The sequence below is a fragment of the Eschrichtius robustus genome, chromosome 15 (assembly GCF_028021215.1).
Source record: "Eschrichtius robustus isolate mEscRob2 chromosome 15, mEscRob2.pri, whole genome shotgun sequence".
NCBI lineage: Eukaryota > Metazoa > Chordata > Mammalia > Artiodactyla > Eschrichtiidae > Eschrichtius > Eschrichtius robustus.
The window spans coordinates 35,214,913-35,426,237 of record NC_090838.1 but is presented as its reverse complement, the minus strand read 5'-3'; the positions used below and the strand labels follow the sequence as shown (position 1 = coordinate 35,426,237).

At 42.1% G+C, this 211,325-nt stretch overlaps 3 protein-coding genes, 1 non-coding gene and 2 pseudogenes across 10 annotated transcripts; 5 read left to right on the top strand and 1 right to left on the bottom strand.

Annotated features, from left to right (window-relative positions):
* The first annotated feature begins 1,708 nt into the window (after nt 1-1,708).
* Nucleotides 1,709-14,503, top strand: HAAO (3-hydroxyanthranilate 3,4-dioxygenase). 2 transcript variants are annotated; one of them, XM_068564810.1, is made up of 11 exons: nt 1,709-1,836; nt 2,564-2,659; nt 2,777-2,855; nt 7,674-7,757; nt 8,048-8,154; nt 10,747-10,836; nt 11,171-11,214; nt 11,507-11,652; nt 13,323-13,391; nt 13,580-13,662; nt 13,761-14,503. In XM_068564810.1, exons 1-11 carry the CDS (start codon nt 1,757-1,759, stop codon nt 13,837-13,839), a joined length of 957 nt encoding a protein of 318 aa, XP_068420911.1. In that variant the 5' UTR covers nt 1,709-1,756; the 3' UTR covers nt 13,840-14,503. The 2 variants fall into 2 exon arrangements, with proteins under 2 accessions (XP_068420911.1, XP_068420912.1); XM_068564811.1 differs by lacking the exon at nt 2,564-2,659.
* Nucleotides 14,504-16,648: 2,145 nt separating this feature from the next.
* Nucleotides 16,649-18,283, top strand: OXER1 (oxoeicosanoid receptor 1). The gene is given in 5 exon segments (XM_068564641.1): nt 16,649-16,858; nt 16,860-16,938; nt 16,941-17,225; nt 17,228-17,304; nt 17,306-18,283. Coding segments are annotated over 5 exon segments (1,098 nt in total). The 5' UTR covers nt 16,649-16,759; the 3' UTR covers nt 17,864-18,283.
* A 10,552-nt stretch (nt 18,284-28,835) lies between these two features.
* On the bottom strand, nt 28,836-184,178 carry MTA3 (metastasis associated 1 family member 3). Of its 6 annotated transcripts, XR_011076632.1 has the most exons (18): nt 184,117-184,178; nt 182,401-182,468; nt 172,057-172,150; nt 137,879-138,005; nt 120,446-120,509; nt 118,102-118,219; nt 106,293-106,395; nt 101,893-101,992; nt 81,840-82,028; nt 68,269-68,343; nt 66,315-66,373; nt 60,541-60,665; nt 57,255-57,406; nt 56,169-56,391; nt 48,616-48,702; nt 45,497-45,643; nt 30,264-30,337; nt 28,836-29,467 (listed from the first exon to the last, which is right to left on the bottom strand). XR_011076632.1 is itself a non-coding variant. In XM_068564747.1 (17 exons), the coding sequence occupies exons 1-17, from the start codon at nt 184,142-184,144 to the stop codon at nt 29,442-29,444; spliced, it is 1,785 nt and encodes a 594-aa protein (XP_068420848.1). In that variant the 5' UTR covers nt 184,145-184,178; the 3' UTR covers nt 28,836-29,441. The 6 variants fall into 6 exon arrangements, 5 of the variants coding, with proteins under 5 accessions (XP_068420848.1, XP_068420850.1, XP_068420849.1 ...); XM_068564747.1 differs by lacking the exon at nt 30,264-30,337; XM_068564749.1 differs by lacking the exon at nt 28,836-29,467 and having other exon boundaries at nt 30,175-30,337.
* Nucleotides 36,592-37,295, top strand: LOC137778103 (hepatic leukemia factor pseudogene; annotated as a pseudogene).
* LOC137778193 (U6 spliceosomal RNA) lies at nt 106,911-107,017 on the top strand. The gene has a single exon (XR_011076773.1). It is a non-coding gene; the product is annotated as a U6 spliceosomal RNA (small nuclear RNA).
* Nucleotides 175,286-176,568, top strand: LOC137777317 (tropomyosin alpha-3 chain-like; annotated as a pseudogene).
* Nucleotides 184,179-211,325: the final 27,147 nt, after the last annotated feature.

Below are 211,325 nucleotides of genomic sequence, written 5' to 3'. Positions count from 1 at the left end.
TTTTTTTCCTTGTAGTGGGAATTCATTCATGCCTTTATCCACCCACCCACCCATCCATCCATTTAACAAACATCCAATCATCTCCTCTGATTACTTGTAGATGAGAAAGACAAAGAATATGGTTTGAGTTATTTTGGTGCCAAATAAGATTCTAGAAAGAAATGCTCAGGAAAAAAAAAAAATCTAAATAAATAACTAAAAAGAAAAAGGAGGGAGAAAGGGGAAGAAAAGGGTAGCGGTACGTGGAGAGGAAACAGGAGGATCCCAGCGGGGGAGGGCAGGAATCTTGTTTGCTATCAGACTGGGGTTTTTTTGTTTTTGTTTTTTTTTCCAAGCTAAAGAATTTATTTTTTCAAAAAAAAAAAATATTTATTACAGAAAATTTAGAAAATACAGATAAGCAGAAATATGAAGAAATCATAACTCAAGGATGACTTGCCAAAATTTTGGCACTTCCAGATTTTTTTCTATGAAAAAATATCTTTAATTCAAACTGCAGGTATTATCTTCAAATACAGTTTTTACTTAATAAAAGTAATTCGTCTGACTGGGTTTTGATTTGCACAAGGAGCCCCTGTGTCTGAGGGTGCTGAGAAAACCCGCCCACCCCAGGCAGCAGGGAGTGGCCAAGATGGGATGGGGGACAGGAGTCCGAGGAGTTTCGTGTTTCCTAAACTCTAGTCTGGATGCTGGTGTCTGGGCTATGTTCCTTCTCCGCCACCCTCACCTCCCTCCTCCAACACACAGGCGCAATCTTCGTAAGAATTCTGAGTCGGGAAAAAAGAGAAGAAAGCACGTGTCCAATCGTCCTTCCCCCTCCTCCGCACCCACACAGGCAAGCATCGGGTCTCCCCGCGCCCCGAGGGTCCCGGGTTAGCGCCTCTTACCCCAGGCTGGAATCGTTAACCCATTAGGTTTGTCTGCCCTCCGCACCCCGGATCCCAGATTCCTGAGGTCCGGGTGCCCGGTTCCTCATCTGTAAAACTCCTCATAAATTGTGGTGTGACTTGAATATGCCCCCAAGACATGAAAGGAGCTGAGAACAGTGCCAGGCACCTTGTCGGTGCTCTGCCCGCCAAGGGGACGGCGCCCCCCAGCCCGGCGCAGCGAGTACCTGTCTTGCGTCCGGGGCTCCCAGCATTGCGCCCCCCGCTGCTCCTCCCGTCCTCTCCCGAACCAGCCACAGGTAGAGCCGAGCAAGCAGCCCCCAAGAAATCTGCGGACTCTGGCCTGACCTCTGTCCTCGTGAAAGGATAGGCGACTAACATCAATCGGGGCCTATGGTGGCCGCTATGCAACCCTGAGATGGCTGTGTTGACATTCCCAGTTTTCAGATGAGGAAACTGAGGCCTCAACCCAGTGCCAGCACCCCTGTATTCAGGCGCCCTGGTTTACAAACCCGCCTTCCCCCCCTTACAGGATTTCTTTGGGGTTTCTCTGGGGCCCAGGCGGAAAGTCTGGGGACAAGGGACCAGGAATGTTCTCGATCCTGTGACTTACGCCTGGATCGGGCGCCCCACTCCGGCGCGGGTGGGCGGGGCGCCCCGGCTGTGCTGCGAGGCTGGGCCAGGCGGCGCGGAGCGCGCGGGGGCTCCAGACCAAAGTCGGAGAGTGGCCACAGCGCGTCACAGGTGGTTGCCCCGCCCTTTGACCCTCGGGATGCTGATTAACCAGGCGGCCAATAGGCGGTCGGGCAGAGGCGCGCCCCTCCGACGGCGCGGAGGACACGGCTCTGGAGCGCGGCTCCTCGGAGGCCATGGAGAGACCCGTGAGAGTGAAGGCTTGGGTGGAGGAGAACCGGGCCTCCTTCCTGCCCCCGGTCTGCAACCAGCTCCTGTGAGTCCCACGCACGCCCCCATCCTCCTGCCCTCTGTCCTCACCTCCTCCTCCTCCATCTGCACCCCTCAACCTCCAGCTCGGAGTTCGTCAACCCAGAAGCTTGCAGAAAGGGGGATGCCATTCTCGCGGTGTTCAGGGAAGGGTGAGGACGGGCTGTTCCGGGTTTCACCACCTTCGTCTGTTCCTCTTTCTGGTGACTGCGTGCTGCCTTGACGTCTGAGGATGGCTGGGTGACGGAGACTAAAGACTTGCCGATGCCAGATGGCAGCCCTGTCCCCCAGGGCTGAGAAACAGCGCTCCAACCCCCACTGACTCTCAGAAATTGGGGGGTGGGGAGGTTGATACCCCAGAATCAATTGTAGAACGGAGGCCTGGGGACAGCCCAATCGTACACCCACACTCCGTTCAGGAAGCTGCAGGCAGAGGGCGAAGTCAGAGGGTCAGCTCCTGCGGGAGGATCTCCATTTGGTGCTCTTCCCAGGCCCCCCTCTGCAGCTGGGCGCACACAGACCCCCACCAGGCCCTCCCTGGCCACCTCTGCCCCAGCACCCAACAGGGCTGACCGTGTCCCAGCACGGTCTTCCTCCGGCAGACCTCTCAGGCCCTCCCCTGTGGACCCGTCACCTCCTTCCCCTTCATTCGCCTGGGTGGCCCGGCCTCGTGTGCTCCCCAGCTCCGGGTTCACAGCCCCGAGTTTGCTGTGTCCGCTGAAAATCTCCAACAGGGCGGCTCCTCAAACCACACAGCTCCAATCACTAACACCTCGACAAGCCGGAGACTGCCAAGTGTTTTCATTTAATTCTCCCAGTAGTCCCATGAGGTGGGATTTTTTTTTTTAATATCTTTATTGGAGCATAATCGCTTTACAATGTTGTGTTAGTTTCTGGTTGTACAACCGTGAGCTGGTTCAGGACCTCTCCCCTCTCATCCACTGCAGGCACCAGAAGCAGCTCAAAATCATGTTCGTCGGGGGTCCCAACACCAGGAAGGACTACCACATCGAGGAGGGTGAGGAGGTAGGCTGTGGACTGCCGCCCACCACCACCGACCCAGCCCTGGGGGAAGGGGACACTTCCCCTGCCAGGGCCAGAGCCTGTGGATGAGAGAGGCTGGTGGTCAGATGACTGATGGGTGAAGGGGACACAACTGAAACCACAGGGTAAAACTGCTGCCTGGAAGTTGTGGGCACCCAGTGACACCCTTGACAGCTCCATCCTCGAGGGAACACTGCTGGGGAAGCCCCGGGAAAGAATCCAGCCTCTGCAGGAGTGAGAGGCTCCAGCTGTTGGGCATCAGCCCCCAGACACAGGGGCCGTCCATGCTCCGGGGGGGCTGATGCCCTGCCCCCCTTGCCCCCAAACCTGAATAATGCAAGATTGGCCTCCAAAATGAGACCCAAATGCTGAGAGGGACCTGGGCGCTCCACTCTGGTCCCAGGAGCCAAGTTCTCCAGGAAGGGCTGGGGCTGGGAGGCCCCCTCCTTATCTAGAGGGCACAAGACACATCAGTTGCTAGGAGCTATTTGATGGAGGGGTGGGCAGGTGGGAGGGGGAATTTGTACTGAATACCCTTTTGTACCTTGAATTTTGAACTGTATTTCTGTACTCTCTACCCCAAAGTAAACAAACAAAAGTAAACTCAAAGAAAAAAAGATGGGCCCCCTTGAGAGGCACGGATGGGTTCCCAGCTATCAGAATCTCTGGTGGCAAAGGTTCAGTATGGGGGGGCCTGACGCTGGGGTTCAAGGCCCGGGGTTCAGCTTGGTCACCAGCCTCCACCCCCCACCACTGGTGTCTCAGCCGCAGCCGGGGACTGGAGGGAACACAGGAGAATCACTTGCTTAACAAGCATTTGCCGAGCACCTAAGGCGTGGGTGAGGGCAGAGCGGGGAGGACCCCTGGCCAGCCAACCCCTCGCCTCTTCCCCTTCCTAGGCCCCGCCCCTCTCCCGCCACCCACTTCTCACAACACACCTCACTGGAGGCCATTTTCCTCTGGAAAAAATCAGCAGGAAAACCAAAACTACAGAGGGAAGATGGGATTGGATTGGGAGTGGCCCCGGTGGGGGAGATGAGGCCGGTTACAGGGTCTTTCCTGCCTGCCTCAGTCAGCCTCAGGCCCCCCCCATCTTGTCTTCCAGAGGCTTCCACCCTGTGAGCCCAGGTCTCAGTGCCCACCTCTCCCGTCTCCCTCCCTCCTTCCTCCCCTTCTTGCCCCCTACCACCTCTGTCCCAGCCCCACCTCAAGGTCTCCCCAAGTGGGTGGGTATCTACTTAGGGGCCCAAACCAAACCCTGACTCAGCTGGGTCGCTGGCGGGTGAGGAGGGCTGGCTTGAGCAGGTGTCCCCACTCTGGAGGGACCCTCAGGTGGCTGGGAGGAATTTGGGAACTCCCATCAATCTGTGATGGCTTGGTCCTACCTGCGGTGGGGGAGAGTGCCAGCCACAGGCCCTGGCAGCCACAGGGCTGAGGGTCAGCAGCCTCTCTGTCCCTGCTTGTCCTCGAATCCGAGGAGAGTCCGGGGGCCAGGCTCCCCCCTGGTGAGGGAAGGGAGTCACTGAGCCGAATTCTCCTCCTGGCTGAACTCAGGCCTCTGCAACAGCCTTTCAGGTGCCCGGGCTCTACCCACCACACACACTCCAGTTACCTGACTCCTTCCCTTGGGGCGCACAGGCGTGAGGGAGCCTGGGCTGGGAGTCAGCTGGACCTGGAGTCTGCCTCTTACCAACCATGTGATTTGGCAGGGCCCATCACATCACCTCTCTGAGACTGTTTCCTCGCAGCTCAGGGGGGACACCGGCCCCTGGCTGGTGGAAGGATGCAGTGCGTGTACGGTATGTGCACAGAGCCTGGCACAGAGCTTAGGTGCTTAATACACATGGGTTCTCTGCACCCTCAGCCCCTCTCTGGCCTCGCCTGCCTGTAAGGCCTTTCCAGGCTGCGGAGGCCAGAATCGATTCAACAGCCAGTACAGTTAATCTTCTAGTTAGCCCCAGGCCCCAAACATCATTTACTTCCAAACAGAGCATCATTCCTTTTGGATTGCCCGTGACTGTTTGGGATTTTCTGCTGTTCAAGATGTGCCCCTCTGCTCCAGGCTGGGCCTGTTCCTCATCACAGGACAGGCCTCTAAAATTCCACTTTTTCTAAGTTGTTTAATGGCCACTAACACCTTGTAGCCTGCCCAGAAAGGGCTTGACTTTGGCCCAGACCATCACTCCAGCCCTGCCGCCCACTCCAGCTTTCCCTGATAGTTGTGGGGCCTAAGGGGTATGACCCCCTCTCTAGAATTCTCTAGGCCTTTCCTCCTCTCCCCATAACCATGGAAGGACACCTCCCACATATACAAACACATAGGGGCTTCCTCCCAGCTAAGGAGGGTTTGGGGGGAGTTTGCAGAATTGCTCCCTAGAAGAGCCTGATAAGTTTTTTCTTATTTGTTTTAAATAATTTGCATGAGTTATTTTTAATAACAAAAGTAAATATTGTTTATTGTAGAAAACGTGCAGAATATAGGAAAGACAAACGTAAATGTGTACCTCACTCATAATCCCACCACTCAGGGATGCCACGGTGAACACTGCCTGGATTATACATGTATGGCTACGTAATTAGAAACCTGCTGGGTGTAGCTCTGCATCTTGCTTTAACATGATAACTTTAGTATTTTCCCATTTTATTAACAGTTATTCAGAGACATCGTTTTTAATGGCTGCATAATGTTCTATATATTGTCTCTATCATAAAATAGTGCCATTTCCCCTATTGCTATTATTAGCATTATTTTTGCTATTCCTTCCATCACTAATATTAATAGCTAGAGGTTGTTGAGTGCTGACTATGTGCTGGGTACCTTTGTGTACAGCATCCTGGGCACACTTCACAGCAACATTCTGAGTAGATACTGTCATTTTATAAATGAGGAAACGAGGCACAGAAAGGCTAACTGAATTGGCCAAAGGTACACGGTGACCTGGCCGAGCTGAGGGCCGGGTGACACTGGATGCTATGCCTTTAACCACCATGTGCTGTGATAAAACAGCCATGTATGGCTGCCATGAGGCAGGTGCATTTCTTAAGATTTTTTTTTTTTTTATGTGGACCATTTTTTTTAAAGTCTGTATTGAATTTGTTACAATATTGCTTCTGTTTTTATGTTTTGGTTTTTTGGCCGCAAGGCATGTGGGATCTTAGCTCCCCGACCAGGGATCGAACCCCTGCACTCCCTGCATTGGAAAGCGAAGTCTTAACCACTGGACCGCCAGGGAAGTTCCGAGCCAGGTGCATTTCTGATTCACTGCAGCCACTTTCCTAGAGATGGAATGACTAGGGCAAGCTGTAAGGCGGCCAACTGTCCTGGTTTTCCCTGGACTTTGACGGTTTCAGCGTGGAAGGTCCTGCATCCCAAGAAACCCTTACAGGGGTGTGAGCGGTGAAGGCTCTTCCTGCCCTTTGCCACATTGCCCTTCAGAGGGGTTGTGTCAGCTTGTCCTCGTGTCAGACCGTAAAGCCACATTTCTCTAGTTTCCCTGAGCTCACTTGATTTCTCTTAGTAGACTCTGGGACAAGAACCTCTATCTCCTCTAACTCCTTACACGATAGTAATAATTATTATTAATAACACCCCTTCAACTATTTGGCTGGGGCTCTTAACACCCGTGCAATGTGTGACTGGTAAAGAGAACATGTGTCTTCCTCTTCCTCCTCCCAGTGCCATGGGTAATCTCAGTAAACACATTAATTAGGGACTTAGGATGGAATAGGAAAATGCAGTAGGAGCCCTGCAGCACCCGCTCCCCGCCCCAGGGAGACAGCAGGAGGCGAGTGCTTCCATCCCCAGAGCCCCCAATTCATCCCAGCTTCCAGCATCAAGTCCACCATTTACATGGCCATTTATGTGTCCAGTCGACCTCCAGAGGGATTTGGACCAGCATAGCCCCATTCCAGGGCATCACTGTGGCCAGAGGAGCTAGCACTGGCTCCAGAGCTACACTCAGACTCAGGTCCAAACTGCTGCTCCAGGACTAACTGTGTGACCTTAGGCAAGTGGCTTCACTCTCTGAGCCTCAGTTTCCCTTTTTTCTTTTCTGCAGAATGGGGCTAATAGTATTTTTGGAGGTTGTCACAAAGATTTCTGATAATGTACAGGCATACCTAAGAGATATTGCAGGTTCGGTTCCAGACCACTGAAAGAGAGCAAATATTGCAATAAAGTGAGTCACATGAATTTTTTGGTTCTCCACTGCATGTAAAAGTTATGTTTACACTATACTGTAGTCGATTAAGTGTGCAATAGCATTATGTCTAAAAAAACAGTATACATACCTTAACTTAGAAATAATACTGTTGGGAAAATGGCACCAATAGATTTGCTCAATGCAGGGTTGCCACAAACCTTCAATTAAAAAAAAAAAGCAGTATCTGGGAAGCGCAATAAAGTGCAGCACAATAAAACAAGGCCTGCCTGTATAGGAAAGTGCTTGCCCAGCCCCTGGGACGCAGTAAATGGGTGGTTCTCCTTACCTGGCTGATGGGTCCCTGAATTGTCCACTAAGCATCTCAGCCAGCCTCCTGCCCTCAAGCCAGACACCAACTGTTATGTCCTGGGTACTTTGGTCATCACTTTAATGTCAAGGTATGATCCTCATGTGTCCCCAGCCCTTTTATCTGTGGCCTGTCTCAGGGGAGGCTGGGGCCTCACGCGAGAGTGACCAAGGTGCTCGTGAACTCTGAGGCCTTCAGGAAGTTCCTCAGGTTTCCTGGTCAGAACTCAGGCCAAAGACCTGGAGGAGGGACTGGGGAGGGTCCAAGCCTGTCTGCTGTCCTTTGCCACAGGTGTTTTACCAGCTGGAAGGCGACATGCTTCTCCAAGTCCTGGAGCAAGGGAAACACCGTGATGTGGTCATTCGGCAGGGAGAGGTGAGGCTGGGCCCCAGAACAGGACCCCAGCATGTCCACTCTCCTGGCTTTCGTGGCGGTCTTGTGCTCCCAGCCTTTTCCTGCCCTCCTACCTGCCCAACCTGCCTCGGCCCCGTCCTCAGGCACTTCCTCCTCGAGGCTGTCCATCTCAGCACAGCCTGACATCCCCTCTAGTTCCTGGGTGGAGGCTTGGCAGAGAGTGGGCTGGGCTGTGGTCAGCTGGAGAGGCCTGGGACACTGCAGCACTGAGGCCTCCGTGGGGGGCTGGCACCTTGTCCCCACCCCTGCAGATCTTCCTCCTGCCCGCTGGGGTCCCCCACTCTCCACAGAGGTTTGCCAACACAGTGGGGCTGGTGATTGAGCGCAGGCGGCTGAAAACGGAGCTAGATGCGCTCAGGTAAATGGGCCTGGTCTGGGGGTCTGGGGGTCTGGCACAGAGCTGGGGGGGAAGCAGCAGGATCCTCGACAGACCCAAGAAAGCCACTCAGCCACCACTGAGAGGGTTGGTGGCAATGGAGACCCTGCATTTGCTGGCTGATGGGGAGGGATTGGGGCAGGTGGTAGGGTGGGTCTGATGATGCTGGGGAGGCGGGGTGTTCTCTGTGACCCCCCTGGGAGCCCATCAGCCTGACACCTTCTGGCTGGGCCCAGAACATGTGGGCTCTTAGTTCCCCGACCAGGGAATGAACCCACGCCCCCTGCAGTGGAAGCGTGGAGTCTTAACCACTGGACCGCCAGGGAAGACCTAGAACCTGTGCTTTCTGCACTGAGGTCTGCTGGGGAAGGGCAGAGGGATGGTTGCCAAAGTCAAACCCTCCTGGCCCAGGGCAGCCCGGAACAGTGCTGCTTCTCCCAGCCTCCCACCCCAGAGCTGAGTCTCCGCCAATGCGCCCCTCTGCTTGTTTCTTGTTTCTCTACCCCAGCTCATTCCACACCCAGCGCTGACATTTGAATAACACTTACTACGTGCTGGGCACCGCTTTATGTGTATTTATTCCTTTAACCCTCACAATGATCCTAGCCGGTGGGTACCGTTATGTACTTCACAGATGAAGAAACTGGGCCCAGGGAAGTTGAGTTTGCTAGAAAGTGGCTGAGCTGGCATTATAGAGAAATATGAAGTTACGGCCGGGACAGCCTAGATGGGAGTGTGAGTAAACACCAAGGAGGGGATGAATATGGGTGCAGAGATGGGTGCTCTGTTTCTATAGCAGGTTTCTAGAACAGAGTTCCCATCTTGTTCCATTCAGTCACCCGATTATTATCCTCTGAAAGGAGGACTCAGCCTGTGGTTCAGGGGGACCCAGATTTTTCCAAAAGCTAAGCTATTTTTTTATATTTTTTAACTAAGAAAATTAAAATTTCCCAGCAAGTTACTGATATCAGAAAACTTTGTTATAATGGACATTTAAAAAATGTCCACATCTTCTGTTATAATGGACATTTTAAAAATTCTTCCCTTTTTTTCTAATTACCAAAGTCATACACGTTCAATCTTGAAATCTGGAAAAGTGCAAGAAAGCAAAATGAACAAAATTAAAATGACTTGTCAGGTAAAGGGTAAATTTGATAGCATGTGAATGATATCTCAATAAAACAAAATAAAGAGAAGACAAGTAGAAAAAAGTCATCCCGCCAATGAAAGCTAACAAAGCACTTAGACGTCCATCTCATCTTTTTTCTATGCATATCTACACCTTACAACGTTGCAGTCTTATTGCAAGCATGGGTTTGAGTTTTGCTTTTTTTTTTTTACATAAAAAAACTCATGAGTATCTCTCATACTATTAAATGCTTTGCAAAAAACGCCATGTTAATGACTGCATACTAATCTACTGCAGAATAGTCTGTTGTAGAAATAGCTGCCTGGCCTTAAATTCGAAAATAAATTTTTCACATGGGGCTTTATATGGGGAGTCTTCAGTGATGGAGAGGACGGCGTCTTCAGTAACACTTTTACAGCAAATTCAATAACAGATTTCATCTGGCTGCTTTTGACCTTTAATAAAAGCCAGGGGCTCAACATTAAAATGCCACTCTGAAGGCAGTTCCTGGAGGGCATCGAGGTCCAGTTATGAGGCTTTCCAGTGGCCAGCTCCATCCCAGGATAGAACTTAGGGTGTCAGGCGGGGTGGATGCACTGTGTGTCTGTAAACCATCGCCCATAAGCGGGACCACTTCTCTTTCTCAGGAGGAGCCGAAGAGCAGAGCTGGCCTGGCACTGGGAGCTAAGCTTGGGGGTTAGGCATTCAGTCAGTAGATGTGCCGCACACACAGGGCCCTGAGGCCCAGCCCCGGTCTGCCCCGCGCTCCTCAGGCCAGTGGAGCTGCACGCCAGGCCAGGCTGGGGGCCTGGGTGGGCTTCAGGGAGTCTACTAGAGGCTCTGTGTACAGGCGTATGGACCTTCCTCCAGAGAAGAGGCACAGCGCTTTGCTCCAGTTCTCAGAGCCATCCATGACCCCAAAAGAAGGACCCCCTCATCTGGGGGACGTCTTCAGCACGTTGGTTCCTTAAGGTTCCCTGTGCTCTGACCTAGAGTGCCAGCACACTAGGGCCCGGATCAGGCTCAGCCTCAGCTTCCCCTTTTGGAAAAGCATTTGCCACTGATGCTGTGTTTCTAAGACTGTCTCCAGTCGGCCCTGCTTCTGCCACTTACAGGCTGTGTAATCCCTGCCAAGTTGCCCAGCTTCTCCCTGAACCTTGGAGTTCTATCTACTTTGTAAATGGTCACGTTTGGGGAACCAGGAAGAGCTATGGGAATGGGGTCGATAATAGCCCACCCACGTTGGGGCCACACAGGGGCTCCTGGGAGAGCCGAGTGTGGGTGAGCGTGCGTTGGCCACTAGGTTGCGCTAACAGGATGGAGCAGGCCGTCAGCTCTGTAGGGCCAGCCCGGGCCCGGCCAATCACAAGCAGAGCCAGGCCTGAGGGAGGCTGCCCTGAGGACGTCCAGGTGGGGAGCTGGGTGCCCGCTTTTTGTTCTGGCAGGTACTACATAGGCGACACCACTGACGTCCTGTTTGAGAAGTGGTTCTACTGCGAGGATCTCGGCACACAGTTGGCCCCCATCATCCAGGAGTGAGCCCCCAGCCCAGCCCCTGCCCCTCGCTCTCCTGAGGCCCCATGCTCTGGCTGGGGAGAGCAGACCCAGCCCAGCAGTGCTCCTCGGCAGTACCTGCCAGCCTGGAGCCATCAAGCCCAGGATTTAGGGAGAAAGTCTGCCCCTCCCCAGGGTGGGAAGCCCCCTGGGGAGGGGAGGGAAAGGATGGAGGATATACAACAAATTGTGTGAGGGCACCATGAGTGTGTGTGGGCTCCTGCACCCCGGAGTGTATGAGTGTGTGTGTGTGCGTGCGCGCGCACGTGTGTGTGTGTCTCACTAGCCACTACTCTTCCCCCTTTGTGCCTGCAGGTTCCTTAGCTCTGAGCAGCACAGAACAGGAAAACCCAACCCTGGTAAGGCGACTAGGAACCATCTTTCTCCCCTTCCCCCTCCCTCCCTCCCTCCTTTTCCAGAGAAGGGTGGGTCTTGGCTCTGGGTACCAGGGAGTCTCCTTTTGAGTACTCTGCCCTGTACTCAAGGCACAAGAAGATGGCACCAAATAGTACCCCCCATGGCTGCTTGGTCCTTGAGCTGGAGCCAGAGCCCATTTCAGCGACTGGGAGCTGGGACCCCTGGGAACTGGGCCCTCTGGGGCGGGGCCGGTGGGGCCAGAGGACGCTGACCCCAGCTGTGCTGTGGGTGCAGACCAGCTGCTCAAGGAACCGCCATTCCCCCTGAGCACACGGTCCGTCATGGAGCCCATGTCCCTGGAGGCCTGGCTGGATGGCCACCGCAAGGAGCTGCACGCTGGCATACCCCTCAGCCTGTTTGGGGACACCTATGAGACCCAGGTAACACAGCCCTGGGCCACCCAGGGCATCTGCCCAGCAGCCCCGGGAGATGGGAACTAATTACACATGGACACACACACACACACACACACACACACACACTCACATGCCAGTTTTGGAGGTTGTGGACACAAGCATAGGTCTTCTTGTTTCCTCCCTGACTCCTAGAATGATGGCTTTGCTGTGAGTGGAAGCCCATGGAGGCTATGTGGTCCCCAGCAATCTTTCTTTGCCTTCGGAGTAGGGGGTTGCCCCGTCCACTGAGAGATTCCTGGGGGTCTGGGGTCATCTCCCTGCCAGGATTTTCTGGGCCTTTGGCCAGTCATAGCCTTGGCAGCCAGAAGGGAAAGAGATATTTGGGGGTGAGGGTTGGGTGGAGAGTTGCACAGAGAGAGACCCAAACCAGGCTCGCCTCCTTCCATTCAACATTTATTGAGTGCCTATTATGTTTCAGGCTTTAGTAAGAAAATAAGATAGAGTCACTGTCTCAGAGAGTGTATGGTCTAGTAAATGGAGAAGTTAATCAACAATTGCCACGATCATGTGATACATTCTTTGGTAGAGAAGCTACAGGAAGCCATAGGAGGATAAAGGAAGAACCAGGCTGTGAGGGAAGTCAGGGACGACTTCCTGGAGGAGGTGATATACAAGCTGAGTTTTAAAGCTATTGTAGGAGTTTGCAAAAGGAAGAAAGGGAGATGGAGAGCCCATTCCAGGTGAAGGAGAAGCCTGAGCAAAGGCATGGAGGCTTGAAACAGGCTGACATTGCAAACAGCTGAGGTTGGGGAACCAGGACAGGGGAGTGGGGGCAGCAGATTCAATTGGTAGATGGCCAAAGTAGCAGGCAGTGCCCACGTGCTAGCGGCTCTCCTGGGCTGGGCAAGGTGCAAGGACGAATCCTGGAAACAAGAGAGCTTCACCCAAGTGCTGAAGCGGGGAGCAGGGGGGTGACCAGGCTACAGTGGTGTTTCAGAAAGATCACTGTAGCCTGTGTGAGGACTGGATCAGGAGGGCAAGTGTGGCGACGAGGAGACCTGCCAGGAGGCTCACGTTCACTTGTGCTTTACCGTTTGCCACTGGTACATCCCTTGGAGTTTGAATTAGATACCCCCGTGGAGGGATGATCACTGGATGCAGACCTGCCCTAAAAGGCCCAGCCAGCCGAGCCCTGAGCTTACACAGGGCTGTGAGAGCCGGTGCGCCCCACCAAGCCCCTCCCACCCCATTCTTTCACACCCCTCCTTCTCCCTGCTTCAGTTCACTCCAGCCAATATCTACTGAGTCCCACTCTGGGCCGGTGGGAGCGTGGCCTGCACAGCAGCTGTGGGCTTCCGGGCTGATGCAGGTCAGAGCTGCTCAGCCTCCCTCTCGCTCTCATTCATCCCCTCCCATCTCCCTCCTCCTCCTTAGGCCAGACTCCTAACCTCTCACAAGGAAGGGAGGTGGGCATCCTCTGGGGAGTTCATGTGTGTGTGCTACGTGCGTCTGCACTGTGCCATGTACACACATGTGCCTCTCCAAGGCCAGGTCTCTGCTCCGCACCTGGAAATGAGGCTGTGTCGCGGGCCCCATCCCTGCCCCACGCAGGCCTGGTGTCTCGGGGCCAGGTTCAAGGCCATCTCCCACGTGGGGCAGGATGCGCCGGAAAGCTCTGTGTCACTTCCCCCCAGGTGATGGTCCGTGGACAAGGCAGCAGCGAAGGCCCGAGACAGGACGTGGACGTCTGGCTGTGGCAGTTGGCAAGTGGGCCCGGGGGCGGGGCGGTGGGGGCACAGCCTCCTGCCTGCGCTTGAGGACCAGGCTGCTCCTGGGGTGCCCATGGCCCGGACCAGCTCCTGGGCCTCCTTGCCAAGGCTGACTCAGGGACGCTCGGACAGGCGCCGTGGCCTGACAGCCTCCATTTGCTTCTCCTACTCCTCTTTCCTAGGAGGGCTCCTCGGTGGTGACGATGGAAGGACAGCGCCTGAGCCTGACCCCCGATGACAGCCTCCTGGTGCCAGCTGGGACCGCGTGAGTACCCGGGGAGGATTTACCCCCAACTGTGGGACTGCCCACCTTTCCCTGGGATCCCAGCCTTGTCTGAGCCCCGCCTACCTGCGTCGCCACAGGTATAGCTGGGAACGAGGGCAAGGCTCCACGGCCCTGTCTGTGACTCAGGACCCTGCCCGCAAGAAGCCCCTGGGGTGACTGATCCTCATGCTGCGGGCCCAGAGCAGCCACAGGGTGCCCCCGAGCGCCACCCCTGCCAAGTAACTCTCCCAGCCCCACCGCTTCTACGTGCACTGCTGCCGAGTGACTCAGCGTCTCCCGGGCCGGGTCCTGGACACCACTGTCATCCATCCTCCTCCTGTCCTCTCCAGGACGCCAGGTTCCTGGGGGCCGTAGCTCCCCTTCTCCCCTAACAGCCTTCAGCCCACTGCCGTGCAGGGTTCTGCCGGGTGGACAGCCCCCTGAGGCCAGGGTCCTCTCCATCCCTCTGTCCACAGGCTCAGCGCAGCACTTGCCTGCTGCCGAGAAGGTCCTCAGTAAAGGCTTCCTGACAGGCACCTACGGGTCTGCGCACACACGGCCTGTGATCTTTGGCAGACACCTGGTGCTCCCATGACTGTGTGTGTGTGCGGGGCGGGGAGGGAGATCTGGAGCACTGGGTGACCGTGGACCTTGTGGAGGGTCTGTGACCGGGTTCCCCTGCTTGTAGAGAAGCGCTCATGCTGTGTGTGTGGCCCCTCCATGCGAGCTCCTATGCCTGTCCTGGGGCACAGCTGATGTTGTCCCTCTGCCTCTTTCTCTTTCTCACTTACTCTTTTTACATAACTTTAAAATATAGCATCTGTTGAGGTTTCTCTCCCCAGTAACTGAAGTGACTTGTGCTCATTGTAGAAAACGTAGAAATACTAAAAACACAAAATCCCCCCAGCTGGAGTTAACCACAGTTAATACACAAAGATTGTGATGAGCCTTCAGAAGGGCGTAAAGCTGTTCAGGGGCTTGGCAGCAGTGGGGAGGGCTGTCTGGCCTCCTCCCCCTTCTCCCCCCTGCTATGTACAGGCCCCCGTGGGGTCCAGGAGTGCTGGGAGCCCCGGATGCAGCAGTGGGTAGAGGCGAATCATGCAACCTGCAGAGGGAGATCCGGGCTCGGTTTCATGGGGCTTCAATGAGAAGTTGGTGAGGGGTCGCACGTGGGGGGAGCTGAAGCTGGATCTGGATGAAACAGGTCCCTGGGTAGAGTCAGCGCTTCCTACAGAAAACCTGGGTCTGAACCCTGCCTCCCCCGCCCCAGCCTGCCGGCTCATTGCTTCGATCCCCTCCACTGACAATGGCAAAGGAGACCCTGACTTTGCTGAAAGGACTTCCGGCCCTGAGGGATGTCGGGACCTTCACCCACCTACCTCTCTAGAGGATTTCCTCTCCTACAAGCAATGAAGAAACACCACCAGCCTCCCCCTAACCTTCCACCAGTTCAGGGCAGTGAGGGCAGAGGCTGGGCGTGTGCTCGGGCTGCAGTGATGTGTTTCTCTGTACAGGAGCTGAGGACAGAACACACGAATGTCCCAGGGGGGCCCCCTGGGCAGGGTGCACGTGGCCACGAGAAGGGCCCCCTAGTGCCAAGGGTGGGCCTAATCCAAGACAGAAAATCACGAAAATTAGATCTCCTGTTTTTCTGAACACTGACTCTGTGCCAGGGAATTTGCTAGACATTTTCACATACATGACCTCATTTAATCCTTATAATTCTCCAAGAAGGTGGTAGCACCCCGTTTAACAGATGAGGCTCAGAGAGATTTGGAAAGCAGGCAGCTCTGTTTCCAACCCAGGCTTGTCTGTATTCAAAGCTCAGTCTGGTGGTCCCACCACCCTGCACCCTGTGGTTACGGCCTATCTGCCCTCAGCCTTGGCCAGTGGGAGCCCAGGGCAGGGGAAAGGCCTGGAGGATCTGTGGGAGAGGGGCCAACGGCCACTGCGTCTGAAACCCAGAGACTCAGAGTTGGCAGCACACAGCGCCCTGCTGAGCACAGCCATTTGGCATGGGGGCAAGGGGGCGGGGCGTGTCAGATCCTGGAGCCTGGAACCACAGCCTCTCTTGGTGCTGTCCCAGGTTACCAGGAGCCCCGGGCCCTCATCTCTGCCCACAGGCCTGGCGCCATGGGCTCATGAGAGTACCACGCAGAGGGGGGCAGGACTGGTACCTTATCTGAAGCCAGCCGCAGCCTCCCACTCCCCACTCTGCAGTGAGTACTGGGTGATGGCCGGCTAAGTGGGGTGGACGGCGGCAGGGAACCTCGAGGACTCTCAAGATTGTTCTGTTTGTGGGAGAAGCCCCCATGTCCCCAGGCCATGGCAGTAGAAACTTGGCAGGGGAGCCCTCTGCCTGTGGGATGTACTTCCTCACGGATGTGGACTTGGGACCATCCCAGACTTTGGAAGCATCAGGAATCTGGGAATAACGACAGCGGGCTGGTGGACGTACAGCAGGCTGTTCTCAGCAGGCTGTGAGCACGACGGTCAAGGTGTTGACTGGGCTCCCGCCTCCCTCCCCCAGGACGACGTCTTGCTGGCTCCACGGTCCCTGCTGCCAGAGCTGGCGGGGGCAGGGAGGCGGCCACCCTGTCCGTATCTGTGACGGGGTGGGAGGGGTCCAGGGTGGTCTGCATGAACCGGAGGGCTCTGAGTTGCCAGGACAAGCTCCTGCCTTCAGGCAAGCCAATGTCTGACCACTCAGGGCTGTGAACAGTCGGCCCAACCTCACCCCAGCTGGGCCTTCCTCCCACTTCAGGGTTTCTCTGGGCCTCCACTCACCCTGATGAGCCCTGCATCCTCCTCTGCCAGGGGCAACGCAGATTCCAACCGAGGCCCAGCGTAGAGACCTCACAGGCAGGCCACTCTGTACCCGGGGGAGGTGGGGAGGGAGGGAGGGCAGGCTGCAGGGTTCCCCTTTGCCTGCAAATAGGAACACAGGGTTTCTCAGTGGCTGCGAGGATGCTGATGAAAACCCCAGGATCCTGAGTCATCGTGGTGGCCAGCTGACAGCGAGCACTAATCCTTGAACACTCGTGCAGGGGTAGGATGACCGTAGAAACTTCTCTCAGATCCACGGCCCAAGCAGCCCATGGCATTTCATAACCTGAGCTCTCCCTCTCCCCTTCCTTCTCTCTCTGCCTCCTCACTCCCTCCCTTCCTCCCTCCCTCCCTTCCTCCCTCCCTCTCCCTCCTCCTCCTCTCCCTCTGCTTTCACCACTGCCTTGGGGTCACCTGGAGAGGCCTCAGCTCCCGGCCACCCGGCCTCCTCCCCGTGGTGTCTGCCCTCCTGGCGCCAGTCCTGAGCGTGGAATTTGTCCTGGGCCTGGTGGGGAACAGCCTGGCCTTCTTCATCTGCTGCTTCCACGCGCGGCCCTGGACGTCCAACACTGTGTTCCTGGTCAGCCTGGTGGTGGCCGACTTTCTCTTGATCATCAGCCGGCCTCTTCGCGTGGACTACTGCTTCCTCCACGAGCCCTGGGGCTTCGGGGCCACTGCCTGCAAAGTCAGCCCCTTCGTGATCGCCACCAGCCGCTCAGCCAGCATGGTCTCCCTCGCGGCCTGAAGGTGGTGCGGCCTCACCACGTGCTGAGCAGGGCCTCCGTGTGGGCAGCCGCCCGGGCGGCCAGGGGACTCCTGGGGGGGCATCCTGCTCCTCGACGGGCACCTGCTCCCGACCACCAATTCCAGCCACTCCTGCCTCCGTTACCAGCTGGGCACGAGCCCCTCGGCCTCACTCCGCCGGCACCAGGCCCTGTTCGTGTTGGAATCCTTCCTGCCGCCGGTGCTCATCCTCTTTGCCATCGTGAAGGTCATGCTCACCATCCGCCGCCGAGGCCTGGACGTGCAGGCGGGCCCGCGGAGGGCCGTGTGCACGCTGGCCGCGGTCGTGGCCATCTACGCCGTCTGCTTTTTGCCCAGTATCATCTTCGGCAAAGCTTCCATCGTGGCCTTCCGCCTGCATGCCTGCTGCACCCTGGACATCTGCTCGCAGCTCTTCCATGGCTCCGTGGCCTTCACCTACCTCAACAGTGCCCTGGACCTCAGGCTCAACCCCAACTTCCTCTGCCAGGGCCGGGCCCTGCTGGGCCTCACCCAGGGCTGGCAGGCCTCCGCCAGCGACGAGAGCACCTACCAGCCCTCTGTCTGGCGCCGGGTGCCCTCTGGGAAGGTGGTGGCCGCAGGGAAGCTGTAGGCAGAGGCGTCGCAGGAGGTCTCGGAGGAGGGCTGACCAGGAAGGCCCTCCCAGGACGGGGGCCCTGCTGCGGTACCACAGGAGGGAGAACTGCCAGGCTCTGGGCTGGAGGGACAGGGTCACTCCCTGGACTGTTGCCAGCACAGGGTCCCTCAGCCAACTGGACAAGGGACATCTGCAGGAGCCAGGTGGGTGGCAGGGAGAGAAAAGGGTCTTGGCTTGGAGTCGTGTGTCCCAGATGATGTCCCCAAAGCACAGAGCATGATGGCAGGTGGAGACAGGCAGGGGCTCCGGGACTCCAGCTCAGGCAGAGGGCCACACAGCTGCCCTGGCCCGGGCCAGAGCTGAAGGACTGTGAGAGCAGAAGTCTTGCTTTAGAAATTAGACAGCCGCATTTTCTGTGATCTCCAGTTTGTCTTTGTCAATACTAATAAACTTCCTTTTGAAAATGCAAGGCTGCCTCAGCTGTTCTAAGGAAAACCAGTAAGTTATCTTTGGGTCCATCTGGCTCTGGCATCAGGAGGGTTCAAAGTGAGTTCCCCAAGATGAAGGGACACTCTGGGGACAGAGTGGGGAAGCTGTCCTTCCACATTGATCCTGGAGCCCCGGTGTGCCCTTAAAGTCAGAATGCTTCCCTGGGAGAGGTCCTCAGGCTCACGGGATGGGCTGCCCACCTGGATCCCTGGGAGGCCCCCGACTTGCTCTCCTGCGGGACCACGTGAGGATCTTCAGCCTGGGAAGTTACCACCTCCATCCAGTTCAGGCTCCCGGCTTGGCTTGGACCCCCTCCCCTGGCTTTCCTCAGCCCCAAGTACCCTTCTGTGGCCCTGGAACCTGTGGTCGCTGCTACCCCACCAGGACAGGATGCTGGATGGGGGCAGGGGTCTCCAGGTCACCAGAGCAAGCTCACCGCCCTCCCCCAGGACCAAAGCCATTTTGCCCATCTCTCCCCCTTTCTGTTCTGTTCAATACGCCTGTGTCAGCGTCTGAGACCACCCGGGCTAACACGTCTGTTGACCTGGGGCCCCCAGGCACAAGGTGTGCACTGGGCATGAATCAGGGGTTTCTTTGGCGGGGGGAGTGGTTGGCCCTGTTGTCCACAGCCGAAGTCATTGGGGGTGCGTGGCCTTCAAGGCTTCCGAAGCGCTACACAGAAGCCACTAAAGCCCCAAATATGCACCTCCTGAACGCCATGTGTCCCCAGCCATAGCCGTCTCAGGAGAATGAACATCTGCCCCCAGTAGACATACGTCCTCCCCGCTGCGGGGGACAGAAGGGCCTGGGACTGGTTCCCTACTCATCACCCCAGCCACAGGCCTCTAGGCCTCAGATACAGGGTCTGACGATGGGGGCCAAAGCCCCTCTCCCCAACTGTTTTAATCCTCTTAGTCCAACCCTCTGATATCGTGGACAGGGATGCCCTCCCTCTGTTAGAAGTCCTCAGGAGTGGTGGCCAAGGCCCAGGAGGGTCACCCACGTCCCAGGAGGGAGGCAGGTGGATGCCTTGTGGATGCTGAGGTGGGAGACGGAACGTGTCAGGCAGAGGGAGGTGGCCTGGGGGACACGTTGGATGGGTATTAAAACCTGGTGTGTCTCCAGCCATCTTCCCTTTTCTGAAAACTCACCAGCCGCCGTCAGAAACCCACAGAAATACGGAGAACCCAAACCAAGTGATGGAAATGGGTGTGCCGCCCAGGCCCCTCCAAGGGGGCTCCCCGGGTGTCTCTGCCCCACATGGCCCCCTGCTCCAGTCCTCCACTCTGCTGCTGCCTTTTTCTCGCTGGTAGAGCCACTCCTAGGAACTCCCGACTCGCCACCCTCTGCTGCCACAGAGAGGAGCGGGCCAAGCCTGCGCCAGCCCCATCTGAGATTTGTCATTTCTACGTCAGACATTCTTATGAGAGGTCCAAGCGCTCCTGGAGGCGGAGGGTGGGGCACTTTCTCGTGGAGCAGCCCCCTCGAGGGGCGCTAACGTGTGTGCTGAATGAACACCAGGCACCTTCCCTCTGATACCATCTCTCCCCACGTTTTACCTGCCTGGCTTCAGAGCAGCTCTAGGGGCAAATGGGGCTCCATGTGCCATTTCCTTGGTCCTCCCTTCCCTGGGCCCTTCCCCTCAACACCGCCACCCCCCGCCCTCTCAGGAGCTGGGCTCCCTCTCCTGACCTGATGTAAGGGAAATGACCAGATGGTCCCCGTGGCCTATGTGCACTGCTGTCTCTCCTCGAGATAGTCCCAGGTAAACCACAGGGTTTGGGCCCACACTCCTAACCTTCCCCGGGATCCTTCTTGCCCCTCAGCTTGAAGTTGAGGACTGCTCTCCCCACTGACAAGGCACTCTCTAAAGGGGGTCTGGGTGTCCCCTCATGGGAGAGAAGCAGGGCTTCAGGCTGCCTCCACACTCTCCTTGCATGGAAGGACCCCCTGGTCCTAACCTTGGTCCCAACCCACTGTACCCCTCCCTGGACTTGTTCTCCATGTGTGAAATGGGAACAGTAACCCTGGCCCTTGCTCAACTCCAGGGGTTAGAGATGGAAATAACTGATATGCCAGAGTACTGAGTGAGGAAGGTAGTTATTACGGGGAGGGGTGAGGGGACAAGGGGTGAGAAAGGATGGGGGGAGGGGAGGGGAGAGGGCAAACTGTGTTGAAGTGCAGCGTTTTCTACTGGTGGGAGGGTACTGGTTGTGGTGGTACAAGGTGAGTGGGAGGTGGTACAAGGCTGAGCAGAGACCCTATTTCCTGCATTTGGCTTCTACATAGCAGCATTTTGGTCCCTGGGACGGGCTGCACTATTCGGTGAACGTGTTGGGCAGCACCTCTCTCCCCTTCCTAATGTGACCTGCTGTCCCCTTGAGGGGTGAAAAAACGGCTTCCATGACTTTACCCCGGGGACTCGTGTGCAGGGGGTAGGCAGGCATGGCTGGGCTGACAGGCCTGAAGCCACCGATCATCCAGCATTTGCTGGGCACACACCACGGCCCAGACCCTAAGCCACAAAGTCAGACGATAGGTCTCTGACCTTGAGCCCCGTCAGGCCAAGCCTGGGAGAGAGAGACCTGCAAACGGATCAAATGCAACCCAAGCCAGTGGGATTGCGAGGTAGTAACGCACCGATGACAGCACAAGAGCACAGGGGTTGGAGTGGGGGGTGACAGGGGGCGATGCATGTGAGCTGAGTCTTGGAGGATGAGGAATGTAGCAAAGGGAACGGCATCCCTGGCATAGGGAAGGGCATGAACAAGGGCACAGAGCTGTGAGAAGACTCGGTGTGCAGGGAAGGGTGAGGAGATCACTGAGGCAAGGCAGGAGGAGGCCTAGGGACAGAGTTAGGAGACAGGCAGGAAAGAAAGGCTGGGCCCTGCAATCTCAGGAGCTTGGGAGGGTCCTGCAGACAACCCAATAAGGCAGGAAAGGGAGTGTGTGTGAGGTTTTTAAGAAGCCGAGGATGATCTGTCTTGCATTTTGATCAGTTACTCTGGTAACAGTGTGGACAGACTGGTGAGGGGTGTGGGAGATGACCTGAGTAGGACCTGAGTAGGAAACGGTCTGTATTCCAAGCAAGGGCAGCGGCAGTCTGCAAAGGTACAGACAGAGAGGCACAGCCCACATCAAGGAGAGAGGCAACTTTGTGGACGATGGGTGGACACTGACGCATTAAAGAAACAGGTGGTAGAGCAGGTTCATAGGAAAAGATACAGAGTTAAGACAAGTTGGAGGGGCTTGGAGGACCTGCAGGTAAACACATGCAGCATCACACTTAGGGCTGGAGACTGGATTTCAGAATCTCCCTCTTACTGATGAGAGCTGACCTTACAGGAATGGATGGGGTCACCTGGGGGAGAATGAAGAGGACCAAGAGCCATCCTTTAAAAAGTCCCCACAAGTAAGGGACACACAAAAGAAGACCCATGAAGCGCCCAGAAGAAACCTTTAAGTAGGAAGAAAACCAGGAATGCAACAATAAAAAAGAGCATGAAAGAAGTAAAAAAAAAAAAAAAAAAAATTAAAAAGAGCCATCTTTTATGAGGGTGAAAGCCGAACATAAAACACCCAGACAGACTGCAAAGTGCCCCATGCGAGAATAAAGCATTCTCAAAAGTCCTAATTGCATGCTGAAGAAAGCTGATGTGAGAACCAAAGTACGTGTCTGACACTGTCTGGTCAAGCATCCTGGACCGACACCCTGGATTAACACTGTATGGTCTGTGCTATTAAAAACAGCTTTTCGGGGACCTCCCTGGTGGCGAAGTGGTTGAGAATCCACCTGCCAATGCAGGGGACACGGGTTCGAGCCCTGGTCTGGGAAGATCCCACATGCTGCGGAGCAACTAAGCCCGTGTGCCACAACGACTGAGCCTGCACTCTAGAGCCTGCGAGCCACAACTACTGAGCCCGCGTGCTGCAACTACTGAAGCCCGCGTGCCCGGAGCCCGTGTTCCGCAACAAGAGAAGCCACTGCAATGAGAAGCCCGCACACCTCAACAAAGAGTAGCCCCCACTGGATGCAACCAGTGAAAACCCGTGTACAGCAACAAAGACCCAAAGCAGCCAAAAATAAATAAATAAATTTATAAAAAAAACAAAAACAAAAAACCCCCCGGCTTTTCAAGAAGTAATAGATTGTTGTTTGTATAAAATTTAATTATATGCAAAACATGTTCTGTATTGGTTATGGATTCAGACATTTGTATTAATTGTATAAAATCATGCATTGGGATGAGAAACACCAAATTAAGGAAAGTGCTCCTGAAATGGAGGGACACGGAAAGGGGGTATGCAGGTGACTACTACTATATCTGAAATTTATCCCTGTAAAAAATCTGGGAAAATGGCTGTAAGTAATATCTGAATGTTACTTAGCATTGCTCTGGGTGGAGAATAAAGGGGTCAATGTAATGAAGAGTACAAAGAAAAGTTACATGGGGACAACCGTGTCAAGCGCTCAAGAAAGCTCAAAGAGGATGACCAAAAGTCGTGCTGGATTTGGCATTTGGGAGGTCTCTGGTGACCTTGTGACGGCAATCTCAGTGAGAGGCTGGGATGGGGGCAGAATGGAAGCCATATAACCCACTATAATGGGTCTAGGAATTAATGAGATTTGAAGGAATGGAGACAACTCTTCCCTCTTTCAACAGATTTGCTAGTAAAGGGAGATAAGACTAGCTTCAGATGAAGCTGAGTAGAAGACAGATGTGGTGGTGGTTTGACTGTTCTGTGATGTTGACTGGATGGAGAGTGTAGCAGTATGAGGAGAAGGGAGAGAGGGTGAAGATGAGGAGAGAGGGGAGAGACTGATGACAGAGCAATAATAAACACTCTGTCCCAGGCCCCATGCTAAGCACTTTACACACACTAACTTATTTAGTCCTGTAAGGTAGATACTATGATTCCCATCTTACAAATGAAAAAACTGAGGCACAGAGAGGTTGAGTATCTTGCCCAAGGTCATCCAGTAGTAAGTGGCAGTCTGGCCTGGGTCAGGACACTCTACTGCAAGCTCCTAAGGAGGGTGGGGAGAGGAATGGATCCAACAAGTGGGTACCAGGAGGGTCCTCTAGAGGCCGAGGGGCACAAGGGGAAGAAAGGTGAAGGGATCCTTGGGAGGCTTGCCTCTCAGTGGGTGAGAGCTTCAGGAGTAACAAAGGATTGGAACAGCTGGTTCTGGAAATAAGAAAACAAGCTCCTGAAGAACATATAAGTGGGCTGCGCGGCAAGCAGCCCAAGAGGCCTGGTGAGGTGGGCGCTCACAGCTCTAGGGTAGCAACAGTGCCTGCAGGTTGGATGGTTTCCTCCAGCAACTCCCTGTAGTCCAGGAACAAGATCAGAACAAATGGAAGATAAAACTTATCAGGAAGAAACCTCTTCAGAAGTTTGACCAAGGACTTCCCTGGCAGTCCAGTGGTAAAGAATCTGCCTTCCAGGGCAGGGGACGTGGGTTTGATCCCTGGTCAGGGAACTAAGATCCCACATGCCGCAGGGCAACTAAGCCTGTGTGCCACAACTACTGAGCTCAGCCGCCTCAACGAGAGAGCCCACGTGCCACAACTAGAGAGAAGCCCGCACGCCACAACGAAGACCCAAGCAGCCAAAAAAATAAAGAAAATTAATATTTTTTAAAAAAAGTCTGACCATGAAAACCCAGTCCTGACCATGGATCTTAAGGCTGGTACACCTTGAGAGATAGGGCATGTGACACTCTATAGGTGAGCTTCCAGAAAGACGGAGATATTTGAGTCAGGATAAAAAGTCTTTTTTTTTTTTTTTTTTTAAGATTTATATATTATTTCTTTCTTTATTTTTGCCTGAGTCGGGTCTTCGTTGCGGCACGCGGGATACTCGTTGAGGCATGCAGGATCTTTCATTGCAGCGCACGGGCTTCTCTCTAGTTGTGGCGTGCAGGCTCCAGGGTGCGTGGGCTCTGTAGTTTGCGGCACGCAAGCTCCGTAGTTGTGGCGCGCTGGCTTAGTCGCCCCGTGGCATGTGGGATCTTAGCTCCCTGACCAGGGATTGAACCTGCGTCCCCTGCCTTGTCAGGTGGATTCTTACTACTGGACCGCCAGGGAAGACAAAAAAGTCTTAGTAAAAAGACACCAAGAACCACGACGTTAGGGATTTCACGGAGGGAGCTGCTGTGTTCTGCCTTGAGGGTCCCTCTGTGTCCACAAAACCTTCCCTGACCACTAGGCCAGCCTTGCTGAGCCCTCTCTCCTGGGACTCCTACAAGTACCAGCACAGCCTTGCCTTACCTACAACCTTTTCTACTGTCCAGTAAACTCGTGTGTGCATGTCTTGCTTCTCTAGTGAAGCTCTTGAAAGAAACTTGGTGTATCGGTTTTTTTTAAAACATCTCTCACAAATCCCAGCAAACAAGGGTTGCAAACAGGCATACCTCACAAACAAAGGCTGGCGGGGTCTCAAGGGAGCCTAGGATGGCCCTAGCACAGCAACTGAGGCACAGTCTACACTGCAGTCAAAAAGGTTTGAACCAACAAACTACTCAACAGAGAATAATTTCTACCAAGCGAGTTTCAGGGCCTGGGAAACAGTGGAGAACGTTGGGCATTTGGATCAGCCTCCTGATACCTTTTAAGTCAACTCAGACATGTTCGCTTCTGACTTTCAGAGCTGAGGAGGGTGGAACGCAGAAGAGGGTGCTGGGCTTCATCTGCGTAACATGCAGCTCCTGCGTCCACCTCACTGGTGTGGGAGCCTTACTGTCAAAGCCCCAGATGGGAGCACAGCACACTCCCTCAGCTCACCACAGGGGCGGCCTGGCACACGTCCTCCACCTGGCTCTAGGCACAGCAGCGCAAGAGTGATAGATGGGGCAAGGTCTGCCTGCTGCTTCTCATACCTCCAGGCCTTGCGGACACGGTCAAAAGCCACCTACTGGGGCAGCCTGGCCACATGAAACCTCCAGGTCCTCAGGATGTGGTTTATGAGACAGCAGAAGAAAGTGCAGACCCTGGGGAAAGGCCTCTGAGCGTCTCCGTGTGGCTGGGGGGACATCAGACTAACCTGCCTGGCCTCAGAGCCACACAGGGGAGGAAGCAACTGATGCTGAGGGCTGGGGGCCTGCCCCTGCGCCCTGCCTTATAGCTGAGCCACTGTCCCAGCAAAGGGCAGCATAAAACCAGACAGAATTTCCAGAAATTTATTGGAAACAGGATACAAATTGATTAGTAGATGGCATCTACGTACAGACAGACAGTCCACACTGTAGTATCACGCTCTGAGTGAATTATCCTGGGTAAATACTCACGACCACTGATGCATGGTCTGGGCTGGTGTTCTCTGGCAGGGAAAACCAGAGATTGGGGGAAGAGGAATGGGGAGGGGTGGGCAGAAAACTGGGACGCAGCTTTCCTGAGGGGAATGGTGAGGTGGCGCTGCTAAATGGCTAAACCCTCCCAAAGGAAAACTGGGACAAGTGTTAAGAATAAAGTACCCCCTGCCTCCCCAAAGCACTTTCCTGCCTAGGCAGAACGAAAGAGAATCTACAAAACACATCTACCCTCACCAGGGTCTTAGGACAGCATGGGACATAAACACCAGGCTCGGACATGACACAGAGAGGACCAAGGCCATGCACGTCCTGGGCCTGTTTGCCCTCTGACCTGTGCCCCCCACCCTCCCCTGCTCTGCTCTGAGTGGTGGGAGGCTGACCACAGGTTGCCTGTCCCCAGCTCCCAGGTCAGCTGGCTTCCAGCTGGGTTTGGCTAACAAGAGGCAGCTGCAGAAATCTGGAGGGCACGAGGAAGGGAGAAGCCAGGCTATTTCTGTTCCCTCTCTGCCTGGGGGGACCAGGCAGGGACCTGTTTCTGGCACGGACCATGCCTCTTCATGGCTCCAGCTCCCACCACATTGGCTCTCTGTGGTCCCAGGCCCCCACCAGTGGCCGTGACCCCTGAGATCCAGTAACATGGCCTCTCCCCTCTGTCCTACCAACTGTGGTTCCCCATCTCCGGGTTGCCCCTCACTCCCCTGTCTGGCATCTCAGCTCTTCTTGTTTCTGTATTAAACGATTCACTGGATTAAAACCCCTCTGGGTTTTTAAAAAAATTTATTTTATTTATTTATTTATTTTTGGCTGTGTTGGGTCTTTGTTGCTGCCCCCGGGCTTTCTCTAGTTGCAGCAAGAGGGGGCTACTCTTCGCTGTGGTGCACGGGTTTCTCATTGCGGTGGCTTCTCTTGTTGCGGAGCACGGGCTCTAGGCACGTGGGCTTCAGTAGTTGTGGCACACAAGCTCAGTAGTTGTGGCGCACGGGCTTGGTTGCTCCGCGGCACGTGGCATCTTCCTGGACCAGGGCTCGAACCCGTGTCCCCTGCACTGGCAGGCGGATTCTTAACCACTGCGCCACCAGGGAAGCCCCCAAACCCCTGTTTTAAATACACAGACTGATTCTGTTTTCCTGGCTGGAGGCCGACAGAAACCAGGTTGGGGACTAGGTACAGTTGTGAGAGGCAAGCTAAAAACCGCTGTGTCTCCCTCCCTTGCACCACCCTGGGGATGCAGTGGGGGCGGGCGATGACGGGGGGAGAGGGAAGATGGCTTGCGGGCTTCTGCATGCTTGTCCAAGGGAGCACAGACCAGGCTCAGCACAGCACCACAGTGCACGTCTGCTGGGAGCTGTACACACAGGTTCTGCATGTCACCCCACAAGCTCACTGCTCACAGTGGTGACATGCCACTGACACCTACAATGGTGACACTGCGGCCCCAAGAAAGGGGTTGGCTGGGAAACCCTCTCCACACCAACTGCTCAGGTGGCAAAGGCAGATTACTAGAGGCTCCCTGGCGTCCCTCCTCCATTCCCTGGAGGTTCAATGTTGGGGGACTTTGCAGAGGTGAAGTGAGAGCATGAGATCTTCAGCATCCTCCCTGAAGGAGGACGGGGCTGCAGAACCAGGAGCTTTTACTATACGGTGAAGGAAGAACTTCCTGTGGTTCAAAATGAGCTGCACTTGTCCCACAGCTAAACATGAACTGGAACCGGGCTAGGCCTCCCTCTTCTTCCTTCAGACCCGGCCTGGCCCCGGTCTCTAAATCTCCTGGCCTGGGGAAGGAGGGCCTCCCCCCAAAAAGCTGACAGCAGAGTCACGGGCGGCTAATTGCTCCTTTAACCACAAATCACCATTTCACGTGGGTCAGGAGAGGAAAGGGAAAGGGTGAGGGAGTCATTCCACCTTCTATGTCCATGTGCACAACAAATCCAGGGCAGGGCACAGGGACACAGCTTTGTCGTGTCTCTTTCTTTAGAGGAGAACGTGGCACATGACAGGTGATGCGAGAGCTGGTTGCCTTCTCTCCCTGGGTCTTTTCAGAAAGAGCTTCTCTGTGGGACCCCGAGGGCAATGCCTGCCACCCTGCCCAGCTCACTGAGCACCTCTGACACAGGCCCACCCACGGGGCCCCAAGCCAAGAGCCGGAACAGCTCCAGGAGTTGGCAGTGGTGAGAATGTCCCCAGGGTCACCCCGCCAAAGCCTAAGACGAGAACCGACCCCTCCTGGGAAGAGGAGCCACGACGACTGCAAGACTGGAAAAGGAAAAGGCGGCTCAAGCCCCGAGAGTCGCCCTCAGCCATCACACATCACATCCTCTCTGCTGAGCTGAACCCACCCTCTGAGGATCTAGACATCTAGAGTGTCATCGTCATTTTAGGGATACCGCACTCGGCTTGGGTGGCGGTGGGGTGTTCAACTCAATTGGAGCCACTCTGTCCTGCAACCACCTGGCTGTGCGGGGCACCTACTACCAGCCACCCAGCTGTCTCCCAGCTGCAGACTCCAGGGATGGCTGGGAGGTCAAACTCCAGCTGTCTTCCACGCTGCTGGGACCCTGTGCCCTGCAGCCTGAACCTGCAAACAGAGGCAGGGGAGTGGCCAGACTCACACCTGCTCAGGGAGCCAATGGGGCACTAAGTTATTCCTGTCCCCGCGGCTGTGTACACAGAGCCGCAGAGCACTCTGCCTGTGATGCCAGCAGGGCCAGTGCCGAGCGCAGACAGTAGAAACCAGGTCGCAGGCAGGTCTCCCGGGGCCTAGGCACAGGGGCTTACAGATATGTTTGGGTTGGAAGGGTCGGGGGCGCTTATGGTGTCATACACACAGACTCACCCGCAGACACAGTTCTCTCACTTCACCCTTCTAGGCCACACAGACCCCATCTGCTTAAAATCAGCCTGGGTGAATGAGACTCACAGAAGGGCCGACCTGGCTGCAGCTGCTCGTCAGCTGGTTTGGCTGTGAAGGAACAGGGCAGGACACGATGGCTGGTCACAGCGATACCCACACTCAGCTCAGGCTAACACCTGCTCTTGCTGGAGCTGCATGGAACCCAGCAGAAGGCCAACCGCTCTCCAAAGACAAGTACAGAGGACATGAAGAGTGCACAGGCTTCCCAAAGATGACTTTCTTATGTTTTGTCAGAACCGCAGGTAATTCTGTACCTTGGCGGGGGTGGGGGTGGGGGTGGGGGGGGGTCAAATACAGGACACAAGGGGTGAAGGAAAAAATTTCCCCATTAAAAAAATGGGGAATGAAGCCTCTTGAGAAAAAGCTGAGTGACAGTGACAGCAAGGATGTGAGGAAATATCGTGAACTGCATAAACACTGGCACATTTCTTAAGAAAAATCCATTCAGAAAGATGCCATGTCCCTCGTGTACACATCCACACAGCTGATGACAGAGCTGAGCTGGCACATGCAGGGCAGCAGCGGCTCTGAGCCCGCAGCAGCCCCACTGCCCCAGGAGCCGCAGTGCCCAGGGTGCGGAGCGCCGGAGAAGCGGGGACGCGGAGTGGCTCCCCGAGCCCCTCGATTCCCCAGGCAGGTCCCCCCTGGGGCAGCGAGGTCTCTGAGAGGAAAGCAAGGTGACACTGATTCACACGAGGAGACACAGCCTTGGGGACGTACACTCCTGCAGTCTCTTCCCCTGCCCCATCGAGTCTCCATGGGGCGCGTGGAGGTCTCCCACTGAAATGCTCTGGGAAAGGGGCTGCCTCGTGGCATGGCCGTAAACATCAGCAGGACAGAGTAGCAAGTCTTGGATTATAGGATTAAACAGGGATAGCTCAGTCTGACACGCAGCATGTGAATTCTGGAAAAGGAAAGAAACAGGGTCGAAGTTAAACAGGTTCCGATGGCGGAGGCAAGGTGAGAGGAAGGGTGGATCAGGCCTCCCACCACCATCATCACAACCTTCAAGGAAAGGAGGCTGGGCATTGATTCAAATGAAAGCTCGCAATGTCGTTTAGGGGTGGACATAAGGAAAGTTTAATTGAGGCCAAGAAGATATGTGAATGACACTGAAGTACCTTAAAAGCTGGGATTTGGATGGGTAGGTGTCGTGGTTACCGGCAAGGCGCTGCAACACACCAGGCAAGTGCTGACATGCGTATCAGAGCAACATCACGGAACCTCTCTGACCGGATGCTGAGAAATGGGGAACACAACTGGCCTGCAGGAGGCACACCCTGATCCTAGGTAACCACAATTAATCATATGATGTGGGCACTCAGAGGCTAGGGACATATTTTTCTGCAGAAGGGGAGTGAACTCAAACACCCACACTGTCACAGTGTCTGTCGTTCCCACCCCCTCCACTTGCCCCCAAACCTTCAACTCTCCTGTCCCAGAGCTGGGCATCCAGACACTCTCAAGAGAAACAAGTAAATGAAAAACAGAAGTGCTGGCAAACTACGTCACCATCTGGTGTTACACAGTAGGTTGTGAAAACTTCTGCTCGGTTATCAGGAAAGTGGCTAGGAGGGAAGTGGGGGGTGTCTGCTGAGATGGGATCAGCTGCTCGGGCCAAGGCAGGGCTCAGATACTCTCTCTCATCACATGCTCTGCAACCAGAAGAGGACACAGGGTTAGGACACAGGGACGCTCACCTTCACAGCCTCCCGCCATCCTGAGGAAGGTCTGCAGGATAGAGCAGAGCTGCGCCTTCACTTCATGAGCCTTTCTAGAATAGGGGAGATATATGCACACAGCCTGGTATTTGATAGGGCTCAGCACATATGTGTTAAATTAAAACCCAGACAATTCAGTTCAGGACTGGGCTAACTTGCTTTACTGATAGGTTATGGAACTGCCTTATTTAACTCTCACCAGAACATTGTGAGAGTCAGAAAGGTTAGGAACTTGCTCAAGGTCACAGGGCGAGTAAGTTGAGGAGTCAGGGTTTGAACTCAGATCTTCTTAATTCAGGTCAAGTTTTTCCTACTACTCCAAGCCGCCCCATTCTCCATCCATCCCAGTAAGAGCATACTGCCTTCTTCAGTGTCTAAATTAAGGGTTATGTGTGTGTCAGTATCTCCAGTATCTCTCAGAAGCCTCTCTCTTTTTGTCCACCCCCCTATGGAATTAAGCCATCTGCCAGAAGAGTCGCTTGTAAATAGTTTTCCAAGTTTCTGACCTGCCATGGCAAATTATGCTTTCTTCTATCTGTGCTAAACTTACCTGCTCCAGGTTCAAAAGCAACACTCTCCTCCCAGCAGCTCGGGATCTGGCATACAGGATCTGGCATCGGGATCTGGCATCACACCTGCCTTCTCCACACTGGCCATGGTTTTAAGTTGAAATATGTCACCTCTTTGCATTCTGGGCTGAAGAATCCCAGTGCTTACCACTTGCCCTTGTACCGCTTCACGTCTCCCTGCTCAAAGCTTCCTCAGCCCCACTGTGTTTCCATGAAGCAAGGAACCAGAGCCACGTGCAGGGTCCCAGATACAAAGGCCCCCAGCATGGCAGAGGGCCCCAGGAAAAGATCTATACCCATTCTCAGGTCTCCTTCCTAGATGATGTAGCCCAAATCATTTCCCTTTATGCTTATAAATAAATTCTCAAATGTGTCAATCTGCATACGCTACTTTTGTCTATACTAACCCTGATTCATAAGCACTTTTTTATTTTTTATTTTTTTTACAAAATTCTCCCTTTTGGTTTGACTATTCAGAAGTACATAAAGGGGCTTCCCTGGTGGCGCAGTGGTTGAGAGTCTGCCTGCCAATGCAGGGGACACGGGTTCGAGCCCTGGTCTGGGAAGATCCCACATGCCACGGAGCAACCGGCCCCGCCCGTGAGCCACAACTGCTGAGCCTGTGCGTCTGGAGCCTGTGCTCCGCAACAAGAGAGGCCGCGATAGTGAGAGGCCCGCGCACCGCGATGAAGAATGGCCCCTGCTTGCCGCAGCTAGAGAAAGCCCTCGCACAGAAACGAAGACCCAACACAGCCAAAAATAAATAAATTAATTAAAAAAAAAAAAAAAAGAAGTACATAAAGTCCATGGACTTGGAGATTCTGCGCTCTAACCAACTGATGCAATGGGAACAACCTTTTTTAAGGTTTCCAGCTACTGGTGTCTGAGTTAATTTCCCTCCCTTCTAAAACCCAGAGGAGAAACCATTATCAGGATTTTGGAGCCCAGAAAGCAGATAAATAAGTGACAACAGACTAGGCACTCAAGAAAGCCAAAGCTGAAGCTGGCAGTGTGAAAAGCTGAGAACCCAGTTTATACAAAGGAACTGACACCAGACACCTCTGGAAGTGGGGGAGAGAGACTGCAGTAAGGGTTAGTTGAAGGCTGTTTGAGAAGCTGCTGGACTCCCAGAAGCTCTCCTGACTCCATACCCCTAGGCAACTGCCCACCTCCCATAAGTCTGGATGTTTATTCTCTAAAGAGGACCAAACAGAGGGTCTCAGGTCTAAGGCACCAAGCGCAGTTGAGGGCAGAGCTACCGATCCCCAAACTGAGGGATCAAGTGAACATATGCCTACTGAATGGTGAGACCGCCAGCCTTCTTCTCCTTGAGTTCCCAGAAAGCAGGTAGCCAAAACTTTATTCTCTGGAAAAGAGACTGCGCTGTGGTCTGAATGTCCGTGTCCCACAAAATTCGTATGTTGAAATCCTAATGCCCAATATGATGGTATTAGAAGGTAGAGCCTTTGCGAAGTGCTTAGATCATGAGGGTATAACCCTCATGAATGGGATTAATGCTCTTATAAAAGAGACCCCACATGCTCCCTAGCTCCTTTCATCATGTGATGACACAGCAAGAAGATGGCAGTCTGCAACCTGGAATAGGGCCTTCTCCAGAACCCAACCGTGCTGGCACCCTGATCTTAGACTTCCCTGCCTCTAGAACTGTGACAAATTTCTGTTGTTTCTAAGCCACCCAACTGTAGTATTTTGTTACAGCAGCCTGAATGGACTCAGATAGATGGGAAGAATCTTCTCTGGGAAACTTGACCCGTCTGTAGAAAAAGACCTGAAGATATTGACATTTGGGCCACCCAACAAACAGCTCAGCCTGATCACCATACTGTGAAGTGCACTATAGGCTCAAGCACAGAGCTTTCATCTTATTTTAGTCTCCTACTCTTAAACATTATTACACAACCAAAGGTCACCAGGAAGAAACCTCTAACACAAATATTAGAGACCAAAACAAACAAAGAGAAGAATGCAAATTGGATGAAATAGATTATTCATGGAGAAGAAAACTCAAGAAATGAAAAACACTATCATTAATATCCTCAAAGAAGTAAGGAAAGATACAGTATCCACAAAAGACAAACAGTATACTATTAAAAAATAAATTGAGAGAACCAAGGGATTTGGTAGAGAGCCTGTAGAAGAACTGAAGAGTTCTGCTTCCTTTAATCGTGGGCTAATTTATCTTGGACTAACCCTCCAGCCAAAAACAATGATAAACTCTGTATAAAATATAAAAAGCAGGTACTTCCCTGGTGGTCCAGTTGTTAAGAGTCCGTGCTTCCACCACAGGGGGCACGAGTTCGATCCCTGGTCGAGGAACTAAGATCCCACATGCCATGCTATGGGCCAAAAAAATATATATATTTTATATATATTATACATACATTATATATATATATTTTATATATAATATATATATTATTTATATATAATATATATTACATATATAAATAAAAAAATATATATATATATATAAAAACCAAGTGTTTGAAGGTACTGGAGAGCAACCAAAATCAGGCAAAAACTGGAAGAAATATGACTCTTGAAAAAAGGTAAGAGTAGGTGAGATCCACTCTTAATCGTACCCTTGTGAGCATTTCCATGCAGTACAAGAGACATACAGTTCAAGCAGAAAGCTGCAGTCTGATTGAGCTAAGGAATCAGGGAGAGATCAGAGTTCGAGGCTGCCAACACAGCTGGAAATTGAGGGAGGAGATCCTGGAAAGGAAGGACACAGGGAAGGGGGAGTCCCCAAATCAACATACACACTCCCCTCAAATCACTGACTGACTTTGGAACCACACATGCACAAGGTGAGACTCCAAGGAGCCCGTTGGAAAATATCAGCTAAAAGGCTGAAAAAGGCTAACCAGCAACCTCAGCAGCTGTCCAGTGCTGGGAACACAGAGTTTGGAATTCAAGTTCTGCCAAGTTAGAAGGAAGTGGGCAAACATTGGGCAAACAATGTGGTCTTGTTTCATTGAAATCTCATGGAAGTAGGAGCAAAATTGAAATACACCAGCCCTAATAAAGCTTTAAAGCAAAACTCCACAGAATTTAGGTGATCTGCCAATTTAATTGCTTGCTAGAATAAAACTCAATACTCTACAGAGGAAAAATAACAGAATCCAGAGTCTCTACAACTTATCACCCACACTGACCAGTATTCATTAAAAATTATTAGACATGGGAAACAGGAAAATGTAACCCATAATCAAAAGAAAAAACAGTCAGTAGAAGATGATTAATGGATGATTCAGATGTTAGAATTAGCAGATATGGACTTAAAGTATTTACTTTAAGTATGTTAAAGAATCTATAGAAAAAGATGTATGTAATTGGTGACAATATGGTACCTTTTAGGAGAAATATAAAAGAACTAAATGGGAATTCTAAAACTGAAAAATACAAAATCTGAAATGAATAATTCACTGGATGGGATTAATAGAAGATTCAGCACTGCAGAAGAAAGAATCAGTGAACTTGTATATCTCTAAAAATTATTCAAACTGACAAATAAACAGTACATACTGCATGACTTCATTTATATAAAATTCTAGAAAATGTAACCTAATCTACGGTGCTAAAAAGCAGATCAGCAGCCACCTGGGGATGAAGTGGGGAGACAGGGAGGACAGGAGGGTCGATTATAAAGGGGTGCACCGCAATGAGAAGCCCGCGCACCACAATGAAGAGTAGCCCCTGCTCGTCGCAACTAGAGAAAGACTGCGCACAGCAACGAAGACCCAATGAAGCTAAAAATAAATAAATTTATTTTTTAAAAAAGAAATGATAATGGAAAATAGCTTTATAGGGTTTTTAAAATCTCTGTTGGAACAACATGTGCTGGCTTTAGAGATGCGATAAGAATCATTCTGAGTTTAATAAAAACAGAAAAATTCACTTATAAAACTAAAAACAGATTGGGACTGACAATATACACACTACTATATATAAAATAGGTAACTTGTAAGAACCTGCTGTATAGCACAGGGAACTTTACTCAATACTCTGTAATGGTCTATATGGGAAAAGAATCTAAAAAGAATGGATATCTATATGTGTAACAGATTTACTTTGCTGTACACCTGAAACTAACACAATATTGTAAATCAACTATAATCCAATAAAACTTTTTTTAAAAAATCTTATTGTTTTCCAAATTATATATGAGGAGCAGCATAAAAGAGGAATTCTAGTAATTATGTATTTTCAGACTCAGTTCTAAAATAAAATGTAAACTTTTCTCTCCATAAAAAAAAATGCATGCATACATACATGTACGTGTGTGTATGTCTGTGTGTGTCTGTGTATGTGAAAAATAAAAGGCTATTTTTAAACCTTTAAAAAAAAAACTAAAAACAGGAGAAAAAGAAAACTGGTGTGTTCATATTAATATCAGACAAAATAGATGAATTTAACAGAAATAAAAAGGTTCATTTCATAGTGATAAAAAGGTCAAAAAGACATAAAAATTCTAACTACATACCCAATAACAGAATTTCAAAATTACATGAAGTAAAAATTGGCAGACTTAAAGGGAGAAATTAGACAAATCTGGTTGGAATATAAAGTTGAGTAAAGTAGTACTCTCCAGAAAGTAGAGAAAAAAGACGCAGGGAAAGAAAACTGGAGAGAAACAAGAAGAAAATTAGAAGAGCAATGCAGGAGGTCCAACATTTTGCTCCTTTTTTCTGCTGTCTGGTCCCAGATGCCTTAAATGTAATCAGCTCTATTTCCCCAGGACTCGCTCTTGGCCTTGCTCACTGACTGCCCCAGAGGGGCTCCTGTAGGCGCTCAGTGCCGCTGCAATCAGACCATCACGGAAAGGGTCTTCTCTGATATCTTCTTAGGAAGCTCCATCTAATAACAAAGCTGCCTTCAAGCTTGCTCTTCAGTTTTACATTAATTACTTTTCATATTCATGTATATGTAAATAGTCGCTGATAAAAATAAATATTTGGTTGAGGGAGGAAAATGCATAAATTATAACTCAGATGTTTTCTGAGCTTAAAGAGTGCTCAGTCATCTGGAAGGGAAAACAGGAAACACTGAAGGAAAATAATGAGCAAGGTTGGGAAGCTTAAAATAAACCCAGTGGGAGTCTCCAGATCAACTAGGCTGTGACAAATCCTTCCATTTTCATTGCCCCTGGGGCTCTGCAGATTCGGAAGACTTCTGCTCACTTCTTCACTGGGATCTAAAGAGACTGTGGGCGGCGGGGCTGCGGAGCGCGGGGGGAGCAGCGGCCGCTGGCGCAGGGGGGGTGGGGGGGGTGGGAGGGCGCAGGGGTGGGAGGGGGAGGGGTGGGACGGGAAGGGGGACGGGGGAGAGGGAAGGGCGCGATGCCGCCGGGCGGTGCGGTGCCTTCCGCCCTCTGCAGCCGTCTGCGTCTTTTTTTTCCCCTTTTCTCAACTTTGAACATTTTACAAGACGAGGGGTTCGAAGCAAGTGAGAGCATCCTGCACGTCGTGGAGGAGCCCGCGGGCACTTGGCGCGCTCCCTGGGGACTGCACTGGGAACCCGAAAGTTTTTTGTTTTTCTATTTTTATGCAGATGTATTTATAAAGACATAGGTAATTTTTTTTCCTCCCTTGTCTCCACCGCCTTGAAAGAGAGAACTTTTGGCAAAGGACGGAGGAAGCAGCTCAGCAACATTTTGGGGGGAGGTTGGGGTTGTTTTTTTTTCAAGAAAAAAAAAAAAATTTGAGTGCAGAGCGATGGAGAAAATGTCCCGACCGCTCCCACTGAATCCCACCTTTATCCTGCCTCCCTACGGCGTGCTCAGGTCCTTGCTGGAGAACCCGCTGAAGCTCCCCCTTCATCACGAAGACGCATTTAGTAAAGATAAAGACAAGGAAAAGAAGCTGGATGATGAGAGTAAGAGCCCGGCGGTCCCCCAGTCAGCATTCTTGGGACCCACCTTATGGGACAAAACCCTTCCCTATGACGGAGATACTTTCCAGGTGGAATACATGGACGTGGAGGAGTTTTTGTCGGAAAATGGCGTTCCCCCCAGGCCGTCTCAGCATGACCACAGCCCTCACCCTCCCGGGCCGCAGCCGGCTTCCTCAGCTGCCCCCTCCGTCATGGACCTCAGCAGTCGGACCTCTGCACCCATTCACTCTGGCATCCCACCCCCAAACTGCATGCAGAGCCCCATCAGACCAGACCAGCTGTTGCCAGCCAACCGCAATACTCCGAGCCCCATTGACCCTGACACCATCCAGGTCCCGGTGGGCTATGAGCCAGACCCGGCCGACCTTGCCCTCTCCAGCATCCCCGGGCAGGAAATGTTTGACCCTCGCAAACGCCAAGTTCTCTGAGGAAGAACTGAAGCCACAGCCCGTGATTAAGAAAGCTCGCAGTCTTCATCCCAGATGATCTGAAGAGCACTGGACGAAAAAGTACCTGGCAGATTTAAGTCACTGCTGTCATCCAATACCTCAGATTACCTTCGGTGATGCAGAATCATAAAATGTCCAGGTTTGGGGACTTCCCTGGTGGCACAATGATTAAGAATCCACCAGCAGGGACTCCCCTGGTGGCGCAGTGGTTAAGAATCTGTCAGCCAATGCAGGGGACACAGGTTCGAGCCCTGGTCCGGGAAGATCCCACATGCTGCAGAGCAACTAAGCCCGTGCGCCAGAACTACTGAGCCTGTGCTCTGGAGCCCGCGAGCCACAACTACTGAGCCCGTGTGCCACAACTACTGAAGCCCGTGCGCCCTAGAGCCCATGCTCTGCAACAAGAGAAGCCACCGCAATGAGAAGCCTGCGCACCGCAAAGAAGAGTACTAGCCGCCGCTCGCTGTGACTAGAGAAAGCCCGAGCGCAGCAACGAAGACCCAACGCAGCCAAAAAAAAAAAAAAGAATCCGCCTGCCAATGCAGGGGACACAGGTTCGAGCCCTGGCCGGGGAAGATCCCACATGCCGCGGAGCAACTAAGCCCGTGTGCCACAACTACTGAGCCTGCACTATAGAGCCTGTGAGCCACAACTACTGAAGCCCGCACGCCTAGAGGCTGTGTTCCGCAACGAGAGAAGCCACCGCAATGAGAAGCCCCCTCACCGCACAGAAGAGTAGCCCCCGCTCGCCGCAACTAGAGAAAGCCCACGCGCAGCAACAAAGACACAATGCAGCCGAAAATAAATAAATTTATTTTAAAAATAAAATAAAATAAATAAAAAATAAAGAGACTGTGTAGGGAGATGCCTAAATCAATTGGTTTCTGGAGTTGGTCTTTACTTCCCTGGGGCATCAAGATCTAATACTGATGTCCCAATGGCTTTCTCAGACATGTGTGCCTGCTCTTTGGATGAATGAGTCAAACCTCTGCTGAGGAAGAATTGTTTCTCAGGGACCCAATTCCCTCCCTCTGCTGTCTTCTTCCCTCTCCTTTCCCAAGCATCTATCCTTCCTGCCAAATTTGGGACCCAGCTATCAAGTCAGAGGTTCACTTTCTTTCTCAGAGGTTCACCCTCTACATCACTGAGAATGGGAATACACAGGGATAGGTTGGTTAAAAAGGTTTCCTGTAATGACCCTTGCAGGTAAACAGAGACACTTATTGAGGAGGCCAGAGCTGGCTCTCACAGTTGACGGCTCTTGCGTAACTACCACAGACTTCAGTCACTCTTCTAAGACCTCCATTATTGCTGAGAGGGTCTCAAACCTAGACTTCTTACAGGCTCACACACTAGCATTTTCCTCAGGGAGCAGGACAAGAGTATTCTCTGGAAGAAACTGTGATATTTATTAGTAAACCCAGCAATGGTCCCAGGGGTGGCCAATTTGGCATCCTTCCAGAATGTGTCAAAACACCAAGGTGGGGGCTTCCCTGGTGGCACAGTGGTTGGGAGTCCGCCTGCCAATGCAGGGGACGCGGGTTCGAGCCCTGGTCCGGGAGGATCCCACATGATGCGGAGCGGCTGGGCCCGTGCGCCACAACTGCTGAGTCTGCGCCCTGGAGCCCATGGGCCACAACTGCTGAGTCTGCGCTCTGGAGCCCGTGCTCTGCAACGGGAGAAGTCACCGCAATGAGAAGCCCATGCACTGCAGCAGAGAGTGGCCCCCGCTCGCCGCAACTAGAGAGAGCCGCGTGCAGCAGCAAAGACCCAACGCAGCCAAAACTAAATAAATTAAATAAGTAAATTAAAAATAAATAAATTAATATATCTTTAAAAAAAAACCCAAAACACCGAGGTGTTGATTATTCACACCTAAGGTACTTGGGCCTGTCTTCCTCTACAACCCTTGCTCCTATGGCTTCACAGTGTGAGAGAACATCCGCTGCCCTCAGAAAATGCTTCAGCAGTCCTTAAACTCTCCAGATATATTAGATAAGCTTCTATAATTGCTTCACATTCAATAAACTCTGGGCCATAACGATCCATTATAAAAACTGAAAAAAACCTGAAAGTGGCTTCCCTGGTGGCACAGTGGTTAAGCATCTGCCTGCCCATGCAGGGGACACGGGTTCGAGTCCTGGTCCGGGAAGCTCCCACATGCCGTGGAGCAACTAAGCCTGTGCACCACAACTACTGAAGCCCGCGTGCCTAGAGCCCGTGCTCTGCAACAAGAGAAGCACCACAACGAGAAGCCCACGCACCGCAACGAAGAGGAGCCCCCGCTCACCACAACTAGAGAAAGCCTGCACGCAGCAACGAAGACCCAACGCAGCCAAAAATAAAAAAAATAAGAATCAATAAATAAATTTATTAAAAAAAAAAAAAACAAAACTCCAAGGTACTTTGATATATTTAATCCGGTTATAACATCATACCTTGGGACAGGAGGCCAGAGGTGAGTCCAGGGGCACTCAATGTTCTTCCATAAAAAATGGTTTAGTCTTTTGAAATGACATAAAAATTTTGACAGAAGGCAGCCTGGGCCGAAGCATGCCTAGGAGCACCATCAGCTGCTCCTGGCAGTCTATTTTTATTGGGATTTGTGAAGACAGCAGACGCATTCCCAGAGCTCTCTCACTGGTACAGTGGCCCTCACCACCGCCCATTTCCCAGGGTGGGAAACAAACAGTTGGAGCTGCTGAATCACTGATATCAGAAACAAGTCATCAAAAGGACAGTCTTCACACACCAGATCATACTATTATACTCAGAGGCATCCACATTAGATACCCTCTTCATGGTATGAAGACATTGAGAAATGATGTTACTCAATGCAGAAAACGAATAAGAAAAATAACGATCTGCAGTATACTCACATACCGCAGGGGAAATAAGCCAGAGGAGAGCAGATTGAAAAGAAGTTTATTATACAATTCGTCAACTTCCTCGCTCAGATGACCTGACTCTGTCCCACTGAAAACTCACCTCTCTTCTGAGCCTGTTCCTTTGGTTTTCCTGATACACTGAGTCCTGCTTCAGTAGTACCCTTGGGACAAAAGCCATGCCATCTCAGAGAAAGGTTAAGAGCACCTCCAGCTGATGCTCCCTTGGTCTGTATCACTACACAGCAGAAACTATTCTCAAGGGTCCCCATTTGATAAAGATGGAGACATAGCAGGAAGTCCCCTTGTCCCTGTGCAGTGCAATGGAAGATCTGCTGACTGACCAAAACTCAAGCATCTTGACACCGGGTGGGGAGGGGATGCCAGGGCATCTCCTTAGGGGGTCAGGAGAAGGTGAGAGATGCCTGTACAGCCCCTCTGCCCCTCTCATCTCTGGAGTCTTTTCTGACCCAGCCTTCACTCTGAAAAAGATTTCGCTGCCTCAGGATGATGGTGTTCCATCCCCTTTGCCATAGGGTCTCTAATCACAGGAACCTACAGGAAGCTGAATGAGCCCTCTTTATAAACCTAGTTTTGTCTTTAATACTCTTCTAAATAACTTAAGGGCAATTTTTCTTTATAGATACTGGCCCCTTTTATGTGCAAATATACATTGGAACATACCCATTTACCTTCAAGCAAACCCAAGAGTCATTTTTTTGAGAATCATACTTTTAGGTAAGAAATCAATATATTATAAGGAAAGTACTGACATTTTATTTATATACAATTCACATATGACTACAAAAACTTTGGTTGATATTGTTAACAATTTTCAAAATAGAACATTAATAATAGTTCTTCGTTAAAGGAGGGGATGGAATCTTAACACTTAATGAACACCTACTATGTGTCAGAGTCAATGCTGGGAATATCATATAATTTAATTAAAACACATCTCACCTTTAAGTGATTGTGGCTTTTCTCTATTTCTTTTTTCTCCCCTCTCTCTGACACTAATATAGCTCCTATCCCCTAAGTTCCAGAAAAAGGAGGGAGTACGATATGGGCAGAGGAGCTTCACAGAGGCAGGAGATGGAGGTGACGGCTTTGATTAGACAATAATGGCTTACGCTTCGCAGTCTGAGCAAAGAAAAATACCCTCTACATTCCTCTCTATATTTGCAGACACAAACCCATCTCCAATACACACAAAACAGAAACATCTCCCAGGTACATGCTGCACTCAACACACAGATCAGCGGTGCTTATTTACCCAGTGGAAACAACCTTAGACTTGGAGTTTATATCTCATCTCTGCTACTTGCTAGCAGTGTGACTTTGGGCAAATCCCTTCACCTCTTTGACCTTCAGTTTTTTTCATTATTAAAATGCAGGTTATAACACCTACCTCATAAAGTGTTTGGAAGATCAAGTGGTATAAAGTAGGTGAAAATTTTTAATCATTATAACAACACCGTTAAGGCAAATGAAATCTGTACTTCACAGAAGAGGGAAAAAAAAAAAAAAAAAAAACGTTAAGGAAACCAAGTGATTTACCCAAAGCCACATAGGAAATAATCAGAGAAGTCAGCAATTAATCCCTTCTGACTCTGAACAGTCAGATGTGCTTTTTTCCATGGCACAAATTCCATCTCCCCTGCTGCCCTCCCTTTTGGGCTCTCAGACATGGAAAGTAATGCCTCTTCTATCCCCACTGATCTCAGGGCCTTCTCTCTTCACAGCCACCTGGTGTTAGCCAAGTCAGCTAAATGTGGTAGATACTTGGTTTGCTGGCATTAGGAATGTCATCAAAGCATCTGTAAGTCAGAAAAGGAGACAGGATTTGGAAAGCACCACGATGGCATGTGGCACACCACTGGACCTACAGCCTGACAGGAAAGGCTGAAAGTAGGGGGACTGATACGGATCTGGGTAAGTCTACACTGACTCCAAAAAATGAGGCTTCTTATGTATGCAGGTTTTGTTTTTTACCCTTGGAATTTAAGCTCCATTAGGACAGTCACAGAGGTCCGTGTGTGGCTGGGTGCCACGGGTTAAGAGGACACAGAGTGCTGACTTCCAGCCCCCAGTCATACCAGGGCCTTTAAAGGACCAGGGCCAGGGCCAGATGAGAGACAGTGACTTTCAGAAGATAAGAAGTAGCTGTCCATCCTTTTTTTTTTTTTTTTTTTTTTTAATGTCAGGTAAAATCCTTTCTACCAGCAGAAATCCAGAGACTCTTTCCCCATTATGAAGAACCTCCAACTGAGGGTAGAGGCTGAGCAAAGGGGGCAAGCTGCTAAGAAGGGGACAGCTAAAGCTGAGAGACCTGGATATTTCAGAACAATCAGGCTTTGCTTCCAGTTAGATTAGTTCTGCCCACCAACATCCTGTTTGGTGTGCCCATCTGTCTGACATGCTGATAATTACAGCAGTGCTAATCGATTTTATTATTGGATCACACAGGGCAAGGCTCTTCCATGAACTTGTACCTATCAATTCCAGTGTATAATGGTATTAACTCTCCCATGAAAACTCACTATTAGCCTAACATTTTTTTCTAGTACTCTGAGTTCACCTTGGAAACTCACGTTAGTCAGGATCTTATATCCTGAGGAAACAAGAAACAGATGCATTATCCCAAGGAAAAGGTCCGCTGGGAATACAAAAATGGGGACATTTTCTAAAACACGTGTTTCTGTTCCACTGTTGCTTCTCAGCTCCACGTCCATCCACTTAAACTCAGCTTTGTGATTCTGGGTGGGGTTGGGACTCCGTACATCCATTTCAACTTTGCCATCCAGATCCCCGTTGCACCAGCAGGGGGTGCCAGAGGGCACATGCAAGGCTCGGGGACGGCAAGAGACTTGCTCCTTCCTGTTCCTGCCAGCATCACCCCGAGGAGCAGCAGCAGTGTGTTTCAGATCCCAGCTTTACTTCACACTCCCAGAACCAGCCTCATCACACTTCCTGAGTGATGCCAGCACCGACAGAGCGGCGCCCTTTCCTCGAGGGTCTGAGTTCCAGCTCCTTGGGCTTCTAGCTGTGATTACCCCAACTTGTCCCTTTTGCTCTCGCAGCTCTAGTGATGGTGGCTGTTTCCTGTCCCCCAGCCCATGCTCCCCATTTACCTATTCTGTCCTTCAATATCTGTCATATTGATTTCTGATATTACAAGAGCTGTTAAAATAACTTATGTAGTTTCTACCTTGCTGACTAATACAGCACGTTTGAGAGCCTCAACTTCATTTACAACAGTGGTTAAAAGAGCAGATTCTGAAATCAGTCACACCTGGATGGGAACCCCCAACCCAATTCACCTCTCTGGGTCTCATTTTTCTTAATCACTTTCATTTATTCAACTAACATTTATTGAGCACCCCCCAAGTTCCAGGCACTGCGCCAGGCAGTAGAGATACCATGTTATGCAAAACAGTTAAGACCCCTGACCTGGAACCTTCTGTCAACGGAATCAGATGAGATAATGCAGGTAAGGCACATGTCATCAGCCTTCCTCTCTGTACCATGACAGGGGAGCAAAGACAAAATGGGTCTTGAAAAAAGTGTAACAGCTAGGTCTCTTCAGAAAATGAGACAAGTGTTCTTTTCCTCAACAAGGCTGAAGGTCTCAGTCAACATAACACCAGGGATTCGTTGTGTGCCCCCTGTCCATTCCTCCTGTTCAGGGCAGAGAAGCAATGACCTCGCAACAGCATTCATTCAGAAGGAAATGGGACGAACAGCCCTAGAGAGGAAACACTACATAGTGGCATTTTTTAGAAATTCCAAAGAGACAGGTTCCTGTGACACAAGGAAAGAACAAAAGGAGCTGCAATGCAGGAGTAGGACTGGGGCCCAGAATGACCATGACGATGGGGTGTGAGTGGAGAAAGATAGTAGAAAGCTGCTGTTCCAACATCAGTCACAGCGAGAGTCTTTTTACCATAAAGAATATATAAATATCAAATAAACCAGAACTTACTTTCTGCAGTAGGACTATATACCTAGACAGTCCAGGGAGGTGATAAGATGGAAAAGAAAGATTCTTTATTCCATTTAAGCCTGAACCTAAAGGTCCCACGCTGTGGGCAAGGAAAAGCTGGAAAGAAATCCAATCTCCACAGTTTGACACAATCCTTCCTTGGACTTCTTCTGACTAGACATCAGGCATGTTGAGGCAAGGATGGCCGATGTTCTCATTAGCAAGGAAGTATTTCTGCAAGACTACTGTGTAGCTAAATTCTTGAAAGCACAGTGCCTGGAACATGGTGGGTGCTCAATAAATGTTAGTTGAATAAATGAAAGTGAAAAGAAAAATGAGACCTAGAGAGGTGAATTAAATCTACAACACATTGGTATCCTATAAATGCAAACTAAACTCTTCACCCTCAATTTTTTATTCATTTTGACATCACCATGACTATCAAAAGTCATACTGAAGGAAAATAACCATGGGAAATTATTACTAGAATGTCTATTCCACATCCTTGCTCTAGGGCTTCATTATAAATAATTTACTGTCACTGAAGGAATTTAGAGTCCCACAAGGCATGAAAAGCCTGGAGACAGCTTTATTCATAAATAAATGCCAACATTTAAACAATCAAGACAGCTTCAAACTCCAGGAGTTGAAATCAATATTGAATATTGAAATTCAATATTGAATATTGAAATTCAATATTGAATATTGAAATCAACAATATATACTGCCTGGATGATTTGTTACACTTGTGTTTATAGTCTGAATGGGAAGATAATTCAGTTCCACCTGAAGAGCCACTATATGGCCAAGCCCAAGAGAAGTACTTTGGATAAGAGGTGATATTTCTCAGTTTTTCCATTTCAAACAAATTATTATCTTTGTATTTAAGACATCACCCATGCAATTCTTTTCATGACTTGTAGTACTCTTGAGCAATTAAGAAAATTTATAAGGTGAAAGAAGTCAGGGACAAATGCCAAATTCAAAATGATCCACAGAACACCGAAGAACCCCCAGACAGCACTGCTGTCTCAGACATAAGGCGAAATAATCCCTTCTGCTCAAGAAAACATAAATGAGCAGTGAGTGTGCATCACAGCAAGAGCATTATTACCCAGAAGAGGCAACCTGCTAAATACAGACTTCATTTCCAAACAAGCCTCCTAACAGGAAATATGAACCAAAAGGTCCCTTCTGAGGAGATGGAGAAATGTCAGTTGGCAACATGTCTTCCCTGTGGCCCATGGCAGCCTTCCCTCATATCTCCCTTCCCACACCGTTCAATCAGGGCGTAGAAGAACCTGTTTGTTACACATTCCTGGATGTGGCAGACAACACTCCGGAGCAGGCAAGGGCAGAGAAGCCCTAGCCTATGGGATCAGCCCCCAGAATTCCTGGGCTTACATACCATCCAGGCCATTGTGATGACTGTAGTTTCTTTTCCCCAAAATGCTCAGAGACGTGTGATTCGGGGTGGTTAGCATCCGCTTGGTAGTTGGGGTTTGTAGGCTTGGTGTAGATCGAATTACATTAGGTTTCTTCGAAGGATGGATCTCTGACAGGGGGAAGAAAGGTTTCTCAACTCAGAACATGGTATTAAAAATCTGTGTGCACTTACATCGGCTAATAGGCACACATCTTATCCTTACTTCTTAATGAGCTAAGAGCCAGTTCCTTATGAACCAGCTTATTTTCCCAAGGACTTGCATAATGAATCAACTTCAAGTGCTGTTACCATGGCTTTATTTATCAAAAGGGAGCTGGTTCTGCCCCTGCTAGCTGAAGCTCTGAGCTTCATGTTGTGAGTACAAGAAGGAAAAAAAAAAAAAAAAGCCACTTCAGAAGGTCACTTAAACATGAGATTTATGAGGGGAATAAGGCATCTGACTCTTCAAGGAATTAGATATTCAAAGGCTATCTGGAGAGGTAGCCTCAAAGAAAACTACCCTTGTGCTCCATCAAACCAGGAACACAGATAGCATGTAGCACATCTGGTGTGTGAGAGCTTTCTGAAAAAACAGGATTCCTCCTCTGGCTCTGCAACTAGGATATAGGACCAGGGTCAATCACTCCCAGCCAAAAACAATTTGATGTAGATGAAATCTGACACCAAACTCCAAATACTAGAGTTAAGAAGTAGCAGAAGATGGGACTTCGCTGGTGGTCCAGTGATTTAAGACTCTGCACTTCCACTGCTGGGCCGTGGGTTTGATCCCTGGTCAGGGAACTAAGGTCCCGTGTGGCATGGCCAAAAAAAAAAAAAAAAAAAAAAAAAGCAGCAGAAGAAAAACTTTGACAGAGGATATATCACAAAACTGTAATGTGCATGTGGTACATGTGTGTTTATGTGAAGTATGTTGTCAGTAGATGGACAGAAATTGCAACACTATAGAAATTGGATTTAAGGACCTCAGTCTATTACTAATACCAGGCAACCTCTTCTCTAAAGCTAAATCTGCTCACTGATTCTGAGTCACCACCCAACATGCCAATCATGCACAAGCCACCCTGTCTTCCCAGGTGAGGGCCAGGATATTAGCCTTATTTACTGAAATTTAGGAAGGGCTGTTAGGAGTATTGGTCTGGTCAAAATCCTACACTTGCTGAAATTTAGGAATGGATCAGGTACTAACCAAAATACGGTGATTTTTTTTTCAACATGGTATTGAAGGTTTGCCAACCTCATGTTTCATCACAACCTCCATACGCTATGCTCCATCAGGACCAGAAAACCTGCCTTCCCTGATCCGATTTTCAAGAGCCTTTGTTCATCTAGTTCTCTTGGCCTCATAAGGGGAAAAACATTCTTTTTCTATCTATTCAAATACTACCTATTTTTCAAGCTTGAGGTCAACTATTACTTTCTTCACATAAGTTGCCCTAACTCCCATCAGAAATAACTATCCCTTCCTCCAAGTGCCCAATGCTTATTACCTGTAATTCTTTTATAGGATCTAATCCTTTGCTCAATTGTTCTTACCTGTGTGCCTTCCCTGCTAGCTGAAGATTTTTGAGGGCAAGGTTGTATTCATCTTGGTGTTCCCTGCATCACTTAGTGAAGTGTCTTGTACATAGTAAATACTCAGAAATATGTTATATAGGGAAGCGGTTCAGTTAGTAAGGACAGCACTGCTTTGGGCTTATCTGGTAGAGACAGAAACCAATTTGCCCATAGCAGGAACACATAATTACCTATGGAAATGCTGACTAATATGCAATTATATTCTATTTTTTATGATCATAAACTTGCCCTTGCAAGGTGGGAGGGGCTTCTAGGATTAGGCCCTGCAAGGGAACACAGATAGCAAACTTCAAGGATTTGATCACCATGAGCTAGGTCGTCCCTGTGATAACCATGTGATATTTTGCGGGGCTATCAAAGCAACTCTTTAGGCCCTGAGGAATAAAACAGGAAATAAGGTGGCAAAGTAACATCAAAGAAGGAGCTATGCACTTCTGACTCCTAGGATGCTCTGATGAGGACCAGATAATATAGCAACTTTAAGGCTACACTTTGATTTTTAAAAGACTGGATGTCTTCAGTCTGAACACTTCACAAATATAAATCTTTCTGACAGAGTAATAAGGTTCAATGCAACTCTGAGAACATACTTCACTTTTACTGAGAAGATGAAAAAGCAAGAATATTAGAAGCATAAAAACATGCCATTATAGCTTCTAGGTATAGTAGGAACCATTTTAGAAGTCATTATTTTGTAAATTATTTATCTTAAAACTTTCCAAAAAAAAAGGTTATTGCCTAGTAATTTTATACTATTCTTAATTATGATATTTCAAAATGTAAATGGAACCATCATCTTTGGCGACTTCCAAGTTAATAACCTGATAAAAACCAGAAAGCAATACTAATGCTTTCCTTTCAAGTAACCTTAATTGGCACATTAAAACTATAAATATTGTTTAAAGGTGGGTTAAAAGCCAGTTTTATCTGTTTTTTTTTAAAAAAAAAGTAAATAAACCAATCTTTCTCTATTTAAGGGAAGGGGTGAGGTGGGTCTGAAATAGTGGAAGGATCTAAATAAAAATAATAAGAATATTCATCCTTAATTTTATAATAACCTAGAATGGTGACAGATGGTAATTAGAATTATCACGGTGATCATCCTGTAATGTGTATAAATGGCACATCACTATGTGGTGATCCTGAAACTAATATAACATTGTAAGTCAATTATACTTCAGTTAAAAAAAAATATTCATCCTCTAATAATTTAGTGATTCTTATTTTCCTTTTTGCTTAATCTGTATTTATATCCATAAATATACATTACATTTTTATTCAATGATATTTTTGGAAAAAGTAAACCTATCTATAACTCTGTATGTTTTGTGTGTGTTTTGGTAATAAAAATAAGTTTCTGAAATAAAATAAATTGACTATACATATGAAGGTATCCAATTGCAGCTACTTGAAAGGCTTGCATTTAATTTAGGTATGTCAATTTTGAATAGCCAATTATAAGATACAGAAATTGTTGAGTTTTTCTTCTATTAGGAAATACCCACCTAAATACCCAATGATACATGCCAAAGGTTTCCTAGTGCTTTTGCTTTTCAGTGGACTTCCAGATAGGTCCGCATGTCTGTCTGCATCTGAGGAGAGAGAGAAACACGGAGACAACCAATGAGGCTGATTTCTCTGCCTATGCTACATACACCGCAGAAATAAAATGTGCAAGTGGAAAACAGTGCAAAAAATCCGCCAGATTCCTCCATAATTTCCTTTGGGGCTTAAGAAAACCGTTTTTAGTTCTGGTTCAAATTACTGAATGGGATTTTACCTGGAGAATACTCACTTTAAAGTCCCTTATGAATGTAGCTAACACACATCTTACACCCACATGCTTTCTTTCTGTGTGAGATCATCTGTAAAATAGCCATGGCATTTCTACATTATAGTAGAAAAACTTCCATAAAGTATGAGGTGTTATCAGTCCTAATGGAAGATAAATCTGGCATGGAAGACAAAAATGACAGCTGACAAAGGCAACACACTTGACCATCCCTGACCTAGATGAGAGTGGGTCTCTATGGAGGAGTCTTCATCTATCGCGATTAAATTCAATTCCATTAGATTAGAGCTTCCCAAAAGTAAAAATGGGTCATTTGGTTTTATCACTAGTTTTCTATCCTGCATATCCTACTACTATGATGTCATTAGTGCTGAGATTTAAAAGGTTACCTGTATGCAGACAGGTATTTCACCCAATAGTCAGAACAGTAAAATACTGTGATGGATATTAGTTCATAGAGGTCACATCACATTCCTCATACCCTACCATAAAACAGTTCAGACAGAGAAAAATAAAGCACACAACACAAACACTCTCTGCGTTTTAATTAGCTGTCATTAGATGGAAGAGTAGATGTGAAGCATGGCTGCCTGTCATACCAAAGAGTTAAACTGTAGAGTCTGAAGCAACAGAAACAATGTGTATTGAAATGTGTTTTAAATTTGCAGATACTGTCATAAAGCTTAACAGAGTAGCTTTAGCAGATATGATTCTGCTATGTTTATGCCTTTTCCCACCTTCACATTTTTGACAAAAATGTCCTACAGATTTTCTGTGGCCGAGACCACATTTCTAGGCCTACATACAGGAAATTTTCTTTGACATCCACAGGGATTCTCTGCACTATTAATGTTAAAATGTATAATTCAATCTGGAACTTCAAATGATTTAAAATTAAAAATTAACTTTTTCATTAGCTCTAGCCCTCTCAACAAGGAAACTCTTTTCCAATAACTATTAAACAGGAAAAGGTGGGAAAGCAGAATTTAAAAATATTGAAATAGACAAAGCACAAACTGCAGACAGCCTGGAATCTGAATATATATCCCAAGCACTGGCTAATTACTATGCAACCACTGACAACTATAAATGGTCCAGTTTCTTTTCCTCCTACTCAGCTGATTTCCTTTGAGCAAAACAAATTACTAAGCTATGAAGCTTTTCACCTGTTGTGGAATAATAGTGAAGATACAGTCAGAAATATAATAAACATATTTTGGAGGAGCAAATCTAAACAGACATTAAAAAGCAGCCCAAACCCTGCAAGGATCAAACACCTGTCAAATCACTGTGTGCTAACAGTAATAATTCCTTCCTCATATTACTAATTCACCTAAAATTCAAGTTCTACTTAGGAAGAGGACAAGAGAAGAAATTTCTTTTCTATTAATAAAATAAAGCTTGAGTGACTCATCTTAGTATTTGCTCAATGTTTTGGACAAAAACCATTACTGTTTAACTTAATAAGATTAACTTTGCTCTTTATTCCACTCTATAAGGCCCAAAGGAAAACTGCCAATGTGACTTCAAGTGATGAACTCCCACATGACTGTTACCTTGACAATAATCAACAAACCCATCAAAGGAGTCACCAACACAATACCCATAGACATTTCACTTTATATTAATCTGCTTTTAATTTCTCACTAAATTAGTAGGATTAATTATGTAATGTTCCAAGTGAGAATTTACAGAGCACTTGAGTGGGAGATCAAAGCTTTTTAGAAGGATCCGTACTTCATCAATCTTCATTATATTTTCTAGGAAGTAGTTGGTGGCAAGAACTATCAGTCTCAACTGTGAATAAATTAGGATGAAAGGAGGGTGCTAAGACTACTGCATGACTGTTTACAATAAAAATTGCATCCATTCAGTGATTATACCGAATGTAAATAGAAAAAAGTAGTTTCTGTCCAGAGGAAATGATAATAAACATAGATGATCAGGTCCACGTTTGAGTTGGTTAAAAAGAATCCTGGTCTGTACTCAAGACCAGGCCAGTGGTACCTCGCTCTCAAATTATTCACCTAACTATATTGAAAGAGATAATTAATTAGTACCCATTAAAAGCACACAGGTAAATAAAGCAACCTGAGAAATGCCCGAAGAAACCAGAAGGAATCAAAATCTGGCCAGAGGGAGAGCGTTTTCACCTCACTCGAATGGCTTGACTGAGCACGAGGCGTATTTCCCTGGCCTCCTAGAGGATGAGCTGTATCTCCCTGAGGTAAACCTGGAAAAAGTTACCTTTTTTTTGCAACTCATGGCTATCTTTCTAAAATGTTTTGGAAATATTAGAGAGGAAAATAAAACAGAAAACTTGCAAAAAGTACATACTGAATTAAAATTCATAAAAATATCTCACACGGGCCTTCAAAATTGCTATCAAAGTAAAACCATCCGTAGAATTTTCTTATAGGAATCATAAAGGAATTTCTAAACAAGACATAAAACGCGTGTGCCATTAAAAAAATTTTTTTAAAAAGATAAATTCAACTACTTAAAAAAATCTGCTTGGCAAATACATCATCAACAAAATCAAAGACAAAATGGGGGAAATATCTGCATTACAGATCAAGAGCTAACTTCCTTAAAATACAAAAAGTTCCCACAAGTCAGTAAGACTTTTAATAGAAAACAGGCCAGGGGCAAAAACAGTTGACAAAAAAGGAAATACAAATGGTTGTCAAATATATGCAAAATTTTCTACCTCATTCAAAATGAGAAATGCAAGCTAATATAACTTACATGTCACCTGTCAACTAGTTAAGGGTTTCAGAGATGGATAACACTGCTGGCAAGGTTCTAGAGAAACAGGCGCTCTCTAGACAATGTGGTGGGAGTGTAAATCATAGTGTTTCTGAGGGCAACTGGGCAGTAACTATCAAAATTCAGAATGGAAGTTGCTTGACACAGATGTTTTACTTTTAGGGATTTAACCTGTAAGCTACATGCACATTTCATACATCAGTCTTAAATGATACCTGTATATTTGTTGCAACATTACTTGTAATAGAAAGGGATTGGAAACAACCTAATTTTTTTTTAAATAGGAGAAGTACTGGCTCAAGTACAAAATAGACTATTATGCAGCTGATAAAAAAAGGAGGTGGGACTTCCCTGGCAGTCCAGTGGTTAAGACTCCGCGCTTCCAATGCAGGGAGCACAGGTTCAATCCCTGGTCGGGGAACTAAGATCCTGCATGCCACGTGGCCAAAAATAAATACATATACTTTAAAAAAAAAAAAGAAAGAAAATCACCCCCACACACACAAAAAAAGAGGATGTATCTCTCAATGTACTGGTATGGAATGGCCTCCAAGATACGTTAAGTAAAAAAGGCAAGGTGCAGAACAATGTAGGCATTAACGTCTGTACAAAAACAAAAAATACACCTACTCAGTTTCTTAGAGATACACAGGATGTCTCTGGATACTTTAGACACTGATGACGATGGTTACCTCTAAAAGAGGTAGGAATGGGAATGGCGTTAAGATCTGTAACCACTTTTGTGCCTTTAAAAACATTTTAAGTATCCATTCAAAGACAAATTTTTATTAAAATAATAAACTACCAAAATAAACAAGCCAAAACTGTTCTCCTAATGTTAGAACTTAAAATTTCACAAAACTTTATACAATTATTAACAGTAACTTTCACTGAGAAACCTCTAGAAAACTCATAAAATATATAACAAGTTTCCTTTGAATATGGGCCCTTGGGGTAATACTTCTGAAGTCGATTTAGCATCTTCAAACAGAAAAAAAGGGCTCCAGGTATCCCTTGAAAACATTCATACTGGGGAATGGTGCTGTCATTCAAGTCTCGTGTGTTATCAACTCAGAAACTACTTAATTATCCATGCAAGCTACAGAGGGGGCAGGTAAGTCATTTGGATCCATTTCTCTGGGGACTTCTGCTTCATCTCTGAAATGCTGCTAATATACTGCTTCTACTTAACCTCAGTCTCTAGATCTTGAGGTTCAAATAGAAGGGGTTCAAATAGAAGCCCTGTGCTCATCAGGTGTTGGGTGATTTTACAGGTCTTTGACAAGTCAGTCATCCAGTAACTCAGTGGTAAAGTCTCATGATAGTAACAAAGGAGGAAAACCATCATTATATTATGGCTGTTTTTAATGAGGGGAGGGGTGTCAAGGGGAAGCAGGGGGAGGCTGCCTGAAACCTGACGCTGTTACAACCATGCAATTGGTCTGCAAATCTTGTCAAGGACATCGTACTTTTCTTTATGCAACGTTTTGGGTTTTGGTCTAGCAATCCATTTTTATTAAGCACTACCTACATGGTAGAACTGGCTCAGGCACTGTACTGTTAGCAATTTTTAGCATGGACTTACATATTTACATATAAAGGTATATCATTCAAATAAATAGGTATTTGGGATTTGGTTTTAACAGTCATTTTTTACATCTATATCTATAAAACACATGTTGGTCATAGTGTATAGTTATTTCAAGTTTTAAAAAATTTTTTAATAGGAAATATATTCCCATGACTTTTTAATAGGAAATATATTCCTATGACTCAAAATTGAAAAAGTTTAGAAGGATGAATAGTGGTAAGTCTCCTTCCCACCCTTTTCCCTCAGCCTCCCAGTTTCCCTTCCCAAAGATATTACTTCTTACATTTTCCTGCGATACTTTATGGATACGCAAACAAAGATTCCCCTGCGTACTATACTGTATTCCTTAACACCAGTCTCTTAATGAAAATAAAGGCCAGAGAGCGCTGCTGTAACAAATTAAAAAACAAAAACTTCCTCTAAACAAGGATTAACTTGTAAGTCGAGATCTGAAAGTTATGACTATGCTCTCCCCCACGTAACTGAGAATTTATCTCCTCAGCTCCCCACTTCTTCACTCTTCTGTAGTCTGACACCCCATCAACTCTGGCTGTGATACTGGCTGTGATGTTGCTGCCAAGGCCAGGAGCCATGGAAGGGGTCAACTTCTACACTTCTTATAAGGGGAAGAGTCTCAAGTTCACAGGCAAAACTAGTTTCCTTTTCCAATATTATAAAGAATTATTCTAAATGCATTAATTGGAGCTCTTGATCCATCAATATCTTTAGAATTACAAACTTTCACCTGATCTGAAAGTCATTCATCATCACGGTGATTCTTAACTTTTTGGGGGAGGGACAGGGTCACCACTGCCTTTGAGAAACCAAGGAAAGCTTACCAAAAAAAAAACCAAAACAAAACAAACAAAAAAACAAATACAGCTTTAACCTCCCCCTGGACCATAAACATGGTTGCACACAGACATTGGGTTATTAACACCTAATCTTGCTAACAAGCCAAGATCAAGGAATCTGCTAAAGAGGTTGTGACAAGGTACAAATATAAGAAGGGAGACGATAATGCAAGAAGCAATTAGATGCTAGGAAAAGAGTTCATTAGCTGCTTGCTGGGTGGGGGGACTGGGACTGAGTAGGTGGCTGCTGAAACTTTATAGTTTTAAATTTCAAGGTAAAATTATTCTGAGAATCTGATTCTATGTGTAACTTGACCAATGAAGCTAAATAAAAAATAAAATATGCTCCTTGGCTCTCATCACAACAAAGGAGTCTGTTCTTTTATTATCATTATCATTATTATAGCTATATGTTTGTAGAAATAAAATACAGGTAATTTAATCTCGACCCTTTTTAGTAGCATGGCCTTTTAACTGAGAAAAATTAAAATAAGGTGACACAAAAACATACTTCATTGAAGAATCATCAAAATAAAGACAATTTGCAAATTAACTGAGAAATTAACAGAAGCTTAATGAGAAACAGAAGCTTCCTCAGAAGCCAGTTTAGTTGGTGATAGTTTCTTTTCCATTCATAGCAACAGAGATGATCCTGGAGCCTGGCCAATTTTAACGGAAGAATTTCATTCACTTTCTTTCTCATTTCTCATGTTTTTTATTTTTTATATTTAAGAAATTATATATAAACGTGTATGTTTTAAATCAGCTAAGCCGTTTATTCATGGATATAAATATTTTCTAGTTCCTTAAAATGGTAAGAAAGTGATAACATAAATCCATGAACTCAGAAATGCTAGCACAAAACTTCAATATACATGCCTAAGTTCTCACATATACATGAGTTTCATGTAGCTAAGTTTCCCCTCCATGGGACGCAGAGATTACTTCCAATTTCTACTCACTTTACAAAGCACTTTTCTTCTTCTTATAAAGCTTTTACCTGTAAGTTTTAAAGCCCTTCAACTGTTCTGTTGAAAATTATCTTTAGGAACAAAAAACACTTTTCAATCATCACTCCTTTTACAGATACCCTCTTTAAATCAAAATGGAACATCTCATAATAAGAAATTTCTTATCTCACAGATAGAGTTACCTACTGAATGTCTTTAAGATTTCCTACCTGTTAAGCCAGACAGCTAGTTTTCTCATCCCATAGGGAAAAAAAAGTTGCATGGCTCTAACATGCTAAACAGGAAATGTAACTAAAAGTAGCAAGACTAGAATCAGAGTTCACACACAAATTATGGACACATTTAGGGGTACATGGTAATAACAGAACAACCTGCAATTCATCAGTACATATGACCTTTGTTCTAACAACAACAAAAAAACATAAGCAAGACTGAATGTGTTGATAATGAGTAATTAAGTCATGTAAATGTTATGTAGTAATGTATATGATTATGAAATGGAAACCAAATTGGACAAATAGAAAGAATGCTCAACCACAAATTCAGACACTAGCTTGCAAAAATTAAATGTGTTTTTCAGAAAATTCACCCAGAAAACTTTAAAATTCATTTATAATTGGCTAAATCTTCTAATTTGTTATGAAACACTGTGAATTTCCAGAATATTGTATGATAATTGTAAAAGGTTTGTGGGAAATTGAGAAGTTTACAAAGACATACAATTTCTCATTAGTGTAAACTGGCAAATTTTATTCTACCTTATAGGTAAAAATCCCTCTTCGATAAGGGCTTTCAGGTAATTCCATCACAAAACCCCACTGGATAGGATCACCTCCCACCAATCGTTTGCTGAGCACTACTTTCTCATAAAGACTGCAGAAGTTTCAGTGTTTTCAGGTTGGCATTATACAAATGGCAGCAGACAAAACAATGTTAAAAAAAAAATAAACCAAATAAAAGGCTGTACACAAGAACTTATGTTTATTGCAAACAAAAACAAAAACAAAAAGAGAGAGAGAGGGAAAGAGAGGAAATGGTCAGAAGCACAACATATAAGGTTAAGAATTTAAAAGCATCTTACATTCTGCCCTAATGGCAGCATAATTAATAGGAACAAACGGCCGTCTTGCTGCCTGCCGCAGCCGGAGGGTATTTTTGCAGACCTGACGAGCAAATTTTGTGAAATATGTAGTGTGAAGGAAGAAAGCTTGACGGGTCTTCACTGCAGACTTTGGGCTCCCAGTGTTTCGGACCGGCATGCCCTGCATGGCCTGGCGAGACATGTGACTTCGAACTCGAGGGTCCTATAAAATCAGACACCAACAAACATGTAAAGTACAGTACTTGTCAAAATACAATACTCCTTGCATCCTGTTCAAAGAAAAGCTCAGTTTTTAAGTCTTTCACTGAAGAATCGATAACTTATTACGGGGGAGAGAATTTAAAAGTACGTACTTTGGAGTAGGAGGTGGGGAGTAGAGAAGGAAACTGGGTGGAGTAAGGGTGTCTGTGATCCTATATTTTTCTTCTCCTAAACTGACCTTAACAATCCAAAATCACATTCACAACAGTAAAAAATTGCCAGGGGAGAGACTATTTTTTAAAAAAAAATATTGAAGGGGGTCCTTAAATCTTGTTAGCTCCCAAAAAGAACAACCTCCCTCTGGTAGACGTAGGTGCTTGATATCTGCCATCTATAAGAATTTTACCAAAATCGTATTTTAACTGTTGTTCACCTCAGGATTGAGTCCATGCCTTCTTGTCTCTCCTATGATAGCCCAGGGACAGAAAGAATGCTCAGTTTGTACTTATTACCTTATGCAATAAAACACATTTTCAACAGTACTGAAAGGTTGCAAACTGTTTCCAAAAAAGCCATTAAAACCAGTATTTAATTTGTAAGCTCTCTACTCATGCTAACACCTCCCACACACATTATTCTTCTTCTGAGTAATCTCTCAAGACCGATATTTTGAATACCTGAAAAAATTGGATTTGTCCCTGCCCCTCTCTCCATACCCACCCTCAACGTTTCAGTACTACGTTTAGCTATAATAGTTTTGTTTGTTTTTAACTTATCCTATACTGTACTTCTGTTTCCAAGGAATGATCCAGGCGCTGAAAAACACTACATTTCTCAACACTAAAAAGACTATTGCTTGTGTACCTCTGTAGCTGGGCTGGGAGGTAACTTCTCCTCTTCCGACTGGGTGGGCATTTTCAGGCCTCCGTATTTTTTCCAATAGAGCCAACAAGTTGCACATAACCTACACTGCATATTAGGTGGGCCCCAAGAATACCACTGATGAGACTGTGTAGCTAAAGACGGAGGAAAAATAAGAAAAAACAAAGAATGTGACATAACTTGTAATATCAATACACATATGGTCAAATATTTCAAAAATATTCCAAAGCCATCTTTAGTTTACAATGTTATTTTTCTTCTTCCAGTTTACCCGACAAACAGGAAAGTCTAATACATGTATGTATTTTTCAAGTGAGAATTCATTAAACCATTTATTTCTACAGATATCAAGTGCCTGTGGCCCTTACTAAGAGGGGCCATTAGGTGAAGTGCCCTATATTATACATTGTGCTGCTGAAGGAGTTTTTGTTGGTTCATTAAAAACATTTTGTACAGTATTAAATATTAAAAATATTGTGTACATTTCCGGAAATAAGTTATCAGAAAGGTATTATTAAACTAAATCCAGGTTTTCAAACCTGTGGTTCAGAAACTACCTCAGGGTTTAAAGTGCTTAGAGGGACCCCTCAGATAAAGGTATAAGTCTGACAGAAACAGGTATCTGTTTCCCATTCCTTTATTTTAATCAATAGATAAAATAATTATTTTACTTTTTCTCTCTTTAAAAACAGAATCCTTTTCCAGACTGTTAAGTCCCCGTCAAGTGAGCATGTGTAGCCAAGATCACGGCATGCTTAAGACCTGAGAGCTCGATTGATTGATTCCTGAGCTAAACACTACCAACCTGTGCTATTTTGCTCTGAAGTTTAAAATACTGCCATATAACATTTAAAAGTATTCCCACAGTGGATCTGAAGTTTAAGACAGAAAACACTGATGATGAACACTAAGTTAATAAGGTACATAAAATTATGATTCTGTAAGTTTGCCTAGGAATATCCTTCCCTTGATCTGTAAGTTACCTTTATCAGGTCAAAACGTTCAAACAGCACATCAGGGTGTCAACTAACACTTCATAAACCAATGTCAAAAAGAGAAGATATAGTGATCATTATAGTCAAACTACCTCTTAGTTTGTTGAAAATGATACTGTGAACCCATCATGTATTATTTTGGGAGGACTCCTTGCAAATAGCAGCCTAAAAACCTTTCCTCTTGTAATTTAAAAACAAATAGTAAAATAAGTTGATTTTTTTTTAAAAACACAAACTTTAAGAATTCTAAATATTAGGCATGGGCCTATTTTGGATTCTGAATATAAAATTTCACTCATATTTAAATATACATTTTCACCCAAATTAATCATGACATGTCATTTTAGTATGTCAACGAATGCCTTTCTCTTTATACAATTAACTCAAATTCAATTAAAGTGACAAATAGAAAACACCAAATTCTATCTTTCTATAAAGATAAATCTTATATGTATATTATAGTAGGATACACTTTATAATAGATTATTTAATACATGGACCTAAAATACTATAAAATTAAAATTGCTTATTTGTCACGCACACATAAAAATGGTGAAATAATTATTTAAAGGGATATGTGAGACTACATATAACATGAAAGGGGTTTGTAAGGCAAAAATAAGACACATTAAGCCACTACCACTTGTCTGCAGGATTCTTCTTATTTTCATTTAAATATAAATGAAGTTCAAAATCGAATTGCCAACTCAAAAACAGTTACGCAATCCATGTAAAATTCTGACCAAAAGAATCCAATTTTCGGGCTTCCGTGGTGGCACAGTGGTTAAGAATCTGCCTGCCAACGCAGGGGACACGGGTTCGAGCCCCGGTCTGGGAAGATCCCACGTGCCGCGGAGCAACTAAGCCCCACGTGCCACAGCTACTGAGCCGGCGCTCTAGAGCCCGAGAGGCACAACTGCTGAAGCCCACGTGCCTAGAGCCCTTGCTCTGCTCCCATCCACCGCAACGAGAGGCCTGCGCACCGCAACAAAGAGGAGCCCCCACTCGCTGCAACTAGAGAAAGCCCGCGCGCAGCAGCGAAGACCCAACGCAGCAATAAATAAATAAATAAATAAATAAATATTTATTTATTTATTTATTTGTTTGTTTGTTTAAAAAAATCTAATTTTCCACAGAGCGTTTCCCTTTGTCCTCCCATAGTGCAGAAAATGGTTAGACACGTGCTGTTTCTATGAAGACAGCAATCTCCCTGGCTCACACCTTCCTTGGTTGCAGGAAAGACAACGATATGATTTGCCTTTAAAAGCCTTTTCCAATGCTGTGGCCTGGTGTGGAGTATGGAGCAGAGTCAAAAAACGCCCCTCATCCCTATGTCCTTAGGGCAGCAGGCCACCCGCCCCCCCGCCCACAAGAGCTGCTGAGAGGCGGCAAAAACTGGGCACCAAGTAGACTTTTAATAAATATGAGTGTCCTTCCCTCTTCCACCCCGGGCCACTTTGATTGGGAGGAAACATAGATGACCGTGTCACCAATGTCCCATTTCAGAGATTATACTGTCGTTTCGAGGTTTTAAATAAATATAAAAAATGTATCTGGGACTTCCCTGGCGGTCCAGTGGTTAAGACTCAGCATTTCCACTGCAGGGGGCATGGGTTCAATCCCTGTTTGGGGAACCCCACATGCCTCGAGGCGTAGCCAAAAAAAAAAATTGTCGACTACCTAGCAGTTCATCTCACCAACCCAATTTAACATCCAGGGCAAATATAATACTGCCGGCACTGGGTAGTTTTTTTACACGGATAAATACTGATAGATAGACTGGGGCCCTGAGGCCAAAAGTATCATAAAACAGCATCTCCCAAGCCAGTGCTCTAAGGGAACCTCGTCTGAGGATTATAAATAGCAGTTTATCCACACGCAGGTCTTTCCTACAGAATTATGTGGAGCCTTTAATTTGTCAAAACATACTGAGAAACACCAAAAGGGGGTTTGGTATATTTCGTGGGACCATGGTTTGCACAAAGCTAATAACAGCTCTGAATACAGCTTAGCACACACTGCTCAACAAACCCAGGACACCACAGAAGGAAATCAAAGGAAACCCAATACCTAAACTCAGTGTCCAGGTGGAAGGTAAGGATGGGCATCTGTTCACTCTGAGGCTACGTTATTCTGCCCTCTGCGCAGTGCTGACCTCTCGCACCTCCTGCCCGGCAGTGCCAGCACAATTCCCTGCCCTTCACCCACAACAGGCATCAAAGGAGCGGGGCGGGGTGGGGGGGGGGGGGGAAGCCCTACTGGAGAAAACTTACCATAGCAGCTCTCACAGGCTCGCCCTAGGAGAGGGTTCTGCGGCTGGAATGCGGTTCCCACGGCTCCATTCACAGCACCAGGTTTGCCATTGCTGGTGGATATTTGGTTGGGATTTGGTTTGCTGCTTTCAATGAAATATAAAGTGAAGTGATAAAAATGACTTGCATAACAAGGTAAAGGCTCTACATTTCATTATTGATTTATCTTAACTACACGTAAATAAACATTTGAATGTTTGGTAAGAAGAAATAAACTGGTAAAAGTAAGGTGTTAAAATGAACCCAAACCATTTATCTTTACAAACCAACGTTATGTAAAAACCAATCTCTTAAGCCTGACACTCACAAAATAAATACACCGTATGTCTTCTCCACCCAAATACAATTTCCTTAGGACACCCTCTGATAAATTTGAAAGATACAACTTATTAAACTTTATCACCTATCATAAATTCTCCTGAGAATATAATTTTTGGATTAAATAATTAAGCCAAGGGTAGTGTGTTGTGTTTAGAGAAAACCACTGTCCCATTCCTGCTGCTGGTGTGACAGCTGCTGACTCCACACATTGGCTCTCAAGGGAACTACACGAAAGCCACATGCCCAACAGAGACACTGTGGATATCAGCAAGGCATATCTCGAGAGGTAAAAGTTAGCATTTCAGGAGATTGTGACCACTCGTGATTTCTATTATGTTTGAATTTTTATGACGAAGATTAAGTAGCACTTGAAATTAGAAAAACCAATAAATGTATTTGAGGCATTTCTGTTTAAGAGGAAAAAGTTATATCTATCAGATTTCCAGAGGCCATAATTCCTCACAAACACGTAACCCAGATTGTCTTGGTATTCACTGAGCAAACATGGCTCACTTTTTCCCATCTGGGGTAGCCTAACTCCCCTGCTTATCAGCCATGCCTAAGAATACTGTACAGGTGTACATAGTATGTCCTCAATACACTCATAATTCATTTAACATATATTTATTCAGTGCCCAGTAAACAAAAGTGCCGACATCAAGCAGCTTGCATTCTAGAGGAGTTTTCATGTCTATTTGCTGGGCAAAAAATAAGCAAAGTAAATCAGCAAATTATTTGTTAGTAATGAATGCTGAATGACTAAATGCAGACCATACTCTAGCTTCCTGTGGCTTGTGAAGTAATGAGAGTTCACAACTATTAAGACACCTGGAGTTTCAGCACAGAGTAGGCTCATGAGTTTCCTTTTTGCTGTTTCTCATTCCCACACTTACATTTACCAGCGAAAGCCTAATACGTAAACTTGGCCTGACGACAAATTAAGATTTCTTTCTGGGCTTCCCTGGTGGTGCAGTGGTTAGGAATCCACCTGCCAACGCAGGGGACATGGGTTTGATCCCTGGTGCGGGAAGATTCCACATGCCACGGAGCAACTAAGCCCGTGCGCCACAACTACTGAGCCTGCGCTCTAGAGCTCACGAGACACAACTACCGAGCCCGCGTGCCACAACTACTGAAGCCCGCATGCCACAACTACTGAAGCCCGCACGCCTAGAGCCCATGCTTCGCAACAAGAGAAGCCACCGCAATGAGAAGCCCGCGCACCACAACGAAGATTAGCCCCCACTCGCCGCAACTACAGAAAGCCTGCGCGCAGCAACAAAGACCCAACACAGCCAAAAATAATAAAAATAAATAAATTTTTTTAAAAAATAAGATTTCTTTCTGGCATTGCTACTGTAATTCTTAGCTGACGCCCCATCGCCACCCCAGAAGAAATCATTTAACCTCTGTGTGCGCTGAGGGCCCTATTCTATAAACAGGGCTATTATTTACACTTCAAATCTGCGCCAGCAATGTATTTTGAAGACAAATTGGTTTTAAAGACACATTTTAAACCAGACAGAACGTATTTCTCCTCTTACAGTTTTCAGCTGGAAAAGTACAAAGTTAAAAGTGGTGATTCAGAATGACTAAGATTTCCAAGGGTATGTAAAAATATTTGATTTTTAAAATCTACTACACACAGAAAGAAGTGATAGCCCCTTGAAGTCAAATGGCTGATAATGTCAGAAGGCTTTCTCCAAATACGAACATTTCTGACATTTAACACAGGGCAAAATATATGTGTTAAGAGAGCTAATACAAATTTACAGTTGAGCGGCCTGAAAAAAGAATGAGAGTAAACACAACTTCAGTTGTTCAACTGAATCTAGACTGTTATTTGACTGAATAAACCACTGACCTTAATTCTAATAATCACAAAAGGAAAATGAGTGTGCAAAGATGGAATATAGACAGGTGAACCACTTAAAACATGTTTTGCAAAACCAAGTACCTACAGGTTACTTCTCAGGGGACAAATGGTTAATGTCAATGTAACCATTTGAATAAAGACAAACATTTTTTTTAAAGTATTTAAAGCTGCATTATATGAAACTGCCCTTCCTTTATCTAATGCCCAAACCTTTCCTCCCCTCATCTATGCTCCAGATTGCAGCCCTCCTGCCCTCTTGAGAACTTTGTACACTTACTTGATTCTCTTTCCTGGACCCTCCTCATTACCATGGAAACATATTTCTCCATTTCTCCATATTTAAAAAACTCCCCCATTACTCTACCCAAACTCACCCCTCAATGCCAAGAACTCTCTCGACTGCCTTTTCCAGCCAGTTTTCCTGAGAGATGCTAATCTTCACTGTCTGCAGCCCTTAGCACTCTATTAAAGATTACCATCGACCTCCATGTTGCTAAATTCCCCGGCTGTTTTTCATTAGCATTTGACACCGTTAACCTCTTTCCCTCCTTGAAAGACACTCCTCTCTCAGGTTGTGTGATAATGCACTCACCTGGCTACCCTTTTTCAGCTATCGTACTCTATCTGATATATTGAACAGATTTCCTCAAGTTTGGTCCAAGGCTCTTTTTTCTTATTTCTCTAAGAAATCTCATCCATAGTTTCAAGCACAATATTATATGCTGATGAGGCTCAAATATGGACCTCTAGCCCAGAACTTTCTCCTGAGTTTAAGACCAATATATCTGACAGCATATTCAACACCTCTTTTTGGAGAAAACAAACTCAAAATGACCCAACCTGGTTCTCTAACGCAGTTTCTCATCATGGTGAACAGCACAGCAATCCACCTAGTTAATTGAGCTAGCCAGAAAGCTGGGACTCAGCTTGACATCTCCCCTCTATCTCTACATACAAGTCAATCACCTCTAAGTAGCATACCATTTCCAGGCCACAGCTCTAGGTCAAGCTACTATCATCTTTCTTCTCCAAGAACTTCATAATTGGTGTTCTTACATCCACTCCCCTGTTTCCCCATACCATTTTCCAAAATGTAGCCAGTAATCTTAAAGTACGTAGAAATTTAATCATGACACTTACTTGTTTACAATCCAATTCCACTGTTTATCAGATGGCTAACTCCTGGACCTTGCCTACCATATTGGCCTCCCACGGCTCACCACTCTCTTCATACCAGCCACACTGCCTTTCTCTCACCTCCTTAACTCTGTTCTGCCCCTTCCCATCTCACAATCCCATTGGCCTGGAAAGCCTCCGTCACCTGACTGATCCCTCCTCTACAGTTCACTCAAACTCACCTCCACAAGGAATCTTTCCTGACAGCATCAACTGAGTGTGGTCCCCAGAACAAACTGTCACACCATCTCTTCTTCATCATCAGAGTACTCAACACACTGGGTGACTAGCTCTTTGGCATCTGTCTCCCCCACAACAGAATGTAGGCTCCAGAAGACAACGTGTCTTCTCAACTGATCTACTTCTAGTACTGAACAGAGTGCTTTGCATATATAGGAGACTGCCAGTCTCAAAAGAATGACAGTATAAAATAATTCTTGGGGATTCGCTGGTGGTCCAGTGGTTAGGACTTGGTGCTTTCACTGCCACGGGCCTGGATTTGATCCCTGGTCAGGGAACTAAGATCCCACAAGCCATGTAGTGCGGCATCCCCTCCCCCAAAAAACTTAATCTATTATTTGTTTTAAAATAATATTTCAGAGTTAATTGGGAAATTCTTCAAAGAACTCAGATTCTTATCCAACTCAACAGTACAGATTCATAACAGAATTTATTATGAATAATAAAATCATAATAAATAGAATTCATATATTCTATTTATATACATGATTTATATAACGTTTTTAAAAAGTATGATTAGAAACTCTTGTCTTGATCTTCAAAAATCATTCACTTGGATCAGGGGTTGGCAGAGTAAATGTTTTAAGCTTCGTGGGTATTATAGTTTCTGTTGCAACCATTGAGCACTGCCATTGTAGCACAAAAGCAGACAGAGACAATACATAAATGAATGAACATGGCTGTATTCCATAACACTTTATTTACAAAAACCAGTGGCAGGTCAGATTTGGCCCACATACTGGTCTTTGACTTAGTCTTTGACTTAGATCAAGGCTTAGATCAAGACTCCAAAGTCAATGCAAAACAGAATAGCAAAAATTATCTGGGTTATTTGCTGAAAACTGGCTAAATGTACTTTTCCTTTGATGTGACAGCACTGCAAAGTATAAGAAAGCTGGTATGCTTGTTTTTGAAAATCTAAGACACGTGAATCACAGCAGTGTTTTCTTTGGGGAGTTGTTCTTTTATAGATGAGTCAAATAAAACATGTAATTTTCTAAAATATTAGAAACCACTCTGCAGGAAGGACATTACAGCTCTGAATAAAAATTATGGACCCTGTAAATTACATGTTATCTATCTTGAGATAAAAGATTAATAAGAAATATAACAATTCAGTGTCTATGAGGCCTCCTGTATATAAAAATATGTATTAATATATCAAAATTCAGTAAACAAAAGGCTAGGTATAAAACAACTGTACTGAGCTCAAAGAGTGAAAAAGCTTGAATCAGTACACAGAACGCTGTAGTAAATTTCATTTTAATCCCCAAAGAACCTAGGATAGCACTATATACATGGTGCTCAGTAAATTTTCCTGAACCAATGAACTGTCAAACTCATGACCTCAAAAAAAGATAATTCATTTAAAATGTAGCAAATGAAAAGAAAATTGGCTTTCACTTTGATATGACAATGATTTCTAAACCAAAAGGACAATAATGATAGAATGCTAGGCATCTGAAACAACTGAAACCTATTCATTATTTATCCAATATTTACAAAGTTTGGTTCTAATTACATCCCCTAACCCTTTCCCCAAGCAAACAATGTAAAATCCTCAAGCAAATAAACAACATACCTCAAAAGGGCAACGCACATTACCCAAACAAAATACGTTAAACAATACAGAAGTTTCAAAAGTTGCTAGCTTTCTGAAACACATTTGCTTCAAATAATATTTTCATAGGTTAGTTTTCTAACACTTTCCCTGAAGCTTTTTATTTATTTATTTATTTATTTATTTTTTCTTTTTGCCACGCTGCGTGGCATGTGGCATCTTAATTCCCGACTAGGGATCGAACATGCACCCCCGTGCAGTGCAGGCGTGGAGTCTTAACCACTGGACCACCAGGGAAATCCTCCCTGAAGCTTTGATGGCATGTTTCCTCTGGTCCTTTTGTTAGCTGACTTGGGGTTTCCCCCACCAGCCATTTTTCTTTCTAAAAAAGGTCATTTAAGTGGCACCATAATGGAAAGCAAAAAAACAGTGCTTTGTAGTGGAAGAAAATAAGATACATAAAGAAATTCAAATTTGGCTGAAACTGACCAAAATGCACATATTTTGTTTTGAAGAGAATTAATACCATGGCAAATATTTTAAAAGATTTCCATTACTTACTAAGTTGGGATATACACTTGTTTCAGCTTACTCTCAGCTTCTGCTGCTTTTAGACGTTTCTAATTCAAAAGATAGATAAAATATTTTACACATGATGTCAAATAATTATTACCACTTCATCTGCCTTCAAAAATTCACAAGAAAATAAAACATTAAAGTATAATTCAAAAATTGCCTTTTTAAGATGAGCTTTTCTTTCATGCACGTCAACTGCAGTGATTTGTAAGAAAAAATCACTAGATTCTGAGGTACAGAACTACAAGTATTAAAAACATTTTAGACACAAATTTTAAAAATAAAGCAATGAACAACTCCATTTCCTATTCCTCCATGAGTAGATAAACAGGACTTGTAAAGTAACTATTTTTTACTTTTTCACATTTAGTTTCTATTTTATTTCTTTTTTGCCTTTCTCAGAGGGAAAAAAACCATACATAACCTTTGCTTTTAGAAAATTATTCAGAGATGATTAGTTTCCAAAGTCCATGAAAGAGAAGGAGACAGTAACTAATCTAAGGCCAGTTAAATAAGCATGTACCCTCAAATGTTGGGAGACATGCAGTAAGCTTTAAAGCTTGGCTGAACTCATGTCAGATTTTTAGGAACCGATTAGGAGCCAAATGCAGGGAAAGGAATGGGGAAAAGATTATATAATCACATCCAGAGAGTGATCAACACAATAATAAATGCCAGTAGGGAAGGAAAATAATGTATGGTAGATACTCAAAATGAAGACAAATCAGAATATAAGACAACCCTCCATTTGCTCAATGAGAAGGAAACAAAAACATTTAAGGAGACAACTTAAAACTTTTAAAGAAGGAGTTCAAATTTTTGGAAATAATTTTATCCAAACGCTTTCAACCATCCTTGATGCCATCATCGCCACCATCTATCTTTAGGGACTCTTTTCACTTTGAATAACACAGGTTTTCCAGAGTACATGGTCTTCACGATACCTAAGTTGTTTGAAGTAAGTATTTGGGGGGGCGGTGGCGGTGGGGGGGGGAGGGGGCGGGAGAGCAACTTTATTAGGAAAGCCAACAGGCGAGAAGATGGCAGACTAATGTCCTAAAGAACCATCTTGCCTGGATTTGGATGCTAGTTTGAAATGAGCACTTTCTGAATTATATATGATGTGATTCTGGGAATTTTTCAACAAGCCATGGGTATATATTCACTATTCACAACCTCAACAACTCACTTTGGTAATTTTTAAAGTGATCTTTAAATTATATTTTTATAGCATCTAACACTTGCCATTGGGTGATCATATACTTAGGACAAATAATGTCTGTGTTAAATATACCTGCCCCTTTCCTTACCAGTTCTGACACGCTAACTAGAAGAATATAATATACTGACTGAGGTCACTTGAGGAAAATGTACCTTTCCCCCAAAAGTAGTATTACTCAAAATAGGTAACTGAGAGAATTACCTCAATTTGGGACATTTGGGGAGAATTTACAAAATAAGTGATTCCCTGCTTTTAGAGATAATTTTGGGGAAAAAAGTTGTGTGCTTATGTACGAAGTATCAAACTAGTAAAGACTAACTACTACAGTTAAGGTCAAAGACTTAGGGGGTATAACCACAAAAATGTCTAGGAGGGTTCAGAAGATCTTTTACACATTTTAAGTCATTCCTGTCACCTATACTCACAAAGAGATGAAGCACTAGGCACCTACAAGGAAAATAATACCTCTCTATTGGTATCTTTCCCTGCTGTCTGTCCAAAATATTTATCATAATGGAATCTGAAGTAAAGAAAATATCGAGACTAAAATCTTAAAATAATATGTTAAAGATATGAAATCACGTACTTTAAAATGGTCTAGAAAAGATAAAGCAAACAAAACAAATTTAGAACTAAGCATATTGCTAAGAAATATTAATGTATAAATGGAAAGTTCATTTTAATGCAATTGTATTGGTAGCAATATGAAAAAATTACCTGCTGCACATATCTGTCAGTAGTTTTCCACATGTAATAATATTCAATGATGCTCGTCAATGATTTCCAAGGGAGCTGAAAAAATATTTAACATGATAATGAAAACAAGCTACCGTAGAAACTCTTTTCCTTTAAAACCACTTCTTAAAAATAAGGAGGTAATAATCCACACGGAAGATGCATTCTAGAAGAAATGTTTGAAAAACTGAAATTAATTCTGAGCAAAAGGGTCCCCAAACAAGTTCTATTCAGCCAGAGATGCTGATACAACACATTCCATTTCTCAACTCCCATTTTGTTAAAAATTATAAATCTTACGACTGAAAATATTTCATGACTTACTCAGTTTTTCTCGGGCTATAGGTGGGGTGGAAGTACAATTTTTAGAAATGATATTTTAAAGAATCTGGACTGAGTTCTTCAACTTCCAAAGATGCCACCTACAACTGGGGGTCATTGGTCTCTGGTATAATATTTCTCATCCTTTCCAAAACTGCTCTATTCTGATCTATTTTGTTGTAAATAAAATGAAAACCTAAATCTCTGAAAAAGAACACAGCCAAGTGCAGTACATATTAGAAAAATAGGAAGCTTGTCTGCTATTTTATACAATTATTCAAAAATGGCCAAATGAGCCTTTACTTATGAGACCCACAATGAAAGAATATATTTAATATGTCCCTCTGTAAAGGGAGATCTGTTAGTCTTCCAAGATATGTAAATCAGGGCAGATCAAACAAAATGACTGATCACATTCGATTTTTAGCTGTTGTGGCAGATTTTACTGATACGTGACTCAGCACCCTCTGACTCCCAGCTTGCCCTAATGCACCGCTGGGGTTAGAGTTAAAATAGTTCTTCCCAGACCCCAGTGCAGCTAGGGGTCTGTTTATGGACCACATGTACAACATCCATGCAATTCCTATCATCTCCACATTTAACTCACCTGTTTGGTCTGAAGAGAAAAATAAATGGAGTTTAGAAAAAGGACATTATTTTAAAACTTAACTGGGTGGCAACTTCAACAAATGTGGTCTCACTTACAGGAACAGATTGGCACAGCTGGCATTTGGATTGCAGTTAAAGCAAATATAATTTTCTCCAATTTAACAAGCAATCTAATGGAGCTGAAAGTGTCTGAGGGATGGTGTTAAGGAGCCAACTACGGCAACACCTCACAGGACAGCTGAGGCATAGTCTCCCAGGGTTTTAAGCAAGCCAAAACCTCTTATCCCCTAATTATTCTTCTTCTGGGAAAGAGGCCCGGGCATGCAATTTACCTGGAAGCCTGAGAAAAGAAAACCAAGTGACCCTGTAACCTGAGCTTCCTCACAAGCCAGATTTTATCTAAGCCATAAAGTCCTAATCAGCTGTCCTCAGCACCAGCACACTCATCAAGGAGTAGTGTAGGTCACATCTCAGTGCGTCTACTCCTGATGTAGTATCATTTCTCCCTCAACCCTCACTCAGCCTTCATGGGAGTTCCAACACGTCAACTGAAGAGGAAAAAATCCGAATGTGGCAGATGGCTCCGCATGATGTATTGGCACCGACTGGAATTATACTGCTGCAGCATTTCAGCCCCAGGCAGGAGTGACTGTGAAGCCCAGTGAAGAAGGGAGATCCTTTTGGAGGGCAGAACATTTGAGTGGACATCTGGTTTTCTACTTTGCGTTGCAAGAGAGATGGCCAGAGGTACTAATCCATACCCATCCGTGGACAATGGTTATTTACTTGTCACAGTGATCAGGGACTTGAAAGGAATGAGATTAGAGGACTGGTAACAATGAGGCTTATAAAAGAGGTTTGTGGGACAGACATCTGAGGGTGGGCCTGGCTGTGAGGATATTTGAGCCCCCATGTTCACAAAGTCTCCTCTACAAAGGAGGTTTTTCACTCGTCTGCTGGATAAGATGATCCCTCTGGCTATAAGCCAGCCTCTTTCCCTAGTTACCCAATGACTGCTCAAAGGACACATAAACAAAATGGACACACATGTGGATGCCACCACAGGGATGTCCTCTCACCCACTCTGATCTGATTACTCCAAGTGTCTAATCTGCAAGGAACAGAGTACACTGGGCCTCCAACATGGCACCATTCCTGGTAACATGTCAGTTAGATTAGACTCTCAGCATACTGGAATAGCAGTTACCTGTTTTCATTGAATGACAATTATTCTAGATATGATTTGCCTTTTCTGTGCTATTGGCTAGCAATAGCACACACAGACTTATGAATGACTTACTCCCACAAAACGCTGCTTCTAACCCAGGGCCCAGAACCTGCAAGAATGAAGGTTTGGGTCACCCCACCAGACTAAGAACTCTGGTCATCTAAGATACGGAAGGGAGAACAGTGTGTGTGTGTGTGTGTGTGTGTGTGTGTGTGTGTGTGTGCGCGCGCGCGCTGTTCTATCCTGAATGACAATGAAGGCATCAGGAAGAGCTTCACAAAGGGAGAACGGAAGACTAACGAAGCTATCTATGTTTTCTTCCTTGCTCAGTGTAATTATTTTCCTTCTGCACCCAATTCCCTCTCTATTTTTATATAAGGTCTGTTGGTGGTGGTGTGTTCACCTTTATAATTTAATGCAGAAGTTACACGCTATAAAGACAGGGTTGTGGCTAAAACCAGAAGAGGAATAAACAGCAACCAGAGATGGATGCCGTGATATTAAATTTAAGCCTCCCCATTTAAGGAAATAGTACCATATTTTCTAATGATTCAGGGATAATTACTATTGTTTTAAAGTTGATGTCTGGAAAGGAAGCATGTAGAGACGGCAAGGATGGATGTTAAGTAGTCAAAGAAGTGGGTGGTGGCAGAAACTGTACACCCATTTCCAACCTACTTCCAGCTTACCTTCCTTGAAGCTCTAAATACATTTTCCCCAGATACTCTTGAACAAGGATGCAGACATACAGGCCAGGTTTAGCCAAGCTGACAAATGTGAATGACATTTAGATATAGGAGTTAGCAACATCAGAATAAGGCTGCATGCAGGGAGACTGGATAGTTTGGCAAGAACAATGGCTGGGATATCATATTCTTCTGGGGCATGTGTGTTGACTTTCCTGCCATCCACGTTTGACATCATGGATTCCAAGCAGCAGAGGGCATGGGTCTTTCCACTGTTTCTGGAAGTGCAGCATCCAAACCTGGTTCTCTAGTCTTCCCAGAGATTTTATGAGAACCTAATATCCTATATGCCTTTCGGTTTAAATTACAGTGAATTCTGTACTTAGCAACTAAGAACCCTGACTAATATAACCAAAGTATCTATCCTCTATTCTAAACTAGATGAGGTTGAGTTTCTCTCACTTATAATCAAAAGTACTCTAATACAAAAATTGGTAAAAAAGTGAAGTGTTCTAAGAATAGACCCTAGATACATGGCACTTACTGACAGAGTCAAGGTAGAACAGAATCATGCAAGATTGCTGAGTAGAGGCAGCAGATGTTGTAGTGGGGTTCCTGCTAGAGCACTGCCATTGTGGGGTTAGATACTGCTCTTAGCTTCACAAGTCCTGTCTGTGAAGCATCGAAACGTGGATCCCTGGCTAACGTCTGTTAGCCTTCTGACACCCTTTAATAAATTTCTTTCTCCTCATAATAGCTCACTCAAATGGATTCTGTCGTCTCTAATTATGACTTGCTCAGTATCCTTTCCAACTTCCCTCTAGTTCACTTGCTTATGTTACAAAGGCTAGAAATCCAAACGTTATATTTCCAAGACCCCTTTGGATTTATTTCTGCCAATCAGATGTATGTGTACAAGACAAATTCAGAAGTGAATTAAGCAGGCATAGAGTGGATGGTGCACAAGGGATCCATTTTGCTGCAGTAGAAGTAGGAGGCACAAAATTGTTCTAGAGCCAATGACGTTGCTAGAGGTTTCCTGATCTCAAGATCACGGCTAAAGGAGTGTGATCCTGGCTCAGAAGTTAACCCAGCAGCTTCTCAATTTCCATATGGGGCAGAGGTTAAGAGCTCACTTGTGGAACCATTTCTGTGGGACTATTCTGAGGTCCAGCTTGAGCCTACTTCTCCAACCCTATCAATGATTTTAAGCATCTAATTTCTAAAGTTAAATCCCATTCTGTTTAAAACAGCTCCAATATTTTGTTATCTGCAACTGAAGTCTAAATGATACAACAGCCAGGAAATACCCTTTGCTGAAAGGAGTTTCTATGGCAAAGGGCTCCACTGTACGAAGGGGGAAAGACTTTGCTATTTTGCACTTTGCATTTTTCAGGTTCCTCCGCGTATTTCAGGTCCTGTTTAGGATGTAGAAATCCACAAGAGAATGTCATCCCCATTCTAAAGATGAGGAAAGAGATAATTTATAAAACCACACCAACTCTTTAGTCCATCAGAGAGCTAAGATTACAAGACAATAACTGAACTAAATTCCCAAGTCACTCCAAGGAGAGACAGGACTCTAAGTATTTTTACTTTGGCAGAGCATAAAAGAAACAGGTGATGAACAACAAAACATTTACCAGATTATTAAAGGTCAACAGGGGGCTAGGACAACTGTTTAGCATCTGTGGAAGCTCTAGACACAAGGGGAATCCAAACACACTTGCCAGAGATCTCTATCAGGTGTTCATCAGAAAGAACTGAGCCAGTGGAGGAGACCTGAGAAATCCATAGGTGGTGGTGGAAATTTGAATGTACACAAAGAAATGAAGAGGGGCAGAAATGGTAAATTTTTAAAAATAAGTAACAGTAAGTAAATAAACATGGGGGGGATTAATCTTTTTAAAAGATCACTGATTGCCTAAAGCAAGAAATAGTAATAATGCACTGTGGGACTTAGAACATGTACAGAAATAAAATGTATGACAGCAAAAGCACAAGAATGGGAAGGAAGAACTAGAAGTGTACTGTTTCATGGTTCTTATACTCTATGTGATCTAAGCAGAATTTGATTGAAGGTAAACTGTGGTACATTAAAGATATATATTGTAAACCACTCAGCAAAACAGAAGTTTAATTAGTAAGCCACCAGGAGAGATGAAATGGGCGTCATAAAAAATTAATCAAGTAAGGGGGAAGAGGGGCTTCCCTAGTGACGCAGTGGTTAAGAATCCACCTGCCAATGCAGGGGACACAAGTTTGAGCCCTGGTGCAGGAAGATCCCACATGCCGCGGAGCAACTAAGCCCGTGTGCCACAACTATTGAGCCTGTGCTCTAGAGCCTGCAAGCCACAACTACTGAGCCCGCGTGCCACAACTACTGAAGCCCATGCACCTAGAGCCCATGCTCCGCAACAAGAGAAGCCACCGCAAGGAGAAGTCCGTGCACCGTAACGAAGAGTAGCCCCCCGTGCAGCAACGAAGACCCAAAGCAGCCAAAATAATAAAACAAATAAATTTTTTTTAAAAAGCGTGTGGGGGGAATAAAGAACAATGGGACAAATGGAAAACTCATGGTAAAATGATGGATTTAAACTGATAATTATATTATTAATAATTATATTAAAGGCAAGTGGTCTAAACACTCTAAGTAAAAGGCAGAGATTGTTAGATTGGTTGGGGGGGGGAAAAAGATTCAACTGTATTCTGTTTACAAAAAGCCCACTTTGGAAATAAATAAGATAAAAGTAAAAGGATGGAAACAAAATATATCATGTAAACAATAAATCCGGAGTGGTTATATTAATAGGAGAAAAATTAGACTTTGTCACAAGGAATATTACCCATGGATAAAGAAGCATGATGTAAAGATAAAAAGGTCGAATCATCACAAGAGTATAACAATCCTAAATATGTACGTGCCTACCAACAGAGATTCAACATATCTAAAGCAAAAACCTAATACAATTGAAAAGAAAAACAGAAAAATCTACAATTATAAGCTAGAGACTTTTAATACTGCTCTCTCGACAAGTAACACAACAAGTGGGCAGAAAATCAGTAAGGTTCCAGAAGACTTGAACAACATTATCAATAAACTTGACCCAAGTAGCATTTATAGAATATTATACCTAACAGCAAAATATCTGTTCTTTTCAAGAGCACATGGTGCATTCACCAAAACAAACCATATACTGCGGTAGAATCAATCAAGTCTTCGAAATGTAAAATGTGTGTGTGTGTATTTAACAAAGTATGTTTTCTGAACACAATAGAATTAAACCAGAATTCATAACCAAAAAATATATGGGGGAAAAAACCTACAAATATGTGGAACTTACTTCTAAATAATCCATGGATCAAAAAGGAAACCATAAGGAAAAATGAAGGAATGAAAATGAACACACAACTTATCAACCTTGGTAAGAAGATGAAGCTAAATAAAGCAGTGCACAGAGGGAATCGACACACCCCCTTTCCTCCATCAGATGTTCAGCAGAAAGAATTGGGACAGGGCAAGCAACCTGCCCATTGGTGGTGGTGTGGGTGTGCACAATGGTGATCAGCTGCCACTGGGGACCAGGCCAGAAAACCGCTTCCCAAATCCTTCTCTTAGATCCTTCTCTCATACAAAGCAGAAGTGTCTGCCACTGGAGACGGACTAGAAACCATCCCACCCCCAAGTCCCAGGCAAAGTGCGGTGGCCAGTGGAGGGGGACTGGAAATTTGCTCACATCCAAAAAGCCCTGCTAATAAAAGGCTACACAAAGCAGAGACCGGTTGCGACAAAGGAGCTGGGGGAAGAACAGAATTGCTGTGGGAGCTCCACGGCTGAGACTCAGGCACACAAAGCCTACCAAAGTCTGGGCAGGAACAGGACAACTAAGAAACTCCCTGCGCCCTCACCATGGACCTGCAACACCATACTACCACAGGCGGAAGGGCAAAATGTGGAGAAAGGCTCTGCAGTGCAAGGCCTGCTAAGGATGGGACAGGAACACAAGAAAAAAACCCTTCTGCTTTCCAGGCCCTACATTAAGCATAGGTAAGACTATGAAGTCTGTGGATGCTCAGTTCACCTCCTATTCATCCCACCAGCGAGGGAGGGACCCGCCCCTCAAGACAGTGGAAGGTGGTCAGACATACAACACATGACACCGGAGACAAACCAGATGAGACTGACAGCAGTTTATTAGTCACTTATACTCACGGTCCGGGGAAAGAGGACACTACACACCATGTAGGGCCACACAGGGGTTGTACTTGGGAATAGTGAGCCCAGTAGGGGCTGTGGAAGTGTGGCTTTGTGTAACAAGAGGGTGAGGTATGCCCTGGTTCCGGAAAAAGGTTCCCACAGGAGGAAGGATGTGACTGGCTTGTGAGAATAATTCTGCCTGCTGGCAAGGGAAGTGAAACCCATTAGGTTCAAGGCTGGGTGGGGTGTAGGTGAATTAGCCAGGCAGGAAAGGATTTTGCATATCCGGCAAAAATGGGGAGATTCAGTTAAGCTTTTGGGGCCCTGTGAGGCTCAAAGATATAAAGGTCGTACATGAAATATTAAGCCTTCCAGTACAGTGGTACACTGAAGGTAACCAGAACAACAATGAAATCCAAACCTGGCCAACTAGAGACTATATTAATATACTAAAGGATCTAGTTGAAAAGGTAGACAGTGCACATGAATAGATGGGGAATTTACATAGAGATAAAAAGCATAAAAATAAAATATGACTGTTAGGAAAATATGCTATCATATTTGAAGAATTCCTTTAACAAGTTTATCGGTATACTGGACATAGTCGAGAAAAGAGTTAGTGCACTAGAAGACAGATCAATACAAATTATACAAACTAACACACAAACAGCAAATCTCAGCTCTAGGAAACTCAGTGAACTACAAGTAGAATAATTATAAAGAAAAGCCTGCCAGGGCTTTTGGTTTACTACTACAGGTTCACACTGTGGTAGTAAACCAAAAGTAAAGAGAAAATCTTGAGCACAAAGAAAAAGAAACATGTACATACATAGGAACTTCTCATCAGAAACTACGTAAGCCAGATAGAGAGACATCTTTAGAATACTGAAGGAGGAAAAGAATTTTTAATGAATTCTATAAAGAATGAAATATCTCTTCAAAGGGGACACTAAAGTTTTTCGGACAAGGCAGAAGTCATTCTCAGTCAAAAGCTGAATTCATTGTCAGCCAAAAGTGTACTAACAATAAATGGTTACATGAGAAGCAAAGTTTCAAATTAATGATCTAAGCTCCAACCTTAAAAAAATACTAGGAAAAGACAAAAGCACATAAGCTCAGAGCAAGCTGAAGGAAAGAAATAATAAACATAAAAGCAGAAATCAATGGAATAGTAAACAGAACAATCAATCAAATCAAAAACTGGTTCTTGGGATTTCCCTGGTGGTGCAGTGGTTAAGAATCCGCCTGCCAACGCAGGGGACACGGGTTCGATCCCTGGTCCGGGAAGATCCCACATGCCATGGAGCAACTGGGCCTGTGTGCCACAACTACTGAGCCTGCGCTCTAGAGGTCGTGTGCCACAACTACTGAGCATGCGTGCCACAACTACTGAAGCCCACGCGCCTAGAGCCTGTGCTCCGCAACAAGAGAAGCTCCCGCTCACCACAACTAGAGAAAGCCGGCGTGCAGCAACGAAGACCCAATGCAGGCAAAAATTAATTAATTAATTAGTTATTTTTAAAAAACTGGTTCTTTGCAAAGATCAATAAGATTGATAAACCCCTAGCCAGACTAATGAGGAAAAAAGAAAGAAAAGCCAAATTACCAGTATCAGGAATATCTGAGGGGACATCTCTACAAATCCATCCCACAGAACTTAAAAGTATAATGAAATTATGAACACCTTTATGACAACGAACTAGACAAAATGGACAGGAAGAGATATGCCAGCAAGAGAGAGGAGGACATAGCAGCCTTTGTAAACCCACAAAAAACAATAATTAGATAGCTATCAACAAATGAAAATTGCCCTGGGAAGATGCAAGAGTCAAAGAAGAACCTACAGCAACACAGTGCAGCAAAAAATGGAGAGTAACTGCACAGAGAGTACACAGAGAGGATCACTGAGGAGACGGACTGAAGCTGAGACATCTGGAAACAGCTAAGAACAACGAAGGGTGGAGGCTATCAGTATAAGCCACACACTGGACACCACTGCAGTCACCAGTGGCCTGCTCTGCAGAGGAGCCTGGCAGCCCTGGTCACTGAGGACCTCAGCAGCACCCGAGACAGCTGCTGAAGAATCCCTGCGGCTCGCACAGTAGAGGACTCTGTAGTGTTTGTTGGAGTGGACCTCAGCAGGCTCCTGTGCAGAAGAAACCGGCAGCTCCTGCCACCGAGGTAACCAAGAGCCACTGCTGCTGCTGGCCTCCTAGAGAAGGAGATGCTGCTGCACTCCTTCCAGAAGATGTGCACACCCCAGACCCCAGAGCCCTGGCTGCTCGACATGCGCTCACATCACAGGCACCAGATCGTATGCTTCAGTCACTCTGTGAGCACACACACTCCACTCCCGGCTCAGGGGCTGATCCAAGCATGCCCACACCTCAGGCACCACTGCCACCATGAGGGCACTCCAAGCCAGACCCAGAGCCAAGAGACATCCCCTCGCCCATGACATACGCTGTGGGAGAAAGAGAGATCAGGAGGTCCCCGGAAGCCTTTGCCACTGAAGACCCCGACAGCCCTCTCTGTTGCAGCAGACACCTGCACCCTTGGCCGTTGCAATCTTTACTGACACTGACCTCAGCTGATAAAGCTGAATGTGCACTATTGCCAGTGGGCCTTCCCAGGAGCTAGAACCAATGCACTCCACTTGCCTGGTACCCTTGCACCCACCTGCAGGTGAAGGTCTTTCCCCACTAAAACCAGTCTGTAAAGTCTGCAATGTCTGCTCAGCCAAATGCACAGAGATTAACACGAGGTTATGAGAAACATGAAAAATTAAAGAAACATGACACCCGCAAAGGAACACAGTAATTTTCCAGGAACTGACCCCACAGAAATAGAGATCTAGGATTTCCCAAAGAATTCAGAAGAATTGTTTTAACGATGTTGAGTGAGCTACAAGAAAATGCAGATAGAAAACTCAATGAAATTAGGAAAACAATATACAAACAAAACAAGAAGTTCAACAGAGAGAAATTATTTTAGAAAACCCAAACAAATTCTAAAGCTGAAGAATACAATGAATTAAATGAAAAATACAACGCAGATCATCAACAACAGACTTGATCAAGCAGAAAAATCTGTGAACTCAAAGACAGGTCATTAGAAATTATCCAGTCAGAGGAGGAAAGGATAAACAAAGAATGAAAAGAGAGTGATTCCAATTAGCAGAAAAAGAAGATCACAGCAGAAATAAATGAAGTAGAAACAAGGAAAACAACAGAAAAGATCTATAGACTAAGAGCCGGTTTTTTGAAAAGATAAACAAAATTGACAAACCACTGGCTATACTAAGAAAAAAGAGAGAAGATTGAAATAAATAAAATCAGAAGTGAAAGAAGAGACATTACAAATGATATCGCAGAAATCATAAAAGGATCCTAAGAGACTGCTATGAACAATTACATGCCAACAAATTGGATAATCTAGAAAAAATGGATAAATTCCTAGAAATATATAACCTATCCAGACTGAATCATGAAGAAATAGAAAATGTGAACAGAAGACTGAATCAGTAATCAAAAACCTTCCAACAAAGAAAAGCCCAGGACCAGATGACTTCACCAAACATTTAAAGAAGAATTAATGCCAATGCTTCTCCACATCCTCACCAACGTCTGTTATCTCTCATTTTTAAAAAAATAATAGCCATCCTAACAGGTATGAGGCAATATCTCATGGTGGTTTTCCCTGATGATTAGTGATGCTGAACACCTTTTTTGTTTGTTTGTTTTGACCACACCACACAGCATACAGGACCTTAGTTCCCCGACCAGGGATCAAACCCTCACCCCCTGCAGTGCAAGCAAGGAGTCTTAACACTGGACCACTAGGGAAGTCCCTTGAACACCTTTTCATGTACCTGCTTTTCACCAATGAGGATGATGTTAGCTGTAGGCTTGTCAAATATGGCCTTTAGGTTTATACATTACTTTACAAGTATAGGGTGGTGGAAGGGAGAGATAGTAAGTTAAAAATACCAAAACGGGGTTAGCAAATGCAAACTATTATATATAGAATGGATGAACAAGGTCCTACTGTAGAGCACAAGGAACCATATTCAATATTCTGTGATAAACCATAATGGAAAAGAATATTTTTAAAAATGTATGTGTGTGTATGTATGTATGTATATATATATGTGTATATATATATATATATGTATGTATGTATGACTGAACCACTTTGTTGTATAGCTGAAATTAACACTGTAAATCAACTATATTTCAATAAAAATAAATAAATAAAACAAAGCCTAAAGATCTAAAAAAACAAACAAACACCCAAAACTACACAAAACACAAACCCTCTGAAGAGTTAGCCTCCTGATGGTCTATCTAAGCTTTTTGACACTGGCGGCCAATACTAAGCTCCAAAATACAACAAACCTAATGTGGACTGTCTCATCAACAAGCATTCCAACCACCTTCAGAAAACTTTATGATGCCACAAATTTACAAGAATTTTGTTAGATCATGAAGGTAACAAAAAACCATTTAACAGCATTATGGCTGTTACACTCATTTTCACACCGTTATTTTACCTTCTATGAATGCCAGCCTCTATGTCCAAGTATATTGCACCAAGCTACTGTTCAGAGTTATTTCCTAGTCCTGTATTAAGTGCCCAGGAGGGCTGTCTAAAAGTTTCACAGCTCAGTGTATACCCGTCAATCTGCTGTTTTCTCCCTTTACCATCAGAGGTCCAGCTGAAATGCCAGTTAACTCCGTGAAGACACTCCTGAGTAGACTGGCACAACTAATAGTTCCCTTCCCACCACTTCCATAATACTCGTTCTTACTACTGACAGAAATAATTACATTATATTTTATTTGAGGGCTTATCTTTCAATCTCTTGATCTGGACTATGAATCATTCCCTAAAGTAAGGACCACATTACATTTCTGATGCATGTCTAGTGCACACTTAAGGGCCTGGTATGTTGCAGATGCTCAATAAACAATTGTTGAATTGAACTGAGTTCAGAATGGTGATCAGGGCATAAAATGAGCATGTCACACTCAGTGCAGGGAAAACTAGTTTCATTTTAGTATTTCTCATCTTCTACTCCTTTATCAGGCCTGCAGCCTTTGTTCTTTAGGGGGTTTTGTTTTTGCGGTTTCTATTTAGTGGTGTAGCTATATTATATTAGTAGCATTGCACTGTTGTGTTATTCTGACCACCTGAAGCTAAATGCCACCAATGCATTTTAAATTCCCAGCTGCACACCCTGTAAATTGAAACCATGACATATGGGTGTCAGTAAAGTTTTGCCAAAACAAATGCCAGTGACACTAACAGCTTTAATTATCATGTTTAGGATTTAATATATCAACTCATATAGATAAGTAAAATTTTCCTTCAGAAATAATTAAAAAAAGATGCAACAACATAAAAGGCAGGATCCTAGTTCACATTAAATACTTCATAGGCTATAATGAGTCTATTTTCATAATTTTTAAAAAAGAATGGCTGCTGGGACTTCCCTGGTGGTCCAGTGGTTAAGAATTGCCTTGCAATGCAGGGGATGCTGGTTTGATCCCAGGTCGGGGAACTAAGATGCTGCATGAGGTGGGGCAACTAAGCCGTGTGCTCTAGAGCCCGCTTGCCACAACTAGAGAGCCCATGTGCCAAAACCACTGAGCCCGCACGCTCTAGAGACCATGCACTGCAACTACTAAGCCCGTGCGCCACTAGAGAGAAGCCTGTGCACCGCAACAGAGAGCCTGCGTGCTGCAACTAAGATCCCACACGCTGCAACTAAGATCCCATGCACCACAATTAAGACCCGAGGCAGCCAAATAAATAAATGAATGAATAAATAAATATTTTTTTAAAAAAAGAATGGCTGCTATAGAAAGCTATTTATGAACTTCTCAAATAGAAATTTCCCCATTTCAAAGAGATTGTAAGCTTAATTAAAGCCAGCAATTCCATAAATACAAAGAAAAAGGAAGTACATAACAGTAGACAAGATTACCTAGTATTTAAAATGCAAGTAAGATCCTGCATATCATCAAGAAGAGTAAATACCGAAAACCCATAAAGCAAATTCTTCTGCTCTGCTTGATACAGGTCGTTTCTATAATAGAGGTCTGTATCAAATTCAGGCTCAATGATTAGTAAGATAACTAGAAAAATACTGAAGGCCTAAAGGAGGGCAACAAGCTTAAAAAGCAGAGATCAGAAATATTTAGTGCAAATGGTTAGAAAAGCTGTGCATATTTTTAACTTGGAACTCAGAGAGAGGTGAAGAGGATTAATTCATATTGCCAAGGTTTATAGCAAGAACTCAGGGCCTCCTGACCCTGAGTCTTACAATTACTGCTCAAGACAAATGTGAATTTCTCCCTCCACAACACTGGTCTGCATTCTACGTTGAGCAGATGAAAATTACTACGTCACAGGCTTGCTATATGAATAGTTTAAGATTTCCCAAATTTTTAAAACAGATAAAATATTCCCACCCCAACTTTTATTTAATTCACAATTTTCTACTTACAAAGTCTTGACGTATGTCATTGAAGTCTTTGCCATATTTTTCCAGTGCCTCTTCAAATAAACTAGCTTCAGAGGCCGACCATTCTTCCATTTCATCTCTGCATAAAACAGGTCCCCCAAGTGGTACTAAGACACTAATTGCACTGCTCAAATCATAGCTGTGCCTATACAACGTATCCATAGCATGAAACTAAAAAAAAACAAAGAAAATGGAGAGAAAAGATCAGCCAGAAATGCAAACTTGCTAGATTATTTAAGAGCAGAAATATTAAAATGCATGATGCACTTAATTAGCAACAATATACTTAGTATTTACTTTTTTAGTAACACAATTAAGAAAAAAAATTAAACAATGGATTTATTCAGTTATTTATAACACCACATATTGCTTTTAAGAACATGTTGATTTGTACCTTTTAAGGTATGTATTTTTTTAAATGCATTTGTTTGTTACAGCAACCTAACTATGAAGATCTAGGACCTCCAGGAATGAAAATGGGAACCCAGTAAGTTCCATCATCCTTTTGGTTAAAAGTGCCAGAGTCACTTCAGCTATTGTATAAGGTTGGCACAGCCTTCCTTGACAAGGGAAAAATATGTAGACAGAGGATGTATCAGAGTGAGAAAAAATATTCTCAGGTTGCAGTAAGAGAATGATATACTAAGAACAAGAGATGGAGAAAAAACAATGAAACTGAGAATGATGGTTAAGACAAAATTACACATCCATGTTAAACAAAACAAAACAAACAAAATTATATATCCATGTAAAAACAGTAACTTGGTTGAAATTCTGTAAGACCAAGAATAGATGACCAGGCTTGCTTGGAACAGCTACCTAGGCCAGTGTGGATTTCATATATATTTCAAGGGTGAGTGATTTGAAAGGAGGAAAGATAGATTAGGATAATATAAGTGGCTTTTTTCAGAAGTACCTTGGGTCTAGCTTATTTCAAAAAGATCTATTCATAATATGCATGCGTATTTGTATGTGTAGCAGGAAAACTGCTGAACAGGACAATCAGTTGTGTCTGGATAAGCATATAGGTGTGGTACAGATTTGGTTGGTGATCAAATCCTTGCCAAGTGAGAACTAGTTCTGTTTAAACTTTCTAACATGTGAAAGTCAAGTTTTACACCTTTTACAGAAAGTATCTTCTGATAATTATTAAAAATTGCATAAATGAGGATAGAGTCACATCTATGTTTCTTAAAAATTTAAATTATAAGTGATCCCAAGATATCTGGTAGGGGACAGTGGACAGTTCCCTACTGGTACAAAAGCATAAAATAAGCTCCAGTATCAACTAACATCTATTAAAGAGAAAAAAATTATTAGCTAAAATACACATTAAAAGTATGTATTTATACTGTGATACGTAAAGATGCTGAATATGAATTTGTTGACAGAGCTAAAGGCAGGATTTAGGACATGATTAGGAACAGTAACTAACTGCTTTAACAAGGGTTGACATCTCCCCTAAAATAAATCATTGGATTCCACAAAACAAAAGCAAGTAGGGATTTCATTATCAATTTCCTAGTTATAATCACAGCTAAGACCATACTGACCATGTGCAGTCTTTTGCTATATGTGTCACAATCATGGAATAATAACTTCAAGTGAATTTCTTCTCACCCTTCTGCAGCAAGGGTTACAAAAATGTTAGAACTGATCTTGATTCTTCCCTTATGCTCTGCAAACTTCAGAATCAACTAAATTCCACTTCTCTAGCTAACCTCTCACTTGACAGATTCAGCAGTTTTAACTGCATGTTACAGTTATACACTCTTAACACCATCCCTGAAACTAAAAAACTATTGTTTCTAGATACCTGATCTATGAAAATGCAAAGATCAACAGCATTGAGGGGTCCCTTCAAATAATAATATATTTCCATAAACAACTATTTTTAAAACTCCTAAATTTACAGTGGATAACTAAAAACAAAATAGTATTCAAAATCAATAATTATACAAATTAACTGCTGCTGAGATTCCTCAGGAGATACAAGTAATTTTTATATTGAACAGGTGCTCTGAAACCAAAAGTCACAGAATTAAATGAGCTTTTCTCAGCTGTTGTTATACCAACCAAAGCATGAATGGATTTTCAGTCTTTTGTTCATGTTAGATGAATGCAAATGCCTTCCTTATAGGCACTTTTTAAAATGACGATGGGCTATTATCTAATAAGGCTTCAAGTACCAAAGTAATATCCTAGCCTCTATAAGTGATTGTGACCAAAATCCCAAGTGATCAGGTTGTTTTTAAAGGTTCTGTTCTTTACAGAGTGTGTTTGTGTTACTGAACACTTAAGTAAGCATTTGCTTTTGAAAACTAGCTCCTGCACTGTGTCACAAATCAAATGGAAAGAGTGAGTCGGACTAAGGCTGACCACAGCTATGAAACCTCCATAGCCCACACATTTAGACCACTGCCTAGGGGAAAGTGCAGTAATGATCAGTATGTGTAGAAAATAAACATCCCATGAGACACAGGTACTGTGGAATGCCTAAGGAATAATCCTGTTAAAAATCAATGACCAGCTTTACAAAGGAAACCAGAGGATCACATTGTTTGCTAGGAGTCCATATTAACTCCATCTTTCTGACATACATAGAAGCTTCTTCTGAATGAACTTTTGTATAGTCTAATCCAACCACAAAAAGCTAATAAGTAAGTAAAACACAAAATATAGTTTCTAAAACAAAAGAGACAACATCCAGTGAAGACTCACAGAAATAAGCTAAGAAAAGACATAGGAGTTTGACAATGTAACCAACAACTTACAGTTTATCAGTTAAGATAAAAACTCAAAGAGCCAGACATATAAGAGAACATACTGGCTGATTCCATTTTTATGAATTTTGAGAAAAATAACAATTAATTTATGATGAGAAAAGTCAGAATAATGATTACCTCAGAAGAGGGGATCATTGACTGGGAAGAAGCATGAGGGAACCCTGTTCATCATCTACATCTGGGTGGTGGTTATATGGATGTAGACATAGGTAAAAATTTATAAGCTGTGCACCTAAGTGTACTTAATACACTTTATTATATGTATACCTCAATTTAAAATAAGATAAAGAACTTGAAACTGAAAATCCTCCCTCCAGATAAATACTTTGCAAAGATACCATCTTTTCAATAGAGATATAGATACACACAAATCCATTCAAATCTAAATTTTAAAAATCATAAGAACTCAGCACAAGCTGTTCTCTCTGCCAAATAGTGGTGAAGGTGTTGTCACATTTCATCTCATTCAAAACAGATGGAGATGACAAACAGAAGTATTTTAGGAGAAAGAGTGACAATGAAATCTTGGCAGTGGAATTCTCATCTTTTGTTCATTAAGCAGAATCACACTTGGGTAAACTGGACCATTGTTTGGCAAAAATTCACTCCCTCTCCTGGACCTCCAAGGGAGCATATTCTTCCACTCTGCTGAGGTTGGGCCTGGCCATGTGACTTGTGTGGCCAACTGGCTGTTAAGATGTGTGACATAACAGAGCCCTGACATGAGTCTGTGCATTTGGACTTGTGCTACTGACTTCTGTCAACAGAGGATGAGAGATACATGGACCAGATGTGGACCTAACCTGCAGCTTCTCACCCGAATCAGCACAGTACAGTTCAGCAGAATCCTAGACAATCTGTACAGGGGTGCACGAGAAATTAATGTTTGTTGTTTATAAGCCAATGAAATTCTGGGCATTGTAATAGATACTGCATTTTCCCTTTTGAGAATTAAGAGCTTATTCACCCAATGCTTAGAAATGCTGTGAGCAAACAGCCTACAGCTGCTGCTCCTCTTTGGAATGATCTCAAATTAAGAAAGGTTCATCGCCCAAGGTCATGCCCTCTTCCTGGGGCAGCCAGCTTCCAATGATGCAGGAGTGTAAAGGGTGAGGCCTTCACTCACACCGTATCAGAGCCCACCTTCTCCCTCTGTTCAATCCTGCCTCCTTCCCTTCTCTTCCACAGGTGTTGATCCCAAGAGTACTCCCTAATAAACTTCCAGCATGCAAATCTCCTCTCAGAATCTGTTTCCCAGGAACCCAATCTGTAACATGTAACATTATTTTGGCAATGGCTAACTGATACCCATATATATTCAATACTACTGATTTGCTCAGTTAAGAGTTTTACAAAAATTTTACATGTATAACTCCAGCACAAATTATAGCATTCAGACCATCAAATCTATTTTAAAATTAATGAGCATATGGTTTTTTCCAAGTAGAAATATAAACTCTCATGAGTAAACCTCAAACCACGATCAAGGCAAAAATTTATATATATGAGAAGTATGCCATCCAGTCAACTTTTGCTTCAATGCACAGTACTCAAAGCAAAATCCCTCACTCATAATCAGATTTGTTAAGACTTGGTTGTCATTCACTCAGATCAATCTATAAGACACCCAAGAGCTATGTTCTTATGTGTACTCATACCTTTTGATTATTATCACGAGAAAGCTCCAGGGACGGCAGGCCATAGTAGCCCCATGGCCCTAATGTCACTTCCAAACCTACCCTGAGCATAACTGTGGGTTCTTCCCCCCAGCTCTGATTCCAGACACAAACCAGGCAAATATGGAATACAACTATGTGGAGACACTGGAGAATAAGCAATGCAGGCAAGAAGGAGAGGCTAAGATCGTTCAGGAAGAGGAAGTATGAGAGATGAGCTTCCACACTGACCCGAGCTTTAACTTTGAGGTGTTTTCTAAACTGCTACAAGAGAGAACAGACCAAACAAAAAGTTAGCTGTGACTAGGCTGAGGTGAAAGTGGGCAAGACCTAGGGAGCAAAAGCCTCAGGAAGATTATATTCCAGGCCCTAAAGGAAATCATGATATGTTAAAATAATTGGTGTCATACATGTTCTCTGATCACAACCCCCAAAGCAATTTAGATTTATTTATTTAGATAGAACCACATTTCCTTGGAAATTAACTCTCAGTCAAATGCAAAATTATAAAGTAAATTAGGAAATACTTAGATCCAAGTGATAAAGAAAATACTACATATAAAAATATGAGATACAGAGGGACATTTATAATCTTAATTACTAATAACAGAAAAGTAGATAAATGAAATTAATGGGCTAAAAATTGGTCTTGTAAAGCTGGTATAGTTAATATCAGGGTAAAGCCAAAGAAAGGTAGAAGGAAGAAAATAATAAAGAGCAAAACTAAATTAAATAGAAAACAGACATACAATAAAGAAGATCAACTAAACTAAAATTTCATTCTTCTAGACAATAAAAGAGAAATTTCTGGCAAAACTATCAAGGAAAAAATGGGAAATGACACATAAACAATAACAGGAATAAAAAGCTATTTATAACTACAGGCATCAAAAAATTTCCTAATAAGAAAAACTATCAGGGAATTCCCTGGTGGTCCAGTGGTCAGGACTCTGTGCTTTCACTGCTGGAGCACAGGTTCGATCCCTGGTCAGGGAACTAAGATCCCACAAGCTGCACCATGTGGCCAAAAAAAAAAACCTATGAAAAATTGGAAAACCTAAGGAAAAATGGAAAATCTCCTGATGTAACTGACCAAAAGGGACTTTAATAGAATAAAAACTTACTCTAATTATTAATCAAATTATAACCACAACCCAAATAGAGGGACATGCTACAAAATAAATGGCCTGTGCTCTTCAAAATGCCATGGTCACAGAAGAGAGAAAGAATGAAGAACTGTTCAGGATTGAAGGAAATTAAAGAGATATGACAAGTAAACGCAGTAAGTGATTCTCAAGTAGATCCTGGATGAGAAAAAAAAAATTTTTTTCTCTTATTATAAAGGACGTTACTGAGACAACTATGAATCTGACTAAAGCCAGATTTATAGTACTATAAATTGTTAGTACTTTTAAATCGCTATAGTACTATTGTTACAGTACTATAACAATGTTCATTTCCTGAATCTGCAAATTGTATTGTGGTTAAGTGAGCAAATATCCTTGTTCTTTTAGGAAATACCTCCTCAAATAATACTTAGCGATAAAGGGACATCCATTCTGTAACTTACTCTCAAACTGTTCAGAAATAATAATAATATGTATACAGAGAAAGAATGATAAAGGAAACGTGGTAGATGTAAACATTTGGGGAATCTGGGTGAAGGGAATACAGGAAGTCTTAGCACTATTTTTGTATTGTCTCAAAATACAAAAATAACAAGTTTTAAGAAATTATAACAACAAGCCTTTATTAACTCACACTTGTAAAATCCAAATCTCTTCACCCTAGACAAAGAAGTTAAAACAATTTTCATTATATTTCTCCATATTTCAATTCTACGGTGACTTTCTAATGTTTCTTGTATTAGTTGTCAAATGCATGGGAGAAAAGTAAAGTAAAAGGCGACATACACCCAAAACAAAAAATAAAACAAAAACAAATTTAAGCTTAAATTTAAAAGAAAGAGATGGATAAACAGACCTTAACACTAGCAAACAATTCCCCCTAAGACAGTCTGCAGTGTCTCTAAGCCCGTTTAATATCATTTTAAAATTCTTATCTGCAATACATCATCAGACAAAAAGGAAATGTGCCTAATGTAGAATATTATTGCCATAATGATGTATTTAGAAGGAAGGAAAATTTCACGTTTCATATTTTTTACTGCAGTGGTAGTCCATTAGTTCAAATTCTAATTTTACAGTCTTGGAAACATGGATAGTACTCATAAGTTTTAGCAAACTGAGTTTTAAAAATTATATGAATTCTCATTTAATCAATTTTATATTCATTTTGAAGACTAGATTTTTTTATGTAAGTTGATGCCTAAAATGTTAATCAAAAGATTCATATATTCTGCTGAGTACAATTTCTATAAACGATGTAATGACTGTGATTTCCAAACTGTTCTCAATTCCTCAAAGCCCTAAATGAAGTGTGTGATTTGAACAGGAATCACAAATAAAGAGAGTGAAGTGCATGGTCAACAGCTGGCATTTTTACAAAGAGTATCTGAAGAATAAAACTATTGTTGGTTAAATCAACTTTCTCTTAGCAGAAAAATAAGTTAATTATCTTTTCTAAGTTCTTCTTGATGGGAAAATTTTTATTGTAAAAAGTATAGCTTGTTTTAAGCGGAAGATTTTAAACTGTATAGTGATTTCCTTGTAACAACTATATTAATATGTGTGGTTAATTATAGCCTAATGACCATATTCAAACTTGATAACCTACTACAATGATAATAAATATGGCATGAAAAAACCACTTTCAGACAATCGATAATGCTATAAAATCAGAAGAAAGTAAATGAGACTCAGCAAAGATGGGGGGGGGTGGGGAATGCATCATTGTTATCATCAGCTCAACAATAACAACTAATATTTATTGAGCTCTTACATTGTGCCAGATACTGTTCCAAATGATCTACAAGTATTATCTTGTTTAATCCTCAAGTTGATATCACAAGGTAAGTCAGAGACAGACTTTTCCAGAGGCTGGAGGAGGACACTGAGGCACCACCTACTTTCTCTCCTAGTGAGGACGGGACCTCAAGAGCCAGAAGAGCCCAGTGTTTGCAAACATTACCTTAAATGAAGGTGCATAAACTGCTGAACATAATTTCTTCTAGAATACTGATGGAAGCTCAAAAAGACGTGTGACATAGCAATAAATCAGTTGTCTTCCACCCAACCTGGACAGCCAATGGCACAGGGAGCTCTACGCCGCTCCAGAGAACGCAGGGGCCCAGGCCCAAGGCATGCTCTGGGGAGCCAATGCAGTTCCATCAAGTTCTATATGCTTGGATACATATATCAGCAACTTCCAGGGGTATGTCTGCATACCCTCTTCTTGTCAATCCATAACCTCAGGGCAGATGGATTTTATTTCCACTGCAGATGAGGAAACTCAGACACAGGGAGGTTATGTAACTTGCATAAGGCTATATGGATCAAAAGCTATAGATCTAAGGGGAAAAACAGAATCATAAAAGTAAATCCATTGGTACACCCAGGTCCATAGCAGCATTATTCACAATAGCCAAAAGATAGAAGCAACCCAAGTTTCTATTGACAGACGAATGGATAAACAAAATGTAATATACACATACAGTGGATTATTATTCAGCCTTAAAAAGGAAGGAAATGCCGACATATGCTGCAACATGGATGGCCTTTGAAGATGTTATGCTAAGTGAAATAAGCAAGCCACAAAGGGGCAAATATTTTATGGTTCCACTTATATGAGGTACCTAGAGTAGTCAAATCCAGAGAGATGTAAAGTAGAATGGTGACTGCCAAGGCCTGGGGACTGTTTTAAGGATCTGGGTTTTTGCCCTAAGTGCAACTGAAAGCCACTAAGAGGATATAAGATAGGGGACAGCAAAATCAGAATTGCATTTTTAAAAGACCGGATATAATACAGAATTAGAGATGTTCCAGCATGCAATTTCCTCCTTACTAATCAACATAGCCTGACCTTTCTTAGAACCAGAATTTAGCATGAGGAAACCTAAGTTTCTAGTCTTATATAAGTTACTTAACCATTATCTCTAATATAGTCTATCCCAGAAGATTTCTAAGGCCCCCAAAAACTCAAAAAGCTTTTATCTAGAATCCTACCCTCCAACCTGCTTTAGTCCTCAGAGTCCAGACAAAAGAGAAATCCAGTATCTCTGCAATTACCTATTCTCCGAGACAGAGGCTTTGTTCCAGCAATAGCTCCCTAACAGTGCACATGGCAGTTGGCCCTTCCAGTCATGAACAGGAAGTAACAGGCTAGAAAGTCCAAGAACTACTACTTAAGTAACTACTTCAGGGTTTACTTTGTTCTAAGTAATTTTGTATCCACAATGCAGGGGGACAGGGGAGTGAATGTAAGGATTACTGCACACTAATTTTTTTTTCTTTGCAAATTGCACTAAGTATACTTCCCATTTTACTGAAATGAAGGTGAAATCTATGAAGCCTCCGCGGCTTTAATGTTTTAACAATTATAAATCTCATTATATGTCTTAGACTAGCCATGTTTGAAATTCACAGCCCAGCTACCTGAAAATGAGGAAGTTATATCCAACAATCCTGCAGGCAGCTTAATTACCTGCTCCCAAAATATTACTGGTGATTTGATAAGTGGCATATATTGTCTTGGATAAACAGATGTGTCAGATAGGAATGATGAAAGCCAATTGCAGTCCTCACAGGACAAGCCACAGAGAAAATCACCTGAACAAGCTACCCAGGTACCAGCAGTTCCACAACCCTGCCCTCTCCATGGTCTCCAGATCCATGGTCTGGTCACCTGATAGAGAAAAGTACTAACCTGACCTGTGCAGGCCTGTGAACACTGAAAGAAAAATAAGAGCCCAATTCTTCAAATTCAACTAAACAATGAATCCATTTTCATTTAATGGCACAAAACAACGTAGCAGCCTTTCATATGCTGCTCTTAGAAAACAATCTGCAAAACTCACCAACATATTACTAATTTTTAACCACTTCCATTCACTTTTACAGAAATGCCTCGAGATCTTATATTTTAACATCAAAGTAGAAGGCATGATACCACCAGGCAAACAGGATTAAAGGTGCAGGTCATGGCATCTGAAATAACAAGAGACAATGACTTCTTCCTGCTTTTGACTTCTAAAAGATGTCAATTTTCTGCAACTGAAAATAATATAATCTCAACACAAGAACATACAGAAAGAGTCCAAGTGAAGTTGAACCTAGAATAGTTAGAACAGGAAACCAAGACCCATAAATGGTGACTCCCCTGGTGGCACAGTGGATAAGATTCCACACTCCCAATGCAGGGGGCCTGGGTTCAATCCCTGGTCAGGGAACTAGATCCCACATGCATGCTGCAACTAAGAGTTCACATACCACAACTGCGGAGCCCGCTGGCCACAACTAAGAGCTGGTGCAACCAAATAAATAATATTAAAAAAAAAAAAAAAAGGACACATAAATGTTGCAGACAAAAGAACAAATCTTGGGGACTTCCCCGGCAGTCCAGTGGTTAAAAATCCACACTTCCACTGCAGGCGGTGTGGGTTCGATCCCTGGTCGGGGAAGTAAGATCCTGCATGCCGTGCGGCGTGGCCAAAATAAAATAAAATAAAATGAATTTTTAAAAAAGAATAAGGGGATTAGGAACCAAGACGGCAGAGTAGAAGGACGTGCTCTCACTCCCGCTTGTGAGAACACCAGAATCACAACTAGCTGCTGGACAATCATCAACAGGAAGAAACTGGAACTCACCAAAAAAGATACCCCACATCCAAAGACAAAGGAGAAGCCACAATGAGATGGTAGGAGGGGCTCAATCACACTAAAATCAAATCCCATAACTGCTGGGTGGGTGACTCACAGACTGGAGAACACTTATACCACAGTAGTCCACCCACTGGAGTGAAGGTTCTGAACCCCACATCAGGCTTCCCAACCTGGGGGTCCAGCAACGGGAGGAGGAATTCCTAGAGAATCAGAATTTGAAGTCTAGTGGGATTTGATTGCAGGACTTCGACCGGACTGGGGTAAACAGAGACTCCACTCTTGGAGGGCGCACACAAAGTAGTATGCGCATTGGGACCCAGGGGAAGGAGCAGTGACCCCGGGGGAGATTGAACCAGACCTACCTGCTAGTGTTGGAGGGTCTCCTGCAGAGGCGGGGGGTGGCTGTGGCTCACTGTGGGGACAAGGACACTGGCAGCAGAAGTTCTGGGAAGTACTCCTCGGTGTGAGCCCTCCCAGAGTCCGCCATTAGCCCCACAAAAGAGCCCAGGTAGGCTCCAGTGTTGGGTCACCTCAGGCCAAACAAGCAACAGGGAGGGAACCCAGCCCCACCCATCAACAGTCAAGTGGATTAAAGTTTTACTGAGCTCTGCCCACCAGAGCAACAGTCAGCTCTACCCACCACCAGTCCCTCCCATCAGGAAACTGGCACAAGCCTCTTAGATAACCTCATCCACCAGAGGACAGGGAGCAGAAGCAAGAAGAACTACAATCCTGCAGCCTGTGGAACAAAAATCACATTCACAGAAAGATAGACAAGATGAAAAGGCAGAGGGCTATGTACCAGATGAAGGAACAAGATAAAACCCCAGAAGAACAACTAAATGAAGTGGAGATAGGCAACCTTCCAGAAAAAGAATTCAGAATAATGATAGTCAAGATGATCCAGGACCTCGGAAAAAGAATGGAGGTAAAGATCGAGAAGATGCAAGAAATGTTTAACAAAGACCTAGAAGAATTAAAGAACACACAAACAGAGATTAACAATACAATAACTGAAATGAAAACTACACTAGAAGGAACCAACAGCAGAACAACTGAGGCAGAAGAACGGATAAGTGACCTGGAACACAGAATGGTGGAATTCACTGCTGCGGAACAGAATAAAGAAAAAAGAATGAAAAGAAATGAAGACAGCCTAAGAGACCTCTGGGACAACATTAAACGCAACAACATTCACATTACAGGGGTCCCAGAAGGAGAAGAGAGAGAGAAAGGACCCAAGAAAATATCTGAAAAGATTATACTCGAAAACTTCCCTAACATGGGAAGGGAAATAGCCACCCAAGTCCAGGAAGCGCAGAGAGTCCCATACAGGATAAACCCAAGGAGAAACACACCGAGACACATAGTAATCAAACTGGCAAAAATTAAAGACAAAGAAAAATTATTGAAAGCAGCAAGGGAAAAATGACAAATAACATACAAGGGAACTCCCATAAGGTTAACAGCTGATTTCTCAGCAGAAGCTCTACAAGCCAGAAGGGAGTGGCATGATATACTTAAAGTGATGAAAGGGAAGAACCTACAACCAAGATTACTCTACCTGGCAAGGATCTCATTCAGATTCGATGGAGAAATCAAAAGCTTTACAGACAAGCAAAAGCTAAGAGAATTCAGCACCACCAAACCAGCTCTACAACAAATGCTAAAGGAACTTCTCTAAGTGGGAAACACAAGGAAGAAAAGGATCTACAAAAACAAACCCAAAACAATTAAGAAAATGGTCATAGGAATATACATATCGAGAATTACTTTAAACGTGAATGGATTAAATGCTCCAACCAAAAGACACAGGCTTGCTGAATGGATACAAAAACAAGACCCATCTATATGCTGTCTACAAGAGACCCACTTCAGACCTAGGGACACATACAGACTGAAAGTGAGGGGATGTTAAAAGATATTCCATGCAAATGGAAATCAAAAGAAAGCGGGAATAGCAATACTCATATCAGATAAAATAGACTTTAAAATAAAGAATGTTACAAGAGACAAGGAAGGACACTACATAATGATCAAGGGATCAACCCAAGAAGAAGATACAACAATTATTAATATACATGCACCCAACATAGGAGCACCTCAATACATAAGGCAACTGCTAAGAGCTCTAAAAGAGGAAATCCACAGTAACACAATAATAGTGGGGGACTTTAACACCTCACTTACACCAATGGACAGATCATCCAAAATGAAAATAAATAAGGAAACACAAGCTTTAAATGACACAATAGACCAGATAGATTTAATTGATATTTATAGACATTCCATCCAAAAACAGCAGATTACACTTTCTTCTCAAGTGCACACGGAACATCCTCCAGGATAGATCACATCTTGGGTCACAAATCAAGCCTCAGTAAATTTAAGAAAACTGAAATCATATCAAACACCTTTTGTGACCACAACGCTATGAGATTAGAAATGAATTACAGGGAAAAAAATGTAAAAAACACAAACACGTGGAGGCTAAACATTATGTTACTAAATAACCAAGAGATCACTGAAGAAATCAAAGAGGAAATCAAAAAATACCTGGAGACAAATGACAATGAAAACACGACGATCCAAAACCCATGGGATGCAGCAAAAGCAGTTCTAAGAGGGAAGTTTATAGATATACAAGCCTGCCTCAAGAAACAAGAAAAATCTCAAATAAACAATCTAACCTTACACCTAAAGGAACTAGAGAAAGAAGAACAAACAAAACCCAAAGTTAGCAGAAGGAAAGGAATCAAAGATCAGAGCAGAAATAAATGAAATAGAAACAAAGAAAACAATAGCAAAGATTAATAAAACTAAAAGCTGGTTCTTTGAGAAGATTAACAAAATTGATAAACCATTAGCCAGACTCATTAAGAAAAAGAGGGAGAGGACTCAAATCAATAAAATTAGAAATGAAAAAGGAGAAGTTACAACAGACACTGCAGAAATACAAAGCATCCTAAGAGACTACTACAAGCAACTCTATGCCAATAAAATGGACAACCTGGAAGAAATGGACAAATTCCTAGAAAGGTATAACCTTCCAAGACTGAACCAGGAAGAAACAGAAAATATGAACAGACCAATCACAAGTAATGAAATTGAAACTGTGATTAAAAATCTTCCAACAAACAAAAGTCCAGGACGAGATGGCTTCACAGGTGAATTCTATCAAACATTTAGAGAAGAGCTAACACCCATCCTTCTCAAACTCTTCCAAAAAACTGCAGAGGAAGGAACACTCCCCAACTCATTCTACGAGGCCACCATCAACCTGATACCAAAACCAGACAAAGACACTACAAAAAAAGAAAATTACAGACCAATATCACTGATGAATATAGATGCAAAAATCCTCAACAAAATACTAGCAAACAGAATCCAACAACACATTAACAGGATCATACACCATGATCAAGTGGGATTTATCCCAGGGATGCAAGGATTCTTCAAAATACACAAATCAATCAATGCGATAAACCATATTAACAAATTGGAGAATAAAAACCATATGATCATCTCAATAGATGCAGAAAAAGCTTTTGACAAAATTCAACACCCATTTATGATAAAAACCCTCCAGAAAGTGGGCATAGAGGGAACCTACCTCAACATAATAAAGGCCATATATGACAAACCCACAGCAAGCATCATTCTCAATGGTGAAAAACTGAAAGCATTTCCTCTAAGATCAGGAACAAGAGAAGGATGTCCACTCTCACCACTATCATTCAACATAGTTTTGGAAGTCCTAGCCATGGCAATCAGAGAAGAAAAAGAAATAAAAGGAATACAAATTGGAAAAGAAGAAGTAAAACTGTCACTGTTTGCAGATGACATGATACTATACATAGAGAATCCTAAAGATGCCACCAGAAAACTACTAGAGCTAATCAATGAATTTGGTAAAGTTGCAGGATACAAAATTAATGCACAGAAATCTCTTGCATTCCTATACACTAATGATGAAAAATCTGAAAGAGAAATTAAGGAAACACTCCCATTTACCATTGCAAAAAGAAGAATAAAATACCTAGGAATAAACCTACCTAGGGAGACAAAAGACCTGTAATGCAGAAAGCTATAAGACACTGATGAAGGAAATTAAAGATGATACCAACAGATGGAGAGATATACCATGTTCTTGGATTGGAAGAATCAATACTGTGAAAATGACTATACTACCCAAAGCAATCTACAGATTTATTGCAATCCCTATCAAATTACCAATGGCATTTTTTACGGAACTAGAACAAAAAATCTTAAAATTTATATGGAGACACAAAAGACCCCGAATAGCCAAAGTGGTCTTGAGGGAAAAAAACGGAGCTGGAGGATTCAGACTCCCTGACTTCAAACTATACTACACAGCTACAGTAATTAAGACAATATGGTAGTGGCACAAAAACAGAAACATAGATCAATGGAACAAGATAGAAAGCCCAGAGATAAACCCATGCACCTATGGTCAAGTAATCTATGACAAAGGAGGCAAGGATATACAAATGGGGAAAAGACAGTCTCTTCAGTAAGTGGTGCTGGGAAAACTGGACAGCTACATGTAAACGAATGAAATTAGAACACTCCCTAACACCATACACAAAAATAAACTCAAAATGGATTTGAGACCTAAATGTAAGACCAGACACCATAAAACTCTTAGAGGAAAACATAGGAAGAACACTGTTTGACATAAACCACCGCAAGATCTTTTTTGATCCACCTCCTAGAGTAAAGGAAATAAAAACAAAAATAAACAAATGGGACCTAATGAAAGTTGAAAGCTTCTGCACAGCAAAGGAAACCATAAACAAGATGAAAAGACAACCCTCAGAATGGGAGAAAATATTTGCAAACGAATCAACGGACAAAGGATTAATCTCCAAAATATATAAACAGCTCATGTAGCTCAATATTATAAAACAAACAACCCAATCCAAAAATGGGCAGAAGACCTAAATAGACATTTCTCCAAAGAAGACATACAGATGGCCAAGAAGCACATGAAAAGCTGCTCAACATCACTAATTATTAGAGAAATGCAAATCAAAACTACAATGAAGTATCACCTCACACCAGTTAGAATAGGCATCATCAGAAAATCTACAAACAACAAATACTGGAGAGGGTGTGGAGAAAAGGGAACCCTCTTGCACTGCTGGTGGGAATGTAAATTGATACAGCCACTATGGAGAACAGTATGGAGGTTCCTTAAAAAACTAAAAATAGAATTACCATATGATCCAGCAATCCCACTACTGGGCATATACCCAGAGAAAACCATAATTCAGAAAGACACATGCACCCCAATGTTCATTGCAGCACTATTTACAATAGCCGGGTCATGGAAGCAACCTAAATGCCCATCGACAGACAAATGGATAAAGAAGATGTGTTACATATATACAATGGAATATTACTCAGCCATAAAAAGGAACAAAACTGGGTCATTTGCAGAGACATGGATGGATCTAGAGACTGTCATACAGAGTGAAGTACGTCAGAAGGAGAAAAACAAATATATTAACACATATATGTGGAATCTAGAAAAATGGTGCAGATAAACTGGTTTGCAAGGCAGAAATAGAGACACAGATGTAGAGAACAAACGTGTGGACACCAAGGGGGGAAAGCGGTGGGGGGGTGGGGGTGGGGGTGTGATGAATTGGGCGATTGGGATTGACATGTATATACTGATGTGTATAAAATGGATGACTAATAAGAACCTGCTGTATAAAAAAATAAATAAAATTAAATTTAAAAATTAAAAAAAAAAGAATAAGGGACTTCCCTGGTGGTCCGGTGGGTAAGACTCTGTGCTCCCAATGCAGGGGGTCTGGGTTCAATCCCTGGTTGGGGAACTAGATCCCACGTGCATGCCACAACTAAGAGTTCTCATGCCACATGCTGCAACTAAGAAGCCTGCATGGCACAATTAAAGATCCCGCATGCCTCAACTAAGACCCGGCACAACCAAAGTAAATAAATAAATAAATATTAAAAAAACAAAAATAAATTTAAAAAACAAATCTTCAGTGCTGCCTGATCCAAGACAGACAACAATGATATTTAAACCCAAGCCATTTTAACAAGAATAAAACAGAAGAGGTAATATAGTGGAGAGAACTCCTCAGCAGGAGTCAAGATCCAAATCCTGTCTCTGAAACCATCTGTACAAACAAGACAAAACAAAATTTCCTAAACCTCTGAGTATATTTTTGCTTAAAAAAATTTAAAATGTAGTAAATAATTTAAGATAATAATATAATTAAAAAGTGACTCCAAATTGCTAAGTATGAAAGGAAATAAAACAGAAGAGACGGAAACACTGGAGGGTGTGAAAGTACTAGAAGGAGCATAACAGGCAAGTATTACAAACAACACACACAAAATGATATTTAAACCAATTAAGGTATAAAGGTTGTATGCCCTTTAAAATGTTTCTTTTATAATGGCCTTCACTGACAAAAACAAACACTGATTCTTGAAGACTCTGCCCTCTTCCAAAAGAAATTCATCTGCTGTCCCAGCAGTCACCAGCAGTGGGAAGCAGAGAGTCGCTGCAGTTGTGAACCAAGAGCCAACACACCTGCTCTTCACCTGTCAGGCCCATCTTCAGGCAAATCCCAGCCCCAATTGTCACAAGAGCTCTATCCCATCTCAGGAACAGGCTTTGCACTCTAGCCCCTCAGTGTAGAGGGAATTTGCTGGATTACAACAGAGACAGCACCCCCCTTTATAATCTGGGAAGCATTATCTCTTAAGAACAGTGTTAAGTCACAAGACACTGGCTACATAATAACAGTATATACAAGGCAAGATCATGCAACATTAGAAAAAAACTTTGCAGATTCTTATATGAAAGAGTGTTTATATTATACTGTTAGGAAAAACATGGGGTAGAGGGGAGACAAAATATAAAATTCTATTTTAAATAACTTCACCTATATGTTAAAAATAAAGTGACATGGAACTTGTCTTACCAGCTATTGGAATTTATTATACTGTGGTGCTTTCACAGGGACAAATAGATCAATGAAACAGAAGAGAATGGATTAAGAATCCTAAGCATATCTAGGACCATGAAATAAGATAGAAGGGGCATTACAGAATCATGAGGAAGCAACAAATTAATAAAAGGTGCTGGAATAATTAATTTTCCATATGGATAAAAACAAAATTAGACCCTTACCTCACTCCATTCTTAAAAATTTTAGTCCCAACATACCAAGTGTCCAAGTGTTGAAGACAACGTAAGGAAATAGATGCAGAAAGAAAAACAGTCATTAACTGCTTGTGGGATTATAAATTTCTAGTATGGTGTATAATAGAATAATTTGGCAGCACATGGTCCAACTGAAAATGAGCACCACCCTACGAATCGCTATGAATAACTATTCCAATTCTAGTTACAGCCTAGAAAGCTCGCACACATGCTCAGAAAGGACATGTGTTAGAATTGCCAATGCAGCATTATGGGTAATAGCAAAGGAAAATGTTTTTAAAGCACTCCAGATGTTCATTGGTAAAAGAATACATAAATAATGTGGTGTAGTATTCTATGAAAGAATACTACAAATACTACCAAGGAGTTAAAAATGAGTGAAAGAGGTACATATTTATTAACATGGCTACATCTCACTAATAAGCAAATAGCAAAATGTTACAAAGTAGATTTAAACACATGTAAAACAATGTTCATGTTGTTTTTGGAAATATCAATACATAGTAAAACTAGAAAAACACAGACTAGATACACAGCAGATTTGATATAGTGGCTGCCTCTTGTCAGGAGGCAGGGATGATCAGGGCCAGGGGTACAGATGGAGGATGGGGAATAGGATTAGGGAGAGAATATTAGAGATTTCATCATTAATATAGTGGTTGAAAATCTGTTTAATCCAAAGAACTAAAATGTTAACATCTGCTTTAGGTGGCACTGCATAGTATTTTATTATATTATCTTCTGTACTATTCTGTAATTTGCTAGTATATTGTTTGCAATTCACAAAAAGTGGCTGAAAGGAAACATAAAATGGTAAGAATATTCTACCCTGGGTAATGAGGACAAAACTTTTTTTTTTTGGCTGCTGCTGTACTTTACTTTTAAAATTTTTTCATAATTAGAATACACTAATTTTAGAATTGGGAAAAAATTTTTTTAAACAGGTAGTGATTAGTCCATGTAGTTCTGGTTCACATAAATATCTGTTGACAGGATTTAAGGTTGTTACAAAGTGACAAGTATACTCTTGCATCTTCAAAAAAGCACTCTTAAAAAAAAAAAAAAAAAGCACTCTAAAAGTGCTAAACAACCAAAATACAAACCTATTTTGAAACCCCTAAACTTTCATAAAATATTAATGTACCAACGGAGAGAACAAAACTTGTTTCTATAAACAACATTCTAGTCTTTGAGAAAGGATAGAGAAAAGGGTTCCTTAAAGGCTATAGACTATTAATGCTTTCATCATAATCTATAATTGTACAAAAATACAAGAAAGAATTATAAGAAACAAATTTGTTGTGCATTCTAGTACAAGTTTTTACATTATCATGATAAATATTTTGTGGAAAACATTTCAAATTGGAATATAATGAGAAAGTAATAAAACCTATCATTGTATTCCATTCCATCAGAAAACAAAATGCTAGGGCTTCCCTGGTGGCGCAGTGGTTGAGAATCTGCCTGCCAATGAAGGGGACACGGGTTCGAGCCCTGGTCTGGGAGGATCCCACATGCCGCGGAGCAACTAGGCCCGTGAGCCACAATTACTGAGCCTGCGCATCTGGAGCCTGTGCTCCGCAACAAGATAGGCCGCGATAGTGAGAGGCCCGCGCACCGCGATGAAGAGGGGCCCCCGCTTGCCACAACTAGAGAAAGCCCTCGCACAGAAACGAAGACCCAACACAGCCATAAATAAATAAATAAATAAATAAATAAATTAAAAAAAAAAAAGAAAACAAAATGCTCACTTTTATTACGAGTAATGAATATCAAACAACTTAACCTTGCCATACCTCAGTTTCCTCATTTGTAATATGAGCATCCTACCATGCCTATCTCAGAGGGAGTGGCAATCAATACAGTTAAGGAACTTCAATAGGCAAAAACATGCAGGTCTGCTCTGCTGGAGGGTGCAGACAAGGAAGCAAGTGCCAAGCCCGATGCCCAGCCACAGCAGGCATCAGTGGTATAATTAAGCTGAACGTGGGAAGCCTCATTTGATCACCAAGGGAAGAAAGGAAATAGCCTTAAAAGATAGCAACCATAATATAATGAAATAATTTAAGAAAACAGAACCTCTTTCTAATGAACAGACAAAACAAAACTTTAAATATTTAATACTGACTAATGGCATGACAAAAGAATAACTCCTATAGCAATGGTTTCAAGAGATGGCTACTTTCACTTAAAAAAATTGTAAAGCACTATGTGTGAGCTACAACTATTTATGTACTTTGGTGTAGATGGAATACACCAAAAAAGCACCAAAGTGAAAACAGATGAATCAGAATATTGAATTGTTTTCCCCAAAATATTTTTTATAATTTTGTACCTACTCTGTGAATAGTCATTCTTACTTGTCCCAGCTCACAAACACAAGGGGTGACTTAGGAATGAGACACCGAGTTGAGTTAATCAACCAGCCAAGCCGAATCAACCTAACAGTCAGCAGGGCTTAGAGCCAGGAAGTTCTCACATCTACAACACTGCTATATTGGCTTTTAAATTAAACAAGTAGCAGAAGAAATAATAACTCCCAAATTTCAAAAAGCATCTTACCAGGGTGATGTCTCGAGAAGCTGCAGCTGCACTCATATGCAAACTAGGCTGCCTTACAGAACTGCTGCAATCAAGGGCTCGAGCGAATGTCCCGACAGCACTGGATAAACCACACAAACAAAGAGGAAAGATTAAGGCACTGTTGTTTTTTTATCTTTAAAAAAAACACATTTGGGTAGTAAATGAATGGTTGTAAAAGTCAAGCAAGTTCTTTGATGTTTAAGAATCAAATCAGACAAAAAGTATTTTCTTTGCGATTTAAGAATTGACAAGCCAATTCACTACACATATGTGTCATTACAATTAAATTAAGAAAAAGAGGGACTTCCTGGCGGTCCAGTGTGTAAGACTCCATGCTCCCAATGCAGGGGGCCTGGGTTCGATCCCTGGTCGGGGAACTAGATCCCGCATACATGCCGCAACTCAGAGTTCGCATGCCGCAACTAAGAAGTCCGCATGCCACAACTAAGACCACTGCAGCCAAAATAAATAAATAAATATATATTTTTAAAACAATTAAGAAAAAGAGGCTTGTGTGGCATAAAGAATGGGAAGATCTATAATGAAATGCCATGGAATAAACAAGTTGGTTTCCAAATGTGCTTCAAAAATGAGAAATAAATTTGATGCAGAATTTGACTATTATTGCAAAGCAAGTTCTGACCACTTTTTTAGCCCAAATGGTGAAATCCCAATAACATTTTTCCTTGAAATGAGATATCATCAACTGCAGCAACCTCTTCCTTCAAGGACTCAATATATAACAGATTTCCAAAAAAAAAAAAAAAAAAAAAAACAATTACCACAACACTGATTTTCATTTAATGATTTAGAAGGCCTTCCCATACACAGAGAACCCTAACTTCAGGAAATAAAGTGTGGGCTTCCCTGGTGGCGCAGTGGTTAAGAATCCATCTGCCAATGCAGGGGACACGGGTTCGAGCCCTGGTCCAGGAAGATCCCACATGCCGTGGAGCAACTTAAGCCCGTGCGCCATGATTACCAAGCCTGCGCTCTAGAGCCCGTGAGCCACAGCTACTGAGCCCACGTGCCACAACTACTGGAGCTCACGTGCCACAACTACTGAAGCCCGCGTGCCTAGAGCCCGTGCTCCGCAACAAGAGGAGCCACAGCGATGAGAAGCCCGCACACCGCAACAAAGAGTAGCCCCCGCTCGCTGCAACTAGAGAAAGCCCGTGTGCAGCAACAAAGACCCAACGCAGCCAAAAATAAAATTAAATAAATAAATAAATAAATTTTTTTAAAAAAGAAATAAAGTGTGAAATGAAGGTAAGGCTTCCCGCTTCTTGTCTGTGTTTTAAACATGTTAGCTGAGGAAGAGATTTTTTTTTAAGGTTTTAATTAAAATATAAAACACGTGCAAAAAGTACACATTGTACAGCTATTCAGTTACCACAAAGTCAATGCATCCATGTCACCAGCATCCAGGTCAAGACACAGATCATGACAGCACCCAGAAGACTCTTCGGGTTCCTTCCCAATCACTACTTCCTAGTGGAAGGGAACCAGCATCCCAGATTCTAACATCAAAGATTAGTTTTGCTCAATTGAAAACTTAAACAGAATCACATGCTACGCACACTTTTCATATCCAGTTTCTTTTGTTCAAAACTATGTCTGTGGATTCACCCATGCTGCCGGCTGTGAATGAGCTGTGTTCGTTCATTTCCTTGCTGTGAGCATTACTTTGCACGATGCCCCACCCCCACTCTATTGTTGACGGACATGTGTTTCCAAGCTGGGGCTACTATGGATAGTGCCATTACTGCCATCTGTATATGTATCTTTTTGGCACACAGGTGTATGCATTTCTGCTGCATATATATTTAGGAGTGAAACTTAAGGGATATGTGTGTTAGATGACAGCAAACAGTTTTCTAAGGCAGCTGTACCAACTTGCACTACAACCAGCAGAATATGAGAGTGCTGGTTGTCCCACATCTTTACCAGTGCTTGGCACTGTCAGTCTTTTAAATTTTTTTTTTATGTATTTATTTTTATTATTTATTTTATTTTTGGCTGCATTGGGTCTTCGTTGCTGCGCGTGGGCTTTCTGTAGTTGCAGCGAGCAGGTGCTACTCTTCGTTGTGGCACGCAGGCTTCTCACTGCAGTCGCTTCTCTTGTCGCAGAGCACGGGCTCTAGGCGCGTGGGCTTCAGTAGTTGTGGCATGCGGGCTCAGTAGTTGTGGCTCACAGGCTCTAGAGCACAGGCTCAGCAGTTGTGGCACATGGGGCTTAGCTGCTCAGAGGCATGTGGGATCTTCCCGGACCACGGCTCGAACCCATGTCCCCTGCATTGGCAGGCAGATTCGTAACCACTGCGCCACCAGGGAAGCCCAGTCTTAAATTTTAACCATTCTGGTGGGATGTGCAGTGGTGCTTAACTGGGTTTAATTTGTATTTAGATTTTTTTTTAAAAAAACAAAAATTGAAAAAGATACTAGGTGCTTCTCCTTGGTGCCTCTCATGCTGGCTTCAAGAAAAAAGAAAACATGGCCCATCGTAATCAGGAAAAGGAAAAAAAAAAAATGAAAATCAAATCTGAAACTGCAAAATCTACTAAATAATACAAAATCCAGATAACCTGTCTGGAGTCTCTAGGGCAGAGGTTCCACCAATGATTCATTTCTACTCCCGAATCTTCAGTCTCCTCTATTCCACTGACTGGCTCCTCCCCAACAATGTATATATATCAAGTCTCTTCATCTAATCAGTTAGTGGCTAGGCATGTGGGCTCTGGAGTCTAAATGCCTACCCACCGATATGATGTATGACTTCCATGGTGACTGGCACTATGAACAGTGTTAAGGATGGGCTAAGACCCTTTTGTCCTTTGTATTATAAAAAACATTCAACAAAAAATTAGAGACTATAATGAAGACGTTTGTAATCATGTCCAGATCTACCTCATTCTAATATTTTGCCATGTTTGAAGCAACAAGTTTATACTGTACCGCACAGGGCAATTTAGCCATTATTTTGTAATAACTTTAAATGCAGTATAATCTATAAAAATATTGAATCACTATGTTGTATACCTGAAACTAATATACTATTGCAAATCAACCATATTTCAATAAAATAAATAAATCAAAAAAAATTAAAAAGATAATATTTTGCCACATTTGTTTTTTTCTTTTTTTGGGGCTGCATCAGATCTTAGTTGCGGCACGAGGGATCTTTTGTTGCGGCTCACAGGCTCTTTGTTGCGGTGCATGGACTTCTCTCTAGCTGTGGCACATGGCTCCAGAGCACACGGGCTCTGTAGTTTGCGGCACGTAGGCTCTCTAGTTGAGGTGCGTGGGCTCATTAGTTGTGGGGCGTTCGGGCTTAGCTGCCCCGTGGCATGTGGGATCTCAGTTCCCCGAGCAGGATCAAGCCCACGTCCCCTGCATGGGAAGGCGCATTCTTTACCACTGGACCAAGGAAGTCTCTTGGTTCATTTTTTTAAGGAAATAAATTTTATCAATACACATTCCCAGAACTCATACATATATATATAATACGCATATGCATATATATGCCCATTAATGAAATAAGACATTGTTTGCACATTGTAAAATTTTTTTATCAGTGACCATACTGTATGTATTTACTCAACATTGTTTTTGAGGTTTACCTCTTTGCTACATATAGCCCTAATTCATTCATTTTCATTGTTGTAAAGTAATACCCCATTACTAAATATACCTCAATTCATTCATCAACTGCTTGCTGATGTACTTTTAGGTTTTTTCCAAATTTTCTGCTATTACAATGCTATGATAATCTCATTTACTTTCTGCTTTGCAGCAATTCCCCCATGAACATCATTCACTTTTATAATTGAAAAAATACAAATAAACTTCTGTCCACTCATTTTCTCAAGAAAAGGGGTTATGGGGGGAGGGGGGGATGAGGGGGTGGGCAAGGCAGCCAGGGAGCCAGGCTTAGAACTCTCAAAGAACAGCCTTACACCTAGCCAACAGACGTTACTCACACGTGGGTGCAATTAGAGGAGCACATTATTACTGACACCTGAATAATCCCTGACTAGCTTAAAGGAGATCACTGCTTTAATTAAAGATATGGGATTTCAGGTGTTGAGTTTCTACTTTATACTTTTCTGTAGTGCTTACATTTTTACAAGGAGCATTTATTTTCTTAATCAGTAAAAATTAATAAATCTATTTTCACTTTTAAAACAGAAACTAATGATAATAAACCATATTATTTAGGAAGAGGTGTGATATATATTCGGCTTTCTTACACAGTTAGAAAAAGAAAAATACAACCAATGAAAAATAGTAGAACACAAAAAAAGGAAAATTCATAAATTTTCTATAAATTCTTTTATAAAAAGAAAAGACATCTCTTGACTCCACAGTGCCATACTCACCGTGCTACAACTAAAAACTGGTCAATCTGTCGATCTGTAAGTGGGCTATTTGGGTCCCAAACTTTCACTTCCAATTTAGACTGTTCCCTCTCATCTGATTCTCCTGTCCAAGAACAAAGAAAATGGAGTCTTGTTATTCACAAGGCACATACGTTGTCACATATGATTGATGACTGTGGTCACCACAGCATTAAAAGTATAAGGTAAATGTACATGGTTTGCATACATTCTATCAGACAGCAGATGTAGAACACTCTGTAAAGTGAACGCTGATGATAACACAACCAAACCGACCATATGATGTCTTCACTTAGTCATTAACATGTCTTTCCTGTGTATTTGTATGCGTGAGGCCCCAAGCCTCACTAAGGGATATAGAGACAGAAAAGAAAGATGCTCAAATTATGATAAAACTTACTCATAAATAACTATGATACACATGAAAAGAAACAGATGTCACAGAGACGTATAGATATGACTGTAAGATCCTGAAGATTAGAGAAATCATTTCAGGCTAGTTAGGGAACGATGTCATGCACGAGGTGGCATTCCTGCTAAGAACTGAAGGGTATGAATGCACTGGCAGGGGGAGAGAACTTAAAGTAAGAAATGAGAATGGTGCTCGCTTCGGTAGCACATATACTAAAATTGGAACGATACAGAGAAGATTAGCATGGCCCCTGCGCAAGGATGACACGCAAATTCGTGAAGCGTTCCATATTTTTTTGTGACCACCTAGAGGGGTGGGATAAGGAGGGTGGGAGGGAGGGAGACGCAAGAGGGAAGAGATATGGGGACATATTTATAACTGATTCACTTTGTTATAAAGCAGAAACTAACATACCATTGTAAAGCAATTATACTCCAATAAAGATGTTAAAAAAAAAAAGAATATATCAGAACAAATTTAGCAGAAATTATCAAAAGACTGTTGTAAATAATAAAAGGATTAAAAAAAAAAAGAAATGAGAATGTAAACAAAGTCATGGGGCTTTAAGATGTGGTAGAAAAGTAGCTAATTTTGTCAGGAGTACATCAAGGGGAATGAGAACAGATAGCTAAAAGAAGTGGGTTATGAAAATATTACTGAAGATTCTGCACAGATTTTCTGAATAGATTTTTATTTGGAGGTAATAAGAAGCCCTTGCCTTTTTAGCAGTAGAGTGACAAAACCAGAAACAAATTTCACATCCAACACTTAGCAATGGAATAATTTGCTCTACAGAGATACGTGATACAGACAGGGAGACATGGTATTGACAGTGACAATAAAGAGCTAAGAGAGAATATTTAGAAATGACAGTGACAGACTGGTATAATGGGTAGGTTTCCAGTCTTGAGAACTACATAGATAGTGTTGGCATTAACAGAAAGAAGGAAACAATCAAGAGGTTGAGGAAAAGACTGAGGATAATACAGGATGTTTTGTTTCAGGAACGTCTCACGAGGAGATATAACCAGCAGGCAAGACTCAATGTTAGGATAAAAGATGGTAATGGAAAACAGACTTGGGAGTTGACTGGATTCCTATTTACAGCTATGAATTTCCTATCAGGCTAGGAATTGGTTTGGGCTATGTTTTGGTTTTGATCACTGCATCTATAACATCAGGCAGAGTGTCTTGCACTGACTGACATACTATGAGGCTGAACATCCCTTGGTGACTGATGAATCCAGGCTATAGGCTTATTAATGTGTTCCCTCCTAGGATGGGAGCAAGCAGGTATTAAGGCTCAAAAGGAGAAAGCGGGAGGGCAGAATCAGCCACCCCATATGCAGTCTCCTAAGTCAGCCACTGCTGTCAGGTAGGGGGCCTGCCCATCCTGCTCCTTGTTCAAAGACAGGTAGGTAACGAAAAAGTCAATTGCCACCCCCAACATAAAGAAGCACAAGCAGACCAGAATGAGTACTAGTCCAAAGACATATCAAGTGTTTAAAAGGATTTTGTTTTTCATTGTTTTTGCTTACAATGCATGTGACTACCTAGAGGGGTGGGATTGGGAGGATGGGAGGGAGACACAAGAGGGAGGAGATATGGGATATATGTATATGTATAGCTGATTCACTTTGTTATAAAGCAGAAACTAACACACCATTGTAAAGCAATTATACTCCAATAAAGATGTTAAAAAAAAATTCAATTGGTTCATTTTTAAAAACCATTTACAAACCCAAACGTTTGTAAACTGCATGAAACTTTTGAAAGGAAAATGACACAATTATACTCCCCTGTATCTCCAAGAAATACATGTTAAGTAAGATAAATAGTAAAGTAGTAAAGAAAGAAATATAATAATAAATCTACATTTGAAATCTGCATTTTTAAATAACACAAGATGAAATGATGATGCTATTCGGTATTAAGCCCCTTCTATTATATGTTCTAGAACATAAGGGTAAAACTGATATTTACTTTTCAAATTTAAGTCAGTTAAATTGATAAACTTCAATCCTATCCATACATTCTGCAGCATACAGAGGAAAGATAATTCAGTATAAGAATTCTAAATAAATTTGCTATAAACAATAATAAAACACTCCTGAATGCATTTCTACTAACAACTAAAACATACAATACCATGGGATGAGAACAAAAATAACAAGAACATAAAAAGAATATAGAATGTTCTATTCAAACAGTCACTCTAGGGAATTCCCCATTTTGGATTCATCATATAATTACATTTATATCAGTTTAATCACTTTTTCACAAGGGAAAAACTTTTAAGAAGCTCTAGAATCTGTATAATGAAATCCTCAACTAAGCTATCAGCAATCTGTAGAATGGTCTTGGGAAATGTGGTATGAGCCAGAGACTGAACCAAGAAGAATTCTATGCTCTGGTCATGTTCATTCCAGTCATTGCAATAATCTCACTTTCCTCCTCCATTTATGATAATCTGGGCAATTACAATCCGCTCTAGTCCCACACCAGCCCATGAAGCTCTCTCTCTCTGTGAATTCCTACCAAATATATTTACCAACTACCTACACGATTATATATGGCATCCAATTTTTTGCTTCATACGTTCCTCTTCATAATTTTGAAGAAATGTAGATTCAACAATGATTTTATATGTGTTAGCCCTAACCCTTCAGCTATATTTTAAGATTTCTAGAAAATAATGGCAAAGTACTTCTTCAGTATACCCCCAAAGAGCACAGACCATTGTTCAAAGACTGAAGAACTAAGGCTGGATGGAGCTGTCATCCTATAGACCCTTTGTTGGACAACTAGAAATATTCTTTGTTCTAAATATAATTCATTTTCTCTGCAACTACCATCAGAGTATATTATATTTAATTCAGAAACACAGAAGGCTGCCATTTATCACCATTTTTATTAATGTTCTGAAAGTTCTGGGCAATGTTTTAAGTGATGCATCAAAGGAATAATACGTTACTAGAAACAAATACTGTATGATATCATTTTATGTGGAATCTTAAAAAGCCAAACTCATTAAAACAGAGTAGAATGGTGGTTGCCAGAGGCTGGAAAGGGGGTGGGGTGGAGGGGGATGGGGAGAGGTTGTTTAAGGGTACATACTTCCAACCGCTAGGTAAGTAAGTTCTGGAGATCTAATGCACAGCACAGTGATTACAGACAATACTGTTATTATAAACTTCAAAGTTGGTAAGAGACTAGGATCTTTGTTCCCACCACAAAAAAGAAGTGATAATTATGACACGATAGATAGCTAATGCTATGGTGGTAACCAACCTGCAATACCTGAATGTAATCAAACCAACAAATTAAACATACACAGTGTTATATGGCAATTATATCTCAATAAAAATAGATTTTAAAAATAAATTACAAGAAAGGCACAATAAAAAATGAATATATAAAACCCAATGGCATTCCAAAGAGAATGAAAACAAAAATGTAAAAAAAAAAAAAATCAGATATTATGGCAACAAAAATATAAAATACTAAGAAACAAAATTGGAAGTATGTTTATATAAAGAAATTACAAAACTTTCAGAGAACATAAGATGACTTGAATAAAGAAGATTTTTAAATCTTAAGGCTGTCATTTTTGTACAAGTACTTCAAGTTAAATTTAACAAAATTTAGTTCTGAAAGCCCACAAAATAATTCAAATATTAATCTCTACAAATCAAAGAATATTATCATTATTAAAAGAATAATATAAGAGGATCCTCTAAACTGGGTGGGATTATAATATATAGCAACAGTAATCAAACAATGTGGTACTGGCACAACAATAAACAGAATCAAAACCACAGAAATAGACCAGGTAATATAATTCATATTTGAAAATTTAAATATTACTATAACTATGTAAATATTAAATAACATTTAGTTAGTGCTTACTATGTCCCCAAAACCCTTTACAGTAGGGTTCCTCTGTACACAGTGTGCACTGTCGACACTTTGGGCCGACAACTCCTTGCCATGGGGGCTGTCCCGTGCATTGTACTATGCTCAGCAGCAGCCCTGATCTCTACCCACTAGACGCCAGTAGCATCGCCCCCTCCCCCCAGGTGTGACTACCAAAAATGTCTATAGACATTGTCTAACGTCCCATGGAAGACAAAACTGCCCTGGGTTACGAACTACTGCGCTCACATGGTTGCAACCGATATCTGCTTACACTTACTTGTTACGGTCTGGTGTTTTTAAGTTGATTAACATCCACCACATTGCAGAAAACACATTCTGCAAAATTACACACTTGAAAATAATAGTGTCTACGGAAAAATAGGACAAAAATTTTAAAACCTAAGAACCAGAGCACTTTAAAAAAAAAAAACAAAAACAATCATAACAAAAATACCAACACAGTTAAATCTCCACTGACATTTGCACCAAGCACAAAGGTCAGTCAATCCTTTATCTTCTTAAACCCTGGACTTATGCTTCCTCCACCGAGATGTAGGTCACTGTGTACAGTTTCAACAAAATTAAAAATAAAATCTAGGGTACAGGTTTTTATAAACACTGGGGAAGATATTTTTCATTCCTTCATCTGTAACTCTAAGATGCGCCATATACTGGTTTTTTTTTTTTTATTAAACGCTCTTCATCTGTGAGAATAACTGCTTAGAAAAGCCTCAGATGAACTGACAATTTCCACACTATACTGACATTTTTCTATTGACTGTATATGAGCTAATTCAAGTTTAAAAGGCATGTATTTTAGCATAAGAGACTATTCTAATTTAATTCTTTAACTTTCAAAGAGAGACACACCCTAAATACCCAAATACAGACAAGAGTTACTTAATTAGTAGCAGTAGACAGTTGGTGGCCCGGGAGAAGCAACTGTAATAGAGAACACTGAGCAGCAGGTGCTGTGCTAAATGCTTTACAAGGACTTCCCTGGTGGCGCAGTGGTTAAGAATCCGCCTACCAATGAAGGGGACACAGGTTCGATCCCTGGTCTGGGAAGATCCCACATGCCACGGAGCAACTAAGCCCGTGTGCCACAACTACTGAGCCTGCACTCTACAGCCCGTGAGCCACAACTACTGAGCCTGCGTGCCACAACTACTGAAGCCTGCCGCACGCCTAGAGCCTGTGCTCCACAACAAGAGAAGCCACCGCAATGAGAAGCACGCGCACTGCAACAAAGAGTAGTCCCCGCTCGCCGCAACTAGAGAAAGCCCACGTGTGGCAACGAAGACCCAACGCAGCCAAAAATAAATAAATAAAAATAAAATAAATTTTAAAAAATAAAAAATAAATGCTTTACAAGAATTACTTCATTTGATCATCACAACACTATGATGTATGCACATACACTATTACTCACTTTTTAAAGAGGAAGAAATGGGAACTTGGAGAGGTTAAATAATTTTTCCAAGGTAACTCAGCTAAAACATAGTACAGCCAGATTTTACCCAAAACTGTGAATCCAAAGTCATTTTTGTTTAATAATTTAATGTTATAATACTTTTAACAGTTACAAAGTTTAATATGTAAATAATTTGTTTCTTAAAAGTCCAATGTTACAATACAGCTAAATAATAATTCAAAACTTACTACATATGACACCTTTTTTCTACGGAAAATTCTCTAGGTAGTTATTCAAACTCAATAAAGATTTAAAATCTAAAAAACAAACCTTCACCTTTGCTTGCAAGCTACATACTGATCTTTCCAGATCTCAAGAGTTTGCTAGATGGTGGGTAGCCATAACTGAATTTTAAAATTCTAAAGCCACAAAAAAGAAATATTCACCAGCAAGACAAATGCCACAACAATGTCTTAAATTCATCAGGACACATTCACAAAGAAAGCAAGCCTGTAATATATTCTGGCATGGAGCTGATGCTTCCACCTACTCAGGATATTAATTCAAGTTATACATCCCATGCCAATGCAAATTGGAGTGGGTACTGGTCTAAACGTACCCACTCAAGAGTATCAAAAGGGTTAGTAAGCACAGACTGCATCAAGTCCTAAATATCTGTTCTTGAACATGATGTTTTCTACGATTTAATTTTCCTGCAAACAGGCACTGGCTGTGTATGAAAGTTTCTATGATGGCAGTGTCTGTGTTTTTCAAGTGTGGTTTAACTGCTGGAGTATCTATCTGCCACCCTACTCCTTCTTCCCAGAAAATACACTAATTAGAAGAAGGGGGTTCTTTAAATCTTGCATCTAGTTGGTCTCCTGATTACAAGTGAAAAAAATATTTTGGATATGCTAAATGCTTTAAGTTGAAATAAAAGCCCAAAGTGACTTTCATTTATGTTGAAAAATACAATGTTTTTCATTGTTAAAGATGAACACGTATAAATAAAGCTAACAAGTTATAAACTGGGGACTTCCCTGGTGGTGCAGTGGTTAAGAATCCGCCGGCCAGTGCAGGGGACACGGGTACGATCCTGGGAGGATCCCATATACCGCGGAGCAACTAAGCCCATGTAGCACAACTACTGAGCCTGCATTCTAGAGCCCGCGTGCCACAACTACTGAGCCCACGTGCTGCAACTACTGAAGCCTGCACACCTAGAGCCTGTGCTCTGCAACAAGAGAAGCCACCACAATGAGAAGCCCACGCACCACAACAAAGAGTAGTCCCTGCTCGTCACAATTAGAGAAAGCCCGCATGCAGCAACGAAGACCCAAAGCAGCCAGAAAAAAATAAATAAAATAAACTTAACAAGAAATATATAAAATCTGTATTAAAACAAAACAAACAAACAAAAAACTTCCACAAGACCCCAAAGTAGCCTTGAACAAAGAGAAAGAATCCCTTGTGTCTGGATAGGATGTTTCAAAAATCATCAAAATGGGGACTTCCTTGGTGGCGCAGTGGTTAAGAATCTGCCTGCAAATGCAGGGGGGCACCGGTTTGATCCCTGGTCCGGGAAGATCCCACATGCCACGGAGCAACTAAGCCCGTGTGCCACAGCTACTGAGCCTGTGCTCTACAGCCCGCAAGCCACAACTACTGAGCTCACGAGCCACAACTACTGAAGCCCGCGCGCCTAGAGCCTGTGCTTCGCAACAAGAGAAACCACCGCAATGAGAAGCCCGTGCACCGCAACGAAGAGTAGCCTCCGCTCGCCGCAGCTAGAGAAAGCCCGCACGCAGCAATGAAGACCCAATGCAGCCATAAATAAATAAATAAAAATTTAAATAAATATAAAGACATAATTTTTAAAAAATCATCAAAATGTCTGTCTAAATTAACTTAAAAATTAACCACAACCCCAATAAAAACAGGAAGATTCTTTTTTTTCTGGCATTAGTCAAGCTTGGAAAAATAAGAGGGAAACTAGCCTCACCAGATATTAACACATACTACAAAGCCTCTATAATTAAAACATGGGTTACTAGAGCATGAACAGACAGACAGACCAGGGGAATAGAACAGAAACCTCAGAAGCAGACCCAATATTATAAAATAATCAATCACCTCCCAAAATAATCTTAATATTAATACAATTTCAATCAGAATCCTAATGAAATCTGGAAAGGAAGAAATTGACAAATTGATGATAAACTTTGACAGTAAGAAAAAAAAATTTCATCGACATGAGAACCCCGCCATAACCAAGAAATTTTAAAGAACTGAGGAAAAACTTGCCCGACCATTAAACACATAAGAAATAGATAAAATAAACTTGGATCCATCACACGATGGAACACTACAGAACATAATTTCATGGATCTCTATACATATTTATATAACAAACAGTCTCGGAGAACATGTTAAATTAATAACAGTGGTTAATAGTGGGTTAGAAGGGATGATCTGAGGGACTACTACTTTTTGTTTCCAATATAATTACATTTTCTACCACAATTCATACTGTTTGCAATAAAATAAATTTTAAGATTTAAAAAATGGGAAAAGGCAAAGGGAAAACAGTGGAGCCCCTTCATATACTATGTTACAAAGGGACTTCATCATAAGCGCTAACTGCAAGGACTGGGGGTTCTGACTGTGCAACGAAGAGATAGGATTCTAATCGGCACAGTGGCCTTCAAGCTGATTCTCTGAATCCTAAGGTTCAGTAAGGTACCTCAAGAGACTCAACGGGGCCTTCTCTTCCACTTCACCCACAACAACCTGACTTCCTTATTTAAGGTCATACTGCGTAATAAGAAAGGGTTCTATTGCCTAAATAAAGTTTGTAAACCACCCACCCGGAAGACTACTAAGAGAAACGCAATGTTAAAGGCAATTAATACTTGTTAATGAATTATAAGATCTATTATATTAATGAATATTTAGTCACATTTTCTAAATACAAAGAATGCCTTTGTCAGATAACTGGTGTAACTTCCCAAATGCCACAAGCTGTTCCTTTTACCTGGAAGAAGAACTTCAAGGTTCTTACCCTCAAGAATTCAAAATCCTTATTGAGAAGTACTGTAGAATAAATTATTGCATTTTATATATGATTTCATTTCCTAAAATAATTTTTTTAATTCTAAGCTAGGTAGATATGCTTTCCAAATTACTAACTCTAACCAGCTTTATGCTTTTCAGGGGCAATATCATATGTAAAAGTTTTGCAGAGAAGTGGGAACTCATGAGATTCCATGATCTGATTTTTATGCCCACTGTTACTTGAAATATCCCAACTTTATTACTTGGTTCAGCATTTATCTTTACATGAGCAATACACAAAATTTTCTAGGCTTTCTATACATCTAGGCTTATTTCAGTGCTCAAGAAAGAACCAAACATAAAAAAAAAATTAGGGAGTTCCCGGTGGTCTAGTGGTTAGGATTTGGAGCTTTCACTGCCATGGCCCAGGTTCAATCCCTGGTCAGGGAACTGAGATGGTGCAAGCCACGGCGCACCCAAAATAAAAAAAAATAAATTAAAATTAAAAAATAAATTAAAATATTTCAATAAAAAATATATATAAATTTAAAAATCAAAAAAATTAAAAAACACAACACTGTAAATCAACTATACTTCAATAAAATATATATATATATAAATTTTTTTTTATGAAAAAGAGAGAGAGGACCACACAATCAACAGCTCAGGCAGTCCAAAATTTTAAAAGTCAAATAATAAAAATAGCACACAAGATTACATGAACGACACAGTCTGCAGAGTTTGACAAGCGGAGAGATCAAAGTTCAGGGAGGAGTAACAAAGGGCTGCTTAGGGGATGTAGAACTTGGGCCAGGCGACAAGCACACATGAGCACCAGGGTCGCTCCTGGCTTTTGGCCTGTGCATAGATGGCCTTGCTGAACTATCTCACTAAGAGTGTATACATTTGCCCAAAACTCAAAGAACTGTCACAAAAGAGGGTGAAATGTACTACATATAAATTATACCTTAATTAAAACAAGGAAAAAAACCACCTGTAAATAATTACTTGGAAGACAATTACCATTTTGTATAAAATTTCAGAAACACATGCCTTATGACTTAGCAATTTCATTTCTGGGAACATATTTTCCAGTTATATCCAGAGTACAAAATTATGCATTATATAAAGGATACTCAATGCAGCACTATTTGTAAAACTTAAAAATCAAGTGTTTTTAAAAATAAAACAATAAATATTTAGTGAACACTTACATGTAGTGATAAAAGTCTAAGATCAAACATTAAGGACTATAAAACATCCAAAATTATTTCTGGAAGAAAAGATGGTTTGTACAGAACAGAATGCTAATAAATGCAATCTCTCAGCCTATAATAAACTGAGTCACTACTTACAATTTCTTCAAAAAAAACTTCTAAACACAGATGAGTGCAGACATGGCATTCTGTTCTCAAAGCTTAGTCATTACTGACTGACCTTTCCTGCTACTGAATTCATGAAAATGCAGAAGTCTGCAACCTGTTATTATTCACAGCCACCCCACCTACCCACCACTGACAATGACAACACAACTCTATCCTGAGTTGATTTAACTTTTCTGCATATATTTCCTATAGGTAAGGCAAGGTAAAGAATGCAAATTATATAAACCTTAAGGGATAAATTCTAAACTTCTGTATGACAAAACTTCTTAATTTCTGTATAACAAAAATAAATAAAACAAATTTAAAATCATTAGCATTTTTTAAGTGAGGAGGCAATATGTGCAACACTCGTAGGCAAAGGGCAGATACTTTTATATTTGTTTACCTTTAATATGCAAAATACTCTTGCCAATACATATAAATAACCAAATAGAAAATACACAAGAAATTTACAGAAGAGCAGTAACGGAAAGCATAAGTAACTTTTAAAAATTAAAGAAAAAAAAAAACAAACAAACAGCAACACCAAAAAAAATGAAAAGCCAAGACAATAATATCACAAAATGGGCAAGGGGGGTTCTTTAATAATCTATTGGTGGAAGCATCTGGTTCACTCATACGAAAATTAACAGCCTTTTTGAAGGGCAAAGAAGCATTTTCAATATCTTCCAGGGAACTATGCTTGAAAAACATTTACACAGCATAAGTATATGTAAAGCTTTTCTGGAAGCATCATTTGTAATATCAAAAAATGTAAACACCTAAATGTCTGTCAATAGGGTACTGGTAAAGGAAATAAATTGTGGCACATCCATGCAGACTTAAGAACTCTACAGTCACTGAAAAGAATAAAGCCACTCTACTCATCAGGAAAGATGCTAAAGATACAAACACTATTAACTGAAAGAAGCAATTGCAGAGCAACGTGCAAGTTGCCATCCCACAAAGACCACTCCAGAATGGATTACGAGCCAGAGCCTGTACCAAAAAAAAAAATACCCTGAACAATATTAGTAATTAAATATGGGTTTGGAAAGAAGGAAAGGGGCTGGTGTTCATTTTCTATATTACACGTTTCTTTGTGTTTTATTTTTTAACGGTAAGAATGTTTTACTTTTGAAATCAGAAAATAAAGGTTTTAAGTATATAATTATGACAGAAGAAAGAAAAGTCTTGCTAGGAAGACCTGTTTTTAAAATGCAAAGTTCTGAATCTCTCTGGTATAGAAACTACGCAGATCAGTCAAAATCCCCACCAAAATGTAAATGTTCACTAGATTCCAAGGCTACCATAGATAGATGACATGAAGGCACTCAGGATCTCAAGGCATGAGCGTGTCACATTGAAACACAAGTTCAACAACACTAACATTCTTAAAGTTGTATTTAAAAGAAAAACACAGGCAGAAAACTCATGAAAGTGTGAAATAAAAAATGAATAACTGATCGATTAAATTATTTTTCATTGCTGTTTGTTGTATTTCTAAAGTTGGAAGAGCCCGTTACTTTTAAACTTTAGCCTGAAAGTTGTTTCTTCCATATGAGGAAAATATTTGAGTTTCAAGGTACATTTGTTTTCATAGGATTTGCAACCCAAAGGAAAACATACCTTCTAAGAGCATTTCTGGAATGTCTGCTTGATATCTAGGTCCCACTCTGATTTCACCTTTGTCAGCTAACAATGTTTTCACTGAAGGATCATAGACCAATGAGTAGAAAAAAGTATCCTGGGAAAAAAAAATGACAGAAAATACCTAGGTAAACATAATTCCTTCTACTTTTTATAAAGCAATAAATCCAATGTCACAATAATGAAACCACAAAACTCCAGAGTATAAAATTTCATTTCGGTGAATAAATTCATATATCTTTAAGAAGAGCATGATGTTACTATCATCAGGTAAACAGTATAAAATTAAATGAAACCAAAACAAATAGCTTACAATAAAAGTGGATAATAAAGTGTTATTATTATTTGTTTTAGTCTAACAGAAAACCATTAACTGCTCTAAAACTAAAAGCTAGCAAAGTTAAGCAAAAGTCAAAGGAAGACCCCTGAAATCAAGTAATCATTTAAAGCTGTAAAGCCCCCACCAAACAGTAAGGATGCCTTCATAGATACCCGGCACTCTTACTTAGTGTCCAGTCCACATTTATCAAAAATATTAAAATGCACACACATCTCACATTAAATAAACTATAGAAGAACTTAGTTTATATGCCATTTACTAATATGTCACACTGTATACATTCAAGTAAATATCTATTAATTATAATTCTGCAGTTCTCCTTTAAATTCTGAAACACTCATATGTACCTATAGGTAGGCATATAAACATAACTATACATGCTACCACCACTGGCATACCCACCTAACTTTCCATGGACCCTTAAAGAGCAAAACACCCTAGTTACTGGACCTAATGGATAAAATGACCTATAGCCACAAATCCTTAGCTGAATTCTGCATAACCACTGGAGATCATCTGAACCAGCAAAGTCTTGTCCCTGCTTCCCACCGTGGTTCTGAGGGTGACCTACTGCAGGATTCTCTGTATTATATCCTGAAAGGGCCTATCCCTAAGAACAGCAGATTGATAAAGGACTTAAGTGGTTAAAAAGCAAGTGGATAGGAAAAAAATCCTAAAGATCTTTGCAAATTTTCATCTACTACAGTCCTTAGCATACACAAATTGCTAATAAATTAGAAGGCATAAATATCACCTTTAAAAAAAAATTTCAGGGAATTTCCTGGCAGTCCAGTGTTAGGACTCAGTGCTTTCACTGCAGTGGCCTGGGTTCAATCCCTGGTCAGGGAAAGAAGATTCCACAAGCCATGCAGCACAGCCAAAAATAAAACAAAACAAAACAAAACAAAACAAAACAAAACAAAACAAACCACTCTCTTAACAGCCAAATACAACAAAATACACTAAAACATATTGAATATGTCCTCTTTTTATTTCTGCTTCTGTGAGCAAAAGCTAATTTCTGAGCACCATCATTACCCATATTATCCATCATTCTGTTAGACAGACTGATGACAAACCCTACCCTTCTTTTCCAAATTCCATGAGTCTATTAACCTTTTCTCTGCCTCGAACACTTATTTTCATTTTAGTTTTCTTTATTAGGCTTCTAATACATAGTAGTTCTACATGTTTGTATCAATCTTTTTCGGCAATGTTTACTTCATTTGAGATAAGAGAACGACAATTTTGAGCATAGTAAAATATTTTTTAAAAAGAAAATATGTCCCTTTAATTCTGTAAAAAAAAAAAAAAACCTATGTGTAATAAAGATTTTGGGAAAACAAACACTATGAAATTATAAAGGTTAAATACTGAAACATTATCAATAGTAAAATATTTTCCCCACAACACAAATGATAAAAGTCACATAAAACTGCAAAATGTGGAATAGTCTTGCTTATAAGAATTTCCTCCCTTCAATGAAGTGCTTGCTCTAATTCAACTTGTTAAAAATGTTTAAGATGTTTCTTGAAGTTTACAGAAAAATATATTTTTAGTTGACGAAGTTTATTAGGATTCAAGGAAAGAAAGCAGACCACCAATGGTAAAATCTCATCTGCAAACAGTCTAAAAGAAAAGCTATTTATTTAAAAAGAAAAAAAAGGGAGGAGGACCAAGTATACTGAAGTCATTTATTTCATAAAGCCAAAAATAGTTCTTCCACTACCAACTAAATCATGTGCTATACTTTACAAGCTTTTCATTACCAAGCAAAAGAGACAGACAGACATGGGAGTTTTTGCCAACTTTTCTCTCAGTTAACCAGAAAAATAAAATTACCTGAATGCAGTCCAGTCATTATACTTTTACCATAATACTGCTATCATTGTGCAATAATTTGTTAGAAGAAGAAATAACACAGAAGTATGGGCTTCGTATGAAATAGAGGGAAAAACAAAAACAAGTATAATTGTGAATTACCTCTTTATCAAGATATGACAATACAGACTCTGTCTCATTCAGAAGGGCAACACTGCATTTCCCCCTGTTGAAAGAGGAGAAAAGTGAATAAATAAAGGCCACCTCACCCTCACAGTGATGATATACACAAAGTTAGGAATATTCAAAATGTAAAGGTGGTATTGAGAAACTAGATGGCTTTTAGGAAAATCTATGTATGTATATACTTGGACTCTCTACCATCTTGGTTTTGTGTAACCTAAAAAATAAGGCTGTGTTTGTAGACATTTATTGAGAGGCTAATCTGGGAAAGGAACAGTGTTAGGCAGTAAATCCTTGTAACATAAAACACTTTATAGGTATTTCCTAATTTTTCAAGAAAAAAAAAGAGTGCAATGCAATCTTCAGACTAAGAGCTAGTTTCTGAATCTGTAAAGAGTTAATATGAGGTAATTTTATACAAGGGATTTTCAAAGACATCACCATACAAACCAGTGCCTGAAATAACCTTCAAATTTTTAAAGTAGCCACTGCATATGAGAACCTAAAATAATACACATTCACATCAGGACTAACTAACTTACCTTTATTCAAACTGCTCTAAAGTCTAGTTAAAATTTAAATACAAGAAACTCCTATAGAGCAAGGGGCAAATAAGATTCATGGACCTTGAAGTCTCATGGCATTTACCTTTGATCATAGCTGGGTGTGTGCTTGGAAAAGAAATGTCTATTTTAAAAAAGGCTTACAGGACATGGAAGCAACCTAGGTGTCCATCGACAGATGAATGGATAAAGATGTGGCACATATATACAATGGAATATTACTCAGCCATAAAAACAAATGAAATTGAGTTATTTGTAGTGAGGTGGATGGACCTAGAGACTGTCATACAGAGTGAAGTAAGTCAGAAAGAGAAAAACAAATACTGTATGCTAACACATATATATGAAATCTAAAAAAAAAAAAAGGTTCTGAAGAACCTAGGGGCAGGACAGGTATAAAGACGCAGACGTAGAGAATGGACCTGAGGACACGGGGAGGGGGAAGGGTAAGCTGGGACGAAGTAAGAGAGCGGCATGGACACATACACACTACCAAATGTAAAATAGCTAGCTAGTGGGAAGCAGCTGCATAGCACAGGGAGATCAGCTCGGTGCTTTGTGACCACCTAGAGAGGTGGGATAGGGAGGATGGGAGGGAGATGCAAGAGGGAGGAGATATGGGGATATATGTATATGTATAACTGATTCACTTTGTTATAAAGCAGAAACTAACACACCATTGTAAAGCAAGTATACTCCAATAAAGATAAATAAATAAACAAATAAATAAATAAACAAACAAATGAGGTAAAAAAGGCTTATCTAGACCTGAGAAAACTCAAGGTTATTCAGGTAGTTGTACTTATTACCACTTTTAAAATTATCCTCCCAGCTTGAAAACTTCAGTATAGCTACAAATTTGACAGAATTTTGATAGACTATTCAAGTTACAGATATTGGTCAGGGCTCACAAAATATTTTTTAAATGTCATAATGTCATTTGATTATCTAAACAGAAGTCACTACTTGCTCCCCATGAAATAATATGTAAAAACAAATGCATCAAATATACATTAAATAGGAAGCTTGTTGTTGGATTATCAGAGTGAAATACAATTCAAAGGAGAAAATTACCAAAAGCAAAACTTTTGTAAAAGTAAAATATTAACACATAAGTAAAAAATTATAGTTTACTAAACGTTTTGCAACTGTATACTCCTTAAATCTAAAAAACGATTTCCTCTCATCAAAACATCTTTCTCTGTTAATCATCTTAGGTTGTTATCACTTCAAAAGATTTCTCTCAGGGACTTCCCTGGTGGCGCTGTGGTTAAGAATCCACCTGCCAGTGCAGGGGACATGGGTTGGAGCCCTGGTCCAGGAAGATCCCACATGCTGCAGAGCAGCTAAGCCCGTGCGCCACAACTACTGAGCCTGCACGCCTAGAGCCCGTGCTCCGCAACAAGAGAAGCCACCACAATGAGAAGATCGTGCACCACAACGAAGAGTAGCCCCTGCTCACCACAACTAGAGAAAGCCCGCTTGCAGCAAAGAAGACCCAATGCAGCCAAAAATAAATAAATAAATTTATTTATTTATTTTTAAAAAATTAAAGATTTCTCTGTGAGCATGTGGTATTCCATATTATCCTGTGAAATCTCTAATTTGATTACCAGGATCTATAAAGGTTTTCTGCTTCTCTAATATATTTTATTCATGCATATTACTGAAGCAGAAAAATTAACATTATTACTTCAATGCATATAACAACACATAAAGTCAACAATTACCTGACAAGCTCTTACAAAGGACAGAATTACGAGCAGGGAAATTGCTCTGTTGCTGTTACCGCATCTACAGCTGCCATAGAAGAACCTCTTATGACCTGTGAATACATGCTCACACATCCAAGAGTGTTTAAGCAACAAACGGGATTTCCAAAAATAGTTTCATTTACTTCTCTTGCCTCAATAACTGCTGACAAAGCAGTATTTCTAACATTTAATACTTAATCACCTAGAAAAAATATATTTTTTAAGTTCTCTAAAGTCAGGTTTTTTTTTTAAATGGAGAGGAGCAGATGCTGTAAATGTTATTCTAATAGATACCACTTGAATTTTATAGGATAACAGACACTGAAAATTCATAAAAAGAATATAGCATAAAGTTGCCTCCATACTGTCTGAAATGACAAAAGAATTTAATCACTAAACCATTATTTTCATATTTATATCAGGAGATAAGGAAACATTGATTATACTGTTTTAGAGGCACAACATGATTACAAAACCAATAGAAGGATAGATATCCCAATCAATCTAAAATATAAATTATTTTTGGAAATGTATATTTTATGCAAAGAGGAAAGGATAATAGGTAATTTTAGTTCTCAATTTTTCTTTAATGTAGTATATTGTACCTTTTCCCCCATTAAAAATGAAAATGTGACACAAATTTTCATGTACATATATTAACAGCTAACAAAGTAAGAGGTTGAGTCAGAATTATTTTATGAAGTAAATATGAATATGTAATTAACACATGTACCACCACGCCAAGAGTTGTTGATAAAAGTAGTTTAAAAAGAGATTTAAAGTGTTGGCTTCCTTTATGCTGAACAAATCTTGGCTCACAGGAAAAAGCATGATAAATTTTAAGCTAACGGCAAACTAAAGGAACTATTATCAAATTCTGAATATAGGTAACCCAATTGTTTTACCCTGAACCTCAAGCAATGAACCTAATTGTAACTTTGTATGGGGACAGATGATTACTAGACTTATTGTGATCATTTCATAATGTATGCAAATGTCAAGTAACTATTTAGTACACCTGAAACTAACATAATGTTGTATGTCAACTATATTTCAATTTTTAACATATGCAAAAACAAACTATTTGCCAGTGTGGCGGGGGGGAAGACGCTCAACATTCTCAGCCATTAGGAAAACGCAAACTCAAAACCACAGTGAGATACACTTCACAGAAAACCACAAGGATGCCTACAATGAAAAACACAGATGATAAGAAGTGTTGACGTGGATGTGGAGAAATTGGAACCCTAATACTTTGCTGGTGAGGATATAAAACTGTGCAGTCACTTCTGAAAGCAGTTTGGCCGTTCCTCAAAATGTTAAACAGAGTTGCCCTCTGACCCGGCAATTCCACTCCTAAGCGTACGTAATACCATGAGAAAAGAAAACATACATCCACACAAAAACCTGTGCACGGATGTTCACAGCAGCATTATTCATAACAGCCAAGAAGTGGAAACAACCCAAATTTCCATCAGCTGATGAATGGGTAAACAAAATGTGTAGTTCTGGTCCAAGTCCAAAGGCCTGAGAACCAGGAGTGCTGATGCTGTAAATCCCAGTCTGAGGGCAGGAGACCGAGGTCCCAGCTTAGTCAGTCACACAGAGAGAGAATTCTCCCTTCCTCTACCTTTTTGCTCTTTTCAGATCTTCAACTGGTTAGAAGAGGTTTCCCCCACGTGGGGGGGGGGGGGGAGGGGGAGGTGGGGAGACAATCTGCTTTACTCAGTCTACTGACTCTAATAATCTCTTCCAGAAACACCCTCACGGACACACTCAGAATGCTTAACCAGCTATCTGGGCCTCACATAGCCCCAGTCAAGTTGACACATAAAATTAACCATCACAATATCTCAATAAAGTTATTATTAAAAATATATATAATATATATATATATTATTCTTCAAAACTGTCAAGGTCATGAAAAACAAGGAAAGACTGGGATACACACCAGAGGAAACTATGGAGACATGATGCCTAAATGAAATGTCAGGGTAAATCGTGAAACAGAAAAAGGACATCAGAAAAAGAATGGCATTATCTGAATAAAGTCTGGAGCTTAGTCAATAGTAATACATCCATGTCAATTTCTTGGTTTTGATAAAGATGTAATGATTATATAAATCATCAACATTAGGGGAAACTGAGTGAAGAGTACACGGGAACTCTCTGTACCATCTTTGCAGCTTTGTTTGTAAATCTAAAAGTATCCCAAAATAAAATGCTTCTTTTTTTTAAGACCCCCCCCCCAAAAAAAGGGGGCATTTGTGTCATTGGTCTTATGAGTCTTATATTAGCCACAAACTGAATTCTGAGCATTTTTTCATGTAAAGAACCATGCCTGGTTCTGTGATTGGAAATTCAGCAAACAGTTTTATACAACATTTAATCCACTGAATACAATGAACAAATTTTAAAAAATTAATGAAGTTCAAAGATCCAAAATGCTTTCATAAGCTTACATTTCTCAACAGCAGCAATGTAAGATAGGTCAAACGAAAAGATTCAAAATTCTGAGGGAAATTATTTCCAAACCAGAATTATATGCCTAAACAAATCATGAGTCAAGTGTGAAAAACATTTTCAGATAAGCAAGGACTAAAATTTTTTACATTTTAGAAGACTAATCAAAAGGAAAAGGCAAAACAATTATTAACTCCAAGGAAAACATAATATTGTACAACAATGAATTATGTGAGGAATATTTATGCATTCATAAAATACAAATACTGATTATTAAGTTAAACAAAATTGTGATATACTGGAAATACAAAGGAAAGGGAATGGAGAAGAGAAAGTGAAGAGATTTCTAAAATTTTTAGAAATGAACAGTAGCAGTATCAGAGTAGTATAAATGCCAAGGTCAATGTCAGAGAAGTTGAAAATGATTGCAAGGTGGAAACCAGGCACATGACTGCCTTGGATAATACCAGACAGCTATATATTGGGTTGGCCAAAAAGTTCGTTCGGGTTTTCCCGGACAGGTTACCAAAAGCCCGAACCAACTTTTTGGCCAACCCAATACATACGTACGACTTTAAAAAATATTGAAATTTAAATTTGAAGTGAAGGGGGGTCCTAATTAGATAAAGTGCATAAATTTGCACGAATATTATACATACCAAGGGAGCAATAATTATTTATGGTGGCACGACATCAAGTTTTCTCAACCTTGGCATTACTGACCTTCTGGGCCAGGTAGTTCTTTGCTGCAGGGGCTGTCCTACGTGCACAGGACATTTAGCAGCAGCCCTGGCCTACAGCCACTGGATGGCAGGAGCAGCCCCACACCCAGGTGTGACAGCCAAAACGGTCCAGACTTTGCCAAACGTCCCTTGGGAAACAAAATTGCCCCTGGTTGAGAACACTACAGAGCTGATGAACCATGGTTTTCTTAACTGTATCTTAGTAATAAGTATTTAAGGACTGCCTATATAAGCAAAAAAATATAATTTTATGAATTTTTAGATTATAAAAAGGAGGAAGAGGACAAAGAGCTAAAAGAAACCTAGAAACTTTCAAATATTTCTATTCAAAGATACATTTTCTGCTGTTAATACGATGAATACTTTAACAGATGTTTACAAACAGAAGTTAAAGGAGGCCTCCAAGAAACAAAACACAACAGAAACTGGAACATCTGTGTGAGTAGGTAAGACAGAAGAATGAAAAGCCAAGAAGAGAAGTTTGAGCTTAATGTGATAGCTCAATGGATTTTGTGAAGAAACATGACAAGCAGTGTTTTGGAAAGCCCCTTCCGTTTGTGGCATGTGGAAAGAAGCAAAGCAACAAGTTATTATTAACCCATGATCCTGGAGATCTGGTAACAAACATGAAAGAAACTATCAAAGAGGAATTCAAGGGGAAAAAAAATCCTCTCTTGGTGCCACTTTTCCCTTTTATAACTAGGAGTAAATAGAATGTTCAAAAGAAGGTGCTAGGATTAGGAAGCTCCTCTTCTCCAAGACAGGATGACAAACAAATTGTTTTGATTACTAGGAAAATCTCACAAGCATTTCTTTCCACAACCATGTGGAACACCAGTACTCGGGACAATATGTAGGCTATCCTGTGATACAGCCCAATGCATTTCTGCATTATGATTTTAGTTGGAGAAGAAAACACTTCAACCCATAGGGTTGATCATTTCAAAGGAAAGATTATATAGTATAAACACAACATTCAAGAAAAAGTGTGCTAAACATGTAGACTTTAAAATGTTAAATTGTGATATGATTTTTCTCCAGTTTCTGTGTTCTTCCTCTAGTCCTCCTTCTCCTTAGCAATCCTAAGAGCCTAAGCATACTAAGTAAATAACTATCTTTATGTTACATTCATCTCTTAAGTAGCACTACTTATAGTCTCAATAGCACTCTTCTGGCTAACTTAAATTTTGTTTACAGATACGAAGAAAACTGCAAAAATCTAACATCTTAAAATAAAAATATTGGCACAATGAAATGTACAGGAAGAAAACTGCCTTTGTTTGAATTTTGTTTTAAAGATTCCAAGTAAGTTTCTTTAACGTTAGTAGCCAAACTGGAGAGAGACTGCTAATCCACAGTGGAGTTCTCTTTTATTACTTATATACTTAAAACTTAGCATTACTACTTATTTATCAATAAACATAAATCTGTCAAAATTGGTTTTCTCTGAAGATTTTTAAAAGGCCTCAACACGGACTTCCCTGGTGGTCTAGTGGGTAAGACTCTGCGCTCCCAATGCAGGGGGCCCCCCGGTTTGATCCCCAGTCTGGGAACTAGATCCTGCAAGCATGCCACAACTAAGAAGCCTTCGGGAAGGGAGGCGGGAAGGGAAGGGGGGAGGGAGGGAGGAAAGAAGGAGGAATAATAATAATAATAAAAGGAGGAATAAATATATTTTTTTTAACCGTTAAGCTTTAAAAAGAAACAAATAAAATAGAATAAAATGATCTACCAAATATCCTCACCATTGAGGCATCCCTGAAATTTCAGGATACAATGGATTAGAGAATTCTAAGATTTAAAAGCTGGAAAAAACAGGTAATATGCAGAGTATGGAGAATCTATGTGATATAAAACTACTTTCAATGACAATAGATGTTTGAGGACAATGGGGTTAGTCATCTTCAACCCAAAATTAAATTCCAAGCCAAACTATGTATCACATGTGTAGTAAAAATTATCTATGAATTTCATTCCAGAATAGCATAGGAAGTATTAAAAAATATGTAAAAGAGAGGTTGAGTCTGATAAAGTTGATAGCCTCTGCTGTAAGTTGTTACACACTAAAACATAAAACTAAAATTAAGAGTCATAACCAAAAAACACAGAAGCCTTCCAACTAGTATATGAAGAAGAACAGTATAATCAGAATATCACCACTCTATAACAACTGTGATTAAAGGAACTCCAGGCAATAAGCATCAAATAAATGCCAGTAACATCCAGAAATGAGAGATTATATACCTCCTAATGTACACCACCACCTATGAAGAAGTTTTTGTCTCTTGTACTTCACTCGTCCCCACAGAGGAAGGAGGCAGGGCAGGAGGAATGAAGGAAACCACGTCCTCTATTACCAATTCACGAGAAATATGAGGGAGAGGGGAACATGGTTGAACACAGGGGGATACAATCAGCAAAATCCAAACGGTGAGAAACAAAATCCTCAATTCATCAACAAAAAAATAGCGGGGGTGTGGGGGGGGAGAGAGATAGGGAGAGACAAAGGGAAGCCTTCATTTATTTTCCCCTAGGGCCACCCAACTGATTTGGCACCATATACTTTTCTCCACTACACTGTAAAGGCACCTTCATCAAATATCAAGTTGTACTATATATGCGGGTCTGTTCTGGCTTTTCTATTCTGTTCCACTGGTTTATTTCACAATCCACTTACCCGTACTACCCTACATTAATTACTGTAGCTATACAAGTGTCTTAATATCGAATGATATAAACCTCTAACATTTTTGTTCTTCAAGACTGACTTTATCAATGGTTCTCAAACTTTTTAGTCTCAAGATCTCTTTAAGTTCCTAAAAATTATTGAGAACCTCAATGAACTTTTGCCTTTGTGGGTTACATCTATCAATATTTACCATGATAGAAATTAAAACTAAAAATTTAACATCAATTAATTAATTTAAGATAAAAATAAACATATTAGCAAATATTTGTTATTAATAATTACTATATTCCCCCCAAAAAATTAACGAGAACAGTGGCGTTATTTTACATTTTTGCAAATCTCTTCAATGTCTGGCTTAATAGACAACTGGGTTTTCACATGAGTAACTAGTTTACTTCATTTTCAAAGAACATCCATCAAATACTCATGTCTCAATAACCACAGTTCGTCTCTCAGTGGTTATTTCAGGCAAAAATGGTGTTCCGTGAAAAAGGTAACTAGTTTAGCTCACATTTCAAACAAGCCCATGAGTTTTTTCTCAAAATTATCATCACACTTTCATACGCAGCAGAAATTTATGCATACTTCCCATTTCAGCACATGGAACATTAAAAGGATGTGTAATCTCTTTTTTTTCTTCCAGTTTTATTGAGGTATAATTGACATACAGCACCATATAAGTTTAAGGGGTACAGCATAATGATTTGACTTACATACATCGGAAAATGAAGATGTGTAATCTCTTGAAATAAGGGAGAAGTGATGGTTGCACAACGTTCAGTATACTGAATTTTTTATACTGAATGCCACTGAATTGTACCCTGTATACTGTACAGTGGTTAACATGTTGTTGTGTGAATTTTTCCTCAATTTTTAAAAAAAGGCATTTGAGACTTATTAAAATTAATAAATTGTACTGTTTGGCCAAGAACATTCCTAAGTGGAACTTGTCTTTTTTTTCTTTTCTTTTTAATTGCAAATGCATACAATACAGTGATGACTATAGCACGGTTTGGTGACACTGCCGTGATTCCTGCTGACTTGGTGCCAGCAGTTTACCCACCATTGCTTTTGCACATGATTTTGCTTTTGCAAAATCAACACGGAGAAAAGGCAAATAACATCTTACTGTTGTTATGAGAATAGTTTTGATCTCACAAAGGCCCTCTTGAATGGGTCTATGGGGACATCCAGAAGTACACAAAACATGTTTTGAAATGTTCTTGGTCCTTTCGATTCCCAGAGATTTTGGACTCAGCTTCTCAATTTATACACACATACACATACACAGACACACACACACATACACACACAACTCTGCTAAGCTTTTCTTTGGAATTACATTGAATCTTTGGATCAATTTGGGAAAAACAGACTTATTGTCATTTATTTACTTAATCTTTAATTCCTTTAGCAATACTCTGTAATTTCTGTGTGGAGTTTTTACACATCTTTCCCTTTTTTTAGACATCTTTTATTTTTTTTAATTTATTTTTATCTTATTTTTGGCTGCGTTGGGGCTTCGTTGCGGCGTGAGAGCTTCTCACTGAGGTGGCTTCTCTTGTTGCGGAGCACGGGCTCTAGGCATGTGGGCTTCAGTAGTTGTGGGACGCAGGCTCAGTAGTTGTGGCTCACGGGCTTAGTTGCTCCACAGCATGTTGGATCTTCCTGGACCAGGGCTCGAACCCGTGTCCCCTGCATTGGCAGGCGGACTTTTTTTTTTTTTTTTTTTTTTAATTTATTTTTGGCTACATTGGGTCTTTGTTGCTGCGCACGGGCATTCTCTAGTTGTGGCGAGCGGGGGCTACTCTTTGGTGAGGTGCACTGGCTTCTCACTGCAGTGGCTTCTCTTGTTGCGAAGCATGGGCTCTAGGCGCATGGGCTTCAGTAGCTGTGGTGCGTGGGCTCAGTAGCTGTGGCTCGCGGGCTCTAGAGCGCAGGCTCAGTAGTTGTGGCGCATGGGCTTAGTTGCTCCGTGGCATATGGGATCTTCCAGGACCAGGGCTCGAACCCATGTCCCCTGTGTTGGCAGGCGGATTCTTAACCACTGTGCCACCAGTGAAGCCCTAGACGTCTTTCTTTAGATTTATTCCTAGGTGTTTGATATTGTTTGATGATACCGTAAATAGTACCTTTTTAAACTTAATTTTCTAACTGACCTCTCTTCACACCATATGCATAAAACAGACCTAAATATAAAAGGTGGAAACTTCAAGAAAACATAGAAGAATATCTTCATGATCTTAATTAAGAAATCTCTGCCCATTATAAGATCGTGACACTTGGATTGGTTTTTGAATGAGCACCCTCCCTGAGTAACAAAGTATTCCTTTTTTTGGTTTTTGGTTTGTTTGTTTGTTTTTTGCAGCTTGCGGGATCTTAAGTCCTGTGCCGTCCCCCTCCCCCACCCCGTCCCCCCGCAGTGAAAGCATCGAGTCCTAACCACTGGACTGCCAGGGAGTTCCCCAAAGTATTCTTACTCTAGATTCATTCTGCTCCTTCATATATATCAAACCTATCAGGCATGTCTATTAATGTCTCAAGAATGGAATTTTTCCAGCCTTTATTTAACTGTCCTCCTCCCCTCCTCCTGCTGTTCCATCATTCATTTTCCTACCAAATTTCTCACATATTTAAAAACAAACCAACCAACCTAGAAAGAGCAAAGATGACAATAGCAGCACTGAAGAATAAGCACTGCTTAACGGGAGGAAGCTGCACACAAGGAATGTAGCTCCTCTGCCATTCTGAGTAAACTCCAACAATGTGCAGCCCAAATCCAAAGAATGCACATAAGATTAGGAATGAAAATGCACTGAAGATACACCAAAATGTCAGTGCTGCTGGGTGGAGGGATTACAGGGGTGTGTGTGTCTTTTTTGTGTGTTTTTCCCATTTCAACAATAAATTATAATTCTTCCATTATCATAAAATAAACAATAAAAGTTTACTTTTAAATTTTAATATGCAGTGATGTTGAGGAAACAGCAAAATGGGCATATTCATAATATACTGTGGTGGGAATATAAACCGACAGAATAATTCTTGAAGGAAACAGCATTTTGCAACAAAAACATTTGGAAAATGTACCCCTAAATTAGAAACAGGTCTGCTATCAAATAGTAACAGTAGCTAACGTTTCTATTGTACTTTACGACTACTGGGGAAGGGAGAATAAAGAGGAGTTTAGTTTTTAGTAGATTCCCATCTATTCTGTCTTCATCAAAACCAGCCAGGTGGGCTTCCCTGGTGGCACAGAGGTTGAGAATCTGCCTGCCAATGCAGGGGACACGGGTTCAAGCCCTGGTCTGGGAAGATCCCACATGCCGCGGAGCAACTAGGCCCGTGAGCCACGACTGCTGAGCCTGCGCGTCTGGAGCCTGTGCTCCGCAACAAGAGAGGCCGCGACAGTGAGAGGCCCGCGCACTGCGATGAAGAGTGGCCCCCGCTTGCCGCAACTGGAGAAAGCCCTTGCATAGAAACGAAGACCCAATACAGCCAAAAATGGATAAATAAATAAATAAATGAATATTTTTTTAAAAAAAACAAAAAAACCAGCCAGGTTGTCACGCAAGGCAGGGGATTAAAATGGATGCAAAACGGCATTTTCCCTCTCTAATGTCCCAATGTACAAACTTTTAAATAATACTTTTTCCATTATATATCTAATATATATAATCTATATATATATATATATATCTAATGTGTTTTCATTCCAGACAAAGTAGAAATATAGAAAAGCATAAATATGAAAGTTACTTGCATTTTCTGATAGTAGTGCAATCCTGAAATCTATCAAATACCAAGTTCCTACTTACATTTGTGATGCTGACTCATATTTATGAATGAAAATGACCTCATTTATTTGCAAAAAGATCTTTAACTAAAAAAATAAAACAAAACAATTCTGCAATATACATATCAGTATATATATTTCTACACACTTACATGAGAACCTCTGTTAGATAAAATCAAAAAAGTGGAATTGCTGGGTCAAAGGATATTCACACATTAAAGTTTGATTTCTCTGATTATATTAACATTCGAATATAGAAGAGTTATCTATTTCCCCACCCTCATCAACACTGAGTGTTAAGACAAGAACTTCAGTATTCCATCCCCCAAATACCTCTTGTTGGCTAGAAACTTTTCTGTTTCTCCCTTTCTCATGGTTGCTATATATGGTTTATAAATTCATTTTGTTTGGTGACAAATAATATGTACACAAAACAGATTTCCTATCCTCTGCTTAGCCCTCCATGTAAACGCTTGATGTTGACTCTGAGTCACTCTCCCTCAGAGTCCTAAGCAACCTGTGATTCCATGTATCAATCTTTAATTTTCATGAAAAGAGAAAGGCACACAATCTAAAACTTCATTTAAGGTCAGCAGTAATTGAGAGGAGATTATTCTACTATCTGTTGATGACTTTTATTTCCTTAACAAACAAAAATTTTAAAAATGGAAACTATGCAAGCTTCAAAGTCTAACTGGCCATTGAGTACTGTGCTCCACAGCAGGCAGGAAAAAGGAGAAACAGGACATACTAAGGAGCTTCTAGAATCTCACACTCTAAGATGATGTCTGACTTGAAGAATCTAAAAATTATACATATGAAGAACCTATGAAATTATACATAAAACCCAAGATTTCTAACAGCCACTAAAGATACTTTTTCAACTGAATTAAGAAAGCTCCTCATTTTGGAGGGCAGGAGACAATGTAGAAGCAACATGGCATCACTTAAACCAAGAAAAGTTCACGACAAACTGTGGTTGCAGCCAGTCTTCTATGAAGCAATAATGGTGATTATGGTGATGATGATGTTCATACTCTGGAATCCTAACCTAAAAACTGTTTAAGAGGAAAAGAACGTAAGGCTTTCTCTGAAGCATACTGCCATTACGAGACTGCTTGAACACTATGTGCACCTAGGTCTTCAAGACCTATTCTACTACTGACACTAAATTTAGGTTCTGGAAGAGCTTCTTTGGACTTTCTTGAGGTGAAATAATGAGGTAGACAGGACGCTCACCAGTGATGCTCTGAGCAAGGGCCAGGTCTAACGACATGGATATAATGGTTTCTCTATCACCACTCACTCCTTGCAACAAGACTTGGAGATCAAATCATCCAGTCCAAAAGCCCTTACTATAGGACACATTGAGGCCACTAATCAAGAGGTACCTAAGGAAATGCTTTTAAGACACAATGAAGCATAACTCCCAAGGCTGTAATCCAGATCCCAAGGTTGGCAAGCAGGAAAAGATGGGCTCTGTTTAAATACGACTAACTAGCTACACCAGAGGCAGGGAAGAGGTATTAATCACTACACATACAATGCTGTAACTAGCAGCTTTTAAAAAGCCAAGCTTTGTGTGTTCAAGATGAAGGAAAAATGGCATTGGACCATATATAAGACACATCCATAAACTTAAGCACCCAATCAAGTAGGCAGTTCCCAGTCGCTATTTATATCTCTAACACTGTAAAATAGTATAGTTTGTATGCTTGACTCAGTTTTTAATTTAGTTCTGCCCATTTGACTTGAGTAAATAGAAAAATTATGGGAAAAAAATAGAAAATCAAAGAGCCTATCTATTCAACAAGCTTCTAAATAGCTGTCTTTCTGTCTCTGATGTTTTTTAACACTTAGAGTCATGTATATATCATAATATTGTATATTTGCAGCCACATGATCTGAGTTCAAGATCTGAATCTGCCATTTAAAAGCCTTGAGACTGAAAAGTTATTTAACCTTTTTGTGTTTCAGTTTCCTCATCTGTAAAATGAGGATAATAACAGGACCTACATTACAAAGTCATTGGGAAGATCAAATAAAATACATGTAAAGCAATTGAAATAACACCTATCATAAAGGTTCAATAAATGTTAGAATTTTTAAAAGCCAAGTTCAATAAACATGGGCTCTATATAACTGAACACAGTATTCTACACACACACACACACACACACAGTGACAGGTCTAGCAGCTGGCATAACAATAAATTTTATAGTGCTTTATATCCCACGCAGCATATAATCTATTATTAATGACCTAAGGCACTGTGCAGGAAGCATGCTGTCTCTCCCCTTCACCCCAAAAAGTGTTCCAAAGGAATTCTCATGTTCAAATCCTATCTATCCTAACAAGACAGATACAAACAAATCCTCAACAAGAGAGAGGTAAATCACTAACTCTACCCAGAAAAGTCCTGGTCCTATTCATTCTCTTCCAATGAAATCAGAAGGAAGGAAGAGTTGCCTCCCTGCCACTTTGGGAAGCTTGTAGCACCCAGTTAGTATTATAGCTCACAAACTACAAAGGACCTCAGGAATGCCTCAGTCAGGTTTTCTCCTCTGTTCCATACAGCACCAAGGAAATTCTGGGCACTTAATAATGCCCCCAAGGGCTTCCCTGGTGGCGCAGTGGTTGAGAATCTGCCTGCCAATGCAGGGGACACGGGTTCGAGCCCTGGTCTGGGAAGATTCCCACATGCCACGGAGCAACTAGGCCCGTGAGCCACAATTACTGAGCCTGCACGTCTGGAGCCTGTGCTCCGCAACAAGAGAAGCTGCGACAGTGAGAGGCCCGCGCACCGCGATGAAGAGTGGCCCCCAACTTGCCGCAACTAGAGAAAGTCCTCGCACAGAAACGAAGACCCAACACAGCCATAAATTAAATAAATAAATAAATAAATAAATAATGCCCCTAAGAATAAAAAACCAGTATTCATCAAATTACCCCTCTTTGCTGCCAAAGAACAATGGGACTTCAGTAATTTTCTCCTGTTAAAGCACAGATAAATAGGGCATGACGTCAACATTAGCAAAATGTCAAGATCACGCCAACGTGCACTTGTGCTACATCAGCATGAGGGCTGGTTAGCACAGCTTTGTGCTTTGGCTGGAGACTGCCCCTAAATCCATTCAGCTGTTTGAAAATGAGAGCCATAAATGAGAAAATATGGCTCCACACTACTCCCTCTCAACTTGGAGAACAAAAAAATTAAAAAAACAAATGCTTCAAATGTCTATATCTCTTCCTCGTAATTCAAAAGAATTGCCACCAGGTAAACTCCTTAAGTTTACAAGCTGGGGAACGCTGTCTTATTTATCAAGCAGTTAGCAAGCTCCCTAATTGAGAATATACTCAGGAAATGTGTTCAACATGACTGAATGATCGTATATTCTATATAATTTCTATGTTCAACAAAGGGGTGTCTTGATAATTACATTTCAATATATTCTCTCAGTCCTTATGACACATGAAAAATACTTCACTAGTTTTTCCATTCCAAGCAATCTGTTAAAGGAAACCAACATTACTTATAAACAGATTCCAAGCTATCAGGAGGGTAAATTAAAAATATACTTGCGTGTTTTGGATACATTTTTAAAACCATTTGTCAGATTCTTGTTCTGGCAAGAGTCTTATGACTGGCCACATAACTTCTTGAGCTCAAAATGAATCTTTATATTCTAGCTTCTTCCAATTAAGTGATAAATGCATATGGCTCTTCAGCATTTATTAGTTACCTATATCTTTAAAACAATTGCAAAATATGTTTGCATGTTTCATCTCTCTGAGCAAAAATTAACTTACTTTCCTAGTTCTTGAAATACCCCTACTTTTAGGTTGAATACTATTCCCACATTATCTGGCCTGATTATCTTTTCTAACACAGGACCTAAGTCACACAGAACATACTAACTCTAGCCAATCTAAACACAGTGTCCCCATTTTTACATACTTTCTTGAATTTGATTATTTTCTAGTTATCAATATACAATAGAATTTTTCTATAACAACAGAAATCTAATATTCTGTTGTAGTTGTTGTATCATAATTCATTTAACCAATTCCCTACTAATGGACATTTACTTTCAATTTTATACTACTAAAGGCAATTCTGAAACAAAAAATAAATACAAGATAAACACAGTGTCCCCTAAAAAACCTAAATAAAGCAATGATATGATGTTAACTACTGAGGAGGATCAACTTATCTCTGAAAAGGTTTGGAGAAAGGGGATTCTGGTATCTTTGTGATACACTTCTTGCCTTAGAAGATCTCTGTGTCCATTTCTGAAAAGAGAAGTATAAGAATACACAAAGGTCTGGGGAGTTGGGGCATGTGTGTTTGTGTTACAAAGACCAGACTGGAGCTTCAGGAAGTCTCCAAACATGTCTGAGCCCAAAAAAGACAGACTTAGATACAATACCAACATTCAGAGCTAAAGAAGAGGGGCCAATTTTTTTTAAATAAACAGTTAATACGTTTTATTTCCACATATAAACAGTTTTTAAGACAATAATAACTAGTGAAGAGTTGAATAAAAGAAGTAAAGACTGTGAACAACAGCTGAAGGAATTCCTTTAACGTTAGGGGACAAAAACACTGCATCCTGGACACAGGCTGTTCCCTGCACACACCCATGCTTACCTGTTCCCTTTACCTGAAACATGCCCCCCAATCTCTCGAAGGCTGAGTAAATGCCAACTCCTTCTGAAGTTTTTGAGTTCAAACATTTTGTTATACCTCCAACATGCACCTATTACAGACAGCACTCAGAAAGAGCTCAATTGTATCTATGCTTAAATCTTACCACTACCGGATCAAAAAGACCACCACCATTCTCCCAAAGCTACAAACCAGGGACTGGATTTCACTTTTACATCCCATCATTGCACAGATCAGATGCAAGTGAGTGAGTAATAAAGAATATAAAGTTTTCATCCCAGAGGACCTCAAAAATCAATCAATCAATCAAAAGCCTTGTATCCTACAAGGTCAAGAGACAAGTGCCTGGGAACCAGATCTTGGGTTCTAGTTCTTGGACTCCAATGACTGTATTATTTTCTAGGAATCTGGAGACCAGCATTTCCTAAAATGCTATCTGCTGGACACTGTTCTGCAAGATGCTAATACATACTTAAATAAATTGGAAAAGTCTGGATTAAAACAAAGCTAACATGGTTACTTTACTGCAGAAGATTTGCAGGGCTTTAAAATGCTAATATACACTATAAATTTCCAAGATAAGATTACATAATGAAGCCTTTAGTGAACTAATTTGAGCAAGATTGTTGGGGAGAGTTTGGAAAATGCTTCAAAAAGGTTGTTTTAGTTTGTTTGTTTTTCCCTATTGTCACAATATTACTGAGTACTTCAGATCAAATTCTAAAAAGTTCTTACCTGATATGTGTTGCAGGCAGAGATTCGTACTGGCGTGACAAAAAGAGCTCCCTATGTTTCAACTGATGTTTCTGTTTATCGGTCAGGTCAGCCTCAATTGTTGTTTCTGATTCTTCCTCAATTTCTTCTACACAAATAAAATTCAAAAAATGCATTATTACAAAGTACATTACCTATTTGGTTATTAAGATAGATTGAATCAGCCTTTCATTCAATATTTTTTTCAAACGAATTGATTTTAAATTTACACATTTAACTTGTCATTTGAATTACAACCATAAAATTAAGTTAGCCAGGCCTCAAAGGAAGAACTCCAATTTTAAGATGGCAGATGGAACATATGCATCTATCTCCTCTTCCCCCATGAAACTACACCAAAATATCAATGAAAATGTATTAACATTTCAATGACAATAAAAAATGAAGCAACAATGGAAGAAAGATTTTCAACAACAACAAAAAAAGATGGAAAGTAGATTTAAAAAAAAAGGAAAAGTACACACGTAGTCAAGAGAAGGAAGTGACAATCTACGTGCATACAGAGAGGGATGCCACGGAGAAGGCGGGCACAGGGCGTGTACTGACTTATCCCTTGAAGCTACCAAGTATTATGAGAAAGAAAGTAGGGTGAGAGCAAAAGAGCAGGAGGAAGGGGTTGAAAGTCTATCTATAACACAATAACTTAATCCCAGAACACTCCAGTTAAAAAGAGTACAATCAGAAACAAATAGTATAACACATTTCAAATTTGATAACACAAATAAAAAACTAATAGAAGGATTAGAGGATAATGCTAATGAAATCTCCTAGAAATTAAAACAAAGAGATAACTGAAAACCAAAAGATTAAAATATTAAAGAAGAATGCATGCGGTCCAACATCCCACTAACAAAAGTTCCAGAAAGAATAGAGAAAACAGATTCTTTTACCTCTTTGTTTGTTTGTTTGGGGGTGGGGGGGGATGAGGGAAGACCTATCAAAGAGATGATTCAAGAAAATTTCCCCTTACTAAGTGTCCAGTGAGACTGAGTGTCCCGATTGAATTCCTGTCATACTTAACTTTTTTTTTTAAGTGACAGCATGAGAACATTGCAACCATTTACAGGAAAGAAGTGTAGGCACAAGCAAAGAAACCAGAATCCGAGTGGAATCACAGATGAACAGCAACACTGTGTGCAAAGACAGCACAGCAATGCCATCCAAGAGGAAAAATGGCATTCAACCTAGAATTGCATAGTAAACTTTCAAGTCTGAAAAGAGAGTAAGGACAAACTTCTTGCATTCATTCAACCAAGATTTACAGTTCACCCTTGAACAATGTGAGTTTGAACTGCACGGGTCCACTTATATGTGTATTTTTTCAATAAATACAGTACACTGGAAAATTTTTTGGAGGTTTGCAACAATTTGAAAAAAATCACAAATGCGGACTTCCCTGCCAGTCCAGTAGTTAAGACTCTGCGCTTCCAATGGAGGGGGCGCGGGTTCGAACTCTGGTCAGGGAACTGAGATCCCACATGCTACGCGGCCAAAAAAAAAAAAAAAAAAGACAAAAAATTCACAGATGAACCATGTAGCTTAGAAATATCAAAAAAATTAAGGAAAAGGTATGTTGGGACTTCCCTGGTGGCACAGTGGTTAAGAATCCACCTGCCAATGCAGGGGACACGGGTTCAATCTCTGGTCCGGGAAGATCCCACATGCCGCGGAGCAACTAAGCCTGTGCACCACAACTACTGAGCCTGTGCTCTAGTGCCCGTGAGCTACAACTACTCAAGCCCACGTGCCTAAAGCCCATGCTCTGCAACAAGAGAAGCCTCCACAATGAGAAGCCCGCGCACCGCAAGAAAGAGTAGCCGCCGCTTGCCACAACTAGAGAAAGCCCACGCGCAGCAACGAAGACCCAACGCAGCCAAAAATAAATAAATAAAATAAATTTTTTTAAAAAGGGATTTTTCACTTAAATGTTTATTAAAAAAAAAAGGTATGTCATGAATTCATAAAACATGTGGATACTAGTCTATCCTTATATAGGCATAAGGTGAATGATATTTAATAAAAACTACTGTGTTAGTTTTCTTACTGTTTCATAACTTTCCTTTCAAAGAATTAATTACCATTCACTATATTATATTGCCTCTCTCTCTAGTAACTGGAAAAACTGCTTATCAGCATATTATCACAGGTAGGTGGGTTTTTTTTTTTAATTGTATCAATGTTTCCAATAGTGTATTATGAATATAACTGTAACACTCTATGCCATAAAAATTTTTAAATGATTCATTCATTATCATATAGGCTAGGCTACTGTGAAGCAATCATATCAATTACACTAGGCTACCATAAAGAATCATATTGCTGGGCTTCCTTGGTGGCGCAGTGGTTAAGAATCCGCGTGCCAATGCAGGGGACACGGGTTCGAGCCCTGGTCCTAGAAGATCCCACATGCCGCAGAGCAACTGAGCCCGTGTGCCACAACTACTGAGCCTGTGCTCTAGAGCCTGCGAGCCACACTACTGAGCCCACGTGCCACAACTACTGAAGCCCGCGCGCCTAGAGCCCGTGCTCCACAACAAGAGTAGCCACCGCAATGAGAAGCCCGTGCACCACAACGCGGAGTAGCCCCCACTCACCGCAACTAGAGAACGCCCGCGTGCAACAACAAAGACCCAACACAGCCAAAAATAAATAAATAAATAAATAAATAAAATTTATTTTAAAAAAATCATATTGCTGATTCTTCATTATCAATGCATGGATCACTATACTTGTAAATAAACATGAACTTCTTTTTCACATTTTTTTTTCCTTTTTGATGTCTAGTGTTAGTAACACACATAACATCTACAGTGTTTTGTACTGCATAAGACAATACTGATGTAGGTACTGACAGACGATTCATCTTATAATCAGATAACAAACTTATGGTATCAATAAATACAGCATAGTACTGTAAGTGTATTTTCTCTTCCTTGTGATTTTCCTAACATTTTCTTTTCTCTGGCTTACTTTAAGAATACAGTATATATTCTGTATGACATACAAAATACGTGTTAATCAACTGTTTATGTTACGCATAAGGCTTCCAGTCAACAGTAGGCTATCAGTTAAGTTTTGAGGGGAGTCAAAAGTTTTATGAAGATTTTCAACTGTGCAGGGGGTTGGTGTCCCTAACCCCTGCATTGCTCAAGGGTCAACTGTATTAGGCACCAAAAACAGGCACTAATCAAGGTGCTGGAGGCAATCAGTGAGCAAAAAAGTTACTACTAAGAAGAAATAATTCAAAGTGTTTGCCTCTGGGAAACAGGGTTGCAAGAAAAGGATGGAAAGGGGAGACAAAGTTTTGCCTGAGATTTTTTTTTTAATGCTGTATTTAATATTCTTTTTAAAGAAAAAAATTATTAGATGTCATTTACAGATATAATTCCAAATAATTTTAGATACAAAAATTTTAAAATATAATACCTGTAGAGGCTCACAGATCCTCTGCAGCCTTACCTGGACCAGACCAGAACAGACTGTGTAGCTATGGGAATAGCAGGAGTATTAAGAACTCAGAGTCAGGGAGGGGGGTGACTGGATTCTCACACAGGAAGTAAAGCCCAAGGTTAGGCCTCAGAGCCTTAATTTTTGGACAGTGACAAAACACACACACACACACGCACACAGCAACACATTTCTGTTCCTCACAATTCTTTCTTATAAATTTCTTACGTACGGACCCAGGACCACAAGAGATTTTATCATATGTGACCCCCTAGTTGTAGTTCTTCTGAGTTGTATGAGGGCAATTAATAGGCTAAGTATCAAATCTTTTCTACCTTCAAACTTTTAAAACTCTGAATTGAAAATGAACGTGTAAAAATTAGAAACTGATTTAGAAAAAGACCCACCTAACTCAAAAACAGAATAATGTGATTTAAAATTCTTTGATTGTTCTTTATAATGAACTACTCAAAGAGAAATGAAGCACTAAAAGAGCCATTTACTTGCAAGTCTAATAACATCTCACCAGTGGAAATCAATGAAGTTATTGCTGCATTGGCACTATTAGCACCAGCAAATATCACATACAAAATTATACTCTTTACCTAATTAGGATTTGATAAATTGTTGTTCCATAAAACACAGCTAACTGAATTCTAACGTGTACCCTATAGAGCTAAAACAGCAACAAGCTCTAAAAATAATGGTAACAACAGCAAATCTTATTTTCTTGTACATTCTCTTGATACTGGGTGAAAAGGAATAAAATCTCTCAAGTTCAATCTAACCAAACACAGAAATCACCAAAACAGCATCTGAAACTCATTTTTTCAAATTTACAAGTTAAATTTCATTTACATATTTGTATAAATTTCTATTGGCTTCTGAACAAGAAATGATTCCCATGCCATTAACATCCTAAAAACATTAACCACAATGGCAAAAACTGGCATTTAGACAATGAAAAATTTAAAAGAATAGAACTATCATCAAAAATCACGGGGCTTCCCTGGTGGCACAGTGGTTAAGAATCGGCCTGCCAATGCAGGGGACACAGGTTCAAGCCCTGGTCGGGGAAGATCCTACATGCCGCGGAGCAGCTAAGCCCGTGCGCCGCAACTACTGAGCCTGCGCTCTAGAGCCCTCACGCCACAACTACTGAAGCCCGCACACCTAGAGCCCGTGCTCCACAACAAGAGAAGCCACCACAATGAGTAGCCCCCTCTCGCCGCAAGTAGAGAAAGCCCGCGTGCAGCAACAAAGACCCAACACCACCAAAAATAAAAATAAAAATAATTTTTAATAAAATAAAATTTAAAAAAAAAGAAATTAAAGAAGACTTAAGTAAATGGGAAAACTATGTTCACAGATTGGAAGATTTAATATTGTTAAGATGGCAGTACTGCCTAAATTGATCAACAGATTCAATGCAACCCCTACCATAATTCCAACTGTCTTTTTCACAAAAATTAGCAAACTAATCCTAAAATTCATATGGACATGTAAGCAACCCAGAATAGCCAAAATAATTTGAAAAAGAACAAATTTAAGAGTACTCACACTTAAAAAAAAAAAAAAAAAAAAAAGAGTACTCACACTTCCAGATTTCAAAGCATTCTTCAAAGCTACAACAACCAAGACTGTGGTACTGGCAAAAGGATAGGCATAGATTAATTAGAATATAACTGGGAGTCCAGAAATAAGCCCGTACATTTATGTTAAATGATTTTGGATAAGGATACCAAGACAATTCACTGGGGGAATGAATAGTCTTTTCTACAAATGGTGCTGAGAACAACTGGACATCCACATACAATGAATAAAGCTGGACCCTCACACCACGTACAAAAAATTAATTCAAAATGGATCAAAGACCTAAACGTAAGACCTAAAACTTTTATAAAACACTTAGAATAAAACACAAGTGTAAATCTTCATGACCTTAGACTAGGCAATAGTTTCTTCACTATGGCACCCTAAATAAATCAAAAGCAACCAAAGAAAAAACAGGTAAATTAGAATTAGTATTAAAATTTTTGTGCGTAAAAAGGTACTCTGGGGCTTCCCTGGTGGCGCAGTGGTTGAGAATCTGCCTGCCAATGCAGGGGACACGGGTTCGAGCCCTGGTCTGGGAAGATCCCACATGCCACGGAGCAACTAGGCCCGTGAGCCACAACTACTGAGCCTGCGCGTCTGGAGCCTGTGCTCCGCAACAAGAGAGGCCGCAATAGTGAGAGACCCACGCACCGTGATGAAGAGTGGCCCCCGCTCGCCCCAACTGGAGAAAGCCCTCTCACAGAAACGAAGACCCAACACAGCCAAAAATAAATAATAAATTAATTAAAAAAAAACAACAACAACAACTAGGCATGTCTTTAAAAAAAAAAAAAAGAAAAGAAATGTTCACAGCAGACCTGGTAAAATTTATCAGTAACACTCAAATCAGCTGCTGCGAGGACAGACTCTCAGAGTTATGACATAAAACACCGCAAAGAGTAACCATCAAAAGGTTACTGTTCAAGGGCTCTGTCACATCTCATCCCAGTGCTTTCCACAATTCTTCCCAGATCTAACACAGGGTGGATGGGATACCAGGCTTCAGAGTCACACTTGAAATCAAAGTCTAGTTCCACCCCTTCCTGGTTGGGGACAAAATTATTTACTCTCTGTAATCCTCAGTTTCGTCATCTGTAAAATGTGGACATAATTTCTCCCTTATAAGGTTATTGTGAGAATTAAGATAATGCACATAATTTGCTTAGCACAGTGCCTAACACAGTGCTAAATTTTAAAAACTGCTATTACTATTTTTTAATGAATTCATATAATTTTCTTTTACATTTGGAAAACAAATCTTATCTCCTAACACAACGGTTCCTAATTAAGAAAGCAAATCATGTTAAAATTAAAACAAATTAAAAATTTGCTTTCACTTTTTATAAACAACCAAAAACAGATATCCAGACCCCACCCCTGGAAATACTGATTTAAAAATTCTAGGGTACAGTCACACCAGGTAAGCCTCAGTTAAGAATCCTTATCATAAAGCACTAATTTTAAAACATTTTTATGGCAGAATACCTATGCCAGCAACTCTCAAGCTTTTTAGTCTCAGGACCCCTTATATTCTTCAATTCTACCAAGGATTTCAAAGAAGTTTTGTTTACATTGGTAACACATCTACCAATATTGTGTTAGAAATTAAAACAAATAAATTTTGAAAATACTGGAAATCACAAGCACACACTGCATTATCATGAGTGATGAAGTCATCACATGTCATACAGCCTGGAAAAACTCTGCTATATACTCCTGAGAGAATCAGAAAGACAATTAAATGACAGCTTAATATTATCAAGAAAATTTTCACCACAGACACCCTGAAAGATATTCAGGAAAAACTGACTTATGCAAAAGAAATATTAACTCAAAGTCTAACTTGAAAAGAAAAACAAGAACTGGCTAAAGCAAGGTTTTTTTTACTTTATTGGGTTTAAGAAACCTGTCACAGAAATTTTATCTTCACATTGTGAGATACAATGACTCATAAGTTGTTATATAGCAAGTTAGGATCCCATCAGAAATTTAAGCTATTTCTGCTTTACATTTATTTATTCAAAGAACACTGCATCTGGCAAAGGCTGCCCAATCTTATAATATATTCAAAGTCCATCTGGAATTTTATGCAGCCTTAACATGCCACCATGCATTTTTCCATTTGCTATCAATTTTAAAACTTAAGAAACAAAACGATTTACAAGCAACCAAATTTTCCAGCACCACAAGACCACCACCCTTCTCCCATTCATTACAGACACAGCAGCCAGCATTTTCCCACAGTGCAACTCATTTCTCTTGCTTTGATTAATAAAGAGTCTCATGGTTTATAAATCTTCTAATGATCTGCCCTGCCATATGTTTTACCTACTTCCCCCACAACTACACCCCATTCCCAGGGGAAAAAAAAAGAGCGGCCCCCGCTCTCCACAACTAGAGAAAGCCCGCGCGCAGCAACGAAGACCCAACACCGCCAAAGTAAATAAATAAATAAATTTATTTTAAAGAAAAGAATATAGCCCGAGACTTCCCTGGTGGTCCAGTGGTTGAGAATCCGCCTTCCAATGCAGGGGACCTGGGTTCGAGCCCTGGCCGGGAAACTAGGATCCCACATGCCGCAGGGCAACTAAGCCCATGCGCCACAACAAAAGATCCTGTGTGCTGCAACTAGGACCCAACGCAGCCGAATAAACAAATAAAATAAATAAATATTTTTTTAAAAGCAAAGAATATAGCCCAACTAGAATTCACATAAATTGACAGAGGAAGTGAAAATTGGTCAACCACTGTGGAAACCTGTTTGCAATATTCTACTGAAGTATATTTATACCCACCCCATAAACCAACAATTCCCAATCCTTCGTATTTATCCAAGAGGAATGAGAGCTTAAGTATACCAAAAGAATGTTCTCAGCAGTTTTATTCACAGGAGCCCAAACTGGAAACCATTTGAATGTCCATCAACAGGAGAATAAATACTGCTGGACCAGAAAAAAGAATAAGTGATACAAGCAATAACATAGACGGATCCCACAGACACGGTGCTGAGTGAAAAAAGTCAGGAAAAAGGGTAAATACTATAGGTACTCCACTGAGATGAAGTCAGAAACCAGGCAAAACTAACAGGTGGTAGTAGACATCAGAGCAGTGGTTATCTGGGGAGGGGGGAGGAAGAGGGTACTAATGGGCACAAAGGAATCTGCTGAGGTATTAGAAAGTTTTTCTATCTTAATCTGAGTGGTAGTAATAGAAATGTATACATCTGTGAAAATCTCTGGACCTGCACACTTTACCTATTACACTGTATTTTATACCTTGATTTTTAGATATTTTTTAAAAGGATTAGGATTTCTCCTTCTAGACAATGTAATAAGGATCAGATCTACCCTCCCGTATGAAACAACCAAAATTTACAAATTTTGGTTTTTACAAATTTACCCCCCAAAATCAAAACGTAATAAATAAGTTTAAAAGCAGAAAAAAATACATGAAGCATCAGGCCACGGGCACATCAGGCAATGAAGAACAGTGATCCCTGAGAGACAGAAAACAAACAAGGTGAGCCCTAACACTGGCCCTTACTTATTGCCGTGGCAGAGTTTCCAGGCAACAGTGAAGGAGGGGAAACTGAGGCAGAGCCTGGCAGACTCCCAGAGGTGAGGAGACGAAGGTGAGAGACCAGGGAGACCAAGGCAACTAGAGTTCAAAAGATAAGAGTACCAGGGCTTCCCTGGTGGCGCAGTGGTTGAGAATCTGCCTGCCAATGCAGGGGACACGGGTTCGAGCCCTGGTCTGGGAAGATCCCACATGCCGCAGAGCAACTAGGCCCGTGAGCCACAATTACTGAGCCTGCGCGTCTGGAGCTTGTGCTCCGCAACAAGAGAGGCCGCGATAGTGAGAGGCCCGCGCACCGCGATGAAGAGTGGCCCCCACTTGCCGCAATTAGAGAAAGCCCTCGCACAGAAACGAAGACCCAACACAGCCATAAATAAATAAATAAAACTAAATTAAATTTAAAAAAAAAAAAAAAAGATAAGAGTACCAGAGTACCAGCGTGAGAAAACCTGGAGATCACAGATGGTGATCCTCGAGCACAGCACCCATCAGTGAATGCATGTCAGGAAACTGCCATAAAACAGGGAAAGAATCAGAGGCAACAGTGCCCAGTGCTCACACGGGGCCATGAACAGTGCTTGTCTGCAAACAACCACACTGGTAAAACTCATAATTCACGGTGTATTGGGTAGAGTACACAGAAAGGTCTTGCCTAAGTAATGGGGAACAATTAAAGCCCTAGACTGAGCACTGACTGCTCTGTACCCACTTAACAAACAAATGTACATTAAGTCATAAATGCAACAACCAAAAAGACCAAACTGTTTCCAAGTAACCTAAGTGCATCACAGAACAAGGCTCAGGAAGATTTACAATAGCATAAAAATACCCAGGACACAAGAAGGTAAAATTTACAATAACTGCTACATACCTATTAGGAGGCCTAAAATTAAAAAGACTTACCTTATGAAGTGTTGGCAATGATGTGAGGAAACCAGAACTCCCCTACACTGCAGATTAGAATGTAAAATGGTACAATCACTTTGGCAAACAGTTGCAGTTTCCTAAAAGGCTAAAAATATCCAGACCATATGATAAGGCCACGCCAGTACAAACCAAGAAGAAATGTATGTCTGTACAAAGACCTGCACCAACTGTTCAAAACAACTTTGTCTGTAATAGCTAAAAGCTGCAAACAACTGAAATATCCATCAACAGATGAGTAGACAAATTGTGATACATCCACACAAAGGGATACTACTCAACAATAAAAAGGAAGAAACCAGTGATCCATGTGTTCAAGGATTAGAAGACTCAGTATTGTGAAGATGTCAATTCTCCCCCAAATTGATCAACGGATTTAATGCAATCCCAATCAAAATCCCAGCAGACTTTTTGTAAAAACTGACAAGATGATTCTAAAATTTATATAAAAATGCATAAGATCTAGAATAGCCAAAACAACTCTAACAAAGAGAAATCAAAGTTGGAGGGCTAACATTACTTGATTTCAAGAAGTATTAGAAAGCTAAAATAATCCAAAGTGTGTTGATGGTGAAAAGAGCGACAAGTGGATCAATGGAACAGAACAGAAAGGCCAGAATAGAGCCACACATATATGACCAACTGATTTGACAAAGGCACAAAAGCAATGCAATGGAGAAAGGATAGTCTTTTCAACAAACAGTGCTGGAGCAACTGAATATGCATGCACCCCCCAAAGGAACTTAGCATGGACACCTTGTACCATAACACAAAGAGTAACTAAAAATGGGTCATAACTTAAATGTTAAATATAAAACTTCTACAGGAAAATATAGAAGACTAAATGATAGCAAAGTATGAAAGTAAAATGATTCATACTTTCTGGAAGACTCTTTAGGAACACTTATTAAAAATCTTAAAAATTGTACATGTGCTCTAATCTAATCATTACACTAAGAAAAGACAGATAAATTCATGAAAATGTATTTGCTACACAGTAACTGAAGCATTTTTCTACTTTTTTCCTGTAAACTACTAAATAATCTAAAATAATTCTACAATGGTACATGCTATTTAAAGTTGTGAATTATGTGATATATGAATTACCAATATAAGAAACATGGGTCACCTCATACTACAGGATACCATCTTTTTCAAAGCTTGAAACACTCAGGAAACCAAGGGTCAGAAAATTTATAGTCTAGCATGGACAAAACAGAAATAAGAATGAATCACAGAATACAGGATTACAACTACATTTCTTACACACATTTTCTGCAGTATCTTCACTCCTGAGAGCCTTACACTAATGAGCTTCATAATTTCTAAAAATTTCATTTAATTCTGTCATCCTTTGCTGTCCTGTTTATAGTAATCTATATGAAAAGATATACAACCCTGAGCAAGTTTTTAAAAAGTCTTTTTAAGTAGGGAAGAATATGGAAAACATTTCTCCAACTGTAGAGGACTGAGTAATCTGAAAACGACCTCAACAAAAGAAAAAATGGATTTGCTCCTTGAACTATGAAAACGCAACAAAGGAGTCAACCATATTACACCTTAAAGGCAAAAACAATTATTAAAAAAAACAGGAAATAAAATCTTTTATTCATTATCACAAGAGATGTCTTTCTAACACCCTAACCTTCAATAATTTTCTACCAGGTTGAAATTAATTCCTCTCAGGAATTGCAGTTTCACCCTCATGAATTACCAATACTCTTAAATATAAAGCAAGTTGGGCTAACCAGCTATTTTTATAGCCTTGCCACACAAAGACTCACAAATCCCCACAATGTGAAAATATTCATGCAGCTTTAAAGACTATTGTAGGACTTCCCTGGTGGCGCAGCGGTTAAGAATCCACCTACCAATGCAGCAGACACGGGTTCACGCCCTGGTTCGGGAAGGTCCCACATGCCACGGAGCAACTGCACCCGTGCGCCACAACTACTGAGCCTGCGCTCTGGAGCCCGTGAGGCACAACTACTGAAGCCCGCACACCTAGAGCCTGTGCTCCGCAACAAGAGAAGCCACCGCAATGAGAAGCCCACGCACCGCAACAAAGAGTAGCCTCCGCTCGCCACAACCAGAGAAAGCCCGCGCACAGCTACAAAGACCCAATGCAGCCAAAAATAAAAATAAAACATAAGTAAACTTATCAAGTCCCCTACTATGATGGTGTTACTGTCGATTTCCCCTTTTATGGCTGTTAGCATTTGCCTTATGTATTGAGGTGGTCCTATGTTGCGTGCATAAACATTTACAATTGTTATATCTTCTTCTTGGATTGGTCCCTTGATCATTATGTAGTGTCCTTCTTTATCTCTTGTAATAGTCTTTATTTTAAAGTCTATTTTGTCTGATATGAGAATTGCTACTCCAGCTTTCTGTTGATTTCCATTTGCATGGAATATCTTTTTCCATCCCCTCACTTCCAGTCTGTAGGCGTCCCTAGGTCTGAAGTGGGTCTCTTGCAGACAGCATATAGATGGGTCTTGTTTTTATATCCATTCGGCCAGTCTGTGTCTTTTGGTTGGAGCATTTAATCCATTTACATTTAAGGTAATTATCAATATGTATGTTCCTATTACCATTTTCTTAATTGTTTTGGGTTTGTTATTGTAGGTCTTTTCCTTCTCTTGTGTTTCCTGCCTAGAGAAGTTCCTTTATAGCATTTGTTGTACAGCTGGTTTGGTGGTGCTGAATTCTCTTAGCTTTTGCTTGTCTGTAAAGGTTTTAACTTCTCTGTCAAATCTGAATGAGATCCTTGCTGGGTAGAGTAATCTTGGTTGTAGGTTCTTCCCTTTCATCACCTTAATATGTCCTGCCACTCCCTTCTGGCTTGCAGAGTTTCTGCTGAAAGATCAGCTGTTAACCTTATGGGGATTCCCTTGTATGTTATTTGTTGCTCATCCCTTGCTGCTTTTAATATTTTTTCTTTGTATTTAATTTTTGATAGTTTGATTAATATGAGTCTTGGCGTGTTTCTCCTTGGACTTATCCTGCCTGGGACATTCTGCACTTCCTGGACTTGATTAACTATTTCCTTTCCCATATTAGGGAAGTTTTCAACTATAATCTCTTCAAATATTTTCTCAGTCCCTTTCTTTTTCTCTTCTTCTTCTGGGACCCATATAATTCAAATACTGGTGCGTTTAATGTTGTCCCCGAAGTCTCTGAGACTGTCCTCAATTCTGTTCATTCTCTTTTCTTTATTCTGCTCCACAGTAGTTATTTCCACTATTTTATCTTCCAGGTCACTTACCCGTTCTTCTGCCTCAGCTATTCTGCTATTGGTTCCTTCTACAGAATTTTTATTTCATTTATTGTGTTGTTCATCATTGTTTGCTCTTTAGTTCTTCTAGGTCCTTGTTAGACATTTCTTGTATTTTCTCCATTCTATTTCCAAGATTTTGGATCACCTTTACTATCATTACTCTGAATTCTTTTTCGGGTAGACTATCTATTTCCTCTGCATTTGTTTGGTCTGGTGGGTTTTTACCTTGCTCCTTCATCTGCTGTGTATTTCTCTGTCTTCCGATTTTGCTTAATTTACTGTGTTTGGGGTCTTCCTTTTCGCAGGCTGCAGGTTCATAGTTCCCATTGTTTTTGGTGTCTGCCCCCAGTAGGTAAGGTTGGTTCAGTGGGTCGTGTAGGCTTCCTGGTGGAGGGGACTGGTGCCTATATTCTGGTGGATGAGGCTGGATCTTGTCTTTCTAGTGGCCAGGACGGCATCCGGTGGTGTGTTTTGGGGTGTCTGTGAACTTATTATGATTTTAGGCAGCCTCTCTGCTAATGGGTGGGGTTGTGTTCCTATCTTGCTAGTTGTTTGGCATGGGGTGTCCAGAACTGGAGCTTGCTGGTCATTGAGTGGAGCTGGGTCTTAGCATTGAGACAGAGATCTCTGCGAGACCTCTCGCCGATTGATATTACGTGGGGCCGGGAGGTCTCTGGTGGACCAATGTCCTGAACTCGGCTCTCCCACCTCAGAGGCTCAGGCCTGACACCCAGCCAGAGCAGCAACATCCTGTGAGCCACACAGCCAGGTACGTGGAGAGTTTCTTGCCTTTTGGGAAGTCTGAGGTCTTCTGCCAACGTTCAGTAGGTATTCTGTATGAGTTGTTCCACATGTAGATGTATTTTTGATGTATCTGTGAGGAGGAAGGTGATTTCCACGTCTTACTCCTCCGCCATCTTGAAGGTCTCCACTTGCAGTTCTTTCTTTTTTTTTTTTTTAATTATTATTTATTTATTTATTTATTGTTTGGGCTGTGTTGGGTCTTCGTTTCTATGCGAGGGCTTCCTCTAGCTGCGGCAAGCGGGGGCCACTCTTCACCGCGGTGCGCGGGCCTCTCACCATCGCGGCCTCTCTTGCTGCGGCGCACAGGCTCCAGACGCGCAGGCTCAGTAATTGTGGCTCACGGGCCTAATTGCTCCGCGGCATGTGGGATCTTCCCAGACCAGGGCTCGAACCCGTGTCCCCTGCATTAGCAGGCAGACTCTCAACCACTGCGTCACCAGGGAAGCCCTCCACTTGCAGTTCTTTCGACCCTGAGTTTAATTATAGGAGTTGAAATCTTCTTTGCAGTTTCTGTGATTACTTGTCCTAGAAGTTTCCAGATTTGAACTGTGTAGCAACCTGCAAATCCAAGAGCTGCAATACCCAGCCCCACAGCTATTGAACTCCTTGCCAGTCCCCGGTCAATGTCGGCGTCCAACCGCCTGGTCGGGGCGGCGAGTACTCAGCATAGCGCAGGCCCTCACTGGCGGTGGAAGAGCTCATATTCTAATTCCACTAAATGTTGCTATGACTTTTGGTAAGTTACTGAATTCTCTCTGGGCCACTATAGAAATAGAGCTAATAACAACCTAAACTAACAAATTCTAGTAGTGATGATTAAAAGAACAAAATGAATATGTGTCTAGAGTACCATCTGAAACACAGAGTTCAAAATTGTTAGTTTTCAGGACTTCCCTTGTGGTCCAGTGGTTAAGAATCCACCTTCCAATGGAGGGGATGTGGGTTCGAACCCTGGTCAGAGAACTAAGATCCCACATGCCGTGGAGTAACTAAGCCTGCACGCCATAACTAGAGAGCCCACATGTCACAACTGCTGAGCCCACACGCCTCAACTAGAGAGCCTGTGCACTGCAACTACTGAGCCCGTGTGCTCTGGAGCCCATGTGCCACACTACAGAGAAGCCCACACGCTGCAACTAGAGAAACCTGCATGCCACAATGAAGAGCCCATGCGCTATAACGAAAGATCCCGTGTCGCAACGAATATCCCATGAGCAGCAACTAAGGCCCAACCAAATTAATTAATTATTAATTTTTAAAAATGTATTAAAAAATTGGGGGCTTCCCTGGTGGCGCAGTGGTTGAGAACCCACATGCCAATGCAGGCGATACGGGTTCGATCCCTGGTCCAGGAAGGTCCCACATGCCGCAGAGCAACTAAGCCTGTGCACCACAACTACTGAGCCCATGTGCCACAACGAGTGAAGCCTGTGCACCTAGAGCCTGTGCTCCACAACAGGAGACGCCACCGCAATGAGAGGCCCATGCACCAAAGCGAAGAGTGGCCCCTGCTCACCACAACCACAGAAAGCCCGCACGCAGCAACCAAGACCCAACGCAGCCAAAAATAAATAAATAAATAAATAATTTTTAAAAACTGTTAGTTTTCCTTCCTTCTCAAAGATAAAGTATTGATGGGTTGAAAGTGTTAAAATCTCTTTTGATATACAATATAGGTTATCACATTTACTGAAATGCAAAGTCTGTGAACAAAAGGCCAGATAAAATAATACTGATTTACAACCAACAGGGCAAAGATATCTTAATTAAGCTTAAAGATTGTACAAAATTAGAACTACATTCAACATCTTGTAATAAACCATAATGGAGAAGAATGTGAAAAAGAATATTACATATATATGTATAACAATCATTTTGCTGTACGCCAGAAACTAACACAACACTGTAAATCAACTATGCTTCAGCAAAATTTTTAAAAAATTTAAAAGACTGCACAAAATTAAAATTAAAATCAAACAAAACACTGTAAAAAAATGTACATTTATTAATGCTTCCTGGATTTGTAAGTCCGTTTTAAAAAATAATGATTTATATCCATTCTCTAATACAGAGGCAATTTTGACACAAGTTATGATCTTCTTTTCCTACCTGTGTCCTCTAGACTTGAAGACAACCACAACTGGCTGCTAAGAAAAACGGAAAATGAACAAGTAAGGCCCTTTTCAGTGCCTAAAATTTTTGTTTATGACTTTTTATCCTATACGTGCAGTAAACACATAGAGTAAAAGTAAGGAGCCCCTTTCTCACATCTTGGACAAAGAAACTGAAGATAATAGGGGAAAGGGTTAGAGAACATCTGAACATCTGGACTGTAGGCCTAGAGTGTGAGTTATGCTATGGGTGCCTGCTTGGATCTCCAGGGAAGGAATATGGCCCCTGGAAGCCCTCCAGGTGAAGATGATAAACGGGTGATGGAGGGGGCCATCAAAGATGCCTCCTACCTCAGCTCCACAACAAAACTGGCCAGATCCAAGAGGATGTTCTCCTCTTAAGTATCCTCTCCATCTCTTTACAAGAAGAATCTCCCATCTATACTGTCTTGTTCTTACCAAAACTTGTTATGAAAACAGTTCTCTTTACTCTTTTATAAAATGTATAGGCAATTGGGGTACTTTAACTTGTGAATGATCACTTCCTAAAAGGATCTGGTGTCACTTTAGAAGCCCCCCTGCTAGGGGTCAGGAGTCCTTCCTGGGTATGTCACCTCTACCACAGCATTTACTACACTGTAGTAAAACAGCCTATGCCTGTAACCCACAGGACTAAGCCTTTCTGAGAGCAGGGACAGTGTCTGGTCACTGCAAACACTCAGAGCATCCAGAACAGCCATCTGCTCATACTGAGATGCTCAGTGAATTACTTACTTAACGAATAAAGAATAAGATATTAGAAGGAGTACAGCCCAATGAAAATAACTGGATTTGGAATTTCCAGTTCTAGTTCTAGAATATCACCCACTTGATATATAATTCTGAATGAGGTATACTGAACACAGCAATAATAATCCTTATCCACCACCATCACTACCATCCAGCTTAATACCACTACAGTAAATATTCGGATTTTCTCAACCTCCTTCCTTCCCTTTGGAGAGATAAGAAAGCTTAAAATTAGTTCCCAGCTTCCCATGCACCCCGAGTTGTGCATGGGAACTGGCATGCAATGTACTGGGAGGCTATGAGACAGGGGCCATCTTCCTGAGACTATTAGCCATTAGCAAAGTTGAAAGTGAGGCTTTTATGCAGCCATGTCCATTCTCCAAGTTCCTAGGTGTCAAGAATGCGGCAGGCATCAGCAGCTTCTTGATATGACTTCTAAAAACCTGGACTGAGGCTTCAGGTGACCATTTTCCAACTTCCTGGCTATGAGGGGCAATCAAAAAAGCATGGTGCTTGCTAGCTTGGCTCCAGAGGGACCAGCTTAGCACGTGGGTCAGTTCTTTGTACTGTTACGGGAGTCCTCCAGGGGCCCAGCCTAGGATATGTTCCTTCAACCATTCCACCATTTGGGAAGCACTTAATTCCCAGTAATAGACCAAATCCAGATTGGTTTCTGTTTCTTTCAGTGACACTGATCCAAAAAGCTACCATTTTCTGTACACCTCATGATCTGCCAGACACTTTATTCATTTAATTCCTACAATAACTCTCAAGACAGGGAGGGTAATAGGTAGAAAGTATTAGTAAGCCCCTTGTAAAGATGAAGAAACTAAGGCTCAGCAAGGTTAACTAATGTGCCCAAGTCTACATGGCTACTAAATGATAGAACCAGCATTAATAACCAGGTCCGACTCCAAAACTCCTTTTTTCACAAGGCCAAATTGGACAAACATAAAATGAAGTATAGTCATATTTATCTCCTCCAAAATAAATTTTAGAGATAAATAAAACAAAGTGTAGAAAAACAGGAATCAGAGGACAGATCATTAGTCCAGCTAGGTAACCTTGGGTCAAGAACTCAGCTATAAAACAGAGAGTTTAAACAGATTATGTATAGGGTCCTTCCAGATTTAAAATTCTAGAGTTTGAAATGCTAATGAAAACATACTTTGGGCTATTCTAAATAAAGACAATATGTAAAGGTAAAAGCACTAGTAGAAACAGAGGTAGTAGTAGGAAGCTACAGAATTCAATATCTATACTATACTTCAATGGAAAGATTTTTTTAATGATAACCTGTGGAAAATTTTAGATAAGCTACTCTGACTACAAAACTGATATTCATTCAACCAGTCATATGAAAATATAAAACATGAAGTCTATATTGTTCCATCCCACAAATTAAGTAAAGCTAACACAAAGCCTTTAAAGAAGCTTAAGAATATCTAATTATTGGAATGCCTCATTTAATAATCAAAAAGCAATGTGACATCAGTTTTAAAGTAGTAATATAGTACTTGCTTTGTTTAAAAAGATAATAGCAATCATTAACATTCAAAGTAACAGATCAATAAGAAAATGTATATCATAAAACATAATTAACTTGCCAAATAATAAACCTCTGTAATATTTACAGTTGATAATAATCTGGTTAATGAGACACAAACTTGCCATAACTACTAACTGTAAAATGTCATTCACAAAAATAAAAACGTTATAAAATAGCAAGAGAAAAATGTCCTTATAAATGAATGTTTATTACTTTTAATGCAGTGACAGAAAATAGATCTTTGTGCCAACTCCAATCAACTGGTAGTAGCTGCCTGGAAAAGACTGAGAAGTTTCTCCAGGGGCAGAGTTAGGGCTCAGTGCCTCAGATTAGCCACATTTGGACCTGGATTCAAAAAAAGGAAAGTGTTGGGACTTCCCTGGCGGTCTAGTGGTTAAAACTCCACGCTTCCACTGCAAGGGGCGTGGGTTTGCTCCCTGGATGGGGAACTAAGATCCCACATGCTGTGTGGTGCAGCCAGAAAATAAAATAAATAAAATGTTAAAAATAAAATAGAGAGAGAGAGAGAAAGGCTGAGGTCTATGCACCTAAATACTTTATAGACTAAGATACAACAGATCTATGGGCTATGTTCTCATAATGTCAAAGTTCAGAAGAATACACAACAGATATCTAGAAATCAAATATGTTTAGCCTTATCCCTACTAATAAAATTTGTGGTCAAAGCACAAAAAAAGGTTCTTCAAATACCAGGGTAACTTTCTGTTGTTGTTTGTGTTTCCCCTTCTCTCTTTAGTATTACCCTTGGAAGTATTACAGTTTCAACAACTGAGCTGAATGAATCCAGAATAGATACAGCTGTTGATCAAATAAGTGAGCTGGAGTATTAAATCAAAGAATTCTTCCAAGCTACATAAAAGGCCTAAGAAATGAAAAGAATGAGATCAGTTAACAGAAGTCACAACTTTTGTTACTAGGAATTCCAGAAAGAGAGACAACAGAGGGACAACAAAGAAACAGAAATCCTAGAAGAAAACATCCCTGAGCTGAAAACAAATTACAGGTCCTCCCTCATTCCAATATATTCACCAAAAACACATAGAATGGTTTACTGAAGTAAGTGCAACATGCAGACATATTCTGGCATGGCATATTCTGGCAAGATTTCAGAATGACAATTCTAAAGCTGTGTTTTTCCAGAGGGAAAAACATGTTAAGAATAAGAAGAATTACAAGAATAAGAATTATATTGACATCAAGAATAAGAATTATATTGACATCAGAGTTGTTATCAACAACACTGGATTCCAGAAGACAATGGAGTTAATTGTTTCAAAGTTCTGAGAGGAAACTATTTTGAACCTAGAATTCTATAAAGAGACAAACTAGCATTAAGTATGATGGTAAGATTTAGAAAGTTCACCACCCACAGACACTTTGTGAAAAAAATTTAGATAAGGGCAAAGCAAAACATAAATGTAGTTCAAAAATAAAGATAGCTTGGATTCCAAAAAAACAAACAAACAAAACCATATTTATTGAGTTAACTGAAGATTTTTTCCACTACACATTAATTTAGCAGAAGTTACTCAATATAAAAAAGGCAAATGATATAAACAGTTCACAGAAAAGGAAACAAAAGTGGCTTTTATAAGAAAGCCACATTTTCATAAGAAATGTAAAATAAAACTATACCAAGGTATCATTTTTTACCTATTAGGTTAAGTAAAGATCAAAAGCCTGATAGTAAACTATATTGGTAAGGGTGGGAGGGAATAGACACTTATTTGTTGCTGATAGGTCTAAACTGATACCCTGTCTGAGGCAGGCAATTTGGCAATATCTATCAAGATTACAATGCATAATCTTTTGATCCCACAACCGCAATTCTAGGAATCTATCCTAAATATAGATGCTGTGCTCATAACATGTGCTAAATGATAATGTACTCTGCAGAACTATTTGACAGCAAAAGATAAAAAACGCAATCCTCCACCAGTACAGACTGGTTAAATTATAGTAAAAACATCAAACTGTGGAATATAATGCAGCCATTAAAACAAAGTACATACAGATATGGAAGGATCTCCAAGATAAGAAAAAAGCAAGGCCCAGGAAAAGTGGTATAGTGTTAACAGAAGTCTTCAAAAGGTGAGCCTGAACACTTCTAAGTGTACAGAAGACATTGTAAGGGATACACAGAAACACATGTTTAAGGAAAACAACTTGTAGATCAAATTCCACATGTACTAGCCTGAGAACTAGCACAGGGTCCTTCTTTTCTCATCTCCACCACTCTTCTCTTACCTCTCCACCACTGTAAATCTTAAAGTACAGCACAGCCCAAGGGAGTAAAAACCACCAGAGCACCAAACAAGGAGACCACTGGTGACAAAACAGGGACACGATAAAGGTATCAGAAATTCACAGAATACGGTTTTGTGTCTTACACATACTTTAGTCACAGCAAAGTGTGGTATTAGAACTGGGGTGTTTTGGCCAATGTTAGCATGTTATGAATTCAGAAATATGTGAGACTGTGGCATCAGATATCTACCTGTTGATCAACTGATAGATATACGAACAATTTATACTTAAAGATTCACTTTTTCCAACCCCTTGATGGTAATCAAAAAATACACCACTCCTGGGCTTCCCTGGTGGCGCAGTGGTTAAGAATCCGCCTGCCAATGCAGGGAACACGGGTTCAAGCCCTGGTCCAGGAAGATCCCACATACCGCGGAGCGACTAAGCCCATGCACCACAACTACTGAGCCTGTGCTCTAGAGCCCATGAGCCACAACTACTGAAGCCCGCACGCCTAGAGCACATGCTCCGCAACAAGAAGCCACTGCAATGAGAAGCCCGTGCACTGCAGTGAAGAGTAGCCCCTGCTCACCACAACTAGAGAAAGCCCACGTGCAGCAACGAAGACCCAACGCAGTCAAAAATAAAATAAAATAAATTTATTAAAAAAAAAAAAAAAAACACATTCCTGAGAAAACAGTCCCAAGATAAAAAAAAAAACAGAGTCTGCAAAAAATGCTGATGGCCTTAGTCCATCACAGCAAGGCTCTGAGCATTATCCAGGAATCTATCTTAGAATTCAGAAGGAGATGGTTGTCTCGGGGATGCACAGTACTCATTTATTAAAATTGGAAAAAAAAGACTGACAGAAAGTATGATTTAGCTGCCTGGTTTTTGTCAATAAGGACTGGCTTTGTCATTAAAGTTTTACTGTTAGTCATTTTCCATTGAATAAATGAAATCCACAGTTCCAACAATCTGATGTAAATATATTTAAATACAGTTCATATTATACTTTATATATCAATTTACATGTCATATATATTTAAATACATAAGTACACAAATGGTATAAGAGCCAAACATTTTATCAGACTTAAATTTAAAAATGCAAAGGTTTATTTATTTATTTATTTTTTGGCTGTGTTGGGTCTTCGCTGTGGTGCGCGGGGTTCTCATTGTGGTGGCTTCTCCTGTTGCAGAGCTCGGGCTGTAGGCGTGCGGGCTTCAGTAGCTGTGGCTCGCAGGCTCTAGAGCACAGGCTCAGTAGTTGTGGTGCACGGGCTTAGTTGCTCCGCGGCATGTGGGATCTTCCCGGACCGGGGCTCGAACCCGTGTCCCCTGCATTGGCAAGGGGACCCACTGCACCACCAGGGAAGTCCCGCAAAGGTATATTTAAATGAACATTATTTCAACTTTCCCAAACCTTTCTGAGTATACTGGTTTAAATAAGGTCCCTATGATGGTTAGTTTTGTGTGTCAAATTGGCTAGGCTATAATCCCTAGTTATTCAAATATTAACTAGGTGTTGCTGTGAAAGTATTTTGTAGATGTGATTACCATCAGCTGACTCTGAATAAAGGAGATTATCCTCAATAATCTGGGGGGGGTCTCATCCAATCAAATGAAAGGTCTCAGGAGCAAAACTGAGATTTCCCTGAGGAAGAAGAAATCCCACCTGGCCAGCTCCACAATCATTTATTTGTTTTGCAATAAATAAATCTCTTTATATATTTATACAAACCAGTTGGAGATTACATATGTGTATAGGATATTATGTATTTATATATACATAAAATCTCCAACTAGTTGTTTATCTGGTAGACCCCTAAGTGATACAATCTATGTAGGTCAAAGAGTAGGAAGTAAAATTAACAGTCATTTGTTAGGTCTTGGTAAAGCCTTTTTATTCTGCTTCTCAAAACATGAGATCATGAATGACTAATGACTGGTTAACAAACCTCTTCCAACTCTGGTGGTTTCAAATTCTCTGCTTTCAACAAGACTGAAGTGGGACATAATTGAATTGTCAGCTGCTAAATCATTAAAAATGACTTTTGATGAAAAACTGCTATATGATTTTTCACATACAACTCAGAAGAACAAAGAGACGCTTGTGAACTCTGAGGGCAGGGACTTCTGCTTGTTCAGTGCTTATCACCAGAACTTAGAGGAGTCTCCATAACATAGTAGGAGCTCAAAATATATTTGATAAACGAATAAATGAGGAAAACGCCACCATTCTCATCTACTTAGATGAAAAAATTTTGTCAGAAACTACACCTATAAACACAAAAATCAGGAACAGAATCAATACCAAACCCTCTCATTCTAGCAACAAGTTACATTAATGCAAGGATTTGTTAACTAAATGAGGTGAGAAGAATCCCCACCCATCTCGTTAAGAGATGATTTCCAGTAAAAATGTATTTTTATGTTTAGTAATTATCAAAATTTTTACAGTATGTGTACTGTAATTATAATAAATCCAAAAGAAATTAAGACTCTGAGCCTTATGAAGTCAAGACATACAAAGTGTTTTAAAATTTTAATTTATGTTTAATTTTTGTTGCAGAGAATAATATGATGATAAAACTTTTCAAGCATAAAATACATTAGGCTAGAATTCTGCAGAGAAAGCAAAATGGAAAAGAGCTCAAGGAGACAAAAGGATCACGTAAAATTTCAAACTGTTCAACAGGAGCTTGTTCATGCTTTTTTTTTTTTAACCTGTGATGGTGGGCAAATTGTTACAATATTTCTTTTTTTTTTCTGGCTGTGCTGCACCACGCAGCTTTCTGGATCTTAGTTCCCTGACCAGGGATGAACCCCGGCCCCCAGTAGTGGAAATGTGGAGTTCTAACCACTGGATGGCCAAGGAATTCCATAGCCATTTATTTATTTATTTACTTATTTATTTTTAATTTTTGAATTTTATTTACTTTTTTATACAGTAGGTTCTTATTAGTCATCAATTTTAAACACATCAGTGTATACACGTCAATCCCAATCGCCCAATTCATCACACCACCGTCCCCACCCCCCGCCGTTTTCCCCCTTGGTGTCCATACGTTTGTTCTCTACATAGCCATTTATTTTTAAATGTCACTATTTGCAACACACTAGATATTATATCTCTTTGCAACTATTTAAATTTTTGATGAAAATTTTAGATGTCAACTTTCAAATGTATAAGGGAGGGACTTCCCTGGTGGCGCATGGGTTAACAATCCGCCTGACAATGCAGGTGACATGGGTTCGATCCCTGGTCCGGGAAGATCCCACATGCTGCGGAGCAACTAAGCCCATGCGCCACAGGTACTAAGCCTGTGCTCTAGAGCCCACGAGACACAACTACTGAGCCCGTGCGCCTAGAGCCCGTGCTCCGCACCAAGAGAAGCCACCAGAATGAGAAGCCCGCGCACTACAACGAAGAGTAGCCCCTGCTCGCCGCAACTAGAGAAAGCCCGCACACAGCAATGAAGACCCAACGCAGCCAAAAATAAATAAATAAATAAATAAATAAACTTTTAAAAAATGTATAAGGGAGTGAAAGTTGTTTAAGTTATTATGGGAAATTCTAGAGTAAAAAATATTAAAACCACCATACTGTGCCATCATTTTTGTAAAAAAAAAAAAAAAGTTGGGGGAAAATATGTGTATACACATATGTATGATTTCCTTCTATGTACATTGATTTTCTCTGGAAAAGATACTAGAGACTAGTAACAATGATGATCTATGGGGGAATACTGGGTCTTCGGAGACCTGATGTGGAGAGTTTTTGCACTGAATATACTTTTGTACCTTTTAAATGTTGACATATTCAAATATTACCTTTCTAAAAACAAAAAGTTTTAACAATTAAGTAAAATAAATAAAAATGTGAAGGTGACCACTATAAGACTACAAATAGGATGGATACCTTCCTGACAAATAGAAAATCTGATAAAACCAACACAAGGAAAGGAAGGAGAAAACACACACACACAAACACACACACACACACACACACACACATATACATACACACAGAGGAATTAAAATATAATTAAATATAAAAGAATTAAATATCCTGAGAATTCCCTGGTGGCGCAGTGGTAAAGAATCTGCCTGCCAATGCAGGGGACACAGGTTTGAGCCCTGGTCCGGGAAGATCCCACATGCCGCGGAGCAACTAGGCCTGCGCGCCACAACTACTGAAGCCCGTGCACCTAGAGCCGGTGCTCCACAACAAGAGAAGCCACTGCAATGAGAAGCCCACACACTGCAATGAGGAGTAGCCCCCACTCGCCACAACTGGAGAAAGCCCGCACGCAGCAATGAAGACCCAACACGGCCAAAAATAAATAGACTAAATAAATAAATAAATTTCTTTTTTAAAAAAGCCCGTATCAATCCTAGCTGAATATAACTAACTTTAACTTTTAACTTTTTTATTACTTCCAACTTTAATCTCTAATTTGGAGGAATTAGGGAAACTATTAAGAGCTTTTTTTTTTGTTTAATTTGTACATACCGAGTAACTTCCATGTTCCCAAAGTTACAGTGAATGTCAGCAAATGTGTTAGTCAACAATACAGACATAGTTTTTGTTTTATTATACTGCATTTAGTGCCCTCGTTCTTAAATGGGTACTAGTCTACACCCCAAGGACTCCTTTGGAAAGGGTGAGGTGGTGGCAGTACTACCACAATGGGAGCAGTATTAACATTTCATAGATGGAAAACAAGGATGTTAGATACCCCATAGATATATAGGTATAAAGCAGAGGACAGTCCATGATTCATATGACTTTGAAATGTCCCTCTGGACATTTATGTAAGTGAAAAACATGATTCTGTTACCTGAGACTAGAGCTAATTCCATTCTATGTATGAGAACACAAAATATTTGGGGTATGGTTTTAATATACCATATTATATTATGTGTGCCATGATATAAAAAGAGAAAAGACTGTATTTTGTTTTGTTCAAAACTTACCAATAGTACCATTTTGAAAAAAAATCTCAGGAAATATTAGAGTTCCTAGTACAAATTATCAGTCTAATTTATAACCGCTGCATTGCTAGTGATTCTATGCATACATGCAAACATTTCACAATTTCGTTACAGCTTCCACTATTGTCATGCCTCAGCATTTACACATATTGAAATACAGTATATATGATCCTATTATATATATTATATTATATTATAAATTTTTTCTCTTTTATATTGCAGTTAGAACATAATACTGAGTTTTAGCTTTGTTTTTCCATTATACGTATAAGTTATACTATCAATAAATTTCACTTCAGAATAATAAAGAGGGCATTTTTCCTGACTTGTGCTCAAAGTGGCCAAAAATCATTTATAAGGAGTAAGGCATTGGGGCAAAATCTCTTCATTTAATCAGTCTGTCAAAAGAAAATGAAGTTTACTTAAAGAAAACTAATAGTTCATTAAATACTTTTAGTTGGCAGTCATAAGCTTAAATATTGATTTTAAACTGTCACTGAAAATATCCCATAACAGAAAAACCTATTATGATCCTATTCCAGTTATATCGTCTATTGTTGAGTTACAAATCATCCCAAAACTTAGTGGCACAAAACAACCATTCTACTTTGCTCACTGATTCAGTGGGTGAGGAATTCAGACACGGCACAGCACAGAACTCTTGCCTTTGCTTCACAATAACTGGGGCCTCAAGAGGAACTCAAATGGCTGAGGCTGGATCAGCTGGTGGCTCCTTCAGGCATATGTCTGGCACTTGGGCTCAGATAGGACCATCAGCCTTAGCACCTACAAACGGCCTCTCCACGTAGCCTGGTTTTCTCACAGTATAGTGGCTGAGTTCCAAGCAGAACTATCCTGAGAGCAAACATTCCAAGAAAACCAGGTAGAAGCTTCATGGCCTTTTCTGACCTAGCCTTGAAGAGTCACACAGCATTACTTCCACAATACTGTGTTGGTCACAACCCCACCCAGATCCAAGCGGAGAAGACATGGACTTCATCTATCAATGGAAGGAATGTCAAAGAAGTTGAGGACCATGTTTTAAAACACAACAGATAGATAGATAGGTAGATAGACAGATAGATAGATAGATAGATAAACACACACCACAGACTCTTTTCAGCCAACCAAGATGCTAAAACAAAACAACTGGTAGCCCGGCTGTTCTTCAAATTTGTTCCCTTGGTAAATTTAAAGCTACAAACACTTGTGGAGCAACTATATATATATAATGAACGAGACACACGAAGGCTGTAAAGATGATCAAAACCAACGTTAAAGAACTTAACACTGGGCTTCCCTGGTGGTGCAGTGGCTAAGAATCCACCTGCCAGTGCAGGGGACACGGGTTCGAGCCCTGGTCCGGGAAGATCCCACGTGCCACGGAGCAACTAACCCCATGTGCCACAACTACTGAGCCTGTGCTCTAGAGCCTGTGAGCCACAACTACTGAGCCCGCGTGCATAGAGACCATGCACGGCAACAAGAGAAGCCACCGCAATGAGAAGCCCGCGCACCGCAACGAAGAGTAGCCCCCGCTCGCCGCAACTAGAGAAAGCCCACGCGCAGCAACAAAGACCCAACGCAGCCAAAAATAAACTAAATCTAAAAAAAAAATGTTTTTAATAATAAAATAAATAGAGAGGAACAGGCAACGATACATTACAGACCTCATGACAGAAGTACACCATGCTACCCATGAAGTGATCTTGTACCCACACCCCACAAAAATAAACCTAGATTCGATCCTCTAGAATCTGTATATAACTATCCATCTACAGAGAAGCATGGTAAAGGACACAAGAGAGATGCAATGAACGAACTCCAAGCCAAAAGAAACTCAACAGGATTAACCACCTGCTATCTTCAACAAAATACTGAGAGAGAGAATATGAAATAATATGTATCTGTAAATTAAAAGACTGAAAGATGTCCACACAAAAACTTGTACAGGAATGTTCATAACACCATTATTCATAAAAACCAGAAAGTGGAAACAATCCAAACGTCCATCAACTGATGAACGGATAAACAAACGTAGTACATCCACCCAGTGACAACATTAAGCTATAAAAAGGAATGAAGTGATCTCTTGGTTATTAAGTAATACACTGTTTAGCCTCCATGTATTTGTGTTTTTTACAGTTTTCTTCCTGTAACTGATTTCCAATCTCATAGTGTTATGATCAGAAAACATGCTTGATACGATTTCAATTTTCTTAAATTTTCTGAGGCTTGATTTGTGACCCAACATGTGATCTATCCTGAAGAACGTTCCATGTGCACTTGAGAAGAAAGTGTATTCTGCCACTTTGGGGTGCAATGTTCTATAAATATCAATTAGATCTATCTGGTCTATTGTGTCATTTACAGCTTGTGTTTCCTTATTTATTTTCTGTTTGAATGATCTGTCCATTGGTGTAAGTGGGGTGTTAAAGTCCCCCACTATTATTGTGTTACTGTCCATTTCTCCTTTCATGGCTGTTAGTTAGCATCTGCCTTATGTACTGAGGTGCTCCTATGTTGGGTGCATAAACGTTTATAATTGTTATATCTTCTTGGATTGATCCTTTGATCATTATGTAGTGTCCCTCCTTATCTCTTGCAACAGTCTTTATTTTAAAGTCTATTTTATCTGATACGAGTATTGCTACTCCAGCTTTCTTTTGATTTCCATTTGCATGGAATATCTTTTTCCACCCCTTCACTTTCAGTCTGTATGTGTCCCTAGGTCTGAAGTAGATCTTTTGTAGATGGCATATATATGGGTCTTGTTTAAAAGATGCTCAACATCACTAATTATTAGAGAAATGCAAATCAAAACTACAATGAGGTATCAACTCACGCTGATCAAAATGGCCATTATCAAAAAAGCTAGAAACAATAAATGCTGGAAAGGGTGTGGTGAAAAGGGAACCCTCCTGCACCGTTGGTGGGAATGTAAATTGATACAACCACTATGGAAAACAGCATGGAGGTTCCTTAAAAAACTAAAAATAGAACTACCATATGATCTAGCTATCCCACTACTGGGCATATACCCTGAGAAAACCATAATTCAAAAAGAGACATGTACCACAATGTTCACTGCAGCAGTATTTACAATAGCCAGGACATGGAACCAACCTAAACGTCCATCAACAGATGAATGGATAAAGAAGATGTGGCACATATATACAATGGAATATTACTCAGCCATAAAAAGAAACAAAATTGAGTTATTTGTAGTGAGGTGGATGGACCTAGAGTCTGTCATACAGAGTGAAGTAAGTCAGAAAGAGAAAAACAAATACCATATCCTAACACATATATATGGAAGCTAAAAAAAGTGGTTCTGAAGAACCTAGGGGCAGGACAGGAATAAAGACGCAGACATAGAGAATGGACTTGAGGACACGGGGAGGGGGAAGGGTAAGCTGGGATGAAGTGAGAGAGTGGCATGGACTTATATACACTACCAAATGTAAAATAGATAGCTAGTGGGAAGCAGCCACGTAGCACAGGGAGATCAGCTTGGTGCTTTGTGTCCACCTAGAGGGGTGGGATAGGGAGGGTGGGAGGGAGATGCAAGAGAGAGGGGATATAGGGACATGTGTATGCATATGGCTGATTTGCTTTGTTGTGCAACAGAAACTAACACAGTATTGTGAAGCAATTATACTCCAATAAAGAGCTATTAAAAAAAAAGGAATGAAAGAATTCATGCTATGACATGGAAGAAACTTGAAAACATTAGGCTAAGTAAAAAGAAGCCAGACACCAAAAAACACATACTGTATGATTCCATTTATATGAAATGTCCAGAAAAGGCAACTCTACAGAGAAAGAAAGTAGATCAGTGGTTGCCTGATAGCAATAGGGGAGAATAGGGAGTAACTGGCCTCTTTTTGGGGTGATGAAAATAATCTGAAATTAGTAGTGGCGACGGTTATACAACTTTGTGAGTATCCTGAAAACCACTAAATTGTGCAATTTAAAAGCATGGATTTTATGCTATGTGAATTATATATCAATTATTTAAATGGACAAGAAAAAAAAGACAAGAGTCTTACCAACCAATCATACTCAACTTATTTGGATCCCAATTTAAACAAACTATAAAAAAGAAAAAATATTCTAAAAGAAAAAATGTGAAAACTAGATATTCAAGGACAGTAATGTTTACACAGAATCCTAAATGATCAATGGATGCTAAAACAAATGCATTAATGTTTGACCAAAAACAAGATATTTACATAGTTGCCAGGTACCTCCCCCAAAATAACTTACTGGATACAAAGGAACACCACCTTTACCAAGTCATCAAACTTAATATCACCATTATTAAGACAAACCCAATTACATGGGTTTGTCCTAACGGATTCAGAAGGACACATCATCACCTGTATGCCATCCCTACAAAAAATACATAACCTGAATCTAATTATTAGGAAACATTACACAAACACAAACTAAGCCACATTCAACAAAATAACTGGCCTGTTTTCTTCAAAAATGTTAAGGTCAAAAAACACAAAGGGACTTTCCTGGCAGTCCAGTGGTTAAGACTCCGCTCTTCCACTTCCGGGGGCAAGGGTTTGATCCCTGGTCGGGGAACTAATCCCGCATGCCGCATGGCGCGGCCAAAAAAAAAAAACAAAACAAACACAAAGACTGAGCTGGTTCCATATCAAGGATACATGACAATAAAATACAATGTGTGGGGACTTTCCTGGTGGCGCAGTGGTTAAGAATCCACCTGCCAATACAGGGGACACGGGTTCGAGCCCTGGACCAGGAAGATCCCACATGCCATGGAGCAGCTAAGCCCATGCGCCACAACTACTGAGCCTACGCTCTGGAGCTCGCGAGCCACAACTACTGAGCCCGCGTGCTGCAACTACTAAAGCCTACGTGCCTAGAGCCCATGCTCCGTGACAAAAGAAGCCACTGCAACGAGAAGCCCGCGCACTGCAACAAAGAGGAGCCTCCACTGGCCGCAAACAGAGAAAGCCCACGTGCAGCAATGAAGACCCAACGCAGCCAAAAATAAATTAATTAATTAATTTAAAAAAAAAATACAACGTGTGATTCTGGATTTTATCCTAGACTAAGGAAAAAATATTCAGCTACGCAGAACACTGTTGAGACATAAAATTTGAATAAGGATTGTGAATGAGACAATAGCTTTGTGTAAATATTAGGGTTCCTGAGATGTTTACTACACTGTGGTTATGTAAAAGAATTTTCGTATATTTAGGAAAACCACTCTAAAGTCTCCAATTTACTCTCCAATGGTTCAGGAAAAAAATATATATAATAAAGAATATATATATTATATATATAAAAAATGACAAAATGTTAATTGCTGAACCTGGGTAAAGGGCATACTGGAGTTCCTTGTATATTCTTGGCATTTCCTGTAAGTTTGAATGACACCATATTTTTCAGAAATACATTCTGAAATATTTACAAATGAAAAAGTAAGATTTCTCTGATGAGCTTCAAAATAATGGGACAAGTAGGGGTCTAGATGAAATAACTGGTCATGTAGTAATAACTGTTAAAGTAGAATAATGGAAACATCAGGTGTATTATACTATTCTCTGTACTTTTCTATGTTTGAAATTTTCTGCAATAAAAAGTTTTAAAGAAGTCCACAATGAGGGACATCCCTGGTGGCACAGTGGTTGAGAATGCACCTGCCAACGTAGGGGACATGGGTTCGAGCCCTGGTCCGAAAGATCCCACATTCTGCGGAGCAACTAAGCCCGTGCGCCACAACTACTGAGCCTGCGCTCTAGAGCCCGAGAGACACAAATACTGAGCCCATGAGCCACAACTACTGAGCCTGTGTGCCACAACTATTGAAGCCCACACACATAGACCCCATGCTTCGCAACAAGAGAAGCCACCTCAATGAGAAGCCCGCGCACCGCAAGGAAGAGTAGCCCCCACTCTCTGCAACTAGAGAAAGCCCGCACACAGCAACGAAGACCCAATGCAGCCAAAAATAAAAAGATAAAATAAATTTATTAAAAAAAAAAAATAAGAGCCACCCACATCCAGGACTCTAGTTTTGAAATGTTTCTAATATATGACACTCTCTACATTTAATCCCCCCTTAAAACCTCTTTATAAAGCATGAACCATTCAGGCAATTTTATTTGCCCCATGTGAAGTTTTAGTCAATACAAAAACAGAAACACAGTTGATACGTCTAACTCTACTGTACATGGACATATAGTTACCGTTGAGAGTAAAATCAATAAATAATGGAAGAAAACAGGTAAACGTAGATAGAAGTAATCTACCCAAAGAGGTGATCTACAAATCACGGAGAGAGAAAAACCAACTGACATTTGTTAAGCACCCCATTATAAGCCATTCCTTAGGTCATTTAAGCTTCACATCAATGCTTGCATAATTTTTCCCTTAATTTTCTTTTTCTTTCTTTTTTTTTTTTTTTTTAAGATTTATTGATTGATTGATTGATTGCTATGTTGGGTCTTCGTTTCTGCGCGAGGGCTTTCTCTAGTTGCGGCAAGCGGGGGCCACTCTTCATCGCGGTGCGCGGGCCTCTCACTATCGCGGCCTCTCTTGTTGCGGAGCACAGGCTCCAGACGCGCAGGCTCAGTAGTTGTGGCTCACGGGCCCAGTTGCTCCGCAGAATGTGGGATCTTCCCAGACCAGGGCTCGAACCCGTGTCCCCTGCATTAGCAGGCAGATTCTCAACCACTGCGCCACCAGGGAAGCCCTTTTCCCTTAATTTTGTTTTTAATTTTTTTCCTTAAAGTATACAATTTTAGATTTTTTTTTTTTTTTTAAATTTTTGGCCACGCTTCGTGGCCTGTGGGTTCTTAGTTCCCTGACCAGGGATCGAACCTGTGCCCTTGGTAGTGAACACACAGAGTCCTAACCACTGGACCACCAGGGAATTCCCACCTTTTTTAACTGTGGTAAAATACATATGATTCCAAATGGGGACTTCCCTGGTGGTCCAGGGGGTAAGACTCCGCACTCCCAATGCAGGGAGCCCGGGTTCGATCCCTGGTCGGGAAACTAGATCCTGCATGCATGCTGCAACTAAGAAGTCCACACGTCCTGCACGTTGCAACTAAAAAAGATATTGCATGCCGCAACGAAGATCCCGGGTGCCACAACTAAGACCCAGCGCAGCCAAAATGAATAAATAATAAATAAATAAATATTTACTTTAAAAAAGAGGTGATTTTTTTCAACCTCATTTTACAAATGAGGAAAATGCAGATGAGTGAGAAGTTAAGACATTTTCCTAAGGCAAGCAGCAAGTCACCAACCAGAATCTGAACCCAGGTCTTTCTTTAAACTGCATGACTGCCATTATATAATTTCATTGGTTCTTAAGTTTCTTAAAATTTCATTTCTCTGAGTCAATACTAAGAGCCTCATCAATTCTAAACAGCCTGATTTTCTACATTTACAAGCCTAAAATAGACAGCACCAAAAAAGGCAGCCATGCTGAGACCCTCCATGAACAGTCAGCAGACGCCCAACCATCTTTACACCTCACTACCTTTGCAACAACAACTTTAGAAGCTACGTTAGAAGCTAAATTAAATCCAAAAGTACATGAATATAAATGAGACATTTTATCTTTCTTAAGTTTATGTTGCAAATGGTGAATAAAATCCAAATAATTTTGCATAGATACTTTAATAACACACTGAATTTCTAGATTTCAGGTATAGCTAAAATAACTGATTAGTATGTCATTTTAAAAAGCAATACTTTGGTCTCATACATGAAGAACAAATATGATTACCCTGAATCTGTGAATATATAATTTGTAAATACTACAGAATAACCCATATCATAATTAACACTTTCTCTACAAAAATGGAAAGAAACTGAAAAACTCTATGAACTACAGCAGAAAATATAGTAGGAATTTAACTTATGAGACAGACAACCAGTGGGGAAATCATTCTCAGGTAGACACAGAACAAACCTGTGTGCCAAGAGCCTCCCTTCCCCCATTACCAGAACATTTCAAAAGCTTCAGGAACCCCAAGACCAGAGTTTGAGACACCACGGTATTAAACTGAAAAATACATTTACATATGGTCCTAGTCTCATTACATATTTTGTAGGACAAAAATGGCTTTCAAAATAAAGTACTTATACTTCTTTCTTAAAATTTAGATCACTTTTTTATTGATTGTTTTTTGTTTAAAAAAAAAATCAAAGGGGCTAAAATATGTCAAAGCTGTTGACTGTGGGGGTGGGGAGAAGCACACAATGAAGATTAAACTACAAAGAAATGCTCAGAGTTGCTATCTGCAGGAATTTTTTTCCATATCTATCACACTGCACTTCTTTCTTTAGCACACTTTTTTTTCCACACATACCTAATACTATAAATATATAATAAATACTCAGAATTTTAAAAACTGTAAATACAACCCAGTTGTTTTAGAGAGGAGGGAAAAAGAAGTCCTCCAAAATACCAGTGAAGTATAAATTTCCTCATATTCAAACCTTCAAACCACCATGGAAAATTGGAGATGGCAAAACACTGCTCCAATTGTCCGCTAAAGCCTATGTGCAAAGACTTCTATTTCAACATTTTGACTAACTAATAAACATACGTTGCATCCTAAAAAATATATACTAAAACCAAGAACCACCCAAAAACCTACTCCCATCTAAACTAAGAGGAAGACAAATGGGAAACCAAAAAGCTATAGGTTACATAAAGTACTTTTCCTCATATCATGGAAAACAAAAGACTCAAAACACATTTTAATTTTCCAAGAAAAAGACAATTAACTTACTAGCATGCTTGTCTGCAAGCATTATAAGCGTGTTGGAAATATCTCGTCGTCTATAAAAGCACACTACTTTTGCTTCCACGTTGCCAGTTGCAGTCTAAGAAATAAGAAAAATAAAAGTCATCTATACTGAACATTAGATTCAAGTAGTTTATAAAACAAAACTAGAGACAGCATAATTGTAAGATCACTGTCATTTACTGTGCCAACCACAACTGCAGGATAATCAGAGAGCTTAAAAATTCAAATAAGGACAAGTAACATTTGTAAAAGTTCTAAGTGAAACAAATGTCAAACATAAAATAACTCACTGGCATCAATTAAAAATTAAACTAAAGTGATCAGAGAGCTTTAATGACTAAAGCCATAGTTAACTCTGATTAACCTTAAGAAACTAATCCCCAAAATTTAAAAAGCCACAACGTAACTTAAAAGACAGTTAAACATAGTCCTCCAAACCCTCTTCCTTAGGCACAGGCTAAGTGCAAAATCACCCAGCCCCATCCTAAACACCCTCACGTTCGACTGATGGTGAAGCTCTGCAGGTGCAGGGCAGTCAACATGTGAGGTGGACCAGATAACTTGGAAAAGCATTCTCAGCCCAAGGGAGTCCATGAATCCGTAACGGTCAACATTCTTAGTAGTACTTAGTTTACCTTCACATATGAAAGTATTAAAAACCTTGAGTTATGAACACTGAAGCTCTTATTTCTTTTTGACTACAGTCTAGAATACAATCAATATTCAGTTAGGCTGTAATTTACTGCAGCTGGGGCCCAGGCTCCCACCCTCCTATTCTTTATGAATTCTGAGAGCTTTCAAGGTCAATTGTTCACTACAAAGTTCATTGTAAAAACACACAGATTACAATAAAATGCTATTGTGATTTCCAATTTCAAACAAACTTGAGAACAAATTTTCAGAATTTCTCTGGGCTTACAGATACACTCAGACAAAAAGAAATAAGTATATGTGCTGCAGTAAATTTGTCAGTCTTATGAAGTTCAGCAGTGGCAGTATTTTAAAGTGAGAAATCATCTTGTAGAAATATTGCCCCTTAAAACTGAAATCATATTACATCCTAACCAAAGTGCTTCTATATTTCACAATACTGTGATCAAATACATCCTCCAGAAGTAATGATCCAGCAATCTGCTAAATGAACAGGCCAATATTCCTATGTAAATAAAATCTATCAATGACTTCAATTATCAGTGCTTTATCATTTTTGTCTTCTTGAGACAAAAGCATGTTAATGGATGACTAATAAGAAAATAAATAAATAAATAAACATTTAAAAAAAAAAAAAAAGCATGTTAAAAACCCAAAGCAAGAGTTTTAAGGCATACGTGTTTTTTTTCTACCTTACTGGTGAGTTCCTCCAATAGGGATACTCTGTAAAGCTAATTAAATTCTTATTTAAACCTGCTTGGGGTGGAGGGGCATAGTTCAAAATAAATATTCTCTTCTGAACCACGTACACACTTGGCTATTAGGTAGTTTACAGTATTACTCTTCTCTACTGTACACACACACACCCTCCCTTCGAGCATTCCTCTAAAGTTGAGCTACTAAAATTGTGGTCCAAGGCCCAGTCCACAGCTGTTACTATGTAATGAAATGAGTACAGAAATTAAATGAATTATAGTATTTGAGAGTTAATTTTATATCTATTGAATCTAACAATGAAAAATGGGGCTTGCATTTTTATAAGCCTACTTTAAATTTCATTTTTCTACTCTCATTTTTAAATTTTACAAAAGCAGTCTAAGATATTGAAAATTCTTAAAAATCCTCCACCACAAATAATTTAAGAAGTATAGCTCTGAAGACCTAAGTTAAATATTTTGTATATATAGAGTCACCAAATTTCTTGTGTGCGAAGGCTTCCTATGTGCCCCTGCACAAGCTAAGCACCACGGATGCATGGTGCCTGCCCTCACCAAGCCTCCGCTCCAGCAAAGATGCCTGTCCACGTGTCATCTCGTCTCCAATCTTCCAAAGCCCAGCTGTAATCATGTCCCTCACCCAGAAACCTTCACCGGTTCCCCACAACTGAAGCATAAGAGTAAAACATTCCTGACAAATTCCCAGCACTACTGTCCTTTATTCCTTTCTTTTCCCCTCCAGACTTCACTTCTGCATGGAGGCAGGAAGTACCACCTGTTGAGGGAAGAACAGAAAAAGCTTCAAGGAGGAGGAAAGGGGGCAGAAGGTCCCTAGCTAGCTAGGAAAGAAGGAAAGGAGTCCAACAGGCGAAGCCTGGAGGACTGAGTAGTCTTAAGAAAAAAGAAGGACCTGAACAAAACCCACAGGTGGGAAAAGTGGAGACAGGTATAAAGAAGAACCTACAATGAACAGCAATTTCTTTCCTGTGTTCTTTTCTCCATTTAGGTTGCAGCCTCTTAAATCTCTATTCTGTCAAACACGTTTAGTAAAACATCCTCCAGCAATAAGGGGCTTTAAGTCAACCTCATACTCACGTCCATTTCTATCCCAGACTTAGAAAGTAAGTACATTATTAAAAAACAAAAAACCAAACACTTTCCATTTTGGAAAGTCCATGGTCTGCTCGAACTAAAGAACAAATGGAAAAGAACTTCCTTTTCCCAATTTCTGTCCTTCTTCCCAACAGATCCTAAATGTCAGGAGGGGTCTTAACTTGGGTTCTATAAAAGGGCTTTGAAGGGATCTCCTGAAATTATATGTAAAATCTTGCATGTGCAAATATAGATTGGGGTGGGGGACAAGATTAGATGCTCAAAGAAGTTAGTGGCTCCCTTCTCCCCACAAAAAAAAGACCCTAAACATTAAAATGAATCTCAGAACAAATTGGATGGCTAATAAAACATACAGAATATGAAGAAACATATAAATTATACAACGTAACACACCAAAAAAAAATCAACAGCAAATAACATTAAATTTATCCATAAGCACAACTTCCAAAACTTCCTGAGACTGTATAACTGCTATGCACACAAAGCCTTATTTCAACATGTGTGCAGACTAAATCTTTAGAAGAGCGACACCCAAGCTAGATAGTGACTAAATAAAATTTACCGTGAAGCTGTTTTCTATTTTAACTTTATATTCTTCCTCCAAAAGATCATCATCACTGTATCTGAGTACAGTTTAGAGGAGAGGAAAAAAGGGTATGTAAAATAAACAATGTCGGTGAGAAGCGGCTGCAGCTCCGGGCAGTGGAGGCAGGAACTCGAAGGCGAGCAGGGTCCGGGCGGGCACCATGGCCGGGGTCACCACCACCGAGGCGGTGAAGCGCTGAGACCCAGGTTCTGCAGCTGCAGGCCGGTGACGCGGAGGAGAGGGCCGAGCGCCTCCCGCGGAAGTGGAGGGAGAAAGGCGGTCCAGGAACAGGCTCAGGCTGAGGCGGCCTCCTTGAACCGCAGGATCCAGCTGGTTGAAAAGGAGCTGGACAGTGCCCAAGAGCGCCTGGCCACTGCCCTGCAAAAGCTGGAGGAAGCTGAGAAAGCTGCTGATGACAGCGAGAGAGGTATGAAGGTTATTGAAAACCAATCCTTAAAAGAGGAAGAGGGGCTTCCCTGGTGGCGCAGTGGTTAAGAATCTGCCTACCAATGCAGGGAACACGGGTTCAAGCCCTGGTCCAGGAAGATACCACATGCCGCGGAGCAACTAAGCCTGTGCACCACATCTACTGAGCCTGCGCTCTAGAGCCTGCGAGCCACAACTACTGAGCCCGTGTGCCACAGCTACTGAAGCCCACGCGCCTAGAGCCCGTGCTCTGCAACAAGAGAAGCCACCGCAATGAGAAGCCCGCACACCACAACGAAGAGTAGCCCCCACACACCGCAACTAGAGAAAGCCTGCGTGCAGCAACGAAGACCCAACACAGCCAAAAATAAATAAAATAAATAAAAATTTAAAAATAAATAAATAAATTAAAAAGAGGAAGAAAAAATGGAGTTCCAGGAAATCCAACTCAAAGAAGCTAAGCACACTGCAGAAGAGGCAGGTAGGAAGTACGAAGAGGTGGCTCGTAAGCTGGTGATTATTGAGGGAGACTTGGAAGGCACATAGGAGCGAGCTGAGCTGGCAGAGTCCCGCTGCGGAGATTGATGAGCAGATCAGACTGATGTGGCAGAACCTGAGGTGTCTGAGTGCTGCTGAAGAAAAGTACTCTCAAAAAGAAGACAAATATGAGGAAGAGATAAAGACTCTTACTGAAAACTCAAGGAGGCAAAGACCCGTGCTGAGTTTGCTGAGAGATCGGTAGCCAAGCTGGAAAAGACAATCGATGATTTGGAAGATAAACTGAAATGCACCAAAGAGGAGCACCTCTGTACACAAAGGATGCTGGACCAGACTCTGCTTGACCTGAATGAGATGCAGAGCACCCCAGGCCCACCCTGCCGCTGCTCCTCCCTCTGACCCCGACTCCGATGAGGCCAGCCTGCCCGAAGCTGACCTTTAAACTGACGGCTGATCTTTAACTGGAAGGCTGCTTTCTCCTTTCACCACGTCTCCCACCCCCACCCGTGTCCTTTTCGCCAAACTGTCTCTGCCTCTCCCCAGAGATTCCATTTGGGCTAGAGGCTGAGCATCTTTGGGAACAACGTTTAAGGGAATGTGAGCACAATGTCAAGTGTCTTGAAAAGCATGTTGTGATGTACACATTTTGTAATTACCTTTTCTGTTGTTGATGTAGCAGCCATTTGTAAAACACTCCAGATAATTCCATAGTTCTGAAGCAGCAATCTAATCCCTTTCTCACTTTTGGAAGGTAACTTTTCAGCTTAATGCATATTGCCCTCTCCGTAGAGGAGGGGAAAAGGTATGGGCCTGCCTTCCTGAGAGCCAAACAGCCCAGAGAAGGACTCCATTTTCGGAAGCCTTATTGCTCTGTAAAAAGTACCTGCCGGGCTTCCCTGGTGGCGCAGTGGTTGAGAATCTGCCTGCTAATACAGGGGACACGGGTTCAAGCCCTGGTCTGGGAAGATCCCACATGCCACGGAGCAACTAGGCCCGTGAGTCACAACTACTGAGCCTGCGCATCTGGAGCCTGTGCTCCGCAACAAGAGAGGCCGCGATAGTGAGAGGCCCGCGCACAGCGATGAAGAGTGGCCCCCGCTTGCCGCAATTAGAGAAAGCCCTCGCACAGAAACGAAGACCCAACATAGCAATCAATTAATCAATCAATAAATCTTTAAAAAAAAAAAAAAAAAAAAGTACCTGCCAAACCAGAAAGGTGATTCCAGAAGGAGTTAGCCAAAAAAAAAAAAAAGAAAGTGCTGTTCAGGTTTTCAGCTTTACGGTATCTTTGGGCAACTTTTTTTTTCCATCAGAAGTGACCAGATGAAATTAAGATGGTGAGACCTCTGAGACCAAATCCTTGTCCCAGCTCTACCCCATTCCCAACCACTCACAGAATGGATCATGTGCCCCTTATTTTGAGGTGACCACTTATTTGCTCTCCCGCCTCCTTGAAAGAAAGGAAAGAAAATTATGTTCTACCACTGATTTAGCCATATGAAATTCATCTCATCACCCTTTTCTGGGTCTGAAGCTGCTGTCTCTAAAACTGCCATCTCATTGTGTGTTGTATCAGTTAGTGCTGGAGAAATCTTGAATAGCTTACGTACAAAATTGTTTTTAAATTTTATATTATTTTGAAACTTTGCTTCTTTGGGGTTGGGGCACACTGGTCACCCCATCTGGCTGTGAGAGCTCTCTACAGTCTGGGCTGGCAGTGTGCTGATCTTTTAAAGTTTCTTTCCCTACCCAATCTCCCCTTTTTGGTGAGGTTTCAGTGAGGTCAGTTAGGTGTGCACCCTACAGCTTAATTGGCTTAAAATGTACTCCCCTTTGGTGTGGTCTCTTTGGGGGCCAACTGGGGAAAGAAAAAACAATAGTGTAACTGTTTTGATACTGAACATTGATAAATGTCTTTTTGAAATAAAGAACCAGTCCCTCCAAAAAAAAAAAAAAAAAAGAGAGAGAGATAAAACAATGTCGAACTGTATTTATCAACCAATATATTCAGTTTTGCACCTAAAAGTTCTAGGGAAAAAAAATTGAGACAAAAATCTATTTCAGGACTTCCCTAGTGGTCCAGTGGTTAAGAACCTGCCTTCCAATGCAGGGGATGTGGGTTCGATCCCTGGTCAGGGAACTAAGATCCCACATGCCACAGGGCAACTAACCCTGCACACTCTAGAGCCTGCGTGCCGCACTACTGAGCCTGTGCGGCACAACTAGAGAGCCCGCTCGCTGCAACTACTGAACCCATGCGCACTAGAGCCCGCTCGCTGCACTGAAAGATCCCACATGCCACAACTAAGACCCGACACAGCCAAATAAATAAATAAATATTTTTTAATCTATTTCTTTAATTTAAAAAAAAAGAAAAAATACTGTAATTCTGCTTTCTAACTGAGCAAGTAACATTTCAAATAGGATTTAAAAAAAAAAAAACAGGGACCTTCATCCTATAAAAGTGAATTTTCTATAAAAATAATGATTGATACCTTATCCTAGGAATTTTGTTAAAAAAACACATCCTATTTCTTTTTTTCTTTTTTGGCCTCGCTATGAGGCTTGCAGGATCTTAAGTTCCCTGACCAGGGATTGCCCCTGGGCCGCAGCAGTGAAAGCACCCAGTCGTAACCACTGGAACACCAGGGAATCCCAAAACACATCCTACGTATTCAGAAGAAAGTTAATAAAATAGGTTAATATCCCTTCTCTTAGCTTATCAATTAGAATATATCAAATGTTGGGACTTCCCTGGTGGCGCAGTGGTTGGGAATCCGCCTGCCAGTGCAGGGGACACGGGTTCAAGCCCTGGTCCGGGAAGATCCCACATGCTGCAGAGCAGCTAAGCCCATGCGCCACAACTACTGAGCCTGCACTCTAGAGCCAGCGAGCTGCAACTACTGAGCCTGTGTGCCCCAACTACTGAAGCCCGCATGCCTAGAGTCCGTGCTCCACAACAGGAGAGGCCACCGCAATGAGAAGCCCATGCACCGCAGTGAAGGGTAGCCCCTCGTTCGCCACTAAAGTAAGCCTGCGTGCAGCAGCAAAGACCCAATGCAGCCAAAAATTAATTAATTAATTTTAAAAAATAATAATATATCAAGTGTTCTTAAATTCATTATTTGGATTTTCTAATCATGTTAAATTTCCCCACTTAGCCAACTTGACCTCTGACCTGCTCAAGGCCTTTCTGGAACTCCTGTGGCCCCTCTTCCCAAGGCTACCTCCTTCTCATCCTTTAGGCCTCAACTTCAATGTCCTTAAAGTCCTTCACTCCCTATCCAAAGGAAGCAACCTCTGTTATTCTCTATGTCAAGGCTCTTGCTTATTTCCTTTCTAGACATTAACACCATTTATCGCTATTTTCTTTACACCTGTTAACTCATCTTTTCATGTGTCTCCCTCATGAGAACGGAGACCCTGTGTGGGCAGAGACCATGTCCATATTGGTCACTGTTGTACCTGAGCCTAGCATAGTGCCTGCTACATAACAAGTGCTCAAGAAATATTTGTTTAATTAATTACTTAAAGTGAGATCTCTCACATCCCTCCAGAAATAAAGGTCCTATGTAAATATTTAGTAATTAATTAGCTTATCGCAGTTCCTTTTTATCAATACTCCATCCAAACTGCCACTCTCTGAAATTATAGAGACTCTGATCTCTCACAGTTCAGTCACCCTCAGTCCCGTAAGGACTGCTCGTATATTAATGACTCTTTGTGAAAGCAGAGGGGCAGGGAGAAGGGGAGAATGTCGGGGAGGGGAGGGACTTTTGAAGTGAATAGTAATATAATGATCAAGAAGTGTGAAATGATGCAGGTTCCAGCTAGATGTGTAACCCAGGCATTTAAGTGACTTAACCACAGGGTGCTTCACAACCACAATCCATGATGCATCTACCTTAAAGGTTTAAGGTACTGTGAGGCTCAAAAGAGGTGACAAACGTGAATCCCCAGATTATATGCTTCCAGAGCACCATGCTCTGATGTTTGTAAATTTAGCACAGATGCAATTTTCCTTCTGCTTGTGGAATTATTTAGCTGATGTCCGTCTCCACTACTAGACCTATCTTGTTCATCCTTCAATTCCTAAAAGTGCATATCTAAAAGTAGCAGGTCCTTAGAAATATTTGTAAAATGAATGAATCAGAGTACTTTGTAAACAGTAAAGCCATGTACAAGTATGAACATCAGACATCTGAGAAATTCATTAATTCAAAAAATGTTTACTTAACTATGTGCCAGCCACTACTCTAAGGCACTTGGGATGCATTAGTGAACAGAAGAGATCACTACACACATAGAGCTTACATTCTAGTTTGGGAAAACAGGCAATGAAAATATGGGCACAACTCATTTTATTGCACTTCGGTTCACTGCACTTCTCAGATATTGTGTTTTTTACAAATCAATGGTTTATGGCAACACTCGGTGGAGCAAGTCTATCAGTGCCATTTTTCCAATAGCATTTGCTTACTTCGTGTCTGTCACATTTTGGTAAATCTTGCGGTATTTCAAACTTTTTCATTATTATGATATTTGTTATGGCAACCTATGATCAGTGATTTTTTAATATTATTTTATGACCCACTGAAGGCTCAGATGATAGCTAGCAACTTTTAGCAATAAAGTATTTTTCAATTAGGCATGTACATCTTTTTTTAGACATAATGTACACTGAATAGACTACAGTATGGTATAAACACAACTTTTATATGCACTGGGAAACTAAAAAATTCATGTGACTCGTTTTACTGCAATATCTGCTTTATTGCAGTGGTCTGAACTAAACCCACAATATCTCTGAGGTATGCCTGCAAACACATTAATTAAGTATATTTGAAGGTGATAAATGATGTGGGGGAAAAAAGCAAGGTATGGGGGGCTGGAAACAACCAGACAGTCCTAAGGTGGGTGCATATGAGAAATAGCCAAGAGGGTCCAGTGGTTAGGACTTGGCACTTCACTGCCATGGCCCTGGGTTCAATCCCTGGTCAGGGAACTAAGATCCTGCAAGACAGGCGGCGCAGTCAAAAAAAAAAAAAGAGAGAGAGAAACAGGCAAGAAAGAGCTTACTGCACTTAGAACCGAATGAACAAAGCAGGGAGCAGCCAGAGAATACAGGTCTCATAGGGCAATATTTCTCCTTGAATCCTAGTTAACTTTCTAAATAAGCTGATGCAGTGAACAGTGTGGAATTGCCTAAATTTTTTTTTTTAAGCCTTTTATTTATTTATTTTTTTATTTTTTTTTTTTTGGCCATGCCGCGCGTGGCTTGCAGGATCTTACTTCCCCAACTAGGGATGGAACCTGGGCCCCAGCAGTGAAAGCACCGAGTCCTAACCACTGGACCACCAGGGAATTCCCTGGAATTGCCTAAATTCTTATACCTTACATCAGTAATATAAACGAGAAGCACATCAGGAAGACATCTCAACAGTTCCCACCCACAGACTGACCTAATCCTGAGGCCATTTTCTTCATTTGGTGGTGGTCTCAAATACTATGGAAATTTTTTAAATGCAAGGTCCCCAGGGTATCCCCAAAAGTGAACCAAGACCTCAACGCTCATAAGCCAGGCATGCCCTTGGCCAGATCTGGTTTCCTGGGACTCAGAACGGGACCAGTCTCCAGATGGTATTTTGGGGGAAGGGTATTAGCTAGACAGCCCCCAAACATTTTAACAATGTGAATTCTCACCAGCTACACAAGTAACCCTCAACCATCAGAAATCTATGGTCCATGTCATTTATGATTGTTTGAGTGCCTCCACTGTAAAAGCTCAGCTACTGCCAACAGTCATAATGCTTCTGATGTCCTGGACACCTGCGATCAGGGACAAACCTTGATGTAAAAGTTTTATTTACTTGGGCCTAAGGGACAAAAAGTCACTTTATAATTATACCAAAACTGTATTCTTATTAGTTAGCCTAGTCTAGAATTTTACAAATTCCCTTAAATATCATATTCCCTAACTTCCTCCTTCTCAAGGTGAAAGAGGAAAAAATTAATTCACTAAAAAGGGAGAAACACAAATTATGACTTCAAATATAAAAAGGGACTGAGTTACAGGAGTGACCTGCTCTGAGAAGCTCCAAGCAATTTGAAGAAATCTTACAGATGTTACATATTCAATATCAACATTTAATATCAGAGGTAATTATAAAAAGCAAAAGAATATTCAGAATCCTGCATAATTCTCTAATCTGAAATCTCTACTTTCAAAGAGTCTGGAACTTAAAGTAAAATCATCTCTTATGCCCTTTACCCAATTACCCTTCAATGGGCAACAAATATTTCTTAATATTAGAATCAAGAACACTCAGTGTATACCTTGTTGAGTTCTTCTATCCTTCTGATGAGGTACGGATTGCTAGAGGAATTCTCAAAGTAGACATAATCTGTAATTAAAGGAAGTAAAGAGCTTAATCTTTTCAACAGAAAGTTCACATTTGTCAATTTATGACTTTTTATATCAGGTAATTCACATTCAAAATGAAGCACGCCCGTGATTCATTTCCTGGTAAAAGCAAACTGAGTAATGCAGCCTTAATATATTCTCTTTCTTATGTGCTTACCATTCACAGACCCTTATTTTCCTGGCATTTTCATTTCAATTAATGTTTTATTCAAGTTCTCCTAGACTTCTGTCCCACATGTGTCATTTCTTTAATAATAAACAAAAAGACACCTCTTATCATTGAGTAGTCAGAGCTGACTAAACATGTGTCTTTCATACAATAACTGCTTCCACATCTTTTCACTCCAATCCAATTTGCCCTGGAGTAGGCTTCTCACATAAAACTATTGACCTAAGACAAATTCAGAGCATCTTGAAAGGCTTAGCAGCCCAAAGTACATTTCAATCACCAACTTAAAAAAAAATCAGGTGAGCAGAGCAGAAGCACATTGACAAACTTTTTCACAGCTCTACCAGGAAGATGAGGAGGAGAAAAAGGAGAGGGGTCACTTTTTGAGAGGCAGAGCTCTGTGGAGGTGATACCAGCCTTTTTAATACCATATTTACCATATTTACTCCAGATCCATTTAGGGTCTCGTTATAAAGCAACTGCTGCAGCCTTTCAACAAAAAGCATATAAATTTTCAAGTGTGGTTCTTCCTCTCATCTAATAGGCTCACTGGAAACTTCCCACTGTGTGTTTAGTTGAGAGGCTGGGCTGCAGTGTTATTGTCTATCTTAGTGGCTCTTTCCCGTCTCCCTTCTGCAAAGTGGCCTCATTTAGCCAGGCCGTTCCCACCACCATCCATCAAGGAGCTTGGCTAATGAGCAGAGAAGAGCCAGTCTCACACACAAACACGTCACTTATCTGAATTATTATTTTACCAGGAAAGAGGGAGGAGGGCGTCGTGAGTAGGGAGAAAGTTTGTTTGACCTTATTTCTCTCTTCTGCAGAAGGCTGGGAAGGAGGCAGACAGCAGAGCAAACGTCCAGGCAAAGCTCCACTCCCCACCCAAGGCTGCGGTGCCCCGGCCCCTCTAAGCCCCATTCCTGGGGGGGGCTGCACAAGAAACGTAAGGGAGAGGGACGAGGGAGAGGTGCAGGGCCCTGTCCCCGCAAACAGGCCTATCCAGCTGTGCCCCTGGCTGGGCCCCCATCGCCCCCACCCACACCCCCAATGAAGGGGAGCAGTAGAGGAGAGATGTCCCTCCACTCTCTCCAAACCCCCAACGCCTAGAAGTCACGCGAGGAAAGACCACCCTCTTAGGGGGCTCGACGGCCCCTGACCCCCATGGGGGTTTCACGGGCTGAGGGGGAGGTGGCGTCTGATAATTCATACCCCCAAGTACAGGCCTGGCCTAAAACCCTGGTTGGGATGCGGGGGTGTGGATGGGCCCCGGTCCCTTGTGGGCCACGGTGGGGGAGGGGAGAGGGGAGGGGGGGCAGCCCCGGCCCCCTCCGCAGGCCCCCAGCCCCATGCGCCCTCAGCCCGGGCGCCCGTGGCTCCCAGCGGTTAGGGTGAACTCGCCCCTACCCCCCACTCCCGGAGCCCGCTCCCAGACGGGCCGGGTCGGGCCGAGCCTTCCTACCTCCGACCCGGTACATGTTGGCCGCCATGTCCGCCCGCCCGCCCGCGGAGCCCGAGCCGAGCCCCGCCCGCTGCCGCCGCCGCCGCCGCCGCCACCGCCGCCGCCGCCGCCGCCGCCTCAGCCCCGGCCGCCGCCGCCGCCGCCGCCGCCGCCGCCGCCGCCGACGCCGCGCCTAGCCGCGGGGGGGAAGGGAGGGAGGGAACAAGGGGAGGGGGAAGTGAAGGGGAGGGGGAAGTGAAGGGGAGGGGACGCAGAGGGGTGGGAGCAGGTGCCCGCCCCCAGCGCCGGGCTAGCGAGGCAGAGTTCCCGGCCACCCGGGAGCCCGGAGCGCTTGGGGCCAGCAGGGAATTGGGGAGGGGGGCGGCTTGGGGGACCTAACTGGAAGTGGAGGGTCCTAGGACAGGGGTCCTGGCCCAAGCCGAGGCCTGCACCCGCAAATGCGGGCCAGGGGCTATCAGAGAATCGGGGTGGCGGCAGGGGCTCAGCCTCTCCGGAGCCCTTATCGTCCCAACCAGCGTACCCCGGCACCTGCCCACCCCGAGACAGGGCTTCCTCCCCGCTTCTGTCCCTGGAGAGCCCCCGTCTGTGTGACCTCGAGCACGTGAGCCCCTGTCTCGGTGCAAACACTTGGATGCAAATAAGTGCTCGCAGCAGGGCGCCTTCCTCGTGGTGATGGTAATGCGGCGGGCCTGGAGCTGGCAGGCCCTGGAGCCAGGAGGACCCCAGGTGCCTGCAGCTTCTCCGGGCAAAGACTTATCTGGGGACAAGGCTAGAAAAACAGGTCCCTTCCAAGTCTACCGTAACTACGTTGTCAGGTCTATCCGCGTTCACCCCAAAACCGGGCTGAATAAAACCTATTTCCCCACACCTGGAGGCCTTGCCTCTAGACAGGCTTGCAGTGCAGCCCGGCTGGGAGAAGAGACCATTAGAGGAGGGGGGCTTCCTTTGCCCTTACGGGAACAGGGCCCTACAGTTCATCATCACCACAGCCCCTCAAAAAAGAGATCGTGCCAATCAGCTTACTGTTAATGGACTGTTAACTGGTTATGTACCTAAAGCTTTTAAAGTTATTATTTTCCCATGCGAATTCTCTAGACAACCCCTGTTTTCTCAGCCTTCATACCCTCACAGAAACAAAGAACCAAGTAGAGTTGAATCTGAGCTGGCTCTCCCCCAAAATGAACACAAACAACCTTCTTTAGAGAAGCCAATCCATTCCAAACTACTCCCAGACATTGTTGTAAAATACACATGAAGATGATCCCTTACTGTTGTAGGTTGTTTGGAGTTCCTGGTGCTTTACAGCTGTGTGTTGTTGACTCTGGGTTTGGGGTCTGTGCAGGGATGGGAAGTGTCCCCAGAAAAGAAGATTGTGTTTTGTTTGTCTGGTGATGGCATTTGTGACGGTCCATTATCACAAATTACTTAGGTGAAAAAAATAATTTTCTACATAGCTGAGGGAAAGTAAAAAATAAAATAAAAAATAAAGCACCTTTGCCTGAATTACCTTGATTGACTGTGTGACCCAAGTTTCTTTAAGTATAAAATGGGGGCACACTAATTCCACTTCACAGATGGGGTAAGGATCAGTTGTGATATCTTAAAATGCTTTGTAAACCAGCATAGAGCACTATGCAAATACAGGTGTCTGTTGCTTTTTTTTACCTCAAGAAAGTTTCACATTCCCAAAGGTTTTATGCCATGAGTCAAATTGTGATCCTGCATCAGCTCTTTTGACCTAGAGAAAAAAGCAGAAGTGTTTTGTTATGCACACTGCATAACTGTTATTTCTCATAACCCTTTTACTGGAGATCCCACAGAAAACATATTGTGACGTATCTGACATCACTCTCTCCGTTTCTGAGCTGACACATACATAGGTTGAATAATTTAGCTGGAGTCAAACCATAAACTGGCAGCAGTATTGGGATAATTCAGCCCTTTCCTTTGGCCTAGAAATCTCTAAACCAGGAAGAATTTCTGCAAGTGAAAAGGCCACCTGGAAACCATAAACTGCAAAGGAATAATAGATCGCAAGCTCTACTAAAGGGTTTTCTCGTTATTTTTGAATAAATGAGCAATTTCTCCCCTTCAAAATATTTCTCTGTTTCTGTTAGTTCCTTGTCTCATTTCCACAGTTTTGTGCACCTTACCAGGTACTAACCACAATAAATGGGCAAAAGTGCCAAGAGAACTCCCTCCATCCGTACCTATCTCCTCCCCTTAGGAACAGCCTTATCCAGAAGCCCCAACCCCACGCCCCCATGAAAGGGCTCAGAGTTTGGGGGGCAGGGGATGAGTAGTAGGAGGTAATGATGGTGGCAGAACCCAGGCTCTGCCTTCCTCTAGATTCTGTGTATTTTTTTTTTAATTTATTTATTTTATTTATTTATTTTGGGCTGCTTGGGTCTTTGTTGTTGTGTGTGGGCTTTCTCTAGTTGCGGCGAGCGGGGGCTATTCTTCGTTGTGGTGAGCAGGCCTCTCATTGCGGTGGCTTCTCATGTTGCGGAAGCACTGGCTCTAGAGCGCAGGCTCAGTAGTTGTGGCACACAGGCTCAGTAGTTGTGGTGCACGGGCTTAGTTGCTCTGCAGCATGTGGGATCTTACCAGACCAGGGCTCAAACCCGTGTTCCCTGCATTGGCAGGCGGATTCTTTTTATCTATTTTTTATAAATTTATTTATGTATTTATTTTTAGCTGCATTGGGTCTTCATTGCTGTGCGTGGTCTTTCTCTAGTGGAGGCGAGCAGGGGCTACTCTTCGTTATGGCGCGCGGGCTTCTTGTTTTGGTGGCTTCTCTTGTTGTAGAGCACGGTCTCTAGGCGCGTGGGCTTCAGTAGTTGTGGCATGCAGGCTCAGTAGTTGTGGCTCATGGGCTCTAGAGCGCAGGCTCAGTAGTTGTGGCGCATGAGCTTAGCTGCTCTGCAGCATGTGGGATCTTCCCGGACCAGGGCTCGAACCTGTGTCCCCTGCACTGGCAGGTGGGTTCTTAACCACTGTGCCACCAGGGAAGCCCAGATTCTGTGTGTTTAACCTCTTTCATCTCCAGATCCTGGACCAGTGTCTTCTACATAATAGGTGCTCAATATCTGAAAGAATAAGTGCCCGTGAATGATGGGCTCAACATAAAGAACCAGATGCAGAGTTGAATGCAGGGACTTTTGTCTATGAAACTTTTATACCTCCTAATATCAAAGAGGTGTGCACATAAGAGAGTTCAGCAAATGTCTCTAGATTGGAGAAAAAAAAAAAAACATACAAAGAAGGGTGGAAAAGCCTGTGCCTTCAAAGAAAGCAAAGGCACTTCTACCTCCTCAGGCTGCATGGCTCAGATCACAAACTTGTCATCAATCAGCCCAAACTTCACTCCTAGTTTGACTGTTCAGCTTTAACACCTTGAGCAAGTTGCTTAACCCCTCAGATCCTCAAATTCTACAAATCATGACTAGTGATTGACACCTATGGTGAATGCTTATGCTAAAAAGTGAAATATACAATGTGTTGGGCACATGTTAAGCTTCATACTTATATGTCACTTCTCTCTATTCCAGCCATCCTCATTACTAAGAAAGAGGGGTCTCTCAGATCCTGCCAGAAACCCCAGGGAAAATCCAGCCTCCGTCCGCAAGGGTAAAATTTCCTGGCATGGCCGTTGTGATTAAAGAACCACGATAAGGGATTGCCAAAAGGCCCAGAATCTTCCCTGTGCAGTCCCCAGCATCCCACAGCTTAGCTGAAAAAAAGTGGATGCTGCAAGAAAGCTATAGATAAGACAGAGGGTTGGTTTTTGTCTCAACATCAGGATGGAATTTTTATACATGAAAAAAAAATAAGGGCTGGCCAGAGTCTGGGAACTTTCTGATATTGAACTCAAGAAAGGAGCCTGGGGGTCTAGAATGTAATTAATCTGAAACCAGATGCCAGTCTTCAGATAAGTACCATATCTTGTCCTTCGTGTTTTCTTTGATTTCTCTCTCTTTCTCTTTCCCTTTTCTTTCATTAACTTATGTGTTATTTAGTAAAAATTCCTTTGGAAGAAGGCCAGTCTCTCTCAGCTATTCCAAGGTGGTCCTGGGTTTTACAAGCAGATGACTGTATTCCAGGAGAAAGCAAGAATCAAAGCAATGGAGCCCCTAAGGGAAAGGAAACCAGAGTCGGAGTTTCCTAGCTTCTTTAGCCATGGAGCTTCTCCTTCCATTGATCCCCTGTGCTAAAAACATGAAACCCAGGACCAGTCCCAGATCTTGATTTTTGGAAGTGTGTGTTTTAGGATTCCATGGTTCTCTCATGCCCTCAAAGAGGAGTTAGCTCAGCCATTTGGCTGCATCCACAAGGAGGTTCCTTCTCTAGCGACAACATTGCCTCCAGATACTGGAAAAGCGACTGGAAATCACAACGTAGACAGGGATGAGCCCCTGGAAGGGTAACCTAACTGACGTAAGTGCTTTTTTTTTTTTTTTTATCTATAAAGTGCTGGAGTGCTGTGGATTTGAATTGGCGATGATGACAGCACAGGGTGTGGGGTCAGGAAATAGAATCCTGAAAGGCAATGGGAAGTGTTGAAGGGATACAACAGGGAGTGTTTGTAGGAATGACTCAGATAGCAGCAAAGAGAGTGGATTGGAGAGGCTGGAGAGTCGAGGCTGTGAGATCAGTCGGCAGGTTGGTGCAAAGGGATGATGACCTAGAGTAGAGGCAGTGGGATATGAGAGATGTAGATGGGTTTGAGAGAGACTTAGGGGGTGGGAGCTACAGAATCTGGTGCCTTTGGGGAGGTTTGGAGTAAAGGGGTAGCATCTGGTTATCAGCAAGTGGGTGGAGAGAGGTGTGATTCAGTGAGTAGAAAGTACAGGAGGGGAGGCAAGTTGGGGGGAAGAGGGGTGGTTGACAGGTTCAGTTTTAGACAAGTTGTGTGCAAGGTGCCTTTTGAGGGACTTCCCTGGCGGTTCAGTGGTTAAGACTCCACACTTCCAACGTGCTTCCAATGAAGGGGGCGTGGGTTTGATCCCTGGTCGGGGAACTAAGAACCCACATGCCGTGCGGCACAGCCAAAAAAAAAGAGGTGCATTTGGAAACATGCAGGTATGTTTCCTTGTTAAGAATGAGGTGGACGAACAGACCTGGAGTTTGAGAGAGCTGGGCTAGAAATACCCTCTTCTGTGTCACCATCAGCTCAGAGCCAGGTCTGTCTTGTCTGAGGAGTAAACCAAACCCTGCCCCCAGGGGAAGAAGCAGGTTCCCTGAGTCCTTCAGCTTGGGAGAAAACAGGTTTAGCCGGTCTAGGTCCAGGAGATCAGGGTCCAGGTCCAAATGTGCAAACAGGCAGGGCACGGGCAAAGAGCCATGCAAGTCACTGACCAAGACAGGTGGTGAAGACAAGGGGGAATGCCCAGGACTGACCTCTCCCACAGGCAAAATTCTCAGCTGGAGAAAGAGAGTTCTGCTCCCAGGATGAAAAAAGCAGCTGGGGTGGGAGGGTGGGAGTGGGGGATGAAAAGAACAGGAAGAGAAGGGAAGGGACACAGCCTAAAAAAGCAAATCTGCGTATTTCCTAACTTAACCCTCTTGCCTCTAAGATGGTATAGTGGGTTGAATGGTGGTCCCCCAAAATATATGTCCACCTGGAATCTGTGAATGTGACCTTATTTAGAGAAAAGGTATTTGCAGATGAAATTAATGATCTGGAGGTAAGATCATCCTGAATTAGGGTTGGCCCTATATCCAATGATAAGTGTCCTTGTGTGAAACAGAAGAAGAGAGGACACAGAGTGAAGAGGAGAAGGCATGTGAAGGTAGAGGCAAAGACTGGTGTTATGAGCTATAAGCCAAGGCAATGCCAAAGACTGCCAGCAACCAACAGATATTGGGGGAGAGGCATGGAATAGATTCTCCGTCAAAGCCCCCAGAAGGAACTAAGTTTGCTGGCACCTTCATTTCTGGCTTCTGGCCTTCAGAACCATGAGGGAATAAATATCTGTTGTTTGAAGCCACCCAAGTTGTGGTAATTTGTTACGGCAGCCCTAGGAAACTCATACAGATGGTAACCACCCCTTGATTTTAAGTAAACATAGATTCAGCCAGAAAACACTGAGCACTATATACAGGGACTAAGGGACATGGAAGCCAAATAAAAGAGAGATACATAGAGAGAAGAGGGCCCAGCACCACTCCACTTAAGTCCTGCTCAGATCCTTTAGACAGAGCTCAATTTATCTCATATTGGTTTGTCTCTCCTTCTGGCTGACATGGTTGGCTTAGTAGTGCTAAGAGAAAAGAACACCCAGTTGCAATGCCCCTCAGCTAAGTGCCAGTGGAAGCATCCCCCAATTTTTTTCTTCCCCAGCACACCTGTGAGCTATCACACATTCCCATGAGCAACAGCAGATTACCAATAAGGTAATGCACCTTTTAACCCCTTAATTGTGTTTCTTTGTCAGGAAGCACTCTGGCTCCTCAGATCCCAATCAATGCTTCTATGGTGGGGAGTAGGGTGGAGGCTACCAAGAATATGTCTCGTCTACAAAAATGCCCTTTTCATTCAACAAATAGATAATGAGTACTGTTAAAGGCATTGAGGATACACCAGTGAACAAGATAGACAAAGCACCTGTCTCCCTGGAGCTTATATTCTAGTGGAGAAGACAGAGAATGACCAAGTAAATCAATCAATAGACATGCTAGTATACGATGGTAAAGGTTCTACAGAAAGTAAATCCGGATAAAGAAACAAAAAGTTATGGTGGTGGTCAGGGAAGGCCTCTTGGACGTAAGAACTCAAAAGAGACCTAATGATAGGATGAAGTGAACCACTGGGACACGTGGGGAGCAACATGCCAGGACAAAGGAACAGCAAGTGCCAATTCCCCAAATCAAGACTCAGCCTGACCTGATCGTGACCTAGGAAGGCCAGTGTGGGTAGGAGATGAGATCAGGGAAGTGAGCAGGGTCCAATCATGTAGGGCCTAGGAGGCCATGGTAAAGTGTTTGAATTTTGTTCTAAGTATAATGGAAAGGTTTTTAACACAGGAATAACAGGGATCTGGTTTATGTTTTAAAAAGATCACGTGGAATATGAAGAACACAAAGTAGAAAGGGGCCAGTCTTGACTTCCAATTCAAAAAAACATGACTGGGGACTTCCATGATGGTCCAGTGGTTAAGACTCTGTGCTTCCACTGCAGGGGGCTCGGGTTGATCCCTGGTCAGGGAACTAAGCTCCCTTGGCCAAAAAAACAAAAAAGCATGACTGTGTTCTCTGGAGGCATCAAACCTCCTCTGGGCACTAGGAATTCAAAACTCACCAATCCAAAGTTTATGTGATGGAAAACCAAAACTCCTCCTGTGTTTCATTTGACATAATAGCGAGAGAGACCCCTTCCAGCTCAAACTGTGGTACTGAGACCTGTACGTAATGGCAACATACACTGGCTACCTTTTTAAATCCTATACCAAATCATGTTGGACAACATCTAGTCATGTAGGCTGTAGTTAGTTCCCCTTACACCCAATACTGTCACTGAGTTTTTCCTAGGCCATTCACCTTTCTTTCAGCTGAACTACATCTTGGTCATGGGGAACATGGTAAGACCAGTGAATTCCATGAATATGAGCCACTTACTGCATTTTTTCATGTTAAATAAAGTGTCTTGGTTATAAGTCATGCTGCATATATCATGACCTGAAATAAAGCCTCCTGAAAAGTTCACACAAAAAAATAAACCCCAAAGACACCAAAAGTCACTTGGGCTGCTGTACAGAGGATGGACTGAGGGGAATGGAAACACAGAGGCTTGTTAGGAGGCTAACTAACATACTTCGAGAGAGAGGTAACAAAGGCTTGGAATAGAATGATAGCCGTCGTGGCTAATAAAGATATATTTTTGAGATAGAGCCAATAGCCCTGGCTGAAGGGTTGGATGTAGGAGACGAGAGGGCAAAATCCATGAACATTAGTACTTTCAGAAGGTTGTAGATATCTGTTTGGAATAGACAACTGGTTCTGGGCTCTGGAGCTCAGCAGAGAGGCCCAGGCTAAAAATGCAGATCTGGGAGTCACCACTATGTAGAAAGTCTGTGAAGCTGGGGACTGGTCAGATCACGTGGGAGAGAGTATAGATGGCAAAGAGCACAGAAGCCTGAGCCCTGGGGCAAGCCAGCATTGAGGGCAGAGGTCAGTTCTGCACCCTGGCTGCACCAAGGAAACTGCTAGTATAATACCCAGGCCCCACCCCCAGAGATCCTGATTTAATTAGTTTGCAGTGGACCATGATGTTCAGTTAAGAGAAAAAAATCCTCAGGTGATTTTTTTAATAAATTTATTTTATTTTATTTATTTTTTATTTTTGGCTGCGTTGGGTCTCCGTTGCTGCGCGCGGGCTTTCTCTAATTGCGGCGAGCAGGGGCTACTCTTCATTGCGGCGCACGGGGCTTCTCATTGCGGTGGCTTCTCTTGTTGCAGAGCGTGGGCTCTAGGCGCACGGGCTTCAGTAGTTGTGGCACATGGGCTCAGTAGTTGTGGCTCGTGGGCTCCAGAGCGCAGGCTCAGTAGTTGTGGCGCACGGGCTTAGTTGCTCTGTGGCATGTGGGATCTTCCCGGCCCAGGGCTCGAACCCGTGTCCCCTGCATTGGCAGGCGGATTCTTAACCACTGCACCACCAGGGAAGTCCCTCCTCAAGTGATTTTAATGGGCAGCCAAGATTGAGAACTATTCAAGTAGTGATCAGGAGAGGAGAGCCGCAAAGGGGGACTGAGGGAGCAATGAGGGAGCTAGGAAAAAAGCCTGAGGAGTACAGGTTCCAGGAGCCATGTGACAAAAGGAGGGGCCCAATTGTGATAAACCAGAGCAACCAATCGACCACTGGATTTGGCAAGATGGTGGTCTTCAGAGACCGACTCCCCTGCCATCTTTTCTTTTGGTGGTTTCTGACTGTCCAAATCCTAGGCAGCTGGAAAAAAATTGGTAGGGTTCTGGTCTTAGATGTTCTGCGGTGTAGATGACTCCAAAAGCACAGAGGGGGCCTTACAGCCCCCCCCAGACTGAGGGATGGAGACTAGAATTTGCTCCTTTCATCAGCTCCTTTTATCTTTATCCATAGGTTTGTAGCTGCTGCCCTTTCTAAAAGAGACTGAGGGAAGTTATCTGCATCTTAATTTCAAAAAGGACAGAAAATGTTGGAGGGCTCAAAGCAAAACTTTGAACTCTCGGATAAATAAATCGTTGTTTATGTTTCCTTTTATCTCTGCGAAGTTTTGGAGGAAAAAACATGAGTAGTACAGAGCTGCCCCAAGGAGCTTCTTTTACAAAGCCAGGACGGGACCATATTATTAGTGGCAACTGACGCGATGTTTCCCGTTTAATTGCCCAGATCAGAGCGCTGAGGACCTGGCCCCAAAGAAAGGGCACCTGGAGCCAGTATAAGCTTTTTGAGGTTTTGGCAAAGGATGCCCAAGACCCATCCAGCCAAATCCCATCATTGGTTGTTTTCTGTAAGAGGAGACTAAGTGTCCATCCTCTGGAAGTCCTGACTCCCCTCCACCCCCGACAGGCTTCTGGTTTAGTGGGTGAAATTTAGACTGTGTTCATGGAATAGAGGGTGGAGCCCACGTTAGGAGCCAGAATTCTGGAAGCGGAGGGAAGAGAGAAGGCTCCAGCATTTCACGGAGTCTCCTTCCTGTGCCCTTGAACCTGGCTGCTTCCTCACGTCAGGTGTCCCCGGTCTCTGCTCCACACTCACACAGAACCTATGTTGGACCCTTTCTAGGGGTGGCCTGAAGTCTCTCACCCGGTCAGAGCAACTTCAAAGGCAGAGTCTGAAGACTCTGTGGCCTTGGTGTTCCCACCTCTTCCTCCCACTCTCCCCACCAACACACACCGCCTCGCACCTCCACAAGGCCCCTCAGATCTGGGCTGGAGTGGGGACTGCTTGCCTGTCACAATCACCGCCTCCAGGAGAAGATTTGAGGTGAAGTTTTCAAAGCTCCACTGACTTCTGCATGGTAGCCCAGCTTCTCCCAAAGCAGCTGCAGCAGAGGGCAGGCCCTGAGACTTGAGGGATGGAGCGACTCTCAGCCAGTGGCATGTTGCTGGGATCTGATGCATTATTTATGATGCTGGTGTCAGCGTGGCTCCCAGGCACCAGGGGAAATGGAAAAGGCACTTGGGCCTGTGCTGATTAAACTAAATATTTAAACAGGAATCAGGAATTGAGGCAAAACCCATTTTTCTTCAGTAAAGCAAAGAGCACCACAAATGACTTCAAGGCTGAGGACTTGATAAACACCATGCAGATCATAGGGGAAGGTTGGGTGCCCCTGGTTCATGGCTTTCCCCTGCCGTCAGATCCCAGTTCCCTCTCCAGGGCAGATCTAAAGGGTTTGCAGGGGACTTCGGAGTTGAGAGGGAAAGGGGAGTTGGAGGAGCAGAGGAATTCCCACCAGAGCCAATGTGGGAATGAAATTAGGAGACACCAGAACAAACTCCGGCTGGATGCATGCCTCTGCGCCATACCCTTTTGCGCTATTCCTGTCTCGCGATATCTGTTCTTCCCGGTCTGGAGCGATCTGTGCTACAGCATCTGCCCACGTGATCGCACTTACCTTTTGATTAGCTGGAAGGAGGATGACGGGATGTTGGGCAAACATGGACCAACCCTCTTGTCTTGATTCTTATTATTCCACCTGAGACAGGTCCCAATTAGGAAGCTGACCTCCACCCGCTGCACACAAACACAGAGGAAACCCTACACAGAGAAGACACAGGGGAACAGGGCCCTCTATTTACAATATCCAGAAATCTCCAGATATGAGGAAAGAAGGATCTCAAAAGGTGATTTCCTGGTGGAAAGAAACAGTTGTCATTTGGCCTGGCTTCTCCCGCTGTGTTTTTTCCTCCCGGGGGTTTCCCTCACTTGTATTTCTACAGCAGTCACCATTCCTGGTTCCCAGGGACGTGCTTTTTCTCAGTCCCTGCATGAACAAACACCCTTACCCTCCTTTCCTCTAAAGATAGCCGAGACTGCTGACATTTTCAAAATTAACTTTTATAAGAACTTAGGCAAGAAAAGGAAGTAATTGCAGGAAGTACAAATGCAGAAGTTCAGTTCAGTTCAAAGTTTATTGAGATTGTGTGTTTAGTCGATGTGCTGTACTCTGGGTTACCTTGATAGATGAAAATAGATTTCTGATCCTCAAGGAGTTCACTGTCTGATGGAAGAGGCAGGCAATTCGTATATGAGGAGTTACAATCTAATAAAATAAAAGCTATAATGGCTCAGAATTGGTAGCAATTAGTATGGCCTGCTGCAGGGGCAGGGCTGGTCAGAGAAGGCTTTGAGAGAAGGTGATATTTGATCTGGACCATCAATTAAAATAAAAACTTTGCATGGTAAAGAGTCAAAAAGGACATTCCAGACAGAGGGAAGAACATATAGGAAGTACATGCATGACATATGAGAACCAACAAGAAACTTGGTTCAAAGCCAGATTGTAAAGGCCTTAAATGCCAGGCTAAGGAGTTTGACCTAATCCTATAGGGCCTAGAGGCCATGGGGAGCTAACACTGTTATATTTGTATTACGTAAGAAGGATAGCAGTAGTTAAAATTTAATAAATCGGCATTTTATTTTTTGGCCACATTTTGGGGCTTGCGGGATCTTAGTTCCCCGACCAGGGATCGAACCCGTGCCCCCTGCAGTGGACATACAGAGTCCTAACCACTGGACGGCCAGGGAATTCCCCATAAATTGGCATTTTAGTTTTTCTAACTAAAATGTGAGTTCGGTTAGTATAAATACATAAAATTTCTGGGCCTGCAGAGCTGACAATAGAGCATAGGCAGCCGTGCTCCCTGTAAGACTTATCTTTAAATTCAACAGAGAAGTATTTGAAAAGACAAGGGGTAAATTAGAGCTCATCGTGTGAGTTCCATTCTCTTTTATCTTGGTATTATGGAATGAATATTTTTGTCCCTGCAAAATTCATATGTTGAAATCCTAACCCACAATGAAAAGGTGTTAGGAGGTGGGGCTCTTTGGGAGATAATTAGGTCACAGTGTGGAGCCTTCATGAATGGGATTATAAAAGAGACCCCAGAGAGCTCTCTAGCCCTCTTCCTGCCATGTGAGGCTACAAGTCTGCAACCCAGAAGAGGGTCCTCACTAGAACCTGTTCCTACTGGCACCATGATCTCAGACTTCCAGCCTCCAGAACTGTGAGGAATAAATTTCAGTTGTTTATAAGCTTCCAGTCTATGGTATTCAGTTATAGCAGCACAAACTATCTAAGAAAATTTGGAAAGGTGAAAATGACCAATATATGAGGAGAAATGGTATTATTGCCTGAAAACACTTCCTATGTGTTGGCTCCCACTTCAAAAATCCCAGCTGTCTGATGTCTCAGGAGTCCTGGAGGATGAGGTCACCTATGCCCTAGAGAATTTTTGCCAGGGAGAAGCAGATGAAGGTTTTGGGGCTCCTATGAGAAGTGATTATTTAGGTTTAAGAACTGGAGAGAGGTGGTTATTCAGGCCTGGTGAGACTTCAGGCGATAGGAACTTGGAGATGTTTAGGAACCAGGAATCATTCAAATTTGAGAAGTATGCGGACAGAGTTTGCCCAGGCCTTTGGAAAATTAACTGAAGAGATAACAGATGGCAAATTATAACAATTTTTAAAAAGGTAAATATTAAATAACTTGAGAAGAAATGCTGGCTGAGGAGTGACCGACATTTACACTAGTCCCAAGGATATGGCCCTGTGTTCCCTCTGCCATCTCTCTCTGGGCACTAAAGATAGAAGAGTTTGCACCTTCAGGTAGAGGGGCCCTGATCCCCTTTCCTGAATCAAGTATAGAAACACACATTTTAAAATGTATTTGTTCACAGAGACAAGGTTGGACATTTCCAAGATAATTTAAATGTCTAAGAAATTGAGGAAAATACCCACTCCCCCCACCAAAAAAAAAAAGGTTAGAAATATATAATATTAAGTGAAAAAAAGCAAGCTGGATTAAAATACATATGGTACAATTGCATTTAGGAAAAACCAAAAATTATATATTTGTAGTGTAAATACATAGGCAAATAAATGTATAGAAGATTGGCTAGAAAGATCTGCAACCAACAGTAGTTACCTCTGGGGACAGGGTGTGGGAGGCATGTGAAAATAACTCGATTTTCTTCTGTGTACTTCCATACTGTTCAAAGTGGGTTTTTTTGTTTTTTTTTTCTGTTCAAAGTTTTTTACGATGAGAATGCATTACGATGAGATGCATTTTCATCAAATACATTTTAGATTTTTACTTACTTATTTACTTAATTATTTATTTATTTAGTGGCTGCACGGCATGTGGGATTGAACCCGTGCCCCCTGCATTGCGAGCACGGGTTCTTAACCACTGGACCACCAGGGAAGTCCTGAAATACATTTTTTTAATTTAACAAAAAAATTTAAAAAAACTAAAGACATAGACAGAAAATTATACAGTAGAATTTTCTGAAGCCAAGTTGATTAGTCAGTCCTCTTGGGTGTCCAGCCTGCACCCCTATTCCTTGCACCAAATCAATTTTCCTTTTTTTTTCTTAAATTAACTTAGTTTACATAAACCAAAGACAAACAAAAAGAAACTACTATAACTAAGAAGATGCCAGATCATGAGTGCCTGTGTACACCAGGCTAAGATGAAACTTTATTATTATGTAGAGACCACAGGGAACTACCGAAGGGTTTTAAGCAAGGATGTGACAAGCATTTTAAAAATACCTCTCAGAAGCATTAAAGAGGACCAATCTGAGAAGGGCCAGACTGAAGCAAGGAGGCCAGTTACAAAAAGCTTTTTCAGTAGTCCAAGTGAGAGATGGTTTTAAGACAGGCTTCTTCATAGTCTGCTCTAAACTTGCTGATTGACTTAGATTCACTTGCATTCTGAATTAGTCATTAATTTACCCAAGAGAGAGAAGGAAAGAATAACTGAATCCCTACAACAGCTATAAGAACTTTCACTATTCTTTCAAGGTATGGGTGTGCATAAAATAACCTTCTCTGGTTCTCCAGTCTCTCTACAATCAAGTCCAGACTCCTTAGCACAATATTCAAGGCTAGCCCTTTACAACCTGGTCCCAACTCCCCTTTCTCAGTCTTATGTCCCACCCTTCTCCCCGTGTACTCCACCAACTTGGAGCCACCCTCAGCTCCTTGAGCAGGGCAGAGGCTTGCCTTGGCTTCAACTTCTGCACCTGTGTTTCCATGACCTGGCCTTCCTTCCTTCTGCTCTGCTGAGCGAACCTCTTAGCTTAAATATAAGCTTCTCCCTAGAGCACTAACACCCCCATAGCACCCCTCTATTATAACCCCCCCCTTGGTTATTTGGGCCTGTACCCCCACTGTACCAATGGGCTCCAATGGCTGATCATCAGAAGCACAAGGCAGTTTGTTTTCTTTTTGTTGTGTTGTTGTTGTTTTTAAATTTATTTTATTGAAGTATAATTGATTTACAAAGTGTTAATTTCTGCTGTAGAGCAAAGTCAGTTATACATATATATATACATTCTTTTTCATATTCTTTTCCATTATGGTTTATCACAGGATATTGAACATAGTTCCCTGTGCTATACAGTAGGACCTTGTTGTTTATTTATGCTGTATATAATAGCTTGCATCTGCTAATCCCAAATTCCTTAACCATCCCTCCCCGACCTTCCTCCTGCTTGGCAACCACAAGTCTGTTCTCTATGTCTGTGAATTTGTTTCCGTTTTGTAGATAAGTTCATTTGTGTCATATTTTAGATTCCACATATAAGTAATCTCACATCAATTTCTCTTTCTGACTTACTTCACTTAGTATGAGAATCTCTAGGTCCATCCATGTTGCTATAAATGGCATTATTTCATTCTTTTTTATGGCTGAGTAGTATTCTATTGTCCATTCAACTGTTGATGAACATTTAGGTTGTTTCCATGTCTTGGCTATTGTGAATAGTGCTGCTATGAACATAGGGGTGCATGTATCTTTTTGAAGTAGAGTTTTGTCTGGATACATGTCCCAGGAGTAGGATTGCTGGATCATACGGCAACTCACTTTTTAGTTTTTTGAGGAACCTCCATACTGTTTTCCATAGTGGCTGCACCAATTTACATTCCCACCAATAATGTAGGAGGATTCCCTTTTCTTGACACCCTCTCCAACATTTGTTATCTGTAGTTTTTTTTTTTTTTTTAATTTTTTTTTTTAGCTGTGCCAAGTGGCACGTGGGATCTTAGTTCCCTGATCAGGGATCAAACCCATGCTCCCTGCATTGGGAGCATGGAGTCTTAACCACTGGACCACCAGGGAATTTCCTGTAGATTTTTTTTTTTTTTTAATTTATTTTTGGCTGTGTTGGGTCTTCGTTGCTGTGTGTGGGCTTTCTCTAGTTGTGGCGAGTGGGGGTACTCTTCATTGCGGTGCGGGGGCTTCTCATTGTGGCGGCTTCTCTTGTTGCGGAACACAGGCTCTAGGCGCACGGGCTTCAGTAGTTGTGGCTCAAGGGCTTTAGAGCACAGGCTCAGTAGTTGTGGTGCACGGGCTTAGTTGCTCCACGTCATGTGGGATCTTCCTGGCCCAGGGCTCGAACCTGAACCCGTGTCTCTATCATTGGCAGGTGGATTCTTAACCACTGAGCCACCAGGGAAGTCCCCCTGTAGATTTTTTTAATGATGACCATTCTGACCCGTGTGAGGATGTTGTTGTGTTGTTGTTTTTCCGTAGACTTCCAGAGCCCACCCTAGAACTAAAAAATCTGATTCTCTGGGGGAGAGGCCAGAGAATCTGTATTTTTTTTAAAAGTTCTTCATTGACTGTAGTCATCACTGAGAAGTGGGGGGCGGGCAGTTGGGGGCATCTCTACAGCTCATAAAACTGTCGACTGAAAAAAATGCACAACCTAAAAGTTGAAAATTATGTTTTATTTGGCAGACAAAACTGAGGCCTTAAGCCCAGGACGCAGCCTCTCAGTTGACAGAACACAGCACTGTGAAGCCTCCCAGACCAACCCCACTGGCTCCCATAGCACTTTGCTCCCACTTTTGTACAACTCTTGCTGTGGGATCCATGTGACACGTGCCCCACTCTGCTGTATTGTATATTTCTTTGTCTACCATGTCCCACCCTGATTACATTCTGCCTCCTGTCTTTCCACACAGTCTATCTCCCATCCAAACGTGAGCCTTTGACAGCAGGGAACCCATCAGGTACCACAGATTCCATGCACATGGATGCTTGGGGAAGACTTGCAATATGCATAAGGAATAAAAGCAGGAAAAACTTCTAAACACAGTGCAGCGCATGTAAGAAACTACAAATAATTGTTTTCAAGTCTTTCTCGTTTGACTAGGAAAAAAACATGATCAACAATCTGGTTGCCAGGCTGGACTGTAGGCGTCAGCCACCCCTAGAGTTGATTATATGCATTTTACTTAAAAAAAAAAACAAAAACAAACCCACAGAGGTCCAGGAAAGTGCAGGGTCTTGCTCCGAGTCACAAAGCTGAGTCGGACAGAGGAACACATTCTAACTCTGGGCCCAGGACTGCCACAGACTTCTGACCCAAATTGGGACCAGGCCACACCCTCCACTAATCTCCCTGTGGCCTTTGTTTGAGTGAAGTCATTTCGTTAGCATATAACAATGGAGACAACCAAGGTGCCCTCCCATTTTCATTTACATTTAAGTGCCCAAAGCAGTCACCAGGTGCCTCTATTATCATTGCTATTAGCTGAAGTTAAGGTTTTTTTATTAAGACTCTAAGACCCTCCTTCTCTCCCTCCCTTCCCCCCACCATGTTATCTACAGAATGAATTTCCAAAACAGTCAATCACTAGGACTATTATCATGGTGATCAGCATTATACTGAGCCCTTCTTTCATATCTTGGAATCTTTCTGGGAAGGCAAGTTCAAGATTCCCTGCTTAAAAGAATTTCAAAAACCAGAATTTCCAGCTGAAAGTACTTCCAAAGGTGTAGAGGTCTCAGGCAGAAGGCCTGGTCTGGGATCTCAAGCCCACCCACCACTGACTTGGGGGAGCTGGAACCTCTGGGCCTCTATTATTTTTATATCTCTGCCCTTGTATTCAACACTTCTGAGGATCATATCATGCAGTCTCTGGAAAATGGTTTATCAACTTTAAACTCTCTCGAAAATCTGCCAAGCACCAGCCACAAAACTAGAAGCCTGACATATTTTATCTAATGAGTGAGGAATTATATTATATTCTTATCTTACATATAGGAAGCTAGATTCCTCCTTGACACTCCTCCCCATGCACGAGCTCCCCCCTCCCATTTTTTATTAACGCTAATTAGTTGATTCTCTCTGGGAACCCCCGCTCTCCCCTCCATCCCAAGAGCATATCCTTCAATGCCCTAGTTCTCATCTCACCCAGAGCATTTCTCTCTGGAATTAAGGACAAAGCCTTGTATTTTCTTAGGTTCCTTCTGCCTCTCTAGAGGGATCTCTTTGTCCTGCAAATCTCTTGAAGCCACTCCCCTAATATGCTCCATTGTCTGGTCTACAGTTTAGCTGGGCTAGAACCATCACCAGCCCCTTGCCTTCCTCCCCCACCCCACACACACTCTGCTACTCTCCAAAGATGCTTAACACTGAAAGCCCCCTTGTGTTCCTTCCATCTTAGTATCTGCTGCTGATCTTCTCCCCCTTTGACTCCATGTGGTAACTCCTGCTCTGGGCTTAGAAGTACTTCTTTCCCAAGCACGGAGGCTGATGGTTGCTCCTCCTCTGGGTCCCTTAGCACTTGTGCATAGCTCTATTATGGCACATTACATTTCATTACCCTGGAATATACATTCTGGCATCTAGGTTGGCAAACTCTTGTTTTGGGAAGGGTGAGAAATTGACATTCATAGGGTGTAAGGAGGAGGTGAGGTATAATGCCTGGCATATCTGGTAGATGAAGCTGGATAAGCAAAAGCCAGAAAGTCTTAAGAGCCTTGATTGTTCAGAAGCTTTGGGTTTCACTCTGTAGGTGATCATGTTTTTATGCAGGGAGCAACACTGGGTTCATCTTTTTAATGAGATAATCTGATTCTAGCATGGAAAATGCACTGGAGGACAAGAGGGAGAAAAAGTAAGGAAGTTAATGAAGAAGCCATTGCAATTGTCCAGACAAGACACAATAGTGCTTAACCAAAGGCGGCACTTCGGGGGCTGGATAAAGGGGAGAGATGGAGAGGATGCAGGAAGGTTTCTAGCTTGACAGTAGTTACAGGAAATGCCACTGAGGGACTTCCCTGGCCGTCCAGTGGTTAAGACTCTGAGCTTCCACTGCAGGGGACACGGGTTTGATCCCTGGTCAGGAAACTAAGACCCACAGGCTGCATGGTGCGGCCAAAAAAAAAAAGAAAGAAAGAAATGCCGTTGAGTGCTTGTTTGGTAATGTGGTAAGAGCAAATTTGTGGGAAAAGATCGTTTTGTTTTGGTCCTAATGAATTTGGAATATTTATAGCAATATCCAGTGCAGGTGGAAATTATACCTAGAGATAAGTTTAGACGGGAGGGCTACGGTTTAGATTTGCGAGTCTTTTCTGGGAGATGACAGTTAAAACCATAGGAATAGAGAGAATCACTGAGGGGGAAATTGTCAAGTGAGATAAGAATCTAGCATTTTTTCACCTACATCTCTTCTTGTTATTATGTCACAAATCCATAAATCAAGTGCCATTACTTAGTACACTAGAGAATTCACTTAAAAATCTTGATGGTCTCATGACCAAGCTGTTTTCTGTTGCTGTCATCACTGGGACCTGGAGTGCTAGAGGCCTCTAATCTCTGTGAGACTTAAACAAAGCATTCTGCTGATCAAAGAACAGGTGGTTCAAGGTCAGATATCAGTTGGTCGTCAAATACAGGCTGCTGCCAGCTAGTTAGGCAAGAAATGGAGGGAGTGGTCTTTGGTATTCAGTGCTACTCTCTTCATACTTGGGGATCTGTAACAGGAAGTTCTCAGGAAGATTCTAACAATGTAAGCCCAAGACCTGCATTCTCTGAGAACCCACTCACATTTCCAGCCACCACACAGAGCTGGGCCATGTTTATCATTTGGGACTCTGTTCCCCTGACCATAGATGACTGGAGTAGGGAGAAGAACACTGACTCAGGTGGGCCAGTTACTCAAGAACCTGTGGATGGGACAGGTACTTGGGAGTCTGTGTACTTGATTGAGGAATACATACACATTTTGGAATAATGGGGTGGGGGGCAACTATTTTCCCCATGAGCACAGAGAAAGTTCATCTGCAGGGAAAGCAGAATAAGGCAGGGGTCATCAGTGTAGAAAGGAAGAAAAGAAGAAAGGAAAGAAAGAAAAGAAAGAAAAGAAAGAAAGAAAGAAAGAAAGAAAGAAAGAAAGAAAGAAAGAAAGAAAGAAAGAAAGAAAGAAAGAAAGGAAGGAAGGAAGGAAGGAAGGAAGGAAGGAAGGAAGGGAGAGAGAAAGAAAGAAAAAGAAAAAAAAGGAGCACACACTGAAAAACTGAAAAAAATGGCTGCCTTGGCACCTCACAGTTCCCCCATTTCCAGATTTCGATCCCTCCTAAGCCCACTTTTTATAACTTATGAGTTCTGTCTTCCTTTTTGCCTAAGTTGATCTGAGCAGGGTTCTGTTATTTACAAGCAAGGAGCCATCATTAACTGACAGGTCCTGGGTAAGGGCCTCAGTGGGAGAAGTGGCTAGAATAGATATTACTGAGAAGACTTCGGAAATACCTAAATCCTATCAAGAGGCTGAAGTATATCCTTAGGACTGAAATGGATTTAGTGAAAACTGTAACCTAATCAACTGTTACCATGACCAAAGAAAGGATACCGAAGGACACAGGAGTCTTGTGCAAAATGAGTGCTTTGCAGTGTTTATTAAATGACTAAAACTAAAAGGCAAACATCAAATTTGGGGAAAAAACTCACAACAAAGGGAAAAGACTTTTTCTACCTATATCATTTTTACCTCTCAGCTTAGCAAAGATTTCTACAAAGCTAACACCTAATATTGGCTGTAATATTGTTTTGTCCATCCACAGTTGGACCCCTTTTCCTCCTTCACCAGACTCAACCCTTGATGACTGAATACGGCATGTGATGTACACCAGAGCCCTCCCCTGGTGTTTTTTTTTTTTTTTTTTTGAATTCCAGCCAGAGAAAGGGAGGAAAGTGGTAAATGTGAGGCTCTGAGGCTGATATGACAGACAAATTTCCAGTTGAGCAGAAGAAGCCATTCTTCAGCAGGAAGCAAAGACGCAGACAATGCAGAGAGAAAGTGGCATTTGAGTATCTGATTCCAGTTGTCTCTGAGGCCAGCTGCCCCTGCCCTTCTCACAGTTTGGTTACATGAGCCAATAAAGCCTCTGGTTGGGACACCTGTGCTCTGGTCAAACCTGAGCCATGAGGAACCACTATAAATTCTTAATCACCTAACTGCCTCTGAGGCAGAAGTGCTGTAGAGATGGTCTACAACCTGCCCCTGTGCACAGGCTTGATTTACTCTATGCCCTCTCTATTGTAAGAGGCCCAGGGGAAGATCTTTGGAGGGTCAATGCTCCTATGGTTTATCTTTTGTCTACATGCTCGTGCTGAAAGCTGCAGGACCACTCTGTGGGTCCTTTCAGAGGGATGCAGATCATCAACATGTACCCAAAAGGTACAAATGTATTGCTTATGCCAACATTTATTTTCTCTTCCTTCTTAGTTGCAGAGCTCTGATTTTATTCAAGGCAGCAATTCACCTATCTAAAGGTATTTCCAGGAGGAAGGATAAATTGGGAGATTGGGATTGACATATTCACACCACTATATATAAAATAGATAACTAATAAGGACCTACTGTATAGCACAGGGAACTCTACTCAATACTCTGTAACGGCCTACGTGGGAAAAGAATCTTTTATTATTTTATTTATTTTTTCACACACACACACACTGTATTTTATTTTTACAAGAGATAAATAAACTGACAACAAGCATTGTAAATGGATGACCACAACAAAAGCAACAATGATTGCAATTACCAAACACGAAACACACTCATACTATGTCATAATATTGACATTCAGTTCAGTAATCCTCCACTGTAACAGCTCCTTTACTTTGCAGTGAAAATTGATTTGTATATTTTTTGCCTCTGAGTCCTTGTGGGATTTTTTTTTTTTTTTTTTATTAATTTATTTATGGCTGTGTTGGGTCCTCGTCTCTGTGCGAGGGCCTTCCCCAATCGCGGCAAGTGGGGGCCACTCTTCATCGCGGTGCGCGGGCCTCTCACCATCGCGGCCCCTCTTGTTGTGGAGCACATGCTCCAGACGCGCAGGCTCAGTAATTGTGGCTCACGGGCCCAGTTGCTCCGCGGCACGCGGGATCTTCCCAGACCAGGGCTCGAACCCGTGTCCCCTGCATTGGCAGGCAGACTCCCAACCACTGTGCCACCAGGGAAGCCCCTTTTTTTTTTATTCAAACAGAAAGTCACAAAAATTATAATCATCCTCATCAGTTCACTCAGTCCCATGTAATTAATTTTTTTTTATCTTGATCTTTTGTTAGCACTTTTATGAATTCATCAGTTTTCCATTAGAGTTCTGAAAATGCTTATTCATTCAGTTCATCAGTATAGTCAGTTACCAGAAACCTGTACTTGTCAGAGTCTTTTCCATGAGTTCCTTGAAGATGAAACCCTTTTATAGGAACATTTTTGCAAAAGCATCAGAGTACACCCAGAACTGTCTGTAAATGACAAAAGACTTAAAAATGACCACAGTTAAAGATTTGATGAAAGTTCATAATAATGCAATTGACAAGGAAATTTAGTTATTTCTGAGATATACATTTTAAAGTAATAACTAGAATTATGACTTATAACATTATACCAGAACATATAAGATTTTTAGAAATTTCATGTAATGGGGAAAAGAATCTTAAAAGAGTCGATATATGTATAACTGATTCACTTTGCTGTACATCTGAAACTAATGCAACATTGTAAATCAACTATACTCCAATTAAAAAAAAAAAAAAAAGGTGTTTCCCATCCTCTCTTGAAGCTAGGTGTACCATGTGACCAAGTTCTGGCCAAAGACATGAAAGTAGAAATGTTATACGGTACTTCTGGGGAGTCTCCTTAAAAGGGAGGAAAATGTCTTATTCCCTCGTTTTTCACCTTTCTCCTGCTTCAAACATGGATTTCTAATACCATCTTGAATCATGAGACAATAAACCAATGATAGCTCCACTACCATCCAGGACCTGGGTTCCTTCTACCTTGCTGTTCACCTTCATTAGCTCATTGTCTCAAGGTCCAAGATGGCTGTAAGATGTCCATGCAACACTTCCAGTTGCACATAATAGACAAAGTCAAAAAAAAAAAAAAATAGTGCATAAGCAAGATTAAGGTTTGTCTCAAATTTTTTTCCTTAAGAGATAAAGTTCTGGGAATTCCCTGACAGTCCAATGGTTGGGACTCTGCACTTTCACTGCCAAGGGCCTGGGCTCAACCCCTGGTCGGGGAACTAAGATCCCATAAGCCTCGCTGCCGCACAGCCAAAAAAAAAAAAAGAGAGAGAGAGATAACGTTCTGTCTTGTTTATGCTACTGTTATTTTGAGCTTTGTGTGTTATATGCAACTGAACCTAATCCTCCATCAAGTAAACTAGGGTGGGCACTGGAATGTACTGGAGTCAGTGATGGGTTCAGTTCTAGGCTGACTGTGAGTAAAAAAGTACTGCCTCATGGGAATCTGCTCTCCACCTTCAGAATCCTCCCAAATTTGCTAGAATCTTCCACCAAGCAAACCGAATAGATAGACTCCATCTGAGCTCCTTGTGACAGGAAGAAGACTGAGAGAGATGTTGCTCTTTCTTTAAAATATTTATTTATTTATTTACGGCTGCGTGGGGTCTTAGTTGTGGCACACGGGATCTTTCGTTGCAGCACACGGGCTTAGTTGCCCCGCAGCATGTGGGATCTCAGTCCCCCGACCAGGGACTGAACCCATGTCTCCTGCATTAGGGAGGCAGATTCTTTTTTTTTTTTATTTTAATTTATTTATTTATTTATTTATTTTTGGCTGTGTTGGGTCTTTGTTACTGCGCGTGGGCTTTCTCTAGTTGTGGCGAGCGGGGGCTTCTCTTCGTGGCGGTGTGCGGGCTTCTCATTGGGTGGCTTCTCTTGTTGTGGAGCACAGGCTCTAGACGCGTGGGCTTCAGTAGTTGTGGCTCGTGGGCTCAGTAGTTGTGGATTGTGGGCTCTAGAGCACAGGCTCAGTAGTTGTGGCATGCGGGCTCAGTAGTTGTGGCTCACGGGCTCTAGAGTGCAGGCTCAGTAGTTGTGGCACACGGGATAAGTTGCTCTGCAGCATGTGGGATCTTCCCGGCCCAGGGCTCGAACCCATGTCCCCTGCATTGGCAGGCGGATTCTTAACCACTGTGCCACCAGGGAAGCCCCTGGAAGGTAGATTCTTAACCACTGGACCACCAGGGGAGTCTCCAGGTGTTTCTCTTAAAATTTGTCTCCTTATTGAGGGCAAGACTTCAGATTTCCTATAAAAAGTTCCCTGCTTCTTTGTTTCCCCACCTCAGGAGATCTCTCTAGGGCCCAGAGTCTAGACTCCCACTACCCAATAATGTGAGCCACATATGCATTTAAAAATTTTCTAGTAGCCACATTAATAAAAGTAAAAAGAGATAGGTAAAATTAATTTTAATACTATAGTTTGCTTATCCTGTATATACAAAATATTACCATTTTCAACATAAGCAATGTAATCAATACAAACAGAATGATTATAATTGTATTGGATCAAATGTAATCCCTATGAAAATTATTAATGAGATATTTTACATTCCCTTTTTTGTTCCAAGTCTTTGAAATCCAGTGTATATTTTACACTTACAGTGCATCTCAATTTGGGCTAGCCACATTTTAAGTGCTCAGGAGTCCCATGTTGTTGGTCACTACCGTATTGAACGGAGCAAGTCTAGACTCTGCCTCTTCTCTCCCTCCAAGCCAGCCAGTTCCACCTTTTTGTCTCTGGTTGTAATCTCATTGTGAGGTTATTGTCTGTCTGCCTGACTCCTGAAACCTTTTAGGTCTTCTTTGCCTCCTAGCCCATATAGTCATGGACCAGCCCATCTCCATTCTTCTCCTATAGCCTCGACAAGCCCAGTTGTTTGAAAGGGAAGTTCAGAGGGGTGACGTTCCTTAGGTGCTTCTCAAATACTCAGCTGATCCTTCACATGGGCAGTCTCACACTACTGCTACCTAATGCCAAGGGTTAAGATCTTGAAAAGGAAACAGAAAGAGTGGGAGGTAAAAATCACCTGATGAGTGAGCTTATTCTTCATGTCAATCACTTGGAAAACTGACAAGTCCTCAGATTGGAAATAAAAACTGGGATACAGGCAAGGTGAAGGCAAAAGGGCTTTCTCTCTTTTGGACATCAGTTGCCCATGGGCAGGTGGTTGTCATATGGCCCTTGGTCCCTAAAGACAGGTGAGGCCCTGGAGCATAAGGGCTCAAGACCAGGGGCTGGTGAAGTTGTAATTTCTGTGGGTAGAGCAGTAATCTTCAGGGAATTCCTGGGAGGTCCAGTGGTTAGGGCTCTGTGCTATCACTGCCAAGGCCTGGGGTTTAATCCCTGGTCGGGGAACAGAGATCCCACAAGCCACGTGGCGCAGCCAAAAAAAGAAAAATACAAACAGCAAAACACAAGAGCAGTAATCTTCAAACAGTGCCCTGTGAATTTCCCATTTGCAGAGATCTCTGGGGGCTGCCTGGGAAAAGACACATGGGGAGAAAAGGGGAGGCCTAGTGGGTAGAACTCTGTGCTCTCCAAGCTCCGCCTCAACCTGACCGGGGCCTCTATTATCTATTTAAACATTAAAGTTTTACATACTCTTTCATTTTTTAAATGGCTTCACTACTTAAAAAAGCCAAACATAACAATCGAAAATGGCTGAGAGGGCTTCCCTGGTGGCACAGTGGTTAAGAATCCGCCTGCCAATGCAGGGGACATGGGTTTGAGCCCTGGTCTGGGAAGATCCCACATGCCATGGAGCAACTAAGCCCGTGTGCCACAGCTACTGAGCCTGCACTCTAGAGCCCATGTGCCACAACTACTGAAGCCTGCGCACCTAAAGCCCATGCTCTGCAACAAGAGAAGCCACCACAATGAGAAGCCCGCACACTGCAACAAAGAGTAGCCCCCGCTCGCCACAACCAGAGAAAGCCTGCATACAGCAACGAAGACCCAATGCAGCCAAAAATAAAATAAATAATAATAATTTTTTTAAAAAAGAAAAAAAAGAAAATGGCTGAGATGCATGAAAAAACTGATGCTCAGAGAGGGTAGGTGATTTTCCTAATATCACACAGCCAATCATAGGGAAAGCCAGGATTCAAATGACCAGGTCTATCTCCTCATCCTAAGCTCTTTTCACAAGAGAAATAGGTAATTTCTTTGGCTGGCTGTAAAGATATGTGCTGCCTAGAGAGTCATGGGACCATGGAGAAGGCCCATGCTATCTCATGGAAGGATGGATCTTTAACATGTAGTGATAGTAATTGGGCATTACAAACTCCTGCTGAGAATGTGGCCCTAACAAGCAGAGGAGAGGAAGTCTTGGGACTCCACAAGAGAATACTGACATTTTATTTATCAAGAAACAGCACTTTGGGACTTCCCTGGTGGTCCAGTGGGTAAAACTCTATGCTCCCAGTGCAGGGGGCCAAGGTTCAGTCCCTGGTTGGGGAACTAGATCCCGCATGCATGCCACAACTAAGAGTCCTCATGCCGCAAGGAAGATCCCTCGTGCCGCAACTAAGACCTGTGCAGCCAAAATAAATAAATAAACAAATAAACAAATACTTTAAAAATCTGTCTTAAAAAAAGAAATGGCACTTTTGTTTTTCTTTTGGCTGCACTGTGCGTCACGTGGGATCTTAGTTCCCTGACCAGGGATCGAACATGTGCCCCCTGCAGTGGAAGCACGGAGTCTTAACAACTGGACTGCCAGGGAAGCCCCAAAGAACAGCACTTTTTTATAAAAAAGAAAAATTGTTTGAAAACGTGAGAAGGTTGAACTTTGAGTTAACATACCTTCTCTGGAATCTTCAAGCCTGTATTGTCTCTGTCGACCTACAACACCTTGGAGGTCAAAAGGACTTATGCCTTAAAGGGTTCGTAGCTGCACATGAGTGTGGTCTCAGGACCACATCAAGCCATTCTCCTTCCACTCTGAACATTAGGACATGTTTTCAGTAAAGAAGGTAAGGAAGGAAGAAAGGGAGGGAGAAAGAGAAGAGGGGAAGGGAGGGACAGATGGAATGACCAACAGGAGACATAGTTAAGCAGGTCTCCGTATACCTCCAACACGCTAAGCATGTTGCTGCCTCAAGGCCTTTGCACTCCTTCCCTCTTCTCCAGAAATCCTCACACCTTACTCCTTTCCTTCACTGAGGTTTCTGCTGAGTGCAGAGGCCTTCCTTGACCACCCTAACTAAAAGAGCACTTACCACTGTGACCCTGCTTTTTCTCTGCAGCACTCATCAACATCTAACATATTGTATGCTTACTTTAAGAAAATTATTATTTTTATTTCACAGTTGTGAGGAGTACTGGCAGGTATTTTGTATATTTACTTTTTTTTTTTTTTTTTTTGGCTGCACCGCATGGCTTATGGAATCTTAGTTCCCCAACCAGTGATTGAACCTGGGCCCCAGAAGTGAATTGCTGGAGTCCTAACCACTGGACCACCAGGGAATTCCCTATACTTACTTTTTTTTTTAAGAATTTTCCTTGTTTTTTTTTTTTTTTAAAGACAACTTTACTTATTTATTTATTTATTTATTTATGGCTGTGTTGGGTCTTCGTTTCTGTGAGAGAGCTTTCTCTAGTTGCGGCAAGTGGGAGCCGCTCTTCATCGCGGTGCGCGGGCCTCTCACTATCGCAGCCTCTCCCGTTGCGGAGCACAGGCTCCAGACGCGCAGGCTCAGTAATTGTGGCTCACCGGCCTAGTCGCTCCGCGGCATGTGGGATCTTCCCAGACCAGGGCTCAAACCCGTGTCCCCTGCATTGGCAGGCAGACCCCCAACCACTGCGCCACCAGGGAAGCCCCTACTTACTTTTTAATGTATCATTTCCTTTCTCCACTAGAATGTAAACTCCCAAGCTACAGTAACTTCATTTT

Coding starts and splice junctions, on each gene's coding strand:
- MTA3 (XM_068564745.1), bottom strand. CDS start 184,144: ATGGCGGCCAACATGTACCGGGTCGGAG. Junction 182,469..184,116: donor CAACATGTACCGGGTCGGAG/GTAGGAAGGCTC, acceptor CTTTAATTACAG/ATTATGTCTACTTTGAGAAT. Junction 57,407..60,540: donor AGCCTGTGAGAGCTGCTATG/GTAAGTTTTCTC, acceptor CTCCGTCTTTAG/CTACACAGTCTCATCAGTGG.
- HAAO (XM_068564810.1), top strand. CDS start 1,757: ATGGAGAGACCCGTGAGAGTGAAGGCTTGGGTGGAGGAGAACCGGGCC. Junction 1,837..2,563: donor CCGGTCTGCAACCAGCTCCT/GTGAGTCCCACG, acceptor AATCTCCAACAG/GGCGGCTCCTCAAACCACAC. Junction 10,837..11,170: donor TTGGCCCCCATCATCCAGGA/GTGAGCCCCCAG, acceptor TTGTGCCTGCAG/GTTCCTTAGCTCTGAGCAGC.